Source organism: Osmerus mordax, chromosome 3 (assembly GCF_038355195.1).
Source record: "Osmerus mordax isolate fOsmMor3 chromosome 3, fOsmMor3.pri, whole genome shotgun sequence".
In the NCBI taxonomy this organism is placed as follows: Eukaryota; Metazoa; Chordata; class Actinopteri; order Osmeriformes; family Osmeridae; genus Osmerus; species Osmerus mordax.
In genome coordinates, this window is record NC_090052.1 from 14352265 (window position 1) to 14640622 (window position 288358).

The window sequence follows — 288358 nt, forward strand, 5'->3', positions numbered from 1 at the left end:
TGACCATGAGACTTCCTGCTACAGATTTGTACAAATATCTTAAGAAATGAAAATGACTCCTCCACTGTGTTCTTATGCTGGTTTACCCTAGATCACCAGAATGAATTCATAAAAACCAGCATGAGCTGAACGGGACATAGTTCTGCTGTCTGCCTCTGGCTCATCAATAGAGGAAGAAGTCACTGGAGGAAAGGCAGGAAGCTAGGACAACAGGAAGCAGAATGTGTGATTTCAGCAGGTGCATCCAGGTTTGCTCATACGATCTTAAATTAGAAAGAGAACCATTTTACCTCTATGTGTGAAAGCGATCTTTCTTTTGTACCTCCTCTGTTCATCTTTAGATGAGTTGTTCTCTCTGGGGAAGAAAGAAGAGGAACAGGATTAGAAAGATACATCTTTTAGAAAAGGGAGATGAGGAGAGATTCCATGAGAGAGTAGACTGGGTCAAGAAAGAACGAATGAGGACAATTGAGTTTGAAGGTCAACAACCACATTTCAACATGGTGGCTGCAAATGTTCACCTCTCTCTCTCACCCTTTCTCTCTCTTTCTTTCTCTCATGCATCTCCTTGATTCGATCACTCTCTCCTGCTGCCCGGTCCTCACACAAAACAATGAACTCCACTGTCTCAAGTCATCTAACTGGTATTACTGTCATGACGCAACAGCTACATTGTAAGAGCTAGCCTCTATGGTTGCAAACAGAAAGTAAATGGATTCCTTCAAAACAAACCATTATCTCATCACCTGTGTTGACCTTAACAACCCTTTCTACTTTTCAACACAATAGCAAAGAGCTAACCACTTTGAATGTATTTTTATGCAAGCTTGCATAAGAAACCATGTCTTCAATACCTATGCAGGGAAGTCTCATCCATTATGCTACAGTATAGAGACTTTGAATCTTTAAGTTCTAGCCAATCCTAATAACTTTGTGTGGGTATGTGTGTTTGTATGCCCCCGTTCCCCTGCTCTCCCCCTCTCTCATAGGGCCCTATTTTAACGAGTATCAAAGTATCAAACGCGAAACATAAGTAACTTTGTGGGCGGGACTCTTGCACCCGACGCAAAGCTAACATGGGTTGGTCTGAAGTAGCTATATTACTCATAGGTGTGGTTTGGGCGTAAAGTGCAATAAATCAATCAGAGCGTCATCTCAAATTCCCTTTAAAAGCAGGCGTGCTTGTTCCATTGCGGATTGCTATTATAATGGCGGATTGGCTAGGCGCACGCCCGGAGCGGTTCACAGCCGAGGAGACCGACGTTCTCTTCAGGGCCGTAAAAGTTAGAGAATTGACATTGTATGGGGATGGGAGAAGAAACCCACCAAAATTATCTTCGGTTAAACAGGCGTGAGAGGAAATTGCCACAATTGTTGCAAATCAAGCTCACATACGTGGAGATTTCTCATGACAATCTTTTTAATAATTGACATGAAAGAAATGTAACACAGCCATACAATAAATCAAAACAATGTAACGCAGCTTCGCAGGAAGAAAAGACCCTGGCCTCGCCAGCAGTGCGCACGGGCCAAGCATGCGCCCTTAAAATAGCATCTGAATACCGCGCCACTGACTTTAGACTACGTTTTTCCTGGTCTGTGGCAGAATTGTTTTCTGAAACTGCAAAATAGCACCAGAGAACGTTTGCGCCAGAACACGCCTCCTCTTTTCACTGAATGGCCCCTGGATGCGCAAGTTCATTCCCTAATTTACCTACGTGCGTCTGTGAAGGGAAAAGTCTGCTGTGCGTCGAATGCAAAATAGGAATTTTGCATTCTTCAAACTTCAAATTTTTTTTTTTTACGCTCCTGAACAGAAATGGTATAAAGCTGAAAACATTCATTAGTATTTTTTTTATAAAGTCGTCTTATATTGTCATTTGTCGCTTACGCTACCAGCCCCATATTCGCAACATGTTGGGCCACGCCCCCATCAACAGCACAAGACGCAAACCAACGTACCTGCATTCTGACAGCGCTTCAATGGAGACTAGCAGCTAACCACTGGATACCGTTAGAAAACCGCTGCTCTGAGTGATGCAGTGTGTGTTTTAAAATAGTCGTTTTTGACAATAAAGTGCCACCCCAAATAAAAGACTGGCCAGAGCTGGCCCCCCCAGAAATAATGTACTGGCTACGCCCCTGGATGCGTCAGTGTACAAAGTCAATTGCGCTGGGTGCAAGATAGGGCCCATAATATCTTACTGTACCCTCCTCTTCTCCATCTGTAGGGGAAACTGAGTATGGTTGTAACACGGGGAGAGTTGTAACACTACCAATTCAACAAATCAGGGATAAGATAGGAGTCATGTAACAGTTCCTCAGGCTTCCTTTATGATCCCACATGGAGGTTTTCCAGTCTGTGTTGCTATCTCTCCTGAAGCTACAGCAGAAAATGTAATTCTGAGGTAAGAAAGTAAAAAAATTAAAAAGATAGTATTTCTTTTAGTGCTTCTACCGTTGTAGATAATGTTGTATGAGTTATATCAGGTCAAACTGTAGTTTCTCTAGTAAAGAATGGTGTATCAACCTCCTGCTAATTTCAAAGCACCATGCTAATACAGCTAGCTAAACAATGGGTGACAGTGGCGGGGATGGTTGTAACACGTGTTTTGAAAGTGTTACAACCAAAGAGACAGGTAGGAGTAGGAAGAAGAGGCGCTCAGAAATCCTCACTGATACACCAGTGAAGCTGGCATTGGAAGAGGAGGAGCGTCGAAAAGGGAAAAACATCAGATATATACATATGAATGTGCACGTACGGACATGCACACATAAACGCACACTGTTGTTGTGGCATATCACTTGTTTTTGTGTATTTTGTCTACCTGTTACAACTTACCCCAGTATGTGTTACAACCTACCCCAGTAGTGGGGTTGATTGTAACAAAGGACAACCTTGTATTTGTCATCATCTTACAAGTCTGTGATATAGTTGAAGAAATTGAAATTGTTGCCATTTGTAGTAGACAAATATGGGTACTTTGCCTAAAAGTTTCAGACGTGTAGCAAAAAAAAACGTAGTTTTAGGTGCTGAAGAAAAATGTGTTACAACCATACCCAGTCTCCCCTACTCCACACCCCCCCCCCCCCCCCACACACACACACACACACACACACTCCTGTGCCAGGCTGGTGTTGATACATCCCTGTGAGGAGGACCGTAGCCAGAAGCAGAAAAGAAAGTTCTGGTGCTTCAGTCTCCTACTGCTTGATGTCAGTCACACTATGACAGCACACCAGGAGAAAGAGAGCCTACATTGTGAGAAGCTATATTATGGTGGTCAAGACCAGTCTAGACAGAACATTGGCTATGATAAAATCAGTTATGTGTGTGTCTGACATCTGTGTGTGTGTTGTGTGACTGTGTATGTGTCTTCCATGTGTGTGAGCACTCCACACGTCAACTGTGACATCAATCCTTCTCACATCCATGTAAAAGTCAGAGGACAAGGAGACAGGTTAAGTGTGTGTTTGTGTGTCTGTGGATGTGCGTGTGTGTGCGTGCGTGTGTGTGAGGAGTGAGTCATTCCCAGAGTCATAAAGAACCCAGATGTGGACTTTAATCACAGTGATAGAGGCTCTCACTGCCTCCTCCATCTAATCCATCACAGAGTCCTCAAATAGACTCTGCCCCAGCCTCATTGCTATCCTGCCGCCACGATAATGCCATCAAATGCTAATTGCAACTACTGGCAGTGGGCTGGGAGGTCGAGATAAGAGATGGTGGTGGTGGTGGTGGGGGGGGGCTCTGGATACCAGCCAGGTTCAAGACTGGTCAGACTAGCTGCATCCTCTTTTTAGTTTCTGTAACATCTTAATTAGTTTTTATGTTGTTGTTTTTTCTACAATGTTTGTAATATTTCTGATTTCGCTGAAGGTGAGGTTTATATAAAAAAATTCTAGGACTGTGGTCGCTGTCTGTTCAAGGCAACATCAAAGGATTGTTGTGGAACATTAAGTATTTGGCTGAAACTCAGACCTCCAGGAGAGACAGACGGAGAGAGACCAGATTTACAGAACAAGAGAGACAGAGAGAGAAACGACAAGTGAAAACTAAGAGAGAAGGATGGGCAAAAAGATAGAGAGAGAAAAAAAGCCCCTGAACTCAAAAGAGAGCGTGAGATAGAAGTTTTGATGATGGTGGGGAGAAATGTGCAGAGATTGTGCTCTGGCAGAGGTGTGGATAGGGGCTCAGAACGCACCATGAGTGGGGGAAGAGGGAGAACAGGGAGAACAGGGAGAACAGAGACCGCACATTGGGATGGTTGACATCAAGATGAGCTAAATATAGTGCTTACTGTACATAGGCTTCAAATAACGATTCACACACACCTTGTCCTGTGACTTTTACACTGTGTGTCCACACATGCACACACACAGGCTAACCACTATAATTTAGATCTAGGCCAGACAGGAAGATTGGTGTAGGAAAGACTTAAGGGAACAACTTTTGTATGGATCACCGAACCCCGCCAACACACACACACCTCCAATATATCTCCATCCCCTGGCGGCAGGAAGGGGGTCCAGGCCTGTGTGTGAAGGCCCATTAGGCAGTAACTGGATCTACTCCTTCTGGAACTCTGGGAGTGAGGGGAACAGCCTCGTAATGAGACACCTCCGGCCCAGTCTCTCGCTCTCTCTTCTTTCTGTGTGTCTCCTGTCCCTCTATCTTCTGTCTCTTTGTTTCTTTGTTTCTCTCTCTGTTTCTCTTTCTCTGTCTCTCTCTCTCTCTTTCCCTCCCTGACTCTGCTCATAATGCAAGGATTATACTGTACTTTAAGGTGTGCTTTATCAGGTGTGATAATGCCAGGATGCTCCCTAATCTCCATGCCTCTTCTCCTGCATCCTCCCCAGGAGACGCTGATCGCCCCATCAACCCCAGGGAGCGTTCCCTCCCAGCACACCTTGTTCCCCTCCACTCCTTCATCGCCCCCCCCCTTCCTTCATCAGCCCTGCAGGAAGGTCTGGAGAGGGGGATTATTTAGATGTGATGAAGCCCTGTGCATCCTTACTCACACCCACAAGTACACTCACACATGCAGACACATGTAGACAAAGAAACACCACATACACACACACACACATATACACAGACTATGGGGGGGGGGGGGAAGTCGGTTGAAACAGCCCTCAACAGAGGGAAATTAGGTTCTAATTGCTCAAATCAGTCCTACAGAGATGCAAAGGTGTCTGACTATCAGTGGGGATTCTCCTAGGTTTGAATATAGCCACTGAAGTTACCTTGCTGTGATGTATTTAAACAACTTGGAGGGAAGATGACACACTTGCACCAGTGAAACCTACACACGCTAATAGTTTTCTCTCTCACTTCCTTGGTGCTTAGCGCCAATGTTTCCATTTAATTTCGTGTCTATCAGCTTGAGTAACCTCTCCCTCCTCCTTCTCTCTCTCTCTCCAGTGCTCTCTTTATTGCTTCCTTTGTTCATCCCTCCCTCTGTGTTTCTCTCTCCTTCTCCATCACTCTTCCTTTTTACCCTTTTCACTCTACCTCACATGCTCCATTTCTCCTTCTCCCTCTCCTCTCTCAGCTGTTGGGTAAGCTGGCTGCCACTTTACTTGACAGGCGAAGGGAGTTGGAGGGAGGGAGTGGGCATGGAGAGAGGGGGGGTGAGAGAGAGGAAGAGAGAGACAGAGAGAGAGAGACAGAGAGTAAGAGAGAGGGAAAGAGAAAGAGAGGGAGAGAGAGATGGAGATGAAAAAGAGAGTGGGTGATTATGGGAGCCTGGTTTGGAGGTGACTGTTGCGCTAAAGTGGCTGTGTGTTAAGCAGAAGGCAGTGTGGTCTGTTGTCACTGTGGGTGAGCCGCCTAAACGGCCATCACAGATCAAAACACCTCTCTGTAGCTCCAACGATGAGAGAGAGACTGTGTGTCTGTATATGTGCATGTGTATGTCTGTGTGTGTGTGTTGGAGCAAGGGAGAGAGCGTGAGAAAGAAAGAGAGAGGGGACAAGCAGAGTAAACCGCTTGAGAGTGTGACCAGGGACCAGGCGAGCTGGTTCTATCTCTCCTGCTGTGTAGTAATGTGTTTGGGGGACGTGCAACCTGGGTGCAGCCAGTGTGTGACTGCACTGGCAGCCAGGGAGACGGAGGTGGAGTCCTGGGGGTAGTTTGCCATGGTGCACACTTAACGGCATGCAGCACTACTCCCCAGCTCAAGTGCTCTAAATTGCCCGGAACTAACACTCCATTAAAAAGCCAAATGAGTGTCTGGTAATTAACAGTTCTATTCCAGCAGTGAGGTGCTGATAGTGATTTTTTTGTAATTATTTTTTTATAAAGTAAATAAATATGAACTGTGCAGCTAAGTGCACATTTTGGTGGAGGAAAGGATTAGTGTGTGTGTCCTGAAAAGGGAAAAGAGGGTTTAATGAAATCAATTGGGATGGATGGATGTTCTGGGAGGGTTGTGGGAGCTATAGCCAACACAGGCTCCGATGCATCAAGACGCCGGAAGGGAAACTGGAGAACAAGAGACGGCTATGGAGGCATCAGCATTCCAATGGCAAGTGCCTTCGATGGAGAAGCATGGGATCTGATGACATGACTGTGGTGTGCATGTGTGTACAGTGTGTGTGTTAATGTAGGTGTGTTGACTTCAGAGCTAAATACAGGGCCCATTGTTAGTTTGTTAGGGAATGGTGTGCATGCACATTTATGTGCATGTGTATTCCATGGTTAGTTACAGAGTACAGTATGGGGTCTGAATAAACAGAACACAGATAAAGACTGAGATTACTTGCATCTCTGCGTTTTATACGGTTTAGGTTGCCCTATCCTGAATGAAGGCTGGCTAAATGGGATAAATTGAGTGTGCGTAATGCAGCTGCAACATTGCCAAAGCAATTTTACAGTACAAGCCAGCCCGTCTGGTCAACTGGTCTACCCAACTTCATGTAGGCAGTGAAGGAAGATAACTGCTGCCAAGGACAAACCGTGGACAATGTACACAAAGGACACAACAGAAAATACTGTAGCTATTCCATTCTTTTCTATTAGAAGATTTTATAAAATTATGAGGTTGTGCAGTTATAATAATAATAAGACTTTATTTATATAGCACATTTCATACAAGAATTGTAACTCAAAGTGCTTTACATAAAATCAATAAAAACTAAATTATAAGTAATAAAAGTAATAAAACCCTTCTGAACAAAGAGTAAAGATTGGAGAATAACGGCCTCTGTGATGACAGATGAATATAGCCTATCCTGTCAGCTGTCTCCACTGAACCATGGTACCTCTTATGGGGGTGAGAGTAGAAAAGATGGAGGGCAAGAACGATAAAAACAGGAGAAGGGGGAGGGGGGATGAGAGGTGAAATATTAAAATAATCCCCTTTAAACCCCATTATCTTAATATGCTGTGTTGAATGTCAGCCACCGTTTCAGTAGACCTACCAACTAAAACAATGTTTTATACCATTAGCTTTCTCAGCCAGAGTCAAAGCATTTCATAGGCACGTGTCTGCCTTTCACCAGGACAGAGAACCTTTACTAGAGGAAGTTGGATAAGATGAGTTAGTGAGAGAGTGTGTGGAGAGGAGGGAGGGATGGAGAGGGAGATGAAGAGGACACGGGCCGGAGGTAGGCGGAGAAGAGGATGAGGAGAATGAGTAGTGACTGGCGCTCAGCCCCCCTGGCAGCTTAATGACTCGCGGTCAGTCGACTCTGTCTCAATTAATCAGACTGCTCTCTTTCTCTCATCCTCTTTTTCCTTGGCCTCTCTCCTTATTCCTCCTTCCTCGGGGCGAGAAGAGGATGTTTGTCTCTCTCTCTCTCCCGTGCACCTTGAACGTTTCCTCAATTGTGAGTACTGTACTTATTCTTCATTTATTTTCAGGAGAGGAGGGGTGAAAGAATAAGGGCACTATTTGTTTCACTCTCTTTCACTTTGTCTCAATCAAGCCAGCCTCGTGATAGAACAATTCAAAAAGACCCTGTGCGATCATTGGCTGGTCCCAAGTCTGTCTTGGGTGTCGTGACCCATGTCTTATGTGCTGGTCCAGAAAGTAAACCTCCTGACAAGCGACAGACCAGGAGAGACATGAGGGTCCAAGATCCAACCTGAAGCGTCTTCTGTAGCTCAGCCCCTGTCAGTATTCATCTTCTCCTCCACTCTGTCTCGGCTCCCACCCCCACACCCCACCTCCCCACTGTGCTGAGGGTCCAGGGGTGCCCCCTGTAAGGAGGGCTGGTGGGTGGTTGGAGGAGTGACATTTGGAAGGTTGGTGGGTTGGAAGAATCAGAGGCACTGTAGGGTGTGTTTTGTTGCTGCCCTGACCTGGCCTTTCACACAGACAATCACTGCTTATCTTTCTTCCTTTCCCTCCCTGTTTATGCCTTTGTCTCTCACTCCCCTCCCTTTGCTCCATTACCCTTTCTCTTTTGTCTCTCTTTCCTGTTTCTCTCCTTTTCATTTCTCTCTTTCTCTCCCTGTTCCAGTTTCTCTGACTTTCTGTTTCTCTTACTCTCTCTCTTTGTCTGTCTCTCTGTGTCCCTCACTTCCAGCCCTGTCAGCAGAGGTCAGTGATCTAGACAGACAGACGGACAGACAGACAGAAGTCCCTGAGGAGCATAACTGCCATGGTTTCCCATGGCTGAGCCACAGGACCACTGACCCAGCCAAGGTGGCCCGCAGTGGCATTGGCATGGGTGGATATTGCCCTGGAGAGCCTGGAGCTGGGCTGTGTGTTGAGGGGGATAGAGGACTCGACAGCAGCAGGGTAGCAGGCTGAATCACTTTTACGAGTACTGTACTACAGAGCAGCGCCCAAAAACAGTGTCTTGAATGGAGAAAAAAGGCATCCAAAATAAGGGTGTTTACCTTTAACTGGACATGGACACAAAGTTCAATGAGCGGCACGCTCAACAGAAATTCAGAAGGCTCCTTGGCTGGTGTTGGGCATATTCTGTTTACAATGATGAAAACCTGGAAAGTCAACAGTCTCTCAGATTTACCCTCCATCTTTCCTTTCTGACCCTCCATCCTTCCGACATTCTGTTCCTAATTACTACTTGGAATTATTTGATTCTAATCGCCATTTTGAGTATGTCCCTTTTCCAAATGCTTCACGATTAAATATCTCGTAAGAGATAATCGAGCGAGGCGCCATATTTCTCACAACTTTATGTCTGGCATCAGATGGTCTCTCCATGAGCTGCGGTTTTGAGTCTGTTTGCCAATTCTCTGTGTCAATTAAATTTTCTCCAAGGTAAGTAATCAGAGACAGGGGAGAGGGGGAGCGAGGCAGAGGTGGAGAGAGAGCGAGAGTGAGAAAAAACAGGCAAGGGAATGGAGAAGGGAGAGAGAAAGGTTTGAGAGTTTTAAGGAAACGAGAGAGAGAGAGAGAGAGAGAGAGAGAGAGAGAGAGAGAAAGAGGAGGAGAGAGATGAAGAGAAAGTAATTACAGCTGTTGGGAGGCTCATGGCTGCTCCCCAGTGCCTCCATCCCACCCCTGTCTCTTTTAATCACTCTTATTGGACTTTACTGAAAGGCTTTGCTTTGTGTGTTAAAGGGAGCTAGGGATTAGACACACACACAAACAGACACACACACAAAAACTTAGATAAGTACACACATAAAAACAGACAAAAACAGACACAATTTAAAGCATGCACACACAAACCCACCCACACATGAACTCATACCAACCCACACAAACACATACACACAGATGCCCCTGATGAACAAATGCCCACTACTTTTAGGACCAGACCCTCTTTTCTGCGCAGTAGTGGTGGAGACTATTATTTTACTCACATGGATAAGGTTACAGTGCTCTGCTTAAGACTAAACACTGATTCATTGGAAAACTAGCTTATTGTATTTTCATGCCAATATGTGTGGGTACATGTATGCAAATTAATGAAAATCTTAGTGATCATTCATGTAAAGGACGACCAAAAACATGACGGAACTTACCCCTGAATCGACAAAAAAGACAGCTGGGACAAATTGTATCTCACTGGCTCTCAATCTTCAAACATTTTGCTCGCCTGTCTATCTGTGTGGCCGAAGGCCCTGTTTGGTAATAAATTGTCAGAGATGGAGAGATAGAGCGATATATAGAGTATGTATATTGAGAAAGATAGAGAGAGAGAGCAAGAAAGAGAGTGAGAGAAAGAGAGAGAGAGACTTATTCTCTGACACTTGGCTGTCCTTCTGCCCTTGTCAACGTCTGACACCGCCCTCCCTCTGTTCTCCCCCACCTCCTCCCTCTGCTCCGGAGCCCAAGGTTGCCAAACAACACAGCCTGTCACCCAGGCAGGAAGCCTGGGTTCATCCAAGCCCCAGCCAGATGTACCCACCAGATCGGACAGGGACCGCAACTCCCACAAAGCACCTCAGCACATCCTCACTTTGACCCCTTCTTCTGGGCTTTGTAGGCAGACACAGAGCTACAGTAGAGTGAAAGATGGGTTATTGTATGTATGTACAGACTTTTTAAGAAAGTGAATGAGACATATACATGAGAAAAGGTAGGCATAAGAACTTGCAGGTATCCACATACAGTACACACACACATACACAACACACAGCTATGCACACAACACGCACGCACACTCGCACACACACAAGATCTTCAATATAAGACTTAAAGTGGATTACTCCATGTCTTTCAATTTCTATTCATTACATTTGTCTTCTTAATCTAGGATTTAAATCCTTTTGTTGTTTGATGATTCTAATGAAAGAGTGCCTTCCAATAATCAGATCACGATATATGGAGTTTTCGACAGAGAAACACTGTGTATGAGACTGTGTGTATCGTGTATATCTTCTTGAATGAGTGCACTGTGAATGAGACCATTCTTAGATCTGTACAACAGTGAGCATCTGCTTCCTTGCCTTTCATATTCATCAAACGTAGACGTAGAAACTACCCAGGTTCTCAGATTCCTTATAGTACAGACAGAGGCTTCTTAGGAATAGCACTTTCACACACAAAGTTTCATTATAAAAGTGTCTCACACACTCACTATGACTAATACCATGTCTGGAGAGGAGGGCTGAGAGTATCACACGGTCTGAGTCATTCCTACTTCATTAAAAACACAAGGATAAATTAATTACCATCATCAACATGGCGGCTGCTAGGGGAGGTTTAGCAGCACACTCACACACAGGCAGGACCATGCACACACACATACACACACACACGTACACACACACACACGTACACACACACACGTACACACACATACATACACACACACGTACACACACACATACGTACACACACACACATACACACACATACGTACTCACACACACGTACTCACACATACGTACTCACACATATGTACTCACACACATGTACACACACACATACGTACTCACACATACGTACTCACACAGACAAATACGTGCACTGGCACCCTCAACTCAAGGCAAACTCATTACCAGCCGCACAAATGAAACACCATGGTCTCTCAATGGACAATAAGTAACAGATGAGGGAGAGGAAGTGGTGGAAGAGGAAGAATCAGAATTTGGTTTTATTCGCCATGTAGGTTTACACAAACACGGAATTTACTTTGACCAGAAGATGCAAACAATAAACATATAAACATATACGGATCTTCAATCAAAAAGTATAAATGTACAGTAGTCTAACTAATCCTAGGAACTAACAATCTAAAAAATAAAAAATGTAAATTATGAAATATAAATAAAATGTATATAAAAATAAGAATATGAATGGGAATAAGAATATGAACATGAATATTACAGTAATGGGAAAACATGAATGGGAGAGAGAGAAACATACAGAGAGAACCTCTAGTACAGAGTTCCCCTTTTGAACTAAACAGACCTCACTTCATGTCAACTTACAGTTTTTTTTATTCGCTTTGGTACTATTTTCACAAGTAAGGTGTACATTTTCAAAACTCTTAGTACAAAAATCCAAACTGATCACACTTGTAACGCAGCTAGTCATTCTTTCAAAACCTGATGGAATGCTTTCAGTCCACATAATCATTGTTTCAAACACAAGATTATTGTAATATGTAATGGGAACATTTGGTTTAATGACCGAAACACAACAGTATGATCTTCTTTCAGTTTAGTACTTTTAACAATCAGTTCATCCAACTGCAAACAATGCAAGATACATGTTTCAAATCGGCCTTAGAAGTACTGAAATTACGTAATATGCTACAGTACTATGTAAAAGACAGATTACACAGTTTCACATTAGGCAATACACTTACATTACTCACATTTACATAATACAGTTTTTTTTATTCGCTTTGGTACTATTTTCACAAGTAAGGTGTACATTTTCAAAACTCTTAGTACAAAAATCCAAACTGATCACACTTGTAACGCAGCTAGTCATTCTTTCAAAACCTGATGGAATGCTTTCAGTCAGTTGCACATGTTTTCCAGTCCACATAATCATTGTTTCAAACACAAGATTATTGTAATATGTAATGGGAACATTTGGTTTAATCACCGAAATACAACAGTATGAACTTCTTTCAGTTTAGTACTTTTAACAATCAGTTCATCCAACAGCAAACAATGCAAGATACATGTTTCAAATCGGCCTTAGAAGTGCTGAAATTAATATGCTACAGTACTATGTAAAAGACAGATTACACAGTTTCACATTAGGCAATACACTTACATTACTCACATTTACATAATACAGTTTTTTTATTCGCTTTGGTACTATTTTCACAAGTAAGGTGTACATTTTCAAAACTCTTAGTACAAAAATCCAAACTGATCACACTTGTAACGCAGCTAGTCATTCTTTCAAAACCTGATGGAATGCTTTCAGTCAGTTGCACATGTTTTCCAGTCCACATAATCATTGTTTCAAACACAAGATTATTGTAATATGTAATGGGAACATTTGGTTTAATCACCGAAACACAACAGTATGAACTTCTTTCAGTTTAGTACTTTTAACAATCAGTTCATCCAACAGCAAACAATGCAAGATACATGTTTCAAATCGGCCTTAGAAGTGCTGAAATTAATATGCTACAGTACTATGTAAAAGACAGATTACACAGTTTCACATTAGGCAATACACTTACATTACTCACATTTACATAATAAATAATAATTTCCAAAATATCCATCCTATGTGTAATCAAGTGAAGGATCAATGAAGACATCGTCTACAATCATTTGGGCAAATTACGTAGTTTTTACTATTTTTCAGATATAATTGTAACATAGGTATACTTTCTATTATGTAACTAACTGAGAACAAAACATAACATTTAGAGGCCCCATGCCCACCTCTCTGACCTCTCTGTTGGTGCCCATGCCCACCTCTCTGACTTGTCTGTTGGTGCCCATGCCCACCTCTCTGACCTGTCTGTTGGTGCCCATGCCCACCTCTCTGACCTGTCTGTTGGTGCCCATGCCCACCTCTCTGACCTGTCTGTTGGTGCCCATGCCCACCTCTCTGACTTGTCTGTTGGTGCCCATGCCCACCTCTCTGACCTCTCTGTTGGTGCCCATGCCCACCCCTCTGACCTCTCTGTTGGTGCCCACGCCCACCTCTCTGACCTCTCTGTTGACCTCTCTCATGACCACCTCTCTGACGGATCCCTTGTCCACGAGCTCTTCCTATTCCTTGCTGTCTATCCTGCTATGTTGAAAGAAATTGCCAGTGTTTACGCCCCCACTTTTACGTATATCTAATGACCAATTATGGTTACCCCAATCTGAAATCAAGTAGCAATAACGAGTATTCATCATGTGTGGTTAATTTATATGTTCGTACAAAAACACATTTTATTTCTGTAGTTCTCAAAATCAATATACTGTTTATTGCTGAAATGAAAATATATAGGTTTACCAAACGGTTCAGTGATTAACCATTAAGATCAGTTGGATTAAGTGGTGGTCAAATGTATTTACGCAAATTAGATGAGAAGCATATCAAAAGTATTGTGAGCATTGCATTGGGAAAGACAATTACTTCATATGAAAGATATTTCTTTGATGAAACACTGATTAGGTGTGGTGAAAAAGTGATTGTGTAATTTTGTGCATTGTACTTTGTCAATTGAACATGTGATTGATTACATGTTTGAAAAAACTTGACTTTTTGATGATCTGCTTTGAGTTTTGTACTAACAGTTGTGAGGTTTTACCACATACTTGTGAAAATAGTACCAAAGCGAATAAAAAAACTGTAATTTGTTTAAAGTGTTGTATCCAATAGAAAATGTGCAGACTGCATGGGTGGTTAGTAACAGAGTTAGATGAGGAATGCATAAAAAGGACAGGACAGTTTCCTGAAAACAACTTTTTAAGTGAACAGAGAAGTGAGGGTGTCTACTGTTCAGCAGATCAGCATGCTGTTGTGTCAAACAGTAGACTCAAGGTACACACACCAGGCCCAGACTGATCCAGCAAGCAAACACTCAGTATCATGAACATACACGTCCTGCCCAGACACACACACACACACACACACACACAAACACAAACATTTTTAATTAAATGCAAAGCATTAATAATTTTCCTACCTCATCTTCTCCTCAACAGCAAAACATTTCCTGTCACCACCCAAAGTAATCACTCAAGGGCAGAGAGAGTGTGTGTGTTTTCACATAAACAAAGGTATATATTGTTATGGGCAATTTAATTAGTTGCCAAGATGTCAGGTACTGTTTTGGATTGATGTCCCCTTTAAACTGGAAGTTACAGTACTGTACAGTATGCACCTTCAATATACATGGGGTGGGGGGGGGGGGTTGGGGGTTGCTGAGGAATGGAGGGCAGTGTTGGCTTGGGATGAAGTGACATAAACAAATATCTGTTGACTCTTATACTTTTCCATGGACACCATTACAGGAAGTGTGACTTTGACTTGGTGTTAACGTGCCCTGGGCTGTTCTCTCGCTTTCTCTCTGTCTGTCTCTCTCTCTCTGTCTCTCTCTATCTCTCTGCTGATTTCTCCATACATCTTAATTCTCACTCTCGTCTCCTTTTCTACTTTAAATTCCTCCCTTCTTTCTCACATTTCCCTTACTGTGGATGTAACATTTGATTTGATCTCCTTGTCTCTCTCTCTCTCTCTCTCTCTCTCTCTCTCTCTCTCTCTCTCTCTCTCTCTCTCTCTCTCTCTCACGTTCTCACTCTCTTGCTCCCTCCCTCTCTCCCTCCATTCATTCTCACGTTCCTCTTATAACACATATCCCCCTTCAACTCTCCATTAAATGGCAGAGCCTGTATCCTAGCAACAGACCTAAGGCCAGGTCACCTGGCAGAGGGAGGTGTGGCTGACCTCAGCAAGGCCAACAGACCCCTTTCGCAAGGAGGAGAGAAGGAGTACAGTTTTAAACCACGGTTGATGGCCCCAAGTCATATACATTCATAACTCCCACCTATAACATCCCAAGACAATTACTGAATTAGTCAGATTGTGATAATGATATCAGGTGCTCTAAATATAAAAGGAAATGAGGGGAGAGAGAGAGAGAGAGAGAGAGAGAGAGAGGGAGGGAGGGAGGGAGGGAGGGAGGGAGGGAGGGAGGGAGGGAGGGAGGGAGGGAGGGAGGGAGGGAGGGAGGGAGGGAGGGAGGGAGGGAGGGAGGGAGGGAGGGAGGGAGGGAAAGAGAGACAATGAAAGGCATGGAGAATAGAGGAAAACTGTTGACTAATTGTTGGTTTTTGTAGACTAGCAAATGTAAAACATTGCAATTGACACCCAATGTGCGATAGTTAGTGTTTAGAATAGTACATGTTGTTTTCATTGTAAATCAATTATTTTAAAAAGGCAGTATGGTATCTGTTTCACATTTCAAGACATTCAAGATGAGTATTGACCAAAAGTACCGTCAATCCCTCTGTTTGAGACTAGGGGGTCACTTTGATATCCCTTGCCGAGTAGGTGAATATATGGACGTGTGGTTCCGGTCAGAGAATCATGGATAAGCAGTTGACAGTTGATCAACTTTGAAAAGTCTAATATAAATAGAAAAATACTTCAGTTACATTTTGTTCATAAGAATTTGTAGGGGTACCAATAATTGTGGCACGTAAAAATCTTAATTTTTTGATGAAAGATAATATATGTATGTGAGTATAGAAATACAAATGTATATACAGTATATTTCTATATATATATAAATACCTAGTCTTATACAATGTAATGGATCACTCTTTGGTGGGCATAAGTCTAGCAGTTTTCAAGGTGGTATGAGTCATCCAATGTCACCCAAAAAGAAGTTTTTTCACCACCCAGAGAGTAAGTAGCTATCATTTACATTTATTCATTTAGCAGACACTTTTATCCAAAGCGAGAGAAGAAGAAGAAGGTCGTTGTTAATTAGCTAGTAGGAAAACTACCCACACAGTGCAAACCTGCTAGCCTTACATCGCCACCCATTCTACAATGGAAACATGTTTTGAAAGTTGTTAGTGTAGTAGAGCATGTAACTTTTGCTTGTATTAAATCTATCCCTAGCGTCTGCAATCTTTCGACCAGTGTGTTAGCAGCAGCTGGTCTTGTTGAAGCCAGAAGGATAAAGCTAACCTACCCACATAATGGGACCGTGCTAGTTTAGCCTAGTACCAGCAGGCTAGCAACTTAAAAGTCATATTAACAGGTAATAAGTAGTTAGGCCTATATAATCCCTTGGATAGTAATATGGCTATCCCTGTAATCTCGACCAATGTCAGCAGTCAACTAAGCATGGTTAGTGTCTGTATTAAATTGATGAATTACTGTGCAGGAAAAACAGCACTCTGAAGCTACAGATGTAGAGCAGGTTGGTGATGAATCAGCATCAGGGGTTCAGGTGAGAAGTTGAATTTGTCCATTTTGGTAAAGATTGCATTAAATGGCTGTTTTTAAGGGATGTTTAGACAATGTTACCCATGAATGTTATCATTCACACTTATACTTGTAGGTATTAAAAAGGTGCTATAAATTGGGATGCCCAAATATAAATCATAATTTCATTGCTCAGAAGTCCAGTACAGATGATGTAGGCCTAGTACAGCTCCATAAAACCTAAACCAATTACCTACATATATATTTTTTTTTCTACCAAAGCTGAGACCAAACCTACGCTCTTGCATCTTGTCACAACTTGTCAGAGTGTAATAGTGCAAACTATGCAGGTAAGAAACCAACTGTAAGACATGAAGTTTAACCCTTTTCTATTTCATACTTTACATAAACATCCTGTGATCATTTGACCACATTCTATGGTAAACAGGAACAACTTTGCTTTTAGGACATCATCATTATTAGTAAGAGAGTAAGGTCTTAGTCTTCGCAGCACCATAATTAAAGTGTGAGGCCTTGTGGAAAAGTATTTTATCCTCTGACCTCTTTCAACTTGAAGGTCAAATAACCACAACGTTTGAAACCGAATGAAGTGCTGTCTTGAGCGGCATTGCGCCCTTGATCATCAAAGGAGAGGAGGAGGGGTGGGGGGGAGGAGGGGATATGGGGAGGAGGGAAGGAGAGGAGGAGGGGAAAAGAGTTAGTTCATATCATGATAGCGAATGAATATGAAGGCCAGGTTTTATCAGGATTTAAACCACTAAATAAATATTTAATTTCAGTCAAGTCACATTAACCTATTCATTTGACCATGTATTGATTGTTGTAAGTATAAAAATAGGTTTGATATTGATGGAGTGGTTCTATCTAAGGGAAAACACTCCCTGCCACAGAACACAAGCAAAGCAACATACGTACAACATGAGGCAGGGAGTAAGCAGGGTATAAATCCACCATCAACATACACACACGACAGTACAGAGGCGCTGGGGATGGTCGAGCGAAGCAGCAGCACTGAGTCATCCAGCATACAGAAGATGAGATCATCATTTTTATTTGTATTTATAGTTATTTCTGAATTTAAATAATATTACATATAATTAATTAATAATAAAAACATACATAAATAACATAACAATATTTAATTATTTCAAATACATATTAATTTGTTATTGTTATTCCGTGCAGAATACGTCCGCCTTATCGGCTAGAAGCATCACAAGTGTAGTTGGTGGGCGAGATGACGCACGCACTTGAGTGTCACACCAGCAACAGGTTTCGCTCATTAAATGGAATCATGCAGGCAGTGTTGACCTTTCGAAGCATATGGCGTTTTGTCTTTAAGTCTCTACACAACAGCCGGCTTAATCATTGGCTTGGGAGGGAAGGGGTAGGCTGTGAATATTCATGGGTGTCTTTGTGACAACGTGAGGTATCCATGAGGGTTTAGCCATGTGGCTTTGAACTCAGACCTAAATCACTTACCTGTGCTATTTGAGCATTCCTGATAACACACCGACCCCCCCACCCCAAAACACACACACACATACCCGCCTCCTGAGTCCCGCTGTGATGTCAGAGGTCAAACCATGCTCAACCTTTGAGAAGATGAGGGCAGCTGGGAGCAGTAGGCCAATCAAAGAAGAGGAGCATCTGCTCCATACATGTCTGTGTGTGTGTGCCTGTGTGTGTTCAGACCTACCTACACAATGAGGGCAGTGACCTGTCATGCCCTGTTGGCCTACAGGTGGTGCTGTTGGACTATACGCAGTACTGTTTGTTTGTATTGTTAATACTGTAAACGGAATTCCAGCATTACCACCTCATTAACTGTTGATATCATATACTTCCTGGCTCTGGAACAATAGGCTTCATTAGTGTTATAACTAATGGTAAAGCTTGAGGCCTACTAAAACGCATGAATGTGACAGAAAATGAGAGGAAAGAGGGAACAAAAGGGAGAGAGAGATAAAGAGGGAGAAAGAGAAAAGAAAGTAAAAAGAAAGAGTGAGTGTGCATGGTTGGTGTGTGTGCCAGTGTGCATTTGTGCATGTGTGGGGTTGAAGAGAGACAGAATGAAGAGACGGAGGGAGATAAAAGAGAGAGGCGTCTGTCTCACACAGCGTGGGCTGGGATGGGCCGTTAGGTTGCAATGACACCCTGTCTAAACAGCCCAGACACACTCATCCGTCTATTTATCTTTTCTCCTCTCTTTTTTCCAGTCCCTTGTCTGTGGACCCAACACATGCTTACCAACTCCTGCAGACTCCTTTGCTCTCCCTTTATCCCTCTTTTTCACTCAGTAGTTTTCTCCTCTCCTTCATGGGTAAACTCTTTATCTGCAGCTTGTTCTATGTTTCTACTGTTCAGTTTTACTGTACATTTTACTGTAAGGAATGATTCAATGAGTGAATTAATGCATAGGAAGGAAGGAAGGTATAAAGGAAGGAAGGACGAACGGAAGGAAGGTAGGATGTTAGCAAAGAAAGATGGAAGGAAGAAAGGTAGGTAGGTAGGAGAGAAGTTAGAATGAAAGGAAGGGCCCAGAGAGGAGACTATGCTGTGTGTGTCTCTCCATTATGATGACATATAACATACTCCATGCCTCTCTCTCTCTCTCTCTCTCTCTCTCTCTCTCTCTCTCTCTCTCGCTCTCTCTCTCTCTCTCTCTCTCTCTCTCTCTCTCTCTCTCTCTCTCTGTTCATCCATCTGCTTCATTATCTGACTGTCTCTTTAGTCCTGTGCTGTTAACCTCATCCAGTAATTAACCTGAGCAATGACAGATTTGTCACTCTATGATATCTGTCTTCCTCCAAATAACAGGTTTAAACAGCTCTCAAACTGTCATTGAATGTCATGCTGTTTAGACAGCCATGAATGTGGTGAAGAGATGCTTCATGTCTACAAGCATAACTGGACTGAAGTGAGTGGTTTTGGGGGCCTACACTCAGAGTTCTGAACACCTCCCCTTGAAATAGAATTCAGGCAAAATAGGCTCTGTACATTGTAATTTAGCACCTAGACAGCTCTCCACTTCTTCATCCTCGTCTGCTTCGCAGGCAGCTGGAGCCCCAGGAGCAGCCTGGCTCTCGACCAGCCCAGCAACATCCGGGAGGAGACCGAGCTGAGTGACACAGGTGAGAGATCAAAGAAAGGTGAAGACAGAGAGAGGGACAATCTCCATCTGTCGGGGTGAGCTTCCTCACCACCCGCAGGTAGCTCCTTAGCTTAGCATTGATGACTGAGCTTTATAAGCCAGTGTGTGCGGCTGTCGTGGAGGCGTAATCAAGTTTGGTCCCAGCTCCTGTTATTGCCTGTTTTTATAAGGCTGGCATCTTACCCTAATGCACATTAATGCCAAGAATTACCTCCAATCATTTTCACTTTTCACATCCAATTTTCTTTGATGTTTAGGCATCAATTTCACTGTTAAGGCTGCTTTGCTAAAAGCAATTTACATGACTGATTAGCGTGTGTGTGTGTGTGTTTCTGTGTCTCTGTGTGTTGTAAACACATGTGTACGTTCACATCCCTTTCTCTGTGTCTTTGAGTGTCATCCTACCCGTGTACCAATGTGTGAGTGCATGTGACTCAACAACAGAGCAACAACCATCAAATCCCCACCTCCCCACTATCATAAATCAATCCTTCCATCACCGATCAGGTGCTTTGAGCAGTGTTGCATTCCCAGAGGGGCCTGGCTGGCTAGCTAGCTAGCTGGCTAGCCGCATGGCGTGGATGTATGGCAGCCCTGAAGCTAGGCGCAACCACTGCCAGGGAGCCCTTGACGTCTTCATGTATTTATGACTCTATTAAAGAGCTGCACAAGGACGAGAGAGCCACCGCCACCATCCGCGTCCATCCTCTCAGTCTTTAGCCTGGATTTATCTCCCGGTCGGCGACAGGCCAGGGGAGACAGATGGATGGAGAAACCCAGGGAGACGACACAAGGAAATGCAACCCAGGGAGTAGGCAGATAGGGTAGAGTAGATACCTGGGGCAAGGCATAGCTCAAACCCCCGCTGTGAGATGGAGTCACGTTCATCACTTTGGACTCGTTGGTTGGCTGTCGGTTTTCATGTTGAAGAGCACGTGACTCCTCAAGGGAGATTTGTGGGTGATAAAGTTTCATGTGAGGGCTTTGTGAGAGTGCTTTATATAAGAACCCAGACTACGTTCATTAGCACTCCCAGAGCATTCTCATTCTGTAACACCCAAGCTGAAGCACTATAATTTATGTGCATACATACACTAAGACTTTTTCTGCTCAATGCATATTGCCTGGCTTATTATATAGGGGAGCTGAATCTCAATCCTCTGAACAGCAAGAATGTCTCTCTCCCAGTTTGAATGCAGAGTGGCCTGCTGTGTCTGTACCTGCCAGAATGCCAAGTCCTGCCTCTATAGCAAGTGCTCAGCACAGATGGCTCACGCTATACCCACGGCACATCACTGCCTTAGTGCCAGTCTGCCCTGCCAGTCTTCAAAGGGCCTGTCGCCTCGTCCTCTCTAAGTGCCTGGCAGAGGCTGCACCTTGTAGGACCTGACATGACTACATAGTTAATAGTTTAGTCATCTAACTACCATTGTTCATTGATGGAAGTAGTGTAAGGGATTGCATTCCAGGCAGTTACAATAGCTGAACATGTAACTACATGACTTTCTTTATTAAACCTTGTGAAACAATAGAGTTGTGATCTAAAAGACACACTCCTACACATCTGCCTGGGAGATGGAGGGTTTCCTTTTGGGTGCCAGGAGTCGACATCCTGGGCCTGCCTAATGATGGACCACCGTCCACAAGGTCTTCAGGACCTCTGCTTCAGAAATGGGACGTGTAAATGGATGATGGGGCTTCGTTCCGGATCACAGGGTGTTAGGACACATGGGGTACGCACACACACCCATACCAAACCACGAATGATAAAACAGCAACAGCAGCAGTGCTGATCACGACACTTGAGAATGAGCACGACACCTGTCATCATCAAATCACAAGACCCCCTCACGCACATCAGTATACGTTAAGTAAATGCACCAATTCGCCAAATAACTATCATTGTGACAAATCGCTTAAAACAATACACTGTAGGCCTATATTCGCACAATACCTTACCCGCACTGCTGTGGCAGGCTCCCTTTTGTCCCGTATTTCATAGTGACAAAGTGTCTATGCGAGGTCCAGTTAGCAGCGTGACACTAAAACAGGTTGTAGTAATTGCTACTTTTTACTTAAGTATATGTCAGGCATTCATTCTTTCATTCAGAGCCCATACTTCTTTACTTTTACTTGAGTGAAAAGGTGTAGTCAATATTTAAACTTTTACTATAGTATTTTTAAACATGAGTATCGTTACTTATACTTGTGAATGAAGTGTATACTTTTGCCATCTCTGCCTCTAACACCAGTCTGCACAGCTAAGAGGCTAGGTTCATAGTAAGACACACAGACTCACACACATACACATAGAGGGACACTGGTAAACAGAGGGACATACATACACTCACACACATATACACATGACACATTTTAGTGTCAGAAACCACATTTCAGAGTCAGAAAACTCACACACAAACACACAAAAACGCATACCTCTGAGAACACTCGCAGCAGATTTTAAAAAAAGCAATAATGACTACATTACCCAACATCGCCGTGGGAGCCTGGCTCTGGAGGTCCCTTGGGACCAGCCAGAGATCCGCTTCAAAGCCCGACCAAATAAGACACAGGCTAATGCAGCACCGCTGCAGTAATGAAAAAAAATATCCAATTAAAATTATTGTCAGTGAAGTATAGTAAACTCAATCCAAGTTTATCTTAAAAGCACAGAGACGTGTGTGGTGGCATGTATGTGTGTGTCTGTGTGTTTTTGTGTGTCTGTGTGTGTATTACTGTGTGTACTGCTTGTGTGTGTGTGTGCATGTGGGTGTGTGTTTGCGTGTGTGTATGTGTGTCTGTGTGTGTATTACTGTGTGTACTGCTTGTGTGTGTGTGCATGTGGGTGTGTGTGTTTGTGTGTGTGTGTGTGTGTGTGTAGCCTACTGGCGGAAGTAGTGGTACATGGTCAGCTGGTCCTCAGGCTGCTGAGGTGGCAGTGACAGTCCTTGGTCCTGTCATTTAACCCCTGTGTGGCTTCCTGTCCAATCAATCATGGGACAGCCTTCAGCTATTACATACACAAACAGGCACACACACACACGTGGGCCAAAAAGCAGGTCAGGCTGTTCCCCCTTCCTACCTACAGACAAATTAAGCCATTGATTTCACTCCTTGTACTTAAACTTTTATTGATTTTGTTTTCCCGTCTGAAATTACGGCCACTTTCGCCCACACACTAAAGACACACGTGCATGAACGTCCCCACCGACTACTGCACAGCACGCAAACACAATAAAGCCAAGAATCCATTTTAATTAACCTGCACTGACTTTTTAGACAGAAACATATGCTAGAGTCAAAAGAGGTATTCACACACAAACACACACTCAAAGCTTTGAGCCATGTGGCCATCACAATATCTTCTATGGGTTCATAGCATCACATCAATCCATCATCCCTCTCAAGTTCCGGACATGCACGCACACACACAGATATAAATAGATTCCAGCAGACAGGCTAAAAACAAAGGTGACAGGAGAGGATCACTGAGGAACTGCTCAGCTGAAGACAAGCTCCACTCTTTTGATGCATGATGAATTAATCTTACACAATATCTGGTCCACATCGTTTAATAACCCCCCCCCCTCCCCCCCCCCCCCTCCTAAACTGCTTCTTAGCAGCAACTTTCAGCTCCATTTAAAGGATACAACCACTTTCCCCTGCGGTATTGAAAGATGTTCCCTCCTCTATCTTGTCGACAACAAGTTAACACTGTTGGGTTTAGCATTGTCACGTTGGTGGTGTCGGGCTCGGAGGCTAGCCTGACGCCTTCTCTCTGACTGCATGAAGGACTCTGAGGTGTGAAGTAGCACTGAAGCGGCACACATGTGCACACACACTCGCTCTAATTAGGTCTTAGAGCAGCTTGCTCCTCTGGCTGCTAACTGGCCGACGTCTCCTGCCAAGGAGGGAAGAGAGGAAGAGGAGAGAGACCATGGATCCAGAGAACAGAGTCGAAGAGGCAGGGAAAAGAGTGGGTTAGAGAGAAAGACTTTGGGCTAGGAGAGGAGGAGTGACGGTCAGGGCGAGGGAGAAAGAGAAAGAGGGAGAAAGAGAAAGAGAGAGGCCAAGAAAAAAGAGAGAAAATCCAGAAAGATGAAAAGGAAGAAGAAAGGGTAAAGAAACACCTGCAATGCTCCCTGAATTGATGTCCCGCCTCTTCTCCTCCGAGCAGAGTGGGACCAGCGCGCTGCTGGAGGTGACTAATCAATGGGGCAAATGAAAATGGAGAGGTAATTTGGAGCCAATAACATGGGAGATTCCTCATGGCATGGGAGCTAGGGTCGCTTAGAACTGAGATGGGGCTGGGGGATAGGGATGAAGCAGAGGAAGGTTGGGGTTGAGGCTGGGAGGTACCAGACTGGAAGGAAGCAGGGATGAGAGAGAGGATGAAATGAATATGATACATTAGCGCCTGAGTGTGGGTTGCCACAGCCCTCTCTCTCTCTCTCTCTCTCTCTCTCTCTCTCTCTCTCTCTCTCTCTCTCTCTCTCTCTCTCATGTCCTAATTCCTATTCCATCCATTCTACTCATTTCTTCTCTTCCTTCACTTCTGCCCTCTACATTTTTCATCACTTCTCCCTTATTCCTCTTTTCTTGTCCTGGAGACAGGGGTCTACCTCTTTCTGATCACAGCACCTGTGTGCTCCATAGAGCCTGTGATTACTGTGCCCTCTGTGTGTTGGGTCTGTGGGCAGTGCCAGCTGCTGTTCAGCTGGCATTAGTGCAAAAGGGCGAAATCATCTCTCAAAAGGTGCACAATGGAAAATCTCAGCTGGTTTGTTGGCAGGCCCATTTAACTTTGTTTGTGTGTGTGTGTGACTGTGTATGTCTGTGTGTGTGCGAGTAGTCAATCTGTTCAAGAGTTCAGCCATGTGTGCAGTTCCAGTTCCAATCCAAGTTCATGCTGGAAAAGCAACACTGTCTCATCACTTCCCCACACCCACCCCCACCCAACCACGACTGTCCCCTCTCATAGACACCTCGCCCCATCTGCGCTGCAAGGGCAGCACAGCCAGTCTTCCTCAGCAACAAACAACAAAAGCTTTTATCTAACAATAGCAGGTTTCCTCACCCCCCCCCCCCCCCACCCCCCCCCACAAAACACATACACACACGCATGCTCCAGCCAGCCAATACAACTCCATAGGAGAAGTCATTGCAGCAATTTACTCTCCAGCTCAGTGGGAGATCTGGTTCCTTCTCCCTCTCCCCACGGCCCCGGCGGGTACAAGCCATCCTTTGTCTTGAATCAATACCAGTGATTGTCCTGAGTTGCTGTTCTACATAAGAAATGTTTTATTTGTCATGCTGGTGTCACTAAACCAAATTGACTCCCATTTTGTTTAGAAGACATATTTGTAATTGCTGAATGACTGCTGGTCGCTAACCCACTTTACATGATTAAGCCTAATAGATGGTCTTGATCATTTATATGTATTTATTAATTTATTTACCGTTTTGCCATCCTAAGATTATTCATTGCAGATATGTGGTTTGAACGAACAACAATCAAACAAAAAGAAACACGTTAGAGCAGAGAGACATACTTACTCTGTACACACAGTCTCCCACTAAACACACACACCACCAGTCCGAGCCCTCAGGGTACATGACATTTGCAGGTAAATCGTTTGTCAATGAATCAAATGTCAGCTGTAGAAGGGCAAACACCATGCATTTGCTCTCTGATAAAAGAGATGACTTGCAGGGGGGAACTAATCCGCTCGACAACAGCTATCCGATAGCATGGGAAACCAGCTGCTGTTCTATTACTAACGTGTTTTACAGTGTTGGACTGAACAGTCAGCCATTTAATCCTGCCTAAGAACTTCTAAGAAGGAAAAGGAAGGCATCTTCTTCTCAACCTTACGAGACAACTGGATTTGCGAGATCCCGACCACACAAGCCTCGATTTTCCCAAGCTCCAAGTTATTCGTTTGTGCCCGAAACACAGTGGTTCAGACCAATCCGCTTCCTCTGAGGTATTTTGGGAGGTACAGGCGTGGTTGAAGTTAGCCTGTGATAGACAGTTGGTTCATCTAGTCACCTGCCAAGTCTTTTTTTTAAGTACCTTCCCCATAGAGTTTCCAAGGATGGTTCTGTGTTACACACCTGTGTAACAAACCATCTGGCAAGTCAGGTTATCTTCTTCTACCCCTGCTACGTTTCCTGTCTCTCATATCTCTCTCTTTGCCATCTTCATTTTCTCCCTTCTCACTCCTCTTCTCTGTCCAACCCTGTTCTGTCTCCCACCAAGCTCTCCCTCCCTCTGTCCTTGTTTCACTTGGCCAGGTGAAGTGTCACCTCCACTCACAGTGATGGGCAGTACCAAAGCTCCATCCATGTTCAACAGGGCCTCTCCCAGGTTGGGGCTGTGCGGGCGGGCAGCCACAGGGGGCTGGTGCCAGGCCTCAACCATATTTAGGCCCTGCTCTCACAGTTGCTCCTCCAAAACAGGCCAATGGCTGCTTGCTATGCTGGTCAGGAGTGGAAGATCTGCATTGTCAGCTGAATGTGTGTCCTGAGGGGACAGACTGACGGGAGACACAGGAAGAGAGAGGACACAGCGTGTCTGCTGAAAAGTTGAAACTCTTCAAAGCAGGGACACATTTGCAAAAATCAGGCGAGGATGCACCCACTCCAGCATGCACACACACGGGCTACTACACACCAACAGACACACACACAGAATATAACTGTAAGTCGTCTGGGTTACCGAACTGGACATTAACGTTCAACTAAAGGCATGTTTAGCCAATATGCTATGAGGCTTTATTTAATATTTGATGGGAAACAAACAGGTGCATCAAGTTGCAGCAGGCATTAGTTCTAAATGACACAAGGGAAATTTGGCTGCACTGAATCCTACACTTCGTTAATTGAGATGTTGTCGTAAGGCTGTAGTTAATTGAGATCTTATTATTGCTGTCGTGTTTTTATTATTAACCATGCATTAATTAGCTACTGTAATCAAGTTGTTGTTGCAATTAACTCAACTAACTGAGAAGTTACTGTAGCACCGTAATATATTTATGTTCGCCGTGCCTGGTAGCTAAGATGTGGTCACTTTGTGATGTGATCAGTAAATACAGAATGTTCCTTGACTCTGACCACCGGAATACTTTGAAACTATGCAATTCTGATCCTTGATCCGCTACTGTACTTTTTGTATGGACTATTTGAATATAGTGAATATATCTATCTGAATAAAATGTAAATATAATGTCATGAAATTTGTCTGACTTTGCCTACCTTTCACTGTGTGAAGAAGAGTACAGGTACTGGAGGACTGTGAGGAGGAAGAGCGCCCTCTACTGATTGTTCAGTATATCTACTGAGAGCGGGGTACATGAGGACCCCGGTCTCCATCTTTGACATTAAAATATGCAAGCACATCTATACACATACCGTCAAATAATTAAGACCGAAATACAGCCATACTCATGACTACAATGTCTCTGTTTTGTCAGTGTGTGTAAGTGTGCTTTGCTTGCATGTGTGTCTAGTATGTGAGGCTGAGCTTGTCTGTCCTCATACCCACAGTTGTGTATGTATGTATATATGTGTATGCCTGTGTGTGTGTGTGTGTGTGTGTGTGTGTGTGTGTGTGTGCATGTGTGTGTGTTTTTGCAAGTTGCTGTTCTTGCAGAGTCGGTATCCCACAGTGTCTGGTCCCCATGGCGTGCAGTCCATGCTTGTTAGTGCACCAACCCAGAAAGAAAGGACCCTGCAGGTCTCCTCATTACCTACCACCAGCTTTGAAGTCAGCACTGTCCCACCTCCACAGAACCCTGGACCTCTAGACTCCCAGAGCCACCAATAATGCCAGGCGCTGCTGGGCCACAGACACACTGACAGGGATGTAATGTTGTTGTCTTTTTGTGATCTTTGATCTGGGTCAGAGGGAAGAGTGGAAGGAGAGTACGATCTTCTTGGTAGACGGGAGAAACACCATTGCGTGCAAGTTTAAACATGCCCTTTTGGAGATGTTAATCGTTTTAATTCATTTGAATGATTTTAGTTGGGATTGGCATGGACTTAAGTGGTCGCCTGTAGGTGTGACCGTTCTCTGCACCCTCTCTCCACCATCCTCTGTCCCCCACCCTCTCGCTCCCACCCTGTCACCCCTCCCTCTCACCCCCACACTATCAACACAAGGACATGACCACTTCTCACACACAGTATGGGTAGGCTTAGTTAACTTAGTTGTGGATCCTAGCCATGACATGACCGGATATTTACCCCTTACACACACACACACCACACAAACTGTATTTAGTTTCTAAATTTTTGCTTCCCCTCTGAATTTTTTCTGTTGATGGACTCTAACCCTGACAACCCCATTAGCAAGGAGCTAAAAAACACTGAATCTCAATTATGGAGGAAAATTATTCCTGTCTGAAATACAGTTCCGGCCTTTCCCACCATAATATAATGATGATGCATTATGGCGATATCAACTACACTTTCCACCACCCTCCTCTCCATCTTCTATCGATTTTTCTTCTCCCACACAGACAGGCAGATGGAGAATAGATTGGAGTCGAAGTAGGAAGAGGAGAAGGAAGGAGGGGAGGGGAAAACAGGATTGACTCAGGGCTGAAACCAGAGCTGAGATTTCTCACCTGGGATACATGTTTGTCAGCCAGTTCTTTTCCAAGGTTGTCTCCCCACAGTTGTCTAGATGCCTGCGGTGACTTTGGAATGACAGGAGTGGAGCACCTCTGAAAGGAGGGATGAGGAGAGAATGTTCTGCACTCTGAGAACTGTTCTGACCAGCACGCTAAGGGGAGTGTAAGGACCAATTTCTCATATTCACCCTCAGGGTCACTTTTTTCAGAGACCTGAGAAAGTGTTTTTGACATTTATAACTTGAAACCTAGAGGTTCAAAGTCCAACGTAGGCCGAAACTTACATCAAGTAGTGTGTATTGCATAGCTGGAGTGTCAGTGTATCACAACAGTCACAGAGAAAGGCAGGATTAAATTAAATGTTTAGTCCTGGCTAGACTGATGGGACAGATAAACATCTGAGACGTCTAAGTCAATAGCAGAGCTGGAGATATATATGGCTGAATAGGGGAGATGAAACGGTGATGAATTACTCTGGCCTATCGTTGCCATTTGAGCTGGTGATGAGATTTGGTTTGGGGTCAATGAGAAGAAAGCGAGAGAGAGGGATGGGAAGGAGACCTTGAGTAAAGTGAAACACAGGCCTTCCACCACAAATGCCCTAGGCTGCCATGAGACAAAGTCAAAGATATTTCTCTCTGCCAGGTAGTCCAAAGGCTGCAAACACAAACCTATACAAACTTTTCCTAGAACAGAAACACATTAGAAAACATTTGAAACAAAACATGGACAAAAAAGAGACAACAGTTTGGTTGGTGAAAACCAAGGAAGAGAGAAAAGAGAGAGACATGCCACATACATTTACATTTATTCATTTAGCAGACACTTTTATCCAAAGTGACTTACAAGAAAGAGCTTTACAAAACGTGCATAGGTCAATGATCATAAACAACAAGATAGCCCCAAAAACATTGCGGGTAGTCAAAACATGAAGCATACAGTGTGAAAAGCAAATAAGTGCTAATGGGTGGAACCAGAAGAGCATGTAGTTTAACAAATTACAATTAAACAACATGATCCTCGAAAGTGCTAGAGTGTACCTGGAGGAAAGCAAGCAACAATAATATAATTCACAGCGAGTACAAGTAGTTAAATCAGTTACTCAGTTACAACTAACCAACAAGTCCCTCAATAAGTGTCATTGTGTTCCTGGAGGAAATAAACTAACATCTGATCCAACAAATCTTTCTTAAGTGCCGTTGTACTCTTGGAACAAATGCGTCTTTACCCTTTCCTTGAAGGTGGGGAGACAGTTTTTCTGATGAAGGTAGGGAGATGATTCCACCATTGGTGGGCCAGACAGGAGAAGAGCTTGGGTTGGAAGCGGGCGATCACATACAGGTGAAGGAGAGGAAAATATAGTTGTGAAAGGAAACATTTTAAAAGGCCAAGCACTGAATTCAGTGGAAAGAGAGCATACTTAACAAGAGTGAGAGGAAGGGTCATCACAGAAGGAACTGTGAGTCTGAACAGTCATGCTCCATGTGTTGGTAAATGATAAGTGGCATTCTTCATTACCCAGCATACCTTTGGAGAGAGGGATGATCAGCCAAAAAGTCAATTAGCCCCCCGGTTCGGGATCAATGCCATCACCATCTGTGTATGTCTTAAAGTTGTAGCAAGTGGTCAAAGTCAATAGATGGTGAAAGTAAAAAGTGTGTGTACTCATATACTGTATATGGAACCCAGTGTCCCCACTTTGACCTCCACACCATTCTTGAGAACAAAACAACGGCTGTGACAGCAGGTACACAGACACCTAAACAACAGTCGGATGGCAGCACTCAAAGGAGTCTCAATGAGTTAACGTCATCTTCAGCAGTAATGCCACACATGCATACATATACATAGTGCCTGGCCAACATAGACCCACTTAACATTCCACCTGGCGCGCCCAGTGACAACTGAAGTGTTAGCATCAGAGGCTAATCACCAGGGAGTGTTTTTCTGAGCCCATCACAACACACAGGGAATTTGAATGAGTTCCGGATGCGTGCTTGTCCTCAAATCCCAGAGGCCTGGGCCCTCCATAGGTCTTCACTACAGGCACAATAACCGACCTGTATAGGCAGTAATAGGGCAAGCACACCCATCCATCCATCCATCATCTGCCGCTTTTCCGGGTGTCGGGTCGCGAGGGCAGCAACCTAAGCAGGGAAGCCCAGACTTCCCTCTCCCCGGCCACTTCCACCAGCTCTTCCTGGTGGACCCCGAGGCGTTCCCAGTGCAGCCAAGAGACATAGTCCCTCCAGCGTGTCCTGGGTCTTTCCCGGGGCCTCTTCCCAGTGGGACATGCCCAGAACACCTCACCAGGGAGGCGTCCAGGAGGCATCCTTATCAGATGCCCGAGCCACCTCTACTGGCCCCTCTCGACGCGGAGGAGCAGCGGTTCTACTCTGAGCCCCTCCCGGATGACCGAGCTTCTCACCCTATCTCTAAGGGAGAGTCCGGACACCCTGCGGAGAAAACTCATTTCGGCCGCTTGTATTCGCGATTTCGTTCTTTCGGTCACTACCCACAGTTTGTGACCATAGGTGAGGGTAGGAACGTAGATCAACTGGTAAATACAGAGCTTCGCCTTTCGACTCAGCTCCTTCTTCACCACGACGGACCGATGCAGAGCCTGCATCACTGCGGACGCCGCACCGATCCGCCTGTCGATCTCGTGCTCCATTCTTCCCTCACTCGTGAACAAGACCCCGAGATACTTGAACTCCTAGGCTTGGGTCAAGATCTCCTCCCCGGCCCGGAGATTGCACTCCACCCTTTTCCGGTCGATAACCATGGCCTCAGATTTGGAGGTGCTGATTCCCATCCCAGCCGCTTCGCATTCGGTTGCGAACCGCTCCAGTTCGCAACCGAACTCCAGGCAAGCACACCCAATTAAGGTTTTTAAGTAGAATTCCATACCAGTATACAGTACCACACCATGTTCGTGCCATTCATCCACAAATTATATACTCTATGAACAATATTGTAATAAGTCTTCTGCTTGAACCCTGTCCAAGGATCCATACGGACGCCAGCATAATGAACTGTTGATTACTTTTTTGATGTTTTTATGTGACAACTTGCCTGATTGCCTTCTTCTTCCACCCATGCCTCTCATATACCCTTTAATCCCCTCTGACTTCCCTCTCCTTTAGGTCCATTTCTCTTTCTCAAAGTTCCCCTACAGATTTTTTAAGTATGTAGAAATACTCTGCCAAACATGGTTTTACTACAAAGAAAAAAACTCTGAAAAGGGTCTGGTAAAACATCAACATCAAAAACATAACACTTAACAACATCAATTCTGGACCTATGAATATTCAGTTATGCAAATATCAGAGGCCTTGCGCCTCACCCACCACTGCCATTTGCAGTGGGTTGACCGGAAAAAGAGCAGCGCCCATCAAGATGGCTATATGAAACATCTGAGAATCAACCATACATGTTTTAGCATCAGACTAAAATGAGGAGTTTGTTGTGTACCAAAATACAGGACTAGCAGTCATATAAGAATGGCAGGCTGAGTGTAGTTACTAGCATTATCATATGTTTGGCTTGTTAGCATGTAACTGGCAGTGGGTGACACAGTGTTAGTGGTTGTGAATATCAAAACTTAACTGAAATGCATTGCAGAGTCCATACAGGTTTGTAGGTATGTGAGCCCAATGTGAGCCCAATGTCTGAAAATAAATGTCATTTTAGCAGCATAATTAGATTTTTTGGTTGATCCATGCTATACATCCGGTTTACATCCAAGAACTGAACACTCTCCCATGTCAAACCTTTCAAATTAAAATTGAAATGATGCTTGCCCGGGAAACAGACATCTCCCACTTCAGTAGAGGAATGTTAAAATACAGACACTGCACATATACGAGTCAGTATAGTCAAGGTCAGACATTTTACGGGACAAAAACATAAGAAAAACATACTTTTGAGAGGAGACGGTCTTTAAATCTCTGCGACTTAGTTCCTTACTTGAGAAACGAGATCACTAAGATTTAACAATTAACAATCTTTTTGGCTGGTATTCACTTTTATCTAATTATATTAGTTGGTTCCTTCCTTTGACTCGTGCCCATTTTTCATCCACTCTCATCTGCTGTTGTCTTGCCTCTCCTCCTGTCCCCTTGTCCTAAGCCATGTCTCTTTATCAAACAGGTGCAGAAACGTTTATCCAAATAAGGATCTGAGGGCTTTGTATAAATTAACAAATCTTACATATTAAATTGGACTATACAAGTGATAGTTCCAAATCCATTCATCCTCTGCTTTCATCTGTGATTGTTAAGTGTATTTCCTTTCACTTTGGCTTGCTGTCCTCACACAGGTGTTCTCACTGTACCCATTTGGACTCTTAGCACTCATTTTTATCACTCATTATATCGGAACATTAACAGCTGCTACTCTCGGCTAGCGTAATTAACATGTAGTGCCCCATCAACAACAACCAATATTACAACCGTACAACAAAATAACTGTACCTCCTTCAATTTGCATAACCCCTCCCATTAGCTTCCACACTGGCTAACTTATCAGAAATCAGTAAAAATAGTCATCCTTGTAGACATTTTCATTCTAACCTTGTGCACAAGAGTTCCCAAATTGATCGCCACACCTCGAACACGTGGCCATGATCAACAGGGTTAAAGTTGCACATAACATGCTACCGTTAATGAGCACTGACATGAATCCATATTCTAAAGTGAAATCACTATATGTGATTATATGTATAAAAAAATTACCTGTATCCCCAAAGGGTACCCTCAAAGTCTCTGGTTCTCTTGGAATGCATGGAAGTGTGCAAACACTATTGAGATTAATAGGAAAAGGTCATGGCTACTATAATATAAATATTTTAGATGCGCTTGTATCCATGTCTCCCTATATAGGCAAGCCTATATCCCCAAGAGAGCCGTAACAGTGAGTTATCGTAAATACTTACTGTATAGAATGTATAAGGCTGACACAGGAAAAATACATGTAGGCTTCTCGTTTCAATGTATTTACTGTATCTCTCTCTCTCAAACACACACGCACACACATACACTTACACACATAAAAGATAACCTACACAGCAAGGCTCAAACATACCAATTGCACAATACACACATGCACACACATGCATATACGCAGATGACTTGAGAGGAAAATTAATTTAGGAGTGCATGAAATAAGAAATTTCCTCGGTTGACTAGCCACCAGCCAGAATCCAATCATTTCCCACATTACTATTAATATGAAATTATGCAGATTGTGTGACCTTTCCCAGCAACCCCTGCTCCTGGGCGGAAAGCTGCCAGCAATTGTGTGGAAGGAGACTTTATTGCACAAACAAACATTCAAATGTAGAAGAAATCATATGGGCACCCACTGCATATGGGGATTGGTCTCATCTCAAATCTCTGAATCTGGATCTAGGTCACAAACATTCAGTTGCTTTACCTGCTCTGCACTCTGTTCACCGACATCTTAACGGCCGTTGATGCCATTTTTCCCGCACTTCGGCGATGAATGGTCAGTCGCGCGCAAGTAGGCTACGTTACGTTGAGAATCGCCACATTCAGATTGTCGTTTCACACACCATTAAACCTCAACAACCTTGAGCCTACAGGCGCAGCTATGAAAAATGAAGTCAAGATTCTTCTATTTCAATTTTATTATATCCCTACTTCATAGTGACCTTGACTCGATAACCAAGCTGATGACAACCATGATCTGACGCAAGCAGATGCCGTCTTATCAAAAGACGTGGATGACTGAAATCAATGACAATGAGACCTCTAGTCTCTGTCTAAGACACAACCCACACAGCCTTGGGCTATTTATGGTATTGGTTAGGAATTGAAAGTAGCCTAACTTTCTCTAGCCTAACATCAAGCATCCAACCTGCATGATTATGGGCATTAAAAACATATTATATATCTAGATTATTATTTCTAAACGAGGCATGATGGATGGGCTACGGTCTGAATCCAAGGCAAATAGCAATATCTATGGCCTTTTTCACAATTACGCAGTGCAACAACTACATCAGCACTTCTATTCAAAGTACCATTGCTAATATGACAACTGATTGCAAAGCCCTTTGGCTTGGTGAGTGTGTTAGGGAGTTGTTAAGTTACACTAACTGCATCCCTTAAAATGCCTAGTAGCCTAATTGGACTAGCTTTTTGCAGAATGCTACTGATAGGCCTACTGTTAGTTACCTGTACCTCAAAACATGTCTATAACAAAACACATTCTTAGTGCAATAAATTAGGGTTGTGGTGGTAATTTGAATTTAATTTAATTTTGAAATACTTCACAAACCCTAATTCATTCAATAAATGTGTTTTTTGTTTTTAATGAAACAAGGGCTCTCATTGTTTTTGGCTGCAGCATCTAGAAGAAGAAAGCTTTGTTGATCACAACCAGTCTTGACAGGGGCATTGGTTTTCAAATGTGGATGGGACAGCTCCTTTTTTTATAACCAAGGATGCAACTGTTAAATATATTTTTCTCAATAAAAAGTTGACAGGACAGATTTGCCATTTTAAAAAAGTGGGTGGGACATACAAAACAATACAAGAGCATGGTTACACAAATTAGTTCATGAACATGCTGAAAATAACAGTGTCAAATTTTATTGTAGAAAAAGAACATCTTGGTAGGCTTGATGCTTGATTAGGTTTGCTTGAAAGGTAACAGCCAACCTGTTTTGCCTTCATTTAATTCACAATTTAATTCAATGTACTTGAATTAAATGGAGAAATGTATTGGTTAGAACATTTCAAAACCTCATCGACTTTTCAGTTTCATGAAAACAAAAGACTAACCCTCTCATACCTTCTTACTTCCCATCTCCTTCCCTCCCTTTCTCTCCTGCTCTTTCTTTCTCCTGCTCTATCAATTCCCCCAGCTCTCCTTGTGTTGTTCCCCTGCTGACTCCTCTCTGAAACCAGCCCAGACAGGTTCTGTCAGTCCGGGTAATGGGGGGTGATCAGGCACACATGATCCAATTACAGACAGTAGGCCTGTGCAGCAGAAGAGACAGAAAGTGGTAGGAGGAAGTCTGACAAAGCAGGCTAGGTAATCTCAAGTTCACGAGGCCCATGATCATATCACAGTGTTTTCAGCAGGCTCCTGCTTGACTGGCAACATGGAACCCTTGTGGCCAGTTTCTTTTGGCAGGCTATCTATTTCTACAGGGTCAATCAGTCCAAGAAGGCAATTATAATATATTAGCATTATATCAGCACAATATTTGAAGAAAACATTTTCAAATATTCTCTGAAACCTAACTAAGTCAGACTTATCTGTGCAAATAAAAACGTTTCCTCTGTATGAATAGTAAATTACTTTCTCCAACTCCCCCCTTCTCTCTATCTCTCTCTTTCTCTCTGCTCCTCCCGCTCCCTCTCTCTCTTCCTCCGTCCACTAGCTGTAGTGCAGTCTCCAGTGGTCCCTCCCAGGTTCCCAGAGTTCCTGCCATCCGCACCCTCAGCCTATTAGCCCTGAGCCCATCTCACTGCCCACCCATGCATGATATGGGCTCTGTAATACAAATTGTCAACGCCACTTACGGTGTCTCCGCCATGAAGCAAACATGACAGCAATTAATTGGGAACCCTCAGTGTGGGGTGCACGACAAGAGGCAGGAGCACCTTGAACCCACCCAGAGCAGGGAGGGAGGGAGGGAGAGACAGAGGGAGAGAGGGAAGGCACAAGGGCATCGTGTAGTAGTTAAGAACCCATTTCCTGCAGTGATTCCATTAAAATCCTCCACAGGGCCAATTACAGGATAAAGTGAAAAACGTCCTCCCTCATTAGCCACTGATGGGAAGGGGATGCTGCTGGTCAATGACAGGGGAGGGCCAGGGACAGTGTGTGTGTGTGTGTGTGTGTGTGTGTGTGTGTGTGTGTGTGTGTGTGTGTGTGTGTGTGTGTGTGTGTGTGGATTGAGTACAGTAGTGTTAAAACCCATAGAAGAAACCTGAGCTCATGATTATTCAAAGGCAATTGTTCAAACTGCTGATTATGGAAAATAAACAGTTTTCCCTTCCGTAGTATAAAGAAACTGCGAATACATTTGTTTATTATGTTGTAGTTTGTTCACTGGACATCTCGTGTCTTTATTAAGGCCAAACAAATGACCATGTATCATTTCATAGAATCAGAATTTCCAGCAATATGCAGTATAGATAGTTTGTTTATTTGCTTAAACTTTTTTGCTTGCAGTAGATGTTTGAATAGTTATTGTTTGAATTTGAACTCCATGTAGGCATTGTGTTTCAAACTGTAGCTGTGATTCAGTAATTAACTCCACTAAATTATATCCATTACATTTGAAGTACTGAAGATGAGAATGTTCTTGCAATGGAATTCAGTGTTTTTGCAATGATGACCAGCAGGGGGCAGTGTTAACCTTCACTATACTTGGACTCCTATTCTGAAAAAGGCCAGAATAAACAACCGTTCATCTGAACAGCATACACTTGTCTCCCTCTTTTATCTTATTTAAAATCACTTTTTGGGAGAAATTGCGGCTCTTCAAATGCTACACTTCTCTCCCTAAAACAAATGGTTACAGACAATGAGGGCCAGTGTTACAAAAATTAGTTTTTCTCTGTCCTCGGATCCTCATGCTTCCTTCAAGGTCACCCATAGAATAAGGTGGTTATTAGTGTGTGAAGGAAATAGTTGGACATTTCTCTGTAGCAAAGCACAAAGAAAGCCTTCATACAGTTTTCATATAAGACACTATTGCAAAACTAATTTCAACTGAGTGTTACAGTTTTTTACAGTCGCTAGGACACATTTCTCAATACTTAAGTCACGTTTTCAAATATCTTCACACAGTGAGCACAACAGAAGTATATGTGGGCTAATCTGTGGATCATTTATCATTGTTTTGGCACAAAATGCATTCAATGACTACATCTTTCAAATTGCATTCATTCTATTCTCACTTCGACACAACTGCCAAAACTCTATGTACCTACAGGCCAATTTGCACATGCTTACATACTGTTTTCAAAACTGTTCTGTAAACTTCAGTTCAAACAATAACATAATACAAAACTGAATAAGACAGAAATTTGCTACATTTCTACAGTAATATTGTAATGAAATATATTTAGAATCAAAAAATGTAATGCTATACAATGATCTCTACGGAAGGGTTGTGCTAGGTGAGGAAAGGGATGCAGAGAGAAGAAATCAGCCAACATTTGTATGGGACAATGTGGCATTTCACCACTCCCGTGCAGTCACCCAGTGGTTTGCAGCCCATCCCAGAATGGTGTCACTTTTCTTCCCACCTTACTCTCCATTCCTCAACCCCATAGAATAATTATTTTCCTCATGGAGGTGGAAGGTTTACTGTATGACCACCATCCACATGATCAAATGTCCCTCCTGGACGCAATGAATACTAGATGCCTGGACATTGCCAGGGATGGATCAGGCATTCCAGAAGATTCTTTCCTCGGTGTATTGCCCTAGATGACATACGATGTGATGTGGATGAGAACCTATGGTCAAATGTAGAAGATTACAGTAGCATTCCTATTGTATCTGTATCAGTGGATGGTGTGTATACAAATTCTTGTATTCTGGAATAAGGGAGAAAAACAAGAAAGATATACAACATATTGAGGCATACTGCATCATGTCTGATTCATTCCAGTAACATATATTGCAGTGAATTCTAAACAGTAGAGAGGTGTCCTTGTTTTACATAAGAAAACGTATAATGCTACCTGGTGTTAGTGATTTTTAGGTCATTGTTTTGTGGGTGACAAAGTATGTTTGTTGGCTGTCAACCTTTGCTAGTGTTATGGAAGAAAGAGTTAATTTGAGACATGTATGAAGTAATTTTGTAGTTATATTTACATTTAGTTATTTAGCAGACGCTCTTATCCAGAGCGACTTACAGTAAGTAACAGGGACATTCTCCCCGAGGCTAGTAGGGTGAAGTGCCTTTCCCAAGGACACAACGTCATTCGACACAGCCGGGAATCGAACCTGTAACCTTCAGCTTACTAGCCTGACTCCCTAACCGCTCACCTGACACCCCTTTTAGTGCCCTTGTAGTCCCCTGGTTGTAGTGCATTTTGAATGTGAACTTAACTGCTGTGCCGAGCTGAAAGTTGGTTAGGAAAACTGTGTGAAGAGTTTTGAAAAAGTGACCTAAATATTGAGAAATGTGTCCTAGCGACTGTAAAAAACTGTAACTTCAGTGTGTTTTTTTACCACAGACATAATGCAATGTCCACAAGTACCAGTGAATGTAACCCTCGACTAACACACACACATACGATATGCACATTAGTCACTAATCTAACTAAAAATATTAACAGAAATCAGTAACAAATCATAGTATGCAGTTTGGTCATGTGTCAAACACACCCACACATTGTCACTCATTCAGACCGTGGCACCACATACGCTTATACACAGAAGCAGAAACACACACACTAGCCTGTAATCTCTTAATCCTTCCAGTGAGAGTCTGGAGAGGACATTAGAGGGGTAGGCGAGGGGTTTCAGGTGTGGAGTGTGTGTGGGGTAAGCAGAGGGAAAGCAGAGATTAACCCCAGCAGCCAGCATATATGAGACATTTGTTTCACAGTAGGTCAGGGTCATGCCACACCAAGCCACAATGTCCTACTGTACAGTGACTATGAGATGTTCTTGGCTCATTCCAGGAGGACAGAAAACTGATTTGATTTACGTCTGTGAGTTCTGGGTTGGAGGCCATTGTATTTCACCTGTCTTCTAGGTGATGGAGGCTATGAGATTGAATACCCTTGGATCTTTCGTTGAACGTAGCCTAGTCCATAAACAAAATGTTTCGCTTAGCAGAATCTTTTATTAATGAAAGGATATTGTGAGTGTTTCTTATTTATCATTTGCCATTTCTGTTTGATATCGGTGATTCGAGCCCCTCTTGTCATTAGTTGGAGTGTGGAAACTAGTTAAAACCAGACACGCAATGAGAGTAGATGTGCAGATAAACCATACCGTCTGAACGAGTCAGACAGTTAAGCCGGCCTTCAATGCTTTGCACTGAGACTGTTGTGTTGCCATGGAAACGCCTGTTGAGCGAGAGTTCTATGAATGTTTCAGCATCCCCCTTTCTTCAGACCACAAGGGAACTTTCCCTAACCCACTATGCAAAAGAACACACAAAAACTTTCTGCCACATCGATGTGTTGGAGGACGATGATGCGTCTCTGCTTTGCAGTTTATCAGTACAGAACTGCCAGGCTTTAAACAAATCGCTCCATCAAACCTCTTTTTATCACACACGAAGCCAAAGCCTCTTCCATGCTTGAAAATATTGCTTGTCAGATACTGGAGAAAGGCAAATACTCCTATTTCAATCCTTAGAACTGGTTCTTTCTTTCATTATTTCATCTAAATGTAGTCTTCTTTGTTCCATTGAGTCTTCTATTTCTCTACAAGGGAACAGAGACTAGAAAGTGAATGTTTAAAATGCTAAAAATGACTAAATGTTTACAGGTCTTGTAAAAGTAAGATCCACAAGACCCCAAACAAATCTCTACTGCAAAGAAGGAAAAGACAAAGAAGACAATGAAATGGAAAAGACACGTGGATTCCTGAAACATTCCACTTTGAACAATTAAAGATATAAAGTTGATTTTTTCAAAATTAGTAAGAGTTAGCCATCTTTAAATTCAGCTCACATGGATGCCAGAAAGCAGAGCAGAAAGGGCATTTGGATTCACTGTGGCCCATTTTTGTCGTGTTTTTGGCAGTCTGATCGTAAGTGACCTGAAAGCGGATGTGAGGAAGGCTAATCAATATTTCAGCCTGGCCACGAAGGAGCGAGGCATGGCATTAGTGTTATCAAACAAACAGTGGTGATGAGAGTCTGGTTCTCTCTGGTGCTTCTTGAATGACTGTGGTGCCGTAGTCAACCTGTATAGAGCTAACCACAACACCTTTACTATGAATGATTCATCCCCAGCAGCTATTTTGTGTCTCAGATGAGACAGTGTGAGAGGACATGCAGAGAGAGAGAGCTCCAAATCATCTGCAGAACACAGCCAACCTGCATTAATGACTGTGCCATACCAGATATTGATGTGAGGCCACACGTCTTCTACTGCTTAAAACATTTACATTTAGTCATTTAGCAGACGCTCTTATCCAGAGCGACTTACAGTAAGTACAGGGACATTCCCCCGAGGCAAGTAGGGTGAAGTGCCTTGCCCAAGGACACAACGTCAGTTTGCACGGCAGGGAATCGAACTGGCAACCTTCGGATTACTAGCCCGATTCCCTAACCGCTCAGCCACCTGACTCCCCTGTGACATCTCTCTTTTTCTCTTCCTCTCCAGTCCTTCCATTGTCTCTCTCTCTTCCTCCTTTGTTTCTTTCTTTTCCCCTCCTTGTGTCTGCCTGTCTGTCTGTCTCTCTCAGCAGTAGCTGTTTGATTTTGCCCAGGCACCTACAGACCATTTGCTCCAATTGATTACACCAGGTTTCACTTTTGACTCCAATTACGCTTGCTTGGTTGATACTGAAGAGTATCTGTGTACATTTTAACCAACGGTGTGTAGTTTAGGGTGACATCACCTTGAGCTTAACTCCAGCCAACCATTGTTTTTATTATGAGCAGTATACTGTATACTGTACTAATAGATTTCTTCAGTTTCAACCATTTACAGCAGAAGTACTGTATGTCTCACATGGGATCTAAACCAGCCCTCCAGTTTCATGAGAAAACTGTTGCTCGTGCTGAACTGGTTCAAATCAGTGTAGGAAATAAGATGGCTATGGTTTTCACCTTAACCAAAACAGAAATAAAACAAATACAAACTGCAAATGTTTACTCCTCGACAGGTCTGCAAACGCCTTCGTAAACCGGGATATGTTAAAACGTTTGTGAACCGAGACCGTAGGTCGAGGTCCTTTTAACAAATCGAGGCGACAAAGCGTTTGCTGACCTGTCGAGGAGTAAACAGTGGTTTCTTATATACTACAACAATACGTGGGAAGATCCCAAATCAAACACGTCGAATCTGGAGCAGCCGCCATGTTGTCAGAGCAATCAGCTGCTCTTGCACTGGTGACGTCAATACATCTCCAAGGCAACATATCAACAACATCCAATTCGTCTTCTGTCTGCTTCAGATACTTCTTTAAAACGGGAAGCGATTGCGGGGCGTTTGCGGACCTGTACAAAAAACATATTTGGTTGTTTTAGTTTTTTGGGGGGGCAATTTAGGCTACTTTGTTGCCGAGCAGATGCCACGTTGTTAAGGTCAATGGCTACATCTCCAAGGCAACTGCTTGTTGCTAGGTCCGTAAAAACGTTTATTTACCTCTGCGAACTTTCAGGAGGTATACGGAATTATTAACTTTTGAGAACGTCTTCTGGACCAATAGGAACAGCGTATTTGTCCAATTATTACACTAGTATATGTAAGGGATAATGCCCCACGAGGTGTCCAATATCACCTGATAATGGACGATGCGGAGGCGTGAACTGTCCGACGCGCGGAGGCCAGGTGATATTGGACACCTCGAAGGGCATTATCCCGCTTATACCATGGTCACTTGCCAACGATTTTCTTTCCAAACATAAATTAATGTTTTCATGCGTTTTGCAAAAGAAAATCTAACGTTTTTTAACGTTAGCCAACTCTGATATTTCTAGTCCGCTCAACTCATAGAACCAACACCGGCTTTCCTTTGGATGAGCTATTAGCCCGAAAGCTAACGTTATTGCTAGCAAGATTAAAAGGCAATAACATTGTGTACGGTTGACAAACAGTAAATTTTACAGTATGTTTGACAAGAAGATTTGCTAGCTAACCAGCCATGTTACTGTCCCAAAATCAATATCAAGATTTTCACGAACAAGGTATCGGCCACTAGTACTAGGCTACAGTACGGCCGCAGCCTGTGAAGCGAGTTGAATCGAAAATGGATGTGAGATGACCGCATCAAAGTTGACATATTCTCCAAACAGTAATTATAATTTTACAGTATGTTTAACAACAAGACTAGCCAGCTATCGAGCCATGTTATTGTCCCCAAATAAAATCAAGATTTTTAAGAAGAAAATAATCGGCCATGTGTAGAGTTGCTGCTACTATCGTGTTGTCTGCAGTAACTAGATTGACTAGCGAGGTGAATAGTGAATGGGATGAGCGGTTACGTGACACTGACACACTACATTCAGAAAAGTAAAAATTTTCAAATAGGTTAAAATAAATATTCAAGTCACTCATTGTTGTAAATACAAGTTAGCTTGTTAAAGTCTTTCAAAATTGTAAATGGAGGCCAAAATCTTGCCTAAAGTGCCAAGACCACAGACCTGTGTCTGCAGGTGAGATTAGGAACCCAAGAACAATGTCTGTTGAAATTCTGTTGGCAGTTGCCACACCATGATTCCAATATGGCACTCTGCATGCTATTCAGTGAATGGAAGAAATGGGAGAACACACACGTCCTCTTAAAAAAAAAGTCTGGCTCTATTGATACTCATACAGAGGGAGACATGAAAAAGAAGAAGATTGCATTCCCCATCCCTCATTTCTCAAGAGGTCAACATGATGAAACAAGAAATGTTTATCAGACGTCCCGCCCACCACACTGGCAAGGCTCCCCTCTCGCCCGACAAGCAAAGCACCATTGGATATTCATTTTCCCTTTCATCCCAAAAGTAAGGTTTCACCTCATTTCAGGAGTGTGCGCTGTGGGGAGAGACTTTCACTGTCACAGTCCTGTCACTGCATTCTGTACATTCGATACCTCAGGTGTTGGGATTGATTTGGGGAGGAGGCGTCTTTTTCATCTTGTATGAAACCAGTCTGTCTCAATGTTTTGACGGACAAGTCTGTAGTTTTGTAGGAACATTGGTCAAAGTGGAACACAATCTAAAACACTCCTGTAGTAGGAAAATATTGATTACATTTTTTTTCTCCTATTTTCATTAAAGAGCAAGCAATCACATCATTTAAACAGAAAAATGTGTAGCATGCCATCACTGACACTTTGAGGATAGTTTTCTGCTCATAGCTCGGCATCCCAGGGCTCTACTGTGTGTCCTAGTAATTCCAGTCAGACAGTTTGATTTCTTACTGCCTGAGTCTCCCCTCTTACAACCTCTTACAACAGATAAGAGAGAGAAGCAATGTAAGTTCATAGGGTACTTCATTCTCGAAGATTAAAGTGTTTTTTTATTAAAACAAATTATGGCATATTATGTTAGCACACTCTCAGTCTTCCTAATGAGCTATTAACCAGACATCTGTAAAATCAACAGACTTCTGGAGGACAAGCAGTTTTGTTGTTACACCTTCATCTTATCACATGAAGTAAAACGAAAAAGTTTTATTGGAAGATTCTCACCTGGATGGAATGAGCAAAACATCACCATGAGGGTGATTTCAACAGTATGCAACAACTATGTCTAAAAACCAATGAGGACGTGTGACCAATGATAAAACTCCATCTCCGTTCGCCTGATTGGCCTCTAATGTAGAAGCGGAATGATTAATAATCTCCTTGAGGAGCCATGAAAAGGCTGGCTCTCCAGGCATTGGTGCGTGATCATTAGTAACATCCTGGCATTTCTATCTCCAGCCCAGTACATGAAAAAGATACATTGAAGCCTTGAAGACAAACTCCTTTTCATTTTTATGAGAGAGGTTGGATGAGAACATCACTGAGGGAGCTGGGATGTGATAGTTCTACTGACTACTACTTGAAAGACATCATGCCCTGCAGTACAGGTTTAGGATGAGGTGTGGACTGAAATTTGTGCATCAAGGCTTAACTAAAATACACATCTGGTGTCTTATTAAACATTCTCCTACATCCCCTCCCACACTGGAATGGTTGAACTGAGCTGTAGATACATTCTTTTCCAAAGGTTCAATCAGAAGATTCAGATAGACTTAACATGATTTAATTGAGTGTACAGACACATCATCTTGGCGGTGAGGTACTGCTTTGTGACAGTTCTCTGCCTGAGAAACCAACTGAGACTGTCCTGACATCAGTGACAGAGACCTCAAACATCCATAAGTACCCTCTAAGTTAGTAAAGACAGAACTGAAGAGTGAGACAAGTGTGGAGACTGGAGTAGTGGAGGGAACAAGCAAAATGATGAGCATTAGAATCATACTTACTTAGCAGCAACGTCAAAGCAGGTGTGTTCCTGGCTGGTTTGAAATAGACAACCCTGTTGACGCTTGTGAAGATGATTGGATGTGTGTCATATGACAGTGGTGCTAATACAGGAGTCTCACGTCTTTTCCAGCTCGGCTAAGCTCCGCCTAGTAGTGAGTCAGCCTACAAGCAATGACTTTGTACTGTACATCTGTATACAGATGATCAAATAGAGTCTCAAAAGCTCGACCTAAAGCATTCCAGTCCACATACCGCAAAAAACTTGCTTGGTCCCAAGCAAGTCTCAGTACTGGAATGCATGATGCTCAGGAACCCATGTATGCTGGACAAGGCTCTCATTACTTCATCCATGCATGTTGTGTACAGTACATAAGAACACAGTCCCTTCCTATCACTACGTCTTTATCACACAACGTCCCGGAGGTTGCATCAGTGCTGCTTTTCATCCAGGGTTCCTTAAACCAATGCTCTTTGTTCTATGAAGAGGAAGCTATTTTGCTGCCTCCAGAAGAGCCTTTGATTGCCGTCCCCTGGAGCGCAACACAAAAATACATCTATTTTTTATGGTGTTGCCGACGCACGGGCTCACACGTCCAACCTTTCGGCTGAGGGAAACTGTGGGTTCTGACACAGAGACGGGGAGAGAGATGGATGGATGGATTGAGAGACGGATCTGTGGAGGTGTAGGATGATGGCATCCCCACTGATCTGCCAGACTACTGGAGCTGGCTGTCACTCCAGTGTGCTGGAAAGGATAACAACGCAATGGAATCCTATCCATCGGAGTATGAAAATCTGGCACTCCCTCATATGGTACTTGTGATTTTTGACAATATATTGCATTTGATGACACAGAACATGACTCATTTTTACAATTCTACATTGTGTCAATGCACTCAATCATTGCAGTATCATTCCAGTAGCCCTGACCTTTGACTTGTAGAGGTATATTAAAAATAAGATGCTAGAGATGCTTTGACTCTAATCAGTGTTCTAAATATTACACCTCTTTGGATCACAGTTATGTTCCACAGATGTTCTGTGTTGATATTGTTATAAGAGCTGCTGTAACTATGTCCTGAGTAAACCTCTAAAATTCAATATATCATTTTTGTGGCAACAGAATGTAAGCCGGTTTTGATTAGGTGTTGAAGCCAGGTTGCTCCAGGATGGTGCTCTGGGGAAATAAAAAGGTATTGGCAGTTAGCATTAAAAGCTAGCGTTGATTTTAGTTTGAGTGAACTGTCCCCCTGCGGCGTGTGTGGGGCTGAGGCAGGCAAGAAAACAAAGAGCATGGGGAGGAGGGAATCGTGAAAACTTTGAGAGAGAATCGCTCCATCAAAGAAAGATACTTGCTCATAATCTCAACAATGTCTCATAAAATGAGAGGATTTTTGACACCCGTTTTGGTCTGACCTAGTACACTCCATGCCATTTTGAAAAGCACACAGAATCACAAGCATCAGTTTCCCTTTTAAACCCCTGTCCTCGTGCAGTATTTGCACACACTGTATTGGAAGACTTAATACTATCCTTATTATTGTAAAGATCAACAACCAAACATATGGTATAAAATATTAAGGCTCCCAAATGACAGTAACAGAAAGTGCCTAACTTCATCATAATTAATAGAGTATGCTTGAAATAATATTGCTTGTACCTCATCTCTTTACTAATGGATGAAATGAGCATAACAAGAAGTGAGAGGGGGAGAAAGAAAAAAAGAAATACAGAGCTAGGGCCCCAGATGAGAAAAGTTGGGCTACGATTCACGTTGGAGAGTGTGTTCAGCAGAATGCAGGAGTTTCTCTCTTTAATTATTCACTGGGTGCTTGAACAGCTCCTGGCTTCAGGTACGAGTGGCACAGAAAGTGAAAGTGTGAGAGCAGAGCATGTTTTGCTGCATTAGAAGCCACAGTGAGCAAGAAGAGAAAAAAAGTACAAGAAATTTCACAGCTCATTCAAATTGGTTGAAGCTGAGTCTCCCCTCCCTCCCTCTCCTCCTCTCTCTCTGTCTCTCTCTCTCTCTTTCCCTCCAGGAGTCTCTAAGGTTATTAATAATGCAACAAAGCTTGGATCCAGGCGGGCTGCCTGAGCACTCATTCTAAAGAGTTTGTTTTATATCTCCACGCTGATGAGGAGGTCACCTCTTGACTCTGACAAAAGTAGAAACACTGCTATTATAATACATTTGTTGTTGATAAACTTTCCTAACACCTATACTGTAGATTTCAAAGATCCCATTCATCCAGTTACTGTTATGTATTTACTTACCTAAAGACTATACTGTTGTCTATTTAGTAACCAAGAAAACTTGGTTAAACCTGTTTCATAACATGCAACAGGTACAAACACTGTACCTAAAATCAACATACAGTACACAACAGAATGTCCAGAGACTTGAACCAGACATGTTTACTTCCCCTCTGTCACACCCATGTTCATGTTTGTAATAAGAGGCAGGCCTTCACCACAGCATCCCCTGATATCAGATGGGAAGCTCTCTCTTCTTCAGACAAAAATCCTCATGCTGCAATGGAAGATGGATTACTTTGACCTGGAGGTCTGTCTGACTGGGCGTTTGTGGTCCTGGTTGTGTCTGAGAATGTTGAAAGAGCAGCTCGGTACCTTTTTACAGAGAAAAAGCCCTTTCACCAAAATATAAAGGATGAAAAAAATAAAAGTGAACTGGGATAGAAAAAACTGTGATCAGGACACAGGCAGTTTGAATTGGCACCAAGGTTAGCGATGACTGTGTTCCAGTAAGTACACTCAAATGCTCTGGCACTCAAATGCTCAGGGACACTATACCAACCACCAACACAGTGGTGGATTTAACCAAAAGTATACACACACACTCACACACACACATTTACATACACATACAAACACACACACAAGCACACTTGTACACAGAGATCCTAAGATCATGCTCACATCAATAGGTTGTCATACACAAGTCTTTTGAATCTCACCCAGCATGGGCAGACACAGAAGGCCTTTGAAAACCTGAGGACAATGGCACCCAACAGCTCCGCATGAAGAAAACTCTGGAGAGAAACACACAGAGGAGTAGGCACATGCACACAAACACCCACAGAAAACCAGCATAAATAGCATACTGCTTATTTCTCCAGTGAGTTAAAATCACACACACCATTTGTAAATATTGTACCCAACAACACATAAAATGTAGACATTAAATTCTGAACACATTGTTCATAGAGACGGGCACAAACCATAGAGAATTGTCAAGCGCCAATGCCGATAAACCTCCTTGAAAATTGCTTCATCCATTCGACATGCGTAATACCTCTTCCCAGTGACACGCAGAGCCGACAGTAGAGACGTCACACTCTCCCATCAAGTTTCTATTTATCTATCTGTCTATTTTTGTACAAACAGGTGCAGCAAAAACAGACATGAAAGGACAAAAAGCCTACATCGTCACAGCTAGTTCAGGGTTGTGTGTCTGTGTGTGTCTACGGGGGGAAACATACAGCATGTGCTGCTACATTTGTCTGTTCCTTTATTTATTTGCTGATTTGTAATCTGCGTGCATGTGTGCGAACCTGCACTTGTGTGTGCACAAACACGACAAAGGGTGGAGAAGAGAGGGTCTACCTTTATAGTGGGGTCAGCAATCGCCACACAGCCTTTCTCCATTTCCCTTTGAGAGAGTTATAAAAGAATATCTGATGTGGATACAGTGAAAGAGAATGAGAGAGAGAGACAGAGAGAGAGAGAGAGAGAGAGAGGACAAAAAAGAATGCCATATCACTGAGGCTGAGCCACTGGCTGTTTAGAAACCCTCTACACATTCAAAAAAACACACAGAGAAACACATACACACACAGAAAAAGACAGTCTCACACTGTGAACCTTGTCCCCCCCCTTTCTCTCTTTGTCTCTCTCTCTCCAAGAGTCGATGAAGGAAAGCTCCTCCTGTAGAATGCCAGTCACATCTATAGCGGTAGCAGCATTGTCATTCCTAGTGTGAGTGGAGTCTAACTACAGATGGTTGACCAGTTGTACTGGAACACTCTCCTCTCTACATTTCAAATAATTCCCCGGTTGCTTTCAGTGCTCCTCATATTGGTGGATACGCTTGGGTATCACTGCTTAAGAACTAGTACGTGTGCTTACAATGCTTACAATTGCTTAGGTTAAGTTTGGGATAAGGTTAGGGTTTTTGGACTAGGGAACCGATTAGGTATTTAAAAAGTATAGGAAAAATGTTCTTTCAAACTGGGTCTCTTGATCCAAACATTTTATGCATCCGGTTATCTTCCTCAAACAGCCTGGTTGTTGGTCCACATAATGTATTCATTTGGGAGACACTTTTATCTATTAAAGCAATGTTTTTTTGAAACCTGCAACCTTTTGATCTGCAGTTCTCTACCACTTCGCTATACCAACCTAGCCTGGTCCTAACCAGACTCTCGTACATTGCATTTGTACAGAGAGTCTGGCCTCGCTCCATTGACAAGCGTTGACTTCCTTGTAGGCGGGTACTCTGTTGAAGTTTAAAACTATTGGATCTGTCCAGAGCCACTCTGATCTGCCATAACCAATCGCTAGCGTTCGCCTTAGCCAATTCCTTCTCCACTACTGTAACAGAGCTAGCTGCCGTAGCTGGAAAATCAAACTTTTCCCGAACCCCGTGGGGAGGAGGGCCACAACATCATGGCCACCAACAAAACTTGTTCTTGCCCCGCCTTTGCTGTTGGATATTCGGCAGCGTTGCGACAACGGACCAAATGGCTTTACTCGCATCTTTCTCCGCCGCCATTACGGAATACTTAACAAACTCCCCCTTTTTCTTAAGGAAAAAATAAACAACTCAGGTCATTATTTTAATTGAACTGTTCACTAAACAAACAACATTTTTCTTATATCACATCAGTCTCTTTGATTTGTCATGTTGTCCTTTCATTCTTTAAGTTGCCATACACCTTCGTTGAGAGCCCTCAACAGGACAAGTGCTGATGTTCCTTTCTTTGTCAAGCAGTCAGCGAGTTGTTCTTTGGAAGCTGAACACATGATGTTTTGAATGGTTCCATATTGAATGAGTTCTTTGACATTGCTGATTTCAAGACGCAGTCTCTTCTCAGTAACTGATTTGGTGGACCTAACAGCATCAAGCAGTGAGGGATTGTCAGTTACACATACGATAGGTAGACCTCTGTGCTTGCAGTCACCTACAGTAAGTTCTGAAAACAGTGTAGCTAAGAATATTGCATTGTCAATGCCATCTGCAAGAGCCAAAGTCTCTCCTGCCAAAGTGCTTCTGACAACTCTTCTGATTCTTTTTGATTGCCAGCATATAGGTGAGAATCTTCAATTTTCTCCCATAAGCAGGACAAGATGCCCACCCTGAGTCCCTCCATCTGGAAGGTTGCCCATTGAAGAATCACTGAACACTACTAGCTTCAGGGAGCCATTTCTTCCTAGGTGCTGAAACTTCAAGGTCACTTCATCAGATTTTAGTTTCCTGACCAGTTTGTTTATAGTGCAGAGTCTGAACAGTTGCATGTTTTGTACTGGAAGCCAGGATGGATACATCACACATTACATCAGGCCTTGTTTGTCTTGCGACCCATAGAATCTGTCCGATCTTTGACCTCAGCATGTCAACTTACTTGTCTGTTAAAGGAGCCTCTCGCTGAGTAGCTTTAGCTGGATGCACTGGAATGGGTTGCAGATTCTGTATGTAAGTACTCTGTTGTACCTGTATCTCATCATTTATAGAATTAAACTTTATTCCAATGTAGTTGAAGGTGTCATGCTCTTCTCATCCTACTTGGAAAGCTGCTTTCAAACGTGGTATGACTGTTGTTGAGAACTTTCCTGAACCTCCCCAGATAAAGTCATCCACATGGCAAGCGAGGACTCCCATTACATTATCGGAATCATCCAGCCAGTAGAAGACTGCTGGGTCAACTTGTGAAAAGACAGCTCCCAACTGATACATGGTGTATTTCACTTTATTGTACCAATAAAGAGAGGCGTCTGCTAGTCCGTAAACACATTTCTTCAGTTTCCACAGAATTCCTTGGCCCTGAGCCTCTGGTGGTGGACGAATGTAGATATTTAGAGTCAATTTTTTGCCTTGTAAAAACCCTGCTTTAATGTCCATAGAATTCAGTTGCCATTTCCTTTGACAGATGACTGTCATGATCATTCGTAGAGACTCAGAGGCACATGTAGGAGAGTCCTTTGGTAACTCCTCCCTGTTTATTTCTTCAAAGCCTCTAGCAACTAGTCTAGCTTTAGGTGCAACGCCATCGGGAGTCTCTTTCAATGTACACACCCACCGTGTTGAGATGCATTTTTGACCCTCATTGCTCACTTCTTCAAAGACGTCATTCTCTTTCCAGTTACATAGTTCAGCTTGTTTAGCTGGGTGAAAAACATCATCGTCCATCAGAAGAATGTCATCTTCATAACTGTCTGTGCACAGGTCAGCATGCTCAGATGGGGCCATGTGAACATTCTCCATCTGACTCAGATCGTTAGGTGCGCTCTTTTTTGTCTTGTTTTGTCTGTTAATTCAGTGTTCTGCCAAGATTTCCAGGGTTCTCTAACTAGAGAAGTACTTCTAAACATCAGGACTACAACTCCTGTGGATTTATTTCCCACTTTTCTGCTTCCAGCGGCGGAATTAGTGGGAATTATAGTCAAAGCCACCCTCGGCTTTGTCCTAGCAGCGAAGCGCCGTAGGAGAGGCAAACGAGCCGGTGCACTGGTGCGACTCCGTCGGCGTGGGGCACGCACAGCGTTACCGGGGATATTTCTCTCCAACGTGCGTTCACTGAGCAACAAACTGGATGAACTTCAGCTACTGGTGTGGAAAAACAGAGACTTTCATTCATCTTCCGTTTTGTGCTTTACGGAGACATGGCTGAGTGAACTGATCCCAGACTCTGCGCTACAGCTAGCAGGTTTCAAACTGCTGAGAGCGGATCGTAACCCTGTGCTCTCTGGAAAAACGAAAGGCGGTGGTATTTGTTTTTACATTAACAGTGGCTGGTGTGAAGATGTGACAGTGATTCTGCAGCACTGTTCTCCTGATCTGGAATCATTTTTTATTAACTGTAGATCTTTTTACTCGCCACGAGAGTTTGCATCATTCATTCTGGTTGGCGTCTACATGCCTCCGCAGGCTAGCGTCAACGAGGCTCAACGTGTGCTCGCCAGCCAGATACTGAGTGTGGAGCATGAAAATCCGGATTCCTTGGTTATTGTGCTAGGTGACTTTAACAAAGGCAATCTCACTCAAGAACTCCCAAAATATAGACAATTCATCAAATGCCCTACCAGAGAAGGAAACACCCTGGATCACTGCTACTCTACAATCAGCAAAGCATACCATGCGGTCCCCCGAGCAGCACTGGGTCACGCTGACCACGCCATGGTCCACCTGATTCCTGCATACAGGCAGAAGCTAAAGCGCTGTAAGCCTGCTGTGAGGACATCAAAACAGTGGACCAGTGAAGCTATGGAGGATCTGCGGGCGTGCTTGGACTGCACTGACTGGGACATGTTCACGACTGCTACCAATAGTCTGGATGAGCTCACAGAGGCTGTGACATCATACATCAGCTTCTGTGAGGACTGCTGTATACCAACACGCACCAGGGTAAGCTACAACAACGACAAACCTTGGTTTACAGCTAAACTCAGAAGGTTGAGGTCAGAGAAAGAGGCCGCGTTCAAGAGTGGGGACAAAGACAGTTTCAAGGAGTCGAAGAACAGGTTTAGCAAGGCGGTGAGGGAGGCTAAACGACTGTACTCAGAGAGGCTAAAACACCAATTCTCTGCAAACGACTCTGCTTCTGTCTGGAGAGGGCTCAGGCAAATTACCAACTACAAGCCCAGAGCCCCCCACTCCACTAACGACTCCCGCCTGGCCAACGACCTGAATGAGTTCTACTGCAGATTTGAAAGACAATTGGACAGTCTTGAACTACCCCTTCCCACCCAGGAGGCCTCCCACCTCCCCCCCTCTACAGTGACGACTCTCTCCATTCAGGAGGGTGAAGTTAACAGACTTTTCAAGAGGCAGAACCCCCGCAAAGCAGCTGGGCCGGACTCTGTCTCTCCAGCCACCCTCAAGCACTGCGCTGACCAGCTGTCTCCGGTGTTTACCCACATCTTTAACACCTCCCTTGAGACATGCCATGTGCCAGCCTGTCTCAAGTCCTCCACCATCATCCCTGTGCCCAAAAAGCCAAGGCCAACAGGACATAATGACTACAGACCCGTCGCCCTGACCTCTGTGGTAATGAAGTCTTTCGAGCGCCTGGTGCTGGCACACCTTAAATCCATCACTGACCCTCTACTGGACCCCCTGCAGTTTGCCTACAGAGCCAACAGGTCTGTGGACGATGCAGTTAACATGGCCCTCCACTTCACCCTACAGCACCTGGACTCCCCAGCATCCTATGCCAGGATCCTGTTTGTGGACTTCAGCTCTGCCTTCAACACCATCATCCCTGCCCTGCTTCAGGACAAGCTCTCCCAGCTGAACGTGCCTGATTCCACCTGCAGGTGGATCACAGACTTCCTGTCTGACAGGAAGCAGTGCGTTAAGCTGGGAACACAAGTCTCTGACTCCCGGTCCATCAGCACCGGATCACCTCAGGGCTGCGTCCTTTCTCCTCTGCTCTTCTCCCTGTACACCAACAGTTGCACCTCCACTCATCCGTCCGTCAAACTCCTGAAGTTTGCGGACGACACCACCCTTATTGGGCTCATCTCTGGTGGAGACGAGTCTGATTATAGGTGGGAAGCGGCCAACCTGGTGACCTGGTGCAGCCAGAACAACTTAGAGCTCAATGCTCTTAAGACAGTGGAGATGGTTGTGGACTTCAGGAGGAACACAGCCCCACTCACCCCCATCACCCTGTGTGACTCCCCAGTCAACACTGTGGAATCCTTCCGCTTCCTGGGCACTATCCTCTCCCAGGACCTCAAGTGGGAACTGAACATCAGCTCCCTCATCAAGAAAGCACAACAGAGGATGTACTTCCTTCGGCAGCTGAAGAAGTTCAACCTGCCAAAGACAATGATGGTGCACTTCTACTCAGCCATCATTGAGTCCATCCTCACCTCCTCCATCACCGTCTGGTACGCTGCTGCCACTGCCAAGGACAAGAGCAGACTGCAGCGTATCATCCGTACTGCTGAGAAGGTGATTGGCTGCAATCTGCCTACCCTCGAGGACCTGCACACCTCGAGGACCCTGAGGCGAGCGAGGAAGATTGTGGCCGACTCCTCCCACCCTGGACACTCCCTGTTTCAGTCACTCCCCTCCGGCAGAAGGCTGCGGTCTATCAGGACCAATACCTCACGCCACAAAAACAGTTTCTTCCCTTCCGCTGTTGGCCTCTTCAACAAGGCCAAGGGACCACACTGACTCAAATGACTTATTGCCTTAAACACTCTGCTTTTGCACTGCACCATAACATGGTATCTTGTACATTTGTATTTTTTGTAATATTTGTATTTTTGTATTTTTATATTGTAATTTACGGCAACTTATATTTATCCCACTTAGTACTGCTAGTTTATGTACCCTTAGTATAGTTAGTCCACATATTTAAATTTTAGGTATATGTTTATTGTATGCACCTTCCTGCCAAAGCAAATTCCTTGTCTGTGCAAACTTTCATGGCGAATAAATCCCTTTCTGATTCTGATTCTGAGATTGACTGACCCTGTAGTACCAGCAATTTCCTCTGGTCCACTGTATTCCATATTAAACCAGTCTCTGTTTTTTCCAGTGGCCTTTCCTGCACGGCCAAGAATATTTCCCATTACGGTTTGTCCACTTTCCATGTCTGTATACGTCACTACTTTTCCAGCTTTCAGCTGCAGTCTTTCAGGAGTTGCGACAGTGGCTGTCTGTAATGTATCAGTTTGTGCACACCCATCGTGCCCAGACTGATTGTTGTGCTCCAAGCCAGGTGAGTCAGAATTTGTAGCCATCTCTTCCACACCGTCCATGTCACAGTTTTCATGTTTGAACCCAGAGTGTGGTAACATTGTTTGTCCTTCGGACACCGCCTGCTGAGTTTCATCTTGTTGAGTTTCTATGTCTTCCACCACCGTCGGCTGAGTATCAATCTTTCTCAGCCTGGAATGATGTACACGGACATAGGTGCCGCCGTGCCTCACAAAAACCACTACACCATCTTGACCAATGACCACACCTGGACCTTTCCATTACGTGCAATTGGCCCGTTTGTAGTAGACCTTGTCCCCGGTTCTGTATTGCTCATCATTAGGCCGCAGTTGTTTACAAAGGGCTCGCCGCATCCTCTCAGAGCATTCTGCCTCTGTAAAGGCACGTCGTGCAGCATGTAAAGTTGCAATATGCTGAGCTATCCAGTTGTTAGGTGTAGTGTTTTCAAGGGCTGGTGGCTTATCAGTCAGGACTGACGGCATATTTGGGTTTTGGCCGAACACAAGTTGATATGGGCTGTAGCCGTGCACATTGTGCATTGAATTCTTTGCCAACAAAGCCCAATCCAGTGCCATGTGTCATGCCAATCCAATTTTGGTACTTTGTAATTGTTCGACATCATCCTCTGCTACCAATGTTAACTCAAATAGACGACAACATTGAGTATTAAATGTATCACTTTACTGGAGCACATGCATCACAGGCATTGTTCACTTCTTCAAAACTTCGCACCCCAAACCGCACATGCGTAGTCATACTTAACAATCAATGTCATCGTTCTTAGCCACTCCCTCTGTTCGCTGATTCGCCGGTAGAAAATCAACCTGAAAAATCTGACTTATGTACCTCATGGCCAGACCTAGTACAGAAGCAAAATGAAAATTGAGCGGAAGTACGTAGGAGGGCAGAGCCAGGCTAATACCAACCCCTACTTCTGACCTTTAACCCTTGACGTTCCTGTACCGCCCGCGGTACAAAAATGCTGCCCCCCCCTTCCTCAGTTACGACGCACTAAATTCTAACAAATATATTTTTTAGACGCTACACATGTTATACATCATTGGAAAGCTACGATTCTTGTGCTTGTAGATATGTAAACCATTTCAAGATCGAGTCACAACAACAAGTTTAGTCAACGTCTTTGTCCAGTCACCACTTTGGTGATGTTTACAAAGCCAAACGTCTCTACTTACCCTCAAAGGTTTGGTGTCGTCCAGGTATGCAACCAACACATCAAAACTTGATCTGCGTACATTCCCAAGGGTTCAAAGTATCTAACCATGTAAAGTAATTCTCCAAATACAATGTTTTACGTTCATGAATAGCCATTATCCTTTGTTTCATTATGCAAGTTAGCCGACGGAAGAAACAACTTGCTCAGATAAAAGTGCACATTCCTCCGGCTAGAAACGGAGAAAATACGATATGGAGGGATCAAAATGTCCGTTGAACCCTCCCCTTTTGATTGACACCTTGTTTGACCCAATAGGACCTTCCATGCCCCGTTGACAGCCCTCTAAAGCCAATTAGGTCTGTGCGTCCTGCCCCCCCCCGCCCCCCCCCCCCCCCCACACTCTTTCTAAACAAATTTCTCGAACTGGCTTCAGCTGGCTCTGAAATGAGCTCGTTAGCCTTGTAGCTGAAAGCTAGCTGAAAATGCCAATACCTCATTTGTATGTGTCTGTGGAGCCGTCAAAATAAAAGTCGATTGCGCAATAGGGTTGAAAGAATCAGTTTTCTTTGTGCGCCAATCCTGGGAATCAGATAAAGCACTCCAATGTGTTCATGCTTCAATTTTTGTGTTTCAGTAATACTAATTAGGGATTTAGCTATTATATATGATAGTTCTAAGTACCACCTTTCATTAGAGATAACAATTATGAAAAATAATACCTTTTATCCTGAGTATTTGACCTTGGTTACAAAGGGTCATTTTGGAGTCTCCAAAAGGCCCTTTTAGAAAATGAATGGATGTACTCTTATAAAAACATGTGTCAAATATGAATATATTGTGGTATTATGTTTGACTTTTGATTTGAATTGGGTAAGGCTTCAACCTGTGGTCCAATTTAGTCTTCCAGCTAATACCTACCACCTCTAGGCCTCTTCAGGCCTCTGTTTTCAAAACAAAATCTAGACGGAAATAGAAATTTTCACTTTCCTTGTGTTCAAGCTTCTATTACTCAACACTAGTAGGACTGACAGGGGTCCTGACAACAGGGGACATAACTTCAGAGTGTCAGCTTTCAAAAGAGATCATTTACATGCATGTACTCCAAATGGTTCAAGAACAGCTTCCAATTTACTTTGGGTATGCTGTTTAGGCGTTTTCAGGCAAATTTAACTGGATTTTGAAAAGGTTAACTCTTCTGTTATATAACCCCTACTGTCGCTTGTGGTTGCTATTATCAACTAAATATGGAAGCCAAACTATTTACTATTAGCTCATTTTACTTAAGATCTCACTGCAGATTCACTGAACATCTCATTGTTTTAGTAGCTTGGATCTCAACAAGGCAGGGAATGGGTTAGCTAGGTTAGACAAAGTACTCTCAATAAAGCATGACTGAATCCATGAATCCATGACTGTAAATGTGCTGTGTTTCTATTACTATGGAAGAATGGGTATCATGACAAAAAACTGTGATGGCTCAATACTCATAGAAGCCCTTTCAAGTTTCCCCGTTCCCTTGCCCTTGTTTGTTCCAATTCCTTGTTGAGCAAAAACAAATTGTAGTTCAATAATTGAGTGGTAATTCAGATTTGTTGTTGTTAAGTAAATGGGCTGCATTTATACAGCACTTTTTTTACATTCGCAAAGATGTAAAGCGCTATCCAAAGCGCTTTACATCTTTGCGCCCATTACATTCACCCATTCACACACACACACTCACACACCGACAGTGGCGGAGCTGCTATGCAAGGCAAAGAGATCTGTTGTGTGGAAGAGATACAAATGAGCCAATGTGTTTCTGTTTTTGTTTAAGGGTTTAAATTCAATAGCCTACTAGTAATTATCAAATTATCTTAGCTATTTAATCATGCTCTTGATTAAATCTCTAACCACAGAGATTCAGACGGCTGAGATGTATACAATTCACAAAGCTCAGACAGAACAGTGAGTCTCCAATGAGTCTTGTTTCAATTGGCAAAAGAAGAACTTTAAAACAGAAAAACAGGTCTTCCGGGGAGCCTCGCTCCATCCGGGTCGGCTGCTCATACCTGTACGTGGAGCACCAGGAGTTTTACGTTATGTGTCGACGACTGGTTCTCATCCTCTCTCTCTTTCCCTCTGGCTCAAGGCTCTCTCCTCACCTGAGTCCTGTTGAGTTCGTTTTTGTGGAGCGGGGGGTTGATTTGCGGAGGAGCTGCACAGATTTCCTTTCCAGTAGACAAGGCTGTCATTTCTGCCCAGGGCCGCCTAGTGCGGGCGGACAGTATCACGCTCATGGAGTCTACGCCACAGCACGGCCATTGTGCGATAGCTCTACCTGTCTGAAGTAGCTGAACAGCTGCCCTAAATCCACTGCTGCTAAACCCTGTTGGAGTCAGTGGGGGCAGCAGTGGGCCTGGAGGTGCCAGAGAGAGTGGGAGTCAGTATGGAAGAAGAGGAGAATTTGCAGGACCCTCTCTGGGGGGTGAGGCCACCGGTATACTGATGCGGGTTGATGCTTTCTAGTTTAGAGTTGTTCCTGTCACTTGATCCGATTGTATTCAACACATAATATGTACGTAGACTCATAGATTCACAAACAAACATACACAGGCACGCACTTCACTCACACACGCACACATAAACTCAAACATACACACAGTATAATCCACAATCTTGTGTAGCAACAGACATTTCAAAGCATTAAACATGATAAATATTAAGGCTAGTCTGTGGATCCAACGTTGGTTTGGCCAAACACATCATTGCATAAGTCTGCCTTCCTCTGGAGTTTGTAAAACCTTCCCAGGTGTTGTTTACATGCATCTCACTAAGCTCTCTGCAACAGGCTGGAGAAACACTACAGTCATCCTGGAAAGAAGAAATAGTGGAGGCGGCCAATCTGTCACACACACACACATGCTCAGATCACACACACGTAAGCACACAAACATACACACGCACACAAACGGGTGCAGACATGAACACACACAGAAATTGAAACTGCACGCTAGTCGTTAGTACACACATCCATATTTACTAAATGCCCAAAGTACCTGCTTACCTTCCCAAACACACACACACACACCTCCAAGGTCTGAACAATTAGTTCTCTTTCCTTCTGGGTTCCTTACCCACAGTCCCACAGTCAGCATAGTAATGGGCCTGGTTCTTGCTACTATTTCTGTGTGTGTGTATGTGTGTGTCTGCCCATGGGAGTGTGTATTCGTCATGTCTCTGTGTCACAGCAGCAACGTAAACTGGTTTAGTGGCGGGTGTGGGCCCTGATGTCCATGGTGTGATTTGGTGCTTAAGGGGCTTCATGCACTCCAGCATGCTGTACCTCCATCCTGTCTCCTGTACACAGACCCCCGCTGTGCTAGCCCTGCCTGGGCCAAGGGAAGGTGTCGATGACAGGCCCGGCTGTACACCGGGTGAGATAGAGTGCAACATGACGTGGCACATGGACCATTGGAGAACTGGAATGAAGATTAATTATTACATAACAATGTTAAACGGGTCTCCGCATTTGACAGTAAATTATGTAACATTTCAATTGGAAATGTTTTTTTCATAGATTTTTATTTAATCTTTATGTTTTGTCATTTTTTTATCTTATGCAGAGCGTCCAGAGATTATGTAACGTTGCTAATTATTTTAATGACTTGTGTTTGGGTTGATTGGAGATCAAAACCAAAAAATTGCAAAACCAACAGCTTCTACCATGCTCTACTATGCTACTTAGCTTATACTGTCATCCACTATGTCACAGTACAAGTGTTGGTTTTACATGTTGTTGTTGCCATAGTGATGGCAGAGTGGGACGCACGTTTGGTAATTCAGCACCATGGACAGCAGCTCTGTGCAACATGTCCAGCTTGATTGTCTAGCTGGTATAACCAAGCTCTGCAGGTGTTGTGTTATTTCCCTTGGCTGCAGTAGACTGCTAGGCTGGGTCCAACTGCTCCACAACCAGAACGGACCGGCGCATTTCCCACTTGTGTCCCCAGGCACCCCAGGCCTCAGGCCCCCTACCCGGCCCCAGCAGTGCTGCCAAGGCCTCAGACAGCTGGTTCTCTTGGCTGGATGGTTCCCGGACTGATTCTAATCAAAAGCCCCAGAGTTGGCAGCCTGGCAGAAAATACAACTGTGATTTCTTAAAACAGATGGGATTTTTTATTTTTTATTTGTTTCTTTCATGCTGGTCAGTTATTTGTAGTTCTGTATGTCTCAGGCTAGGCTACAGAGAAGTTCTTTTTGGAGGTTGTCACAATAAGAAGGTTGTATTTCTGGTTCAGATTAAGAAGTGAGCAGAGGATGTTGTGGAGGCAAATTCAGAAGATTCATCAACCCTTGGATCAGAAGTTTGTATAGAGAAGACCCAGAGTTCAGAATCAATTTGAAATCAACGTATTGATTGTTTATTAAAGCTTCAAGCAGGATACAGAAAATATAAGAGCTAACATCTTCAGTTTGATCACAGTATTTATAGGCCTTAATGAGTGGAATCCCCCCTCCCCTATCTAACACCTTTCCTAGAACTCTCATAATTCTCCAAGTATATTTCTTCATGTTTTCGTTCTTCCTAAACAAGCACAACTAGATCCTGTTTTCGATGTCTCCTACCTATAAATGAGCTGCCCTGTACCCCAAGAATGTGAGTTTTCTTGGGGTACTCTATGTATTCAATAACTATCTTCCCTAAACATGAGATAACCCTGTGCGTACGGGAAACATCTGTTTTTCATCTTCCTCAAAAAACATTCCCCTAACCTCATCTGACTCCTAAACAGCCTTGCACAAGGGAACATTGATGGAACACATTCCCTCATTTGCTTGAGAAGAAAAACTGACATTTCATAACCCACACATAATCATATCACATGTTGTAATTCTGCCACGACGATGACTTAAGTGGAACCTTAAATGTTTTACCTTACGGAATGGACATTGTACGAATTCAAAACCAGTCAACCATGTTATTAGTCGTCTCAAAATGTTTTGGTCCACTATTTAGTTTGAGGCCAGTAAACAGTTTACAAATTCTCTCAAATGTAATATGTAATTTACTTTAGTTTAAGTACCAGAATGGTTGGAGAATGTTAATGGCACCATGGAACATCAACATAATTACAGTAAGTTCGCTCTGAGCGAAGACCCTTCAAACTTTTAGCTCCATCTGCAATCAACACTTGTCGCTTGCTCCACTCGCTCTCCACCCCCTCTAAACCATTTCCAAATTACCTTGCCAGAAGCTCTTACTATGCAGACTCTGCACTATGAATCATTCTGGCGGCAACATCTCTTTAATACAATATCAACGCAAGCAATAAAACAAAGACAATAAAAATGCATTAACTTGCTTACTTTAACCGAACCATGCAAAGAAAATAAGTAGAGATTGGTTTCCCTGAGAGTTGACTGGGTTCCATCTCTCAAGGTAAGGAGTCAAGGTGCAGGTGAGTGCCTTTCAGTTTCTGATCACGCCATGGGCTAGATTCAGGGTCGATTCGTGCATCTGCTGCAACTCAAAAGAAATAGTGATGAAACATTTTTACTTTGACATAAAAAATATAGCCATAGAAATGTGTTAGCTCTCTATATAAAAAGATGACTGAACTACTGCTGTAGGTCTTTTACGGTGAGGGTTGGTCAGTAATAAAAAAATATACCATACAACTGTTTTAACTGCATAAATAGGAATCTGAGAGAACATCCAAAAAGTATGTGACTGAGACCTAATACATTTAAGTGTATAATATCTGTCAGGGAACACTTACGGGTTAGAATGAATAGGATGAAAAACGTTTTGTTGGAACGCAGTCTTCAAAACAAAAAATACTCCATAATTACTCACTCAGGTGGCTGAGCGGTGAGGGAGTCGGGCTCGTAATCCGAAGATTGCCAGTTCGATTCCCGGTCATGTCAACTGAAGTTGTGTCCTTGGGCAAGGCACTTCACCCTACTTGCCTCGGGGTAATGTCCCTGTACTTACTGTAAGTCGCTCTGGATAACAGCGTCTGCTAAATGACTAAATGTAAATTACTTACCTTTTGAAACACAATAAACACAAACACATTCATGGAGTCATCTGAGTTAATTCCAAAGCCTGATGGCCATCCGTGTGTTGTGTGGGTTGCCCTTCTCCACATCCTCCAGAGAGCAGACTGGGTATTATATAAAGGCAAGCTGTGATCAACTGTTTATTTGTGTTTGCAGAAAAAGTCCTCACAATCTACATATTGTAACAAAAGGACATTGAATGACTCTTGCTGTGCTGTGTCACACTGCTAGGCTGAAACTCTTCCATTTGTGGCTGAAACTCATCGTGAAGTCCAAGGGCCCTATCTTGCACCCAGCGCAATTGACTTTGTCAACGCCGCAAGTATCATTCCTAGTTTGCACTCGACGCAAAGCAGACTTTTCCTTCCACAGACGCATGTCGGTGAATTAGGGAATGACCTTGCGCTTCCGGGGGCGGTTCAGCGAAAAAAGGAGGCGTGTTCTGATACGCTGTATGTGATGCACACAAAAAAACAGGAATTTGAAGTATAGTTTTAGAGAATCACAGCCTTCACAAAGTCCAACTTCTTGATCCTCTATTGTTGTTGTACTGTGTTTGAAAGCTGAAGAGAGTCATCGACAGACATTCTCCATGACCTGGTATTGTATTCGATGGTCCAGGTCATACACTCTCCAGAAGCCATAACATTTCTTCATTCCTGTACATCTCCTTGAAGGAGAACTCTGAGGTTGCTCAGCACACTTTCTCTTAACAAACACGGAAATCGAATTTCTCAACTTTGGAGAGAGCACTCAGCATCAAAGACATGAGCAGGCTTTTGAAAAGTCAGATTTTATTTTTGAAAACAGCTGTCCTCCCGTCAATGGGATCTCAGCATGAAAGACCCGTGATTGACGCACATGCAAGATTCAATTATTGAGCCTGGCATGAATGTGTCACTCCCTGCACTCTGTAGTGTATGTAAAGATGAAGATATTTGTCTTTAATCTCATCTCATCGTTCAGTTAATTAGGTAAAACCTGACAAAGAGGGCGGATCACGCTGCTGTTTTACAATTTTTGAGGGTGTGGTGTTTTGACATGTACTCTTTTATTCTTCCTGACTCTCTCTTGCTCTCTGTCTCTTTCTCTCTCTCTCTATGTGGGTATGTGTGCGTGTGTGGGTATGTGTGTGTCCAGATAATTCTGTGGTGACAGTTCATCTGAGTCACAGAGCTTCTGATACTGGCTGGCTGCTAAGTGATAAACCATCATCACCAGGTATTAACCAGCAGGAGATTGGGAGGGATGGTGACGTGTCACAATGCCTGACGAGACGTGTCACACTGCCTCTTGGCTGATTTGACAGTGCATGTGCGTGCGTGTATGTGTGTAGTCTTTGTGTATGTGTGTTGGTCATAGACTTCTGTAATGTTAAATGACTTGAGATTATAATCCAGTCCTCATTGTTGTGTGTAATATATCAGTTTGAGAATGTACCATGTATGTCTGGACATAAGGCTACAATGAAGGCCTTCTTTTTCATTACAATTATTGGATTGTATGAAGGTAATGTTGTAATAAGTAGGATTCAGTCAGTTTTTTCTAATTGAAAAAATAAAGATGATCAAAAGAAGAACCAAAGAACACCCAATATTCAAAACAGGTTTTTTCTCATCCCACCATCACTTCACTTCAAAGAAAAGCAGAGCTGCTCGTACTCCATTGAAGTCAAAGTTGTCATCCATCGCCAATCCTCCCCTCTGACTCCCTCCCCTCTGTCCTCCCCTCTTTATCCGTTGATTGCATACTCCCCTCCGACACCCTCGACTCCATCCTCACCTCCAACTACCTCCCCTCCAACAACCTCGCCTCTGTCCTCACCTCAGTCCTCCCCTCTGTCCTCCAATCCAACTTCCCCTTTCTATTAGGCAGGCTCCTTCATTGTCTTTTTTTAAATCCAAACTTAAAACACACTTATATGCACTAGCGTTTCCCACTACCTCTTGAGTTGTGATGTTATTTATTTTTCTGTTATTGACTGTTTGTATTTAGTTTTTACTATGTATTTTATGGTGTCTTTTTTATTATTATTTTGTTGTGCTTTTGTTCGGCACCTCGGTCAGCCTTGCTGTGTTAGAGTGTTATAGAGCTTTATAAATAAAATGTACTTACTTACTTACTTACTTACTACTTCCTTTCCTCCGAATCCCCTCCGACTCACTCGCCTCTGTTCTCCCCTCCTACTCCCTCCCCTTCCAACTCCCCCCTGACTCCTTCTCCGTGTTATCACTCACCGGAGGAGAGGTTCAGACGGGACCGTGCAGGATGTCCTTTACCGCCATGGGAACCAGATAGGGTTGTCATGGTGACAGTCCGTCCCCCACAGCTGCAGGCTCTGTCAGATCAGTATGTGTCTTTCACCAGCTGTGACCTGCCCAGCTAGCAGGACACACTCCCTGCGGACCTGCTGGGGCTCCAGGCAGCTGAGTGTGCAGACATGCCTCAAACTGACCTCCAGGTCACACTCCCTGGACAGTCATCCACATAAGGGAGGTTTTCATAATGATCAACCCAGATAGCCTGCTATACCAGTTCAATCTGCGCAGGTTACTTAGGGTAGGGATCATTGACTGGAAGGGGTGTGGGTAAGTAACAGTGCATAAGCGCATAGTCCAAATATGTTTTAGAATGCAAGCTATGCAGAAGAATAAATGTTGTTGGTCACTGAAGCAATCAACATTATATTCAAAACATGTATAGTGATTTTCAAAGCTGACAGATTTAATAAAAAGCTATCTTTGTTGACACTTAGCAGGTAAACAGGTAAAGGCAACATTAATGTGCATGCTGCTTTTTTAATGCTTAGGCTACTGGAATACTTAGGTAGGAATGTGATAATTCAGCATAACCTTGTGACTCACTCCACTCACCCGCTTTACAACAATACGTTGAAGTTGACACTTCAAGGTACTGAATCCAATCCACCATTTCATATTCACTGCAAATAAATATTTCATTGTGGGTAGGGTGCATTGCGCCTTAGCTGATAAGAAAACTCGTTTAGTAGTTTCAGACTCACCCGAATTTACCGTGACCAACTGTCGATGCATGTCACGATACAGGAGACACCATCCAAAAAGTCATTGGTTTGCGAAGGATGACGTTCAGTTCACTCAAAGAGATCGAAGCAACAGACTCGCAGGGCATGACTCGTATCTGCCGGGATCTGGTGACGTAGCCAAAACTCAGAGTGAACAGACGATGAGCGGATGCGCCTGTGCGCGCGCCCTATATTAATCTGTTAAAGCGAGATCACTGTCTTTTCAGCACCATTCAGAAACAAACCTACCGGAGTAGAAACAACCGTTTCAAACTAACGGAGCTCGTTCTCTATAAAAACCTGCGCTGGACTGTGTCTTTGTTCAACTTCCTTATAAGATTTAAAGTGGATTTTATTTTTAACATTTCTGTAAAGGTTACAGGTACAGTCTACGATTTTTTAACTGAAACTATTAAGATGTATTGTTAACTTCAATTAGATACTCTTGTGTCAGTTTCCAATCAAAGATGTATACAACTGCTCAATTTATCCAGTTGGCGATAAAAGCATGAGAAGTTTGTAATTTCAACATATATTTTAAACGTGTGTAAGTGTGTGAAAGGAGACTTTTCGCAAGAAACAACGACTTAGGGCTTACAGTCATTCGAGTATGCATGCTTTAATAGTTGGAATTTTATACCTTTTGGGTGGACGCACGGTTAGCGCAAATGATGCGACAGGTAGCCGCTTCGTCTGCTCTGCCATTCCTCCGGGCGCAGAGCCTGGCTGTCCGCTGGGCTCCCCCGGAAACCGCATCCAGAATACCAGTCCCGTGGAGGACGAACTGAGAACCACCATCATCCAACTCCGTGAGACCATTCTTCAGCAAAAGGAGACTATCGTCAGCCAACAAGGGACCATCAAGGAACTGAACTCTAAACTTGCCCGCTGCGAGGCGGCTGCCGATGACTCGAGCAAGTCCCGGGGTCAAAGCTCCAGGCGGAAGGAATACAGCAAAAACACCATGGGTGACCTGCCACGAGACCCAGCGGAGACCATAGACCAGCTAGGAAAAACCATGCAGAGCCTGAAGGGGCGTCTGGAGAACCTGGAGGTGAGGGCACTCAACAGGGTCACATCATGCATATACTGCACATTATTTTAATTCAGTCATACTTCTAAATGACTTGGTATTAATGAACATACACAAACACACATTTATATACAGACACCATACTGCGACGCGTTTGTTATGTGTGCGCGTGCGTGTTCAGCACCTAAATTCTGCCCTATTATGTCTGATAATCTGTGCAGCAGACTCTGCGCCAGAGCACGTACACAGCACACTGTGATCAAAGACGCATGTAACAGTGTCAAAGCAAGGAATCCCGTTTATCATTCAACAATCACAGCTGAATACTCTCAAAGATTAAGAATGTACTCAATTAATAAAAAATGAATGACAGAAATCAGTGTCACTGCTGTCATGCCAGCAGACCACATGGCACAGAGATATGAATTTGTAAATGTAAAATTAGAAACATTAGTCAAACATGCGAGCAATGTGGGAATTATGTCTGGTTACATTGTATACATACTGATACATGCACCATTGATGCAATCCCTTGAAACAAAAGCAGTATACTTTGCGAAAGGAAGCAAGATAGTGGATATTAGTTTAGTAAATCTAATCTATCATGCAGATAGTAAATGTGGGTCCAGGCTGTTCTCCAAACCCCACAGTACATCAACTACCTCCAGAGCAGCTTTCAATAAATCCATGTGGGCCGACAATCTCAATCGCCTGATATTGAGGTCATGCCTGGTGCTCGATGCAATCTGGGCACTGATCTTACAAGTGTTTTGGGGCTTTATCGTCATCAGTTGTAAATATTTAATAATAATCCTTGTTCCAGTATTAAACCATTACATGACGCACACTATAAAATAATGATGCTGTCTCTGCACTGTTCCATCCATCCATCTCTCTCTCCCTCTCTTTCTCTCTGTCATCAATGATCAACGCAATGATGAACATTTTAATGCCATCATCAAATCAATGATACATTGCAGCAGTGATAATATATGACACATAAAATGTTATTTTTTAATCATGTCTGCATTGATCTGAACCTTCTTAGCATAACTGCTGTGGCTAGATCAATGTAACTCATAGGCCACCCACGAGAGTGTGCTAGTAATAAGTGTAGGTCAGTAATATATGTTTGTATGTGTGTGTGTGTAGATGTGTGTGGGTGTAGATGTGTGTGTGCGACAGTGTCTGTGCATGCGGGAGAAACTAATCACATTGGAACAGATGGACTGAATCCCCCTCACCATTAAAAATGAGGGTGCTAAACAGATGTTTGACCTGAAAGGTGCAGAGGATTTTTGGTTCTGTCCTGTTTTCTAAACAGCTGAATGAGCGTAACATGTATATGGAGATTAACTCTCTCTCAATCTCTCCCTCTCCCTCTCCCTCTCCCTCTCCCTCTCCCTCTCTCTCTCTCTCTCTCTCTCTCTCTCTCTCTCTCTCTCTCTCTCTCTCTCTCTCTCTCCTCTCCTCTCTCTCTCTCTCTCTCTCTCTCTCTCTCCCCCCTTTCTTTCAGCAGCAGCAGCGCTCTAACATGTCAGGCAGCGGCGGCAGGGGCGGAGCCTCCTTCCCGGCAGAGCTGAGGGAGCTCCTGAGGAGACGTCTGGGAGCGCTGGAGAGCCAGCTGCTGAAGAAGGTGGCCGAGCTGGAGGAGGAGAAGAGCCAGCTCTACAACGACACTGCGGCCCACCGCCAGCGCACAGAGAGCACCCTCAGCTCCCTGCTGGAGAGGATCACCGAGTTGGAGAGGAGTACGTCTCCTTCTCTTCTTGTCCTTCATATGGATGTTTATGTTGGATGATGCTTTAGGCGGCTTAAGTCTTGGGTCCATATGATAAGGCAACTACGACACATGTTAGGGTTCAGCTGCAGAGTACACCACACACAGGTGGATGGAGGGAACAATATGTTTTTTAATCGAGGTTACTATAACAGCAGTAATGGTGAAGTGGTCTAAAACACAACAGTGAGTCTGACCTTGTCCATCTATGTCTCTGCCCTCTCTCTCTCGCACACACATTTTTTGCCTATGCTCTCTCTGTCTCAGTTTCTCCCCCTCGCTCGCTCTATAACTTCTTTCAACATTCTGCCTCTGAGCTTTCCTACTCGCACTCTCTTATTCTCTGCTCTGCTTCCCTCCCTATCTCTTATTCTCTTTACTACCTCTCTCTGGAACATGCTTATCTCTGACTGACACATCATGACATGGTGGTCTGATACTCAAACATCATGAATGTCAAACAGTCCGTGTTCTCCACCAGCACTCAAAACCTCATTTTCTTAAATAAACAAATCTTCTCCTCCACTCATCCCATCTTCCCGTCCGCAGCATGTCAGGATGTCTACACTGCCAGCCTGTGAATCTAAACGTATTCCCTCCACGACCCTCTGCCTGCAGGTAACAACGCATTTAAGTCGCCTGAGGACTTCAAGGTGTCCCTGCCACTGCGTACCAACTACCTGTACGGACGCATCAAGAAGAGTCTGCCTGAGATGTACGCCTTCACCGTGTGTATGTGGCTGAAGTCCAGCGCCAGCCCGGGTATAGGGACCCCTTTCTCCTACGGCGTCCCAGGACAGGCTAATGAAATCGTTCTGATAGAGTGGGGGATTAACCCCATAGAGCTGCTGGTCAATGACAAGGTAAGATCACCCTGGAGTCTCTCAGACCTTTCTGTAGGAACGTATCATCGCTGCCATGGATATCATGGATGTCAAGTGGCACATCCACAGGGATGACAAATAGTTCACATCCTATATTATATTACGATAGTAATTGTTCTTTGAAATGGATCTCCAGTAGGAATTGGATTTCTTTGATCGTATCGTACCTTCAGGTTTGTCCCCTACTGAATGTTTTACATGATTGAGGTCTAGTTATTGACAATTCCTTCAGAATCAAGACAATTCAGGCTCAAAGGGCTAGAAATAAATATTGCAGTGGGTTCTGCCTTCAAAGGAATACAAATATGGCAATGGAGATGTTTGAATGGGTAGTATTAAATGTTGGATTGTTGCTGTTGGTTTATCGCAGAAGCATGGCTTCTGAGACGATGAGAGGATATCAGTTTGGCTGAAGTTATGAAACGCATTGGGTCATTGGGGTATATTTTTTTGTTTATGTTCGGAATCTGGCTTATTGGCATAGACAGGACTCCCTACAGCTCTCCCTTCGCCATGCATTATACATGTGTGTGTCTGACAGGAGAGAGAGAAGAGTAATAGAGAGAGAGAGATGATAAGGAGAGTAAGGATATCATAGAGCTGCAGAGTAAGAGTAAAATGTAGTGAAGCAATGGAGGATAGTTAGTTCAGTACAGTACCAAAGATAAGGCAACATGGTGAATATGATCACTGTAAAGTACAGCCAGAATAGAATATGTTCATAGTGGTAATAAACCCCAAAGGGAGATAGTGCTGGGGTTACTAAGGGATGGCTACAGATCGCTTCTACACATTGCGCACAACATAAATACATAAATTGAACCATTTTAAAAACTGTACTGAGTACAGCCAAATTCTATCAATTCAGACAGGGCTTTGGGGTCTACATCTGTAACAGAATCAGCAGGTTAAATTGTCTCAACAACATAACATCATTATGAGAAAATATGGAAGACAAAAACAGAAATCGATATCTTTTTGTCTGCTTTTTGTTTTTACACAAATGGAAAGGCCCGCACAGAATTAACGGGGTACATGAATCCCTTCACAGTCGCTTCCGGAATACTCAATAACCAGACTGAGGTTACAGGTAATGTGAAGCTGTGGTTGTAATTTTGGTCAATATCACTGTTGTGAAAGTATCATGCAATATGCAGAAGATCAGTATGGACTCAAGACACACTTTGTGTCTGTGGCACCCTGTGGGTGCCAGTAATATTAACATTATGCAGCTTACAAAATCACTTTCTTTGCCTTTGTTACACGATTAGAAATCCATAAACAAACACATAATTATAATAACAACTCTAGCTTCTCACCTTATCTGAAACCTACAGTTTGCATTTGTTGACATAAGATTAGAGACTTAGAAAGAGATAATGGAGTCAGCTGGTGTCAAAGCACTCTGTGATTGGCTTAGGCTCAAAGGCAATTTGACGCAAGACCTTTGGTCTCATAGGTCTGCTTTCTGCGAGTGATATTATGAGATGGTAGAAAGAGCCATCAACATTGCAGCCTACCTCCCGTTATTCTCTCTCAGCTTTGTGCTGTCATTCTAATCTAATGAGAATATTACTCAAGAGCTCCCCTGTGACTTACTCTCAATGGAACATGAAGTCACTGATCTCAATAAAGCTGTAATGTTGTTGTTTTGTTGCAAGGGTTGCTGCTTTTGATCCTTGTTTGAAATATTCCTGGCTTTTATACTACATTGTCCCATTTATAACAGATGTCATTACAGCTATAATAACTACTGCTGTTCACTGACCCCAGATGAGCCCCTGGGTTACATAATTGAGGTGATATTTACTGACGCAGAAAGCCCACTCACTATCCCTCCTTGTTTACTCGAAATCCTACCCCCTTAGAGATGTCGGACCCTTCTTTAAATGGATCAGCTGATCATAGACATCCCTATTGGCCTTTCCTGCTAAGTACATTTACATTAGTCATGTAGCAGACGCTCTTATCCAGAGCGACTTACAGTAAGTACAGGGACATTCCCCCGAGGCAAGTAGGGTGAAGTGCCTCGCCCAAGGACACAACGTTATTTCGCACGGCCAGGAATCGAACTGGCAACTTTCAGATTACTAGCCCGATTCCCTAACCGCTCAGCCACCTGACTCCCTATCATCCTTCAGTATCGTCCTCTCTTACAAATTCTTGGCCTTGCATGCCAAATCTTGGCTTGGTGTACCTAAGCCTCGGTTATTATCTACTTAAGTCTTTCGATGTCTTGGCCCGAGTTGCTAAGTCTTGTCCTTGCACACTTACAGTCTAGTTGACACTTGGCCACCCTTGCCTTTTCTCAGGTGGCCCAGCTGCCCCTATCAGTAAGCGACGGACGTTGGCACCACATCTGTATCACCTGGACGACTCGGGATGGCTTCTGGGAGGCCTATCAGGATGGCGAACGCCTGGGCACTGGAGACAACCTGGCCCCCTGGCACCCAATTAAACCTGGAGGAGTCATTATTCTGGGCCAGGAGCAGGTGAGAAAAGGGAAGGGGTGGAGGGTAGGGTGTGTGCATGTGTGTGTGTGTGTGTGTGTGTGGGATGACTCTCATCACATCTATATGTGCGTCTCCCTGGAGAAAGAGAGAGCAGGGAGGGAGAGATATCAGGGGAATAGAGACAGCAAAGTTCTTCTCACGCTATACCCAGCTCGTCAGAATGACCTCACATCCTGGCATCAAACAGCATCATTCCCGCAGGAGCTGTGGAACTGTGTCACTACACCGGATATCAACCATCGCCATGGAGATGTAGTACTGATAATCCCAATGGCAATCCATGAATGTAACAGTACCTGACCAGCTCTGGATGTTAACATTATATGTGTTGAAACAAAGGAATCTACTAATGCTGAACAGTGAAAGTAAAGCACGTTATGCAACAACTGAAGCCTTAACCCTTGTGCTGCCTTCGGGTCACATGACCCAAAGGTTCATAACGAACCATCGTTGTGTTTACCCAATTTTACCCAATACAAAAACAAATAAAAATAATTTTCTTTTAACCTTCGCAATGTAGGGGGTCTGAGACAGCCCATCAGTTAAAAGAAAATGCTTCACTTTGTTTTTGTATGCGGTAAAGTTGTCGCAATACAATGGTGGGTCACAATGACTGATGGGTCAGAATGACCCGAAGATAACACAAGGGTTAAAACAGCTATCTGCTAAAACTAATGTCATTCATGTAAAACAGTACTGTCACAATACTGCTCATTAATATGTTGGTACGTTTTACGTTTTAAGACTGACACTTTATGAAATGAGAATTGCCAAGATAAGAGAGAAATTGTCAAGTGAAAGTCTTTGTTACGTAGCACAACTGAATTATAAAGCTCAAGACCATTGCTCCATCTCTCTGTCTGGCCCTGCAGGACATTGTTGGCGGGCATTTCGATGCCACCCAGGCGTTTGTGGGCGAGCTGAGCCAGTTCAACATGTGGGACCGGGTCCTACGGCCTGTGGACATCATGGGCATGGCCAATTGCTCCTCTTACATGCCCGGCAACGTGGTGCCATGGACGGATGCCAACGTGGAGGTGCTGGGAGGCGCCACCAAGGCCGCTCTGGAGATTTGTGAAGACCGTGTGTTTGATCCGTAAGACTTTGACATGCGGCTGTTGCGTGTCTGGGATCCTGACAGAAGTTGAACTAAGCTCTGGGCTGTTTTGAAAACTTCTTGACTGAAATGAGGTTGCAGTGCATGGGTAGAAGCACTGCTGTAGACTTTATACTACAAACATGGGTCGTCTCCTTGATCTCCACATTTATCTTTTGTGACAAAATTAATCTGTTCTGAAGAGACTCACATTGTAAAATGGAGATGATTCTGACAGATTACCAACGGACTCTGATTCTCATACTGCCATTATGTTGAATATCAATATCTTGACTTGTCTGAATATACTGCCTTACCTTTAACAACCACAAACCCATTGAGTAGGTGGGCAGTGGCAACTCTGTTTTATCAGTTGAATGTGAGCTAATATTGACTATAGACATTTTTGTTACGCTGTTGATCACCATGGATCTGAGCTGCATGGCAGGTTCAATGAAATTAGTTCCATATTTGTGGCACACAGTAAAAGAGCAAAAACTGAACTTTGATGAAAAAAGACCAGTGGAAGGTAAAACACTTCAGTTGTAGGCATCAAAGCATTGTGCATGAGTGTGGGCTGTAGCCAGTTTTAGTGGACAGAAAAATACCTGTGCATGTTTTTGTGAGGGAAGAGATTTATGTTTGTTTTTTGTACACACAGGTTTGTGAGCGGGTGTGTGTGTGTGTATATATTCACCCACGCATCGGCCCACTCTCGCATGTCAAAAGCCCAGAGATTAGCAGTGGTAAGGACACACACGTTCTTGTAAATCTGCTCTAATACATCTCTCTCTCTCTCCCTTGGCCCCTTGGGTTGCTGCCATGCCAAGCAGCTTTGTGTGTGGGTTCTAACCATTGCTCGCACAGGTTTAAAGTAAAGCAGGAAAGCTGCCCAGGCCTGGCAGGCTGTAAGAGCCCAGGAAAGGGACAGGCCAGGGATCACCTTCCACAAAGAATCCTTAATCTGTAGGCTGAATATCTACATGAACAAATTATTAAAGAGTATGGTTTGGTTGACCGTAAAGTTAATTATATGTTGGCATCTGCTTAGGCCTAAGTAATGCCCTGCAATGTAATTTATATGTTCACAATGCAAATTTGTGTCCTGATGACAAAAGACCTGACGGTTTTACAAGGTCATGTCACACCTTATTTGAATGTTGTTGCAACAGATAATCATCTATATGCTTGGACCAGCACAATGTAAGTTGTTTTATTGCCAGAGACAGAACAAAATTATACCACAGATATCAACTTCCACTTTATCCTTGCAGATCAAAACTAATCACATTATGAATACATTTTACGCTTCTTCTAGTCTGCTTCTGGTCCTCAATATTGTGCTGACAATTGACAAGAGTCCACTTAGCTTCAATGTGCTCACATTTCGTGTACAGTATAGTTACAATAATACCAAAATGCCTGTGAATGAATCTCCCATTTGTTATAGGAAATTAGTGTGGCAAAAAGGGTGAGCAAACTGTTATTAATCTTAAAAGAAAATATCTTGGATATTCGGAAGCAAAGAAAGAAGTTTATGAAGACTTCAACAGCCTGATGTTCATCAGTGAAGAACGCAGTAGAACACTGGACAGCAATGGAATGTTGTAAAGGGGTGCACGTTTAACGTTCTAATTACGTTATTTGTGAACATGTACCACATTTGAATGTCTTTGTATTTGTTCTGTGAATGTAATTGAATAGCACATTTTCCTGTAGTGTTTCTTTATACGCATCATTTTAGTTCACCAGCAAGATGCTATTGTTTGTTATATTGCCTTTTTTGCCCACCAAATGTGCTTTTGTTTTACCGATCTATCAAGCATTTAGTTTGAAGAAAATGTATTTTATTTTTTTGTATTACAAGACGACTTATGTATGGGAAGATTAAAAAAAATAATATTAGATTTATTGTTGCTTTCAAGCCACCTTCCTATATATAAATGTTTCACATTCTTATGCAGTGTGGTTCAATGTCCTTTTGCACCAAATAAAAATTTGAAAATGATCACATGAACATTACGTAAATGTTACGGAGACAGACTTTTTTCAACAATTATCCACCCACTTAACTTGACTGGTTTTTGCGGGCATGTGCATGCCACAGTTGGGACATGGTTCTTTCAAGGTTGGAGATACAATACAAAGGAAAACACAAAGGAAGGCAACAATTCTGTGTGTCCATTCTGCTAGCTTTTAAAAAACAGTACGGCCAATAGACACCAAGCCACACTGGGGATAGATGTATACTCCTTTTTATCTCTGGAGAGAAAATGTTGTCAAAAGCCCAGAAATCCCTGATGCTGGCAGCCTTCCAGGTGGAAAGGAAAATCTCTACATGTGGATTATAAGGATGTGGTGCACTGTAGGCCACGTGAGAGCTTGCCCTGCCTTTCACAGTTGTGTGTTTTGAGCCTGTAGCTAATTAATGTGCTGCCTGCACTACAGTGACACCACTGTGAGTTGATCTGCAATTACAGACAATAAATAAAGAATAAAGCTAATTTGTTTTCTTTTGATATTCTTCTGACATTTAAGAACTTTTGTAAATGTACAAGTCAGCTATTGCACTGCATTGCAGACTGTTTTAGGGAGAATAAAACTTCCTTTTAAAGCTGCAGGCAAGGTTTCCAGAAGCTTTCTTTTTACATTTGACAAATTATCCCACCACATGGGGAATATGGCAATCACATTTTATTGGAGGGGGAATTTGACTGACACCTAAAAGAGTGCAGAGATGTATTGGTCTCTGAGGGATATGATTCATTTAGATGTTCATCTGAAGGGTGGTTGGTGTTCTAAGTCAGAGCATGATGGATCAACTTGCGTTATTGACTTTTTTGTCATTCAAATCAAATTCAAATGAAATGTATTTGTATAGCCCTTTTTACACGCAAGCATGTCACAGAGGGCTAAACATACGCCCATAGAACTGCCCCTCAACCAACCTAAACCCTCAAGGAAGACAAGGAAAAACTCCCAGAAAAACTCAACAGGAGAAAAAATGGAAGAAACCTTGGGAGGAGCAATTCAGAGAGGGATCCCCTCCTCCAGAGACAGTTGGTGAGAGAGAGGAGCAGAACACAGGCTAAACATAGTCATACAGTGTCGATGGGTTTTGAAACACCAAAAACCATTGTTCAACTTTATAGATGTAGGACAGGACCGGGAGACTCGGGACCAGGTCCAGCGTTGGCCGACTGACGACCAGGCAGGTGCTGACAACTCAAACCCCCCACACCACAAGGGATGTGTGTGGGGGGGACAGAGAGAGGAGAGCAGGGATTAGAGAATGCCAGGAGCAGCTAACAGTTACAGTCATAATAGAATGAGATCCCCACCGGTCAAGTGTGGACTGGTGCAGCAATTTAACAGAGCAAAAAAGGGGTATTTGATGCAGCCCCACACACCAAGACAGCGACAGCCCCCCTCGGTTGGAACATGAAATCTGTTCCAGGGGAAGAGAACTCTAAAATAAGTTATACTTATAGAATAAGGATGGAAACAACCCGTCCCCCGTTGCCTCCAACTGGTAACATACTTACCTTTGACAGTCGTAGAATTGACTAAACAATAACGTTTTTAACCTCATTTTAAATGTCGAAACAGTATCAGACTCCTTAATTGAGACAGGTAATTTGTTCCAGAGAAGAGGTGCTCTATATGAGAACGCCCTACCTCCAGCTGTTTTTCTCTTAATTTTGGGAACCACCAGATAGCCAGCATCTTGAGATCTAAGTGTCCTTGCGGGGCAATAGGGTGCAAGGAGACCGGAGAGGTACAGTGGTGCCAATCCATGCAGAGATTTGTAGGTTAGTAGTAGAACTTTGAAGTCAGCTCTGGCTTGGATAGGGAGCCAGTGTAGAGAGACAAGAGTAGATGTTATGTGATCAAACTTTCTTGTTCTGGTCAATAGTCTAGCAGCAGCATTTTGCACCCGCTGTAAAAATTTTAGGTGGGTAATTGGGAGGCCAGAGAACAACACATTGCAATAGTCCAATCGGGACGTAACAAATGCATGTATTAGTTTTTCAGCATCATCCTTTGAAATACATTTTCGTATTTTGGCAATATTACGTAGATGGAAAAATGCAGTTGTGGTAATTTGCTTAATATGGTACTCAAACCAAAGGTCTGGGTCCATTGTGACTCCAAAAATGTTTACAAGCTGGCTTTGAGAGACTTTGACGCCGTCTAGGTCTAAGGTCAGATTGGAAAAATTATTTCTATATATTGTTTTTAGGACCGAAAATTTGAACCTCGGTTTTATCCAAATTTAGAAGAAGGAAATTTGCAGTCATCCAAGCTCTCAACCTAGAAACACATTTTCCATAGCATGTGAAATTCTCCAGACTTTATAGACATATATAGCTGAGTATCATCTGCATAACAGTGAAAATACCCCAGAGCTTCTAATTATGTTTCCTAAAGGCAGCATATGGAGTGAAAATAACAGAGGGCCTAGAACTGAACCCTGTGGTACTCCGTATTTTACAGTGGAGCTCCTGGATGAGCAGCCATCATAGTGAACATATTGTGATCTATCAGATAGTTACGATCTAAACCACTGAAGTGACGTACCAGAAATCACAACATAGTTCTCCATACGTTCCAAGAGAATCTCATGATCCACTGTGTCAAAAGCTGCACTTAGGTCTAGAAGAACCAGGACAGAGATAGAACCCGCGTCAGAGGCTAACAGTAGATCATTGACTACCTTGGCTAATGCAGTTTCAGTGCTGTGGTGGAGACGAAATCCAGACTGGAGAGGTCTGGATTTCCAGTCATTGGAGTAGAATGAACTCCCTTTAACGAACCTGGAATTTCTGCTTGGTTTGCAACCGAGGTTGGTTAGCACACAGCTGGACCTTTCTGGACCTTTTGAGGTCACAGAAACAAAACAAAAAAATCTAAATGTTTGCTTTTTTGGCCTGTACTCATCTACTATGTGAAACAATCTGAAAGTCACAAACTGTTATGGTGTTATGGCATTTCTGTTTTATAATATTGAAAGTAAAAAAAGTGGCTTGTAGACTAAACCTATTATAAAACTGTTAGATTGAGATATTGTAAATGTCTTAATTCTAGGTAATATACATAGGAATCAGCTACATTGTCATGTAAGATTTGAAAGTCTGTGATGAGGGATGGTAGCTGGCTAACATAATTATAATCGTAATAATAATCACAAAGTTGGGTTAACTGTGAGCAGGGTTGGTTGCACACTCATTTTGAAGGCATAGGCATTCAGTAAAATATATGGTTTGCATGTGTCTGTGTTTCTCATTGTGGGTGGGTGTTTAGGGAGGATGTGTGTGTGTAAGCCTGAGGTAAAAGTGAGTATCAAACTTTTCAAGGTAGCCTATTTTTATCATTATATGTTGCTTTTAGTGGTGGGCATCGATAAAAAAAATCTAGATTAATCTCACTGTAATCTTGGCGTTAATCTAGATTAATCTAGATTAAAATGGCTCATTTGAATTCCGTCGAAGGCACCCAAATAATGACTAAAAGTAAGTCTTTGAGAACGGGTTTCTCAAGCCAGGTGGCGCATTAGACCAGGAGCTCATCTCCTGTTTCCAAAATGCATCACAAACTGCTTGAGAAAGCTGTTCTACTATGATAATTGGTGATGAAAATAAATTATGTTCAACTAGAGAGGGTACAATTTCTGGGGAAATTGTAGGGTGTGCTTGCTTGCGTCGGTTGCACAGGGGTCCGTTTTTTAATGACATTTTTACAACTGATATTTCTGTATATTTTATATAAAAATGCATAGGGCCTACTTATTATTTATAAAGATTACATAGATTTAAAAGCATCTTTTTTTTGCTGCTCATTTACAACTCAAAATACGAGTGAAGTGTAGAATGAAATATGATGTCTTCTCATTTCCCCTGCAAGAGGCAGCCTCATAGCTGAATCAACGAATAAATTTGGCGGACCGGTGTAAAAATTTACCTAATCTCTATGACTTAAACGTCCTTTTAAGTTTTCCCTTCTCGTGATATTTTCAGGCATTTAGCCTACTCATATTGCATTCATTCATTAATAAAGAACCCCCTTTGAAGATTATTCTACGACGTTACCGGCAGTAGAAGATGGAATCGCGATTCAAACATTACCATCTGCTAACTGAAAAAATGCCCCCAAAAACGTAAATAAGCTTGACATTTATTTAGTGGAAAATCGCTCATTCATAAAAAGCTCACTGATAGCGATCATTGTCAGTAACAACGCAAAATGCGATATAGCCCTGTGTGGAGAAGCTGCCCCGGTAAATTCTACTACAGTACAGTACTAGACTACTGCTGTGTTCGTCTTGGTAGCGATTGCGTTGGTTGAATTCGATTTAACGTTCCGTTGTACGGTTTAGGCTGAAATGAATTATTTTCATGAACAGATTGACAAAGTTTAGGCTGTGGCAATGAAATTCAGGTTAGTAGTCAGATAGTTTCACCTATTGAAAGACTTTTGATTTAAGTAAGGGGAGTGCCGAACATGTTCTGTCGCCGTTTGACTTCCTAAACATCTGTGTAGATGTTTTTGTAGTGTGTCTCGCGTAAGCTACAGCGTTGCAGTGAGCAACACTGGTTTGAAACCACAGGTAATGATAATTTCACCAACAAATCGTTTACTTGTAATGTAATGTCATAATAAATCCTACAACGAAAATGTATTTGTGAGGAATGTTTATTTTAACGATTGAAAACAGATGCATCATAGACCACTGTAGTATGTGTTGCCCGGGCAACAGAGGCTAATGTCATGCTAATGCTTCAGTGAAATAGTAGACTACCGTTTCCGAAAGTAGATGTGGGCCTACTTCCTTAATAATATCAGCTAATATTGTACATTACATTTCACAATTGTGTTGATATTTTAGCATATCAAGGTGAAAGTCATCATAGCTTGCGTAGTATAGACCCAGCTCTCAACCCAACTTTGAGAATAGATTAACGGCGATATTTTTTTAATCGCCGATAAGAGTCGCAGCGCGTTAACGCCGATAACGGCCCACCACTAGTTGCTTTCCTTAAAATTCCAATCCAGTTTGGCAAAAATAATGTAAAAATACGTTCACATTTCATAATCTTAAATTATGTTTGTTAATAAAGGCCAATCCAATTTCGCATTTGCTAGTTTGCATTTGCTACAATTGCACATGCTAACACACACACACACACACACACACACAGAAACAGAAATGGAGAGAGCGACAAGAAGACATTCCTAGTGATTAATTGTCTAAAAGTATTCTATTACAGATCAAAATAGTTTATATTGTTGCATTTTTGTTGTTGTAACTATAGCATTTTAACATAATGCCAACCAACATTTAGTCATTTAGCTGACGCTCTTATCCAGAACCAACCCCGTAATGTGTGCCAACCAACCAGCTTTGTATTCTCCAGGGACGCAATAACAGTGTGCGCATTTCCTACAGCGCCCAAGGATGTGTATGTCTGTGAAGCCGTGTGCATCCAAGTCGAAGCAAGTAATTAAAGTCAAATCACGAGCAGTGAATTTGTTAACAAGGGTGTCACAATGCTATGAGGGCAAGAATTATGGTAGCATTAAACTATAAGGACACTCACACAGACGTTCAATGTTCACAGAACACAGTTTGTGAGCTTCATAACAGGGAGATTTTTTTTTTCATACCACAGAAAATGTCCTTTGGCTTGATAATTAAAGTATGATTCTGGGGGAAATGCAGAGAAATAACTGAAAGCTCTCCAAGGCTTCTAGAAATTCAACTGACATTTCTTGGATGTGTTAGACTCTTAGGCCCACCACAAACTCCACTAGTCTCTAACCCACTTTTATGAAATTATTATTCAAAAAGTATTCTTGTCTGCTGAACTTTCTCCCTGTTTGGAAGCCATTTTGAAATGACCCTATTTATTAAGCAACTCCCTTTGAATTATAGCCTACCTGTTTATCACGTTTTAGATTTGGCTTCTGAAATGACAAGCACAATGCAAATGCCTACTATAATTCATTTTTTACAAGATCAGTCACTGATAATTCTCAATTCTTAAAATAATGATATGAAAAGGTATTTACAAATTATAATAATGGATAATGTAATAAAAACTTCCTCCTCTTGGTAAAACCTCTGCTATGAGGTACTCAAGGTTGTACAGTTAATACCTGATTTGTCAGTGATTGCACCACATGCTGGTGACATATCATTAGCATCTTAAGCAGATTTGTTCCCTGTCAGTGGAGACTTGTCTAGCCTGTGGCCACCAAAATCCAGTCAACATCCCAATCTGTAACCCTGCTTGATTAATCATTACATAATCATTCATTTTGGAAAATGTTCTACTTAATGAAACTCCAACCAGACATGTTTTTTAACCTAGATGTGATTTTTGATCCTCTTTCTCTGTGAAAACAAACCAGATATCAATGGTCTGTTTTTTTTTGCCTGGCTGTTGGTAACTGTATTACCTGGCTCTTCATCCATACCACTAGACAAGCACATCCAACCTTTCACACATTGATTCTGCCAGAGATAAGCTTACAGTTTCTTTTACACGCACACACACATTCAATGTAATACACATCCTTTCAAATATACACGTAGATTCAAAACACAGACACACACATTCATACATAGTGTCCCAGTACGATTAAGCTCTCTCTGCTCTGACATTTACAGATCATCTGACTTTCATCAGGGAAGGGATTTGTGGACGTAAAGCTATTTAAGTGTTTATTTTTAGAGCCACGTGCAGTGATTTATGAATGTGAATTTCCGGTTCTCCCTGGTTAGAGGTGAACCCATCTGGTTCAGGATCAAGGGGAAAATCAGAGTTTTCCCTGAACAAAACACAGAAAAGAAGCTTAGTGACATTACTCTGTGTGGTCCCCAGTAAGCGCCCACTTTGGCTCTCTATGATTACCCAAGGAGTTAGTGAGAACTCACAACCATCTTTATATCTGACCTGTCTGTCAGGATATGCATAATGACATTGTCGTGGCAGAATTACAACATAGATTCCAAAAATGTGATATGATTATGTGCTCAAAAAAACTTACAGTACGTTATGAAACGCCTGTTTTTCTTCTCAAGCAAATGAGGGAGTGTGTTCCATCAATGTTCCCTTGTGCAAGGCTGTTTAGGAGTCCGATGAGGTTAGGGGAATAATATTTTGAAGAAGATGAGAAACATGGGAAACATGTTTCCGTACGCACGGGGCTATCTCATGTTTAGGGAACATAGACTGTTATGGAATACATAGAGTACCCCAGGAATACTCAAATTTTTGGGGTGCAGGGCAGCTCATTTATGGGTAGGAGACATCAAAAACAGGATCTAGTTGTGCTTGTTTAGGAAGAACAGAAACATGAAGAAATATTCTTGGAGAATTATAAGAGTTCTAGGAAAGGTGTTAGATAGGGGAGGGGAGATTCCACTCATTAAGGCCTATAAGTACTGTGATCAAACTGAAGATGTTAGCTCTTATATTTTCCGTATCCTTCTTGAAGCTTTAATAAACATCCGTTGATAAATCGATCCGTTGATTTGAAATTGATTCTGGAACTCCGGGTCTTTTCTACAAACTTCTGATCCATGATTGATGAATCTTCTGAATTTGCCTCCACAACATGATGTGATCATAGAGGAGTGTTCCAATCAGCGAGTGGCACAGAGCCAGAGATGGAGACACCCAAAGATCCCAGTCCTAGCTGTCCAATGTGAAGCTCCTCATGCTGGCCATGTGTTTCTCCAAGACCCCAGCAGGACATTAGACTGCTGTGTGAAGCACATGTGCTTTGTGAAGCAGGTGTGTTAACCAGAGGTAGTGTGTGTGTGTGTGTGTGTGTGTGTGTGTGTGTGTGTGACGTGACGTAACGTGACGTGAGGGAGGAAGGAAGGAAGGAAGGAAGGAAGGAAGGAAGGAAGGAAGGAAGGAAGGAAGGAAGGAAGGAAGGAAGGAAGGGAAAAACGGTTTGAGGGATTTTATATGCATACAACTGCACCCTGAGCTTTCCTCAGTGTGAATACAGCCTCTGTACCTCCCTCATGGTCACTCTCTGTGGCCATGTTGAATCGACCTGCTCCTCATACTTGTACATATCAATATAGAGCCTCAGGCACAGATCTGGAAGTTAACTGCATGTACATGTAAACATTGTAACCTGAAATATCATAGCTGAAAGGAAACAAAGTGACTGAATCATAGAGACAAAGCTCACAAACTGCCAGATCTTTTCACCATGTGATTATCTGCACTATCCAATTCTGTACTAGTACGTAAAGTTCTAACTTGGCAAGACAAACAGTGAATAATTCATGATGTGATCAATATTAGAGCATGAACTTCTATTTCAGACAGATGGTAGAAAAGCATTATCGATTGGCACAGTTGTTGCAGTGGTTGGACACTTGGCACAGATGTGCTCTGATGCCCTCTTTAGCGGCACCACAGTGCCCATGATTTGGTCAGACTCCACTGCCTTGAGTTTCAAGTGCAGCAACTTGTTAAGCAATTTGGCATAAATAATGTCCGACTGCTCTAAAAGTTGTTTTCTTCATGGCTTTGGGCTCCAGTGTTGAGCTGCTACTCCTCAGCAAAAGTCTCCTTGGTCCCAGGTGTACTCTTCTATAATATCAAACGTGTGCGTCAGAAACAAGGGTATTATCAAAGACTCCTGACAACAGTCCTGGCTCCCAGTGTAATTCATTTGAATTGTGAATCAAAATAGGTTTTCTCTGACATGGGTTTGAACACTTAACTAACCAGGTTGACGTCAATTCAGCTTGTAGCCAAAGGCAATTTCAATGGTTTATTATTCCACTCAGAATGTCTTTCTTACTCCCATGGCATTAGTAGAACCGTTAGAGCATTGTAAAGGACTGTGAGACCTCACTAAGGTCCACCACAAATCAAGACAAAACATTTGGTGTTTTTTGCAAGCTTAGGTAACGCTCTCCGAGAGCATGGGTGTGATTATCACAAACAATAACACAAACACCTCCCTGTAAACCAATTCTCCTAATTCATATCAAACCTTCCAGTGTTTTCTAATGAATTCCCTCTACAGTCATGATGTTTGTGAGTATGCCATTGGGTGGATTGATGTGTTTGTGAGTTTGAGTTCTAATCTGTGTGTGTGTGTGTACAGAATGTGTGTGTGTGATGACTCTCCTCACCATAATGAGGAGGATATCATAGGCACCATAGACATCTCCATGCAGAGAGAGCAGTAGTATGGGCCAGACCTCGTAGTAATCCTGGCGTGTGGAGAACCCATCACTACTCCTCTAACAACTCGCAACAACTCCAAGTACAAACAGATTTGTAAATCTCACGCACATCAAAACACTCAAAGACATGGATACATGCTCCATTGAAAATCTCGACTTCACCACTTTCAGTCAAACAAAGACAGTGAATTGTTCATGTTGCGGGTTTTGCCATCGTCAAAAAAAAATAGTGTGAGGAAAGTAGCTCCCAACGACAACCTGTCCCTTGTCTGAAACAGCTTTGAAGCAAGGTTGGTTCCGCAGGGACCGGGCCAAATCCATTGCCCTTTTAACGTGCTTTGGATACATAAACCTTGAGAGTTCTGGTGAATGGTTGCACTCCTGAGAGAAGGAACAGGGTCTGGGGGTGTGTGGGAGGAGGAGGGGGGGGGGAGACGGCAGAGAGAGAATGCGAGAGACAGTAATTAGTGTGTGCAAACGCTAAAAAGCACTTTGGCAGTAACACATCAGGCTCCCTGAGCGATCAGGAGGCTTTGGTAGCTAAACAGACGAGCTGCTCTACTCCTGTCTCAGACAAAGGAAGAGTGAGAGGCTTCATGGGAGTGTGGTGTCTTGCCGCTGGAGTGTCTGTGGAAGTGAGGTTGTTCACACGATCAAAGAGGCTGAATTCCATGAGGTGTTTCATACTTTTTTTATTGTAGTTTTTACAATCCTTCTGAAAGAGTAACCCTATCTAAATTAATTCACCTCGCCGTTTTTCACATGCCATCACACATGATAACATAGCTCAAGTTGTTGCTGTGACCCTGGGCGTTTCACTCCTCTGCTGATACTCAGTTCATTACTGGGTAGCCTAAGTAATTCAGAACCCTATGTTTTACAAGGCAGAATCGTCATTTCTCATTTCTCATCCTTCTCCCTGAAAATAATCAATAGAAAAGAAGATGGGCAATATGCTGATTTTCTGCTTAGATTACATCAGTATACTGGATTGGGTTGGTGATACCCTGATAGATTGAAGGAAGTAGAAAAAGATTAAGGATATATTCTCATTAAGTGAAGTAGCCCTTTTCATTTAACTTTTTTATTGCAATTTGAAAGTCAGTGGACACATGCTTGTCTGGTAGGTAACAATGCAGCTCATGGATTACCTCAATTTCAACACAGGGAGGGATGTTATTCTAATCACACTGTTGATAAAAAAGAAATGTGGGTCTCTTGGTGGGGACTATATCAATGACCCCTGCCCAACCACACCAAAACGACCAATATACTCTCAGCACAACACCCAATTGTTTCTGGCTGTGGCTCCAACTGCTACTGAGAGCCAGAGTGCATGTGTTTCTTCCAAAATCAAAACAAAAAAACATTTAAGGAATGTTCCACTTGGCTCTTTGTTACTGTGAGACTCACACCCAAGCCTTTCCCTGTGGACTCCTCACAGTTCATTTATGTTATGAGATTCTCTCACAGGCTCACTGCAATATCTCAAAGCAATCACTGTTGCTCTTCCCTGGAGTGAGTGTGCACTAGTGCAAGATGTAGCAGCTGCCGAATGTCAATACAGGAGGCATCCTGTACATGTGTAATTTGACTGAGGAAACACTGCAAATAGAGTCTGGTTAGGTCAGCTCCATGCTAAATTAGAGGGGGTGTCAATTAAGTATGTCTATGTCTGCTAAAGGAGGATCAGTAAAATTACATGTAAGAAATGATAGATGTTTATTACATTTACTTTGGAAATTTTGACTACCTGTTTCGAGATATTACATACTGTTTGTTTTAGTCAGGCTTTATTTGGCTGATTCTTTCGGAACACATTTTATCAAGATAATTTAACTGTTGCCCCAAGTGAACACATCTGTATACATAATGTTTTTTTCAAACAAAACATAATAGTAGCTTATGAAAGAATGACAGATACATCTGATTTATTTACACTGTGATTGAAATGTTGAAACCCACATCAGAAAGAGCAAGAGTCTACACGTGGAATAAAGTGTTGCTGTTTGATTCACTACAGCAGAAACATTGAATTCCTTTTAAGGTACGTGCCGTTTATTTAATTCAGTTTATATATTCATGTGTAGGCTATAGGTGATATGAATCATTTTAGATTCACAAGTTGGATTGAGGTTTTTCTGACCAGTCTGAACAAAAAATATCGAGTTCCAATATACTGGTCAAGACAGGGAGATCAGTCCAACAGGCAAGCAAATCCAACCAGGGGCAGGAAAGTCCAAACCCAGGGTCCAGAAAGCAGGCTAGCTGTGTCGAACATGGGCAGGTCTAGAACACAGGAATAAAGAAATGCTGAAAAACTTGTAACACAAAACAATCTGGCAGAATACAAAGGGAAGACGACAGAGTATTGTCAGACTAACAAGAGAAAGAGCTGCAGGTGAGTGAAAGGTTGGGGGAAAAAAAGAGGCAAGAGGGAGTGACAGGGTCTGAAATGATAGGAGAGTTAGTGACATGGCATGAGAACGAAACCAGATGAAAGTAATCCGGATGATGCTAAAATAAATTTAATACATGCATTTGTTAGATCCCAATTCGACTACTGCAATGCATAATCTTCTGGCCTCTCAAACACTTGGTACATAAACAATTTGTAACTGGTGAAAAATGCCACAGCACGATTACTGACTATAACCAAAAAATATGACCATATAATATCTACTCTTGCCTCTCTACACTAGCTCCCACTCGAAGCCAGTGCCAATTTCAAAGTCTTACTCCAAACTCAAATCACTCCACGGATTAGCAACGTTTTGCCTCTCTGGTAATCTCGCCTATCACCCAATAACATCCCAAGACACCGGTTACCTCGGGTTCCAAAAATCAACAAAAAAACTGCGGGGGGCAGGGCGTTCTCATATAGAGTACCTATACTCTGGAACAAACTTCCTGCTTCAATTACAGTTTTTTTTACAATCGCTATGACACTTTTCAATACCTTTAATAAGTTCCCTACTCTAAGTTAGCACAACATCCGTCTGTGTAGGCTATACAATTAACACATTTCTTGTTGCTTTGACACAAAGCATAGAGTAAACACAAATTTAAAATGCTTGAACTTTTTACACACAAGCTCAACCAAGACCAAAACAATCGATTTTTAGGTACTAATTTACCAATGCTTTCACACTGTCAGAACAGATAACATCATGTTCAAAACCTAACTTACTGGCTAAGGTCAAAGTGAACAGCTGTTCATATTGTGAATTGAAACAAATATATCCCCTGTATTTTATTCTATTGCTACTGAGAAAAAGCTGGTTGAACAACTAGGAAACACTCAGATGTTGAGGTTCTTTCAATCACATGACCATATGGTACATATAAAGAGGACCTCTTTGGACTGATCTTGTGTGGAAAAAGAACAATATAGAGCAACACAAAGAAAGTAAGAATGCAGTTACTATGCCTGCATGAGGGAGAGGGAGACAATTACCAGGACAAGGGAGAGGAGTGGGGCAAGGGAGAGGAGTTAGAATGTGTGGTGGCGCTCAGAAGGGCCAGAGCTAGTGTAATACTGTAAATTGAAGCTATATTGCATATTTCTTGCAGTAATGTCCTGTTGCAAATGAAGCCTTTACTGCAGCAATTATGTTTCTTTTTTTCAATACAGTAACCGTACATTCTATAAAGCTTCTCTGAGATGGGTCATTCGTTTTTTGTTCTGAATTTCTGCATCAAAAGAAACAATTCAGGCATTTACAAAACAAAGATGTAGATGTAGGCTTCAAAAGAAACTGCATTGCAAACACATTCTATAATCCATATACTGTGAGACCTGACACATACCTGCATAAATGAATGCAGTTTCTGTAATTCCATCTGTTAGTGTTTTTTATGACATTGTGCTATGATTGACTAAATGTTCCTGTGAAAAGAGAACCTGTGTTAGTGTTTGGTAGACATGGTGTCATGTGTAGTGTATTTTTGTGTTATGACAATTAGTGTTTGAGTTTAGTTTACAATGTGTGATTTTGAGCATGAAATTAACAGTTTTGCCAATTGTGTGTGGTAGGTGTTGGTGCGTTAAGAGTTGTAGAAAACTTGTTAAAAGGTATTGAAAAAACTGTCATAGCGATTGTAAAAAACTGTAACAAGGTTGACATTGTTTTGACGTTGAAAGCTTGATTAAAAGCCTTTCTGTTTAGTCAGTTTTACGGCTGCTGAAGTGTGTGTCAGTGTGTGTTTTTATACTATAAAACTTGAAATTACAAGTAAAGGAAACCCGAAATGTGTGTGTATGTATGCCTGTATGTGTATTATACAACTTGAAATTACAAAATAAAGCTAACCTGAACTTGTTTGTTACTTCTGTCGCTAGTTGAAGACGACAGGGAACGGAGTTCATATTTAGTTTCTCTTCTCTGGAACAGACTTCATGTTCCAATCTAGGGGGGCTGGTGCCGTCTTGGCGTCTAGGGCTACATCAAAAAAAAATGTCTGCTAAACTGCTGCACTAGTTCACACTTGACCGGTGGGGACCTCACCCTTACTGTTATGGTAACCTCCCCTGTGGTGTGGGGGGTTGAGCTGTCAATGTCTGCCGGCCTGCCAACGTTGGACAGTTGAAGTGGACATTGATCTCCCATGATGGAAAACATGGAGTTCCTGGTCCCGTTCTATTCATCTACCTGGCTGTCCTGTGATGCTCTGCGGATTCCACGCTCACAGCCCTGTGGCTACCATTGCTTAAACTGGCATTCGCCAACTCAGAGCTCTGAGTTGAACCCTGGATATTTGTGTTTCAAAAACCATTCGCACATTTTTATTTTATAACCTTGATATGACTATGTTAAGTCTATCGTCAGCTCCTCTCTCTGTACCAAGCATTTTCTGGAGGAGGGGATCCCTCATAAGATTGCTCCTTCCAAGGTTTCTTATATTATTTCTCAGTTTTACTGGGAGTTTTTCCTTGTCTTTGTTGAGGGTTTAGGTTGGTTAAGGTGCAGTTCTATGGACATATGTGAAGCCCTCTGTGACATTGTAAAAGGCTTGTAAAAAGAACTATACAAATACAATTTGAAATAACTAAGGGGTAGTAGGATTCATGATACAATATTGTATTATGGAAATCTTATTCTACAGAGGAATGTTACTCACTTTACCTGCTTGAGGTAAGAACAATTTGAATTTCATTCATTCATTTAGAAGAACACCAAGTGGATATATACAATACATGGTTGATATTAGACATTTTTAGTAGTTCAAGTCTTATCCTGCAGCAAAAATTGATGAGACCATTTCTGGTGATGAAACACAAGAATCTCTCATCACCTCCCAAATCGTAATAATAATAATAATGGACTGTGGAGGCGTGGACCGTCCGACGCACAGCTTATAATGGAGTCCATTAATTTAGGATAATCAACAACTCGTCGGGCAGTATCCCTTACCTGTAACAGATGTCTATTGATTCACAGGTCTAGAAGAGCATGACCACCCAGATCCTTAAGGAGATGGAGCAGGTGATCCATGATCCTTGAGAAATGTGCCAATAAAAGGCCCAAAGAAAGGTGTCTGTCAGAGCAGCTTGGCAGGAAGGTACGGCAACTTACTTTTCTTTTATCAGATTCCAACAGGGTTTTTAGTTTACTTACCGGACTTTCTGTCTCACTCTCAATGTCCTCTCCTCTGAAGATCACCACGGGGGGCTTGGACATGTTTCTTCAGAAGATGCATCCAGAAATGGAGGGAGATGTGTGGAAAATGCTCCTTCTGTCAGGGTGTGAGGTGGGGTAGGACCCAAACGCAGGAGAGATGCGAGGCATTGTAGAACGAAGGGGTTTATTATCCAAAAACGAGAAACAGACGGACATGGGTAGTAAGGACAAGACAAAGACTGGACACAAAATAGAAACTTAAATACACAGAACCAAATGACACAGGTGGACACGAAGCTTACGAGACAGGTGAAGACAATGACAGGGAAACACTAGGACAGGGCAAAAAACTGAAACCGGGGGGCACGGCTGTGGCCGTGACAGTACCCCCTTCTCAAGGGACGTCACCGGACGTCCCACAAGGCCGGGCAGGGGGTCGGAGCAGGTCCGGGGAACCACCTGGGGGCAGGACGGGTACAGGGGACAGGAGGCACCTGGGAGCGCGGACGAAGGGGCACGGACGAGGAGGCGCCTGGGAGCGCGGACCAGGAGGCGCCTGGGAGCGCGGACGAGGAGGCGCCTGGGAGCGCGGACGAGGGGGCGCCTGGGAGCGCGGGCACGGGGGCGCGGGCACGGGGGCGCCTGGGAGCGCGGGCACGGGGGCGCCTGGGAGCGAGGGCGCCTGGGAGCGAGGGCGCCTGGGAGCGAGGGCGCCTGGGAGCGAGGGCGCCTGGGAGCGAGGGCGCCTGGGAGCGAGGGCGCCTGGGAGCGAGGGCGCCTGGGAGCGAGGGCGCCTGGGAGCGAGGGCAACGTGGCAGGCGGCAGCCAGAAGTCCTCAGGTGGAGGAGAAGGCAGCCAGGAGTCCTCGGGCGGGGGATGCGGTGGCCGGGGCACAGGGCAGGAACGAGGCGGGGGTACAGGGCAAGACCAAGGCTGGGGTACAGGGCAGGAACGGGGCTGGAGTTGGGGTTCGGGCAGGGGCTGGAGCCGGGGTAAGAACCAGGACTTGGGGTTGGCATTCCGCTTGACACTCCTGGGTCCACCCAAGGCAAGGCGGGTCCCTAGGAAAGGGTTGGGTGAACTCTCTGCTGGGTCCTTTCTTGGTCTTGTCCTTCTGTCAGGGTGTGAGATGGGGTAGGACCCAAATGCAAGGGAGTACGCAGCCATGCTGAAAACAAAGGGTTTATTCTAGAAAAAAACAGGGACACAGAACAGGTACTCACTGGGACATGGGTAGTAAGGACAAGACAAAGACTGGACACAAACAGAAACCTAAATACACAGAACCAAACGACACACAGGTGGACACAATGAAGCTAACGAGACAGGTGAAGACAATGACAGGGACTTGACGAGCACCTGGATAAGGTGGTTTCTGAGGAGAAGACATCCTTGGCCCTGGCTTTTGTCTTCGCCAGCCCTGACCTGACGCCACAACATCCTGAGGAAACAAACGGCAGCCAATTGTCACACCTAGGCACTCGGTGTAGCCTGCTAGGAGGCTGCGCTCTGCTTCCCCTTGTCTGAAAAATGTAAGATGGAACCTTTGTTTTCTGTATAAAATGAGACTTAGCTGATACTGATGTGTGCAAAGAGAGGCCTACCCCCAAATCTGAACTCTGGGTAACACTATGCTTCCGTAAACAAGGGGACCTGGGGTGACCACTATCTTACTGGAGGGGACATAAAAGAGATAATCATATGGTCAAGCTTGGTCAGAGAGCGCATACACGCACTCGCGCAAGGTCTATGCAAGAGAGCCAATGAAAGAAGAGCCATGGGACATTTGGATGCCTTTGTTTTAACCAATGACTGTCAAGCGGTTCTGTTTACGCAAATAGGTAGCTAGCACAACATGCTAGCGGACAAATTTTGTAGCACCATGGCCTGTGATGTTTTGTCTCCTTGCGGCCGCAAGCAATAAAGCTTTCTTAACTTGTTCACTGACTGACTGTGCAATGCTTAATAGATAAATATTTCTGACACCCCTGCGTTTTGAGTTTGGCTTGTTTGTCCCTTTTTAGTTTGCTATTTAAAACCCCTGTGTTCCCTAGTTTCGTTGCTTAAAAGTTTGTCTGAGTCTTGATCCACTTAGTCTTGTCCATTCTGTGTTTATGACCATTTGCCTGCCTTCTGACTACGATTATTGGATATTGTACTTTACCCCTAGCCGCTATTATGACCTATTGCTTGTATTTGGATTACGATTTTGGATTACCTCTATTGCCTTGTCTGCCTGTATACCGACATATACTGTATACTGTATACCGTATGCCTGTTCCTGGACTACCCTGTTTCAATAATAAAGCCCTCTGCACTTGGATCCCTCCTGAGTCTGGTCAGGTTACAATAATGTAATTTAGCAGTTGCAGTAAATGTACTTTGTACATTTCGCTTTGGATAAAAGCATTATACACCGGTTTCAATTGTATGTTTAAAGACCTCTCAAACTGAGAAGGCAATGCTTCTTATTGTAACGACTGATGAAGAAAGTGTTTTGTCCGTCTCTTCATAAACGGAGTGACTAAGTTCAGTTGAGTTCTGGATTTTAATAAGTATTATCAATCTGCAGATTGGGAGAGAAAACCAGACCTCTGACAATAAATGACAACACAACACCAGGCTTAGGTCTCAATCATGTCTCTCTCAGCTCTGAAAGCCGGAGGACCATCTTTTATAGGGCACAGGAATGTAAACATAGATAGTGACAGTCAGGCAGTAATGACGTTACAACAGTCTCAGAGGAAGAGATTCACAGCTCCCAACACATGACCACTCAGACTAGAGAGATCATAGTTGGCGCTCTCCTTGTAGTCATGACAAAGGACGTTTACCCAGTACTTTCTCCTGATCACGAACATCTATTAACCCTGACACATAGACACAATCTACTCTTATTAATAGCAAGCTTACATGAGAACATACTAACTAGTATCCAATGACTAGTTATATTGATTAGTGAATAATGTAAGAACACCGGAAATCGCAATTTCTTCCACACGGCTGAGGCTTAGATCACCAATGAGAATGTTCTCAACCAGCTTCAGGGGTTGGAGCAGGGCCTCCAAGCACCCCATCTCTACCAAGCTCAGTTGGTCCCACAAACATGCTCACAGAGCATTATTAAAACACAATATAAAAATGTGGCATTTAAAAGTACAAGTGATGCAGTATGAGTAAAGAAACTTATTTTTCTGAAGAAACTGTGTTTGCTTGCTTGCTAAAAGCAGTCAAATCCAATTATATCTATAGACAACTTTTTCTGACCGAGTTGAAATGGATGTGGACTTATAGGAAAGGATGGAGCTGAAAAGGAGAATGGCGAATTAAGGGAAATTAAGAAAGAGTGGGAGAAGAGTAGTAACATCAATATCTCAATACCCCCCCCCCCCCCTTTCTCCTTCACCCTTTCACACACACTCTTCTACTGATGTTATTTACACAATTTTAAACATCTTTCAATAGCTTCAGAGAAAAAATGCCTTACGGGTAAAGGAATCTCTTATGGCTGAAGAATGCAGTTACAATAAATTACATTGTGCTGTGTTCAGTCTAATACATTTAACATATGACTGAATATGGGGAGTAATCAGAAGGTTGCCAGTTCGATTCCCGGCTGTGCCAAATGACGTTGTGTCCTTGGGCAAGGCACTTCACCCTACTTGCCTCGGGGGAATGTCCCTGTACTTGCTGTAAGTCGCTCTGGATAAGAGCGTCTGCTAAATGACTAAATGTAAATATTGTACTATACAATATCTAATGTCAACATTTACTGTATTGTAGAACCATTTAGAGTATGAGCTAAGGCTCAACACCTGTAGTAAAAGTAGTCTATTTTTGGAACTGAAATACTTTTTACCCTATTCAGACATTTTGTCAACATCTCAAGAATGTAATTCTCAGAGTAGTAAAACAGAAATACCTTTTATGACACCTTCACTCAGGGCTTCTGGGGGAGCATAGCTATAACTAAAACATGCATGAGGTCCCCATGTTTTCTTGCGTGACAAAAATCAAGTTACAGAATATTTTATGACAATAATATTGTGTGCTCTCAGTGACTGACTTGGAAGATGCCAGCATCGTCTGTTTGTACACGTTCTCCAAACAGGACTGGTGCACTCACTGGATCGGGGTGGGGTTGCAGGCTATGCAAGCCTGTTAAGGACATAGAAGTAGCTTCTCTGATTTGTGTATTGCTGCTCCTGCCATCAGCATAGCTAACCCTATCCTGATGAGTCTGTCCACATTGTAGAGGTGCAGCATGGATCTGGTTGGCAGGTTTGTCTGACCAACCACTAACCTGACCTGACCACTGGCCCCTTGATTCTAATCCACTTTTCCCCTCAGTACACAGCTCTGTGATGGATTTCAAATTGAAATATAAATAATAAATCAATAAGAATCCTTGAATCCAACAATCCAATAAGAAAAAGGACTGCATAACAATTTTGTGAGGTTTGGATACAATTTCAGGTCTCTTCTTGTTAAGAGTATTGTTGAACAGGCCATAGCCATTTTCTGCAGCAGCAGCAAGCCACACATTACATTTACATTTATTACATTACATTTATTCATTTAGCAGACGCTTTTATCCAAAGCGACTTCCAAGAGAGAGCTTTACAAAGTGCATAGGTCACTGATCATAACAACAAGATAGCCAAAAAACATCGCGAGTAGCCAAAACATGAAGCACACATTGTGAACAACCAAAGTAAGTGCCAAAGGGAAGAACCATAAGAGCATGTAGTTAAACAAGTCACAACCAAACAACATGAACAGCTATAAGTGCAAGTGTACCTGTGGGAAAAAGCAAGCAACAGTAATAAAACAATATATCACAGCGAGAACCAAAAATTTAAATCAGTTACCACTAACCACAAGAGCAACAAGTCTCTAAGCAAGAGTCATTGTGATCCTTGAGGAAACTAACATCGGGTCAAGCGAACCGTTCCTAAGTACCGTTGTACTCCCGGAACAAGTGCGTCTTGAGCCTTTTCTTGAAGGTGGAGAGACAGTCAGTGTCTCTGATGGAGGTGGGGAGTTGATTCCACCACTGGGGGGCCAATTCCACATTCCAGGGATTGTCTCCAAGGTCGTCAAGTGACTGAACATTTCCACAGCCTTCCACATTGTTTGCTTTCAGCTTTGTAAACCGTTTCCAGTAAAAGTGAGGAGGCTAAAAGCAGGCATAGGAATAATGGTTGGAGGTTGTGTTTCGATTCAAGTTAGTCTATTGCACAATGCATATTCATTAAACGTTGACAGGGAACACATCCTTGAGTGGCTCGTGAATTGGAACAACTAGTGCCAGTGCCCATGATGCAGTCGGTGACACACACACACACAGATTCCTGGAAATAAAATAAAATCCAAGTTTTATTTGTATAGCCCTTTAAAAAAAAAGTTATGTCACAAAGGGCTTCACATATGCCCATAGAAATGTCCCTCAACCAACCTAAACCCTCAAGGAAGACAAGGAAAAACTCCCAGTAAAACTAATTGAGAAAAAATGTAAGAAACCTTGGTTCGAACGAACACAACAACAAAACTCCAAACAATGCTTATCTAACTAAGCTTAAACCTTTAACTCTGTAGCTTTTCAGCTTGCCGCGGGGCATTCTGGGTAACGGAGCGTTGCCGCTACACAACTATCTAATCAACTTTCCTTCGTCCTACTCTGGAGTCTTTACATGTGGTCTATTCATTTAGCAGCCGCTTTTATCCAAAGCGACTTACAAGAGAGAGCTTTACTAAAAGTGCATTGGTCAATGATCATGAACAACGAGATAGCCCCAAAACGGCTTTTGCAGGCTTTTGTAGTCTTTGATATTGACTGGTGCATGCTGGGATTTCATGACGTCAACTACCTGAGCTCAGTTCACAATTCAACCAAAAATTATGTTATTTGTCCGTGGGATGAAAGTAAATATCTGCAAAATAACTGTTAAATTAGCTAGTTTTGATAAAATGAAAGTGTTTTAACAGAACATTTTGGTGAAAATGTTATTAATATTTGTAAAAAAACAGAAATTTTAGTGTATTTTTAAGTAACAACATTTGGCTGTAATGTTTATGCAAAATTATAAATTTACAGTTTGCCATTGTATTTCTATCTGTATTTCCTGTCATTCAGAAATACAGAAAAAAACACATGTAATTTACAGAAGAAGTGCGGTAATTTCATCTTTTTTTTTTACAGTGTAATGTTTAACGTTACGTGTGGTCAGCAGTGTAAAATAATCGCCTGACAAGGCTGACATTACAAAATTATCCACTAAATATCATCCACAGAAAACATCAGTAAGGTTATAATTCTCCAAACGTTATAATACGCTGTCAAAAAATTCCAGTAGCAGTATAGAACACAATTTTCCATTCTTACATGAGTGTTTACTAAAACTTAACTGCTATGGTAGCCTGTTGACATGAGTCTTGTTAATGTTAAGATGGGGCTAATCTTACAGCTTGCCGTCCTCATACAATAATAAACAGAAGCTGTTTCTCTAGATCTTGGAATTAAATATGAAATTAAATAAGATATGAAATATTTATGAGTCTACTTAAGTCACTGACTGTCCTTGCAGTCTACAGAGCCAGACCCCACCCAAGAACAAATACCAGAGCCAGACCCCACCCAAGAACAAATACCAGAAAGTAGGGCTACTACAGATACTAGTGAAGGGGATAGTGAAGATGATGGTGAGTGAGTGAGGTAGACACTTGTTGGCTGTTTTGACATATTAGTGACCATTGGCAATTACTTACGCATTGATTTTCACATAATAATACCCAGTGACTCTTTGTTGAGTGGTTAATTGAAAAAAAATAAACAAATTGGGTGCATTGCATCAGGAACTGTCAAGAACATAGAGAAACAGAAAAATAAAGGAAAACCAGGCTGAGAAACGTATGGCGGGGCTGAAAATTTTAAGATCCTGTAAAGTGGAATTAAAAACGAGTTTCAAGTTCACCAAACCACAGAATAATGTGTTATTAACTACCTATCCAAATTCGAATGGAAAAAAACACCGACAAGTATGTTAAATTAGGCTTTGAAATCGTTTGAAAATCAGCAGTCTTCTCTGTTTGAGACTGGGGGGGCATGTCGCCTGAAGGAGCTGAAGCTCGGCCCCCTTGCTGGAAGGCGCCGCCTCTCTCAAGTAAGCTACCTACGACCCAGGTAATGGACGCTACGTCAAGCCGAACAAAACAGTATAGAATTAGAATGTATTTGTTCAATGAGTGAAATAGACAGATGCATATAAATGAAATATTCCCCTGAGCTGTAACACAGGAGTAAACATTTACAGCAGAGACAACAGATAGTGAGCTCTCCAACTTCTACTTCTACTTCTACTTCTAGCACATTAGCTACCATTTCACCAAAATACCATCATTCTACACCGAGTAGCCTAATATCAAGTTAGCGGTTTGCACTAATTATAGCAGAGATACCTCTGGAAAAGTTATCTAGTATAATTATAACAAGCACACAGAACTGAGTGATGAACTGCTGGCGGTGGATGGTCCTGTTGCGACCGGAGGATGAACGGCCGGAGGGGCGATGCTCGGTATGGCTCCGCGCTGCAAGAGAAGCCGTCTGTCTCTGGTCCATGTTAAAACTGTCCGCTGTGAAATGGTCAGTGCAGAGGCGGCTGTTGGAGTTTATCCGAAGCTTTCCATGAGCGTGTCTCTTCACAAAATCTATCCACCTATTTTTCCTTTCATTAGCAATAGTGAACTTAAATGGCGTTGCAGCGAAGCTGTAGTTCTTGCATCCAGGGAAGATGCAGTTGCGGGTGGTGGGAGACATCCTAGCTAGCTGATGTAGGCTACAATAACAGTACAGCAGGAGGAGCCATTCAGTGATCTGACGTAGATAGGGCGAAATTACGTAGATAAGGCATTTTTTGGCTCTGTCCATTAAAACCTCATCTGAAAACGGAAGAGAAAATGTTCTTCGGTTTAACTCCACATTTCAGTGTAACAAAGTTTTAGCGCTTTGCACATGCTTTCAGGAACTCATTTCACACGTATATAATGTAGTTAGAAGCAAAACATGGAATTTACTTTACAGGATCTTTAAAACCTGATCTGAAAACGTAAGAGAAACTGTTCTTCGGTCTAACTCCACATTTCAGTGCGACAAAGTTTTAGTGCTTTGCACATGCTTTCAGGAACTCATTTCACACGTATATAATGTACTTAGAAGCAAAACATGGAATTTACTTTACAGGATCTTTAAGAGAAAAAAAAGATATCACCTTCACTAGACAATATTTTACCAATTGAAAAACGGCTATGTTTATTTTACATAAAGCTCAACTAACTTGCGCTCAAATAAAGGCCAAACAATTTGTCTCGCATTAAGGATCGAACTAGAATTACATCAAACACAGAAAGTGCATGCATTAGCAGGGCAGCTGTGGTGGCGTATACGGGGGCCGGTTCTGGTGGGCCGGTCTGGATCAAAGTCCAGGGCCTATTTTTACTCCCAGTCCCCCCGTCCGTCCCCCTGTCCCCCCAGCACCCCCCTGATAAAATATGTTCCCGCAGCTATGGCGGGGATCCACACCAATATTCTTTCAGGGGGCCCATAATTCCTAGCAACGGCCCTGTGTACTGGACAAGTATGTATGGGCATGTACAGTCACAATATGACTAAAAATATGCAAGATGAAAGAAATGAAGACGTTTGATTTTGAGATATGTTAAAATATGAGTCCTCAAATAATCATCAATCATGCGATGGCATTGGAAACCTAAATGTAAAGAATGCATCGTGCAGACAATGAGACTTGAGTCTATGAGATCTGCAGTGACACGTTGATAGAGAGTGACACCTGGTGCACAATAATAGAATATGTGCCATGATCCAAAGCCTAACTTAACAGTACGCCTACTTACTGTAGGCTACTTAGGAACTGTAATGGACCTGAGTAGGTCTTAGATGAACCTACTATAAATTAACCAATACAAATAATAAGCCTATAGGAAATAATAAATTGTATTTAGCGCTATTGTTTTCTTTTGAGGAATATTGTCATTATCTGTGCAAAACGTTTTTGTATGTTGGAGTTAGGTTGTGTATTGCAACGGGTATTTCTTCCCTTTTTCTTTTTGTCCTTTATTACTGGACCGGAAAAGAGATGAAGTATAAATTGTTGTTGAACTATTGTACGTTTTTTTAGATGGCAGTGGACTGTCAGTGCCTCTAGGGAGCGCCCGCAACCATCAGGGATAGCCCTCGTCAACCTTGCGTATAATTTCGGAGGGGGCAGAGTGTGACGTCCAACACCCTACCCACCTACCTCCTCCCCGTTGACGACGCAAAGTTTGACAGCTCAGCTTTAACGTCTTTACAGTCCACAGATAACGTCCACAGCAAACCGTTGCACATATTTTGGATATAGACTGAAATATTATTTTAATATTTTAATAAAGGGTTGATCGACATTCTTTTTTTCAATATGTGGAGCACTCGCTGACAATGAGGAATTTCATGAATCCGTAGAGGTCTGTTTTGTCACTTTTTTGGGTGAAGGTGAATAGTTTTGTTTCTAACGGAATCAACAGGGATTTGATCATGTCGAAGGACCCAGAGGAGGTGAACAAGCTCACCGAAAGCACATATAAGGTCAGTAAAACAAGAATAATACAGTATAAACATTCACCGTGTGCGACCTAATCTATTCAAACAGGTGCGCCCAGTCCATGTCTTTTAACTTGACTCTTTCGAGTGAGTCCAGTTTCAATTAGCGTCCACCGCGATCGCTAGATTTGTTTGCAAATTAGGGGTTTCCCAACTAAACAATAGTTCAAATTTATCCTGATGCATTCAACACAAGAACTGATAGAATTAGAGTGACTAAAAAGTTGCATAATGTTGACACTAGTATGGAAACATCTGTTGCTGCTCCTTGGATCAAACCCAATCCAATGGCGTTACAGTACTTGAAAGACAAAATCTGGATAACAGAATTTATGGCGAATAAATACATCTACACAGAGCTGACTAAAACTTGACTTGTTACATTACTTCCATTTTAAACAATTTCTCGTGAATGGCATTCGACAATATGAACGGACATGAGCTGTAATTCCGCTTCATGTGTAATAGAGCCATAGTACCCTGTCACAGCCACACAGCCACATCCTGATCCCCCCCTCACCATAAACAGGTGTTCTTCCGTAATGTGTCTTTTCGCATATTGGTCACCTATTACTTATATGAGTACCATAAGAAAAGTGATTCATGTAACGCTAGCTGTCCTAAGCTTTGGTTAAACACTTATTCGCTCTGTTCACTTCATCACACTGTTCCATTTCAGTGTCAAAGCATGCCGTTATACTGCAATTTTTGATTAGTCATGGGGTACTTTATGCCACACTCCACAAGTCATGTGCCAAGTGTGGCACACTCCACAGGGTGCCAGCCCGATGCAAGAACAAGTGGGCGACCTACAGTAGTGTGCTTTGGCGGATGGTATTTTAGACCTGAGAATGCCGTTAGACTTTGGTGCACCTGGCCCGGCTCCTTGAGGTGGTGATATGGAAGGCAAACCGTGCAGGTTTAATTATTTAGCTGGCCACTGTGTGTGGTAAGATTATACAGCCTGCTCCACCACTGCCGCCTATGGCTCGCAGTAATAGCCAACTGTTCCACAGGTTCGTTGTCTATAAAAATTGTACACTGAACAACTTTGAGTAAGCCTTTTGCAGGAAAGGGACCAGAGTAACCTTGGCACCGAGCATGATGGGGGGGAAAACTCAGTGCCCTACTAATAACTCCACTGCTGTACCACACATCAACTCTGAAAGGAGTTGAGTGGGCTAAGGTTGACTCATCACTTGTAAACTTGTACACCTCCCTCACTGCTTCATGCCTTTTATTGTCACTGGATCATAAATCCCTGTATTACCAAATGCACACATTACTCAGAACATGGTTGGTCTTTACCTGGTGTTTCATGTTATCCACATGCCAGGGTTTCACCTATCATTTCCTGGATTCTTTTTTTGGGTCTCAGCCCTGACTCACCTTTATCTTGTCAAACAGTAAAAATTCCTGTGGCGATAAACATCTCAACATATAGTAGGACTTGAGTTAGGGAAATAGCAGTTCAACTGATTAGAGTAAGGTATTTGCTGGGTTAAACAACTGTGGGCCAGGTGAAATTGTTTGACGGGGATGGCAGGAAATAGGGGACTCTCGATTCAACGCCTGTGTATCAGTAGAATAGGATGAGCAGAATTGTTCATTAATATTATGAGAGAAAGCCTCTCAGACGATGGAGGTAATGATAGGAACCATGTTTTTACATGGGGGAAATTACACAGTGCTGGACCCATGAATCCGGAATCTCTCTGTTACTGATCCTTGTGAGATAATGTGTGGCCAAGCCTTGTTGATCTATGCCTCTTCTTTGTTATTGCCAGTGTTTTTGACTGGCTGTAGTGCTGGTGGCTGGAGGCCACCTGTGAGAATGGTCAGTCTTTACCATCTGGTTCAGAAAATGTCTTAACCCTTGTGTTATCTTCGGGTCATTCTGACCCATCAGTCATTGTGACCCACCGTCGTATTGCGACAAATTTACCTCATACAAAAACAAAGTGAAGCATTTTCTTTTAACTGTCGGGCTGTCTCAGACCCCCCACATTGGAATGGTTAAAAGAAAATTATTTTTATTTGTTTTTGTATTGGGTAAAATTGGGTAAACACAACGATGGTTCGTTATGAACCTTTGGGTCATGTGACCCGAAGGCAGCACGAGGGTTAAGTGTTAACACCAAGAGTGTTCATTTTACTCATTGAGGGTTTATGTAGGTCCACTGTCATCCCCAAGAACACTCCTGGTGTTAAATGAACACTTTCCTCTGGTCAGATGTGGCAGTTTCAACAGAGTGTGGAGATGCCACTTTCATGTAATTCATTCATTCATATATTCATTCACATTATTCTTTCACATTCGCGCTTACTGACTTACTCATTCACAGACGGACATTCTCTTATTTACTCGCTCACCTTCATCTTCTCCCTGCAACTCTCCTTTTATGTCATTCACTCAGTCACGTAGCAGAGAACGTAAACAGCCAGGCTCCCTGTCACTCTGATAGAGATCTCACTTTCTTCTCCTCTCCAGAATGTGATGGAACAGTTCAACCCTGGGCTGAGGAACTTGGTCAACCTGGGGAAGAACTATGAGAAATCTGTGGCTGGTGAGCATCCATCTTTTATACAGTAAATAATCTACAGTATATATACTGTATATTTACACGATTAACCAAACCATATGCCAAACGGATGTTCACCTCTGGTGTTGCTGTGTTAATATTTACTCTTGAATGCCATTCTGAGGTACTGTAGAGTGAAGACTTCTTCTAGTTGTATTGTAGGTTACAATCTGTGTGTGTGTGTCTGTGTGTTTACAGCAATGACCCTGGCCGGGAAAATGTACTTTGATGCTGTGTCTAAGATTGGAGAGAATGCTGCGGTGTCTCCTGTCTCCAGAGAGCTGGGTAAGTCCTGCCTGCCTGCCTGCTTGTGTCTGTCTCCCTGTCTGTCTATCTCCCTGTCTCCCTGCCTGCTAATCTGTATGCCTCTGCTTATCTATCTGTCTGTTCATAAGGCAGCTCTGTGGTGCTCAAACTCTGGAAGCCTTTGTGTCGACACATCTCCAATTCTCAAATGGATGTTCAACAGTCTGTCTAAAATCCCTCAGCCCTTAGGTTCAAGGTGCCGTGATGGGTGTGTGTGTTTGTGTGTGTGTGGGGTGGGGTGGGGGGGGTCACTACTCCAGACCACCTGTGGAGTCTGGTTTTTGTCCTGAGAGGATGCTGCTGCCTTGATTAATACTCACATACAGGCCAAGAAATACAGTCTCTGCATAAGATAACATTTTATGTCTAGCTATAGATCACCTCTGGCTCTGAGCCTTTGGATACATTCTCACCCCTCTGTTAAAACTCCCCCTGCTGGGATTCTCACCCCATTGTTGGAAGCTACCCATCTGGACAGGCCTCATAGGGTTCCACTATGCAACATAGTCTAGAAATGTCTGGTTCTTTTCCCCCTCGCTCCCCTGGTTCCGACATAATTTGCAGCACAGGATGTGTCCGACAGCTTGTGTGAGTGTGTGTGTGTGGTGCAGTAGCTGGGCTCCCTCTTGCTCTTGGGGCAAGTGATTATTAAATTTGGTTTCACACAGAGTTGGGTCACAGGTAAACACACACACACTCTCTCTCTCTCTCTCTCTCTCTCTTTGTCTCTCCCCCTCCCTCCCTTAGCAGGATGGCTCCCGAAAAGAAGTGTGTTTTATGGGTTTTACCACACCCATACAAGGTGACTTTGAGACAATGTGTGTGTGTGAAAGGATAGTCCTAAAGTGAGTGTATTCCGGTGCGTGTGGGACACAGACAGCACTGGGAATTTTCTCAGTCTGTGAAGACTAAGCCCCACCTTAGTCATGACGATGCACTTTGAGCATCGTTTGGTTGCAGCAAGTGAAGCCTTGTGAACACTTGTGTTTCTTTACTGAGCAGAAGCTAAGCCCAGCACACACGTTGTTGCCACAGAAATATAACAGCATTTCCAAGGACAATAACCACAAGCCTTCTCATTGACCCATGAGCCAAAGAGAAGCCTGGGGTAACAGCAGTCTCTACCCTCCCACACCACAGAAGAAGACGGCTTGTTACCCTCCACCTATTCCCTTCATCCGCCCCTCCCTCTCGCTACCTGTGGAACATCACAAGCTTACCCAAGCAGCCTCAGGAACACGAGACACGGTGACGCCAAGGGCCAAGACACCTGATACTCTTGAGAGTCACTGAAGGATTGACATGCTGCCCTGCCTCGCTCCTTCTCTGCTTCCTAACTCCCCCCCCCCCCCCCCTCCATCCTCCCCTCACCCCCCGCCAGCCCTCAGAGTTCAAATGTCAGTGTGAAGGGAGGTCCTTTCATCCAGGGCCTCTCAGGTAGCCAGCACATGACCTTTAAGCCTCTCCCACAAGGAGAGCAGTCACACCTGGACTAATGAAGACAGAGCTGGCTAAAGGTTCTGACAGGATGGCGGCGCGTGGAGCTCTCGTTATCTCCCCTGATCACTGGGTCACACATGTAACTGAAGCAAGCTGAAATGTGAGACCTCAACAAAAGAGCACAGTGTCATCTCTGAGGTTTTCTGCATGTGTGTGTGTGTTTCTCCAGCAAGGGCTTACCGCATCTGCATTCAACCGCACACACACACACTCAGCTTTGTGTGGGCTCCATTTTGAATGTCCTCTAGGCCTGTTTACATAATTCTCAGGATGTTGTGCAAGCACGTCAGGTGTCACCTGCTGATGCCAGCATTATTTTGCACCACAGTCAAAAACATTGGCACGACAGTGTGAATGTATTTGCATATCCCCTTTGAAAAGCTCCTTCTGCAAAAGACTATTAAGAATGAATTGATTATGCCATAGATGATGTCGTCCAAACAAATGCTCCATATTCACTACAAAAATACTTTTTGAGTGAGGCCTCTCAGGACACTATAAGCCTTATTTCCCATTTAGCAAGTTGCTTTGGTCCAGCAGGGACCAACACAGTCCAAATGTCTCACCATCATGTGTTCCCTGGGTACCAATTTATCCCTGCTAGCAACCCTTAGTGATTGCTCTTTCCTACACCAGTCTTGCAGAACATCCATCTCTGCAAATGCCAGAGATTTTCTGAAACTGGAGACTCCAACAAAGTTTTCCGCATCCATGGCCGATCCCAATCTCAATCAGGGAACAATTCAGAAACGGTCCCAGCATTGGCCTGTGCGAACACAGAAAGGCTACTCTGCAATAGCGAGACCTCACAAGCCAGTGAACGGCAGGAGTGTTTGCTCACATGCAGATTTAGAGCTGCCTGGGAGCTAGAGGGATGTGATTAAATCGGTTTAGCCCTAGCTGATAGACTACAACACGACGGCCATGTTGTATCTTTGGGGCGAGAAGAACCTGGGTGTTGTCACTGTTCTCTGTCCTGTAAGCAGCCAGACTGAACCACGGAAGGAGACTCTACATAGTATTATTCAATGTCTTAGCCATACATTATGTTTTATTCTAAGAAATACTGCACACATTCACTCCAACCCATAGTTGTATCTTGCGAAGCTGGACCTGTTGCAAACCCCCCCCCCCCCCCCCCCCCCCCAATTAAACCTGTGAGCGGACTATCTCGGCAGGGTGAGTTACTGTGTCTTAGTTTGGTCGGCAGGCTAACAGGAGTTGTTGCTCCATTGTCACACACCCTGTTATGATGCATTTTGTTTCCCTAGCACAGAATGCCGCTCAGTGGCGCATGCTTGTTGCTTGGTAACATTGTGGTCAGAACATGACAACTATAAACAAATGACTGTATATCAGTTTGCGAGAGAAAGAGAAAGAAATTGGTTAGAGAGAGAAAGAGAAAGGGTTGAGGGGGGGTGGATGAGACTGTGCACCTTAAATACTGTATGTTTGTACTGTAAATGTCCTTTGGGAATGCATGACATCCTATCTGAGGATTTCTAGAAGTGAAACACTATTCCAGTTCAGCATCATGAGGGTTATGATGAGTGATGTAGCACATGACTTGATTCAGAACATCTCCTCTCAGCTTTTATCTTGTCATACGAGTCTCACCCGTACTTCACTCTAGCAGTGGTAGTTGTCCAATCCTTGAGTGGGTTCTGGGGTTGAGGATGTGTCGAGGTAGGTGAGCGGTTAGTGTGGAATGGTCACTCCAGACCACAGAAGTAGAGGATGCATTTTGAAGAGATTGGTTGTATTTACCTTGGAACTTAGTGTGAAAAGGCATAGTGGCTATTCTAAGCCTGTACATACAACATGACTTTAGTGACCACACCGTCTGTATGTACCTCCTTCTCTGCCCCTCCCCTCCTCTCCCCCTGCCTCCCTGCCTCAATACCCAAAGTCATTACAAAGAGCACAGAGTGCTCACAATGCTGTGTATCACCACAATACAGAATGTCAAAGTGGAAACAATTCCAAAGCATTGTTTCTTTCTAGGGAACGCAATGATCTAGAAACTTTGTACGTACTGTATGGTTTGTTAATCTCCCTGTTTGATAGTTGGGCATTGGACTCAACCAGGGCTTTCGTCCAGATCAGGAAACAGTATGTCACACACCTGAAACAAACAAACTCATCATAAAGGGGAAAATGAATAAAACTATTGTTCATTTATTCAGGCTAACATCAGCTGGCTGCACATTCACACACACATACACACACTATTATGTCATACACGGATAAAAACACACACACCCACTGCGCTTAAATCACACACACACACACACACACACACACACACACACACACACACACACACACACACACACACACACACACACACACACACACACACACACACGCATACACACTCTGTCCAGTGCATCAGTATCAGATACATCAAACCAATGTCCTTCCCTCCTTACTTTGTTCTCAAGATGGAAGGTTCTGGAGGTGGAGGTCTCATGTGGCCTGTTTGATGAGCTCAGGGAGCTCTCCAACACAGCCCCCTGCCAGGGCAAAAAGACACACACAGGCTGCAGGCCCTGCACAGAACCACTACACCACATTTACATCATGCAATCCAGTTCTGCTCTGTAATGTCAGTACACAATGCTATAGGGGTAGCAGTCATCCGTTCCTCTGAGGTTGCATTCAAAAGTGTTGAGTCAATTAGACACAACAACATACTTCAGGACTATGTGTGTTTGCTGTGGATAAAATGTATCCTCAGGATTATTCTGTTGGTACTGTAGACACACATGGTACAGTCCGAAGGCTAACACTAGATTTCCCTTTGCTCTATTTCTTTCTCTCTTTCTGTTTGTCAGCGTATTTCTCCCTCATCCTCTCTCTCTGTCTCTCTCTTCAGATGGTTAGAAAGCTTACCTAAAAGACACACACACTCACTCACACAGGCTCTATGGCTATGTATGGCTGTGTCAACTCGTAATCTGGGAGCTTTGTTCAGGGATGTGTGTGAAACAGACACAATACACAGACACAGACACACAGACCTGCCATCTGAAGTAGCAGACTAGTGCAGACCTGGCCACATAAAGAGAGTGTCAATTGGATCAGCCAAGCCAGGAATAGGCCAACCCTTTCTCAGCTCCTTGTCTCACCCAGTGTCCATCTGTGTGTACAGCTATTTGACCCTATCTTACTGGCTCTGAAACTACTGCTAGTGTTTTATTGTTGTTTTTATAGCATCCTATTTGTGCCCTTATTTGTGATTATTTTATATATTTATTGCAAACTATACTTTTTTACGCCTACTACTTAGCTGTTGTTTGACATGTCCCAAGAATTTAGTCCACTTAATAAATAAAAACACTTCAAGTTTGACTTGAGATCAAGAGTTTGCAGGTTCAAACCAAAGCCATATGTCGTTTTGGATAAAAGTGTCTGTTAAATTAATTTTAAAATGATTACAGCAAACAAAGGGATTAACAGTATTTTGGAAATAGAGAACTTTATGTACACACTAACTAACCAACTCTCGTAGTGCTCTCCTCCTGGTTGTAAATAAGATGCTAATATGGCTTTCAGTGACAATTCTGAACAGGGCAAATTAGATAAGCGCTTTCATTTCGTTTTAATCCAATGGAATGAGGAAAATGAAACGATCAAGTGATATGCTATCTTAATTGGCAGCTCATTCTCTTATACACGTAAACAACTGACCTCGTGCCAAGTGGGTGGGTCCACACTGTATAAATCCTGCACAATGCTGCCTCTCGTTTCTTTTATTATGATTATTATGTGTTTATTACTATGATATGATAATTCCAATTTGATTGTCTTGGTGAGTGACCCAGTGAGAAGCCATGTAATTTGTGGCTCCCTATAGCTTGAGCTGATTTTAATTAAGTCAAGTTTTCCACACAAACCAAATGTACGGTGCATCCGGAAAGTATTCACAGCGCTTCACTTTTTTTAGTCGTTGTTATGTTATGAAGCCGTATCCCAAAATGGATTCAATTAATTGTTTTCCTAAAAAATCAATTTATAAAAAGAGGTTGCCAAAAGGCACCTGAAAGACTCTCAGACCATGAAAAACAAAATTCTCTGGTCTGATGAAGCAAAGATTGAACTCTTTGGCCTGAATGCCAAGCGTCATGTCTGGAGGAAACCAGTAACCAGCTGTAACATAACGAAATGAGGCAGGTGGCTGGGTTGAACCTGCTGTCTGAGGCAGAGACAGAAGGGTGGTCATACTAGATTGAAGTTACAGCCTGCCAAAGGCTTTGGTTCTTCTTGAGCCAGCTAATCAGGAGGTCTTGCTCATTCTTTACAGGAGTAGTGCTGATGGAGATCTCTGAGGTTCACAAGAAGGTTCACCTCGAGCTGGAGGAGAATGTGAGTACCTCTGATCCTGTGTGTGTGTGTGTGTGTGTGTGTGTGTGTGTGTGGGGGGTTCCTACAAGGCACTAGCAGGAAACACCTTTATCGCTAGCTCTACCTATATCTTTATCTCTGTCACTTATCTTTATCAATACAACCTTAACCTATTGAGTTTAGCCTGAAATTCCAGTCACTGTGAACACCCCCCCTCCCCCCACACAACTGCACACACACTAATACACCCACATACACTTTAACACACACACACACATGACCATGTGATCCCTGGGTGGCGTTCCTTGTATTTTGCCCTGTTGTGTGGCTCCCCTCTTCTGTAGCCAGTGTCACACCCAGGGACAGACCCAGAGAACCAACAGCTCCTGACTAGAAACAAAAACAACCTTGAGGAGAAGGTGCACCTGCCAGGACAATGGGTGGGAATCGTGTTTCAACATGCCCTGTGGAAACACTTCTGGGAACTGGGGATGTTGTTACAGTTGTTAGCGTTAGCATGCTAGTGTACAATAGTGACACACCAGTCTACCATACTGACCCACTGCTCTGCTGACATAGTTGCCACCCAATTATGTTCCATCTGCCAAGTGAGCCAGAGAGAGTAAGAGTAAGAACCCAAAAGTTGTATTCAATCCTCTGGCATGGGTTTTCTCACTTTGAGTTTTTACCAAGCGATAAAAGCTTCAGTGCACGGTCAAATATTACTCATTCAAATCAAACATTGACTTTAGTTGAGCTCAGTGTCACTCCCTTGTACTCGAACTGAACATGCAATACTGATAGCTAAGCCTAGGCTGGGGTGTGTCAACAGGTTGCTTCAGCAGTGCTTGAGTCAGACAGAAAGAAAGGGAGAGCAGTAGAGCCAAGGTGCATGTTGACCACATACAGTATGGTGGGGAGGGTGAAGAGAAGCTGAAGAGGGGCCGATAAGGGGGGGGGGGGGGGGGGAGAGAAGGGAGGGAGGGGTCAGAGCATGCATTAGAACATTGGTTCACCACCAGTGTGTCTGTGTGCATGAGTCAGCACCCACCCATGTCTCTGTGTGGAGGAAGCCTCAGGCTTATTCAGTACACAGGAAGGTCTCGGGGTCAGGGGGATGTCTCACTTAAAGGGCGTGGGCTGTTGTTTGCGAGGAAACTTGTTGAAATGTATCTAGACAGAGAGAGAGGTGGTGGAGGGGGGGAAGGAGATGGAGAGAGTGGGGGGAAGGAGATGGAGAGACAGAGTGTGGGGGAAGGAGATGGAGAGAGAGAGTGGGGGGGAGGAGATGGAGAGAGAGTGGTGGGGGGGAAGGAGATAGAGAGAGTGGGGGGAGGAGATGGGGAGAGAGAGAGTGGGGGGAGGAGATGGAGAGAGAGTGGGGGGAGGAGATGGGGAGAGAGAGAGAGAGAGGGGGGGGGGGAGTAGATGGGGAGAGAGACAGAGAGAGAGAGAGAGAGAGAGAGAGAGAGAGTGAGAGAGAGAGAGAGAGAGAGAGAGAGACAGACAGACAGACAGACAGACAGAGAGAGAGAGAGAGTGGGGGGGAGGAGATGGAGAGAGTGGTGGGGGGGAAGGAGATTGAGAGAGAGTGGTGGGGAGTGTTGCCATCCGTGGGCGAGGGCTTGCCATGATAAGGCTGCCACTGATATGATCTCCCTCGCCCTCGCAAATGATTATGCGAAGATGGAGACAGATGAATACAGCGAGATAGTGAAATGGAGAACGAGAGAGAGACAGACAAAGAGAGATAGATGGAGAAACAAATACATATATCAATATATACTGTATATAATACATGTGAGACATTGTGAGAAAGACATAATGAGAGAGAGACATATGGAGAGAAAAACATAGTGAGAGAGAGAGACAGAGAACCCGTGAGCCTCGCTGATCAGCTTTGATTCTTATTCACTCATACAACTTGAGTTCCCTCCTGCACATCTTCACTAAGCCATATTTTTACTGTGTTTTATCGACATCCTGCCAACAACACCAGCACATCTAATTGTCAATATATCATCTAAAAATTATCACTTTGCACACCCTGTCCCCTCTTCTCTTTCCTCACCTGCAGTTTAAAAGGTTTCACAGGGAAATAATTGGTGAGTTGGAGCGCAAGACCGACATGGATGTGAAATACATGACAGTAAGTACTCCACTAAGCACATGCCTCTGTTCACACTCGTGTGTGTGTGTGTGTGTGTGCGTGTGTGTGTGTGTGTGTGTGTGTGTGTGTGTGTGTGTGTGTGTGTGTGTGTGTGTGTGTGTGTGTGTGTGTGTGTGTGTGTGTGTGTGTGTGTGTGTGTGTGTGTGATAGAGGGATTCCAGCCTCTCTCACCACAGACGTACAGTAGAACAGTAATTTGTCAAACAACAGGAATGACTTTCTTCTCACTAATCTATTAACTCCACGTTTGGAATGCTATTCATGTGTACAGCCTTGATTGCTTTGTTCTTGAATGAAAAATGTAGCCTCTTCTGAGGGCATTTAGTCACAGTAGGAACCTCGAAGCTCGCAACAGGCAGGCAGCAATGAACAATCTGCAGTTAGCAACAGTAGGTTTGTGAACATAGATTACATTAAATTCTGTATAATGCCCCCCCTCCTCCAGGCCACTTTCAAGAGGTACCAGACTGAGCACAAGATGAAGCAAGACTCTCTGGAGAGGTCCCAATCAGACCTAAAGAAGCTTCGCAGGAAGAGTCAGGGCAAGAACGCCACCAAGTACGAGAGCAAGGAGAGCGAGGTGAGAAAGCCGTCCTATACACACACACACACACCTCTGACACTGCCTGTCGTAGCCACAGTAACAAACCAGCGAGACGTTTGTGAAGACGGTTTAGGAACAAGCTAATGTACGTGTGAGTGCACGTGTGTTGTCTGCCGTCAGGCGCTACTGGTGCATCCAGCCTCTGCACAATCCACCCTCATAACACACACCCGTATACACAATTGCAAATAGTCATACTGGTAGAGACTGTCAATGTGTCCTATGGCCACTGACTTGAGACAGAGAAAGAGAAACCTCTTGTCTTTGTGCGTGCGTGCGTGCGTGCGTGCGTGAGAGGGAGAGGGAGAGGGAGAGGGAGGGAGGGAGGGAGGGAGGGGGGGGGGGGGAGGGAGGGAGAGAGAGAGAGAGAGAGAGAGAGAGAGAGAAGGAGAGAGAGAGAGAGAGAGAGAGAGAGAGAGAGAGAGAGAGAGAGAGAGAGAGAGAGAGAGAGAGAGAGGTTGTTGTCTGGTAAGGAAGACAGTAGAAGCAAGTTTGTCAACATGCTATAAAGTGGGACCTTTCTATGATGTATACCGGGTTCAGTTGTTTAGTAAACTAGCAGGTTAAAACAACAGGCTGTGCCACCGCCCCCACCCCCTAGTTAAGCTCCAGATCTAACATCAAATCAGAGTAACAGTTGACCCAGTCAGTGAGAGAGCCAGTCTAACTGGCTGCTAAGTCAACACACCCCGTTGCCCAGTTTGGCCTGGGAGGGACTGGGGGGCTGGGGAGGGGTGTGTGTGTGTGTGCGTGTGTGTGTGTGTGTGTGTGTGGGGGGGGCTGTAGAGAGATGACAAGAACAGAGAGAGAGACAAAGAGAGGGGTGGGGAGGAATTGAGGCAGAGGGAGGGAGACAGAGAGGGAGAGCAGATTTCTAAAACCCTGATCCACAGCTGAGAGCAAGGTTCTCTTCTCGGTCGAGGAAGAGATAGAATTACAGGAAGGAAGAGAGAAGAAAGGGACCTGTAGATGAATGACTCACTGAAAAGGCCTGAATCACCATTTCTAAAAAGTCAGCCACTGGGGAGTGCATGTTTGTGACTACTATTATGTCAATGCTGGACTAAAATTACACTTTTACATCGATCGCTGAACTCCACGTCCTTGTATTAATCTGTCAAGAGCTGTTGCCCATTGCAGAAAGGTGAAAATATGGAGTTTTCAAGCCAGGGTCACTTTCAGTGATTAGATTAAGGAGCCCCTCGCACGTTCTCTGTCTCTGTTTAGCTCTCTCTTTGTCTCCGTATTTTTATCTGTCACTCTCTCAGTCTTATCAATTATTAAACACTTGTTAAACACTTCCCAGGTGGTGACTTCAGAATATTCCCTTTTCCAGTCTGTGTTGACATGCCCACAAAGGCTGAAGTATGTTGGGTGTTTAGAGAGCATTGCATTATGTGTTCCTGCTATCAGTGTGGGTGGATGGATGGATGAATGAATTAATGAAAACATTGATGGAATCATGAATGAAGGGGTGGTTATGAGGAGGCATTATGATCAATCTATTCTGACCGGAGGGAACCTAGTGTGTGGAGTTCCTCTGTGAGAGAAAGCACGTTCCTTTGCATCCATACTTCTACAAGCATCAGTCTCCCAGAAAGCCCAACAGGTGGCAAATAGACCCTAGTTAGGCCTCTCATCTAGAGAGAGAAGGGAGTCCCAGGAAAGGACAAACTTCCAATGAGGACCAACAATGCTCTCCTGTGTCGGCCTGTTGGAACGCAAGCCATTGTGTATTCCCCACATCATTTTGACATTCAGAAGAACTCCGCAAATACAAAGCCTGCTCATATTGTGATGTCAATTGTCCCAGGCTTGTGTAATTGCAGCCATTGTAGCCTTGATGATTTGGGAATCTGAACCTGGCACAGGTTTCTATTGCTAATCTATTGCTATTGCTATTTCTATTTAGAGCAGCATCCTAATTTTTCTGTCCTTCTAGCAGTCTACAGAAGAAACAATACAGTGGGTGTCCATAGCAACTGGCTGTAGAACCGATGTCTTGATCAGCCGGAGAAGTTTGGTGTGTGTATAGAGTGGTTTCACACACTTTTACCTCAGTAATTACACTGTTTCTTTTTCTCCTACCATACACGAAGGACAACAATATCCCTTTCACACATGCACAGGTACACACACAGAAATATTTGAATTATCCAGGTTGTGTTTCAGATCGCTGAGTGTGATATCATGTCTGTATCGTGATCGGTGTTGACAGAGATGGACAATGGTTCCACTGTGGCACCTCCACAGGTGACCTCAGAGCCTCAGGGGTGACCTCAGAGCCAGCGGGCCTGCTACACTGAGGGGAGGTGACGTTATGGGAACGGCCAGCACTGTCACACTGGTGACCCAAACAACAGCAGGTCTCCCAGGGAAGCAAGATAGATAGATAGAGAGAGAGAGCGAGAGCGAGAGCGAGTGGTGGGGGGGGAGATGGAGAGAGAGAGTGGGGGGGAGGAGATGGAGAGAGAGAGTGGGGGGAGGAGATGGAGAGAGAGAGAGTGGGGGGGGGAGGAGAGAGACAGAGAGACAGAGAGACAGACAATGTACTGTCATTATCCATGAAGGCCCTCCTATCAGAGGTCATCCAAGGACTATGTACAGGGAGCTCTGTTTGAACAACAATGCTATCTCTCCAGCTAAGAGGAACACACTGCAATCTAGCATGTTTTAGTCCAGGAAGGGGGGTTGGGGGTTGGGGGTGGGGGGGTTAGTAAAGAGAAACAGACAGACATGTTAGTAAAGAGACACAGACAGACACATAGAGACAGAGAGAGACAGAGAGAGAGACAGAGAGAGAGACAGAGAGAGAGACAGAGAGAGACAGAGAGACGGACACAGAAAGAGAGAAAATCAGTTGTCCCAGTAGGCTCAAACACAGTATCCCTGGTGATCAGAGACACACCCATACACTCTCACACACACAGCCAGGAATGTGGAAGTCAACTTCACATTGAAACTTGTCAGCTTTGGACAGGCCTTGCCCTTCTGGGTGTGTGTGTACATGTGTGTGTGTGTGGGTGGGTCTGTGCATGTCTACTTGTCAAGTGGCAGCATTGGTTCTTTGCTAAACACCTATTACAATGGTTTATGCTGTTTCTGTCAACTGTTTTCATGCAATTCCCCCACCTATAGTGCGTATCAGGTGTTGAGAGGTGATTCCATTTCTGATATCCTGCCTGATATATAGGGGGGTCAGATGGCTTAGCGGTTAGGGAGTCGGGCTATTAATCAGAAGGTTGTTGGTTAGGGCTTGGGCAAGGCACTTCACCCTACTTGCCTCAGGGGGAATGTCCCTGTACTTACTGTAAGTCGCTCTGGATAAGAGCGTCTGCTAAATGACTAAATGTAAAAAATTTAAATGATATCCTGTCTGATATTCTGTCGTGTATCCAGCAACAGGCAGTCTGCTCCATGCTGCTGGGATTGAAATCACTGTGCTCAGAGTTATCACAGCTTCATGTACAACTTAAGACCAAGGACCTCTTAGTCAGTACCCGCATGTCTATAGAAAATAGAAGATTTCCAATTGATCTTTTCTTCTGTTTCTACTGTGTGAAAATGTCCAAGGCCTGAGTTTCTGACAGCATGCAGACTACAGTACATACTGTACAAACTCGAGAGTTGAGGTTATCAAACAAATCCCTGTTCTGTTTCCTGTGTACTAGTGTTGCACACTCCATCTTTGAGTTCACTCTCCTACGTGGTTTCACATTCAGTTCAGCAAAAGTTTGCTGTGTTCCAACAGGCCAAGAACATCGAGTATCATTTGAAAAGAGAGTAATAATGAGACTAATAAGGTCCTAACAGACACACACATGCACACACAAACACACACACCATCTTTCACCTTCTGTGAAGAACGGTGACCTTAGAATGGCCCTGCGTCTGTGTTTTGAGATAAGACCTCCAGTTCTCGGCTGGGCTGGACCTCACCTGGAGCTGCTCTCCCTTTTACTCACCACAGAATAGAGAGAAGAAACCCAGCTAGCCTTCTGCCACACAGAGATTAGCAGGCTTCTATTCTACCTCTTTTATCCCGATGCCTTTTCGCTTCCTGCCTTTCGCTGTGCCACGTTGCCATTGGCTGAGCCATGTCTGCAGGGAGGAGATAAAGTCGTCTGATTGGTCGAAGTAGTGAGGTGATGGTTTGCGATTGACGAGATGTGAAATGAAAATCTGTCACAGGTCAGGGCTGTTTGTTCGATGATGGTGCCAAGATAAGATTGTATGCCTGGTGCGTTGCAGTGTCTGGAGATGCTGACATCTCGTCAGGTGGACATGCAAATGTTCATCGCTGACGGGTGCAAGGAGGCCCTTTTGGAGGAGAAGAGGCGCTTCTGCTTCCTGGTGGACAAACACTGCACCTTCTCTTACCAGACAGCTGCCTTTCATGAAACGGTAGGTCGTCTCTCCCAGGCTCCTGCCCCCTAGGCTGCTAAGAGCCTCTGTGCTCTATGACAGGGCTTCTGTGGCCTGGTCCCATTTCTATAGCTGCTTTTCTCAATAAGCCCACTTCGAAGAGTCTTAGGCCACAGGTACAATAATGTCCCCCAACCCCACTGTAAGAACACTGAAATGGAAGGTTCGCATTTTTTTTTAACTTGATTTGCACAACAGTACATATTGTATTCAGAGAAGTAGCCAAAGGCATACTTCAATGTGTGTTCATGTGTGCTTGTGCCCTCCCCCAGGCCAAGGACATGCTGTCGGGAAAGCTGACCTCTTGGCAGGAGAAGTGCAGCGATGCCACCAACGTGCCTGACAGCATCATGACCATGATCGAAGGCCTGAGGAACTCTGTGCCTGTCACCCCACTTCCATCCCCCGCCCCCTCCCGACGCAGCCGGGTGAGGGAGACAGACGGGGAGACATGGAGACAGAGGGAGAGAGACAGACAGGGAGACAGGGAAACAGAGGGAGACAGGGAGACAGAGGGAGAGAGCCAGACAGGGAGACAGAGGGAGAGAGACAGACAGGGAGACAGAGGGAGAGAGACAGACAGGGAGACAGAGGGAGAGAGACAGACAGGGAGACAAAGGGAGACAGAGGGAAACAGGGAGACAGAGGGAGACAGAGGGAGACATAGGGAGACAGAGGGAGACAGAGGGAGAGAGACAGACAGGGAGACAGAGGGAGACAGGGAGACAGAGGGAGACAGACAGGGAGACAGGGAGACAGAGGGATAGAGGGAGGGTAGAACAAGGGAGAGAGAGGAAGAGAGGGAGGGAGGGTAGAATGAGGGAGAGGGAGAGAGATAATAGAAATTACAGGGCTATTTTCAAATCCAGAAAGTTGCTTCCCTCTCCTTTCCCCTGTTCCCTCTCCTCCTTTCCTCATAACTGATATGCTTGTGGATTGTTCATGGGCTGCATTCCATTTAGGAAAGATTCACCCTTACCTTCTACCCTTTTCCCGCTGACCATGGTCAATGTGTTGTCTCCTGGGTGTAGAGCAACTCGGTGGTCTCCATGCCCCCGCCCCCGGCCCCGGCCCTGAAGGCCCAGACCAGCCCACTGGCCGGCATGTTCGCCAACAACCCCGTCACCCCCATCCCCCCAAGCACAACTACCACAAAAACAGCTGTAGATGAGAAAATCACAGGTACGCATAGGAGTCTAAATGTCAAATGTTTTTGTCTGTGTTTGCATGCGTGCGTGCGTGCTACTAACAAAGCCCTCCCTGTGTCCAGACTATGGGGACAGCGAGGACAGCTCCATGTCCAGGTCGGTGTCCATGGCAACGGGGCTCAACAATATCGTGCGGAGGCCCCGGGTGCGGACGATCTTCCCCCATACGGCGGCTGGCAATGCCACCCTGCTGAGCTTCGATGAGGGTGATGTCATCACACTGCTCATCCCAGAGGAGAGGGACGGCTGGCTCTACGGAGAGCTGGAGAAGACCAAGCAGTGAGTCAGGCGCTCGCACACACACGCACACACATGTGTCGTCCTATGTGTACACACATGTGCACTCACAAACACATAGAGAACCAGAATGCACCAATACACAGTATATTTATACACCTGCAAAGACACACTAAACAGTGCCTCTCCCACATCCTCTGTCCTGCATACCTTGTACATGATGCCCATTTCAATAGCCTGTTAAAACACACTTTCTCTTCACCAGCCTCCGGCTCCCCCCCCCCCCCTCACCCTCTCTCTCTAGTCCACATGTACACAGTAATCACTCCACCCCCCCACCCCCACCCCGCCCAGCCCTGCCAACCTCAGCTCCCCCCAGTCCTCAACCCTCCTTCATGTCCACATGTACACAGTAATCACTCCCCCCACCTCAGCCACTAGCCCTGCATCCCCCCTCCCCAGCCCTGCCTCCCTCGCCAGCTGCTGTGGACATGTGTGCTTCAGCTGATGCTGGTCGTGCTGCCCACTGATGACCAGGGCCCTCTGAGCTTCCCTGCCCTGCCAGGCGCCTGAGGGGGTGGCTGGATGGAGGGGAGAGGAGGAAGGGAGAGGGGGGGCAGAGAGAGAGACAGAGCAGGATTGATGCAGGAAGAAAAGAGTGGCATGGAGAAAAATAGAGGATGGAAGGTTGTCAGCAACACCACCTAATACAGTACTGGATATAGACTACAGTACTGGATATCGACCACAATACTGGATATAGACCACAGTACTGGATATGGTCACCATGGTTGCCGTAACATAGAACCAATGAGTTGTCAACAGTCAGGTCGGTGTGATGATGTCAATGATATCATCAGACACACCTATGCTCTGTCATGGCTCGGCTGAGCGATAATGTATCCTGGCAACTGGGCCGAGCAACAGTGGACTATATACAGATACAAACAGATATCATGTAAGGGAGAGAGGTATCACCACATACCTTTCCACCTAAGACACCAACATGGCCGCCCCCAAAAAAGTCTCATTGACTTCAAGTTAAGTGTTAGTTCATAGTCTATCCCTATATATAAAGCTACAGTTAGATTGACCACAACTGTGATTGTTGTAACTTAAGGGAAGTTGATATGGTATCTACCCCTGGTGTATTTTGTCCTAGGTAAACATAGGCTGACCGCACCCACTCTCCAACTCCTAATGGCTCAACAGGATTGTGTCATTCGAAAGCAGTGGTGACATACTGATACTGAGGGAACGTTCTGTACGTAGATCCGCCTTAAGAACCTCAGGCACTCTTTGGAGTGGGTGATAAGCAGCAAGGTTTCTCAGAGTATTAAAATTTTTAGCTGAATTGTGATGGAACATGAGAGTATGGGTCTCCAATGTGTGACACTGCATCTCTGTCATCCCCTTCTAAGATGGACTTGACACAGAATGTGTGTGTGTGGCAAAGCGTGTGAGTGTGTGTCAGTCTCTGTGGAACACCTTTCAACTCCACCAATGATTTTTTGGTCAGTGCCAGAACAAGGAAATTTATTTTATTTTGTTCTTGTCTTTTTCCTTAGACATCACGGTAAATAGTTGAGTCACGCCTCGTAAATCGCAAGGGGAAAACAAAAACTCTTACTAAATGGAAAAACTTCTGTGTTATTGAAGATAAAACCTGCATCTCTCTCACCTTCAGCTCATTTTCCATCAAAAGTAGATGAGGAAAACCCAAATGTGATAAAAACCCACTGCAACGCAGACAATGTTGAAATAATGCTACCGTCAACCACCAAGCAGAGTAACAGGAAATGGAGTGTTTGGTATTCAGGGCTGTGCTCTGATTGCTTCTCATTTCCCACAGAGAGGCGCCCATCATACTCTGCATCTGTCTGCATTAGAGACCCCACACCATGCAGCTGATTACAAGCTTTATTCTGACGCCACAACAAGCTTACTAATGGCAGCTATGGAGAGGCTGGAGGCTGTTATTGGTTAACTGGGCCCGGGTCTCCCCTGTCTGGAGGGCCTCTCCAGTGTTTGAGATGGAGGGCTGTTTGAGTGTGGTACGCAGGTGAACAGCAGAGTACCCCCTCTCAATCATTGGGAGCCTATTTATCCTGCTGTTACTGGTGAATGAGTGGAAAGAAGAGCTTGATTTCATTGCGATGAAATATCTGTCTCATCCATGTTCTCTCTCTCTCTCCTTCTCTCTCGTTTTCTGTTTGTCTCTTGTTGTCTGTCTGTCTGTCTCTCTCACTCCCTTCCTCTCTCTCCTCTTTCTCCCTTTCTCTCCCTCTCTCTCTTCCCTTCTCTCCCTCCCTCTCTCTCTCCCAGGAGAGGCTGGTTTCCATCATCCTATTGCCGTGCATACTCAGAGCCCATCGTCAACAACAATCGGTAAGGAGATTTCTCATATTCTGAAGGAGGAGGGGTCAACTGGAAGACTGTTGTATTAATATTACAAAGTACATGAAATCTCGATTATCTCACTACCTTAACCAATACTTACATTTAGTCATTTTACTTTACTTCATACTTGTTGATTATGGGTTAAACCAGAGCACACACGCACGTACGCACGCACACACACACAGGTCTCACGTTACACCCAGATGTAATTTCCTAGTGTCTACAGCAGTCAGCAAGTCTGTGATGGCCTTTAAACCAGAAATTACCTTTATTGCTTCTGTAGGCAGCGCGGGCCTGATTTATACATTGATATACTGAGCCGTCCTACAGCCATGAGCAGTACTGCAATATACAGTTAGGTCCATAAGTATTTGGACATTGACACAATTTTCATCATTTTGGCTCTGTATACCACCACAATGGATTTGAAATGAAACAATCAAGATGTGCTTTAAGTGCAGACTTTCAGCTTTAATTTCAGGGTATTTACATCCAAATCAGGTGAACGGTGTAGGAATTACAACACATTTTATATGTGCCCCCCCCCCCCCCTTTTTAAGGGACCAAAAATAATTGGACAAACTAACATAATCATAAATCTAATTGTCACTTTTAATACTTGGTTGCAAATCCTTTGCAGTCAATGACAGCCTGAAGTCTGGAACCCATAGACATCACCAGACGCTGGGTTTCGTCCCTGGTGATGCTCTGCCAGGCCTCTACTGCAACTGTCTTCAGTTCCTGCTTGTTCTTGGGGCATTTTCCTTTCAGTTTTGTCTTTAGCAAGTGAAATGCATGCTCAATTGGATTTAGGTCAGGTGATTGACTTGGCCATTGCAGAACATTCCACTTCTTTGCCTTAAAAAACTCTTTGGTTGCTTTCGCAGTATGCTTCGGGTCATTGTCCATCTGCACTGTGAAGCGCCGTCCTATGAGTTCTGAAGCATTTGGCTGAATCTGAGCAGATAATAATATAGAAAATTGTGTCAATGTCCAAATACTTATGGACCTAACTGTACACACATCGGCTCCATTACTAACTTCTGGTGTAGTTTGAGTGCAATATGAGGTTTGGTTAGATTTATTTCTAACCCTGTAAATTAAGCCCTATATATCTAACCGTAAGTAGTTTGTTTGCAAGATGAGTTTATAGGGTTAGGTGAGGTTTATTTCTACCTCTATATAATAATACGGGTGGATGAAATCAAGCATTCTGATTGGTTGAGAGGGAGTTCTGGGGTGTGCATTATTGAGCGATAAAGTACTGTGCGCCTTTTTACATTTACCTTAAAAGGGAATCGTTCCATATTAGTGCGCACTCAAAAAGTAACTGTACATGCTGAGGAGCGTTCCATATTGGTGCGTTATAAAAATAACGCGACCGTTATTAGTTGTCATTTCAAGCTTGACAGTAATCACATCAACAACATGTTTCATGTTAACTTCGATCTTTTTGGGATGATTCAGGAGGGCGTCATGCTCTTATAAACAAAAAAGAAATTGAGGTCTTTGAAATGTTGCGCAACGAAAGAAACACTGTTTGCCAAACTAAGTGGGCAATTAACTGCTTCACCAACTGGTGTGAAGAGGTGGGGAAAACCGTAGACCTGAAGACCTTAACCAGGGAAGAAATGAATTACATACTGCGGGATTTCTACGGCACTGTGCGCAATGGAAATCCAATCAATATAACCAAATCTTAACAACAGCCTTATTCTATCGAGTATCTCGTAACTATAGTATAGCCTATACCCAGTGCCTACATTTGAATGATTTAGAATGTTTAGGCCTAATGTTTAAATTAAATATTATTTTATTGAAAGTGTCCCATTGTCATTGAAGTTATTTTAAAGGCAACTTTTATAAAATGAGCATTGCGAATTAATGAGATGGTGCGAGATCTAGCTAGGCTAACTAAAACGTGAAATTCACAATGCTGTTTTGTGCTGAAAGACAGATTACTATTTGTTTACTATTTATAATTTCGCTGGTAACCGTATTATAAAAGCAATAAGGTACTCGAGGAACACGTACTTTATTGACGATAATGTACTGCCTCGAGTACCTTATTGCTTAATTAACCCCCCCCCCCCCTTTTCTTCCTCTCTCCAGCGTGGGCACTGCCCCCCTGCGGAGTAAGAGTGTGGTCAACCTCCACCACCAGGACACGGAGACAGACGAGGCCACCATGGTCCTGCCCCCACCCGACTACATCAACTCCCCCACCCACTCCCCCGCCACCAACAACAAGCAGCACTCGCCCACGCCCTCCGCCTCCTCCTTTAACTCCGCACCAGACAGAACGGTCAGTCCGTCCAACCAGACCTCCCTCGCTCTCTCCCTCTAACTCTCTCCCTCTCGCTCTCCCTCCTTCTCTCCCTCCCTCTCTCTTTCTTTCTCTCTCACTCACAGTTGTTTTGTCTCTCCCTCATTCCCCGATCCTCCTTCCCCTTCCTCTGCTTTTCTCTCGTCTTCACCTCTCTCTCCCTCTGTCCCCCTCTCCTCCACTCACACCATCAGGCCACACCTGATAGGTCCATTAGCTGCTTCAGTGTGGTGTACCCTGCCTTATCTAAGCAGGTGTACAGTGTGTGTGGGGACCGTGTCAGGTGTGTTCCTGCACTGGTCGGAGTAACACGAGAGTACTATTATGAGTGCAGCAGTTTTCAGGGGCCTGACATTTACAAGTGTGACAAGCGCTGATTATTCTGGTCTCTATTTGAGTCTCTGTAGTCTCACGATCGCTAAACACATTTGTTGAATGATGGTTCTAGCTGCTGTATTCTCTCATGTGGCTGTGAAAAGATCAGTCTGAGTGTGATGATGGTGATGGGTAGAACACGATGATGATGAACTGGAAACACACTGCTAAAGAGCATACGTCCTAATCAGCCAGTCCTGACAGGAGCATGGAGAGGATTCGCAACCTTGCCAACCCCAAAGAAAGAAGCTGGTTTTTTACTGTCGCTAACCTTTTGAATAACACGGAACCTTCTAGTAAAGAGTTCCTGAAACGACATGTTTGCATGTATGCAAAGACGGCCAGCTAAGCAAAATTGCGGTGAAACATGCTTCCTCCTCCTGACTGGATGGAAATGAGGGTTGTGACCCCAATTACCTGCTGCTGTTGGCACAACACATTTACCAAGAGAACTGGAATAGTAAGAACAACTGTATAAAGTATACACATACTGTATTAGTATATACTGTAATATTCCATTACTCTGATATTTATTCTTAAATCCCAAATCATTTGAAACTACCAGATGTGAACATATGCTCTAAAGCTTCCATCCCAAAAATTGTCAGATTTGAATAAATATGCTTATTAAAACCTCAATCTGCCCCTGTGGGTTGATAATACAGTCATAGTGCACTTCCTCTAGGTGGATGATCTTTATCCAATGGACTGTGCTGTCTGTTACTGACACTGCAGGTAAAACTACACAGTCATCTCAACATTATTGGAAAGGCAGCTGATGTAACATGATACCTTAAATACTCTCAAATGCCTTTCAGAGAGCTCTGCCCCGAACCGGTCACTATGGATGTCATGTGACACACCATATGATGGCTACTGTACTGTGAGTACTGAGCTGTACTTTACCTGAGGCCTGGTTCCTGGATAGACGTCCTGTTAATCACAGGGAGGGAGGGAAGGGAAACATAAGCTCTTTATACACCAGACACTGTGGGACGAGACTGACAGCCACACACACACCCACACGTACTGACACACTTGTTTTCTATCTCCGCTCTACAATATTGGGGATATACTGTACAGTATATACTGTGCACAAACATTCACACACATATCCACACACACTTACTGCTCAACAGTGATTATGGCGTACACGCACACACACACACACATACATACATTGTTTTGGTGGGACTGATTTGTGATGTTTGGCCTGGGAGAGGTTGAATGGACAGACTGTGTAAGAAGATCCACCTCTCTTTTCTTCCCCTGCTGTGAAATATTCATGAACCTCATGGTCCAGGGTAATGGGGTACCCTGTGCGTGCGTGTGTGCATGTGTGTGTGTGTGTGTGTGTGTGTGTCCAACTATCTTGTCAGGTGCACATCCGGGACATGGCTTGGACTTGGTCTGCTGATGGAATTCCACCCTGAGTGAACCTGACACCTTCCCCCTCCCTATGATCTCTCTTCTAATTCCCCAATCCAATTAATTTCCCTCCCTCCCCCTCCTTTTCCTTTACCTCCATTCCCCCTTTCTTACTTTTCAACTTCTTTCTCTGTCCTATTGTCTCCTCATTCTCTCTTTCCTGGTATCAATCTTTCTTTCTCTCTCTTTCTCTCCCTTCCTCACCCATATCTTCCTCTATCTCTCCAACTGTCTTTCTTCATCACTCATTTGTCTCCCTCCCTCATCTCATCTCTCTCTGTGTACCTCTGTAATTCTGTAATGTTCAGGGGTAAATAGGGGTCAGTGCATGAGGAGCTTATCCTCCATTCATCCTCTCATCGAATGACTCATCTAATTTACTCCCATTCATAAACACACACACACACACAGGAGAGTAGGAGGAGTGCGACAGTGGGTGAGAGCCACTCTGGTATTTACAGAATTGAGGGTGCGATGGCTGGGTGAGTCACGGCCTTCTCTGAGTGGGCCAGAGAGGTGAGGAGGTGAGTGTGTGCTGGCTGTCCGGACACACTCACACCACACAGCGAGATGTGGAGCTGGCTGGTACTGTGGTAGGGAACACCTGTAATGACTGTACATGTTACTGCCATCTATGCATACATGTTAAGGCCACACATACGTGACCTGGAACAATACATTATGTACGATTTTTGGTGTGGGTGTGTTAGTATGAGTTTGTGTGCTAGGGAGTCAGGTGGCTGAGCGGTTAGGGAATCGGGCTAGTAATATGAAGGTTGCCAGTTCGATTCCCAGCCGTGTCAAATGACGTTGGGCAAGGCACTTCACCCTACTTGCCTCGGGGAGAATGTCCCTGTACTTACTGTAAGTCGCTCCGGATAAGAGCGTCTGCTAAATGACTAAATGTAAATGTAATGTGTGATGTTGTGTGTGTGTGTGTGTGTGTGTGTGAACGCGTGCGTGCGTGTGTGCATGTGTGAGCTTGATCGGGACTGGGATTACTGAGAACATCTGGAGGGGATGAGGCAGAAGGCCAGATGTGAGACAGGGCCCAGAGACAGACAGGGTCAGGGTGTGTCTGTCTGCCTGCCCTGCTGTCAGTCTCACCATCCAAGCTCACTCTCTGGAGCCTGCAGAGAAAAGGGAGGGCTGTTGACTGCCACCCTCTAGTGGACTGACTGTGGTACTGCAGCAATGAGGCTTGACTGGAATCAGAGTAGTTGTGAAGTTGTGACATGCTGTTACACATCAGAGGCAGAATGGGGGAGGATACATACATGTGGAGTACCAACAAGAGAATGTTAAATAGTAGAACTTACATTCGATAGCTGTATATCGTTATTATCACTTTTAAAAAATCGATTTCGGGGCATTTTTCATGTTTTATTGGACAGTTTTAACCCTTGTGTTATCTTCGGGTCATTCTGACCCATTAGTCATTGTGACCCACCGTCGTATTGCGACAACTTTACCGCACACAAAAACAAAGTGAAGCATTTTCTTTTAACCGTTGGGCTGTCTCAGACCCCCATTGAAAAGGTTAAAAGAAAATTATTTGTATTTGTATTTGTATTGGGTAAAATTGGGTAAACACAACGATGGTTCGTTATGAACCTTTGGGTCATGTGGCCCGAAGGCAGCACAAGGATAAAGTGAAGTGTGACAGGAAAGGCAGGCTGGAAGAGAGAGAGCGAGAGAGAGGGGAAGACTTGAAGCAAAGGGCCAAGGCCGCTGCAGTAAGGACTCAGCCTACATGGTACGCACTCTTATCAGGTGAACTATCGAGGCTGTTATCACTATTTTTATAGTTTTGATTGCAGCAGTGTCTGAGAAGATTGTGCCTAGTCATAACCGCAGTCAGGTGACGTGATAGTTAAACAGGTGACTGGTGGTCACAGTGAGGCCTCTTTAGCTGCTTTCACACTCTCACTTTGACAGAAGTGCGTTAGTCAGGGCTGCCGACACTGGTTTCCACATGTTGCTGGATTATTCTGGAACCAGACTGGTCTTTCCAGAAGGTCCAGATTCCAATGTCTGTCTTTTGAAGTGACGCAGGTCTCTGCTCTGCATTCCCACACTCCTTTCTTTCTCTGGCGCTCGGCTAAAGTGCATCTCCCTTCCCCAAACCAGTCTGGTCAGAGAATGTGATATGGTTTTTCTCATAAGAAAAGAGGATGTGGAGAATCATCAGGCTTTATGGGATATGTAACCTAATGCAAAGTGTGACAGTGCTGAGGTAGAGTGACTGTGTCCTGATGTTTTGTCTTCCCTTCTCCCACAGAATCAACAGAACGGATATGGGAAGCCTCCGTCTTTCCTAGAGTAAGTTGTTGCTCCGATTCATCAACTCCACACACAGCCGGGGTATGGCACCCAGAAACCTGTACAACCCCTGGTCTGACACTCATTTAAATGCTAGCAAGCTAGCACACACGAGTATACACACAGCTTGTGACTAAACTCTTTCTGTCTTCCCAGGGGAGGGAACCCCTTCGCTACAGTCAAGCTGCGTCCCACTGTCACCAACGACCGCTCAGCCCCCATCATCTGACTCTCCACACAAACTCTCCAGCCACCCAGCCCACCCTTGTTCCGTCTGCCCAGGACTTGAAGCCCTGGCCTGGGCTACATCAGGCCAGACCCTAACCCCCTCCCACCTATCATTGGACAGTGGACACACTGGACCAGGCTGGCTGGAGTCATCTCCACAACTGATCCCCCCGCACCCCCCCCCCCCCCCCCCGCTACCACCATCTTTCTCTCGCTGTCACACGCCGAGCTAGAGGAACTGTTTTTATTTATGCAACAGATGCACATATTCTATTATCTAGATCTATTTTTGTGACACATAAGGGTCTTGGACACGGCATGGAGGCGTGTCTTGGATGTATGGAGGTTGTGACCTCTGGACAGAGCAGAACTAAATACAGTACACAGTGGAGACTAGAGAAGACAATGTGTAGAAATGTGGATTCGTATTTATAATGTTCTTGCTTGTTGAATCATTGTTAACGTTCGTGTTTCCGTTGCCATAGGACAGTACGTGAATGTAAATGCAGTATGCGACTAGAAGGGACCTATGCATTGCATCTCACCCCCGGTCCTCATGATTAGTGTTGCTATTGTTCTCATTGTGTTGTTGCTTAGTGATGAGACATGCATGCACTGCATAATACACTGTACACTGTCCGGGAAGCTGCTTGGAAGAAATATCTTGCAGAGGGAAATGAATGTATTTAAATGTTTGATTATCGGCAGGCCCTCTGAACACATTCCATTGCTTGGACACACAACCTGGGACTAAAGTGTCATTGTGGACCCAGAATGGTTTTGTTTGAAGCTCTAGATGGGATACACATTTGCCTTAATGAATGTTCACCCTTCCACAGTCATACACAGGCAATTATTTTTCAGACAGACTGGTACCTATAATAACCTATCCATAGGCAGTGGAGGTTTTTGTTCTCCCAAATGGCATTTTTCTGCATTACTTGTACAGTGGTTCTTTTAGTCTTTCGCTCACCCTTACATCCCCTCTTAGCTTGAATAATTGCTGTATGAAAATAAAAACTTGTTTTATTTCTTCAATTTTTCCCCCTCTTTATTTCATCTCATTTGCATTACTTGCTCATCTTGCCTGGAACTTAACTAATTGCAACAACTGAAACCCAACGTATCTAATGTTTTATTTTTAACCATTGTAATGGTTAAAAATACCACCCATTGCCTTCAAATTCCCTGCTTTTCAGTGGCATAACTGGTTAAAATGGTGTTGGATAAGTGGCCTTGCATGCGTGGGGTCAGAGGACCCACGATTGATTACCAGAAGAGGGCGTGGAAGGAAGCCATACTGACAAGCCCCACAGTGTCCCCTATCACACTGACACTCCAGGCAGACTCCATCAAACGTCCAAATATTATTTCACCAAAAATAAATAATTCTCCGAAACAAAAAGAAATATATCCGGTCTAAACAGGCAGTATTGTGCACGTTCATAGCTCTCATGAACTAGTTCAAAGTTCAGTTCATACAAGTAAATATGAATCGTTCACGTTCATAGTTCACCATTTAAATTCTGAACTAGTTCATAGTTCAGTTAATTTCATAGTTTGTGAAATGAAGGTTTGTGTTTACTGTGTGTAAAAATCCCGCAAAAAATAAAGTGCATCAGATCAGATGTAGTCGCTGGTGCGTCTCTGCTTTCACTTGCCATTTTTATGAGACGGAGAGCTCAAGCCTTCGGCGAGAGCACAACCTTTGTTCTCTCACATATATATTTATTGGGTGTGCTCAAGCCTTCGGCGAGAGCACAACCTTTGTTCTCTCACATATATATTTATTGGGTGTGCTTTGCCTTCGGCAAGGGCACAACCTTTGTTCTCTCACATATATATTATTATTATTATTCTTTTTATTCTTTTTGCCCCCCTAAAACTCAGTCAATATTTGGCCTACATAGATAACGTAGGTGTCAACAGTTTCGTCTTGGTAGCGATTGAGTTGCTTTTATTGGAATTTACGTTCCGTTGCATGGTTTGGGCTTAAGTTAAGTTTTTGTGGCGAAAAGTGAAGCTAACGGTGGCTAATTTGCTAGCCACAGTCACTGACGTTACTAACGTCACTAACGTCACGAAAACAGCGTGACTACCTTTGGCAGAACATTCGTTTCGCATCTGTTAACTTGGGGGATAGCTAGGCTAACTATAGCTTTACTGCAAGGCAGCTGCAGAAACGCCAAAAGCAAAGAGGCCAGGGTGATAACTATTTACTCATTTTACTTTGTGATATGACACACAATTGTGATATGTAATGTACAATATAAGCTGATATTATTAAGGAAGTACATCTACTTTCGGAAACAGTAGTCTACTATCTCACTGAACTATTAGCATCATGACATTAGCCTGTGTTGCCCGGGCAACACATACTACAGTGGTCTATGATGTAGCGTTATCTGTTTTCAATCGTTAAAATAAACATTCCTCACATATACATTTTCGTTGTAGGATTTATTATGACATTAGTAAACGATTTGTTGGTGAAATTACCATTACCTGTGGTTTCAAACCAGTGTAGCTCACTGCAACGCTGTAGCTTACGCGAGACACACTACAAAAACATCTACAGTACACAGCTGTTTAGGAAGTCAAACGGCGACAGAACATGTTCGGCACTCCACTTACTTAAATCAAAAGTCTATCTAACTACTAACCTGAACTTCATTGCCACAGCCTAAATGTTGTCAATCTGTTCATGAAAATAATTAATTTCAGCCTAAACCGTACAACGGAACGTTAAATCCAATTCAACCAACGCAATCGCTACCAAGACGAACACAGCAGTAGTCTACTAGTACTGCACCGTAGTAGTACAATTTACCGGGGCAGCTTCTCCACACAGGGCTATATCGCATTTTGCGTTGTTACTGACAATGATCGCTAACCGCGAGCTTTTTATGAATGAGCGATTTTCCACTAAATAAATGTCAAGCTTATTTACGTTTTGGGGGGCATATTTTCAGTTAGCAGATGGTACTGTTTGAATCGCGATTCCATCTTCTACTGCCGGGTAACGTAGAATAATCTTCAAAGGGGGTTCTTTATTAATGAATGAATGCAATGAGTAGGCTACATGCCTGAAAATATCACGAGAAGGGAAAAACTTAAAATGACGTTTAAGTCATAGAGATTAGGTCAATTTTTACACCGGTCTGACGAAATTTATTCGTTTTGATTCAACGATGAGGCTGCCTCTTGCAGGGGAAATGAGAAGACATCTATTTCATTCTACACTTCACTCGTATTTTCAGTTGTAAATGAGCAGCAAAAAAAAATGCTTTTAAATCTATTTAATCTTTACAAATAATAAGTATGCATTTTCATATAAAATATACAGAAATCAGTTGTAAAAATGTCATTCAAAAACGGACCCCTGTGCAACCCACGCAAGCAAGCACACCCTACAATTTCCCCAGAAATTGTATCCTCTCTAGTTTATTATTGGGTGTGCTCAAGCCTTCGGCGAGAGCACAACCTTTGTTCTCTCACATATATATTATTATTATTTTTATTTTATTTTTATTTTTTGCCCCCCTAAAACTCAGTCAATATTTGGCCTACATAGACAACGTAGGTGTCAAAAGTTTCGTCTTGGTAGCGATTGAGTTGCTTCTATTGGAATTTACGTTCCGTTGCATGGTTTAAGCTTCAGTTAAGTTTTTGTGGTGAAAAGTGAAGCTAACGGTGGCTAATTTGCTAGCCACAGTCACTGACGTTACTAACGTCACTGCGTCACTAACGTCACGAAAACACGCGTGACTACCTTTGCCAGAACATTCCTTTAGCATCGGTTAACTTGGGGGATAGCTAGGCTAACTATAGCTTTACTGCAAGGCAGCTGCAGAAACGCCACAAGAAAAGAGGCCAGGGTGATAACTATTTACTCATTTTACTTTGTGATATGACACACAATTGTGATGTGTAATGTACAATATAAGCTGATATTATTAAGGAAGTACATCTACTTTCGGAAACAGTAGTCTACTATTTCACTGAAGTATTAGCATCATGACATTAGCCTGTGTTTCCCGGGCAACACATACTACAGTGGTCTATGATGTAGCGTTATCTGTTTTCAATCCTTAAAATAAACATTCCTCACTTATACATTTTCGTTGTAGGATTTATTCTGACATTAGAAAACGATTTGTTGGTGAAATTACCATTACCTGTGGTTTCAAACCAGTGTAGCTCACTGCAACGCTGTAGCTTACGCGAGACACACTACAAAAACATCTAGCTACAGTACACAGCTGTTTAGGAAGTCAAACGGCGACAGAAAATGTTCGGCACTCCCCTTACTTAAATCAAAAGTCTATCTAACGACTAACCTGAACTTCATTGCCACAGCCTAAACGTTGTCAATCTGTTCATGAAAATAATTAATTTCAGCCTAAACCGTACAACGGAACGTTAAATCCAATTCAACCAACGCAATCGCTACCAAGACGAACACAGCAGTAGTCTAGTACTGTACCGTAGTAGTACAATTTACCGGGGCAGCTTCTCCACACAGGGCTATATCGCATTTTGCGTTGTTACTGACAATGATCGCTACCAGTGAGCTTTTTATGAATGAGCAATTTTCCACTAAATAAATGTCAAGCTTATTTACGTTTTGGGGGGCATATTTTCAGTTAGCAGATGGTACCGTTTGAATCGCGATTCCATCTTCTACTGCCGGGTAACGTCGTAGAATAATCTTCAAAGGGGTTGTTTATTCATGAATGAATGCAATATGAGTAGGCTAAATGCCTGAAAATATCATGAGAAGGGAAAAACTTAAAATGACGTTTAAATCATAGAGATTAGGTCAATTTTTACACCGGTCTGCACTAATGTCACGAAAACACGCGTGACTACCTTTGGCAGAACATTCGTTTCGCATCTGTTAACTTGGGGGATAGCTAGGCTAACTATAGCTTTACTGCAAGGCAGCTGCAGAAACGCCACAAGAAAAGAGGCCAGGGTGATAACTATTTACTCATTTTACTTTGTGATATGACACACAATTGTGATGTGTAATGTACAATATAAGATGATATTATTAAGGAAGTACATCTACTTTCGGAAACAGTAGTCTACTATTTCACTGAAGTATTAGCATCATGACATTAGCCTGTGTTGCCCGGGCAACACATACTACAGTGGTCTATGATGTATCTGTTTTCAATCGTTAAAATAAACATTCCTCACATTTTCGTTATATGATTTATTCTGACATTAGTAAACGATTTGTTGGTGAAATTACCATTACCTGTGGTTTCAAACCAGTGTAGCTCACTGCAACGCTGTAGCCTACCCGAGACACTAGTGTGAGTAGCTAACAAAAACTCCTCAGCTGTTCAAGTCAAACGGTGACAGAACATGTTCGGCACTCCCCTTACTCAAAAGTCTTTCAATAGTTGAAACAATCTGACTACTAACCTGAACTTCATTGCCACAGCCTAAACTTTGTCAATCTGTTCATGAAAATAATTAATTTCAGCCTAAACCGTACAACGGAACGTTAAATCGAATTCAACCAACGCAATCGCTACCAAGACGAACACAGCAGTAGTCTAGTACTGTACTGTAGTAGTAGAATTTACCGGGGCAGCTTCTCCACACAGGGCTATATCGCATTTTGCGTTGTTACTGACAATGATCGCTACCAGTGAGCTTTTTATGAATGAGCGATTTTCCACTAAATAAATGTCAAGCTTATTTGCGTTTTTGGGGGCATATTTTCAGTTAGCAGATGGTACTGTTTGAATCGCGATTCTATCTTCTGCCGGTAAAGTCGTAGAATAATCTTCAAAGGGGGTTCTTTATTAATGAATGAATGCAATATGAGTAGGCTAAATGCCTGAAAATATCACCAGAAGGGAGATTAGGTCCATTTTTACACCGGTCTGCCAAATTTATTTGTTTTGATTCAACGATGAGGCTGCCTCTTGCAGGGGAAATGAGAAGACATCTATTTCATTCTACACTTCACTCGTATTTTCAGTTGTAAATGAGCAGCAAAAAAAATGCCGTTAAATCTATTTAATCTTTATAAATAATAAGTATGCATTTTCATATAAAATATACATAAATCAGTTGTAAAAATGTCATTCAAAAACGGACCCCTGTGCAACCGACGCAAGCAAGCACACCCTACAATTTCCCCAGAAATTGTACCCTCTCTAGTTAGTTTAGGTTAGGCTACATAGAGAACATTTACGGGCACTGAGCAACGACATAGTAGTGCAAGCATTCGATTTAGACAGCGTCTCTCCTCAGGAAAAGTAAAACATTCCGTAACGTTTTAGCTAGACCACAAATAATATAAACGTGTTCACCGTTCAAATTCATTATTTGTCATTAAGTTGCGTTCAGTTCACTGTTCTAATAAAAATGAACGTGTTCAATGAACGCGTTCTTTTGAACTCGTTCATGCACAACACTGTAAACAGGCAAGTAGCACTCGATTTATTTACAATATTTTTTTCTATAAAAAAGTAAGAACCTCACTTATAACAGCGTGCGTAGTGTTCCAAAGCAGAAAAGAAAAATATCCCCTCCCTCCCCTAAATATACCACCTTAAACTTCCAAAGGGACACACCCTGCCTAGACGAAGTAAAGAGATGTGGAAGGAGATTCCCGGGTGATTGTCGTAGGGAGGAAGGTGAGGCGACACAGATTATACTAAAGCTTACATGATCCAGAGGTTATACTTCAGCAGGCTCCTATGCAAATATATCTGCCTGCTTCCCTTCCTTAAGTGTGAGTCTATTCCTGGGGTCAGAATGTGTGTGTGTTTAAACCGCTTTACCTGAGGTCTGCAGAGGCCCTACAGCATAATCATAGCAACAGGATCAGATGGTCAGTGCAAATATGACATAGCCCCAAGAAGAAAACAAAACAAAAACCAGCTAAGTGAGGTGGACACTTTCGTCTTCGGTTGAATGTTTGCTGTGATCAGCAAGGACCACATCCATACTCCTCCCGGTTTCAGTCCATCAGGTGAAGAGGATGCACGTGATTGTAGCTCAGATAGAGAGCTCACAGTGTTCAAAAAGCCTTGGGTGATTTCCAACAGGACTGCTTAAGGTGAACCCTCACTTAAAGACAGGTTATTCAGTACAGGTTATTAAGTATACACATATGGTTGGGAATTAATTGTCCACAAACGAATAATCTGATTCTTAATACAATTTTCAACTGAATCGCAGCATTGGCATATAAAATATAAAATAACAGAGGCTAACAATCAGCTGCATTAAAATGGAATTAAACATCCACCACAAAGTCTATTTGTGGCTCTTTTGAGGCCGACAGAGGAATACACACTGTTCTCTGATTTAAAATCATCATTATCACAATCCCTTTAAATGGTCTCTCAACACATAAAGGCACCAACAATAGATAGACAGTCAATAGATCTGGCATTGCTAAACTAATACTTTGTGACACATCAGCTAGCATGTAAAAAAAAATAATTCTCATGCATCTCTATATCATAAATGTATGGCAGACTAAAATAAGCATGGCCTCATCAGTGTGCAATAATTATGAAGATAAAAACAAAATGAAAGGACAGGTGACTGTGTGTGCGCATGTGTGTGTGTGTACGCGCGTGCGCATGCATGTGTGTGCATGGTTGGCTGCAGTTTGGTCCCTCTACCCAAAGGTGGCACCACAGTTGGGACACCGCCTCTGGCGCAGTGCGAGACAGAAGAGGATGCCAAGAGGGAAGAAGAAGATGGCACACATGATCCCCAGGCAGGTGAAGTCATCCTCCAGCACGCCCACTCTGAGAGAGAGAGAGAGAGAGAGAGAGAGAGAGAGAGAGAGAGAGATATTTGCACTGATCTGTGTGTGATTACTGTCTTTAAGTCTTTAAGTCAAGACAATTACTCATTGACTGTGTTGACATTCACATGGGGTGCCCTCAGAATATAACTTGCATGATTAATATCCAATGCAGGTGATCGGATCTATAAATCACCTGACTCTTCAATAGGACTAATCCTCACAGTCACCCTATCCGCTCCAGACTAAGAACCATGAATCTTGGTCGTTAGCATCTGGTGACAGTAAACAAGCGCCTAACATCCCTAGCAGCCCCAAGGCCGTGCTTCTCCCAGCGTGACCTCTGCCCTTAAACATCACATTGCAGATGGACATGGGCCAAGAGCAGGCTGTGTCTTGGGTCTGGGGTATAACAGCAGCTGAGCCCTGTCCCATGACCATGTTGACAAGCGTGGCCAGGCTAGGTGTGAGCTGACAGGCCTAGATCTGAGGGAAGCCGGATCATATGGGAATGACTGGTATTCAGGTATGGCCTGGTTCCATATTTGAGGGCTCTTGTAAAGGGGGCCGCTGAGGCAACATCAGGTTTGGCATCAGGCCATACTAGATGAGCGTTCAGTGGAGAAACCAGAGGGTTTTTGAGTTACTATAAGATCAACTTAAAACTCAGTTCCCAGACGGGAAAATGCTTTGTGCGTGCCTGCATAGGTGTGTCTCTGCTCACGTGATGAGGACTGATCACTGCTGTGAAGGAGCTGTTTGCAATCGAAACACTTATCTGCGTGGCAGTGTGACAAGGCTAGAAACCAGGCATGTTGTTGACCCTGGTGATCTGGTGTAAAGGATTGTGGTGAATGAACCAGACCAGACCACCAAAACCCTCTTCTCTGGCCAGAATTCTTGGAAAGCAAAATAATGGGTCCTGCACAACTCACTTCCTAGAATGTCTACGTGACTCAATCCACTCAGTGCTAACTATGACTTCAATACCACATTTTTATGTATCTAATTAAATCCCTGTTGGCAAAACAAACGTACACTTTGCTCTCTAGAATAACAACCAATTACAGACCAAGAAGTGATTACATGACAATTAGTACTTGTGTATTCCTCCAATGGAAACACAGTTAGACTCTGGTAACCTCCGACCTGACATAGCAAAGCCTTTAAAAGTTCATTTTACAACATCACATGATCACATGGTGATTTATTGAGCAGATGACAGGATGTTGAACGAGACTGAGGAAAACCACAGCAGTTACTCCAAATGGAGCCCTTTGACAGTCAGTAGCTTAGGTATGTGTGTAACCAAATCTCAGCCTGTTAACAGGAAGACAGTCATAATGTTGACATGACCCTCACAAGGCATGGATCCAACTAAAATGCTTAGTCATAGAAGTCGGCAAACTCCTCTTGGATATTCATGATTCAAAATATAAGTCTGTTTTTTCTCCTCATCGCTATCTCAGTTGCCTGTGTAACCACACCATGCTGTTGCTGAAGGATCCTCACCGCCCTCAAACATTAACTTCCTGCATAATGTTAGAGGCAGACAATTAGCCTACATCCTTACCTCCAGATCTGAGAGAGATAAAGTGTGTGTGTGTGTTTACCTGCAGGCTGGACAGCCCCCCACCACCACTACAGAGGGCTGGATGATGGTGTAGGTGCCTGGGTAGGGCTGCTGGGCTATGGCCTGTCCCATCTGGGCCGGGCCTGGGGAGAAAAACATGTTATGCTGAATGGTTACAAACTTCCACATCAAGCCCCCATCCTCACATTTGGTACAAGCCATATTGATCTTTTGTCACTGGGATAATGATCAGATTTGAAAATAAAGCTAATGTAAACATTCTTAACACTCTGTTACGGATATATTGAGAAAGGTTTGTCAAAAAGCTGGTTTTGGGTTTGTCAAAAAGCATTTCCAAAGATGTGTGTAATTGAGGTCGCCTAGCAACCAACTTTTAATGTGGTTTAATTTCAAATAATGCAGTTGCACAGTGACTTGTCCATCCAGGACATCAGTAGACTGGCAATGACACCAATTAAGTTTACCTCTAAAAGCTGACGCGAGTGTGATAGCTACGATTGGTACTATGACTTCACTCAGAGACATAGTCAGATTGACAAATAGCCTACTTGAACTTTTTAAATGTTTCATTATTTTATTTTTTGCCTAATTCTATCGCTGGGAAGAGTAGCTGTGATTGATAAATTGCAGTTACAGTAATGTAAAAGTGTAAAAGTACAAGTAGGAAGTAAGTGCTACTTTATGACAGTGCAATCCTTGATGACACATTGTAAAGTTCGAGATATACCTGCCTTCTAGAATCGACAAGACTACTCACTAAATGTCAGCAAGTTCATATCCTAAAATTAAAGTTATAGCTATAGCGAACCTTTCCAGCGTTTAATCGTCTCAGGCACGTAGCGACGTCATTATTTAGAAGCGAGCGTTGCACCACTCGTTAGGTAATCCACTGTGTTCTACTTGCCTTGACCGTCGGGGTAGGGATAAGGCGGCGGTGGTTGTTGGAAACCAGAGGTTGCGGGTGCTGGTGGAGTAATAGCTCCATAATTGTGTTGCTGACCATATTCATACGTCCCCGGGACGGCGTTATAGGCGGGAGGTCTGTCTGGAAGAAGAGGTTTGTTGTCCATCTCCGACGTGTTGCGCGTCCTCAAGTTGACTTCTTCTTAGTCCTTCGACGTTCCCCACCACCAGCAACAAACAAATATGATTTAGGCTATTTGGCTTGGTGTCTAGAGAGTCATGCGACTTGAGCGGACGGGCGACCACAACAAAGCAAACACTATGCGCAAAAACGAAACTTGTCCCTCTCCATGCGCCAACTTTGCCCCCAACTGTAACCACTCGCCAACTGTGAAAGAGTGGAATGTTAATCAAACGTTAATTTCTAATGTATCTCCATATTAACATCTACTGCTGGTCCTTTTTGCCCAAAAGAACCTCTACAGTAACAGAAGCGCCCATGGAACTCAGTTGGAAACTCACAAATTGTTTTTTCTTTTCGTCTGGATTTGTCACAAGACAAAAATCACGTGATATAGCCCACTGCTACGCCTCTGTGCGGATCCGCTTCTTAAAGCTGCAGTCCATCAAAATAAAGAAAACTATGTTGTGTCATGTTGCTGCTGTAGCTCCAACCAACCTTGCCTCTTTTTTTCAATCGTATTATTGTAGAATGATGATTTTGTGATTTAACATGTAATAGACGAAAGTTGCCTATGTTTATTTGTGACAAGACGGTTTATGTGTAGGCTACAGTACATATGGGTAGAGCATTAATTCTCCCTACATCCATACATATTGAAATAGTGTTACAGTGATACACAATAACCTGGCGTAAGTCCACCCGTCACCGAAATAGGCTATATGACCTGTCCAAATTGTGTAGGCTGCAGCGTGCTGTGTGAATGCTTGATTTCAGCTCTGACACCCAGTGTTATGATTGTTGATGATGCAAGTTGCTTTGGTCATTTTCAACGTAGCCTACGCTTTAATGATTATGATAAATGATTCTAGTCTGACGAGTTAAAGCTAACTACACTGTATGAATAATTTAAATAGCGCGGAATTAATTATTGAGAAAGGCTCTGCGCGTCAAGCAGCTGTGTCAGTCGGAAAAATATACGAGCCCACCCAGTTCGTCCAATAGAACAACACCCGCAGCATTTCAGCCAATCCAATGACAAGTGCTATTCCGTTTCCTGTTGTGGATTTGGATGAGGACCGAATATTCCTAGTCAAGAATATGAATTTAAATAGATAGTTTAGTGTTAATGAATTAACCGGTTGCAGTTTTTCCTCTTATCTGGCTCCAAAACGGGTATGGAAGGGCGTGATGCGTAAGTAAAGTGTACGTATTGCATTATTTCTATTCTAAACTAGCGGCTAGTTAAGTGAAGCTGAACACTGTCCCGTCTGCTTGATTCAGTAATAGACACTATCCCAAAAAGCCTTTCCTGTCACTCTCATAATATCACTTGCAACGTCGTTTTGTGCATATTTTGAATGGTCTGTTGACACTGAATATCTCTTCAGGATGGGGGCATTAAGATGTCAGGTGTCCAGTAGAGACACGCACCTGAGTATCTGATAGCATGACGCGTCTGTGGCGAGTCACTTGACAACTGCGGATCGGACGGAAAACTATATTCAGGTGCTAACTGTTTTTCTACGTTATTTTCCAGAAGACGAAATCTTAAAACTGCTCGAAGCCTAAATGTAAACGCCACTGTAGCCTAAAATATAAGATTTTACAATATAATGTGAGTGACAGCGAAAATATAGGCTACTGAAAGACTAGGTTAGTCCTAAACTTTTATGCCGCTTTCTTTGTAGAGTCTCTACAGATTATTACTATTGTGCTGCAATATCTCGTTGTTGCACGTTGCATCGATCGCCGCTTTGTAACACAACAACATCCGGGACGAGTGGTAAGATAAATAGGGGATTAAAATCAGCCTGTTCTCTGTCTGTCATACAGCGCCCATCATGACCAGCTCGCTGTTATGGTCAGTGGACGTGTACGGGAAGGTGTACAGCCTGTCTACCGCCAGTGGGCGCTGGGAACGCACCGAGGACTCGCTGCTTGAGCTTAAGCGTGTCACCGCTGGAAAGAGGTGCAGCTGGGGAATTGGCTGTGACCATCACGTTTATCTCAACATTAACCCGGGTGTCGAGCCCATCCGATATCGGGAAGAGACCTATGAAAACCAGGTAGGGTATCCGTGTCTACGTGGACCTATGTGTGCAGTGGCGAAAATCTGCTATCAATTTTGGGGGTGACATGTTCTCAAGAGCAATTCCTGAGGGGGACACCAAAATTACTGCTGTAACACATAACCTACATTGTAATATGTTAAATGTATATTATTAATATTATTGAAATTTCCTTATGTTTACAGTGATTTATTGGGGGGGACAAATCATATTTTTCTCAGGAATATTTTCCCCGGTATTTCTGACTATGTATGTGTGTTGTTTCATCCTATTCATCCTATGTTTTTGCCCTGTTCTGGTGTAGAGGTGGAACCCTGTGGATGGCTTCACAGACGTCCTGTTGCCCACCGACCGCTGGCCGTGGAGTGACGTGACAGGAATGATGTCCCTGCCCCTGCACAGCTTCCTGCTGCCTTCGCTCAGCTGGGAGTGGGAGGGGGACTGGTACGTGGACCAGAGCTGTGGAGGAGACCCAGCTGAGACAGGGGTGAGCATACAGCACAAACGCCCGGACTTGACATCACATCCATGGCCGCGGGAACTAGGGGTGCTGAGGGTGCTGCAGCACCCCCTGCTGACAGCATGAGAATTTAAAATGATATGACTTGAAAATCCACCAACGCGGCACTGCCCCTCAACATTAAGCCCCCCCAGCACCCCCCTGATAAAATATGTTCCCGCGGCTATGAACACATCCTCACTATCTGTGTTTCTATAGATACTGAACCAGAATGTGTGTGTCTCCACCAGGGCTGGGAATACGCAGTGGACTTTCCTGCAAATTTCTCCCACGAGAAGAAGTGGAACTCCTGTGTTCGTCGCAGGCGGTGGTTTCGCTACAGGAGATACAAAGCCCGGGGAGAATGGGCCAAGGTTTGTAAATCATCTTAACACCCACCCCCATCCTGTCCCGTCGTGGTTAACCTCCTAAACGAAAGCCTGTGTTTACAAGGCAACATGACTCACGAGGCTCCGTCACAGCACCTATCCCACTTGTGTGTCTTCTAACTGTAATGCTAGTCGTGATCTGGACTGGCACACTGCCTTCACATACACGTGTTGTTGGCTGAACTGGTGGCTGACTGAACTGTACCTCCTGTTCCTCTGCAGATCCCCCTGGACCACCCGAAGAGACCCCCACTGCCCCTCAGCGACATCAGCTGCGGAGGCTGGGAGATGAGCGACCAGCCCGGGAGGCACCATTTCCTGTGGGGCGTGTCCCAACAAGGACAGGTCAGGTCAACCCCTTTTAACTTCTCAGTCAGCTAATGGGTCATGTTTTGTTTATGTTCTCCTGATGCAAAGTAGAGGATTCTGTAGTTAAGGATTTTGACCACTAGAGAGTAGTGTGGGCATATCAATTGTAGCTCAGACATAAGGCATGCCACGGGTGCCTTATCATTTATTTATAATTATTCTGGAGGTTATGATATGATACTGACTTCATTGTCAGACAAGATCTGAATTTTTTTCTTGCGTGACAGTATGTTCATTCATAATTATTACTACATAAACCATTTGACCTTTACAAGCATAGAAGACAAGGATAAGTACAAACAAAGTACATAATACACAAAGTACAACATAATAAGTACAACAAATACACATAACGCACAAAAAGGTTTTGTATTTTTTGTGTGCCTTATTCAGTTCAAGAATGGCTTGATGCACAAAAAGTCTCACTCGATTAAATCTCTGTATCTTTTACCAAAAGTTAGATGGTAAAAGTACTAATTAATTGTGCAGCACGATCCTGGTCAGAAACAATATTACTGGCCAACATTAGGAGGTTTTTATGACGTTCAATCCGTACGTCTCAGGAATATTTAGCAATCTTCTCCTTGGGGATAATATTATAGTGTTTATAGTTAACATATTATCCATTTACAGCTATAAATACAGCAGATTGAGATTCAAGTCCAGGGAATTGGAGACTTTAGGCAGGTGCTAACTGCTAAGTTGTCCCCATGTGGGTTTGTATGAATTCAGTCTTCTCAAATTGGAAAATGTACTTACAAGATAGTCTGGATGAAGGTGTGGATGCTCCATCTCTGACCTAAGACACATATTGCTGTTGTGTCGTGGCTTCAGGTATGGTTCAGGGAGGGTATCCAGCCACTGGTCCCAGAGGGCTCATGCTGGGAGGAGGTGGAGGTCCCCAGGGAGTTGTCCCAGCTGTCTGCCGGCCCCGGGGACTTGCTTTGGGCGCTGCTCTGGGACGGACAGCTGCTGGTCAGGACAGGCATCACCCTGGACAGCCCCACAGGTCCTCAGCACCACCACCACACACACATGTCCTGTACAGGTGTTTCATGCTAGAAAGATGTATTTCTATGTTCATAAGTAAAGGTTTTAACAAAACTGGGATTCAGCCTGTCAAATTCAGACCTATGGAATGTATGGATGTGTTGTTTGTGCATTCTTAGGCATCTCATGGGTGGTGGTGGATGCACCAGGCAAAGAGGGCACTGCCATTCATGTTGCGGTGGGGGTTGGCGTGGTCTGGGTGGTTACCAAGGACTACAAGGTGACACACAACATAACCAACCTCAAAACCCTCTAGAAACAGCAGAATGTTGTTTCTTCACCTGCTTGTAAATGTCGGTATGTGCCCATGCATGTGTGTGTGTTGGTGTCTGCTATGCAGGTGTGGTTCAGGAGAGGTGTGAACTCCCACAACCCCTGTGGCTCAGGGTGGATCAGCGTCGGAGGGGAGATGATGATGGTGGATGTAGGGCTTAACGATCAGGTAGTACACCCCCTCCCCCCTCCACTCCCTTTCCTTCCTCCCCCCTGCTCCCCGGATCTCCCACAGTGTCCTACATGCACTTCCCCACACCCCGCTCCTCTCCTCCCCACCTTCCCAAGCAGTGATCCACCAACAAACCATATCAAACCAACCACAGAGACCGTGGATTCAAATTCACTGATTCAGCATACGGATTGGTGATGGATATTCAGAAGATCCTATATTTCTCCCAGTCTAGTTATGTTAGATTAGGGTTGCAAAATTCCGGGGAATATTCAAAGTTGGAAACTTTCCATGGGAATTAAAGTGAATATACGGGAATTAACGGGAATTAACAGGAATAAACTGGAAATGTTGTCTACTGTATACAAATAAACTTGGTATTAAAATGAACATGGCTTCAGTTTACCAAGTAATCAATATGCTAGGTAATGACAAACAGTGTTGGGAAAGTTCACTTTCTACATGAACTAGTTCAGTTCATAGTTCACAAATTTTAAAATGAACTAGTTCAGTTCATAATTCAAAATGTTTAACTAAGTTCACAGCTCCAAAAATGTTTCAATATGTTGCAAGCTATAATTGAAATCTCTATCTGTCTGCAATACCGCTCTTGGCCTCTACGCAATTCGGCGCTCTCACACTTGCCAGGCATAGGGCTGAAACGTTCAGACACAACACTGATGACAAAGAAGTTCAAAAACAACAGAACGTTTTATGTTTAGGTTTATGTTTCTGGCAGACAATGTTCCCAACCAGCTGCATTCAGGGTCCAGCTGAGCAAGGCGTGTATAGTCTTGTTCTCAACTACATTGAAGTTCCCTGTTATATGCTTTTGCAAAAAAACTTTGGCACTTTCTTTTTCAAAATTCCCCAAATTCCCGAGCCAGAATTCCATGGAAACTTTCCGGAAATTTACCGGAAACTTTCCGCCCCTTTGCAACCCTATGTTAGATCAGAGAGTATCCTGGAGAAGAAGGACTGAATATTGTTCCTAACGAAACATGGCCCATGGCTCTTCTTCCTATTTCTCCCTGGCCCCGAGACCTCCTATAGGTCTGGCTCCCTTGCTCCGTGGGCGTATCGCTGAGGCAGGGCTGGAGTTGGAAGGGCGGGGGTGGTTGGCTCTGATCCCCTCTGCTGAGTCCTAAGGTGGACTTGCTAGCACTGCAAACTCTTCCTGACCTCCTGCGACTTCTTCCCCAGCTCGCTGTCCCTCTCTGTACCCCCTTCTGTCTTTCCTTTGCTTTCACCCCTATACCCTCCTCCTCACCCTGGAGTTATCCCCCTCTCTCTCCCTCTGTCCTCCCTCCTCTCTCCCCTCCTCTGTGTCCCTCCCCACCTTGCACCGTAACCTGAGGACAGCCGTCCATCTGTGCCAGCACTAGTTCTTATCCTAACCCTTATATATATCAGTCCATATTCTTCCTAGCCCCCACACAACCCAACCTTAACCCTCCGTTCCTCACCCCACCCCACCTTACCCCACCCCCCTCCCCGACCCCCATCGAGACTGCCATACGTGCGCTTTTCTATTTTCGAGTCTAGCCGACGCTTCATCATGTTCCATATTTCATATTTCAATACTGCAATCCAGCAGCTATGGATATGGGTTGTATTCAGTGGCACCAGTTGAGGTTGTGTATCCTTTTAAATTAGAACTGGAACACCATTTGGTAGATGTGTGCACTAGCTAGCTATTTTGGAGAATTCAGTATTTCACAAAGCAGTTTCAGAGTCTTGGGTTAGCATGCCCTTATTAGCTTTCGTGATTGTCAAGGTTTTTTAGTGGCATCTTCAGTGAATTCATTTTAAGATCTTTTGAAAAACTAAATAGGTCATAGGTAAGAGATATATATTCCACCTCTAAATATACTTTGTAAGTTAGTTAGCTCACAATTAATTTGTCTGAGACAGGCGCATAGATCTCGTCAACTAGTGTGTGTGTGTGTGTTCCTGTGTGCCAGGTGTGGGGTGTTAGCGAGGACCGTGGGCTCTACTTCAGGATGGGTGTTACCCCCTCTGAACCCAGTGGTAGGGGCTGGATCCCTATCTTGGCCCAATGGGGCAGCAGCAGGGAAGTGGCCCCGCCCAGGTTTGTACCAACAACCACAAAGAGAAAAGAATCATGAAAGTGCTTAAACGTTGTAACTTTATTTTTGTCGTTTTGGCTTTCTTTGCTGTTTATTTATGCGCCTCATGTGACACAGTGGACTGTCAAATGTTGTCTTCCTCCCCTGTCTGGGATGTGCAGTGATGGCCCTGAGTTCGGAGGTCAGGTGACCGAGGCGTCCCAGGGCTCCGTGCTGGGCTGCGAAGATTCAGACTTGGACACCTTCCCCACTGGCGTTTCATCCTCCCCCTCCTCCGCCACAATCCCCGGATTAGGGGACACCCCCAAGCCCTGTGTCCCCAAAGTCACCAGCGATAGCTTCATCTCCAGTCTGGTCTCTGACCGCGAGAGAACCCCCGCACCCCAACTGTCCTCTCCTGAGGAACCCCCAGGGGATCACCAGGAGGCTGCCCCAGTCCCAAGCCCTGCTTCCCCAGGTGCTGCTGGACCTGAGGTCCCTTGGAGCAACGTGGACCTACAGGGTGCCGAGGGAGCCCAGGCGGAGGGTCCGTCCCTGGCTACGGCTGGGGCCACAGGGCCCCCTTCCTCGGTAGCTACTTACCCACTGGGCCTGGAGCCCTCCCAGGGTATGGGGGAAGAGGAAGGCCCGGTGTGGGCTTGGATCACAGGAGGGGGCTGTGATGTGGATTCCAGCTCCCAGATCAGCTGGCTCAGTCCTACAGGTGTGGTCATGTCAAAGTAATTTTCCTGACCATAAAAGATCTCATGAGTAAAGGCACCTTATAAGTCTCTCATATCACACATACAATTTTAATGAAAGGGTATGTGACAAATAATGAAAAATATAAAAGCTCTAGTTTCCTGCCTGTCTGCCTGTATTGCTGCTTGACTAACTGGATGCCTTATCTCTGCCTGTATCCTTCATAACCTTGCATCTGTGGCTATATCTCTGTGTCCGTCTGCCTGTCCTCCTGTACTCCAGGTCCTCTCACCAGCTCCCTGTCCCTGACCCCAGTCCAGTCAGCAACCTGGAGGGAGCAGGAGCAGCCCAGAGACTGCAGCAGTAAGAGGCCCCTGGAGAGGAGCGCGGTAAGACCTGCTGTGTCATCCTAGACTCACTCTGACGAATGTTTAAAATCCTAGTTCTGGGGCGCCCTGGTAACCCACCGGATAAGTGTGCGTACCATGTGGGCGGAGGCCTTACTGCAACGTCCTGGCTTCAAATCCGGTCTTTTGGCTGCATGTCTTGCCCCCTTTCTCTCATTCCCTTTCCTGTCACAGTTCACTTGCAAAACTGTCCAATACAGCATGAACTATTCCCAGAAAATATATCTTAAAAAAACAAACATAGTTCTTATAACTGTGTGTGTGTGTGTGCGCGGGCATGCGTGTGTCCAGTCTGTGTGGATGAGGAAGGGCAGCATGCGCTGGTGGAGGGACTGGAAGCCCCAGCGCTGGGTGGATGTGGGCGTGGCCCTGGAGCAGTCCACCAATAGCAACGGGTGGAGAGACAGCATCTTCTTTATCTACTACACCCAATATGACGAAAAGAAGGTGAGACCGTCAGCACAGCTGCTGTCCTCAAATACCATTTGTCAGGGACTACAGAATTGAGGTCATCTGCTTGAAACATCGCATTGGATTTGTCACACCGCAAGTACTGCTCTGTGATGCCAGCACTAACTCACTCACTGGCTTATGTCTCTCACTCTCTCCCTCTCTCCTCCTCTTCTCACTCTTTCCTTTGTTTGTATTGTTCCTCCCTCTCCATCCCTCTCTCCTCCTCTTCTCACTCTCTCTCCCTCTCTTTTCTCCCCTTCGCACTTTTTCCTGTGTTTGTAATATATCTCTCTTTCTCTCTGTCAGTACCTCCATGTGTTTGTGAGCGAGGTGACAGCTCTGGTCCCGGTCCTGCGGGAGTCCCAGCATGCCTTTGCTGTGTACACAGCCCAGAGGACCAAACAGAGGTGGCCTCTCATCCTGGCAGCCCCCACAGAGAAGGATATGAACGACTGGGTACCTCCTTCCTCACCACACTCTGGCCTAGCTGGCCATGTACCATTTGTAGTAAAGGCGGAATGGAACTCTGATCCTCAACTCCACACACAGCAGACACCGTTGATACTTTTATGTGAAAATTGGTGTAAATGATCTATAAAAGACATAAATACGACTGAAAAGTTGAAGAAAACTAGGCAAAATTATGAATATGATTGTATAAGTTTCCGAAACGGAAGGAAAATAAAGGCTTTTTTAGTTGATCAGAGACTGACCTCACAAACTACTGTATGTTTATGTGGCCGCTCCTCTCCCAGCCTCCGCACTGTATGTGTACTCTCTGTGTTTCTGCAGTTGTCACTGTTGGTAGAGTGCTGCTGTGAGGCCAGAGGGATCAGGGGACCCCTGTCCAGACAGGCCCTGTGGTCTGTCACATCTAAAGGGGACGTGATGGTCCACGAGCCCTCGCCCTGCCTGGAGGCCCCCGTACACACGCTTGCCTGCGACCTCATGTGAGGCTAATCGACTGTGTTTACTCTCTCTGTCTCTTTCTCTCTTCTTTATGCTCTCTTTTCTCACACACCCATTCACTCATCCAACACCAGAGGGCAGAGTTTTCATTTGTGCATGCATGTTTTACCTGTTTGTCTTTTCTTTATGCCAGCCTAATTAATTTCTCGGCCAGTGTTTTTTCACATTTACAATAGCAGCATAGTTTAACATCAGGATGTTTAACATCAGCTTCTGAAATCCTCCTATTTTACCTGGTAGCTGCTGCCTGCTGGATGTTTTGCTACGTGGTGGATGTTTTGTGCTATTGCTAACATACATAACATACTTGCTACATGGTGGATGTTTCTTCCTGTGCTAATGCTAATGCTAGCCAGCCGCTAATCGCTAACTGTCTGGTTCAGGTTCTGGCGGCAGGTTCCGGGCCACCTTCGCTGTGTAGAATGTAACAGTGTGGGGGTGGTGTGGGGCGTCGGGTGCGACGGCACCGCCTGGGTCTACTCCGGGCGCTGTGGAGAGTCTGGGGACCAGCCCTCTCAGGGTAAACTCCTCCCCAGTAGACTGTGTCCTTCATAGCTATAGACATAGCAACATAATGTTTCTTCCCACGACTTCATGTACATTCCCCAAATACAGTTGGAGCTATAATAGTTTTCTAAAGTAGACACCAAATGAATGACCACATATTGCTTCCAATACTGCTTGAGCAACCTGATGTGCAATTGCTGGTGTGCATGGATGCAGTTGTTCCTGCCTGTCAATCTTTGCACATAAACTGTAAACAACTTCAGCTGTTGTCCTGTACCAGTAGACTAGAGAGAGATTTTGTTTCTGGCTGTCTGCAGGAACTACGGACAGCGTTCAGACCCAGACAGATGTGCGGAGTGTGTATGTCTATGAGAACCAGAGATGGAACCCCATGACTGGATACACAGACAAGTACTCACCCTCTGACATTCTCCAGCCTATCAGTGTGCACTACTGTTGGTCTTGACTTAACGTTCAAATGTGAGATAACATTTCTGTGATAACATCTGTTTCTTTGCATTAACTGAGGGCGGTGTGTGTGTGTGTGTGTCCACAGAGGTCTCCCTACAGACAGGCCCATGTGGAGTGATGAGAGTGGGCTGAAGGAGTGCACCAAGACAAACACACACCCTCCCTCTCTTCAATGGACCTGGGTAGCCAGCTGGACCTATCAACAAAATCCTACACAAATCACTACAGCAGGGTTATGTCATTGTTGGCATTACGATACATGGTGTCCTCTAGCTCTACATTCCTTTGTTTTGTCAGGTGACAGAGTGGACCATCGACAACGGCATCCCTGGGGGGACAGATAAAGAGGGGTGGCAGTATGCAGCAGACTTTCCTGTGTATGTAGAAGGGGAAAAAAAGAGTGTCGTTGGAAGCCACTCTTGTTTGTTATATTGTCAAGTTGGTCACAAGGAGAGAGTGTTTATTTGTGGTGATGGAATCTGAGACCTTGTTTCTGTCATTCAGGACATTTCACGGCCACAAGACAATGAAAGACTTTGTGAGGCGCAGGCGCTGGGCCAGGTATTGTTACACACACACACACATTCTGGTTTTGACAAAGACGTGCACCAACCATAGTTCGTCCGGCTTTCATTCACATCTTTATATACCTGTTTATTATCCATTTCGCTAGAAAACATGAGACGATTTTATTTTTTTACCAGGAAGTGTCAGATCAGTGTGATTGGGCCGTGGCAGCAGATCCCGCCCATCCCCCTGAGTGACATCACAATCTTACCATGTCTGGCCCAGAGCTGCATAGAACAGGTCCCTGTGTGGGCCCTGAGTGACAAAGGGGATGTCCTCTGTCGCCTTGGGGTCACCCCTTTAAAGCCCCAGGTGAGGAACACTTCTATAATACACCCCATAGTAACCTCACAAACTCAGATGGCTTGTTTTCCCCAAGTTTACCCAAAAGGTCACTTACCAAGTGTAGTAGTAGAATTGGTAAACTTTCATTATGTGCCTATTTGTTTAACACAGGTTGTCACCGTAAAAACATGTAATTACCATTTAATAAAAGCTTAAGATGATTAGGAATGATTTTAGCTGCTCAGCACAATGCAGTGATACTCCACCTGTTACTTGGTCCTACCACTCCTCGTTATGAAGTGCATGTTGTGGTGCGACCTACCGTCATATCTACCGACAACACTCGTGAGTGACGTGGATCACCTCTTTCTGTGTGCGTGTCACAGGGCACTTCCTGGCTGCACATCGGGACAGACCAGCCCTTCAAGTCAATTTCCATCGGCGGTGCCAACCAGGTTTGGGCCATCGCCAGGGACGGAGCCGTTTTCTACAGGGGCTCCGTGTCTGCCCAGAACCCTGCAGGTGGGTCCTCGTTTCGAGGTGGGAGGGGTGTTTCTGTTGCGAGCCAGACTCTGTGTAACTGCTGCATGTTTTGGTTGAGTTGGGATTCCCCCACCTTTTTGGCATGTCTCATCTTGTGTCCCCCTACAGGAGAGTGTTGGTATCACATCCCCTCCCCTGCAAAGCAGGCCCTGAAACAGCTGTCTGTGGGGCGGACCTCCGTCTACGCTGTGGATGAAAATAGTCAGTAGTCGCATACAGTACACACACACGCACACAACCCCTGACTTGTACTGTAACCTGGTGTGTGTGTGTGTATAGGTAACCTCTGGTACAGACAAGGCCTGACCCCCAGCTATCCCCAGGGCTCAGCCTGGGAGCTCATCTCCAACAATGTCACCAAGGTCTCTGTGGGACCCCTTGACCAGGTCAGGCCCACAACACTTCCACTGGGACTTGCTAATCTGTACTATCCTGCCCATCCTCATACCTCAACTGTAGAATTTCATCCATTGGATCTAGACGATGCAAGCTTTGAACCCTTCCTTTTAAACATGGAGGGTGTCCCAAGTTCCTTAAAGATGATAGAATAAAGTTGTCCGTTATCAGTGAAGCTGAGCCCTGTTGTGCACTCCAGGTGTGGATCATAGCAGACAGGGTCCCCGGCTTCCCCTCTGAGCCCCCTGGAACCGTTTGTCACCGGCTGGGGGTGGGGCCCATGCAGCCCAAGGGCCAATCCTGGGACTACGGCATAGGGGTGAGTGACAGGCGCTCACACTATTTCCATGTGACCCGTAATGTACTTTTAAATACCTCTGTGACTGGTAAATAAATGGCTATATGGTAAATGGCTATGTGAAGGTCACTTTGACACATGGAACTCTTGCTTTAATAGCTCTTTAATGTATTTGATGTGTGTCCTACAGGGAGGATGGGAGCACATCAGTGTGCGAGGGAATGCATCCGAAGGACAGCGTGCACCCCCACCCCAAGCAGCACTCCCTGCCAGCCCCCACACCCCTCGAGCCCCCTTTCCTGCCAGCCCCCACACCCCTCGAGCCCCCCTTCCTGCCAGCCCCCACACCCCTCGCACCCCCCTTCCTGCCAGCCCCCACACCCCATCGAGCCCCCTCCCTAGGCCAGAAGGTCAGGTCAATGGGACTGCTATGAGCCTGTAGAGGCCAGCATCCTTTCCCCTCCATCCCAACAGCCACATCTGTGCCTGGTTCCATTCTATCATCCCTTTCCCCAAACCCAGAATCCCCTCCCATCAGGAAAGCACAACACAAGCTCTTGGCCGTGTTAACTACGATTCTTCCCTCCTTTTGCTGTCTGTTTATCTTCAAATGTAACATGAGCAGACATCAAAACACTGTAGCTGCTATCCACCTAGGGAAGCCAGCATATAAGAGTAAGATATATGGTTCCAAAATAAACAGTGACCCTGTGTTCCAGTCCCGCTAGTTTTTAGGTTCAGCGATGGCACTTTACAGAACAGTGAATGTTAGAGCACATGTCCGGTTTCCATAAAACGCAAGCACAAAACATTTATTAGATTGTGGATTTGGCAGCCTGAAGCTGTCGCCTCCTCTTGGGAATGGGCTGAATTGACAGAGGAGGCTCCGCATAACACTCCATTTGGTTATTTTGTAGCACTTATGTAGCTTTCTGGGACACAGGAAAGATTACTTACAATGAAAGAGTTCAGTAAAGGGCTTAGACTTGGTTTGGAAGAAACCCATCAGCATAAGTGTAATCAACCCCTTGACCTCTCCCGACTGTGTAGTTGTCCTCTAGAATGGTTGTAAACTGTTTTTTTTGGTTTGTTTTTTCAGTATTAATTTATTTTATGCTTGACATAGTTCAAGATGTTGTTTCCTGTATACCCATTTATCCATTATTTTCAATCTGAAGATGTTCAGTGTTTGCAGTATTTGTTTTGTGTGTAATAGTGAGTTTCTTTCAGCTTCCAAAACTGACATTCCTAGATCTCCTGTGGACTTTCATAACCTTGACGATCACTCTTTGGGTTATACATACATGAGTGTGATACAAATATACTACCCCACCCATCCCCAAGATGTCACAAAACAATCTCAAAGCCTGTAACATGGATTTGGGTTTAGTGATGTCCAGGAAATGTTTTCTGAATTGTTATATTTTTTCCTTCAAGACTTATCCTGTCAGTATTATGTTAAAATATATTTTGACCAGGACTGTTAAATACAGCAGATCTGAATCTTAATACCTATACCTGGAATTCACAAGGTCATTGAACTGGGAATAAACTTCAGAACCGCTTTGTTGACTTCCGGCAATCTCATTCTTTCAATCTGAAAGGTTAATTCATTATGGATCTATCTCTCATTATGATATCCATATTTTTTTTTACTGGTATTCAAGAACATTCATAGTTAATCACATTGGAAGACCTGCAACATAGAAGTAAATTTGCATTTATTTCCATATTAAACTGTGTAATTATAAACATTTCATTCAATTACGCTAAGCATGATCATCAATATGAAGTAAAAATATTACAATTTTTAAAATGTACAGGTTGAAAGGACAGTATGTGTTTTACATCTGTTTCTTGTGTCTAACTGCTTTTGATGACTGTGATATGTTGCTTTTTTAATTCAGCTTTAAATTACAAAATGAAACCTGATACCTACGTAGGACTTGATTACATCATTTCCCATTTACAGACAAAAAATTAACATTTATATACATCAGTACATTTCAACATTAAGTTACACTTCTCCAATGTGCAAGATTAAGCAAATGTATATACTGTAGTAGAATAAAACATGAGGATTTTCTTAAATAAAATGTTCAAGTTTGACTGAAGCACAAGTTGCTGGTTTTTACAGAGGTTAAACCTGTCAAATATACAGTGCCAAATGCATGTGATGGATAGGGTGTCTATCCACTACATGTACAAAGTCTTGCTGTTCAAATGACAAAATGTTAGGGGAATTATTAACAAGTCACAGAAATGTGAGCTATACAATTTCACCTGCAAATGACGACCTCTGAGTTTGGAAGAACTGTGTTTGAATTACTTGGATACCATTAAGCTCCTACCTTCAATCCTGAAGCATATAACAATTTCAATATTCTTTATATACATTAATGAATCTTGATACACAATCCCCACCCACTGCTACGGAGTCACAAGAGAACACAATTGCATGGCCTGCAAAAAACTGTTATATGAGGGTTACAATAGACTAAATCCATCATGATTTCTGTCCTTAATATCAGAAAGAGTTTAGAATTGGTTCAACACAGTAACCCACAAGTAAAGGTAAATAAGTGAACTCTGTAAAGGTTGTGTGAGACTGCTACTACAGCAGAGGGGGTATTGTTACAGTGAGTTCCGACCCAGGTGAAATCCCTGCACAGCATCAGAGAACCAGAGCAGACACTGCCACTTCCTACTTCCTCCTATGAAAAACGTCATCTGATCAAAGACATTCACATTGCACATTTGTTTTACAAACACCTCAACAATCATTTTACATTACCGCATTCTGACAATTATTTTAATTACCATCTCTTGGAATAAAACACATAAATGACTAAGCTTGTGTTTCCGAGTCCTGTCTCAGTGGTGATGGAAAGACACTATGTCTGCAGTACAATAGGCACTCAAGACCAAACCTTTTGGACAAATATGAATCATATAAAGCCATGTCAATCACTCAGACCATGGCTCTTTCGAAAGTATTTCCTATTCCAATAAATTACAAATGGAGCTCAAATAAATTTCCTTCAAAAAGGTGATTGATCATACTGGTAAGGCTAGGTATGTGTCAAAAGACGGTTCCTATAGCATCAACGCTCTGTTGTCTCCAGTATCAATACGGTGTGAGTTAGTGAAAGATACGCCAAAGAGGTTCTCAAGATTCTAACTCCACCCCCATTTCCATCCAAGAGCTTCTGTAGAAGCTTAATGTACATACTCCAATGTCTCTCCAATGAGGAGACCATCAATGGCCCTGACGAGAGGCGTAGAATCACAAAGACGACGTTCCAAAAAGGCAACTACCGTAATAAACGCACAATACAAAGCAGTGTTTCAACATCCACGTACCTTTTTAGTCTGCCGAATACAAAGAGCTTATTCATATTTGGCAGCAGACACAGGCTGGCTGAGCTCATTTTTCAGTTCAATGGTTCAGGTCTTCAAAAAAAATAAAAATAACTTAAGTATTTTTGGTGACACCAAATCTCCTAACGAGGAGCGTGAAAACCAAGGACAAAAACTAATAATGGAATAAGCTTCACAAGTCTTTGAAGAGAACAAGGAAAAGCTAGATCCATTGGTATCTTGTTTTTCCTGTTGAATTGCACTGTTAGGATACCACACACTGATGTATGTCAATGGCTGATGTGGCTCAGAGGTTGGACAGTCTTATTTGCTAATAGTAGTTAAGGGGTGGGACTGGAGATATAACTGTCTGGAAAAAGCCTATAGCTCAGTTTGTGTATAGTCCTCTTCATGGCCACCCCTGTGAGGAAAGAGCATGTTCTGCCTGAGAAGCATCCAAACCACCAATCATGTAGTGAGTCTGTTTGGTTGTCCTAAATTCACTTGGCTCGCATCAGTCTCTGGGTCTGTTCCCTTTCAGAGTTAGAGGAAACAGTCCAGTCCGGTAGACTCTAGTCTTTCTCTCCATCTTCACTGCTTCCTGAAGTACCAAACAGAAGAAGCAGTAAATTAAAGGTAATTAACATCAAAGGTTATACAGCTACATGTGTAGCATAGTTGTCTACTTAGTCTAGCCATGCCAAATTTTCATTCCTTTGTACGACTCAAGTTATGAATGAGACCACTTATGAATGTGTGTGTGGACTACTTGCCTCCTTGTTCGATGTCCGAGTCGGTGAGGTGTGTGAGGGAGAAGTTAGCGATACTGGCCGGGGAGATGGAGAAGCGTGAATAGTTGGAAGAGGAGGTAGCCCAGCTGGGTTCTGGAGTGCGGCCCACAGGGGGAGGGGAGAAGTAACGTGAGGCAGCAGATGAGGGCATGACCTTAGCTTGGGCCAGGTCTTTAGCTGCCTTGGAGAGGAAGGAAGCCTCTGGGGAGAAGTCATCATCCCACTCAAAACCTCCACCTGAAAGGGGAAGGACAAAAACCAGGTAAGGGTATATTCAGGTCAAATATATATACATATATATTTCTTTGGTGTAACTTTTCAAACTACAATGTAAAGTTGCATTAACCAAGATGCTCATATGTTACGTATAAGCTTACCTTCTTCATCGGTGGAGCTTTCAGAGTTGGCAAACCTGTTCAGATAGCTGGCAGAGGGCACAGGACTGCTGAACTCAGACACCTGACTGTTGGAGCCTGATGAGTGGTCTCCAAGCTCTTTGGTGGGGGTCTCCTAAAAACACAAAGTTTTTTTTGACTTGTTACTGAAACATCTTGTATCCCTAGCATAACCATTAGTGGTCACTTGCCAAAATCAAATTCAGCAACTATAATAAAAGATAACTTGAGAATTCTAATTCTATTCTTTACCTGGTCAAAGAGGTAAACCGTGACATCATCAAAGAAGGACACAGCTCTCTTGGCGATGTGTGCACTTTGGGCCTCTGGTGGCGTAGTGGGTTCGAAAGCAACGTTCAGGCTTGTGGGCTTCAACAGGCTCTTCAAGTTTCGCGCCCTGCTGTCATCTGACACAATAACAGGCACCGGGTGCACAGTGTCGTCCTCGCTCTCTGAGCTGGAGCTGTGCAGCCGATACGCCCGCATGTCATCATCCGACTCGTCACTGTTCTCGTCCTCCTCGTCGGCCTCCATCCCGTCCTCCTGTCCGTCTGTGCCAGAGCCGTCCCGCCTGCCCAGGTACAGCCCCTCCATCTCAGGCTCCTTAAGCTTAGGGCAATCGCTAGCGTACGTCCTGGTTAGCTTTGCGTGAACCATGTTCTCAGGCAGGGCTTTTACTGAAGCAGCGGCAGATGTTGTCACATCGTCGAAAGATTTGCTGACCTCAGACTGAGCCGAGGACACAACATCTGGCAATACCTCGAGTCTGTGTGTCTCTTCCTCATTGCTGTCGATGGACACAGGCACCGCCTTCTCCCCGTCTTCCTCTGAGGTAAGGACAAGCTCAGGCAAACCACTCTCCCCCTGGGAAAGAGGCTTAACATCTATCCCTCCAACATCCAACAGGGATTCTGTAGGTGCCAGAGACTCTAGAGGTGACGCTAAAGTGTTCCCAAAAAGACCTTCTTCAGGATCCTTAGGTGAAGCCGATAGCCCTCCAGTGTCGCCACTGACATCAGTAGGGGAACTCCTCAACCAAAACACTTCAGCAGAGCTTGCCCCATTGGTCTCCTCAGACTTCTTTTCAGGCTCAGACTCGTTGTCGGAAAAGTAGGCGGAGTCCCTGTAGCTGCCACCCATGAAAGGTTCATCACCCAGGGCCACAGGCTCGGGCTGCTGAGCATCAGTGCTATTGTCCTCATCCTGAACTTCCGGAATACTCTCCACCTCAGAGACTATGATTTCTGGGGGAACCAGGGCAGTAGAAACCACAGGTGCTGCTTCTTTCTCCTCTTCTGGAATACTCGCATCATTTTCTTCTATGGAGTGTTCTTTGACAATGGGCTGGGAGTTCCACTCTGGAGACTCTAGGTTCTCTGTTTCATAGCCACTGTCCGCAGTTTTGTATGGGGGTTGGAGCTTGTGAGGTGCTATGGGGGTGTTCAGATCTACCTGTCCATCTAGCCTGTGAAGATCAAAAGAGTCCAGGGAATCTGGAGTGTTGGCTGAATTCTCTACAGTTGGAAGAGTGGTGGAGATACTGTCTTCCAATAGGCTGTCCTGACTGATCTGGTCCATAGATGGGCCTGACACCAAGAGAGAGGACCTTACTGGAGGTGCACCATCATCCTTTAACGGTTCCTCATTGTCAGAGAGGACAGTGTCCATTTCTACCTCTGTGTCGTCAATCAGTTCGCTAAGAACGTCGTCGCTGGTTAGGCCTTCACTGTGGGAATATTCAACAACAGCCAAACTGCCATAAGCAGAGGGCGATGTGGAGCCTTGAAAGTCTGCTGGTTCTTTGAATCCAATGGACTGAACGCTACCGTCTAATGGTCCAAGGCGATCTTCAAGGCTGGGCTTTTTGGCATCTGTGCACATAAGGTTGACCGTGGCACTTTCAGACTGGTAAGTACTGTACGGATTAAAAGGGACCTCAGCCTTCTCTGAGGTCCAGTCCACTGCAGAATCATCCCCCATATCAGATGAATTAAGCAGACCAAAGTCATTGCTAGAAGAGCTGTGTCTAACTGGCAGCTGTGTGCTAACAATTTCTTCTGAAGCCAGTGTATTCAAAGGCACCAGTGTTTCATTTTCTACCAAAGAGTGAGGGACATCCCCCAGACTGGGACTGATCAAATCAAAAAGTTCCTCTTTTGGAGTTATGGGACTCTCTGTTGATTTTAAGTGGCTCTCTGTTATGTTCAAGCCATCTAAGATTACAAGGTTATCCCAGGAACTCATTTTGAAGCTGTTCTCTGGATCGTGGACTAGGCCAGGTTGAAGGAAGTCTGGTTGCACACTCATGCTTCTCCCTGAAGAACCAGAGCTGTCCTTCATTAGACTATTCTCTTTGAGGAACAGGAAGTTGTCAGCTAATTTCTCTGTGTTCAGAAGCTTCATCACATTCTGGGAGTCCTCCTCCAGGGAATCTTGTGGATAACTGGCTTCTGAACGTTCCCCTAAAAAAGAATCTCCAAAGCTTTTGTTCTCCCACTGGGACACGCCTTCTGAAGTTGCTTCCTGCTCATTCCCATTAAGCTCTGGCAGTTCCATGAAATCCTTGTCCCAGGATTGTGAAATTTCCTGTCTGGAGTCGCTCTCGCTGAAGATGTTGGGGTGGTAGGGACTCTCGTGATCACTGGAGGACCAAATGTGGCTGTCCTGTAAGAACGAGTCCTTGGAGTCAATGCTGCGGTTGAAAAAATCTGCATCCGTGCTCGACTCATCCAGGCGGACATTCTGGAGAACAACAAACTGTTGTCTGTCCGAAATTGTGTCCGACGTCGTGTTGTCATTCCCCTCAACGTTGCTCTCGCCTTGCTCCTCTAACTGGATGTAATACTCATTTCCATTGGAGGGCTTTTGAGCGTCAATTACGGGAAGAATCCCAGGGATCCCCGAGGGGGTGTGCCCTGTCTCGGTGCCCCCTGTCCTGCCCGCAGGGTCAGGAAAATGTGCCTGGATATCCTCACTGGGGACGGGGAAGAACATGCTGTGGTAGTTGAGTGTGGTGTCCATGGCGGAGCGGCCATGGCTGCTGTCGTAATGATCGTGCTTAGCAGCTTCCCAGACATACTCGAAGCTAAGGCCCCGGCTGGTCTCGGTAACGGTGAGCACTTCGTCGATCTCCGGCCGCAAGGCGTCGTCAGAGAACTGCTCCAGGATGGGGTAGGAAGAGTGGCTGACTGTGGTCTGCCGGGTTGTGGGGTTGGGCTTCAGGGAGTCCCAGCGCTGCTCAAAGTCATCCTCTACATCCTTCTGGCCCTGCATGCGCAGGTAGGTAAGCAGCCGGTGGACTTCCTCGGCAGTGGCCCTCTTGTCTGTTGACAACCAGCAGAACTGCAACACCTCATACCTGTATAGAGAAGAATGCATTACAACATGTTACAACTGAATGTTGTTCAGGAAATATTTGACACCAAAGTAATATTTACTGTAGCTTTGGTTCAACTGTGGCATAGAAATGTATCAAGATTCAGACTTTAGTTGTACTTCAGCTTTATTTTTATATAATATTTTTCACATCATTGGATAAAAGTGTCTGCTAAACGAATACAATTTAACGCAATAAACAAAATGTAAACATTTTATTCAGACTGAGTTAAGTCACCATCTGTCAGAGTAGGGCAGCTCCAGTTGTGGCTTGAACAGTTTGATCTGCTGCTCCCTGATCACATGGTTCAGGACCTCCCGGTCAGACAGGTGTGAGTAGGGCTGGGCCGCATTCTCAAACAGCTCCCACAGAGTCACGCCCAAGGCCCTGCACACACGACAACCCGAGACCCAGGGTTATATGGCATGTTGAGAAAATGTAATCATATTCAATTCCATTCATAATCATGTTAAACATTTTCTTGAGGTATGTATACATTTAAAATTACTTTATTCCATTTTCTTTATAATACTCCTTATAAAAGTGTGCTGCAATTATATATATATTTTTTTTTACATATTCCTCCTTCCATTTGTCAGTACATGTTGACCTAAGAAGTCCTTACAGGGAGGGTGCCATACCTAAACTTAATGGTCTCCATACAAAATATATTCTTAAACGAACGTTTGTAATGATTACATTTACATACTCTTGACAACTTACCACAACCTTATTTCGGGGTGAATTTGGTATTAACGGTAACTTGAGCTTCTTTACATAAGCACATGATTTACGACAAGGAAACATTTGGACGCGTGCCCAGTACCATAAGTTCAGAGGCCCTGATCTGGAGAGAGCAATGAGACGCTAGCTTGTCTAGTCTCAGTCACTTTGTCCCTTTACATCCAACTTCAAGGACAGCAAGGTAGGGAGCTGGTCAGAGAGCTAAAATGCTGTATGTTCCAGGGTCGTGGTCTGATATGTTGAAAGAAAATAGTATATATATATATAATTTTTAAAAATGTTGAGGGGGGAGGGGGGGGGGTTATCTGTTATGATAATACACCAATATCTTCAGAATGTCTTGCTCATTCTGTAACTGTAAAGGTTATTACTTTGTGTACTAATGATTTGAACCTTCCAGTGTCCACACTTGAAATGCAATCTATGCCAATTTATTAGCTCTTCTCCTAAAAAACCATCAACAGGGTGCCATAAGCGAACGTACCACACATTGCCAGGCTTGGTCTGCTCCATGGTGATGACGCCCCCGTGGCGCTCGCCCACCAGTTCTGGAGCCAACCAGCGCAGGGGCGCAGACACATCGTCTTCCGTGATGACGTAATCCTCCTGTGGCCACATGAGAAGGGTATTGAGTTGAGGCTTGTGTGCGCACACGTGAGACCTTGACCGTGGTCGAACAAGAACACACTGAGGTCTACGTAGGCACACATATGATCGCCATCCGAAATCCAAAAAGGGACCGGCTGGTCACTTCCCAAGAATGCATGGCCACTGACAAACCATCAACACCCGTCGTGTCGCAAACATTTACAACTTGTTTGGCCACCAAAAGACATCTCACGAGCTAGAGAGTCTGATTGAGAGCTTAACATCATTTTTGGGAATTTCCTTTCAACAGACCAAGGTGCCACATCAGCTCTCCTATCTGCCGTGCACGCTAAAATATCAAGACCATGGCCAAAGGGCTCAACAACCAGCAGCTGTACATAGGTTAACCCCCACTGGGAAACATGCATCTTCCCACTGCTGACACCGATGTCACTCAAGTATGTTGTCATGCAAATACTTTGCCCCCCCAAAAAAGGACAAACTCTCTCCATCACTGAGAGAATTTGAGGGACAGTAACTTGACAACTTTCTGCTTACCTTGTATCTGTACGGTCCAATGCCATAGTCCCCTACTTTGACTGTGAGGTCAGCTGTCAAATAGCAGTTTCTCAGCGCCAGATCACTGGAATAGAAAACAAAGGGTAAAAAGGAGGTCATTAGCTATACATTTACCACTGCTAGATCAACATTGTATGTATCCAGAATCAAGCAAGTGGTTGTTTTCTGAAGTGCTCTGGATTTGACAAGCTTTGTCACTGTTTTGAACTTTGTTGAGTCTAGGACCAACAAACCATTCTACATTGCTCAGTCTAAGCACATTTAGTTATGTCTGATTACCAGGACAACCAACAGGACAACAGCAAGGTATGTACAACCGTACAGTAATGTTGAATACACAACCTTACAACCAATAAAAGTACACATCAGAGGAATCCCTCTTAAGCAACCTACGTTCATCAATTTGAAGATTGAGGAAACATTGACTTGCATGCCAAAGATGGCATTTTATTTTGTATTAAAACATTTTACACTCCAAAACGCCAGTGTTTATCACAAATAATTCAAATATCGGCTTAAAACCAAAATAACTCAATGTATTGTCACAATAAAATGCAAATGCTGCCGCAAGAAGTTTCCAAAGTAATGCTGGTCAGTTGTTAAAGAAGAAAAACTACTCTTCCTGTAACCTGTTACCCATCATCCATTAAATATAAGGCACCTGGTATACAGGTTTCAATAAAACAAAACAGATCAAGTTGCAGCGTATGAACTGTGCTAAACTGGTACAGCCTAAACACTTTAGCCATCCACTCTGCAAGTAATTGCCAATCCCCACCTTGTGCAAAGACGAAAACAGAAGGGATGAGGTTGGCTCTGTACTGCCTCTGTGTGGAAACGTCATTGTATCGCATATTTAGCATCTTTTATGAATTCAGCTTATTCAGCCTGCAACTAAAGAGTACGCTACATATTGGTTCTGTAAGAGGTTTAGAACCCCTTTGGGTCAGTCAAGCTGATGGTAACAGCAACATGAACAGGACCAGCACACCAATGAACCAACTGGCTCTCTGTAAGGGTGCATCAGTCACTCCTATCCGCTCCTCTCGCAAGCAACAACATTTTCCCCAATCGCTCACACAGCATCAGGATAATGTAAGGGGCGAAACTCCCACTATTCTACACAAGGATGGAGTGCCAAGGGGTGGCCAGGAGAGGGCGTAATGGTGGCGTCGGGGGGGGGGGGGGTTTGGGCACATATGGTAGCATATTCAGACCAGGAGACTCATGGAGCAGGAGGCTCTGGTTCCCCATCTTGGCCTTGCAACATTCTCTGCACACTATTTTCAAGAGCGTGTCCCTTTTAACCCGCCCCCCGTATCATCCGTGGACATCGCTGACACTAGTGGTCTAGTTTGCAAACCACAGAGTTACTGTCAGGCCCACTGAAACCCCTGCAAGATAAATGGAGAGGTATTTTAAACTCTTCTGTACCGTACCCTGCCTTTGGCAAGGCAGTGAGCGTACAGTTAACGTGGAGAATCAGGTCCAAGATCCTATCCCTACAAGGCTAATGTGTGCTGGTGCTGCAGCCATCCGGCACACACGGCGAGAGGCTGGAGACTCGGGTTCAAGCTAGTCTACACACTTCTTTGGGCTATTAAGAATTGGCATGGATGGAACAGGGGGTCTGTCTCTCAGAGCGCCCTGCTTTTCATCTTACGTAGGGTTGCGTCGACTGGGAACCACCGGTTACTAGCTGGTCTCTGACCCCAAGCCCTGATTATCAATCCTGTCCTCAGCAGCCTGGCCTGGGAGGGCATCGGGGCACTGCCTCGGTCCCGTGTGAAACCCTCCATCACTGGGAGGTGTGGCAAACACAGGAGCCCCACAGTAAATCATCTTTGCGACCATAAAGGAAAAGTGCCCTAGTATATTTTTTACGACGGTCATTACAACCCTATAGGGGGAATAAGGAAGGACCTCTTTTGAGTTGTAACATGGATGAAAAACGCCCAATAAGAGGCTATCGTTTTACCCCCAAAGGGCAGAATCATCATATCCCTCTGGCAGCCGACAGCTGACACCGTGGCAATGCGTGGGAGCTGAGTAATTGGAGCTCTTTGAGCTTATTCTGAGCATGCAAAACAGTCGATGAGCTGAGCGCCGCATGTTATCCTAGAGCCCGTCACCCCCCAACCCCCTGTAACAAGGTCTGGTGGCTCTGTCCTTACACTGGTAAAAAAAAAAAAAGAAAAAAAAAAGAAACCAAATGAGGGCTTGCGCAATGGGCGCCGTTTTTGGCGTACATTTCTCTCGTCAGCAGTGGAGTAAAAGGCAAAAGTAACACCAGGGGTCTCTGTTTTTGACTGTCACTGATGATGCCCCCAGAGTGAATGTGGCTAATGTGGTTTTCCAAGCCCGTTTTAGCCGTGCTACTCTGCTCTGACAGTGTACGACCTTAAATCCACCCTGGGACGGAGCATCCGTCCGCTGACGCAAACAGAGGGGGCTGAGGAGTGCTTACCTGTGCAGGAAGTTGTGTTTGTGAAGGTGAGTGACACCGGCAGCTATTTCACAGGCCATCTTCTGGACCTGGAGCAGCTCAGCATTTCTGAACATCCAATCCTGCTGAGACATGTAGCTTCGCAGATCTCCCTGCAATGGAGGAAAACACACACACAATTAGCATTTGGCATTAGATAAATACTCTTTCTAAATAGATTTCTTCGAACTTTTCTATGTAAATGATCTTAAAACATCATCATGGAATGCAAAAATAGTTCTTGACACCAAAGCTGGCGCCAACGGATGTGCATTATCTAGACTCCTCCACCAAGGGGCAGTAGACTGACACCACAACCAGCCACCTCTATCCCTGGAAATGTGTACTGTGAATGGAGGACAGTGCTCCAAATATGGCCATGGTCTGTCTGACCTCCACTGTGTCCCAGACATGTAAAAATGAGGTGTAGCCCAGCCCAGGTTGGGGCTGTAGTGTGTAGCCCACCCAAGATTAGGGCTGTAGTGTAGAGCCCAGGTTATTCAGAATCAGGTTATTAGACCCATGCTCCAAACCTCAGGTTTGAAAAAGGTGTTTATTTGTATTTTTCTGGGAGCTTTTCATTGTCTTTTTTGAGGGTTTTAGGTTGTGTTTAGGTGTAGTTCTGTGGGCATACAGCATGTTAAGCCCTCTGTGACACTGCTTGTAAAAAGGGCTATGCAAATCAAATTGGGGAAGATTTGAGGGGGAGGATATGAACAGAATCTAGGGACATCTGCACTTCAGGAGAGGTTTGTAAAACCTGTGAACCTGCAGCAGCAGCTCAGTCCCAACCACAATATTTCACATTGAAAGACCAGACTCCTCCCGCATAGAGGACACACTCCACAAATACAGACCGCATCACACTTGACAATTCGCAAACCGCCAACGGTGACAGAAATTCACAGATGGCGGACGCTGGAATGCACCCCCGTCCGTCTCTGATGGCACAAAGCCCCGCCCCCCCCATTCCGTGTAAGTATCTCCATAGCTAACTGGCTGCTCAGCTTGCCGCCAACCTAGCAGAACCGTTCTCACCGAGCCAATGGCTGGCCTGAGCGAGGAATGGGGACTGTGGGGATTGTGTTTGCCACAGTGGGCGATCTTTCAGGGCTCCCGTGTCACCTTGGAGCAGACAGCTCCTTGTGGAATGCACCGGTTAAAAAACCCACCCGCTCGACCGCCTTGTAAAATATAGGAGATAGCCTTCGGTAAAATTGTCAACCAGCATGACTCAGGGTCATGGCGCTTGGGGATTGCCTGTGCGTTCACAGCAGGCTCGCTCTCCCTCCGAGCTAGGGGGCGACACGAAGCTTAGACCAGTCAGTTACGTAACCGTAGCTTGTTTCCAGCCTGTCTCTGTTGCTTCGCCCAACACACAACAGTACGCAGAACAGGGAGGATTCCCACAAAACCACCTACCTACGTTTATTGATAATGTGAGCCTAGCAACGGACGTCATTCTGTACAGAGCCCCCGCAATGAGCGCATTGCCGAAAACACTTGCAAGATGGTCCCGTCTCTGGCAGGGACTCTAATTTTAAAACGAGATAGGCCTAAATGTCTGGCTCTACTCCTTTACAAAGGTGAGTGGCAGGGTGTGAAAGACAATACGTTAATGGAGACCCAGGGGTTGAAGCGCAGGTCTTAAACAATGGTAGCGAGGCAATTCTCTGGACAAAGTGCCCCAGCTGACAAGGGCTTATAAGTGAGGACACACCAAAAGTGCTGTGAACACACTGTCAATGTGAAAACAAAACAATCTGTCGTCCCTCTGTGGAAAATGGGCTGACTGGGGCCTGCGTGCTCTGCACTTGTTCTCTCTCTCCCTTCCTGATAATCGTCCTTCCCATTGTCTCCACGGGTGTTTAGACACAGAGGAGGCCGGCACGCGCTCTACACCCCACATTCCACAAACAGAGGGACCTGCGGCACAGCCTCGATTGCATCCGAATGAATAAAAGCGTCAGTTAAACGGCCCCAGCCTTCGTGACTTAACTGAACCAAATCACCGTTTAAACCCACTGCTTATCCAAGTGGGTAGGCGAGAAGCTGCTCAGAGATTTCCAGGAAGAGCCGGAGCAAACACGACACCTCATGGGGGTGGTGGGTACAAGCATGTCCCCTGGGGCTGCTCGACAACACGCCCCGGGGCCATGTCTTGCAGGCGATCCCCAGGCTGAGCAGGCCCTCACAGACGAGGCCGTCACTCACTTTCACGGCAACTGGCGTTCTGCACCACTGATCTGGTTGCCAGGATTCTGTGGCCCAGAAATGCAACGACTCAGGGTTACTGGGGGTTACAGCTGATACAGGGAGGGTGTACGACCATCAATCACTGAACTGTCAGAAACTGCATAGAGTGACGTAGTGCGTGCTGAAAACAGGGATTTAGGGTCAAATGTGGGTGTGGAAGTAGTGTCCTCGGACATACGTAAAGAATGTGTCGTGCACTGACGGTGTTGATGAATGGGCCCTCATAACAGTCTTGGGTTCCACACGCATATTTTGCACACACGCAAATAAAACTTCCACACTGATGTCCTGCGAGGCCCTTCCCTCATTATCCAAGAGGCAGCGGAAAACTTTTATTGTTGACGCCTCAATTCAAAGACATGCCAACTAGTGAAGCCATACTATATAAAGACTGTAAAAAAACGATATATTCCCTAATCTATTCTGACAAACCAGTGACACTGGAGAAACTGTAGTGTTAGTCTACTGGGCGTTCTTCAAAAAGACAGGCGCGACAATTAGCACTACAGGATGTCATTTCCGTACCGTAACAAGTTAAACAGCCTCTCCGCCAGAATGACCTGCTTATTTATTTAGACCCTCGACTCTCACCATCCGTTAAACAGCTGGGAGTCTCTTAACGCTGGTGTTAAGTCATTAACCCAGACTCATCTCTATCTCCTGCTGGCCCTGACCCACCACAACAACAGGGCACCCGCCGAGGATGCCCCCTAGAGGAAAAACTGGGTGACACAACTGACAACCGTCCAGGTGAGTTCATCCACTGGGGGTCAGAAGCAGCTTCTGCACCAGCAGAGCTGTATGGGTTGGTGTCCGTATGAGCGGTCTCCTGCTCTCTGCTAATGAAAGCAGGCGTTGTGGTGCTGCAGGGGCCAGAGACAGGAAGGCTGTCCTGGGTACGGGGCTGAGCGTGTTCTCCTCTGCCCCACCCAGCCCCTACACACACCTGGCTCTGTATGCCTCATATTTTATTGCAGCCTGAGGATCTGGGTGAGGGTCACCTCGGGGCTCGCATGTATACGCGCATACACACAAACAAGTGGGCCCACTAACACGAACATGCCACCCATATACCAAACAATATATCACACACGCAGCCATTAACCAAACACTACACATCATGTTAAACACCAAACCTACATCCCCCCCCTCCCAAATTGATTTAATTTCATTGTAATATTCTTAATTCTCCCAAAATCCAAAACACGCAAATAAACGAACACACACACGCACGCACACACACACACAAACAAACATGTTGGAGCTGGTGTGGCAGGAGAAGATGATGCACTGAAAAAGGAGCCTGCCATGGCTGAATGCGAACATGCCATCCACATGCCTGCCTTACAGCCTGTCACCCAGAAACAGATTCAGCTGAAATAGAAACCCAGTAGGGGGGAATGGAGAGACATAGAAAAAACACATGCGCACACACACACACGCACGCACGCACGCGCAACGGGCTTATCCTAAAAGACACACAGGACGTTTGGCTCCAATCATATCAACAGGCAGGTCTTTTATTTTCTACAAAGCTTCCTACCGCCGATACACGAATGAATAACAAAACACAGGCCCCGCAAACACAAAAACACACAAACAAACACACACACACACCACAAACAAGCTGTCCCATGGCGTCGTCCAGATTGCCGGCGTGGGTGATAAAAAAGCCCAAACACAGCAAGACTGTGGAGTGACAGTGAGTGTAAGCAGAGCCTGTTGCTTTACTGGGCTTGGCAACCCGAGAGGACCGCTCACTGGCGGGGCCAGCGGCCCACGCAACCAGGAATAGATCAAGAAAAACACCAGATAAATCAACGGCCGCGACAAGACCCCCATTGACCGACGCGGATGACGGCGAAGTTCAATTACGCCGGCTTCCTGGACGCTCATGAGATTCGGGGACGCCGGGCTTGGGTCTTCACTGGACCGCGAACCGTTCACAACCCACCAAGCCCAGTAGTACAGCAGCTGTGTCAGGAGGCTGGAGTTTACTGATCTAACACTCGATAAAAGCTGCCACGAGGACTGACGCTGCTGACTCGGGTGTTGGCGGTAAGCGGTTGGATGGATGTGGTTGGGAGTGTGTGTATTCCTACTAACCATCTCGCAGTACTCAAAGACAAGCAGGAAGGGGATGGCCTCCACACACTGGCCCAGACACTGCAGGATGTTGGGGTGCTGCAGGACTCTATGGAGAGACAAACACAGGCGTTCAGGACACCTCAGACAAAGGCTTGACATTCTACCTAGGCACAGTCTACCTAGGCACAGTCTACCTAGGCACAGTCTACCTAGGCACAGTCTACCTAGGCACAGTCTACCTAGGCACAGTCTACCGAGGCACAGTCTACCTAGGCACAGTCTACCGAGGCACAGTCTACCTAGGCACAGTCTACCTAGGCACAGTCTACCTAGGCACAGCTTGAGTAGAGTGTTGTAAAACAGGCTGAGACTTGAAGTGAACTCGACGGGAAAAAGCGAACGGGGCGCTACAGTGTGATTGGCGGAAGGTAGAGGGCGCTGCTATCCTTGGGGAAGCAATAAGGTGCAGCTGACCACGTCTTGTGCTTCAGTCACTGGTTCTTCAATACGACAACATACATATTGCCTCAGGTGTAATGTTTTCTTCTTGTCTGCAGTAGAAACATGGCCTCAATTCAACCTTTGGTGTCCGGCCGCTGTTACCTATAAGGGTCTCCCTGCTGTAGGAAGTCATTCTGCTCCTTGGCGCTGGCGTTTGCCTTTAGCTCCTTGACAACCACGCGGGCCGCGCCCGGATCTGTGTATGTCTCGCTGAGGAGGACCTGCACAAGAAACACACACACACACACTTTTGAACGGGGCTTACACAGGAAAACCTCACTTAGTGACCAAGCAAAAATAACCCTGGCCAGAAAGCAGCCGACTTGCAGGCAAGGGGAAAAAGGGAAAAAAAGAAAAAAGTCTGGAGAGGTCAGGTGGAGGGCTGGGGGGAGGACAAGCTCATGCCCCCCTCAGGTAGAGTGTCCTGTAGGGGGTGGGGGGGTTGCTTCTGTAACTGGGCACAAGCAGCCCCGGGCTCCTGCCCAAGATAGGGTCATTATGAATGGAGCAGAGCGTGACATGATCATCCAAACAGACCTATCACGCTTGCTATCGTGTTCATCTATCTCTCCCGTCACTCATTGCGCCTCAACCTTCTTCCACTTCCTGACCTCCCCCTCACTCCTGTGTGACTTTCATCCCCCCCTCTACAGCAGATTGGCACACTACTGCGCCTGCCACCCCTCCCCACCACCCCACCCCTAGTTTCCTCTAAACTACGAGGCACATTAAACGGAGAGGGCAACAGAACAAGGCCTCACCCAGTCTAGGGGCTGTGGTCTCAGGGATTAGGGGGCTAATCTGGCACTGTTTGCTCAATAATAATGTTCAAAACTGCTCAGAAGTAATCAATGCAACCCGGACAATAACCTACAGCGTATGAGATGCGCGTGTGTGTGTGTGTGTGTGTGTGTGGGGGGGGGGCAGAAGGGTGGGGGGGGTAATTTATTACAAATGTTTTGTACAAACACACAGAACCCCAACACACAACAAACAGCAGGTCCTGAGCTGTCCGGGTATACCATGTACCTTTCCACAACATAACACTCACCTTGCCAAACCAACCGTTTCCAATCTCCTGGATGTAGCTGAGACTATGTCGAGCCAACTGCGATCCCGCTGAGCCCTCTGGGTGCCAACCAAAACAACAACACAGAGTTCAAATTAGCATCTAACAATGTCTCTCAGGGTCTCACTCATCTCCTTTTCCTAAATGAGAGCATGCGAACCTCGTGAGCTCTGGAGGGTCTGGCACACATGTCTCACTGTCAGTTCCCCTGCTGTCAGAAGCAGCTTACCAACAGAGGGTGTTATAAGCGTAGGCTAGTGACTCAAGACCTTCAGAACAGTTGAGAAAAAATGTACTTTTCAACTAAACAAATAGGGGTTTAAGGCCAATTAAATGCCTTTATGCATTCCAAACAGTCAAGCATGACAACCTAACCTTTGCTCATGCAGAGGCACTGTGTGTGTGCCCTACCTCATAACATTAGCCTTGCATCGTCAGTCCAATTCACAAGTGCGTATTCGTATAGAACCTCTCAGTTTATTTTCAATTTCCAATGAGTCAAAGGGCGCGGACCAAAATTCCTCTGGATGCAATTGGAAGAAATTGGATAGATACAACCAATCAAGACCAACAAACCAGCCTCTTGGTTGTTTACAAAAATGTCTCTACGGCGCTCTTCTGCACAGTCATCGTATTAAACCTGCCCCATATCGGAAAAAAGGTTATGACTGGACCGACTGTATTCATGCAGGGTGGAAATCTGTTTGAATGGGAGAGTGGCTGGACCCATGTGCCAGAGCAAATAAAACATGAGCCCACAGATTGGTCTGCTTCCAAGGCTACAATAACGAGCTAGCCAGGGCAGATTTGGTCACGGGTCAGTAAATCTCCTTAGAAATGTCTTGCGTGAGGCACACAGGACTGCAGATATGGGCCAGATCCACACAAACTACACTGTCTGTCCGCATCACCAGACCAACAGTCAAAGGACTCATGTGACATCAAAGGTCACACCCCTCAGGCGAGTTTACAACAAATCTTCGACAGACTAAGCCAATAGGGGTTAGTTATAGTTCTGCTAATAAATCTGGGCTTAACTTGACATAATATGCAGTTAAATACGATATATCAAGGTATTTGGTTCAAGATCCATAAATCATACATGATATAATCATTGGTGTGCATATGGAACCATCCTGAATACAGGCGCTACGCAAGATTTAATTCGATTTAAATAGGGAAACAAAACAAAGCAGTCCAAAAAACTAAGGTGTATTGTTGACCTGAAGAACAATTGAGGTGTGTCTTATCACAGTGTTGTATTAGATGGTTTATTGTACCAGTTAGACGCCAGCGCAGCCGCTCATGTGACATTTTATTGTTTCACATGGATGCGTGAGGAGAGACTGATCGAAAGACTGCACTACCGCCGATCATTCTGTTATCATGTTATTTTGCTCCAATTACACTATAAAAAAAGTGTGGAGGAAGAGGAGGCGGGTGAAGGGGTCTGAGGACAAGCTGTCATGAGGGTTAGGGTCCAAAGATAAAAGTAAATTTCACCTGATGTGATTCATGTAACAGCTGACGCAGTAACGCCTGGGGCAATCAACCCCATATACTCTAAAAAGTCCCGTAATCAGGTGGTGCGGTCAGGTCAGTGCACAGTGGTTCTATGACAGACACCATCGTATCGAACAGGAAGGGGCTGGCATCATGTGAAGTGTCCAATAAAAGCCAAGACGTCTTACCCGAGATGCGGGGAGGGGGCTGGAGGTGGGGGGGTCCGGGCAGGGCCACTGGGGGGACGGCCAGGGTGTACACCTCGGCCGGGGACTGCATGGAAGGAGTGTCCTCGGCGGGGGGGGTGAAGTCCACCTCATCGTCAAAGTTGTCCTCAAACTCCTATGAACGGGCATTGTCAAAGGAACGATTGTCATGCAGGTGTGGGACCACTGAGCTATGGTCGAGGTGACTTTCAGAGGAAGTGCTACTGTTCATGCCAATTATTACTACAAAATCTGGTATCACTCAAAGAAATAATAGCCTGTATTGATACAAACCTAAAAGATTAAGCTAGCATACAGAGTTTGATTGAAACAAAACTTTTACCATCACTTAAGCTGACTATATATATATGGTTTTGCAATAGCTTTGTAGTATATTTGCCTCATCTATTAGCAAAGCTTTGCCTCATTCTCGGAATTCTTTGAATCCATATCCCATATTGACCGGTTTCAGTTTACTTAGGGTGTGTGAGTGTGTGCGTGTGTGTACAACACTTTGGGTGCCAGTGAGTCTCTCACCTTGAAATTGATCTCACGTTCTTTGCAGCAGGTCATGCAGTTTACTAACAGCACCAGCATGGCCACGAGGGCCACCAGCGACACCACCACTGCGATGTGTGACGAGATGGACGCCCCTCCACCGGGCTCCCCTGGAACAAGGACACAGCAACGTTAGTTCCACCCATACATTTACATTGAAGCAGAGCAGAGCAGTTCAAGGAGCACAAGTGCGAGATTCTGAGAGCTAGCTGGACCAGCGTCATGCTAGCTTATAGTTGACAAACTGCAAGCAAGGTTTGGATGATCTGAGATAAAACACCAATGGCTTTCCTTCCGGGGATATTTCTAAATACGAGATAGTTCTATTGTAAGCAACATATGGCCTATTCGATATAAACATGAATCAAATCATGTCACCAAGGACTTACAGAGCTATCCAGAACTTTGGCAGGGGCCAGGGGCAAAACAAGATGGGGGAAGGACAGGTCCATTTTTCACCACATCATCACCTTTCCCAAAAACCCATATGTCCCAACTCAACGATAGGGAGTGCCTGGAGACCTGGGGGTGCTGAGGCAGCGAAACAGGTGGCAGCGCTGACAGCAGACGTCTCCCCACCCACTCACTCTCACCACATCCCAATCATCACCGACCCCCCGTCCCACTCCACAGTCTGCCAGGCTCCGACAGCACTCCTACCACTGGTCTATCACATCGCTACTGCCTGTCTGCTGTCTTCATCTGTCGCAGAGTGTGTTTGGAGGTGTGTGATGTTTGTACACAGTGTGTATGTTGTGTGCGTGTACTTGTGTGATCATCTCTGTGTGTGCACGTGTGTGTGCCACCAACGCTATCCTGGATACATACCCCCTAAGGACACAACAATCTTGAGGAGGCTTCATTACCTTGGCCCCTAGAGTCTTTCTCGATTGTTGTCTAGAAAACACAGGACAGGTGAAAGCAGACCTGTGTAGGAACATGGCCGCCCAGTGGGACTTTCCAGGGCACCTGTCCAGTTCTTTCACATCACTGAAGGAAGTGAAACAAGGAGGATGTTGCTACAGACATGAAAGAACTTTGCTTAGAAATTACTAGCCTTTTTGTGGCAGCCTCTTCGGTACAGCAAAGATGCCTGAAGGCACTTGAAGGGTTATCACTTTGTGAATAATCAACATAATAGGTATTTTTCTTACCGGCAACTCATACAAGAAATGAGTGTACAGTAAAATAAGCCCCCATAGTGGCTCTAAAAAGGAAGAAATATTGTCATCTAGGCCAGGTCCAGTGGTAGCTACACCCCTAATGACAAGACTCACTATGGAGTCATCAGTGTGAGTGTGTGTGTATGTGTATTACGGCTGGGGGGAAAAATCGATTCACATTTGAATAGAGATTCAGTCTGCTATCGATTCAGATTGATTCACAAATTTATGAGAATAGATTTTTTTTGTTACCAAAAGATTCCCACCTCTAATGTGTATGTCTATCATAGCTGATGTGGTGGACACAACATATCATCAACAATCCACACACTATCCAGACATGACAAAACTTTTTGATGCTGTAATAAAGGGCATTTTTGTTTGCCATGTTGTAGAACAATGTGTTCTCCTGGCCTGCCTCTCCCACCAGTCAGCCATGCCCATCAAGCAACCTCAGATATATGATCCAGCTTGTCAGGCAACTCATCATAGCTCACTTTTGATGTGGGGCACACCCACAATGCAACAGAGTCACATGGCTTGACCACTAATCTGGCATTACATTTACATTTACATTTATGCATTTAGCAGCCGCTTTTATCCAAAGCGACTTCCAAGAGAGAGCTTTACAAAAGAGCATAGGTCACTGATCATAACAACAAGATAGCCCCAAACATTGCGAGCAGCCAAAACATGAAACATACATGGTGGAAAACCAAATAAGTGCCAAAGGGAAGAACCATAAGAGCATGCAGTTAAACAAGTTACGATTGAACAACATGAAACTCCCCACAACAGTGCAAGAGAGTACCTGTAGAAAAAACAATCAACAGTAAAATATTTAACAGCGAGTACAAGTGGCAGAAGGAACTCTATGGTCATTACTTTTAATTAACAAATTGTGGTCAAGCTACTTTATGCACCACAGTGTCTGGGCCATCGAGGATAGGCAGTGTATTGGTTCAAGCCCCAAACTTTGATTTCAATGGTAACCAGCACCAATGTGAATAGTTTTGTATTGTTTTGTATTCGCACACGCAAATACAAAACATGCAAACCCTGGTTCCAGTATACTAGACTGCAGCTTCTTGGAGGCAAATCCAGGCACAGCAGGAAACAAACGTTTGTTTATTGTTACTAATTCTCCCACCATGCGATGCCTGTGTCACAACCCAGGAAGTATGAGGTAAATGATTGAGGTAAATGATTAATGGATTTTAGTTAGGAATAAAACAACCTGGTATTTTAATCGTACAAGGTTTTTATAGACGCTTGTTTCCTACTCAACCCAGCCCACATTCCTGACTTATAACACCAGTTTGACCACCAAGTAGCAGACTTCACAGCATCGTATTTTGTATTGCATTAACTAGCCTTATAATACCAAGCAGGTGAATCATCTGTTGGCAGAGATGTACTATCATGAGACAACAGTCCTGGTGATAACATGGCTAGCCTATATTTGAGTTAAAGGTCCAACACATCAACATTTATCACTAGAGCACAACATGCCCTAGGCTCATCCTAAAACCTCTGTGGGTGTTGCCATGCTGGTATCACGTCCATCGGGTTAAGTGAGGCACTTGGGTAATGGAGTTTGCCGTAGAGGAAACCAGTTAACACAGCCTCCTGTTTCATCTCTGGTCACGCAGGCCTTCGAAACAAGCTGTAGCACTTGTAAAGTCCTAGTCCCCCACCAGAGTCCTGCAAAAGAGCTGAAGCACTCCAACATCGGTATGAGGGTGATGTCCGCCACTCAAGTTCCATTTCACAAATCTTGCACTCTCTTCTATAACTTAAGACACTTTTTCTGGTGCTGTGCTCAAGATGGTCATAAGGAAGCAGGGCTGACGGTTAAATATTGATGAGGAGCCGAGGGGATTAAAGATTCAGAGGCCTAGGCTACATGGCCAAGCTAGGGCCTGTGTTGCTGTCTCACACAAGTTCTAAATCTGGATCCGTTCCAAGTACAGATGGACAACGTAACCCGCCCCCCACCCTTCTTCCACAATAGACTTCCACCTGCGGTAATGGGGTTAGCCTTCTGGGGACTAAGTAGACAGCTGGGGTGGTGTTGGGGGAAAATCCATGTTTGATGTTTGCTGCTGACATAACAGGCTGCTCTTTGCCTACCAAGCTCAAATGAAATTGCCTGACCTGACACAGACTGGACTAGGCCTACATTAAATGCTTGACTACTGAAAATGTGATGGGTTTTCCAGCCTTTCTTTGACAATGATAGCACTTAGTGACGACTAATATAAAAGGCATTGAGATAAGAGACCACTTTCAATAGAATAAATTGATAAGGATGAACTAAAATATGACGCATTCATCATTTAATGTGTCACAATCCTTATTCCATCAGCTATTTCCTTTGTGTTACAACCTAACCAGCAAAGCAGTCTTAAGACATTATGCGTGCAAGGGTCAAATGAGTGACTAAGCCATTTGGGACTCAAACTGTTGTTTACTAAATCCTCTCGCCAGGCTTTTTGTGTGTCACTACCACAGCAGCAGCTCCTTAGGCTACGGTGAAACCAAGCATGCTTCAAAGGAGGTCCCAGTCAGTGAATATCTAGCAGGGTGAGAGGCAGTCTGCGTGTGAGGGAGAGCCAGCCCAGCCTAAGCTGCTCTGACTCTGTAGCAGCTCCACTCTGCCTCTGTTAGCCTCATCTGAGTCATGGGTTCACATTATGAGTTGGCAGGCTCACCAAATTATTAAACTGGTTTAGAGGACCAATACGCCATGAGCCGCCAGCTTTTGTTCCCGCTGCATATTTCAGAGATCTTTGTTCACGCGAGAGGTAGGTCTGACCCATTTTTGGGGGACATGCCCTGCCTGTACAAAAAAAGTGTCTGATGATGCTAGGTTTGAGTTCATGCAGGGAGCAGGAGGCAAAGGGAGATTACAATGGTTTGTTGAGTGGCCCTGTCTCAGTTCCCACTAGTAGCCTCAAGGGTTGGAATGGTACACTGAAGTCACGGTTCGGTTCATACCGCGGTTCAGACATCACGGTTCGGTACGAGTTCGGTACAACGGAGGGAAAAGCAAAACAAACCAGGTTCCTCTATGAGTGAATACGGCGCATTGAAGATGACATGTAAATTCCGATTGCGTCAGTAATTTATTTGGCCCTATTTGTATGTCTATCTAATGGCTGGTTAAGCACTGTAGGGAGTTGATTTATTTATTTTTGTCTCGTTCCAGTGATTGGCACACCTGGGTGATGGTGTCAGATCTTTTTTGTCATTTAGCACACGCCAGATGCGTTATATGCTTAGCATGTTAGATGTATTTCCAGTCACATACCCCACAACCAGTGATGTGCGCTGATGTCAGTAAAAGGCACTTAAATAGGGAAATGTGTCCAAACTTTTGACTGGTACTGTACATGTTGAATAATACAGGATCGAAGTGTGCAAGTGAGTTTTTCACGTCCGCAGTGAACGGACAGTAAAAGCATTGCTTAATCTAAAAAAGAATTTGTATTTGATTATGCGTAACTGCTACATTCGTCATCGGAACGTCTAAAGAATTGCAATAACACACACATTGCATATAGAAATCACAAGAATAAACAGTAAAAATACAAGTGTATTAAATAAAATGATTTAATTAAAAAAAATACGTTTGAATTTTGGCAGGGTAGGCAGCATAGATATATATATAACTTTATATACACATCAGTTGGCCAGATCAAGAACACTCTCCAGGAGGTAGGCGTATCTGTGTCAAAGTCAACAATTAAGAGAAGACTTCACCAGAGTAAATACAGATGAGACCAAGATCAAATTGTACCAGAATGATTGGAAGAGAAGAGTATGGAGAAGGGAAGGAACTGCTCATGATCCAAAGCATACCACCTCATCAGTGAAGCATGGTGGAGGTAGTGTTATGGCGTGGGCATGTATGGCTGCCAATGGAACTGGTTCCCTTGTATTTATCGATGATGTGACTGCTGACAAAAGCAGTAGGATGAATTCTGAAGTGTTTCGGGCAATATTATCTGCTCAGATTCAGCCAAATGCTTCAGAACTCATAGGACGGCGCTTCACAGTGCAGATGGACAATGACCCGAAGCATACTGCGAAAGCAACCAAAGAGTTTTTTAAGGCAAAGAAGTGGAATGTTCTGCAATGGCCAAGTCAATCACCTGACCTAAATCCAATTGAGCATGCATTTCACTTGCTAAAGACAAAACTGAAGGGAAAATGCCCCAAGAACAAGCAGGAACTGAAGACAGTTGCAGTAAAGGCCTGGCAGAGCATCACCAGGGACGAAACCCAGCGTCTGGTGATGTCTATGGGTTCCAGACTTCAGGCTGTCATTGACTGCAAAGGATTTGCAACCAAGTATTAAAAGTGACAATTAGATTTATGATTATGTTAGTTTGTCCAATTATTTTTGTTACCTTAAAAAAGGGGGGGCCACATATAAAATGTGTTGTAATTCCTACACCGTTCACCTGATTTGGATGTAAATACCCTGAAATTAAAGCTGAAAGTCTGCACTTAAAGCACATCTTGATTGTTTCATTTCAAATCCATTGTGGTGGTATACAGAGCCAAAATGATGAAAATTCATATAGTCAATAGTTCTGGGGAGTACAAGTTGCAGGACATGCTAAGGAAACGCAGCTATAGTGACGGTCAGTAAATCAGCATTCAGTGGTGTGGAAGGCCGTGGCCAGCAAAATAGGACTTTGCTGCAGGACACGCAGCCTGGCTCTTAACATGCTCAGCTAATAAACACAGCAAGTTAAACTGACCACTGCAGACCATGGCTTCAAGTGAGAGACATTGAACTAGTATAGTATTGATTTCCCTGAAACCATTTCACACCCCAAAACATGAGTGCGCTGGTGTGAATAGTTTTAATGTCAAACCACAACAACCCTAATATACTTGATTAACCTGTCTTTTTGTTACTTATTTTTTACTGTGTAATGACTTGTGCTACAGATTTTGTATCTGACATGGGTTAAACCCGCTTTAAATGTTAAGTGGAAATACAAGACTTTAAGGGACTGATCCAGTGCTGCTCCATCATTTACTGTAAGCTGTAGCCTATAAAGTGTAATAAAACTACACAAACATGAATGCACTGTTAAATATTGACAGATACTGATAAGAATGGAACATGGGTGATGGTTACATATTTACTGACCTCCACTTTCGAACATATCTATCCCAATTCATTAACCATAAGAGCTTAACTAAGCTTTAGCTTTGCTTCTACCACTGTCATTGAGAACAGTGCTTACAAGCAAATCTGTAACCAAAGTTCTCAGAAAGAGGCCATTCATGTGCTGTTCTGTCTGTGGTTGCTCACCTCTTCCATTCTCTTCTGACTGTTGACATATTTACATTTATGATGCTTCTGCTACTCATTCAAGAAGCAAGGGGGTTTTAGAGACTGGTTAATCAAATAGGACCCACAGAAGAAGGCATCAGCAAAACAGCAAATAGGCCTATGACAATTTGGGGGGGGGGGGGGGGGGGGGGGGAATATCCTTCAACAACGAACCAAAAACTTAAGTTAACCAACACTAAATCATATGTTACTGCCTCATTCTAATATTTCCCTAGGCCTAACCTGTCGCACGGACCACTTGTAGGGTCAGTCCATCAACGTCAGGCTGTCGTGTTGTTCAATTAGGAAAAACATACTAGGCTGTAATGGTCACTAGAAAGTGTATCGGGCAGCTGGTAACAAGGACAGCCTCTACAACCCCTTATACATTGCTACGTTTGTAATATTTAACAATTAGCAACGTTTACTAACCAAATAAACATCTAAAGTATATATTATCTAGTGCTACTGCTCCTAGCGAAAGTTGCTGCGTTAGCTAGCTAGCATTAGTCAACTAGTACTGCTAGCTGTTTTGTGCTTGCGCTTGGCTAGGTTAGCTACTTGGATAGCCGTAGAGCTGGATTAGCAATACTTCAAGTTGTCACATTAGCTATTTAATGTTAGTTAGCTCGGCATGAATGTTTTGAACTTGACAATAATTGTGTTGTTCGCATACATTGACAGTTTACAACGTTAACTGAGTAAACAAAGACGTATTTACCTGTGTCAGAATACGGAAGCGGGGCACATTCGGACAGCAATATTGCCGACTGAAGGATTCCAGTTGTCAGCAACAAAACAAATCCATGACGGTTCTCCATCCTTTTTGCTAGCTTTGCTAACACACAAACTAATCAGAATCTTCGATGTATAACGAAATGCTAATAAATTAAATATAATGCTACATTCATTTATCATAGGTTTAATACATAGCTAGCTACGGGATGCATATAACGCACGCATCAACACCAACATTTTCCTGCTTGTTTTGCTATGTCCTCCAGCTAGCTAGCTAGCTATTTGTCGCTAGCTAAATAGCAGGCTGGCTTAGGTAGCTAGCTACAAGTACAGTAGCAACAACGCTATCAGTGCCTACAAGATTGCCGGTTCATTGTCCAAAAATACAAAAAGGTTCCATTACCCTTTGTGAACAATCATATTTACATATATACAACCGGCATTTCAATCATAAATTAATTCAAAATAATTAGAATCAACTCTCAGGCAACACCTTTCCTCCAAAGCGCCATGTTCCTACGTCACATTTCAGCATGGGGGCGTGTGCGTATGCTGTGGGCCTTACTAAAGATAGACATGTACCGTAGCAAATCATGAACTATAGCTAACTGGTCACATAAAATTGTTATTCCTGTTATTGTTTTATTGTGCGGTTTGTACGCAAGGAGGCATATTAAATGGTCTTGTTGACTAAAACATGCTAATCAGATCTAGTAAATTAGGATACTCTGTTTTGGTGCACAGATAGGCTAGCTAGACCACAATAAAGAACCAAATGAGACATTGTGTGTAATGAGACTGGGTTGGTAATTCATACCAAATTGGGGTTAGGCTGTGGATGTATGTCCTGTACAGTTTATAAGTGGTCCAACGGAGATCTTTGGTATAGAGGAGATAAATATTTTTTTCATGATACAGTATAAAATTGATTAGGCTATCTACCTAAATATCTCACTATATAATTGTGATATATCAACACAATTATTCGTTCAAATTAGCAAAATTATTCAAATTAAGCAATTTTTGTAGAGGTTAAAGATAAAAGTCAATGGTTTACAAAATCCAACATCAGATAAATATTATATGCACACGTGTGCGGTACCAGTTAAGTCACTTAAGAATAGGATCTATCTCTAGATTCAACTCAATGTACTTTATATTGTACATTTCATTCATCCTTTTTACCAAAAAATACAAATAAAATATTTAACTAAAACAATACTACATTTTCATCTGACAATAACAGTTCAATTCACTAAAGCAAAATATAAACTTTACAAGAAAATTACAGATTTTATCGTATTGCAAAATAGCAAGGTGAGATGTCAATTTCATTCTCAAGGAAAATAAAAAAATTATCTGTTCTAATACACTGATGAAGGGGGTTGGTGCTTTGTGTCGTGGGGAATCTCCCAGGGTTTGTGGACGGAGATGTCATATTTGCTCTTACACTCTGATTCACAAAGCTGCAAGAGAGTAGAGTGTTGAGTAGGCACGCATCAAGACAGGCAGAGATTTGCACATCCGAGCATCAAAGACAGGATACCTTCATCAGGCTAACGGTAAGCAGCAGACTGCACGTGTAATTATTTTTCAATCATTATAATTTATTTGACTATTTAGATTTTAATATGTTCATGTACTTTCATCTGTGTATGTGCAATTGCATTAGTGTTTCTCAGTTTTAAATGACAGAGGCAAAGAGCATGTTCTTTTGTTCAATGCAACTCAGAATAATAGATTCAGACTGTCAAGGTCTTGTTGTTAAACAAAAGTAGTTGCATTATAATTTCATCCTAGTTAAGTTGCATTGCCCTGTCTATTGATAAAATATATTTAGCAATTCAAAAGTAAGTTTCTCAGTCCATTGTTATGTCACATAATCAACAAATGCTACTGACATTATATAACACACTCAAGTGAGTTTTCAGCTAGATGCTTTGCCACACACACCTTGTTGGTTTCACCCAGTAAATATTTTGTTATCCTCCAGCTAAAGACACGTGTCTGTTTTATTTATTGTCACTTTGTTTTCCTTACATGCTACAGCACCCCTCAGGCATCAAGGACCATGGCACTTTCAGGGATGATGAGAGACGAGGACATCAAGGCTGCAGTCCAGGCTTGTCAAGGTGAGACAGGCACCATTCACACACACACACGCACGCACACATAAGCATAATCATGAATACACACAATAGAACACAAACACAGATAGATCCACTCCCAGTCTCATGAGGTTATTTACCTGTTTGGTGGGGGAAGGGTGTATCCAGGTAACCAGGCAGCCAGAGGGCTAGGGAGCAGTTACTACCCAGATACCACAGTGTTTATGGCGAGTTCTCAGGAGAAGACCAAATCACGCCAACCATGCAGACTTCACAGCCCACCAGCACTTAATTATTTATCTCCAAGCATTACATCTGCTTCAGAGGGCAGCCAAAGCACACTATCTAGATTAAACTCAAATGTCAAGTGTATGTTCACTTTATTTCAGAACACCATCACCTTTTATTCTTGTTTGTTTAATGACAGCACTTATTACATGATTACTTACTGTGCAATCCTTTTTTAATCAAAATAGCTGAGGAGATGTCATGCTGTGAGTGACACTGCGAGTAAATAGTGAATACATGAATTTGTTTCAAGTCATATCTTCACAGTCTCATTCACATGTCAATGGATTGCCTGAGGTATGGTGTGTTTGCTGGAGTGTTCAGATTGCATAATGTAAAGTAGTTTTACAATGTTGATGGGCTCAGTGACAGTAAAATGCTGGGGGTGGTGTATTGGTAAATGTCAGCAGTAGTAAAATGAAAGTCACTTGAGCACATGAGTAAATGTGACATTTCTCTATTCATCTCTCTACTCCTTCTGTGTTCCATTCTCATGCTCTCACTCTCCCCGCACATCTTTCATTCACTCTCCCTCTCTCCACTTTCCCCCACAGCTCCAGGCACATTCGACTACAAGTCATTCTTTGCACAAGTAGGTCTGAGCGACAGGCCTGAGGTTGATGGCCAGAAAGTGTTCACAGTCCTGGACCAGGACCAGAGTGGATACATAGAGGAGGAGGAGCTTAAGTAAGATTTGACCCAAATGAGGCTGAGGGTCATGGGTGTGGAAGTGACTATAGATGTGTTCGACATCGGCTGCATGAAACGACCGGCAAGAGTTGTCGCTTGCAGTCGGGGAGGAGTTAACGGATCCGTAAAGTCGGACATTGCAGCTTCTCGTGGTTTGCTGCGTTGACTTCAGTCATGGCCGATCAAGCGCTGTTTGCTTACTTTATCGTTGACGAACTACATGGTCGCGAATTTAATTGTTTTCGTATCATAACTTGCACGAACCAGTGCACTGAAATGTGTCATTTTATTATGTATTGGGCTATGTTAAACTCTTTCTCCAATCTGCAGATTGATAATACAAACATAACTCAATTAAACTTAAGTCTTTCCTTTAGTGAAGAGGCGGACTAAAACCCTTCAACAATAGTAGGCTATCGCAGTCTGTCAATAAAGGCAAATATTGAATTAAATTGTACCGTTTGTTCCGTATCCGTAAAACACACGTCAAAGTTGTAGTGTGAGAGTCTGGGCATCATGAAATAGCTGTGTCGTAATTAGAACTCGTGCAGTTGTTCTTGAGAAAATGTGCTCGGCTACACAGCCGGCAGTTCTCACGGTACTTTGATGGATAAGTCACAGTGACCTAGCCTCGGCGCCGTCTCAAGGCGGACAAAAAGTCTAACCAGAATTCACTGTTTCAAGCAAGCCCTCGCCCCTCGGCTTGAAGCAACGGCCCCGGTGGATGTAGGTGGTATTGCATTTCGTGTTTGACTTCCGACTCTTCCGGTCGTTTTTATTCTATTAACTCCAGTCAACATTTACAAAACTATCTCCCCCAATAATTTTTGTTCGATTCTCGAACCTGGCTCATACTACTAGCTTTTTCATAGAAGAATTTTTCCTGATTTTTGCTAAGTTTGAAACCAATCCGAAATGGGTAAACTAGCACCCTATTTATTTGCTTACGTCAATAAAAGTTGCCTGCAAATGTGCTCGCGGATACTAACAGGGCACGAGCACAAAAGTTCACATTGGCCGATAGCCGATTTACCTGGAGCTGAAAGAAATGGCTTGAGTTGCCTGCCCTGTTGTAGCAAGTTTAGCAAATGGTTGTCACACATACATGAAATGTTGTTAATATAGTTTATTCCCGTTATTTTAAAATATATTTGATTTTTCGTAAAAAGGTTCATGACATGATGGGAAATAGTATATTATGTTAAGCGTGAGCATAGATTGTACTTTAACTGATAACCACAATAGGAAATGATATATATATTTAAATAATATTAGTCTTGCCTTCAGAAGCTTTTGTTTAACACACATTATTCTTTTTTTGATCGTGTCAAAGCCAGACTGCTTTTGTGGGACAATGAAGGTCCTCAGTGACTCTATGTTTCACCCCCACTTATATCTGATGGAAACGTCTTGTATATAGTTCTGTTAATATGCCCCTTTCAAAGGCACGTTCAATAAAGTAGATTATATTTTAGAGACACTTCTCAATTTATTACATTATTACCAAGTCTTGTTAGATCACGTTATATCCATTAATAGGCGTTTGGGTTAGGGTTAACCCTACAATACCAATTGGTTTTGTAGGTTGAACATATAAAACACAAGCCACATTTCTACACTGATGTTAAATTGAATGCAGTGTGATTTTCGTGACATTTCGTTTGAATATAAAGTTGACAGTAAGCTATGGTAAGTCTGCATTATGGAATATTTCTGTTACAAAAATAACTATTAAGCTTTCTTTGCCTGGCGAGAACAACGACGGAGCTAAGTGTTCATGTTAACAGTTTATTTAATCCGATACAATGCGTTGGAAATCATACTCAAATCACGAAGAAAAACAACAACATATGTGATGAGTTCCATCTAGAATAGCCCTATATTTAGCCCTATAGCCTATTTCTAAAAAAAACAAGTGAAAGGAATACTACAGTGACAGCATACATTTCCGTAAAGTTTGCATCATGTCTCTGATTCTTATCGGACTTGTACCCCATTCTGCCACTGCAATGCCTTAGCTCACACGCTCGCAACCATATAAATCTAATGCTCGCGACTGGTTGTCGCAAAGTATGACGTGTACAGCTAGTTGCAAGCGTGCACGAAGTCTCGGAGCTAGGGAAAAAAAGAGCCATTGTTTAAAGCTAGACCGGAAGAGTCGGAAGTGGAAAGATGGCGCGGTCCAGTTTCGTACTCTCGCTTGCCTCACTGCGCCACTGAGAACTTTTCATAGAAATGAATGGGGACGCCATCTTGGAAGACAAAAGTTGCTTCCTCTAGTTATATTAACTCTATGGTTTCAAGTCAGCCGCCTGCAGCCGGCTGAAGCGCTGCATGAAGTCAGTTCATGTCGAATGCACCTAGTGTCTTAACCAGCATTCACTGCTTCATGTAGGCCAGGTGCATCCGGCTGTCGGCGCCGCGGGCGCTGCATGAAGTTGAACACACCTATTGTGATTACATAACCATGAACTATGAGACAACTTTGCCAAAAAGAAATAAAGTCTGGCAAAAATGATGTTCATTAATATTCATTTGAGTTCTCTGCCACATTTGTAAGATTTTTCCTGCAGAACTTCTCCTCGGGAGCCAGGGAACTCACTGTGACTGAGACCAAGACCCTGCTGTCAGCGGGAGACAGAGATGGGGATGGCAAGATCGGAATGGAAGGTACATTTACTTTCCCCCATTGTCATCAGAACCAATTGCAAGAGATTGAAACAGCATCACGATATACTGTATCTCTAACGTTCAAGCAAATTAAATGTATAAACATGATAACAAATTATGAAATGGTGTACATATTAAATGTGACAAAGGTGTTAAGGCCTGTAAGCATGTATACGTTTGTGTTGTGCCTCTCAAAGCCTAATGTCATCTTCATTCTGTTGTTCTTTTTCCAGAGTTCTGCGCTTTGCTGAAATGAAGGTTCCCTTCTCATCATGGTTGTCTATTTTTCTTCTGTAACCTTTTACAATGTAACAATTTGTAACCTGTTACAATGTAACCTTTTACAATGTATGGAACCCCAAACACCTCTCTTGTTGAATGGAAGGATTACCAACTCAGCAAATACTTGACTGACACTGTCTCTAGTTTGGTGTTTTGGAGCACTAGTCCCTAGGCAAACATAATTATCGACTTAGATGTGCATTATATTGAACATTTGATCAATTAAGCAACTGGAATAATTTAATAAAAATTTTAGAAACCCCTAATGTCTCTTAGTTTTTGTTCACACTGTATGAAAAATGAAATTATTAATTAGATATAAAATGTACACAATATTGATTTTATGTAAAGCACCTTGAGCTACAATTCTTGTATGAAATGTGCTATATAAATAAAGTCTTACAATAGGTTCTCTTTTTTGTCTGTGTACAAGAGGAGATACTCTGAATATGATGATATAAGCAAAGTGGCCATAGGCAGTCATGCTACATTTATCAAGGCAGCAGCTAGTGAGATGCTCTGGCTTGATTTGAGTGAAACACGCAATCACGGACAGTGCCAAGGCCCTCCAAATGCCAGGGAGTGAATCAGAGAACAGTATTAATACTCTGCGCAGCAGTGAATCACAGTAAAGTACTATGATAGTAAGATACCATGATGACAGTTGGATGAGCCCTCAAGAATCACTTTGTTTACATTTCATGCCATGTTAATTCAGCTTTTTCTATGATTTAATGTATGCAGTAGTACACAATTAACCTTTTGTAGTTGTAGAGTGTCTGCAGATAACATAAAGGCATCAGAAATGCATTCGTTTTCAAGCAATAAATGTGACATACAGTACTTACTGTACATAGGATATATACTGCCTTCTGCTGGAGAGGTGTCAAAGTAATCAGTCGGATTGGTCGGATTTAGTTCTAATATGTGATCAATCAGTGGCGGACTCAGGCTATCTGAGGGACAAGGGCGAAACAAATGAAAAGAGCACCAGTTGCATAAGGTGGGGCACAGGGACGTTGTTAGATATAAAGCTCTACTGCATAGGCCCCTCATTAGAGCTACTCATCTTTTTTTTCCAAGCTTGCTGCGTACAAGAAGTGTGCAATACAATGAACTATACAAACTTTCCTTGCTTAACCCACTATATGTACAGGTCAGGTTTGATATCAGCTTAGGCAGGGATATCAATAGTAATGCGAGCGTGCGAAGCGCGAAATGCATTTTTTTTACGCAATAATAAGGTTCATGTAATATAATACGTTGGACTCATGATGCTATGTTTGAGTCAAAATAAGATGCATGTTTTCTCCACTGGTAGGGTACCCTAGAGAGCACGGCATTATGTTTTATCCACTGAAAGGGCGTCCCCCCCCCCTCCCCGTGCGTAAAGGCACGTAAATATGCCGGAGCTCGTTTCAAAAACACTACCAATAACGACGAAATATTCAGACCAATTCAATTCAATAAAATATATTAATTCAATAGAAGATATATCTAAAGTTAGAACCGGCCAAAAAATCGCTTTAGTTCGCTTTGCACTCACTACAAGGCCAAAGCTAAGTTGTTAACCTGAGAACAAATAAACAGCTAGTGTTCTGGTGACATTGCGTAAAACGCTGCATGGAAGAACTGACACTGGAGTATGGCCATCAGTTTTAGGAACCAGCCAATGCTGTTCTAGTTCACACACATAAATAGGCTTCCTGTGGGATTCTTTCCATTGCCTAAGTAAGGACATGGATCATGTACTAAGCCTACCAGGCCATCATCTCATCTCTTTGATGAGAGAAACATTTAGCTGCATTTGCACTACATATGCTATGGTGGGCCTATTGAACAGGGCAACAATTGCATGCATGGATGGTTGATCCCGGAGTAAATTACACACAGGAATTTCTGCAACCCCATCAAAGACTGCAGTCCTGGTGTTCTCCCGTTAACATTTAACTGTTCATTTATCTGGCAAATGAATTCGAACGAACGTTTCTCATCCTGACAACATGCCAAAATATATGATTTATATCACGAAGGTACATTCAATTGTCTGTATATTGAAATAAATAAATACAACTTAATCAATAGCGTTAGTAGCCTATCATCAGTAGAATGTTATCGTATTCCCTAGAAATAGAAACCAATCTACAGTGACTGCTGTAAAGGGGTAATGGCCTATGGCCCTAAAATACTTTTAAATATTTTGAACATTTTTATCTCTGGGGTTAAATGACATCTCAAAAACAACAAATGTAAAATATTTTTGAACGCCACAAATCATTTATGAATAGATGGCCAATGAAGTCACTCCACTTAGATTACATGGTGTCTAACATGTCAATAAACCCTAACACATGAGATTTTGAGCATACTCATTTGTTAAACTAAATATAGTTTAAGACTACTAGACACATTTTTTGAAAACCGTTGCATCTTGGTAGGCTACCTGATACTGAAACTCAAGTCTCTGTAAATGGTGTGGCTAGAGCATATATAAGCCAAAGAAAAGAGGTAAGGCAACCACTCGAGTCCAACTTTCCGGTTTTCACTCGCCTCAACGCAGAGCAAAGGTGAGTGGAATACGCGCATCCTGGGTTCGTGGGCGGAGGGCGCGAGTCGTTGATTGATTGCAGGTGCTTGGCGTTTAATGAGGATTCATTGAAACGACATTCCCTTGGAATATATCTGACTAGTGAATATGGAATCAGAATGGTTTTGGACAACCGGACAACTCAGTAAAAGTGGAAAGTAGAGAAATACATTGGAGGCCGTTTTAATTTTTTTAGTAGGCCTATAAAAAGCATCAATCCTGGATTCTTCTTTTTGTTTTGCCAGTCTTTCAAATGAGGAATTGTTAAGTCAAGTTGTAAATTTGTCAAGATGCCTTCTTTAACTTGTAGCCTATCTGGGGCTTTGAATATGGAAGCAGCGTCACTTAATTGTTTTTCGTGAGGAGTATCCCTTGGAAAAGGTTGTTGATATTAACTTTAGCCTCCCTGCAAATGGAGTATAGTGCTGTGGAGCTTTTCAGTTGTAGATTCTAAGCTTGGTAACGAATAATTGATGAATGGTAGATTTTTTTAATTTATCCTATGTATCTGGAATTTGCTGATGCAAAAATTTAGCAGTGTGTGAAATCGATCCCAATAACTGAGTCTACCCCATAGTATAATCCTGTTACTGGATCTCTGAAAAATGAGAAAGTAAATTTAGGCCATTAAAAACGCTGTGTGACCGCTGACTTTAGGACCAGCAGTAGCCTACCTTAAGGAGTCTATTATGGAAGGGAAATTCCACATTTGCATATATTGCAGATTATTTACTATAAATTAAGCCTATCCACATTGACATCCATGTTTAACTTTTAGATAGAAGAAATGGCCTTCGCAGGACTTCTCAGTGATGCTGATATTAAAGCAGCCCTAGATTCTTGCTCAGGTAAGTCTTCATGCTGGATTCTCAATGTCCCATTCTAAAATCACTCTCTCTCTCTTTGTTTCTCAGTAAAGGAATAAAGAATCAAATCATGAGAAATTCCTGTTGCTATAAAACTAGGAATGCTGCAGATAGCTAGTAGTGCCACCACTAATAACCCCTCTTTTTCTCTTCCCTCATCTGACAGCTGTCGACAGCTTTAGCTATAAGACCTTCTTTGCCAAGGTTGGGCTTTCTGCCAAGTCATCTGATGATGTCAAGAAGGCTTTCTTTATCATTGACCAGGACAAGAGTGGCTTCATTGAGGAGGATGAGCTCAAGTATGAATCTTTGGCTATCATCAAATGGTCTATTATTTCATTACTGAGAAGTCATGGATCAAGTCCATCTACTACATATCTGAACCTTTGATATTTAGATCTTTCTATGGTGTAAACCTCTAAGATTAATTTTGATTTAATAAGAAACCACATAAAAACCCCAATATGTATGAGATGGATGATGCTCTTCCCAGGGGAAACTAGCCCAACCACCCTCTCTCTTTCCACATAGGCTGTTCCTGCAGAACTTCTCTGCTGGTGCCAGAGCCCTCTCTGAAAAGGAGACCAAGGCCTTCCTTGCGGCTGGTGATGCTGATGGTGATGGCATGATTGGAGTTGATGGTAAGATCAATCTCAGGAATGCTTTCCTCAAGTCATTGGATAGTTCTGAACTTTATTTTTTTATTAGGGTACTGAATCAGGTGGACCTGCATAATTCACCTTAATCAGGCATATTTTGGTATCTTAAATAGTGAGTTTAGAATTAGAGGGTCCTCTCTGAGCTTGGCATAGTTATCTTATTTACATAATTGTGAGAAGAAAAATGACAAAACAATATTGTGATCAACTTATTTTTTATAGAGTAACCTTTTACTTTTAAACTCACAAAAGGTCAACATTGTGGAAATCTTTCCTAGTATTTTTGTGTGTGTGTGTGTGTGTGTATATATATATATAAATCTGAGTTTATAGGCTCCATTTCAATACTTGTGCACAAAACTAATGGTAGTCTTATTCTATTTACTTTCAGAGTTTGCTTCCCTTGTAAAGGCATAAATTTCCATTGACTACGTCTACCACATTTCATGGAACCACAACTAACAAGTCACTTGCTTTTAGTTGAATTCATATTTTTTATATGTTATTTATTAACTGCCAGCGGACTATTTCTCAAAGTTTAACACAATTTCCCATAGTGAATTGTGATAAGTTTTGCTCCAAAAATGGCTTGTGCGATTTGTACAATCTTTTATCTGCACTTTTGAGGAAGAGTGAAAAACCAGGAATAAATACTCTTTTGGTCTAAAAATGGTCTTTTAGGTTTTCCTGTCTGTGTTCCTGTCATTTTGTAACTTGGATAGAAGCATGACATTTAGCACACCCAGCATTCTGCATACCTGAATGTATGGTGGCAAGGGGTAGAACACAGCACCTGTTTAAATCATGCCCAGATAGGAGGGAAGACCCGCAGGAGCTAGGCCAGGTCCTGGCACATGCAATACTGAGGGAGTCCCTTTGGGCTTGGCCCTGGATACTCCTGAGGGATTTGCAAGGGATTGCTTTCATATGCTCAATTAGTTACCAGGTCTGCTCCAAGATTCTCTGGATGACGCTTTCGTCAATGGGGAAAAGTAGTGAAGCAAACTGACACTGCAGCGGGAACTATGAATAGGCTACATTGCATCAGCAGGATATTTCATTCTAGCAAATAGCATTACTAGGAGCGGGGTGTTAAATACAAAGTCTACTTGGCTGTGGAGTTTTTCCAAACTTGGCTTATTCATGAAGACACAACAAGACTTGTTTCATTAAGTATTTCTTTAACAAATATGTAATATTGAAAATTATTGCAGCCTGGTTTTGTCTTTTGACAGTCACAGCTTGAAGCCTGGGGAAACAAATGTCCATGTCACAAACTGCATAACTAAGCAAAGCAGGCCTGCCAAAATGCAGTTAGTTGTAAACATTGTATCAAATTACAGAATTGCAGGGTTCAACCGATTAATTGTCTCGACTCAGAAGCGCTTGTGACAGCACCACAGAATGTCCACCGACAGCACTCTGTCACTCCCCCTGCCTCCCCTCCCCTCCCCCCCACCACCCCCACCACACACACACACACACACTTTCAGATAAGGGCCGGTGCTGCCACCTGCAGGAGAATTAACGTAAAGAAGACTGGACTACCGCATTGATTAGATCTTTTCGGGCACTTTATAAGAAACCACCCAGAGGTTCAAACAACTTATTAGAGGATTTCTATAATGGTTGCTTTACACGGTCAAACGTTATCCAAACTCTGATCTCTACGCATGTTATCCTATTTTTTTGTTTCAGTCCAGTGCTCAAGTGGTCTGTGAATATTTTGAAAAGATATGCTGTTAGATATAGACATTTGTGAAAATGTCATGCAGACTTTTGGGTCCAGAACGCCAGAGTATGCAGCCTATAAGTAGCGTAGGACTGCTGTAATTAGAACTAGAAGGCAAACACATTGTAATGTGTTTGCCTTCTAGCTGCAAACGAAAAATTAATTTTAACATTAATCTGTCAGCCTCCTTAAAAATAAAGTAGTGGTAAAAAACAAAAATGTTTGGAAATAGCCGATGTATTAGTGTGTTGAGAGTTTAACACAAATGCAACAATAGGAGGAATTAAAAGCACATATTCTACCAAGCTCGTATCAAGTCGGTTGTTAAACCACGCCGAAGTCCATTCTTATATCCACATGCGCCAGTCAAAAATGTGTTCTGCCAGCTACCGTCGATTTCATCGATATCAGCAGTGTATATTCTTAGCATTGGGCGATATTAAGGACTTTTTCGAGCGCACCTTTTAAGCATCTTCATTTACGAAACTTAAAATAGACTAGTCCCTGTCTACTGAGGCACTTTCCCAACCCCCCCACCCTCACCCACCCGCTCTCGGTGTCGATTACATTATGCCTCAAATGTCTTTAGAGTGAAAGTATAAAAGGTCAGCAATCTCAACGAATAGATCACTGCAGTCGCTCGACGTCTTCTGTATCATCTGGAACCACCCAAGACATCTGAGGTGAGTTTCACGGAGGACGCCTTACCCTGGATTCTGTGAAGTTTCAGTATCAACGTTCATCTCAATCTTTTGCACAAATGCATTTAACGTTGGACTGAGAGATGATAAAACATGAGATTTTCTTTCTCGGATTGAAATGAAACCTGACACGAAATGGATTAGTTGTCAGACAGCAACTGAGGAAACTTGAAAATCTTAAATGGGATTGGAAATGCAACATCCATATTTCAATTTGCACGTGGAGAGGATTCATTATCTTATGTATAATTGCGGCATGCAATAAGTGGTACCTTTACACAACTAGAAACAGTTCTAGCGAAATTAGTCCTATTATTTGAAGTTCTTGGAGGAAATATATTGACTATATATGGCGTGTATTTTTACAATTCTTACATAATGCTGTGGTTAACCAGATAGGCAAATTAACTGGACGTGGACATATACTATAGCCAACCAGACTGCAGTTATTTTGAGTTCAACTTATAATTTCATAGTTTATAGGGCCTAAATGATTTAGCCTATTATCAAACTTCATTGGGCATCAAACAAACGTTTAAAGTAGGCCAAATGACTAATAACTTTCTTATCTATAGCTCAAAATGGCATTCGCTGGAGTATTGAAGGATGCTGACATCGCTGCAGCCCTGGACGCATGCAAAGGTAACCATTCAAGTCTCGTTCAAAGCTCTCAACGTTTAAAACAGAATTACAAGAATATAGCAAAGTGTATCCATAATGCAACTTACAGGACATTTAGGCCTAAATACTGTGAATTTAGTTAAATTCTGTTTCGCTCAAGTAATTTTAAACGGTACTTCACAGCCGCTGATTCCTTCAACTACAAGACCTTTTTCGCAAAGGTTGGGCTGAGCGCTAAGTCCCCAGAAGACATCAAGAAGGCTTTCTTCATCATTGATCAGGACAAGAGTGGCTTCATTGAGGAGGATGAGCTCAAGTAAGGGCTGAGTCGACGAATCCTCATACGACCAATTAAAGACAAGACAGAGACAGACAGAAGGAGGGGAGACAGAGAGACAGAGAAAGATAGCGACCGAGAGAGACAGAGAGAGAGAGACATACAGAGAGAGAGAGAGAGATTCAGCAGTAACGAGTAGGCTAAAAGTATTATTGTTTGCTTGGCCCTAGGCTTTTCCTTCAGACCTTCTCCGCCGGTGCACGCGCACTGACTGACGCCGAGACCAAGGCTTTCCTCAAGGCTGGTGACGCTGACGGTGACGGCATGATTGGAGTTGATGGTACGATTTTTCTTACGTTGACAACACATGATATATATCTATAAAAATTGACATTATGGCCTACTAAACCTTGCATTTTCTGTTTTTACAGAGTTCGCTGTCTTGGTTAAGGCATAATTTGCAACTGACCAACACCACTTGCTCTGAAGGAACAACATTGCCCACGATCTCCCCTTTTCATCTGAATATAAATAATTTTTATACATTTGCTTATACGAGAAGTCTCCTCCATGCGGCACACTGTCAAAAATGATTAATGTGAATGTATAGCGCGGTTGTGTTCATGTCTTAAATATGAATTTTGCTTACTGTAAAATCAATGATGCACTTTTCGGGAATGAACGATAAAAGAATAACTATTCTTTTGCAGTAGCCTACGCTGTCGTTGCTTTATTTATTAGTTCAAAAGTAAATTATGGTCACATGCATAAACAATAGGTAGGCCTACATAAAAAAGCCTACCTGCCATTTCGTTCACAGCCTATGGTCGACATGAATTAAAACCTACATTGTTCCTAGTTCATAATAAGACAAACATGCTTAACATCCTTATAGTCTACTTGATGCTTCTTTGATTTATAGAAATCGCATAGAATCAAAGTGGTAGCTATAGCCTACAATATATATTCCAAAAACAAAGCCAACTACCCCCCCCCCCCCCCTCCTCACGCACACACACGCACACACACGCACACACAAACACTCACAGTGTTTATGGGGATGATGTCTTTATATTTCATATATGGTGACTAAAAACACTCAATTTTTATCAATAATTAATGAGTATAATTCATAATCTTTTCTCAAAAGTGGTGGCATATGGGGGAGTTCAAACAGGACACGTTCAGTGAACGCCTGTGTCGAGGTTAAGGAACCACTAGGTGGTGGCAAACACGAAGACACATGAGTCCAGGATAACTTTGCTCAATTATTCATTAGCAAATGGCCTAAACAGAGTATTGATAAACAGTTGTTAAGGAACACAAATGTCCGTTCATATTCTTACAATTTATTAAATCCGTTTTGCCCATTTTTCAAAACACAAACCCCACACTTGGCTTAGGCCCTATGCTTTGTTCCGTGGTAGTGGAGCATCACTAACACTCTTTATTCAACGCTGTATTTTCCAGAAAAAGCAAATACACTGCCCTTAAGAACATTGTGATGGTTCCTCGTTGCAGCCAATAATTTCGATTGTAAAGAAAATTAGCAAATGTAAATGAATAAATGATCGCGACGTAACCGTATAAGCGGCGTGGTATCAGCATGGCGCATGACATCACTGCCCATGGGTAAGGCGCACCGCACCGCTCGATCCGGTGTCCTCAGTCTCTCTTTCACATATAGCTAGGGAAAGCCTATTGAGTTTCTCTCTATATTGAAGCTGGAGCCCTATCCCGAAGGAGAGATGTCGGCATCGGACTTTGACACGTATAGGTCGCAGGATGCTCGTTTGAAAATCCAATTTACCCTTAGCTTTCCAAAGGTCAGGTGAACTGGACCTGTCAGCCTACGAGGACCGCCTGCATTAATAATTGGTTAAATTATGAAAAAGAAAAGACACGTCTATTCTTGCGTAAAATGCATTTTTAAATGACGGATATTGTTAGCCACCACTGGTCCCACCAAAATAGCTTATATTTGTGCCCTAATAATAACTGGTTTGTGTTGACACACGTGCAAGGAAAAAGGACTGCGAGGTAGTGAACTTAATTAGTCCTATGCGTTTGTCCGGGTTTCTATGTGTCCATAGATCAAGTAATGTTCCCCTGAAACTATCTTTAGGCTAATCAAATATGTTGGCACTGATATGCTGTGAAGTAAAGGACGCTACATGCAGATGGTATTACCTTAGTCTGCACCACGCGAGCACGCATTCTACTTGAGCCTGCGGTTTTAATTTAATTGTTGCTTGGTGGCTCATGATTGTTGTGTCTGTATGTCTGTATGGCTGTCTGTCTCCCGCTGGCTATGGGGGTGTACTAGGATTTCCGTCTTATCAGATTGCGGTTTCGGTGACAGTCTGGTTGAACTGAGAGGAGAGAACGACCATAAGAAATTCCCTTCAAAAGTTGTGATTCTGCAAAGTGATGACAACATAGAGTCGATATTGTATGTTCAATGTTCATGCATTACCCACTCAACACATGCAAACAGAATGCACATTCAACGTTGTCCTTGACCAATGGTGAGTAATAACTTTCCCTCAGACCTGCCGCAGTATACACTCTCCTAGGGATCTGCTCAGTGACCTCACCACTGACATACCCATTTATTAGCGTCAGAGACACTTGGGGGTATGACTATGTCCTCTAAAGGCCCAGTAACCCTGGGCTACAGACATAATGTCCCTTACTGTATTCCACAACTTGAATACCATTGTAAGGAACTGCCAAGATAAGTATTGTTCTGAATGGACCACTTGTCAAATGCTATAGACAACAATGATTCCACAGGGGTATTGCTTATTTCCTCGCTGTAGTATGAGGAGTATGCAAGATGTAATACAAGATGTGTCCGCTTCTCATCCCAAACCAACCTTAATTCAAACAAGGGCGCAATAGTAGGTTGCTGGTGAACTCAAATGACTATCCATCATGCAGCATCATCTGTGGGAAACAGTGACAAGAGAGAATGACCTCAAATACCTGAATCAGCAGGATGACAGAACGAAATAGCTCAATATTTACGTCCATCTGCAATGTGGTGGGAGACAAGAAGGTCAAATTGACATCATGACAGTCTATAATCTAGGTCTCCACTTGTGAGTTTGCGTGTGTGTATCTCCTGGGGTTAAATTTGATTTGGGAGCGGATAATCTGACTCCATCTGGTGTGAGGCGTGTCAGACCAAAAGAATGGGGAATTAAATTTGGGCAGTTTGCATGAAGCCTCAATGAGGGCAAATGTGACATATTCTTTGTGGAAGATTTAGTAGGTTCAATCAGGGACCATCTTGCAGCTGATGTGCGCGGTTCAATACTCTCTTAGTTGACTTCCTCATCACTGATTGTGATTTCACATTGTCCAGGGGAAAATCTAAAAAATATATTTACATTTTAATAACTGTTTAATAACTGTAACTCTTAACATTTTCCATGTTTTCACTTTAGGTGTAGCCTATAATATATTTTATTGACTTAATTTCTAGTTTTACCTAACCTGGCATTTATAAGAGGTAAATGATAAAGAAGCATCTCCTGGGACTGCTGTTGTAGGGAGGTTGGGCAGGGTGAGTGTCTGTGTGTGTGTGTGTATGTGTGAGTGTGTGTGAGAGAGAGAGAGAGAGAGAGAGAGAGAGAGAGAGAGAGCATATTTTGTAACTTTGCGCTTTTACTGTATTATAATTTGAGGGGAGGGGGAGAGGAGGAGGGTTGAATTGGGGGGGATTATTGGGTAGAACAATGCACTTGCTACTTAATTTGCCATTTACAAGGGCGTTAGGCTATAGATGTTCCCAGTCCTGCCTATCTTCCTTGTGCGTTATAAATAGTAAAGGTTAATTAGTTAGGTACGAAATTCGATCAGGGGCGGGCAGTTAGAATTTGATACAAAGACAGGTAACTCAAGCAGTCCCTATTGTCACCACAATCAGACCTATATAAATCCACCTTGACGGACAGCAGTCACCACATAGCCTTACTTCTCTTTTTGAACACCAGCCTTACTTCTCTTTTTGAACACCAGCCGGGCGAGAACCTCAAAGCGGTAAGTTTGCAGGTCTGCAGGACCCTTTCTTCATTACTTTGATATAGCATTTGCTTCGTTGGCTGGATTCTTTCCTATGCTTCATTTGCATGCTTATTTTAAATGTTCTATCTCTCGGTTCACATCTGCATTTAAGACAGTTACATGGATTATTTTACATCATGTCAAAATACAGGACACGAGATATGCTGTCTGTGTTGCATAGCCTACCGAGCCCCACACTGCACGCTGTGTAGGCTACTTAGGGTTAATGAGAGTTTGTCCAGATGTAGCTAATTGAGTGTAAAACATAGGTAGGCTACATTCATTATTATCTATTTTCTGAAAGCAGAAATTGTATTATTTTACTCACTAAATGTGCTTTCAGATTACGATTAGAACTATCGTTTTGGAAATATAGCGTTAGAATGGCATGCTGGCAAATGCCAGAGACAGGTAACGTAAAGTTAAAGCACTCGTTAATGACACTGACAGCCTTTAGGATATGATCTCCAATCCTACCCGTCAACGTGTTCAGTGTGTGTATTATCACAAGCATTACTGTTGTATACACTGCCTATAGCACAACGTGTTAATAATTTACAATGGTGGTTCCTTTGACAGGATTAAAATGTCTCTCACATCTATCCTTTCCGCGGATGCAATCGAGAATGCTCTCAAGGACTGCCAAGGTATCATCTTCCACTAATATCATTATTGCTTTCTTCATTAGTTTTGTGATTAGTGATAGGCCTAAGGTTTACATCTGTGCAAAATGCCTAGTCCTTAACACAAAACAGTCTTAGACTGCTGAAAAATTTGTAACACAAGAACTTAAAAATAGATGGAATAAAGGTGTCAGTCTGCAGCAAGATTCTTATTCTTACTCGCTGTGCAGGTGCATTCGCGCAGGTCCGCAGACCGTAGAACTTTACTGCTCATGAAACCCCCAAACACGAGCATGTTTGAAAAACAGCCTACACTATTTTTGACTCCTCACTTTACCTTTTCACAGCACCGGACTCCTTCAACTACAAGAAGTTCTTCCAGCTGTGTGGTCTCAGCAAGAAGAGCCCTCAGGATGTGAAGAATGTTTTCGGCATCCTTGACAACGATGCAAGTGGCTTTATCGAGGAAGAGGAACTCAAGTGAGTAAACTAAGCTACATTCAGCAAAACGACATACCTTTGTAGACAGATTGTGGAATAGTGGAGTTTCATCTAGTCGCTGAGAAGGAGGTAAGATAGCTTATATCATTTTCCGAATGCTAACATTGTGCTTAATAGGCTACAACATAACATGTTGTCATTGGTCAGTTGAGCCTCAAGTCTTTTGTTAATAATATTACATTAACCTTTTTAAATATGTGTGGGAATACCCTTGCTGAATGTTTGACTGTATTATATTAGACTACATTCTAGGATGAAGAGTCAAAATAGCCCAAGGCATTAAAGTCAGATTTCATTGTCAGTTTGAAAGTTTTGGTCTTTCACCACTGAGCTGCAGAATATTTGCTTGGTTACTCACTTTTCATGAGACTTTTCGGAGAGCTAATCAACCTGTTAGCCGTGTGGGCTAACAGATTATTGTTCCCATGGAGTCTTATGATATTGTGTATGTGTGTGTCAGGTTCTTCCTTCAGAGGTTCTCTCCTGGGGCTCGTGTTCTGACAGACAAAGAAACCAAGGCCTTCCTGTGTGCAGCTGACGATGACAGTGATGGCAAGATCGGAGTAGATGGTGAGTAGAATATTGATCACACAGAGCATCCAACTTACCTCCAACCTTCAGTGTCTATTGTAATAATGACATGGCTGGACCGGACTATGTATCCTAACCATGCAGTCCCACTCAGACAAAAATGAAGGAGATGATAATGATGATGAGGATGGTGGCAGTGATGATGTCAATGAATGTGGTTGGATCATTTGAAAGTTGATAGTTCAGGTATCAAGCTTCTAGGATTCCAGAGACAAATGAGATTTAGACCATACAGCAGAAACTGATGATGGTTTTCAGAAGCTTGTTTGGTTGTAATAATGCAGATTACAAATCAGCCGTAGTCTAATGTAGTCTTGTTTACCATTGGAATATCTTGACTGTGTTGTTGTTCTGTCCTACAGAGTTCCAGGCCATGGTCCTGTCCTAAACAACTGGACCCCATTCCTCCATCTCCTAATCTTACTTCAGCACTAGCACTTAGTACATAGTTTTCCACACTCCATCTGCTTAGAATGTATTCTCATGTATTCTTTTTTTTCTCCTTTTTTTTGAAAGTCGCTGGTCTACAGACACCCACACACTCACAAAGTTTTACATTTTTGTTTTGCATACGTTTTAGACAGTCTAAGTAGCTACATTGCCCAAAATGTACCTCAAACTAAATTACTGAAAAAATAAAAAAGATAAAATCCATGTTCAATTTCTCCTGCTTGTTATTCTCTGTATGTTTGACCCAGCCAATCAAGAATACAAGAATGTTCTTAAACAATGCCACAGTCAGGACAAACAAGCCAAAACACCGTTACACAAGATTTCCTGGAGTACAGTAAATCTTTCACAGACTTCCATTGCGTAACAATCCCAACACATAATTCCTGACATGGTGAAATTTTGGAAGTGACCTCCAGGTCAAAATAATCAGAATCAATTCTGAGAATGTGAGAGGAAGCTGCACCTTATTCATTTATCACAGACTCTTACAGTATCTGTGCTTGAATGTGTTGTATTATCTGTGTGTGTGTGTGTGTATGTGTGTGTCTGTGTAAGAGAGAGAGCATAGGGGAACTCACTGAAATGCATTGGAAATAGACGGTTAGGTTGGGAAGGTGACCTTGATGAACACCTGAATGTCCTCATAGCTAGATCAAGTGACACCTGACATCAGCTTTGTAAATAAACCTGCTTGAACCTTAGTGCTATCTGGCCAGGAAGATAGACACTCCTGAGGATATACTGTATATTATGTAGTGTGTGAGACACAGAGAGGAAAGCACACCCAGCAGAATGCTAGCTTGAGACACACCCGGATTCCCCTGAGTAGTCTACATCTTCAATTATGCTCACTTTTATCTCAATGTGGGAGAACAAAAATTAACAAAATAAAAGTATATCCAAGTATATCCAATATTACAATTGTCCAATTTAACAACACACTCAGCTAAATGTAAAAACTGCTGTGTGTGCATGTCATTACATTGTTTCCAACACCCCAGACACACATAGACACAGCTTTTCAAAGAACAGTCTGACCCACTGTTTCCTAAGAAAGAAGCATGAGTTTTACTTCAGACTTTGGACTTTTTGAAAGAGGTGTTTTTAATTAATTACCCATTTGTCATCTGAAAGCTTGACACAACCTTGTCATGAGTGCAATAGTTCCAATTTGGAACAAAAAAGATTAATAAAACCTAAATGTTACAGAATTTGTTTCATGTAATATCACATGATAAGTTTAACATGATGAGTTACTGGTGGCTGTGAGCAGGAAACAAAGATGCTGACTCAGACATTATTCAGTCGACAGTTTCAGCCCTTACACCTCTGAGCAGCTACACCCCCCCCTGTATTACAAGCAAGCAGCAGACACTCAAGTACAGAGTCCTTTGTATTACAAGGGAAGAACCTTAGTATTTGCTCCGACACCTGGATATTAAAAAAAGGAACCGGGTCATTATAGGATTGTAAGGACTACAGACCACACCCTGTGAAGTCCCATGAAGGATTAGCACAGGCGCCAGTTTTGATCAGAATTCCCCAGTAGTTGAAAGACAATTGGTGTTTGTCTGTGTGTGTTGTGAGTACACCTGTATTGCTGGATGGTGTATTACAATTTCATCAACAACTCACTTCCCATTCTGAAAAATATTACTTTGTAGACCTGGTACAGAACAAAGAGTGTAGTAAGGTTTAACATTCTGTATGAGGAAATGACCTCCCTAAAGTCAATTAATGTCCCTGATGTACTTCCTGAATAGTTCAGGATGGCTAGGGTAAAGCCTGTTTCTGAGGACACACAGTGTCACAACGCCAATCTCTGCATGACATCCTCCATTCAAGTCCAGCAGCTGTTGTACACAAAATATAGTTAATCCCAATATATATTACGGAAATTACACTACACTGAACTCTAATTAAAGTGCAATAATGATACAAAGCCAGATGTTTTTACAGTGCATTCTGGTGTCAGGTTTTTATTAAAATAACCAAAACGGGTACATAGCAGGTTGACAGTGTTGCATCACCAGAACACAGCAGGTTATGCTCCGAATGGTCTCAGAGAGTTTCAGGAATTACTTGAACAATCGGACTGTGCCATGTAACCGTTCTCTCGGATCAGAGATCATACACACATGCGAATACGAAAACATGCAAGCACACGCACACACAAGGCCATATGGCCATAATCAGCTATCAGACTTTAGAGCGCTGACCGTAAGTCCTCGTTGCTGTGGATGCTGGCAGATTTTCAGGCAGTAGGGAGGAGAGGTAGGGAGAGGTGGGGAGGGGGGGCGTGGGACAAGGCTGGGGAAGCCAGTGGGTAACCCAAGCCGAGGGGACACAATGGAGCCGTGACCCTGGTAGGGTCAGCAGCCGTGACTGGTAAACAGGAAGGAAATGTGAGCCAACCGGCCTGCGCTGATGGCTGGGGGGACTGTACAACAAGATAATGTGACGAGCAGATTATCAGGCTCCAAGGGCAGTGTGGTGGAGAGATGCTGCTGTGGCGTGGTCGTGCGACGCTGTGCTCAGATTGAGGCAGCGCAAACAGGAGAGAACGGGAGAGTCAGCAAGCAGATCGGTTGCAAATACCAAGGTTGAATGATGTTCTTTGTATTATGTTCTTCCTATGGTGGATCAGCATTTTGTCTTTGGGATGTCCACAAGTCATAATAGGTATCTGACACACGTGACTTAGACTGTCTTTATCAGTTTCCCTTATGTTGCACATACGTGATATGACAAAATGGCTGCAATAACGTCAGGATGTTTATTATGATGTTTTAAACCGGTCTGTCTTGAGTAGGGATAGGGATCGTTAATTTTTATCGATATCGATACCATTTTCGAGACTGCTTAACGATCCGAGTCTTTATCGATACCACTATCGATACTTTTCTGGGGTGAGCTTGAGCTAACCACCATCTAAATGAATGAATTTGGCAAATATTAAACATATAGCAGCACCAACACAACCCACGCCACACTTTATGTAAACAAGATTACTGAACAACATTTATAACAATAACTTAAGTAAAACAGATGTCAAATAGAATAAGGGGAATGTGTTGCTCTCAGGTGGAGGCTGGATAAAAGGAGCACATATTTGCACAATGGATCCTGGCTCTGGCTAAATCTACAATTGTCCACTACAGATGTACTATCCACAACCAGGATGAGTAAATAGTATAAATGACTGTGATTGGTTGGTTGACAAAAAGTGACATTGACAAGCCGTCATTGTTCAAGACTTTATGAAAAGTTTAACACGTTTCAACAAAAGGCACCTGATCTAGCTAAATGACCAGCTAACCAGACCCAAACCTTCCTTATCTCATTCCTATTTTGTTCTGTTTCTGTTATTATTTAAAAAGATGCTTAAGCAGCCCACAGACCCATATGCTCCCGGTGACTATGTTTTGAATGATCAGCAGGGGCGGGGGTGTCTTTACTCACACACTGACAGTGCTCGTAAAAATACGAAAATAGAAATTGCACTGTAGAGCCCTGGCTCTTATTATTGAGGCTTATTATTGTCAACGATGGATACTTGCTACAAAGTTGGGGTGCGCTGACTGCGCTCATGAAAACTTGGGTTGAGGAGGAGGATTGTCAGGCAGCTGGAGTTGGCACCGTTGCTTGTGGGGGGGGGGGGGGCGGGGGGGAGTGAACCTCGCGAAAGCTCGCCTAAGGGGGGGGGGCAAATCAACTCATACTTATTATAATGAGGACATATCATATCTCTCTTTTATGCTTTTTAATACCACAAAGCTGACAGAAAAGTTGTGAACATCAACGATTTGTTGTTTTTTTCTCCTCCCGATATGCAGATCGCAGTAGGCCAATTCAAGTAACGCAAGTAACGCAAGACATTTTTGTATTAGTAACTGTAATGCGATTTACTGAAGTTACATTACTGCGTTACAGACAAATGTAATCTGATTACAGTACTTTGTAACGCCTTACCCCCAACACTGGTCTTGAGTCACAGAAAAATAGGCCGCAAGCTTGGAAAATTAAGAAAATGTTGTGCCATGGCTTAATCTCTGATTACATCACTGGCTAGGTCAACTGGGGGTTTTGTGCTGAGGACAGGCTGAAAATGTCGCCATGTCTCACAGAAATGCTAAGCGCAGCACTTTGTTGCAGCTGGACTCAAGGGATTTGCCTCAAGATCAGGACAACTGACACATGGCAGTGAAATTTGTATTTCTACAGTGAAATGTCCAGATTGGCTGAGATCTGAATGGAGAGGTAATACACCAAAGCTCAGCAGATGGAAGAAGTCCAGGGGGCTCTTTGTTGAGTTAGCCCTGGTGTTTCTACGTGCCATGATTTGGCACAGAATACCAAGATTTAGTTACCCAGTGAGTTCTGCCAAGTATTTTTATCTCCATCATACCAGTCAATGTCAAAGTTTAAACACATTACAGTGGAAGAGACTGTGGGTATCTCGCCATGTTAGACTAAAAATGTATTTTTTCAGAATCGTATTTGTCAGTTGAGTCTCATCCCACAAGGCCGCAAGTCATCTTGACAAAATGTGGTAGGACTACACCACACTACACCACTCCCCCGCCCCCCACTCTCCACCCCCATCTTTCAATTTTTCTCTTGTTCGCTCTCTCTCTTTCTCTCTCTCACTTTGCGGTTCAATAATTGATGCCAAGCCTTCATTGTCACCAAAAAACTAAGAAGGAGTGTCAGGCTCACCTTACCTATTAAGTCTGTCTGAAACTTTAATGTGCACCCCATCCTCTGCTGATAACAAATTGATGTGTTTGGGGTGGAGAAGGGATGTGGAGGGGAAGATGTAGGCTATAGGAGAAGTAGGGTGGTCGCTCAAGTTTCAGATTTGGAGTCTGTAGGATGTTGTGAAAAAAAAACTGCTGTTCTATTTGTGTTTTCATCCCTGTGTTGGTTTCTGACTGGAGTCACGCTGTCTTCTGCCTCTTTTCCGTCACCTGATAGTCGGAACACAGGAGGACGTCATAAAAGTTTTAACCGAATGCGTTTGGGAAGACTGAATGGGCCAAGTAAGCTTTCGTGCAGGAAAACAATCCATAATGCAGGGGCTGACAGCCCTGTCTGTTCTCACACATGCTGTATTATCCCCCAGCTCTCTGTTATGATGCAAGGCTGCTCTGCTTCCCTCCTTTCTCAATGAATGGTATACATATCAATGGCCATTTATATTGATAAGAGGAAGGTGTCTAAATTCCTGTCTAGCCTTCTTGCAGTTCTCACAATGCCAAGTTCTGCAAGTTCAGGGTAATGCCTAATTGATTGTATATTGATATGGATAAGGTTTCCATAGATTTATTTTGAAGGGATTGTGCTGTATTTTACCTCAGAGTGACTGGTGTTTGCATGTACAGTCTGGGACATGCGTCAGTAAGCAGAGAGCAGATGCTGCTGTCTAAAACAGATGCATTATTCAAATAAGTCAAAGAATTGCTCTGACGAGGAGGCTGACAGGCACTTTTTAGACCTTTCCAAATGATAGACCATCAGATGAGAGAGCATCCTATCCTCGTTTGGACTGGTTAGATAAAGGAGCGATGGTTTGTTATCAGTGTGACAAGAGGACAATAATATGTGTCTGGTGCAGCAGAGTATGACTGATGACAACAAGTACAGTTAACACATTAAATAAAGTATAATGAACTGGAACAATGTTTCTGTGTCTACCTGGTGTGACACAAGAGTGATGGTGCTCATACAGTAACTGTTTCATTTTCATTTCATTTAATTTTTCATTTAGTCATTCATGTTTACGTTAGTAACACCAAAGATTGCAAACGTTATAAGAAAACGAAGACTACATTTGAATGTAGTCAATTATACAGATTGAAGCTTTGTACTGTATGTGAGACTAAACCAGTTTTGATGTGATATCCAAAATCGTATCCATATTCAACTAAAAAACAAAACAGTCCTTGCCACTTGCACCCCTTGACCCTTGTTAGGTCTCCCTTTCTCTCCTTCTCTCTCTCCCCCTCTTTCTCCCTCTCTCTCTTTACTCTCAACACACACACACACACACAAATACATACACTCACAATCCTGCGGCAGTCTCTTGGGGTCCATTTCCCTCTCCGCCCTTGTTTCTACATGATTTAGAGAACTGTTGCACACTGTCAGGTTTCAGCCTGCCAGGCTCAGTTTTCGAGGCCCCAGTCCGACTGTGGCCATCAGATCTGTCCATTACCTCAGCAGGGCTCCTGGGGGCCCAGGGCCCCTTTACTCTGCTCTCAGGACCTCAGCGACCAGTGAATAATTCAGGGCTAACAAGCTGTCGGAACACCAAACTCAATTGTGCGTTTTAATTAAATCTCTCTCTCCACCGCCTTCGTGTTTTTGGCTATGTGTGTGTGTGCACGTGTCTGTGTGTGTGAAGTGGATGTACAGAGGACATGAGAGCAGCGTAACCCTATTCAGCGAGGACCCTGACAGTGAGCTGATTGGATGAAGGTGAACAGGATGTGACATAGCTGACTCACATGCTCTTTGGATTGTGTCCAGTAAGTGGGTTGAGATCGGGTTGCCAGGTTGAAATAAATCAAAAGATCTCTTATGATCAAATTAATTCAATACTTTAGATATGAAATTTACTGGTAGTGGATGGTCTCCAGGTTTCCAATGTGTTAACTTTAGTTGACAAACACGTTTCATGGATAGTCAAATTGTCCATTTTGTTTCCTATATGGTAACATGAGACAGAAGCAGGGAGTAGACAGCTTGAGTCAGCAACAGTAATAGAAAACAAACTGGAGAAGAACGGCCAACAAACATTGAAACACTGTAACTTCAGTACAGCACAGTTCCAAGCACAGGACCAAATGGTCTTAGCTATGTAAGTGTCATTGAGGTCGTCCTTGTAGACAGGAGACTTCATCCTCCATTAACTGAGCCTCTCTAAAGAGGTATGCGCCCACACACACAAACACACACATGGAACACGACACGCTCTCACATACACTGACACTCATTTTCAAAGCGGTACTGCCAAACGATAGATTCTTGTTACCAAACCAACACACCAGTTTGACCCCCTCTTTAGCATTCTGCTTCTAAATACTGTGTCTAGACCAGAAACAAGTCTGACATTTTTTATCCCACTATTCCTGCATCCATTACATTCCATACTATCCTTATTGTGGCCTAATTGTGATGGTCAGCAAACTGTTGCATTTCTCTTAAAAAGATGGGCTTCAGGTAGAAACATCTGGTACTACAGGGCCCTCTACTGGGTGATGTTGAGTTAGTAATTTTAGGGCCAACATCCCAGTGTTAGTCATCTATAAAATTAATAGCATTGATAGCATTTTCCACATAGCAGAATTTCATGAAGGTATCAGAATCAGAATCAGAATGGGATTTATTCGCCATGAAAGTTTGCACAGACAAGGAATTTGCTTTGGCAGGAAGGTGCATACAATAAACATATACCTAAAATTTAAATATGTGGACTATCTATACTAAGGGTACATAAACTAGCAGTACTAAGTGGGATTAGAATAGAATTAAATATACAATAAAATAAAATATAAGTTGTCGTAAATTACTATATAAAAATACAAAAATACAAATATTACAAAAAATACAAATGTACAAGATACCATTATTGTAATGCAGTGCAAAAAGCAGTGTGTTTTAAGCAAGAAGTCATTAGAGTCAGTGTGGTCCCTTGGCCTTGTTGAAGAGGCCAACAGCGGAAGGGAAGAAACTGTTTTTGTGGCGTGAGGTATTGGTCCTGATGGACCGCAGCCTTCTGCCGGAGGGGAGTGACTGAAACAGGGAGTGTCCAGGGTGGGAGGAGTCGGCCACAATCTTCCTCGCTCGCCTCAGGGTCCTCGAGGTGTGCAGGTCCTCGAGGGTAGGCAGATTGCAGCCAATCACCTTCTCAGCAGTGCGGATGATACGCTGCAGTCTGCTCTTGTCCTTAGCAGTGGCAGCAGCGTACCAGACGGTGATGGAGGAGGTGAGGATGGACTCAATGATGGCTGAGTAGAAGTGCACCATCATTGTCTTTGGCAGGTTGAACTTCTTCAGCTGCCGAAGGAAGTACATCCTCTGTTGTGCTTTCTTGATGAGGGAGCTGATGTTCAGTTCCCACTTGAGGTCCTGGGAGAGGATAGTGCCCAGGAAGCGGAAGGACTCCACAGTGTTGACTGGGGAGTCACACAGGGTGATGGGGGTGAGTGGGGCTGTGTTCCTCCTGAAGTCCACAACCATCTCCACTGTCTTAAGAGCATTGAGCTCTAAGTTGTTCTGGCTGCACCAGGTCACCAGGTTGGCCGCTTCCCACCTATAATCAGACTCGTCTCCACCAGAGATGAGCCCAATAAGGGTGGTGTCGTCCGCAAACTTCAGGAGTTTGACGGACGGATGACTGGAGGTGCATATGCATCTGTTATGATTCAAATGTTTCCTCATTAATACATTTAATCAAGGTCGTAGCCATGGAGTCAACATTGGGGGGGGACAAATTAAATTTTTTATGATAATTTCGGACAGCGTGCGTGGTTGCCTGTCGTAGCGGAGCACATTTATATTTTTATATCAATGTATTGGGGGGGACATTTTGACCAGATTTGAATATTGGGGGGGGATGTGTCCCTCCCCAATATATATTATGATTACGGCCCTGCATTTAATTGTTCACATTAACATCTGGAACTCAATGATGCACTTCCACTTTCACCGGATAGGACGACTACCTTTACCGGCCTTCTTTCTTTCGGTTCAGACCAAGACCCTCGCCCCTCGGCTTGAAGAAACGGCCCCGGTGGATGTAGGTGGTATTGCATTTCTTGTTAGACTTCCGGCTCTTCCGGTCGTTTTTATTCTATTAACTCCAGTCAACATTTTGAAAACTATCTCCCCCAATAATTTTGTTCGATTCTCGAACCTGGCTCATACTACTAGCTTTTTCATAGAAGAATTTTTCCAGATTTTTGCTAAGTTTGAAACCAATCCGAAATGGGTAAACTAGCACCCCATTTATTTGCTTACGTCAATAACAGTTGCCTGCAAATGTGCTCGCGGATACTAACAGGGCACGAGCACAAAAGTTCACATTGGCCGATAGCCGATTTACCTGGAGCTGAATGAGCCATATTGAATGAGCACAGGGAGAAATTGCTTGAGTTGCCTGCCCTGTTGTACCAATTTAGCAAATGGTTGTCACACATACATGAAATGTATTTGTATGTAAGTTTATTCCCGTTATTTTAAAACAGATTTTATGTTTCTGTCAAGAACGTTTTCACGTTCATGACATGATGGCAAATATTATATTATGTTAAGCGTGAGCATAGATTGTTGACATGTCTATCTGGAGCAAAGACGAAGATTAATACTTTAACTGATAACCACAATAAGAACTGATATAAATATGATTAGTCTTGCCTTCAGAAGCTTTTGTTAAACACACCCATTATTCTTTTTTTTTAATCGTGTCATCAAGCCAGACTCCTTTTGTGGGACAATTGAAGGTCCTCAGTGACTGTTTCACCCCCACTTATATCTGATGGAAACGTCTTGTATATAGGCCTAGTTCTGTTAATATGCCCTTTCAAAGGCAAATGTTAAATAAAGAATATTTTAGACACACTTCTCAAGCTTTTATTTATTACATTATTTCCAAGTCTTATTAGATCACGTTATATCCATTAATAGGCGTTTGGTTTTAGAACATATAAAACACAGGCCACATTTCTACACTGATACGTAAATTGAAGGCAGTGTGAATTTTGTGGCATTTCGTTTGAAAATACAGTTGACAGTAAGCTATGGTAAGTCTGCATTATGGTAGATTTCTGTTACCAAAATAACTATTGAGCTTTCTTTGCCTGGCGAGAACAACGACTGAGCTAGGTGTTCATGTTAACAGTTTATTTAATCCGATACAATGCGTTGGAAATCATACTCAAATCACAAGAAAAAAAGGAACATATGTGATGAGTTCCATCAAGAATAGCCCTATATTTAGATCTATAGCCCATTTCTAACAACCAAGTGAAAGGAATACTACAGTGACAGCATACATTTCCGTAAAGTTTGCATCATGTCTCTGATTCTTATTGGACTTGTACCCCATTCTGCCACTGCAATGCCTTAGCTCACACGCTCGCAACCATATACAGTTAGGTCCATAAGTATTTGGACATTGACACAATTTATCATTTTGGCTCTGTATACCACCACAATGGATTTGAAATGAAACAATCAAGACATGCTTTAAGTGCAGACTTTCAGCTTTAATTTCAGGGTATTTACATCCAAATCAGGTGAACGGTGTAGGAATTACAATACATTTTATATGTGCCCCCCCCTTTTTTAAGGGACCAAAAGTAATTGGACAATTGGCTGCTCAGCTGTTCCATGGCCAGGTGTATGTTATTCCCTCATAAAGGGAGTTCGTTATTTCATTGACAAGGAGCAGATAAAAGGTCTAGAGTTCATTTACATTTCCATTTAGTCATTTTAGCAGACGCTCTTATCCAGAGCGACTTACAGTAAGTACAGGGACATTCCCCCGAGGCAAGTAGGGTGAAGTGCCTTGCCCAAGGACACAACGTCAGGTGGCATGACGGGGAATCGAACTGGCAACCTTCGGATTACTAGCCCGACTCCCTCACCGCTCAGCCACCTGACTCCCCATTTCAAGTATGGTATTTGTGTTTGGAATCTGTTGCTGTCAACTCTCAATATGAAGTCCAAAGAGCTGTCACCATCAGTGAAGCAAGCCATCGTTAGGCTGAAAAATCAAAACAAACCTATCAGAGAGATAGCAAAAACATTAGGTGTGGCCAAATCAACTGTTTGGTACATTCTTAAAAAGAAAGAACGCACTGGTGAGCTCAGCAACACCAAAAGACCTGGAAGACCACGGAAAACAACTGTGGTGGATGACAGAAGAATTCTTTCCCTGGTGAAGAAAAACCCCTTCAAAACAGTTGGCCAGATCAAGAACACTCTCCAGGAGGTAGGCGTATCTGTGTCAAAGTCAACAATTAAGAGAAGACTTCACCAGAGTAAATACAGAGGGTTCACCACAAGATGTAAACCATTGGTGAGTCTCAAAAACAGGAAGACCAGATTAGAGTTTGCCAAAAAACATCTAAAAGAGCCTGTACAGTTCTGGAACAACATCCTATGGACAGATGAGACCAAGATCAACTTGTACCAGAATGATGGGAAGAGAAGAGTATGGAGAAGGGAAGGAACTGCTCATGATCCAAAGCATACCACCTCATCAGTGAAGCATGGTGGAGGTAGTGTTATGGCGTGGGCATGTATGGCTGCCAATGGAACTGGTTCCCTTGTATTTATCGATGATGTGACTGCTGACAAAAGCAGTAGGATGAATTCTGAAGTGTTTCGGGCAATATTATCTGCTCAGATTCAGCCAAATGCTTCAGAACTCATAGGACGGCGCTTCACAGTGCAAATGGACAATGACCCGAAGCATACTGCGAAAGCAACCAAAGAGTTTTTTTAAGGCAAAGAAGTGGAATAATCTGCAATGGCCAAGTCAATCACCTGACCTAAATCCAATTGAGCATGCATTTCACTTGCTAAAGACAAAACTGAAGGGAAAATGCTCCAAGAACAAGCAGGAACTGAAGACAGTTGCAGTAGAGGCCTGGCAGAGCATCACCAGGGACGAAACCCAGCGTCTGGTGATGTCTATGGGTACCAGACTTCAGGCTGTCATTGACTGCAAAGGATTTGCAACCAAGTATTAAAAGTGACAATTAGATTTATGATTATGTTAGTTTGTCCAATCATTTTTGGTCCCTTAAAAAGGGGGGGGCCACATATAACATGTGTTGTAATTTCTACACCGTTCACCTGTTTTGGATGTAAATACCCTGAAATTAAAGCTGAAAGTCTGCACTTAAAGCACATCTTGATTGTTTCATTTCAAATCCATTGTGGTGGTATACAGAGCCAAAATGATGAAAATTGTGTCAATGTCCAAATACTTATGGACCTAACTGTAAATCTATGCTCGCGACTGGTTGTCGCAAAGTATGACGTGTACAGCTAGTTGCAAGCGTGCACAAGGTCTCGAAGCTAGGGAAAAAAAGAGCCACTGTTTAAATCTAGACCGGAAGAGTCGGAAGTGGAAAGATGGCACGGTCCAGTTTCTTGCTCTCGCTTGCCTCACTGCGCCACTGAGCACTTTTCATAGAAATGAATGGGGACGCCATCTTGGAAGACATAAGTTGCTTCCTCTAGTAATATTAACTCTATGGTTCAGACATTCTCTGGTTCAGGCTAGACGGTATAGAAACATAGAGTATAGAAAAACAAGAGGCGAAACTTCAATGCTTTTTGGTAACAGCCACTAGGTGGCGCTTCAGTAGCGCGGCCGCCATTTTGGGGTGAAGATTCCAACTGGACAGTAGCGGTTAGAACCGAATCTGTACTGTACTGTAGCGAGTGGTACGTGACAGTGGAGCGAGTGGTACATGCCAGTGCCTCCACTGGCACGTGACAGTAGCTAGTGGTACATGCCAGTGCCTCTACTGGCACCTAGTGGTACGTGTCAGTGGAGCTAGTGGTACGTGACAGTAGCTAGTGGTACTATGGGGCGTGATTAGTGCCCTCATATGGGGCGTGATTAGTGCCCTCACACTCCAGAACAACATACAACCGTCGCTACGCCTGACAATCACGGACGCCGCTACGCCAAGCATCTGACAATCACGGACGCCGCTACACCAAGCGTCTGCAATCATGGACGCCGCTACGCCAAGCGTCTGACAATCACGGACGCCGCTACGCCAAGCGTCTGCAATCACGGACGCCGCTACGCCAAGCGTCTGACATTATGTGGATAGCTAGGAAGATAAGCAGCTAGCTAGCTCACCATTATGCCATATCGGTATTATCATCTCGTGAGACCGGAAGTGACCATGTGAGGCGATCCTTCAATTAAAGTCAAGTTTTTTTAACATCTGTTGTCAATTTTGTCAATTAAAAGTTGTAACTAACAAAGAAGTTTCACACATTTGTTTTTACTTTGTAACTAGTTTTAAAAGCCTTCAGCAAACTGTGCAACTGGCTGGCTAGGCAGGCTAGCTGTCATTGTTTTTGCCTTTCCTCACATCCCAGTCCCCAATCGAAGTTGTCAGTTTGCCTGTGTTATCGAATATGATAGTTTGGAGAAAAGTACAAATGTGTATCGATATATCCTTCTCAATTACACTAAATTGTTAGTTTACTTGCTGTGCCAACTAGCACTAAACCCCATATTTGTATGTCACTTTGTATAAAAGTGTCTGCTAATATCAATGAATACAATGTCTAAGAGTCTTATGACTCATGAATTTTCCATTAAAATATGACCATTCTATGAATGTACATCTATACCTCCTGCGGACCCAGACCAGATCAAGACCCATCTAACACGGCACGCAATACCCAAACCCAAATATTCTAATTCATGTAATACTTCAATATTGAATCAAACAACTATAACCACTCCTGACTTGTTTCAGTTTTTTGTATTCAAATAATGATGCCTACACATTTAAGTAATTGTAGGCCTATAAATGCTATTATTGTATGTTCTAAAAGTAACAACAAATAAATCAACAATAACAATTGTTAATAACAATAATAGTCTTATTTTAACCTTTTTATATTTAGCTGAGACATCTTTAACCTCTCCCTCAGCCTGTCTGTACTCCCCACTTGCTTCAAGAGGACCACCATCGTCCATGTGCCCAAAAACACCAAGGTCACCTGCATGAACGACTATCGCCCGATATCACTGACCTCTGTCATCATGAAGTGCTTCAAGCGGCTAGTCAAAACATTCATATTCTCATTGCTGTTTCCCACCCTGGACCCTATGCAGTTCGTATACCGGTCCAACAGGTCTACAGACGATGCCATCACCCTGACTATGCACACCGCTCTCTCCCACCTGGACAAATGAATATGTATGTGAGGATGCTGTTCATTGACTACAGCTCAGCATTCATCATCATCCCCTCCAGACTTGTCTCCAAGCTTGTGGACCTGGGACTAAGCACCTCCCTTTGCAAGTGGATCTTCAACTTCCTGACGGGGAGGCCACAGGTGGTGAGAATCAGTGACCGCATGCTGCTTCAGGTCAGCTGCAAGCAGGTCAGCTGCTTCAGGATCCTCGGGGTGAACATCAGCAATGATCTCACCTGCTCACACGGTAGTTAAAGCTGCCCGGAAACGCCTGTTCTTCCTGAGGAGACTGAAGAAGTTTGGCATGGACTGAGTCATCCTCATCCTCACTAACTTTTACATTTAGTCATTTAGCAGACGCTCTTATCCAGAGAACCAGATACAGATGCACAATAGAGAGTATACTGACTGGTTGCATCACAGTGTGGTATGGGATCTGCACAGACAGGGACCACAAGGTCGTACGTAGTGTAGTCAGGTCTGCTGAGTTCATCATCGGCAGGAAGCTCCAAGTACAGTAGTACTGTAGTAGTACAATTTACCGGGGCAGCTTCTCAGTACAGTACTAGACTACTGCTGTGTTCGTCTTGGTAGCGAGTGCGTTGGTTGAATTGGATTTAACGTTCCGTTGTACGGTTTAGGCTGAAATTAATTATTTTCATGAACAGGTTGACAACGTTTAGGCTGTGGCAATGAAGTTCAGGTTAGTAGTTAGATAGACTTTTGATTTAAGTAAGGAGAGTGCCGAACATGTTCTGTCGCCGTTTGACTTCCTAAACAGCTGTGTAGATGTTTTTGTAGTGTCTCGCGTAGGCTACAGCGTTGCAGTGATACACTGGATTGAAACCACAGGTAATGATAATTTCACCCACAAATCGTTTACTTGTAATCTAATGTCATAATAAATCCTACAACGAAAATGTATTTGTGAGGAATGTTTATTTTAAAGATTGAAAACAGATGCATCATAGACCACTGTAGTATGTGTTGCCCGGGCAACAGAGGCTAATGTCATGATGCTAATACTTCAGTGAAATAGTAGACTACTTTTTCCGAAAGTAGATGTACTTCCTTAATAATATCAGCTTATATTGTACATTACACATCACAATTGTGTGTCATATCACAAAGTAAAACTAGAGAGGGTACAATTTCTGGGGAAATTGTAGGGTGTGCTTGCTTGCGTCGGTTGCACAGGGGTCCGTTTTTGAATGACATTTTTACAACTGATATTTCTGTATATTTTATATAAAAATGCATACTTATTATTTATAAAGATTACATAGATTTTAAAGAATTTTTTTTTGCTGCTCATTTACAACTGAAAATACGAGTGAAGTGTAGAATAAAATAGATGTATTCTCATTTCCCCTGCAAGAGGCAGCCTCATCGTTGAATCAAAACGAATAAATTTGGCAGACCGGTGTAAAAATTGACCTAATCTCTATGACTCAAACGTCATTTTAAGTTTTTCCCTTCTCATGATATTTTCAGGCATTTAGCCTACTCATTGCATTCATTCATGAATAAAGAACCCCCTTTGAAGATTATTCTACGACGTTACCGGCAGTAGAAGATTGAATCGTGATTCAAACAGTACCATCTGCTAACTGAAAATATGCCCCCCAAAACGTAAATAAGCTTGACATTCATTTAGTGGAAAATCGCTCATTCATAAAAAGCTCACTGGTAGCGACCATTGTCAGTAACAACGCAAAATGCGATATAGCCCTGTGTGGAGAAGCTGCCCCGGTAAATTGTACTACTACGGTACAGTACTAGACTACTGCTGTGTTCGTCTTGGTAGCGATTGCGTTGGTTGAATTGGATTTAACGTTCCGTTGTACGGTTTAGGCTGAAATTAATTATTTTCATGAACAGATTGACAATGTTTAGGCTGTGGCAATGAAGTTCAGGTTAGTAGTTAGATAGACTTTTGATTTAAGTAAGGAGAGTGCTGAACATGTTCTGTCGCTGTTTGACTTCCTAAACAGCTGTGTAGTCTAAATGTTTTTGTAGTGTGTCTCGCGTAAGCTACAGCGTTGCAGTGAGCTACACTGGTTTGAAACGACAGGTAATGGTAATTTCACCAACAAATCGTTTACTAATGTCAGAATAAATCCCACAACGAAAATGTATATGTGGGGAATGTTTATTTTAACGATTGAAAACAGATAACGCTACATCATAGACCACTGTAGTATGTGTTGCCCGGGCAACACAGGCTAATGTCATGATGCTAATACTTCAGTGAAATAGTAGACTACTGTTTCCGAAAGTAGATGTACTTCCTTAATAATATCAGCTTATATTGTACATTACACATCACAATTGTGTGTCATATCACAAAGTAAAATGAGTAAATAGTTATCACCCTGGCCTCTTTTCTTGTGGCGTTTCTGCAGCTGCCTTGCAGTAAAGCTATAGTTAGCCTAGCTATCCCCCAAGTTAACAGATGCGAAACGAATGTTCTGCCAAAGGTAGTCACACGTGTTTTCATGAAGTTAGTGACGTAGTGACGTTAGTAACGTCAGTGACTGTGGCTAGCAAATTTGCCACCGTTAGCTTCACTTTTCGCCACAAAAACTTAACTTCAGCCTAAACCATGCAACGGAACGTAAATTCCAATAGAAGCAACTCAATCGCTACCAAGACGAAACTTTTGACACCTACTTTGTCTATGTAGGCCAAATATTGACTGAGTTTTAGGGGGGCAAAAAGAATAATAATAATAATATATATGTGAGAGAACAAAGGTTGTGCTCTCGCCGAAGGCTTGAGCACACCCAATAATATATATGTGAGAGAACAAAGGTTGTGCCCTTGCCGAAGGCAAAGCACACCCAATTATAATATTTGGGTTTGGGTATTGTGTGCCGTGTTAGATGGGTCTTGATCTGGTCTGGGTCCCCAGGAGGTATAGATGTACATTCATAGAATGGTTATATTTTAATGGAAAATTCATGAGTCATAAGACTCTTAGACATTGTATTCATTGATATTACCAGACACTTTTATACAAAGTGACATACAAATATGGGGTTTAGTGCTAGTTGGCACAGCAAGTAACCCAACAATTTAGTGTAATTGAGAAGGATATATCGATACACATTTGTACTTTTCTCCAAACTATCATATTCGATAACACAGGCCAACTGACAACTTCGATTGGGGACTGGGATGTGAGGAAAGGCAAAAACCAATGACAGCTAGCCTGCCTAGCCAGCCAGTTGCACAGTTTGCTGAAGGCTTTTAAAACTATAGTTACAAAGTAAAAACAAATGTGTGAAACTTGTTAGTTACAACTTTTAATTGACAAAATTGACAACAGATGTTAAAAAAACTTGACTTTAATCGAAGGATCGCCTCACATGGTCACTTCCGGTCTCAGGAGATGATAGGGAGTTAGATTAACTAACTAAAGTTCGGGAGGAAGATAGCGCACCAAGACTCCTCCTATACTCCAATCAAGCAAATCGCAAAAGCACGGAAGAATGCGCACCAACTCCAATCAACTTAATACGCATCAGCCTAGCGAAAGCACGGAAGAATGCGACCAAACTCCCGGTATCAATTACGAGGCTTGTATAAAGTGTCTTCCGTTGCTCTGATCCTTGTGCTAGCATGTTTTTGTCATTCGACTTTTCGTGCACCCCGCTGCTGTTCTGCCTGCCGACTGCCGACTCTGCCACCTGCTTCGTTGCTCGCCCATTCTACCGGCTCCGGCTGTTCGCCTCCCGCCCTCATGGACGTCCTGGACCTCCACCCGTCCGACGAGGAGTTTCCCTCCTGGCTGGAGCGCTGGTCCCGCCCTCGGCGTTCTGGCCGCGTCCCCGAGGCCTCCGGCTGCTCCGTGCGGCGCTGCTCCGACCTCCTCGGCCTCCCCGGTTCCTGCGGCTTCTCCTGCTGGTCCCGTGCGTCGGCCCGACCGCCTCCCGCGGTCTCCGCCCCCCCGGCCTTCCTGCCGGGATCGCTCCAGGCGTCTCTCCCGGTCTCAGCGGCTGCCTGCGCCGGCCCTGGTTTCTCCTCCTCGCCCTCTCCTCAACCTTCCCGGCCTTGCCTCTCGCGACCACGGGGGGCCCCGCTTCTCCTCCTCCCCTGCGGGGCGCGGTCCAGTGCCCCGCAGCGCTCGTGCCTTGCCCGCCTCCCCGCTCCGCCCCTCTCCGGCTGCCGGGCGCCGGGCCGAGCCCCGCAGCTCCCTGCTCCTGCCTCGCCCGCCTCCCTGCACCGGTCCTCTCCTGCTGCCGGGCGTGGGGTCGCGGCCGGCGCCTTCCTGCCCCCTGCCTTGCCCGCGTCCCTCTTTCCCCTGCCCCCCCTCCCCGCCTCTGCCCCGGCTCCGGCTCCCGCCCTCGCCGACCTTCCTGGGCTGTTTGCGGCGTTCCTCGCCTCTATGGCGCCCCCCTGCCCCGTGCCTGCCCCTGCGTGCCCCGTCCTGGCCGCGCCTGCTCCCCTGACTGTTTTCTGTTCTTTCCTCTGCAGATGGCTCCGCTCCGGCCGCCCCTCCCTGGCTGCTGCCCTTCCTGCCGGTCCCCTGCCCGCCCCTCCCTTCACGCTGGCCACGGCGCCTCCCCCGGTCCGCCCCGCGGCCCCCTCTGCCTCCCGGCCTTCCCCCGTGTCTTCTGCCCTCCGGGCCGCCATCCTGCTGGGTAACTGTGGACCTGGCTGACCTTCTCCTCCCCTCACAGGTTTCCGCCCCCCATACCATTGACGGGTCCTGCGGCCCCGTCTTGCTCCGTCACCCCGACCCCGCCCGGCGCCGGGAGCTCACACATGCAGAGTTCGCCTACGCCTTCTCCCTGTACCGGGACGTCATCTGCTCCTCCTTTCCCGGGTGCCGTGCGGAGCTGCACGACTACCTCACCTTGGTCCTGCAGCTCGCCCTGCGGTTCGGGGGCTCCGGCTTCTACACCTACCACGTCCGGTTTGCCTCCGAGGCCGCAGGGCGGCTGCAGCAGTTTAATGAGTCCACCTACTGGGGCGTGCTGGACAGCGAAGCCTACTGCCGGGTCTTCGCCGCCCGGTCCGCCCTGCCCTGTTCCCTGTGCGGCGCCCCCTCTCATCCGTCGCTGGAGTGCACGGCCCGGCCCGTCCTGCGCCTGCCCGCGGCCCCCCGCCCGCCCGGCCTGCCTTCTCCTCCTCCTCCCGCTCCTCTGCCCCTCCCCACCCCCTCACCCCGCAGTCCCTTATGTCCGGCCCTGCGGGCACCGACCGCCGGGACCGCCCCATCCTGATGCAGAAGGGGCGCATGATCTGCAATAATTTCAACGCCGGGTCTTGCTCCTTGTCGTCCTGCCGGAGCCTCCACGTCTGCTCCTTCTGCGGTGGGGCCCACTCCTCCTGCTCCCTTGACCGACCCGGCCGGCCCCCTGACTGTCTGCCCATTTTTCCACCCCCATCGTCGTCCCTGCCCTGGCTGCGGCCCTCTGCCGCCACCCCGACCCCGCCGCTGTACGGTTCCTCCTGGACGGCTTGGTCCTAGGCTTCTCCCCCGGCCTGGTGTCCTTGACCGCTTGCTCTTTTGCCTGCCCAAACCTCCGCTCAGCGCTCGAGGCCCCCGCCGTGTTCTCTGCCCTGTTGGCCAAGGAGGTGTCTCAGGGCTTCATGATTGGCCCGTTCGCTTCTCCCCCGTTCCCTGTCTACCGGGTGAGCCCCATCGGCGTCGCCACCCGGAAGTACTCGGGCAAGCAGAGGCTTGTGATCGACCTCTCTGCTCCCCGTCGCGGCCCCGTCCCCAGCATAAACAGCTTGATCCCCAGCCCGGACTACTCCCTTGCTTACACCACCATCGACCACGCCATCCGCCTGGCCGGTCGTGGCGCCTGGCTGGCGAAGGCCGACATCACGACCGCCTTCAAGGTCCTTCCCATCCACCCAGACTACTGGGCTTTCTTTGGGGTCTGCTGGGAGGTTTCCTACTACTTTGCCGTCCGACTGGCATTCGGCTGCAAAAGCAGCCCACGCTTATTCAACTGCCTCTCCGAAGCACTCTGCTGGATCCTCCTCAATGAGTCCAAGGTTCCCTTAGTCCATCACCTGGACGAATTCCTCCCCATCGGCCCCCCTTCATCCCCACCAGCGCAAGGCCTCCACGCTCTCACCACGGTGTTCTCACAACTGGGTGTCCCCCTCTCCCTGGAAAAGACAGAAGAGAAGCTACAACACTGGAGTTCCTCGGTATCACACTGGACTCCGTGGCTTTCAAAGCTTCACTCCCCACCGACAAACTGGACCGCATCACGCTCCTTCTTTCCAATTACCTGATCACCCCCACCTGCGCCAACTCCTCTCCCTTCTCGGCCATCTGAACTACGCCCTCCGCATCATCCCCCAAGGCCGCTCCTTCATTTCCCACCTCCTCCTCCTGGCTTCATCCGTACAGTCGCTCCACCACACCATCACACTGGACGCTTCCTGTCTCATGGAGTTGGAGCTCTGGCATCATCTCCTTTCCCACTGGAACGGCATCACTTTCTTCGATCTCGTATCCAACCCCAACGACATGCAGGTCTTCACCGACGCCGCCCCCTCTTCTGGTTTCGGCTGCTATTATAACGGCCGCTGGTTCTCCTCCCCATGGCCTTCCGAGTTCCCTTCCTGCCATTCTCCCCTCCCTGGCCCCCTCATCTGCACTTCACGAGGTCTACCCCATCATCGCCGCCCTCCTCTGGGGCCATGAATGGTCACGCCAATCCATCCTCATCCACTCCGACAACACTGCCGTCGTCTCCTGGATCAACAAAGGCCGATCAGACTCCATCACCGCCATGCCCTTCATCCGTCGCCTCACCTGGCTTTCAGTCACACATCAGTTCATAATCAGAGCCGCTCACATCCCCGGTCACCACAACACCATTGCCGACTCTCTCTCGTCTCTCCCTGCAGAAATTCAGGCGCTTGGCCCCAGAGGCGGACCCCCTTCCCACTCCGGTCCCTCCGTATTCCTATACGATCTTCCCGTAACGGCACCCCTCCACCTCCATACCCAGGACGTCATCCTCCAAGGTCTGTCCCCCCGTACACTCTCCACCTACTGGACAGCCTGGAAAAGCTTCAGGTCCTTCCACACCGTTCACCACCTCACATTCCCCTCATTCAACCTCCTTTCCATCACCAGTTTCATCTCATACGCTCACGCGCACCTCTCTATCCGCACTTCCACCATCCACACATACCTCAGCGGCATCAACTTCTTCTGCAAGTTGCTCTCCGGTTCTCCCTGCACAGCCATCTCCAACAGCCAGACCTCCCTTCTCATGAAGGGTCTGAAGCGCCTGGAACCCCGCTCTCCCTCTGCACGACTCCCCCTCACTGCCGACCTACTAGCCGCCTGCATCACCACACTGCGTTCTGGCTACTCCTCCCCTTCCACTGACTCCACCCTGGAGGCTGTTCCTCCTGGCTTTCTGAGGTGCTCCGAATTCACGTCCACCTCCTCCACTTTCGACCCTTCTGCTCACCCATGCGTCTCTGACATCACCCTACACTCCCCCGACACACTCATTTTCTCTCTGAAACGCAGCAAGACCGGAGCGGGCCCGCAGTTCCCATCTTCCTATTCCGCCTCAATTTTCCTCTCAGCCCCTCCGAGTCTCTACAGAAACTCATTCACTCCAAATCCGGCAGCCACGCCCTCCCATCCAGCCCACTATTCATCACGGAATCAGGACTTGTCGCCTCCCGGTTCTGGTTCCACCATCTCCGCCTCATCCTCACCAATCAGGCATAGACCCCACACACTATTCCACACATTCCTTCAGAATCGGCGCCGCTTCCTCTGCTTCCAGCCAGGTGGTCGCTGACCACACTATCCAGCTTCTGGGTTGCTGGTCCTCTCAGGCATACCGCCTATACGTCAGGACCAACCTCCCCGATCTCCACCACACTCAAGCTCTCATCAGCCTCGCAGCAGCCCGTAGGTGAGTGTTCCTTTGGGGATCCGGTTGAGCCGCTGCTCGGCCGTGACCCATAAGGACTCTCCGCCACACCCCGAGTCCATACCCGGTAACTATTCATGAACCATCCACATCACCTCCCCGGTAACTATACATGCACCATCCACATCACTTCCACCATCTCTGCATTCCCTAATCACACTCTCATCCTCCCAGGAACCCAGGCTCGGCTCTGCTACCAGCCTACACCAACCACTCAAGGCTCGGCTCTGCTACCAGCCTCAGGCTCGGCTCTGCTACCAGCCTGTACCACAATGCATTAGGCTTGGCTTTGCTACCAGCCCAGCTTCAATACAAGCTATCTATTCAATCGATGGTGTGATTACTGAACTCGTGAAAATACCGATATGGCATAATGGTGAGCTAGCTGCTTATCTTCCTAGCTATCCACATGATTTCAGACGCTTGGCGTAGCGGCATCCGTGATTGTCAGGCGTAGCGACAGTTGTATGTTGTTCTGGAGTGTGAGGGCACTAATCACGCCCCATACTGGTAAGCCTAGGAATGTCCCTTTCCACACGCCATACACGTGACACGCACTGATGTAACGTTTACAAAGATAACGTCGCCGTATACGGCGCCGCTATCAAAGTTCCCTCACGTACTACGTCGCCGCCATCACCCCCATTGAGAACCAATGATAAAAAGGCTGAGACGACACGCACATTGTGGGCAAAGCTAGTACGCAGTGTATGTTGTGTGAGGGCACTAATCACACCCCATATGGCACGTACCACTAGCCACTGTCACGTGCCAGTGGAGGCACTGGCATGTACCACTAGCTACTGTCACGTATCACTCGCTCCACTCGCATGTACCACTAGCCACTGTCACGTACCACTCTCTCCACTGGCACATACTACTAGCTACAGTACAGTACAGTTTCGGTTCTAACTGCCTCTCCAACTGGAGTTACTGGGCAACAGCACAGATAACAGTTAGAAACAGACAGAATGACAAAGTCCAAGTGGAATAAAAGAACGCAGTGTTCGGCAATCCACTGCAAAAATTATCAGTGTGACAGTACAAATCTGGCCTTTCATCGTTTTCCCAAAGACCCTGCCAGCCAGGTACCCTTACAAAATAAAAGTCTTAAAGTATACTATAAGTGTACTAAAAAATGGATAGTACACTTTTAGTTCACTTTTGATAAACTTAAGAAGTATACTTAGAAAATAGTTCACTTTTGATATACTTAAGAATTATACTTACAAACAAAAAAATATATACATTTCTTCTGGAGTAGGATGTTCTTTTATTATACAGCAAAAACAGTCAAAATACTTTTAAAGTACATTACAAGTTAAATGTTTTAGATCCATCTTGTATATTCTAATTATTCATGTCTAGGAAAATATATTATGCATTGCACATTGAATCTTTTTTGTTACTGAAGCTGTAACCTTAATTACGGCCAAAACATTTTGAAGCCCTATACTCTTATACAATACTAATAATTATCAATTGGAGTATTAATGGAAAAAAACAACTTGAGAAAGAAGCAGACAGAAGGGTTGCATTATGCATTTGAAGGTTATTGTTAGTGTATTGCTTGTTTTTTGTGTTTTGGCCACTAGAGGTCCTCATGCCCGGCCTGCTCAGCTCTGATTTGTGTTATTAGGTTCACCTGGGCCTCGTTCTGTTAGGTGTATTTAGGGAACTCTGTCTCATGCCTACCTTGCTTGTTGTTTTTCTGATGCCGGTTGCCTATGCAAGTTCTGTTTTGGTTGGAGTGCTACTTTTTGTTGTTATTCTTGCTTTTGCTGAGCCAATTAAAACCTTCAGCCTCTCCAGTACCGTGTGCGTCTCACTTTTGGGTTCACCCTCCTCCAGTGGCTCAAGAAGTGTGAGTGGAACCCTCACACTGGAAATCCAAGTTCTAGTTCCGGCTCTGACAGGTTATACTGTCAAACTGACTGAAGAATGAAATAACTGTGAAAAAATGAAGATAGCGTGGCTCATTGGCTGGTCAATTCCCATGATGCAAGGCGGTAAATAGTGTTAAAATTTGCTGATAAATTTGCTGTTTGTTCGAAATACAAATGTAAATTCTTGAACTTCGTTTTTTTATTGTGTCTGCATAGAATGTGGTGTTTTGTTGCATGGTAATTGTCATTGTTGTGCTGGTTTACCATTGTAACCATGAGTTAAATGACTGTTACGTTTGATAAGAAGAGCTGGATTAAATAAACATTAGATCATATGCAGGAATTGGCTTCTTACAGTTATTAATAAGTGTCACTTGGGGAGGGCCCCTGTTCTCGACAAGTGATGCAAGATTGGTGGTGTTGGAGGGGCCCCTAAACATAAATATTTTAGTAAATCATAGTAAATGGACATTTATAACTTTACTTCTTGAAGTACTTACATTAATTGAACGTGCACTTGAAAGTATTCCAAAGTATTTTTTGAACCACTTTAGGAAGTATACTGAAAAGTGCACTACACAGGCTACTTTACAGTATAAACTTCAAATACCCTATAAGTGTACTTTAAAGTGTACTAAATGACCTAAAAAGTGGGCCAATTCAGTTTACTTGGTACAAAAATAGTATATAAAAAAGTACACTGCTAATATACTTTAGGTACCATGATAATAGTATACTTACAAAAAAGAAGTATACTTCAAGTTTAATTTGTAAGGGTAGGCCTACGTTCTTTTCTTAGGAACCTGCTGTTTTTTATTCTAGTAAACTTAATTCCTTCTAGGAACTGCAGGTCCTAGCCTAACAAATGGTAATTATGAAATATAGAACATTTTAGCATTGGTGCATGTTGATTCAGATTTACATTAATATTTGTATGTATTTTGTATTTCCAGAACAGTGTTGCTGTGCTGGAGTCTAATGTCAACATCCCTGAGGGTGTCCTACCAAATCATGCCCTGGACCTGCTGAGTGAGATGAGGACACCAGTTTCAGCAGCATCTGCCTTTGACCATGATGGAAGTGTACTTCAGATACAGTTACATCAGAATCAGAATGGGTTTTATTCGCCATGAAAGTTTGCACAGACGAGGAATTTGCTTTGGCAGGAAGGTGCATAGCTGGGTATATGGCCAGTAAGGTTGTGGGGAAATTCGCAGACAGTGAAGATGGTCCCAGTAAGGAGTGTAAAATCTTGAGCACAGATATCCCTGCTGATTCACAGTATGCATTCCTCAGTTATCACATCAGCTCAGTTATCCACACAGTTGGGATGGGTATAGGAAGCTATTTACCAGTAGTATGGTGATTGTGAGTGATTGCAGGGGAATAGTGTGTGACACTGAGAAATGCAAAAAGTCACTCATCTACATGGTTAGACTCTTTATACGGATCAGAATCCATAATATCTTGTGCACCCAAAATCTCACAGCCAAATCAGAAGCACAATAGAAAATTTCTTAAATTAGGCCATCAGTAAATTTTGTTCACTTAGTACACCGGGGAGTCAAGTGGCAGAGCGGTTAGGGAAGCGGGCTTGTAATCAGAAGGTTGCCAGTTTGATTCCTGGCCGTGCCAGATGACATTGTGTCCTTGGACAAGGCACTTCACCCTACTTGCCTCGGGGGAATGTCCCTGTACTTACTGTAAGTCGCTCTGGATAAGAGCGTCTGCTAAATGACTAAATGTAAATGTACACCTACAGTAAATGCTGTATTGTCTTGTAGGCTATAGCCTTCCACAACTGAATCCAATCATTAAATGCACATTTGAGGTAGTTTTTTCTTGCTTTATTGAGTATTTCCATGTTATGCAACTTTACACATTTACTACTATTATTAGTTACTAACTCAACTAGGTCTGAAATATATTTTGTATGTTTTAATCCCCTGGATCACACTACAAACATGATGATTTTATAGAACATGATGCTGTGTGTGTTATCCTATAATTGCTACTTTTGGACAGTGGCTGTTTTTTTTGTTTACATAATGTTGCAATGGAACGTTCTATTGGCTGTCACTTCTTGTCAATATAAGTTATGAGTTATTTGATAGAAAGATGGTTCAGGCAAGCGGAGAGTAAAACGCAAAAAAATAAAAAGCATTTCCGGCTTTGAGAACTCGTCTTCAAAATAAGAGCGTGATCTGACTTCCAACAGATAGGTGTGTTCGACTGTGTGCGCCGCTGTTGGACCGAATTCGCACTCCCCCGCATAATCCCACTCCCCTACCGGCGGTGCCAACAGACAACTCAGCTGCAGCCGGCTGTCGACGCCGCCGGCGCTGCATGAAGTCGAACACACCTAATCTAACCACTATTACACCTATTGGGATGTTAGGTGTTTTGATTGCCTTACCTTCCTGAATTAACGTTACTCTCAACCTTAGTACAAACAGGGCTGTAGAAATAAAGTTTGATTTGAAATATCAAATGGAGGCTTAAGGTAAATAATTCTGATACCAATGTGGCAAAAAAACTAATAATTCTCTCCCTGTACTGAATGCATTTAACCCCGTGCTTAATGGGCTCAAGAGTGTGTTTAGCCAGATTAATTATTTGAGACTAAACGGTCTTCCTAGCAATTTGTATCAATTTTAAATTGTACCCACATTACATATGTTTGCAGAATATACTGCATATATCTTTGAAAAGGTTGAGCACTATATGGGAATGATTAGCCTATTTATCCTTAATAGTATTTAATGGTTTTGTAAGTTTGTCATTCAGTCTGCTGTCTTTTAGAAAGGAAGTGGGAAAGAATAGCTTACTTTTCCTATAGAAATAACAAAAAAGTAGGCCTACATATTATTTGTTGACCTTTCTTTTGAAACATTTGGAAGCAACTAATCGGAAGTTCGCTTCCTTGATGAGGCTGAATTTTTCATGAAACACATGTACAGTACCTAGCCGCCGTGGTTCGACGAAATTAGTTCGTCAAGAAGTCGTCTGTCGCTGGGATTTTGTCGTAAAATTGTTTTTCGTTGTGCACATTATACACCAACATCATGCCAATGTACCAGGTAAAGCCCATCAATGGGAGTGAAATAAAGATTGATTTGCCAACGTGCATGTACAAGTTACCGAATGTCCACGCTCAAGCAAGCAGCTGCTCCGAACATGCGCTTCAGGTACTGTAACTTAATTTCATTTGGACGTAGATGGCTAGCTAGCTAGTAAGTTAACTGGACTAAAATATTTAAAATACATTCATTCTTAACTTATCATAACAATGCTGGCAATGTATTCACTACTTATTCCACTAATACAATAAAACGTTCGCTAGCTAGCTGGACCTTTAAGCCCAGTTGATAGCACCGAGGTGAAGTTGGTTTCATATTCGACATTCTCGAAACCCTTGCTAATTTAACCGTTTGGGATGATGCAATGTCATGTGTACAATACTGGAGTTCAAGCGATAAAGGGGGACTGCCGTGATGGTTCGGTTAATTAACGTTAGCTAATAATTCATAGACCAAGGCTGTTATCTCCGAAAGCCGCAACTAACAAGAGCTAACTAGCATGAGACAGCTAGACTAGCAATGTAACTGCAACATTGTACTACTATTTTAGGTTGTGTGTGGACGTGGAATAGCTCGATTTGCTGTTAGAAAGTAGTCGTACTAATGTGTAATTATGAAAAATGCCAATGATAGAAAAGCCTATCACAGATTCAATTAGAAAAATTGACAGTTGATTAATACTGCTAGCTTGTTTTGTGACTTATGCACAGATGTGGTAAAGGACCCGTGTCGACCACATGAACCTGCCCTCCCTCATTGTATCCCTTCCTCTGTAGAACGGTGAGTTAGACCCAGCCGTGGCAGCCCTGGAGCTGCGTCAAGATGAGATCATGCGCAGGCTCTACGAGCTAAAGGCTGCCGTGGAGGGCCTGGCCAAGACTGTGACCACCCCCGATGCTGACCTGGACGTGACCGTGACTAGCCTCTCCCAGAGCCCCACCTCCACAGCCTTCAGAGGGACCTCAGACCTGGACTCGCTTCTGGGAAAGGTGAGGAAGAGGATAGTCCAGGATATTGTTTCTTGAGAAGGGAGATCCTGCTTAGCATTTACTTACCGAACTCAAGGAAAAACAGTCTGACACTTGGTCATGGCAGCCCTTCAGAACCTCAGCAGAATTGCACTCATTATACTGAGAAAGGACAATTACATTTTCCCCTTCCTCCTGGTGTCTCCAACAGGACCTTGGTGCACTCAGAGACGTAGTGATAAACGCCAGCCCAACCCGGCCTCCTCTCACCCTGCTGGTGCTCCATGGGTTGCTGTGCCAGCGCTACCGGGTCCTCTCCACTGTCCACATCCACTCGTCTGTGGCCTCTGTGCCGCCGGCGCTGCTGTCCTGCCTCGGTCCGCAACACGCCGACAGCTACACCCGCCAGAGCTTCCAGCTGGGCTTCACCCTCATCTGGAAAGATGGTACGTGTTGGAAGAGGGAGGTGTTCTTTAGGTGATGTGTGAGTAATGGACAGAAGAAGCCTGTGGAATTGACCAGCGTATGCTCTCATGAACCTCTACATAGGAGATGGATCAGGAAATAGTCACATGGTATACTCACATTTTGAGTCTCACCGACCCAACTCTTCCTTTCTTTGCCCTATAGTGCCAAAGCTGCAGATGAAGTTCAATGTCCAGAACATGTGTCCTATCGAAGGCGAGGCCAACGTGGCCCGCTTCCTGTTCCGCCTCCTCAGCCCCTACCCCAGTGACCCTGCCCTCGCCACCTTGATTGACAGCTGGGTGGACACCGCTTTCTTCCAACTGGCCGAGGGAAGCGCCAAGGAACGTGCCACCGTCCTCCGAGCCCTCAACAGCTCCCTGGGCCGAGAACCCTGGCTGGCCGGTCCTGAGCTCTCATTGGCCGACATTGCTTGCTACTGCTGTGTCCGCCAGACATGCTCCTCCACTCCAGCCAATGTCCAGCGATGGTTGAAAGACTGCGACAACCTGGGTCACTTTAGCTCCACCCTCCCCCTCCTGCAGTGATTTCAGCTTCCCAGGCCAGGAGAGGCTGACCTATCAGAGTTATGCACTATGCATACAACGAGGAGAGGGTGTTTAAGAATTGAAGTGTAAATCATATCCAAACTTGAAATGTTTTTCTAGTAACTGCGTCCTTTATCACTTTTATTACATTAAATTAACTGTTAAGGAAGCATGGTGGAAGAATTTGAACCTAGCTGTTTTAGCCAAATTCAGCGTTGAGATAAGGGATGTCCTGAGGAGTAAAGCATTTAGGGTAACTGGATATGAAGTATAAGTAATAAAAAATAAAGCTGTAAACACAGTACATCCCTCCTACCTCGTGCCTATCATGATCCTGTACTAGATGCTGTGTGGTGGTGGTGGTATTAAACCATTAAACAAGACAAGTGGTGTAAAACGTGACGCAAACAGAGCCTACTGGAATGATGTGTGCAGTATGAACAGTAAAACTTTGTAGCGTTTTTCTTTTAAATCATTAAATTTTCACTTTGGATGAATCTTTAAACTGTGGTGTCTTGTTTAAATGTAGGCCTATCAGTATACCCTGTGTTTCTAGCAGCAGGGCACCATCATGTAGTCAGAGAACACTTGATTGCTACTCATGGACTGTAAGACAACTTATTTACCGTAATTCATCCAATAAAGGAGTCTACTTGTCACACTTGCAAAGTGTCTCAGTAACTGAGTAATAATCGATCCTGACCCCATAACGGTTGATTGACTTTTTTCCCTAAGTGTGATGGTCTGTTTTTCATCTTGGGAACCCAGCTGTGAGCTGTGACTTCATAGGAAGGTTTCACTGCTGATTCCTTTTAATGAGGTGTAAAATCCACTTTCACACCTCCATTTGTCTGTCCCAGAGGAATATGTTATTTTGATGTTTTACCCAGTATTTGGGAAGCGTGTAAGCACTGAAGCTCAGATTATCAATTGTTGCAGTTCAGTACCAACACTGCATCAGACAGGCAGACAGTGAACTGGCATGAAAATGTGTTTCCAATAGTTACATGTTTCTACTGTATCTGATCAAGTTTCACATCTTTTATTGTCAGATGCACAGAACAAGGTATTGCTGATACTGCTATTATTACTGATAATCACAGCCTACCTGCTGGTCTAAAAGGTCTCAACATGCCATCAGTAGCTAGAATGGCTAGAATATACAGCGAGGTGATGTCAGCATGGTATGCACACACACACATGCATATTCAAATTATACAGGGGGGAAAAACCTGGAAAGATTGAGTCTCCTAACCTAAACAATATGTTTTGTACAAAGATTTATACTACTTTGTATGAATTAAGTATACAGTATACATTCTTTTACAGTACAAATATTCAACAGAATAAACTAAGATAAAATTTATAAGCTCGGCAGCTCCACTGTTTTGTGGAGAAAGCAGATAAACTGAAGAATGGCCATGAGGCAGAATAAATGGCAAATGTTTCCTAAACTTGAGCGTAAAAAATATTGCTAGAAAATCTAAAGTACTGCCAGCTAAACTAGACAAACTGAAGGATGCCCTCTCCTTCCTCTTTACCCAATAGTTAATTTAGTATTTTTTTTTAGCAGACGTTCTTATCCAGAGTTCAAAGGCCGTTCTTGAGATTGTACTGTAACGTTACAACCCTCTGAAAATATTCATCGGTCTGCCAGTTGCTTTGGAGGGTAAGCTTTCCTTTGTGACTCAGTAGCCGCAGCACAGCGGTACTGGAGGTCAGGGTGGTGTTGTACTTAAGGAACAGCTTTCTCACCCTGGGAAACTCGTTCAGACAACCAAGGCTCTTGTTGCTTCCTTCTAGATACTTTTTTACCTCTGCCATTGGATCGTCAAGGCTTTCGCTTCCGGGACCGTAACAGAAGAATTCCTCAGATTCTATTGGCTGACAGTCCATTGAATTTATCGGAGCAAATTCTTCTAAGAATTCCTGTTTGATGGCTAAATGAGCTGTCTCGGCCACTAGCAGCTTCACCATGTCATCTCTCTCTGCCTCTGGCAACCACCACAGGCGAAACTGGGGAGTTGTGGCTGTTGCCAGCTTCGCCTCGGGACAGACAAACAGTTGCTGAAAGCTGGTGTCTACCGCATCAAGAATAGCACTAATTACATCTGGGAGAAAACGTGAGAAAGCTTTCTTGTTTGTTAGTTTTGTTTTCAGTGTCAGTAGTGTAGGGATGACCAGTCCAAAAAAACTATGTTGCTCCTCCTGGAGGAGGTCCAGTGTGAATGCCAGAGGTTTAAAAACATCCACATACTCTTTTAAGAAGGCCAACTCTACAGCTTGTAGTTCAGACATCTCCAACTGGGTGCATACGTCACTGAGTTGGCTCTCTGTCAGAGACGCTATCTTCTGCATGATGCTGTACTCCAAACTCCAGCGAAACACTGAGGGAACAATCGAAGACATGTTACCCATGTCCTGTATTGTATCAAGAGCCAGTTGAGAATGGTGGGCCTTGTTCCATAAAACAGAACACTTAGCCATGGTGCTGTAGTAGACTTGGCTGCTCTCACTCTGAGACACAGCTAGCAGCAAGTCCTCAGTGACTATCAGGCTCATAAGGTGGCACACGCATTTCTGGAATGACGGCAGGAACAAAGGAACATCCTCCTCACATCTGCCCTTCAGGATTGTACCAACATCCTCAAATATGCCCATGTCGCCATTGTCTTCATCATAGCCATCAACAGGGAAGTCTTTGAAGGCTTTCACAAGGTGGCTGCCGTTATCCCTGACAACAGTCCCCACTTTGTTCTCTATGTTGTAGGACGAGTGAATCTCGTGGATCATGGCCGAGATCGAGTCGTACGTGTGAATGCCTCGGAGCCGGGCACAGGCCAGTGCGGCGGACTTCCTTACCAGCTCACTCTCATCGATCCAGTGACAGGTCATCCAAAAGTAACTCCTGTTGTTGACGGTCCAGATATCTGCTGTGGTGCACACAGACTGAACTGTGTTCAACTTCCCCACCAGTCTGGCCTTCATGATTGAGAACGCCTTCTCAACCTCAGCAATCAGTGTAGCTCGGTCCATGGCCAATGGTCTTCCACTCAAGCCCTCAACTAATTTTCTGAAACTAGGTTGCTCCAGGAAAGAAACTGATTGGACTTCTTCCAAGATAAAGTTTAAAACAAGGCTGTTCACTTTTGATGATTCACCTTTCTTTGGACGCTTCGAGTTTATCTGGTCAAAACTGTCTGCATGTTTTCTCTGAAAGTAAAAATAAAATACATCAGGTCATGTTTACGACAGTTATTTAGGAGGCTTTTAGTAACATAGTTATACTACTTAAAGGCATCGGTCTATTATATGATTGAATAATACCATTGTGGATGCAACACTTCTACAGAAAGAAAACATAATGGAGACAACTCGGGTATTCTGTTGTTAACAAAAATTCTCGCCTCTTTTAACTAAGGCCAACGTTTATTTACTTTTCTAGCAACCAGTACTGACACGTGTCTTCGAAATTACAAGCCTTTGTCTGACGAGCTTAAGTGCACCTTACCCTTAAATGTTTTAATAGATTTGATGTTGACATCTTCGACAAAGACAAGTGATTAATTTTTGGCTTGCATAAATTACACTGGACGCAGATGTTCTTCCCCTCGTCTTTCACGAAAATAAAGTGATGTTTATAGTGCCAGTTATCGAATACACTTGACGGGCTGCTCATCTTAAAGGTAAAATTCGGTATATTCAAAAAAGCGCGCTTCTTGCCCAACTCAAATTGCACTGGTCTGTATAAAAAGTAGTTTGATTACATGTAATGTGTAACGTTAGCTTTTTTCATACAACACATGAGGTAGCGAAGTACTCCAACTGCGGACCTCTCCTCAAGCCTATGAAGGTCTCTGACCAATGGCGATTGAGAATGACCTCCTTCCTGAGACCGCTAGTTCTGTGAGCCTATCCGCACTCCCTGCACCGGATGGGTCCTTCCTTTTTCTTTTACGGTGGTTGGCATAAATATTGTTGAATTACCGCCACCTTCGGCTCCGGAGTATAGATCAGACAATATACTTAAAATCTAAATCCCTTAAAACACATACACACAAACTCTAAACTATTACATTATATCCTCCATTATTTACAACGTAGTCCTATTATTATATCTTTATCCATGTCAGCCAACCTAAACATTCTATCCCTGCTTATACATCATATCCTATAAAAAACTGTAGCCTATCTTTAAGAAATCTGACAGTATCATCGACTCTTACCTGTTTTAAGAATGTTTTACACCTGCCAAATGTGTCATTGACTGCACTTGCCAGACACAGTACTAGGTCTTAATCTGCACATCAACAGAACATTTAATAGAGCAGTCTGTTAGATGTCTTTTTACATGTGCTCGAGATAAGAGAAGTGTAGTAAGTGTGATTATGTATGGTGTAAATACTGTGTGTTTAGGTTAGGTGCCACATGAATAATTAATTATGTCTGATAAAAGTAGACTGTGACTATTCCAAAGCGTCAATCTTGTAAGTAATAATAAACAGGGTTTAGCGCAACAGCCAGTAGTTGTGAGTATTTAACTTCTACATGTGCATCTCTTCATAAAGAAGCAGATTTCCGATTCTAATCCTTGATTCACGGAAATAACACACACGTGTTGATCCAGAGGACTTGACAGCTGGACTAATTAATTTAGGATGGCAAGTCAACTTTCTTTTTTAAGACAACGTATAAAACATAATTTTGTATTATTATGAATCTGACCTGCTGGCGTTTGTGGCAGATGAGGCATTTCCCTTGAAAGACTAGTAAGCCATATTCGAACTGCAGGCTATTTTGATACACTGTCGACACTCACACTAGTCACTTTACACACTGTCACTTCAGCTACTGGTTGCACTTTCAGCTACTGGTTGCACTTTCAGCTACTGGTTGCACTTTCAGTTACTTGTTGCACAATCAGCACATTTTCACTAATTGTACCCCACTTGTCTCTAGGTTAGTATAGGTTATAAGGTTAGTATAGGATATTATGTGTACGATAGGTTTAGTATACTGTATTGTTTATTATTTTGTATATTTGAGAGGTCTATTATATTATGTTATGTTAGCTTACCATAGGTGTAACCTATGTTCTGAGTACTTATATGTCATGTTATGCCAGGTTGCTTTGCATTGTCTTTTCCAAAAAATTTCAGTGCCCAGTCTGACCCTGTGTTGTTCGGTGCATCTGACAATAAAATACTTGAACTTGAACTATTTGTAGAGCAATGTATCTCCAATATAGGCTTTCTCCAGCTCGGAGGGTGGTAGGAAATGCGTTTTGGCATCCTAGCAAACAGTTTTCTTTTTCTTACCACCATTAATATTAAAAATATTAAATAGTAGAGGACATTGTTTTGGCTTGCTGTGCTCTGCACAACTTCCTGCGTACAGAGTGCTATGAACTATACATGGAGGGAATCAACCAGGAATGACTAGATCAGGACACATGTCCCAGGAAGATGGAGACAAGACCCTGATCTACAGGAGGCCTCCATGCCACACACAACCAACAGTTCAACACAAGCCAAAGAGCTCAGGGATAAACTATGCCAGTACTTAATTCAGACATTGGTGCAGTGCCCTTTCAGTGGGGCAAAATATAGTATGTGTATTTGTATGCAGAGCATAGGAAAAGTGTACTATAGTACACTGACAAACTTGTTTGTTTCCAGAACTTGACCTTGGTTTCAGTGTGAAATTGCTAAATAAAGTTTTGAATTTTCCATACTGTTAGGTGATTCTTTTGGAAAAAGAAATGTGAGTGCAAGTATATTTTACCCAAAGTCAATGGAACAATGTGGAAGATAAACCAAGTTAACATATGAAAAGCTACTTGTAGAGGGGTAGAAACTCCCACCTAAACAATCAGTGGCAACTTTAAGCAAATTTGTATTCGCATTCTTATCATTCAGCGGATGCAAAGTGGAGCGAACAGAGTTGACGTGACTCTCTCTTTACATGGTGTGGGTATCATCTGGCACATGGCCCCATTCATCTGTCAGGACAACTCTTCTCTATTTCAGTCTTTTAGACACTTGTTATTGTTATATTAAAAACGTTACGTGACACTGCTTTACTTTTAATAGACAAAGCAATCTACCATTAAACTTGAAAGGAGTAAGTGATATACGGGATAAAACCCACAGTACTATTTTATTGGCTTTGAAATTCCCTATTTTTTGTGTACTGTTGTTGTTAGACAATAGAGAATTTGTTGCCTAGAGATGTTTCATACCTGTTACATTACATTTCATATCTCCATATCCAAGCGTAAACTCCATATGCATGTGCTGAAATCCATTTGTTGCCTTCCAGAGCCAGTTCGCAGAACTAAACTCATCAGGCTTATTCAGCTAACTTGTCTCTCGGAAAATGAAGCCATTGTTCTATTAAATGTATTAAATGTAAAACTGTTGTTGGAACTGAGTTCATGTTTTCCTCATTGGTTAGTTTTGAGGTGGGTGTGTTCTACATTTAGTCATTTAGCAGACGGTCTTATACAGAGCGATGGAATGGGTTCTAGCATGGAATCAGGAGCGATGCATTTGGTTATGTCCAGAAACTGCTTATGAAGAACGACCGAGTTAATATCTCAAGGAGAAAAAAAAGAAAGGAAATAGATATTCAAAATGAGACGTTGAGGAAATGTATAAATGCACAATGTGGATCTTCTGAGCGCAACCCATTTGTGTGCTGACTGTCGGAGTGTTCACTGCAAGTTTACTGTCTCTCACCGGGGTTTGAAAAACCGTTATTTAAGTGAGCATTTGAGGCAGTGGCCCCTGTAGACTACACATCACAGACCCTTGAAGTGCAAAGCGGAGTAGACAGTCAACATGACCAAGGGACCTGCGCCGTGACACTCTCCAATGTGTATGTTTGGATGGAATTGTGAACTATTATGAAGCGCTATGGCTTGGTGTGACCGTGGGGTTCAAACATTGTTGGCTACCGTAGGGGCTTTTGCGGCTTTCAGTCTCATGACCATCGCCATCGGGACAGACTACTGGCTTTACTCACGGGCGTACATTTGCAACGCCACCAACGCTACCACTGACGAGGCACAGCCGCAACCCAAGAAGGCCAGGGGTGATCTTACGCATTCGGGACTTTGGAGAATCTGTTGTATTGAAGGTAATGGTTTATAATGATTATTTTGTCGGTGTGTCTCAAGAAGTGGTTGTTTTCTACACTTATGCAAAGTGTATTTTGTCCTCCAAAAGTAAAGGTTCTAACGTAAGCAAAGAAAACTAAAATGCACCATAACGCGTTCTTACGCACGTCTTTTTGCCAGGAATACGCGCACAAAGAAAGAATAAATAAGGATGGTTTTCAAGATAAAGGCTGATAGAACAATAACTCGAAAATGTGTGTGGACACTTTTTCTTTTTGTTAATAGAACACTGGTTTCAGCAGCAACAACAAAAAGCTTAACAGTACGGATAGACAGGCTAGGCTGTACAGGGGAATATTTGTATTAGACTAGCTAACAAGTCTCTAATAAATCAGCACAATATGTATTTTTTTATTTTTTATTTTTATTTTTTTAGATACTCACACTTGCATAAAACACCGAATCCAGTCCAAACTCAGTAGAAGCAGACAGGCCCAGTCAATGGACATGGTGATGGGAGTAACAGTCCGGGGATGCACTTTCTGATTCTCCATTCATGTCTTTATTGTTTCTGATGCCGTTGCTTGGCAACATCACAGAAATTGCTATGGAAACGGGTATGGTATTAAAAATAGACGAATCGTCACTGCCCGAGGAAAAAGTAAGAAGCAGATATTATGCCGAAGACGATGGAAAAGTGTCAAATTATTACATCTGGCTATTCACGTAGATATTCATGCTTGATGCAAATAATGTGCAAAGTGTTAGGGCTCTACACATGAAGCCTTGTCTAGTCTGTTCATTGAATTACTATAGTGACGTCTTTATCAGTGACTGTCGGGCAGACCATTGACTTCTAAAGTTACTGAATCTATTATATTGTATTTCAAAAGTTTAACGTTTTGCGTTTTGTAAACCATTCCCGTAATCGCACCTTTAATCATCAGTAAACAATGAGGGTGTGGATATCGTTGGTAAGAAGCCATGCCTTTTTTAGAGCAATTGGAAATTCAACATTCTGGAATTCGTTCGCGTACACATCGAAGCGCTGTCCACCACTGGTGGTGCTGAAAGGGAAAGCAGACGCATGTACGAATAAACTCTGAGTTTCAAACTTATTGAGTCTGCCCCTTGAGAATGTATTATTTTTTATTTTTTATTTTTATTTTTTAATATGCTTAGGGTACTTACGCTACATGTGTTTCTTTTCTATATAATGGTGGTGGTGGTGGTGGGGGGGGGGGGGTCAGATGGCTGAGCGGTTAGGGAATTGGGCTCCGAATCAGAAGGTTGCTGGTTCAATTCCCGGCAGTGAAAAAAAATGGCCCTGTACTTACTGTAAGTCACTCTGGATAAGAGGGTCTGCTAAAATGACAAAATGTATTTTGCCTTTCCGCCATATTTGTGTCAAGAAAGGCAGTGAGGCTACTATGAGTGTGTGTGTTTGCTTGTAGGCTACGTGTGTCTGTGAGAGACAGACAGAGAGAGAGAGAGACATTCAAGAAATGGTCTGGGCTGGAACCCGCGCCCGTGCTGTAGCCTAAGGGTTTAGTCCCATAAGGGTTTACTACATATGTAAGGGTTTACTACATATGTGGAATAAGTACATTCTTTTTTAACAAGGGCACAGACTCTTTTAGAAGGAAGGGGGTTAAAGTGTGTTAAATCTTGCTTCCGCCGATATTTGACGATTTAAAATCTGATCTGAGCAATTGTTTATAAACGAGGCCAGGAATGTAGTTCAAGAAGACCTTTCTACGTTCGGAAGTACTATTATCCACTCAATGACATTGAGAGATTCAGAACAAATGTTCACTTATGACGTGATACTTCATCTCAGCAAACCTTCTGATTGGACCACACCCAATTGGACACAGGTTCTTTTTCACCATGAGACCTGCTGGAAGAAAACTAGGAGGAGATCCTTCTGCCACATGCATTCTTGGGAATGGCTTTATATGGGACAATAGCATGCATGCTGTCTGTGTGTAACAGTTTTGGATGAAATATGACAATATTTGGTTGTGCTAAAAGCAGAGATTTCCCAGTCTCTCTGCCTGTGTGGTCCAAGCTAACAGGATTGTGCTGCATGAGCCAGATTCAGCTATGGACAGCTCAACAAATGATCTCTCTCTCTCTCTCTCTCTCTCTCTCCCTCCCTCCCTCCCTCCCTCCCTCCCTCCCTCCCTCCCTCCCTCCCTCCCTCCCTCCCTCCCTCCCTCCCTCCCTCCCTCCCTCCCTCCCTCCCTCCCTCCCTCCCTCCCTCCCTCCCTCCCTCCCTCCCTCCCTCCCTCCCTCCCTCCCTCCCTCCCTCCCTCCCTCAGTGATCATTTACAGAATTAAAATCTTATTTACATAGTAGGCAACTAACTAGTAGGCACAGGTCAGTTGTAGCCTATATATGTTATAATAATGTGTCTTCCATTATGCATTTTGAATTTTGGATGAACAGTAGGCCTACATTGAAGGTTTCATTTCTAGATGCTGGATAATTCAATGTCTTGATATGTTTGTTGTTGTTTATATGATGTAATGACCAGAATGCACCATCATGCTGATGTTGTTTACCTACTACAAGCCTATTAACAGATATATAGTAACAGAAAAACAAGCTGGCAAAGCTTGATTGGCTGGGGCAAAGACAGTTATTTCTACCTGGTGGTGTTACTATGGTGGTGCTGTGTGTGAGGAATAGGGAGGGGGTGGTATGAATTGAAAAGTAATGATGTTTGTGTATGTGTGTGTGTGTGTGTGGAGGGGGGTGGGTGGGTGAGTGAGTGTGTGTGTGTCAGAGGGAGGCAGTCACTTTGCCATTCCCACAGCATGCACCACAGGTCTGTAATTAAAATGCGCCAGCTGAAAAGGCCACAAGGGCGCTAATTAGGCAGGAGGCCCTGACTTTCTCTGCTCCATCCTCTTCGTTTCTGCTGTAATCCTCTTCTCTTTTCTTCTCTTCTCTGTTCTTTATTCTCAAGTTTGTGTTTGTCACTGAGGTCACAGAAGCTAAGGTGACACAGATCAGGCTTGGCTCGCAGACATTTCTGTTTGCAGGGGTGAGGAATAGCTTTCATTAAATACTGTTGTTTCAGAGCCAAAGAAATGCTCTGGAAAAACAATTCTATTCTATTTTAGCTTGGCTCGATGTGTGACATAGAGTGACATTTCAAGTAAAGAACTACAAGAAATGCAAAACTGTACTTTCATCCTGGCATATGTTTTATATAAAAAGGTTTTATTCACAAATAAACTCACACATTTACCACCTGTTAATGTGTTCTAACACACCAAGTTCTCCAGATGGACCGGTCTCCAGAGAGGAACATGTTTGTCTGTTTATTGCTCTATTACTGTAAACCCACTGTCTTCTCTGTTATAACTCAGACCACCTTTTTATTTTAAATTCACTGGCTATAGCCTACAGACTATAGCCCGTAGAGTACCTAGGGTGAAGTGCCTTGCCCAAGGACACAACGTCATTTGGCACAGCCGGGAATCGAACTGGCAACCTTCAGATTACTAGCCCGCTTCCCTAACCGCTCAGCCACCTGACTCCACTTTATAGCTGTCATGTCTGACATTCCCTACACTCAGGCGAGTGGAGTGCAGCATAAATTGTCGGTTTGTTATTGATCTATTCCTCTGAGGCTCTCGTGTTATTGGCTGAGAAGAGTTGATTCACAACTTTGTCAAAGTGCATCATTCTGTTGCCAGCGGTAGCACTGCTGTAACAGTTGTTTCAGGAACCCTGCATGTGTGTGAATGTTTGTGTGTGCCAGTGGGTGTGTGCTTAGAGGATGTGTGAAAGAGTGTGATAGGTAGAAAGGGAGTGAGGGAGCAAGATAGAGTCTGTGCTTGTGTGTGCATGTGTCCATGGGTTGTACATACTGTAGGGCGCTGTTTTGGTGTTTTAAAACAACATGAAGATGTCAAAGGCATCCTTGGAAACAGTATGAAAATCAGGATCTTGGAACAGACAGTAGGTTGCCATGGAGAAAGGATGTGATAAGCAGTAGGCTTTGTCTCTCTCCCTGCTAGGTCTGAAGGGAGTGATCTCCATACACACAGCTTCTGAGATTTTCATGTTGTTTTTATAAAAGACACAAGGAGCCAAGCCCATCTGACCACACACATCCACATCCACACACTCTTTCACACACTCTTTCACACACTCTTTCACACACACACACACACACACACACACACACACACACACACACACACACACACACACACACACACACACACACACACACACACACACACACACACACACACACACACACACACACACACACCGTAGAGACAGGGCTAATACGTAACTGCCACTGATAAATCACATGACCCAAGAGCTTGTATCTATAATCAGATTTCCAATCACAGGCAATTCAGCCATCCACACGCACAGACAAACACACACACAGTACACACACACACACATATATATATATAGGAGGGGAGATGGGGGGTTAGGGAGCAGACAGATTAGGGGGGTGGATGTGGAGAGGAGGCAGAGAAGAGTACAATAAGGAGGGAGGTGTGAGGTGGTACGGTTGCAGATAAATGAAGACGGCAAGATCTGGCATTAAGTGAGAGTCCAGGGGGTTGTAATTCACTGGGAATATCTACTGTCTTTCTGTTGGATCCACAGTACCTCAGGGGAAGAGCAGATGTGTGTGAGAGGTACTGCTCTGTTCTGTTCAAAAGCTGCTGTTCTTTCTACACTAGTCAGTACACTATTCGACACGACAAGAAGTTGTACATTTGTGCTTTTATTAGCCTGTACTTTTAATTTTTTAACAATGATTTAACACAGAAACATGTGCTCTAGTTACAATGACATATTTGACACTAATTAGTTTGCTGTTCCTCATTAAATGCAGACCTAGTTCATGACAGTGTGTTCTGTAAAGGCTGGGTCACACCCTTGGATCACCCCAAGGTGATCGGCTGCAGTCTGCATACCCTCCAGGACCTACACACCTCAAGGACCCTGAGGCGAGCCAGGATGATTGTGGCCGACTCCTCCCACCCTCGACACTGTTCCAGCTACTCCCCTCTGGCAGAAGGCTGCAGTCCATCAGGACAAAAACCTCACGCCATAAGAACAGTTTCTTCCTATCCGCTGCTGGCCTCTTCAACAAGGCCAAAGACTTACACTGACATACCACTTTTATGTCATCCAACAGCAGTCCATCCAACACCTATTTGCACATGTCATATTGCACTATGCTGCCCTATTTTATATATTTTGTAAAAATGTTTTTATTCATATCTACCCCAATTCCAAAAAAGTTGTGACGCTGTGTAAATTGTTAATAACAACGGAATGCAATGATTTGCAAATCTCATAAATTCATGTCATTCACAATGGATGATTGAAAACATATCAAATACATATTTTAGGACAAAACATGGTCATTTGGAATTTGATAGCCACAACACCTCTCAACCAAGTTGGGACGGGGGTAATAAAAGGATGGAAAAAGTATGTGTTACAAAAAATAAATAGCTGGAGGAACATTTTGCAACTAACAGGTCAGTAACATGTTTGGGTATAAAAAGAGTATCTTAGAGAGGCAGATTCTCTCAGAAGTAAAGATGAGCAGAGGTTCACCAATCTGTGAAAACCTGCATCTACATATTGTGGAACCATTTCCAATTTTCTGAAAATACGTTGAATGTATCGTCATATAGAGTACATCAAATAATAAAATTATTCTGAGAATCTGGAGAAATCTCTATGTGTAAGGGACAAGGAGGAAAATAAATTCTGCATGCCTGTGATCTGCAGGCACTCAGCGGCACTGCATAAAAAACAGGCATGATTCTGTAATGGAAATCATTGCATGGGCTCAGAAACACTTCCAGAACACATTGTCTGTGAACAAAGTGTGCTGTGCCATCTACAAATGCAGGTTAAAGCTCTATCATGCAAAGAAGAACCCACATGTGAACATGATCCAGAAACACTGCCATCTTCTCTGGGCTAAAGCTAATTTAAAATGGACTGAGGCAAAGTGGGAAAACTGTTCTGTGGTCAGACAAATTGAAATGTAATTATTTTGGAAACCTTGGACGCTGCGTCCTCCGGACTAAAGAGGAGAGGGACCAACCAGCTTGTTATCAGCGCTCAGTTCAAAAGCCTGCTGGTATGGGGGTGCATTAGTGCCTACAGAATGGTCAGCTTGCACATCTGGAAAGGCAACATCAATGCTGAAAGGTTTTAGAGCAACAGGTTTTAGAGCAACATTTGCTTGCGTCCAGGCAACATATTTTTCAGGGAAGGCCTTGCTTATTTTAGCAAGACAATGTTACAACATCCTGCCTTTGTTACAACTGCATGGCTTCGTAATAGAAGAGTCCAGGTGCTGAACTGGCCTGTCTGCAGTCCAGACCTTTCACCAGTTTAAAACATTTGGTGGATCATGAAACAAAAAATATGACAAAGAAGACCCAGGATCGTTGAGCAGCAAGAATCCTGTATCAGACAAAAAAGGGAAAACACTCCTCTCCCACTCCAGCGACTGGTCTCATAAGTTTAAACACTTGACATGTTTTTTATGTTCTATTGTGAATAACGTAATCGGTTTATGAGATTTGTAAATCATTGTATTCTGTTTTGTATTTTATTTTAAACAACGTCCCAACTTTTGGGGAATTGGGGTTTTATTTTATATCTTACATATTGTTTAGCTCTTTAGTATTAGACTTTTTTTATGTTTATTGTATGCACCTTCCTGCCACAGTAAATTCCATGTTTGTGTAAACTTACATGGCAATAAAAACATTCTGATTCTGATTGATCTGTGTGGCTCACCCTGGGTGTACAGAACAGGGCTTACTGGGTAATGTAGTTGAAGGGTGGTCTTCTGAGACTACGAGAATAAAGGTTTGAGGACATGAATAGGCATAGGATGATATTAGATAGACCACCTCACTGAAATTATTTGAAAGTACTTTCAAATTATGACTAAGCCAAATCATTCGCCCAAATCTAGAGAACATACTGATTAAAAAAACACACCCCTCTCATGAATCATTCTCTTTAGTTTACAATTTTACACTAATCTATATATAAATATAAACACTCACTACTCAGTTTGCCATAGAAATCGATCAATATGTTCGGATGCCCTGGTACAAATGGTTAATGTGACACAGAAAGGCTTTGTCTGAAAGCTTCCAGGGTCACAGACACTGCATTAACCCCTGTCCCCATCCCCTCCATCTTAGTGTTTATACCTCTATCATTATGGCACACACACACACACACACACACACACACACACACACACACGGGCACTGAAAGCCCCCAGACTTTCTATTGTTGTTCCACAAAATGAGGTTCTTGTTTCCCTAGAGCACTCTAAATAAGCCACTCACCTCAGATGAGTCTGGACATGCACTACTCAATGCCAGATCCCTGTGGGTAATGCATTCCTAATGATTGTATTTTGTACCGTGCACATACCTGTGATTTGTGTCCATGCATTGCAACAGGGTTTGTGCCTACGTCTCATGTTTACTAAGCTGTGTAAACTGTGAACTGTTTCCCAGACACCTTTGGGGATTGACTGCTATCTCTTTTAGGGCAAGATCCTGTGTCTGCCTCTAAATTAGGTTCTTGAAATGTCAATGATTTTTCCTAGTTTTCCTGAAGTCAATGAGGGAGCAATGAGTTGGTTCTAGTAAACGTGGTGTAATGTTAATTGTAGGAATAATATATAAATACTTAGTGTTGGATTTCTATTTGTAGGCAATGAATAAGACCAAATAAAATGTCAATGATTTGTCTTTATTTCAGTGCCAAAAAGCATTTGGTCGTTTCTGAGTGCACGTCCACGGTGTGTAACATTAGCGATGTAAGGGCTTAGAATGTTGCTGAAATCAATTATGGAGTGTGACGAAAAACGGTAATGTTAATTTTGGTATTCATCAGGGAATTAAAGCACATCTAATCGCGGTCTTATAATCCTCTCCCGACTTAAAGCTAAGCAAATTAAATTTTGTTCAAGATCGGTTGGCTGAACCAGGAAAGGACAAGCCATGTCTGCCAACTGTATCAGGTTCAGAAGGTGGGAGGGGATAGGTAGAAATGCAGAGTTTGTCATGGAAACATGGATGACAGCCTAAAAAAGAAGAGAACATGATGTTTCCTCTCTTGACCTGTAGGTATCAATCAAGGGAGCTGTTACCGTATCAACCATTTCCCAGATGATAACGACTATGACACAGACAGCTCGGAATATCTCCTGCGTAAGTTCTGTCTTCTTATTTTCTCATCTCTTCTTTCCTCTCCTCTCCTTTCTTTCTCACTTCCTGTGTGTACCTGACAGTACTTCTGTGTGTGTACCTGACAGCACTTCTGTGTGTACCTGACAGCACTTCTGTGTGTGTACCTGACAGCACTTCTGTGTGTACCTGACAGCACTTCTGTGTCTGTACCTGACAGCACTTCTGTGTCTGTACCTGACAGCACTTCTGTGTGTACCTGACAGCACTTCTGTGTGTGTACCTGACAGCACTTCTGTGTGTGTACCTGACAGTACTTCTGTGTGTGTACCTAACAGCACTTCTGTGTGTACCTGACAGCACTTCTGTGTGTGTACCTGACAGCACTTCTGTGTCTGTACCTGACAGCACTTCTGTGTGTACCTGACAGCACTTCTGTGTGTGTACCTGACAGTACTTCTGTGTGTGTACCTGACAGCACTTCTGTGTGTACCTGACAGTACTTCTGTGGGTATACCTGACAGCACTTCTGTGTGTGTACCTGACAGCACTTCTGTGTCTGTACCTGACAGCACTTCTGTGTGTACCTGACAGCACTTCTGTGTGTATACCTGACAGCACTTCTGTGTGTGTACTTGACAGTACTTCTGTGTGTGTACCTGACAGTACTTCTGCGTGTACCTGACAGCACTTCTGTGTGTGTACCTGACAGTCCCTCTCTTTGTCTGGACAGGTATTGTGCGTGCCTCCAGCATGTTCCCCATCCTCAGCACAGTCCTTCTGATGTTTGGGGGGCTTTGTGTCGGGGTGGGGCGCATCTACAGCAAGAGGAACAACATCCTACTAAGCGCAGGCATCCTGTTTGTAGCTGCAGGTGAGACACAAAGCCTCTATGGTGCCCTGAGGAACACACACACACGTACCATTACACACCCATATGAACTGTGTGTGTGATGGTGGCACAACTCTCTCTCACACACATTCTTTTCTCTCTCTCATAGTGTATGTATTTTTTTTTAAAGAGACAGGCTTCACTGGACACCTTAGTGATTTGGTCGTCTGACAGGGTCATCTGATTACCATGGTTACAGATGACAGGATATGAGGAGAAAGAACTTTAATGGAAAGACGTCATTGGAGTTACCAGAGCAGGGCTGAAAGAGAAACCACATCAGCCAACTGAGAGGGTCACTGCTTCTTTTCAGCACACACAAATTAGTATCCCGATGAGAGTGTAGAACATTGCTATGACATTTTAATACACCTCATTGACAGTGTGTGTTTCTTACTGCAGAGGGTAGCATTCTGCAATCACTGTCAGATGAAGTCTTGCTGTGTCCTCCCCTCACCCTGATAAACACTTTCCGTGTGAGTCTCTCACCAATGTGCTCTCTGTCACCTCCCCCCCCCCCCCCACCACAAAAAAGGCCTGAGCAACATCATCGGCATCATTGTCTACATCTCCAGCAACGCCGGCGACCCCAGCGACAAGCGCGACGAGGACAAGAAGAACACCTACACCTACGGCTGGTCCTTCTACTTTGGCGCTCTCTCCTTCATCATGGCCGAGACCGTGGCCGTGCTCGCCGTCAACATCTACATCGAGAAGAACAAGGAGTTCCGCTGGAGAGCCCGCCGCGACTTCATACGCTCCCTCTCCTCCTCCTCGCCGTACTCCCGGATACCGAGCTTCCGCTACCGCCGGCGAACCTCGCGCTCTAGCTCGCGCTCCTCCGATGCCTCGCGGGAGAACTCGCCTGTGATTGGTCTGAAGGCGCCTCCGCCCCTGCCTGGAGGCCCACTAGGGGAGCTGTCTATGTACACTCTGACGCGGGATCCGCAAAAGGGCGGCATGGAGGAGAATGCCTACAGCCCGGTACACGAGGATTCTGACTTCCTGCAAGTCCACAACTGCTTCCCCATTGACCTGAAGGATGGGGTCAACCGGCGGACCACGCCTGTTTGAGTGGGGGTCTAGGTTGGTGACCAAGACCCCTGCGCAGGATAGCTGGGAAGGTAGGGGCCTGTGGGCCTTGGGAACTGTTGAACCATGTGGTACATCCTCCTGTGGGAGAGTTAGAAGCTCAGTGTTAGTACATAGAGAGGAGATGAGTATGCACCCTAAAGAGTGAGAAACCACTTGGCGCTACACATTTACATTTACATTTATTCATTTAGCAGACGCTTTTATCCAAAGCGACTTCCGAGAGAGAGCTTTACAAAGTGCATAGGTCACTGATCATAACAACAAGATAGCCCCAAAAACATTGCGAGTAGCCAAAACATGAAGCACACATTATGAACAACCAAAGTAAGTGCCAAAGGGAAGAACCATAAGAGCATGTAGTTAAACAAGTTACAATTAAACAACATGAACCGCTATAAGTGCAAGTGTACCTGTGGAAAAAACAAGCAACAATAATAAAAACAATATATCACAGCGAGTACAACAATTTTAAATCAATTACCACTAACCACAAGAGCAACAAGTCTCTAAGCAATTCTAAGCAAGAGTCATTGTGATCCTTGAGGAAACTAACATCGGGTCAAGCGAACCATTCCTAAGTACCGTTGTACTCCCGGAACAAGTGCGTCTTGAGCCTTTTCTTGAAGGTGGAGAGACAGTCAGTGTCTCTGATGGAGGTGGGGAGTTTATTCCACCACTGGGGGGCCAGACAGGAGAAGAGCTTGTGTTGGGACCGGGCGGTCTTGAGCGGTGGGACCACCAGGCGGTTGTCTGAAGAAGACCGTAGGTGACGGGTGGGGGTGTAAGGCTGCAGGAGAGACTTGATGTAGACGGGTGCAGTCCCGTTCACTGCTCGGAAGGTCAGTACCAGGGTCTTGAATCTGATACGGGCCATGATAGGTAGCCAGTGGAGAGAGATGAGGAGCGGGGTAACATGGGTGCGTCTGGGTAGATTGCTACACACTTTCTTGGAGTAAGCAAAGAGAATGTGGGTACTTTCCTGTGTGCTTATAGAGTCTTAGAGCAGAGCCCATTGTTCTTGGTGTAACCTACACTCTAAGTACAATGTTGTTCTAATCTGTGAAATGTGTTTTACTGCTTCAAGATGTAGACTCAGAATGTCCTCTATCTTATGTATATGATTGCGATTTTATCTGAGGAAAACCGCTGAAAAGAAGTCTTCACGTACACCATCATGACCACTCACATTATTGCACCTGTGAAGTGTCAACCACGGTGCTCAAATAAATCTCAACTCTGACTTGAAGTTTGTTCTAGCTCAGTGAGCATCTGCTTGCTTGTGTGGAGGACAGTGTTTTTGTTTAATTGAAGTAAGCCATTGTTGTCTCTACTTACTGTGCCTGCTAATTTGTGAGACAGCAGAAATCAACTACAACGAAACCAAAATGATGTGAGGAGTTTATCTTCAAAGAAGTCTAGTTGTAATTAAATCAGTATTATGGAAATACTGTCTAAAATCCATTCAAATACTTAAAAATGTTGCTCTAGTCTGCTTGGAGTGTCTGATGTGTAAGGTTCACAGTTTTGGAACACGGTTTTTGTGTCTAATAAGAGCAATCAAGCTCAGGAAAGGTGCAACATTGTGGGTGTGGGACATCCTACATCCTCCAAAACTGAGACCTACCTTGTGATGACAAGCACCTATGACACAAAGGGACCTCTATGACACAAATCAACATGACAGCGAGATGCACAGCCCAGATTTATATATACAAAATATTTACTGTGAACTCTCATCATGAATACTGTAATGGATATACAGCTATAACGAAGCCTAAACTTTAAACAGAACTGAATGTTCAACATTTCTTATAAGATTTTAATTTTCTGTTTGTCAACACACACTATGGAAGGCTAGCAGGCTGTCTTAAAATGAGAATGCCATACTAATACAATTGTCACATGGATGGAATAGTGTGCGTTGGAACCAAAATGGTCACCCCTCACCTATTTATTCATTGCTATGTAATTGTCCATATTCTTCTATCATGTGCAAAAGGGACAAGATATTGTGATGGCCTGTCATGGAACAGAGCAACTGACAAACGTTTGGCCCCACAGGAAGTGACAGGGTACAGACTTCTTGAATAGTGTTGGAATACTCTTGAACTGTCCTTTGATATGCGTCAAAGACAGGGAATGAGAGCCTTCAGTGGCTGTCGGACTGCCTGTCTGGCTGCCTGTCTCCTATTCAAGGAGAGATAAAGGTGTCCCTGACAGGATCAGGAGAGGGGAACAGACTTAGTCTCAAGAGCTTTGTGTCCTCAACCTGGAATCCTAGCCATCCTTGTCCTTGTCCTGCTTCTTCAGCTTAAGTTTCTCAGGAAAATATTGTATTATGTATTTAGCTAGTTTCAACTTCCTGATGCTTGGTGGATCAATGTTTCACATCTCTGTGTTTACATTTACATTTAGTCATTTAGCAGACGCTCTTATCCAGAGTGACTTACAGTAAGTACAGGGACATTCCCCCCGAGGCAAGTAGGGTGAAGTGCCTTGCCCAAGGACATAATGTCAGTTGGCATGACCGGGAATCGAACTGGCAACCTTCGGATTACTAGCCCGCTTCCCTCACCGCTCAGCCACCTGACTCCTTAGGATGTTTGGATGTGAGGCAAAATGAAGGACTTTTTCCATTTCATTTTTACTCTACAATTTGGGACTTTGGTAAAACAATGTTGTATACATTAAAAGCCATAGTGAAAATAGCTTAGGCCTTTTATAAGTGTTGTGATGTTTATGTTTGTATCACATTTGTATTCACATGTGAATAGTTTCAGTATTTCCAGCTGCAGAAAGAAAAATAATGGATAACTCCATTCTCCAAAACTGTTGCAGATTATGTCAAACAAGGTGTGTTTGATTGAAAAAAATTTGTTCTCTGTATTCTGTTTTATTGATTGTTTGTAAAAAATGTTTTTATCCATGCCGCCATATTGAATCAGTATTCACTTTTGTAATCACGTACAGATGAAGGATGAATTCTGTTTTGTTATAGTTAGTATTCAACAGCTCTGGATGTGCTTTAAATGTTTTGGACAGAAAGACTATTGTCTAGAAGTGCAGTGCTACGGTACAGTAATACATGTTGTTGTCCTCATAGTTCTCACCTCACTCAGAAGAGCCTTGTCTGTTATCTTGCTTTTCAGTTTTTAGCAACAAAGCTGACATGATGTTGTTAATATAAATAAATCAAATCAGGGCTACGTGATAACTCTTGGGGCCTGGTTCTTGCTTCTGTGTCACAATGCAAACACTTCCACAACTTTCGGACACATCACAGCAGCAGAGCGATTCACAAATTGTTTTCCACTTCTCAACCAACAAATGGCCCGCTTTCTAAAATCAACTTTATTTACATACTGTACATGCATAATACATGTGGGCTGATTGATAGCCAAAGTAGTAGCCCACCTGTCCAGGAGAAGGGTTGCTAACTGTCAGCAGACCGATGCTATTATCTTCTGGCTGTTCCTCATCTCAGGTTGAATGGAAAGCAGAAGCATTTGCCATCTATGTAAGTTGGCATCTTTTCAACAATCTCTCTTCTATGCCTTTGAATACCCTATTGAATCTGTCTTTTACAGTACATTCAGACACGCCAGCCTTATAGAGTCTAGGAGTGGAAAGTCTGTGTGTGTGTGAGAGAGCGAGCAGTCCCTTGCATTCAATACCTAGAGAAGACAGAGTGTGCGGTAGGAGAAAGCATCAGACCTCAGTGGAATACCTTCCCAGGAGTATTATAAAGCGTGTTTCCCAACAGGGGTGCCATGTAAAAGTCCTTCAACAAATTTTCCTTGCAGCTGGGTGAGTTGACTGACATTAGTGGGCACGCTCAGCTCAGGGTGGGGGGGTGCCACAAAATGTAGAAACTTTTCTAAGGGTGCCATGACTGAAAGAAAATTGGGAAACACTGTTATAAAGGACCTCATTTGAATGCTTGCAGAACAAGGCCTTTTCTTCACGAGAGGATCCAACAGAGCCCATTTCATTCTTACTGCACACAGTTGTATCACTGTCATTTTATAGTGAAATATGAACCACTTTGCCCTCTGAGTCTGCATTCTTTGCTGCGGGTAATAAATGACCCGGATTTCCTGGAATGGCACAGCTCCTAGATCAAAATGTTAAAATGCTGTCACTCCGGGCTAGAGACAGATACCAACAGAGTGACTTGATTTTTCACAGACCCCAGTCAACGAGGCCAGATAAATCTGCGTCACTTTAGGGAAAGTAGCACTGGAGCAGGACTATCATCCTCCAATCACTCGGGGCCACAGGTTTGGCTCGACTAATCAGCACCTCACTCTCCTTCTGTCCTTCTCCTCTCACTTCCTAACAATGAGCGACAGAGAGGTGGGAAGAAAAGATGGGCAGAGGACAGAAGAATTGGACCAATCAGTGGTAGGCTTCAGGAACAAGGGAGGTTTACGGGGATTCCAGATTGACCCCCTGGAGGGAAACCATCAGCTGGATAACACCTGGAGATCAAGAGATCATGTTGCAGACACAGATGGGTCTTTTCAGTGAATGTTGGTTGCCAGTTTTTGTATAGACATTTTTGTATAGGTTCATCAAGGAGGATAGGTTATCCACATTATCCACACTCATCCCAGTGTCTGGCACGCTGCAGGTGTATGAATGACCAGACCTGGGGATCTAGCAAAGGGAGTCATTTGATCTGTATGCTCTATTACACCGTATGTCTGATACCTGACAAAATAGCCTCTGATATCTTACACAAGGCATTGACATTCTCATTTTGTCTCTGTATAACATGAACTGCTATTCCCACTTCTAGAGCCCATATAGCCTACCGTGTAGGCCTATGTGTGTTCTTGAAAACGCTAAAGGCAACGGCTGAGTGAATGGAGGCCAACGTTTAAGCTAACCGATTTACTGTGCAATAGCCCAGTATTAACGTGACCCTCATAGAGATGGCCTTGGGGCCTGGATAATCTAATTTCACTTGTTGCCTGTCTTTAGCAAATGAATACAGTCTGGTCCCACTGAAGGCTCTCCTAACTATTCTGCCACGGGTAAAATTAGACACCAATTAAAGTTGTTGTCCAAGGGGGAAAATTGGAGGAGACAGAAAAGATGGAGGAGATCATGGAGGTTAAGTTCTATAGCCAGAGCCCTCGTGAGACGAGCCTGATACAGTATGTGCGTTTGAGCGGAATTTGTGTAACACACTGGCAGATGTTTGACTACAGACAGAAGCTGTCAATTTGCTGAACGACACTTGCAGGTGATAATGTGATGGGTCCCTCATGCTATTGTCTGTGTTGGGCAGTTCTCCTTCTTGCCTCCCATTGACAGGCGTCATCATGTGACGGTGTTGATCATAATCGCTGGCGACGGTGGGGACATGGGTTCCCGCTGTCTGTGGTGCTGTTGCCTGGCGACCCAGTGAGTGTTCGGTGCTTGGTTTGACACAGGGACAGAGGGACCCTGAACAGATAGGCTGCGTGAAAATAAAAGTGTTATTACACAGACCAGCTGAGATGAACTCAACAAAAGGAGCTAGCACCAGGCCAATTCACACACAGGGAATCCAGGTGTGCAAAAATGGTGATAAATAGAACTAGAGGTTTTGGAAGAAAACTCTTTTGACAGTTCAGATTTCAGCCGTGTTTCTGAAAACCAAGATGTTCAGAAACCTCAGTTAAGGTTGCTACTTAACTGAGGTGTTTCACTGTGCACTCTCTCTCACTCTCCCTCTCTCTCTTATACACACATAGCATACAAGCAAACACACACACACACACACATACATACACACACACACACACACACAGTAGCCCACAGTAATACAATGACATTACAGAATAATACAGCAGCAGATGCGTTTCTGCTAATACAAACCCTCCACTGTGCCAATTTGAAAGTGTAGTGTTTGCCTTTGTCATTTTGCTAAATCTGTCTTGCCATTTACTTGTTATATCAAGGGGCCATGAGAGAGTTGTTATGACAGAAAATGGGCCAGAGCCCTGCCAAAAGTGGGGCACGGCAGTTTATAAAAAGCACAGACAGGCATTTATGGCAGTGTTAGGAGGTATTTAACAAAGTAGTAGAATGGTTGAAATATGTCTATGCACACATGGATTTTATACTGTAGCACCATTACCTATCTGATACCCTGTCGTTTTAGTTTTTAATCCAAATTAAAACCCTTAGTTATTAATTGAATCATGTCATTCTGAGTATTCTGTCATCTTACCAATCTAGAGCATTGTGTCACCCAAGAGATGATTAACATTTACTATCAGATGGAACACTGCAGCAAGAGTAGGTCGGCTGTATGCAGAGATTAACACTGGTTGCAAAAACAAATTCAGTCACAATCAATCAGAATCAGAATGGGATTTATTCGCCATGAAAGTTTGCACAGACAAGGAATTTGCTTTGGCAGGAAGGTGCATACAATAAACATATAGGGACCTAAAATTTAAATATGTGGACTATCTATACTAAGGGTACATAAACTAGCAGTACTAAGTGGAATTAGAATAAAATAAAATATACAATATACAAAAAACCAAGGTTAACCTGTCAATTACTCTCAGCAACAGAACTGTTTTGTTTTGATAGGGTCTAGCCTCAACTTCACAAAGTCCTCTGTTCCAAGTCCCCGAGCACTCTCTCCCCTTCCCTAATTTGGATCAGGTGCAGCCATCAGGTGGAACCCCCCCCCCCCCCCCTTATCAGACCTGTGTCCTCCTCTGATTGGTGTAGAAAGTAGATCAGCTCTTTCAGACACCAACGCCACTAATAAAGGACAATCTCCCAGGTGACCAGAAACGCTGAAAAGGACTGGAAAGAGAATGAAATTAGATGATATTCCATTATGTAAATTCATATGTAAATGGTTTCAAATATGTTTACGCTGGAGTGTGAAAACTTCACTTGGAGTTAACCTCTGGCTCTGCACCTCGAATTCCCTCAAGAGTCAAACTATTTTGAACTCCCTCTGACACCATTTAGACCCGGACCTCATAGTACTTTGGGAAGGTTGAAGGTGTCAGGCCAGTGCTAAACACTCCCATGACTCTCCTCCATCTGTACCTTGTCGCTGTAGAGCCCCACCAAGGCTCGCAGAACGTATACCAGGGAGGGAGAGGGACGGGAAGATGAATCTAGGGCACTGTTATCTGGCCCCTTTTCATCAAGCGCTAGGTGGAGATCTGGGGACGGGCGAGCTGGAGAGAGACATTTAGAGGAGCTAAAGAACAGCCGTGGAGAAGACAGAAACTTGCTGTCGCTTCTCACTAACGTCTAGGAGTTCAGCTCGCCCCTCAGGAAGGACGCTTTTCGACAACGCCCGACGCACTTCGACGCATACCTTCACCTCTTCACCTCCCACTCTGCTCTTCTCACACACTTGCGTACAACGCTCATGCACACACACACGCTCTGCTCCTCACGGTCACACTCTCCTCAAACACACACACACACGTCTCTCACACGTATATTCCTCACACACACACAGTTCACTTAAAACACACACTCACACACACACTCGGAGGCAGACAGCGTTATGTTGGAGGAGAAGAGCACCAAGGTGAAGCTGGCCTCCCTTGTCATCCTGGTGGGCATCTCCTCCATGTTGGCGGCGGTGGTGACGGACCACTGGGCCGTGCTCAGCCCCAGGGTGGAGAAGCTTAACAGCACCTGCGAGGCAGCCCACTTTGGCCTGTGGAGACTCTGCAAGAAGAGCATCTTCATGGTGGAGGAGGACCCTGAGGGCAAGGGCTGTGGCCCCATCAGTCTGCCTGGAGGTAGGGGGGGTGGAGGTCACTGTGGCCTTATCAGTCTGACTGGAGGTAGGGGGGTGGTCACTGTGCCACTCAAGGCTCACCAAATGGGTAGTCCAAACATGGTATTTTGTCTCTTTTAAGTAATTACCTCAATACAGGGGAGAAGTTGAAATCATGAACTCAAGTAGGTAACTACATAAAACGACAGAGGACTCTGTCGTTTTATGTAGTTACCTACTTGAGTAAATCATCCTACCCTGCTCTATGTCTGAACTTGTCTGTGAACTTGCCTGGAGTCATGCTTTAGCAAGAGGCTCTAGATATTGCATGTGTTCCTCTGAAGATGTAATGTGGGAGATTTTTACCGCTACAACTGGTCCTGCAGATGGGTCTTTCCGTCAACCTCTTTTGCAGTTGATGTCCACCTGGTTAAAGTTGTTTACCCCTCCTTTTCTTGCCTCGCTCCGGTTCGATTTACCTCTCAAGTTTTAAGGGCCACAGGCTACAGTGTGTGGGTATGATTCATTTTGTACCTTTGTTGATCTGAGTCTTGTATGAACTCCCCCCCCCCCACCCACGGTCCTGTTTATCCCAGCGCCCAGAGGGAGGAGGTTAGAAAATGCTGTTGGGTCAAGCTCGTAATAACTGGTGTGATCGGGAGACGCAGAGCGGGGATTGTTCAGGCGTGTAATACATTCATTCTCGCACACATACACAAGCAAACACACACACACAAGCGTGCATGCCTTCTAAATGCCAAAGCATCTGTCCATTTAAGTGCACATTTGCACACACATGCGCACACACACACACACTCCACACACACACACACACACACATGTAAACAGAGGATGATCAGGATGTTGATCACGCTTTCTCTGAAAGGATGATCACCTCCCATTGACAGCGAAGACCGCTAAATTGGGCCCCCCATCTGGCTGTAGAGACACCCGAAGAGCGTGCTGCAGTAAGGCCACTATCTCATAATACATGCTTCTAAAGCAACTCATAGGTCAAAATGGCAGCTTTCAAGTTATTCTCCTTACATCGGACTTAACTGACTCCTGACACTACTTGAAACTGCTAGTAAGTGTATCTTAAAAAAATAAGCCAAAACGAACTAGAGCAGTCTCCAAAAAGTCAACAACAGGATTCTGTACAGCTCCAGGAGAATAACTTGTGTCTGAACTGCTAGTTAACCAGAGCCTTTTCATCTGGAGGGACCCCAACGGTTGGGGTCTGCTTGAAAACGTGCCAGACAGTCTGACTGAGAGATTTCACAGTCTCTCTGTTATCTGCCTCCTATCAGGCTGCAGAGTGGCGTGATCGACAGGAGACCCAGGCTTCATGCTTATGTGGATTACTGCTGGCCTTAATGAAGTGTGCCTCAGAGTCTCCCTGGAGAAGTTAAGAGTCTGTGTCGTGTAGAGAGGGGAAACAGAGAAAGAGAAAGGAGAAAGAGAGAGCGAGACAGAGAGAGGGGGGAGAGGAGGGGGGAGAACTTGTGACAGCTGTCGGAGATAGTAGTGTAAAGTCCATAGAGATATACTGGGTCAGGTTTAGAGTTGAGCATGTAGGATAGTAAAATGTGTGTGTGAATGGAGGAAAGTGTGTGTTCTTGTTCATGTTTCACCTCGTTTATGTCAAAAGAAATTCTCCCATTGATAGCAAGCTCACTCCTAATGTGGCATAGGGCACCCACAGAATTTTACAAAGTTTATAATCATCCCGTTTGTTGTACCAAACAGCCTCTGATTAAATCTTGAGCAACAAACAACATATTACATCGCAAATCATAACCCAGTGCAAGCCAAGACAATTCGCTGTAATAACATCCATCGCATTTTACCCAAACATGGTAAGTTCTTGTCAGCATTGTCGAGAGGCTTTTTCTCGTGTTTTTCCATCATCACCAATGCAATTACTCTGCTTTTGTCTCAGGGCCTGTGCATCAGTCCTGTGAGCCCAGAATGAGTGGAAATTACCCTCCCACAAATGATGAACGGCAGCCTGAGTGCTGTTAAATCAAACAAACCCTCATATGAAGCCCCATCATCTTCTCTCTGGCTGGGAAATAGCAGCAGCCTTGGAGAGGAGAATATCTCTGTTATGTTATGAGTTATGTTCACAGTCAACCAGGGAAGAGAAGACTGATTGTTTGCTTCTCTTATTATACATGTTCTACAACACCGCAAGTTGGCTAATGGTAATCACTATTTTTAACATTAGCACCATCATGCTGGCTACTAGTACAGACCAAAGTGTCTTTGTCCATACACATACACATTTACGTGCACACACACACACACACACACACACACACATTTACATGCACACACAAACATACACACACATGCATTCACACTCACACATGCACACAAGGGACCCATGCACCATGCCGACCCAGTTCTGAGCATTCTCAACGAGTTTTAGCAAGCCTCTCCATTCACATTGACCCAGAATCCTTGCGGTCATTCTGTGAGTGCAGTGAAAAAGGAAGGTGTTGTCCTTACCAGCCTCCCCCAGCCCTTCAGAATACACAATTGACCCATGGAGCAAACAAGAAACCATTTTCAGGGGTTAAAGTAGGGAGCTAATTTTTACTGTGCCATCGTTTAATGGACTAAAAAGTAGTGCGTAAAGACAGTTTGGCTACAGGCGGTCAAGGTTTAGTCGAGGGAGGCAAGGAACAGTGGAGATGACGATGGAATAAGATGTGTTGAAAGACCAAGAAGAAAAAAGAAGGGAGGAGTGGGAGGAGGAGAGGGAAAGAGAAGATGACTAAGCAGAGAGCAGGAGAGGGTAGAGAGAAGCAAAGGATGGAGGTATGTAGTGAGGTCAGCAAGACCACACAGAGCCAACATCTTGCCACACCTGAAGAGTGATTCAATCACATCAGACAAACCTAGTCAGCCCTTGTGACACCCTCAGTATGCTGATTACCCACCAAACGCCGATGCAAAGGAACCATAGAATTTGGGGGGGACCTCCCCAATCTACCTAATCAGCCCTCCTGCTAGCTTGCAAGCTTCAAAGGGCCTGATTTAGACAACACGTCTCCAGCAACCATTTGCTATCCGTTTCGGCGGCGATTTGAACAAAGAACATACCTTGATCAGAACTTTTGAGGAAAGTTCTTGAGACTTCACCTTTACCACAAGAGGACAAGGTGGAGAATTATGAGAGGGATATTTGTGTCATGTTTGTTACTTTGTTTTAACGTTGTGTTCACTGAAATCTTGATTCTAGTAACAACTCCTTCTTCCTGAAAGTTAACCACGTCATTCTTGGTATCTACACAAAGCTATCATAATAAAACAATCATTCAACTATATTTGGTAACTGTACCAAGATGTCCAGAACAATATTTGAACAATCGAATGAACCAGCCAGAGATCAGATCACACCTTTGGTAGGTGTGAAGGAAGGAGGGGGGAGTTGAGAACCCAGCTTCCCCCAATCCACATCTGACCCCAGACAGGTCCTCCCTTGAACTCTGAACTATAAAGCCCTAAGATGACCATCAATCTCTGACTCCAGCTAAACCGACCATGGCATGAACGCCATCAGGATTGGCGTTCCAAAGGACGTCGCCAAGCTTCTCCTGAGATTCAACTTCATAGTGAACGCGTCACTATCTGGACGTTTCAACAGAAGAACCAAAAACGCAATTCCAAATGCGACTTCACTGAGATCCCGCAGACTCAGTCACATGACCCTGCGCAGCCACGCTTTGACTTCAGATTCTTCAAATGGACCTTTGGCGCAAACCGCCCTCAACCTCATTGATCAACCCCTGATCAAACGTAACTATGGCTAACGCTCTTTCCTCCTCGACATGGCATTGGCGTGAGCTCTGTTTATGATTTGTAAGGATGTAATCATTGACTGTACAATTTCTGTCTTTCTTTAAGTTAGACCATTTCATTCTGTTCATTGAAACCAATCTCTCATATCAAACCCATAATCTAACTTGTTCATAAGATCTGTTTACCTTACTTGAATAAATTCATTGTAAAGATATTTTGACGTGCGTGTTCACTGATGTTGCGATTGGCTCTACACTTAGAACAAATTCATTCCTAAAGATGAGACTGATTATTACATATTAAACATAGGATTCCCTAATGTCCTAAACCAATATTATTACCAATATTATTACCAATATTACCAATATTATGTCTCAGGGCACCGAGTATTTCTATCTTTAAACGAGCAAACCCCGCTACAGGTAGAAGGAGGAGGGAGGATAAGGCCGGAGGAAGGGATAGTAACCCAAAGTGACAGGCGGCACAGTTTCCTAATTGACTTCCTGTCTGATATTAAACGTTCTCATTAGGGGGCCAGCGAGGTCAATGATACGCACGGTAATATGGCTCCTGCACATCAGATACCTTTCAGTAACATGGAGGAGATGGTCTGCTGGGGCTGTCTCCATCAACATCTACAGTCTCTGGGCCTCCTGCTAATGAGAAACACAAATAATTGTGTCAAATATGTACTGTATGTCTTACTAAAAGTTGAGCATGCTATTGGCTCCACATGCCTGAACTCAAGCCCTTCACAGGCTTGTTTAGAATTTCTGACCATAACTCAAGGGATGCATTATAAACCTATCATTGTTGTTATTAGTTATTATTTGCCTCTGGCAAGGCCCAACCAATATTCTCTGTCATATGCTGTATATTTATTACTTTCCCACCCCTTTTTGCACGACATAAACAATGTTGGTTTTAAAAGGTTTGTCTTAGTCCCGATTGTTTTGATTGTATCCGCGCAAACGTTCAGTTTGACGGTTTAGGCATAATTTAAGTTTTTGTGGAGGTAAAAAAAGTGGAGCTAACTAGCTAGCCACAGTCACAAACGTCAATAACGTCACAACATCACAAACCCAAGAGTAGAGTACCTACACTACAGTAGCCCTAGAACATTAGTTTAGCAGCTTAACTAGCTATATAAAACATCAAGACAGCTGCAGAAACCCCACAGGCAAACTGCTACTGAGTACTGACACATAATGATCACTTCTAGTAAATTTGTTATATTATCCTGTATTCCAGAAATACATTTCAAGCGGGGAGTCAGATGGCTGAGCGGTTAGGGAATCGAGCTATTGATCAGAAGGTCGCCGGTTCGATTCCGGCCGTGCAAAATGACGTTGTGTCCTTGGGCAAAGCACTTCACCCTACTTACCTCGGGGAGAATGTCCCTGTACTTACTGTAAGTCGCTCTGGATAAGAGCATCTGCTAAATGACTAAATGTAAGCTTATTAACGTTTTGGCTGACACAAGATTGGCCAATTTCTTTGTTTTGATGTTACTTTTTTATGTGAGGCTGCAACATGGCATAAGCCTATGACCATTCTCTCTTGCACTAAGGGAAATGACAAGAGAACCCTGTTTCGTTCTACACTTTCAGTAACAAAACGGACCCATCGACATCCGACACAAGCACACCTCACAATTCACCCAGAAATCATACCCTCTCTAGTTGTAGTTGTTGTCTGACTGGACACTTACACCATCCATCAGCACAGTGCAGTGCTTGTTCAGCCATGCTGCAGAGGCTCCTCTGGAGAGAAGCCCTCCTGAAGGTGATCTGCTCAGGGTTCCCTCCCAAACATTACCAAGCGCCCTCCATCATTCTCTCCCCATCCTCTCCCCCCCCTCCATCCTCCTCTCCCCCATCCTCTTCCCCCCCTCCATCCTCCTCACCCCCTCATTCGGTGTGCCTTTCCCTAAAACAAAAGAATCAAGACGAGCTACAGCAACCATGAAGTGAGGCAGCCTGTTGCTAGGTTACTCCACTTTTTAGTCATTTTGCGTCCTGGGTAACAAACAGCTTGTCTGTTGCCCAGATACTGCGCGCCCTCCCCTTCCTCTCTCACAAAAACACACCTCTCCACCCTCCATACTCCCTCATACCTCCCCCCCTCCCCCTCCCCCTCCCCCTCCCCCTCCCCCTCCCCCTCCCCCTCCCCCCACACAAAACACAAACTCACACTCCTGTCTGTCTCTCAGAGTTCTCAGAGAACAGTGTGGTGTCCAGACAGAAAGGGAAAAGCAGATTGAGTTTAGGACACATTTTATTTTGGGATGACACCAAGTTATAACACAGCAGTGATAGTAGACATGTTTCACGTCTCAGTCACTGACGTCCAGGGAGCAAACTAACAGCAGCCCGCCTTTTGGTTTAATGTTTTTTGTGTCTTTTTTTCTTGTGATATGTCTTGGTGCTCCTTCCACAAAAGGGCCGCTTGGCTCATGGATAGTGTTATCAAAAGCGAAGGCAGACACGAGCAAGACCATCACCTTCACCCTTTACCTTTCACTTTCCAATCAGTTTATTTCTCTCTCTGTCCCTCTACAGCTAAGAACTGCTCCTACTTTAAACACTTCACATCGGGAGAAGAAGCTGAACTCTTTGAAGTTAAAACCCAGAAGGGTGAGTGTTCACAAATCTATTACTTTTTCAGTCCCAAGAAAAGGGATGATTCTATGAAAGAACATACTCACATAAACAAACACACACAGATACACCCCTTCTAATATCCTTGATATTAGAACAGCCGAGGTAGAAAAAAATGAACAATATGAAACTCTCTTCTTCCCTCCTTCAGCAAAATTGCTACTCTCTCTCTGATAGGGTCTGGTAATTTAAATCTGAACTGTGGTAACACATAGCCCCATCCTTCTTTCACTCTCTCTCTCTCTCTCTCTCTCTCTCTCTCTCTCTCTCTCTCTCTCTCTCTCTCTCTCTCTCTCTCTCTCTCTCTCTCTCGACATATCCGCTACATGACCCTGTGGCTTATCAGTGGGAGACCTAATGTTCCCAACCATGTAGGAAACCACATCCAAGCGCAGCCTAACCTCACACCCCCACTGCGAACATCCTGTGGAGTGTGAACAAACCAGCCTGCTCCTCTCGCATAGATGACCGCCGTTGTTTCCTTCTCGGGGTGCACACTCGGAGGAGCCGAGACAAGGGAGCATAGCCAGATAATCTTCATTGCTGATAACAGCGAAGAGATGGGGGGTTGAAAGGATTCCTACTGTCTTTGAGTTAGCTCTGCTATTCTCCTGCCTGTCAGCGGGACAGCAGATGGACTGGGGTATTGTCAGTGTGAGTTAGGACGCAGAGCACAGCTGAATGAGTTTGAACCTAAACTGGTTAGTTTAACCTTCCATTTCCTCCCAACCTTTCTCTCCTCTCTCCTCTCATTCTCTCCCCCCACTTCCATCCTCACTCAGAGTACAACATCTCGGCGGCAGCCATCGCTGTGTTCAGCCTTGCCTTCATGGTGCTGGGCTCTCTCTGTGTCCTGTGCTCATTTGGAAAGGGCCGAGACTACCTGCTGCGGCCTGCTGGAATGTTCTTTGCCTTCGCAGGTCAGATGTGTGTGTGATTGTATTATCTGTCATTGAACCAACCAGGGCTCTGACTTCGCTTGTGACCACGAACCTGTAACACCTTGACCTTTTACCTACAGGCCTGTGCATTATCATCTCTGTGGAAGTCATGCGCCAGTCCGTCAAGCGGATGATTGACAGTGAGGAGACCATCTGGATTGAGTACTACTACTCGTGGTCCTTCGCCTGTGCATGCACCTCCTTCATCCTCCTCCTTTCCAGCGGAGGCAGTCTACTCATCATCTCCATGCCTCACATGCCTCGCAACCCCTGGGAGACCTGCATGGATGCAGAGCCAGAGCCCATAGATGAGTGCTAAACTATGACGGGCCAGGCTGGACTGGATAGGCTGGTTTGGATTGAACGGGATCATGCAGGTTTATGGCCCAGTTTCCCAGACATGGATTAAGCCAAAAGTAAGAGAAAATTCAATGAAAATTCTACCAATGTTTTTAGTCTCGGAATAGGCTTAATCCATGTCTGGGAAACTGGGCCTATATAACTAGATTGCAGTAAAATAAACCAGGAAGATCACAGACCAAGACCAGATGACATTACAGACCAAATTTTACCAGACCAGATAAGACCAGACCAGACTACACCACAGCAGACCAGACCAAACAACAACTGACCTGACCAGATATGACTAGACCAGACCAGATTACAGCAGACCAGACCAAACTACACCTGACCAGACCAGAACAGACCAGAATAGACTACACAAAACCAGATTATACCTGAACAGACTAGATCAGACTAAATCAGACCAGACCAAACAACACCAGACCAGACCAGACCAAACTTAATTAGACATGATCAAAATAGACCAGATCAGACAAAAACTACACCAGACCAGATCTGACAGAGCCATTGCTCTGCTTTATTGCAAGGGATCATAGGTCTTGAAAAGGCTAAAGTGTCAGCACATTGTTTTCACTCCCAGGTATTCTTAAGGTCATGCTAGTCACAAATTGTCTAAAGACTACACCACCTTGAATTATCCCAAGGTTCAAACACCTCCTTAATCACATCCCAGCTACAACAGCCCTCCAAGACCTCTGCTCAAGGCACTATCAAATATTACTGTTTAAAAAAGAAAGTACAACAGACATTTAAATAATCAATGTGGACAAAGTTAGGTTCAGGAAATGACTTGGTTTATATGTGTAAGTTACAAACACTTTTTTGTAACTGTTATCTGCATTTATAAATACGATTGACTCTACATTGCTTCAATCCATGCAACTGGTGCAACCCAGTAATCAAGTGGTTCTTGTTGTGAAAACATACTGTCTCTAACATCCAACTATTTTTTTGCTTTATAGTACTGTATGTTGTTGTTAATAGTATGTGTACTTTTTCGTAATGTGATTTAAGATTAAATGAGTTGCAAATATTAAGTGCTCCAGTTAAATGACAACAAATGAATTGAATCTAAGTGATTGCTTGAACAAACAGAAAATAAGGAATGTTGTTGCTCGGTGGTCTGCTTTACATTTACAATGCATTTAAACTCTATACTTTAATATTATGTGTTGGCTTTTAGAGTTTGTAGATAACAAAAGGCTGACATATCTTGGTAATTTAAATCCGAACTGTGGTAAAACATAGCCCCATTACTCTCTCTGTCTCTCTCTCTCTCTCTCTCTCTCTCTCTCTCTCTCTCTCTCTCTCTCTCTCTCTCTCTCTCTCTCTCTCCCTTCTCTCTTGTTATTCAATCATTGAACATGAAGCCAGCAGGCGGTGTGTCTCTCCATCATGAATGTGGTTCAGCTATAGCAGGTGCATGTCAAACAGTTCCCCCGAATAGTTATTAGAGGAAGAACACAAGTATGGCTGATAACGTTTTCCTCAAAGCCTCGTGCATCTATAGGAAGAACACACGGTTGTAATCTCTGTTTTAGGACTCCAGTCATGTGACCCTAGTCATGTGAATGTGCATACAGACGATGTATGATGCAAATGCAATGGGGATGATGTTGTGTTGAAAATGTATGAACAAAGGTCTAATCAAATTCACATTGGTTTGCACAATGACATCCCCAGCTCAGTGAAAGAACATGCCACCTGATTTCGCACATTAGCCTATATCCAGCTGGAGAAGTTGTCATATTTAGGCATTCAATCATGGAGCAACAGGCATTGTTAGCATTTTAAGAGCTTTTTGAATGTAGATTTTTTGGACAGCTGTACAGTAGTAGCATACAGTATCAGTTTGAATAACACATCTAAATACTTCAGCAGCTCAGTCAAAACCCCAAGTACACATCTATTTGCTCTACCAAAATGCTGTGTGTGATATCCAGCTGTTTTAAATTATAATGGAAATCAAACAGTCCAAACTAGATGGCGTTTTGCTGAGTAAACCCCTATTTGCAATATTCTAAACAAACGTATCTGGAATTGTAAAAGCTCATGAGACTGTATGTTCATGTCTGTCTTTTTAAATTAAAATAACAATAATGATCAGTATGTTGTCTTTGTATTGTTGTATTGTGCTTTATTGTGCATCAATCCCACCCACTTGAATACACACACATTGGCCCACAGACAGACACACACACAGAGAAAAAGATACACATATACAGACACACAAAAACACACACACACAAGTATGTCTGCTTACTAATGCAAACACACACACACACACAGGTCATTTCACTGTAGTCGTTGTTGGCAGTCATTCAGAGTCAACTGGGGTGTCTATCCAGTAGGCAGGTCTCCTGCTTGGATTGGGAGAGAGCTGTTACTGCCAGGAGCCATTCCACTCCACTACATCTCCTTTCCCTCAATCTACAGTCACAATTAATAAACTCATACACACACACATGCACACACACAATCCTCTCACCCTTTCTATTTGCTCCACCACGTTGTCTTCTACCTACCCTTTTTATTTTACATTTACATTTATGCATTTAGCAGACGCTTTTATCAAAAGCGACTTCCACGAGAGAGCTTTACAAAAGTGCATAGGTCACTGATCATAACAACGAGATAGCTCCAATATTGCGAGCAACCAAAACATAAAGCATACATTGTGAAAAACCAAATAAGTGCCAAAGCGAAGAACCATAAGAGCATGCAGTTATAAACAAGTCACAATTAAACAACATGAAACTCAGAGTGTACCTGTAGAAAAACAATCAACAGTAAAAATATTTCACAGCGAGTACAAGAATTTAAATCTATTACAACTAACCAACAAGAGCAAGAAGTCTCTCAATAAGAGTCATTGTGATCCTGGAGGAAACTAACATCAGGTCCAGCCAAGCATTCCTAAGTGCCGTTGTACTCCCGGAACAAGTGCGTCTTGAGCCTTTTCTTGAAGGTGGGGAGACAGTCAGTGTCCCTGATGGAGGTGGGGAGTTGATTCCACCATTGGGGGTCCAGACAGGAGAAGAGCTTGTGTTGGGACCGGACGCTCTTGAGCGGTGGGACCACCAGACGGTTGTCAGGAGAAGACAGCAGGTGGCGGGTGGGGGTGTAAGGCTGGAGGAGAGACTTGATGTAGTCGGGTGTAGTCCCGTTCACCGCTCGGAAGGTCAGTACCAGAGTCTTGAATCTGATACGGGCCGTGTTGGGAAGCCAGTGGAGGGAGATGAGGAGCGGGGTAACATGGGAGCGTCTGGGTATATTGAAGACCAGACGGGCCGCTGCGTTTTGAATTCTCTGGGTTGCGCATGCTGGGAGACCGGCGAGCAGCGAATTGCAGTAGTCCAACTTTGAGAGGACAAGTGCTTGGACTAGCAGCTGGGTGGAATGCTCAGACAAGTATCTCCTAATCTTCCGGATGTTGTAGAGGGTGAATCTACGCGACCGGGAGACCGCAGCAATGTGGGCTGTCCATGGTCACCCTATTGAAGCCCGATTGGTTGGGGTCAAGCAGGTTTTTCTGAGAGAGAAAGTTTGACAGTTGGTTAGATACAGCACGTTCAATTGTTTTTGAAAGGAAGGTTAGCAGTGATACCGGTCTGTAGTTCTGGAGGACGGCTGGGTTAAGGTTTGTTTTTGTTGAGGATTTTCTCCTCTATCCATCCATGTCTCTTTTCACTTTCTCTCTACTTGTGTCATGGTCTAATTATTTCAATAAATATCTGTCTTTTATTCTCCCTCTCTCCTTCTCTCTTTTTCTCTCAGTCCCTCATGTCTTAGTAGTCACCACATCACACCCTCGTCACTACATCTTTCTTTTGGACCTGAATGACACTGACAGTAATATTTAGTTTTTTCGTCAATCTATCTTTTTTTTCTCACTGTTTGCCTCTTAGTTTTGACAGACAGCAAATTTACGCCTCCCCCCTCTCTCTCCTCCATTCACCAATCTTTCGTTCTTAATTTGTCTCTCCCTCTTCCATCTGTTTTCTTCCCCTCATTTCCTCTCCGTCTCCCTCCTCTTCCTCGTTGCTTTATCTCTTTCTCTCTAGATGGTCTCAGTGACAGTGAACCATGAATTTGTCTCCTCCTCCTCCTCTCTGTCCTTCTGTCTTTCTCTCTCCTTCTTTCCCTCCCTCCTTCCTTGTCTCCATCTCTCCGCTCAAGTGCTCTCTTAAGCATCGGCTCTACACTCCAATGACCAGGATCCTTAGTAACGGGGGAGAGGAGATGGATCTGTAATAAGCCCATCCACCTAGTTGAACACACACAATCTCTCTCTCTCTCTCTCTCTCTCTCTCTCTCACACACACACACACACACACACACACACAGGCTTAATTTCTCATCTCCTCAAATAACCACTTTCTTTAAAAGTGTTTCAAATGGGGATAAGAGGAGAAGCAAATGTATGTTTCAGGTGGAAGTCTTTCACTGACAGACACTTGTGGAATGCAAAAGTGTACCGGGAGACCGCAGCAATGTGGGCCGTGAGGGAGAGCTCGTCGTCCATGGTAACCCCAAGGTTCCTGGCAGAGGATGAAGGGGTCACCGTCGCAGATCCCAGGGTGATTGAGAGATCGTGGGAGATGGAGGGTTTAGCCGGGATGATGAGAAGTTCTGTTTTGGCGAGGTTCAGCATGCACACATATTCAAATTAAATGTGTTTGTTTGTCACATACACCATCATACAAAGTACACTGTGCAGTGAAATGTTTTTTGCTGAATAAGTGTGTTCACAAAATAACAGTACATTTCATAAAATATTAAAATGTGTAAAGATATAAAGTAAAATATAATAATAATAATTAAATAGATATGTTTGTGTTGATGCTATTCACACACATCTTGTGTTCTCAGACAACTGCGGTAAAATGAACTTTACTACCGCCCCTACTGTGGCAAAAGGTTGTTTCAGACAAACTATATAACATTCCAGAGCGACACGATTCTGGTAGAGTGCAAAAAAAAGACAATTTATCACATATTTTAGTGAATCAAAAATGATCAATCCATGAAGTTTGAAGGTAATCCAAAGGTGATACAAAGTTTGTGTGTGGGTTGTCACAAAACTGTATGACCACCTTCCCTTCAGCAAGGACTTTCTGCTTCTCAACTTCCTACCTGCATGCTCCTGTAACTAGATAGAAGGAACTACAGATTGTAAATCACATACATCACATATATTCTCTACAGTATAGAACAAAATGTACTTACTAAACAAATGACCAAAAGCAGCATGCACAGTCAATATTCCATCTATATGCTTGATTTATGTAATCATTAGATTAAGAATGAAAATAACTTCTGTTGCGAGTTGGCCCTTACATACTGTATGAACTGTAAACCACTGTTGGTTTTGAGAAGTGGTTCTGGAGGATGTAGCGAAGGATTAAAGGGAGAGGGGTGTGTGAGGTGGGAGTGGGTGGGTAAACTATTGCCAGTAGACACACGTACGTAGGGCACACACGTACGTATGGGGCGTCATTCAATCTGGCCGTTCTGGAAAGATCAATTTGAACAGGCAGTTGGTTTTGTGGTGCCGCTGTGTGGAGGTGAAGGACTCTGTGTTGTCTCTCCCTCTTCTGCTTTCCTCTAACACTGTCCTTGCCTTTTCTATTATTTTTTCATTTTCAATTGTATTTTTCTTTCATTTCCAAACACACTCTTGATCTTCCTTTCACTTGTCTTTCTGACTCCGTCTCTTGTCTTTACAAATCTCTTCTCTCAGAAGACCCCATTGGTAAGATCTCTGTAGAGCTTCTAGCCTTGGGTGACATATGAAATGATGGGAGGTAATGAGACGGCGGGTGGGGGCAGTGGATATTGCTTTTGTTTCATATGCTTTTAATGAGTGGCGCCCCTGGTCCACAGAAAGCAACGTTTCACCCACGATTACTTCAACCATCAATCACAACACACAAATTGTGCTGTAAAATGGTTTGGTGTCATTAGAGATTGCTATACTCACAGTCCACAGTCTTTGGTCCGCTGTTTTTCAAGACAAGCATGTCCATGCAGTACATGATGATACAATCTGCAGTAAACGCTAACTAACACACAGCACTCAGCCCATCTAGGGAAGTGGCGCTTTTAGCATAGCTTCCCTCTCACTCTGTAAAATCTCTTGGAGTGACTCATACATGTGGGTGTGAGAGAGACGTGCACTTTCACGGTGATCTCAATAATACCTTTATTTCCCTGCATTAAAGGTACTTCACCTTTCAGAGAGAACGGTCACCATGGCGACAGAGAGCTTTGGTGGCTAAATTAAATCAAGTAGCCCTGTTGTTAGCTGTGGCACATGGCTCTCTGTCACTTTCTTGGTTTGGGGGTCAGGTGAGCACACAGTGATCACTTCTGTGGGAGATATCTTTCATGTCTGTCCCTTGGGAGGAGTGTGAGAGGAGCATGGAGCCATTTACAGTATTGTGGTGGAGCTACCAGAGAGGGTTGGTTTAAATGGCATGTGTTCCCATTTAGTAGGAGTGGCATATAGAGTCACATTTGAAAGAGAACAAAGAGAATTTGATTAGGGAGAGAGAAACGAGAGATGAGAGGGAGAGGGGAGAGGGATAGAGAAAAGGGAAAGAGAGAGACAGGGGGTGAGACACACAGAGAGAGAGAGACAGAGAGATTAGAGAGGGGAGAGGGCAGAGAGAAAGGGATAGAGAGAAAGAGAGAAAGACACAGGGAGAGAGAGAGACAGAGAGAGAGAAAGAGAGAGGGGGGAGGGGTAGAAGGGAGAGAGAAAGAGATGCAGCTCTTTCACAACCAACAGCTCAGGGGGTTGGACAGGATCTCACACCATACAACAAATGCTCCTCAACGCCCTTCTCTGATGAATCGAGCTGCCTGCCTCCATGATGAAACTATATCTCGTGAAGTTGATTCAGGGGAGTCAGGTGGCTGAGCGGTGAGGGAATCGGGCTAGTAATCCGAAGGTTGCCAGTTCGATTCCCGGTCAAGCCAACTGACGTTATGTCCTTGGGCAAGGCACTTCACCCTACTTGCCTCGGGGGAATGTCCCTGTACTTACTGTAAGTCGCTCTGGATAAGAGCGACTGCTAAATGACTAAATGTAAATGATTCTGTTTGACATCTTCCTCCCCACTTCCATCCGTCTTCCTCTCCCATCCAGTATGACCGGGTGAACATGCCTGGGAGATGTTTACCCACCTAGAGTCTTTCCTGCTTCAGAGACACCAGCATCAGAAGGTAATATTCACAGCCACATTTGTTGGATCTGTTCAGATAATTTACAGTTTATTTTTGTTTGTAAATTACACACTTTTAATACATAACAAACAGTCATTCCAGCTGATAAATTCCTTATACAGGGTTGTCTGACCAGTGTTTTGTGGAGGTTTGCCAGAGATATCATCCAGTCTATGATGGTGTCTTCCCTCTGTGCTACGTGTGTCCAGCGGAGCTCCAATGCATTCAGCAGAGCCCCATCCAGGCCAGGGGTGAACCCTAGCAAAGTGCTCTCCTCTCTGGGCAGATGAAGGGAGGTGATGGGGCCGCACACCCAGGACACTCACAGACACTGTTACATGTGGGCCTATACACACACACACACACACACACACACACACACACACGCACAAAGGTGTGGATGAATCATCTGTCCGTGTTTCCCAACTGTGACAAACCTGCCAATAACAGTGTTTTGACTGCAAATAGAACGATGCTGTTCTCAAAAAACTAAAACCCTCACTGTAAGATTTTCTGTTCTGGTTTGGCTAGCTCTGGCATGCACTCTTTTTTTCAGTGTATTACTTATCATCCCAATGAGATCTGGCAGAGAATCATGCCCATCAGTTTCTCTGGTATGTAAACAGAGACGTTACTGTGTTTGTGTTTAATTGGCGCGGTGGCACAGCGGTGTCGAAGCACCTCAAGCACTACGCTCGTTTCCATCCAATCAGAAGAGTCCCTCAGGGGAGCAGCACATTCATTATGAATCCACGCATTTGAACCGACTCAGGTGACTGAGCCCTGTTATCAAAGACAAAACGACGCTTATGCAGGGTAGAGCTGGCATTTCCCCTAGCAGTGCTCATTTCATACACCATTTGCTGGAGGGTATTTGTCACTAATATGCAAAGCAATGAGGCCTGTCACAAACATTTTAAATACAGTACCCAAGACAAATCCATGGGGATGTGAGAAATGGGTGGGAGAAACGGGTGGGAGAAGTACAAAAATGCTGAATGCCGTTGTTTCCAAATTGCGTCAATGAATGTGTACACATAGCCAGAAAAACTTGGTTGTTTAGGGTACGTTTGGGGTGCAACTCAGAGCACCGATTTGGAATGCTGGATATCTGTGTTTCAACATCACAGCATCCATTTGCACATTTTTGTTTTGATCTCCACTCTTGATGCATGACTATATTCAGCCTCTAATCTGCACCTCTCTGTGTCACCTACCATCTCTAGAGGGGGGGATCCCTCACTGAACTGCTCCTCCCAAGGTTTCTTCAATTTCTTCTCTTGGAGTTTTCCTGGGAGTTTTTCCCTGTCTTCCCTGAGGGTTTAGGTTGGTTCAGCTGCAGTTACATGGGCGTGTGTGAAGTCCTCATTGACATTGCTAGTAAAAAGGGCTCTATAAACCCAATTTCATTTGTTTATCGCTCACTGGAAAAGAAGATGGGAGAGACCAGAGGAAGAACGATGATTGGGGGGAGAGAACAGCCTAGTTGTTGAATATACGTACAGTTCACAGCGACCCTGTGATTTTTCCAGCAAGCAGAGAAGATGCTCTCGTCTAGAGTGGTGACACTGCTGCGCCTGTGTGCCTGTTATCCTTGTGTGTGTGCAGCTGTAGGCCCAGAACAGCCCACAGCACTCAGCCTTGGTTCTACGAGGAACTTTATCATTGTGGGGATGGGTTTGGTCGTTACTCAGGAGGTGAGGGGTGTGGGTGCGGTAGAAGGAGGGGGGTGGTAAGGGGGAGTGTGTGTCTCTTGCGTCATGGTCTAGACAGCACCTTGGAGCACTTCAGCTGAACTCATTACCCCATGTCTGATGACGTCTCATTAACTTGCAACTTAACGCTCTATCTCTATCTCTCTGCTTTTCTCATTCTCTCCACTTATCTCTCCTATCGCGTTTTCTGTATAGCTCCCCTGATTATCCTCCTTTTCTTCCTCTCTCTCTCTTTACACTCTTTCTACTTCTGTCTTACGATTCCTTTTCTCTTTTTTCCTCTCTGAGTATAAGGTGTCTGTGGTCTTAGGTTTGATCATGGATCCACACACACTCTTACACATACACACAAACACACTCTCACACACACAGATTGAATTGTCTTGACCGGGCCTTTGAGGTGACATTTTCTGGCAGGCAACGATTGGCTGTCATCTGGCGACCAATGTCTCCATGGCAACCAAAGAGCCACTGCTAGAGCTTGATAGACAGTCTGATGGGGAAGGCCCATAATGCACACTAACGGGGCAAACTGATCTGTCCCTTAAACCCCTCACTCTCCCATCTCTATTACCAGTTGGGGAGAGAAGTTCCACTATTAAAACATCCTGCCATACTTGGGGCCATATTGAATGGGCTCTCATTTAATGTGGGAGGTGACCTCTGTGAGGTTCAAAAATATCACCTCCCCTTTATAGCAGTAGCTCCCTGGCAATGAGATTTCATTATACATTATGCAGAGTACAATCATCAGCCGCCAATGGAAAAGGTCTGCCACCTGGATGACTGTCTGACCTGCTGGAATGACAACGTGGATGGAGTGGGTGGGCAGTATTAGCTCACCATGCAGCTCCTGTTGAACCGGAAAGACAGCCAGAAGATCCAGACAGGGAAATGCGTTGTTAGGTAACCATGGCAACGGCACATCCTACTGTCAGTCATACTTCGGAAAGGTCACATCTGCACAGTTGATATTGTTAAGCTTGGACATATTGTACACATGAACAGACACACATCTCACACACGCACATACACATACACACACACACACTAGTGAGTGAGTTTGTCCAGGTTGATAAAGCATAAAAAATGGCCTTTCAATCTTTTGATAATGATACTTGGTGGCCTAATCGTGTCCTTAAGGTTATATTCCTGGTAACTAGAATCTTTCACATAATCCATCATGATTTCAGCCAAGTAAAGAAACACAGAAATCTGTCATGAGGCAATGTATGTAGATTTTATGCTGAACAATTCCTCACACACAGATGCTACTTTATGTTTATTTTTTATAAAAGTAACTGCATTTCAGTGTTAATTCATGTGGAAAGAAAAGTCAAAGTTAAAAGTCAAGGCTTTCATCGCCCTTCCAACAACTTGCTACCACAGGTAAGCATATTTTGTCCAACTAGCCTGGCTACAGATATTCTGTGATAGATTTTGCAGTGCTAGTTTCAACACACCACTTATATCTTGGAGGGGTATTCCATCTTCTGACTGCTATAAATGAGGGTGTTTTTGTCATTCATGAAATCACAATAACCTTTAAAAAAAGTGTTTGTGCGTGTGTACTTGTGTCTGTGTGCGAGGGAAAAATTATACATGCATGTGTTTTATCGGTTCAAGTATACAACATGTGTGTTCTTCCTAAATGTTCTGTTGTCTCAGGGGAGCAACAGGTGTTACATGTGACAGGCTCCAGATGACGGCCAGACAGTTAAAATATATCACATTCATTCCACAAAGAACCATGTATTCTACCCTGCTGCTACATGAGTCATGTCCTATCATTATGATACACGGGTGGCTAGTAATTTTTATTTTAGTTGTAGTTATATGTGTGTATAAAATGGAATCTGTTCAAGCCTATCTGGATTTATGAGTATTGAATATGTATTTTTCAGTTTTGACGGCAACACAGGGCTTGGGGACAGTGAGCTTTAGTAAACCACAGCCGAGACGTGTGACAGAGACATCTTGGAAAACGGCTTTACCATGAACCCCTTGGTGCCATGTTACAGTCCTGTGAGAGACCATGCCGAACACCTTGTTTGAGACAGCTGTTTGGACAGGAATGGCGGGCTGAGAAGAGAGGTTAAGGAAGTGACACAGCAAGCTAATGATGTTTGAGTGTGCAAGGCAAGGAGGCTGTGTCTCTTAGCAACAGCTGATCTTCTTGGTAGGCGTTATGGAGTCAGGCGTATGCCAGAAGTAATAAACACAGCTTCAATGCGTCTTTAGCTCAATACATGTACTAAAGGAAATCGATCCCCCCCCCCCCCCAGTGACTACTGGGGGGGGGGGGGGGGGGGTATGTGTGTGTTGTGTGTCTTGTGTGTGTTGTGTGTGCATGCAATCTTCCTGACAAATGTCTTAATATTGCTTTTCTCCAAGAAAGGCCCAGGAGGCAGTGATTGTGTTGGATAGCTTCCAATGATTCTTGTCACATTCATCAGCTAGAATATGTAATATAATTTGCTTCCTTTTACAATTATACCCATACCCCACAAGTCTCTCTGTGAGGATGTCACTTGTCTAACACTGGCACTGAACTTCAGCTCAACATGAAGCAAATTAATTTATACTCAGTCATCTAATCAATTGAGAACTCACTTTTGCATAATTAGACAAAAGGAGAACTCCAGAAAACATCTCATGTCTATCTGTCTTTATCTGTGCGTGCGCATGTGTGTAAAAGTATACACATACATATGCATCTAATGTTTGCATGAGCATGTTTAAAGACCATGTCCTCATACAGTTGAAATCAAGCAGACTGCACCCTTTTCTAGGCTCCAGACTCTAAAACCTGGCATCGTTAAGGGGATCTGTAACACATAATGACCCTTGGGATGAAATATAGCTCTGTGGTTATTGTTACCGAGTAACATTGGTTCATTTAGTTAAAGGTGACATGACATGAAAACTTCACTTTAGGAGGTTATTTAACATTAATATGAGTTCCCCTAGCCTGCCTTTGGTCCCCCAGGGGCTAGAATTTTCGATCGGTGTAAATCAAGCCCTGGGTGTTCTTCTCCGCCTTTCAGAAAATGAAAGCTCAATTGCCCTTTTTTGAAAATCTCCTCTTTGTTACGTCACAAGGAGGAAGGTTACCTCTCCTCTCTCTGCTTTGCCCGCCCAGAGAATCTGGCCCGCCCATAAGAAACTGAGCTACGACCGTGCAAGTGTTTTTATCCTCGAGAGACATCATGGTTTGCAAACGAACGAAGCATTACATTTGCTCAGTTTGGATGTACAAAAGGAAAACTAAAATCTTTTTACAGTTCCTTCATCCGAGCCTCTGAAGACCCAGTATCTTAATTTTATTTTCTCTGGAAATGCGCCTACACAACTTCTGTTGTAGGCGCATTTGTTGTCTGCGCCGAACACTTCAGCCACGACTGTTTCCTCAACTTGAGCTAATACAAAACTGGCCTTGCTGAAATTAAATTTTGGATCAGTACTAACTCTCCTTCGTCCAGGTACTAACCTCGGACAAGTAAGTTAACTAATGCTATATCATTTTGTAGCTTTACTGTATATGGTTACCAAGCTTGCTACCCTTAGAATGTGGCTGTAACATTAGCTCTGCAGCTAACAGCTGAGTTACTGTCGCTAATGGAAAGGTAGATAGCATCAAGTATGTGTGTGAATACACATGCTGTAATGTGAGTGTTGTACACTTCTTTGTTATTTGGATAACCGTTCTGCTGTTGGTGTTATGGCGCGTGCGATATCCGCCTTTCCCCTCATTGAAATGACTGAGTGTGTACCTCTGCAAACCAGGGTTATCAGATGAGAATGGGCAAATTCGAGGCATCTTACAGCAACGGGGCTACAGCCATTGCGATACATCCATTGTAAACATTAGCGCATGGTGACGCCCCTCCGCTCCTCATTAGCATTTAAAGCTACAGACACCAAAACAGCGCGTTCTGAGGAAAGCTCCTTGTGGGACTGCTAGTAGGGGCTGTAATTCTGCACCAAGGCTGAATTTCGGGAAAGAGACTTCTGATACAGTATTAGGGGACCACTAAGGCCTATATAAAAGCATCCAAAAACAGCACGTCATGTCTCCTTTAACGACACTAACACCTCTTAGAGATACACATACATGAACGAACTGTGGGCAGTGCCTCATTTCTCATTCATTATGATTGTTGAAGCTCGAACACTTCATAGGGTAGGCTACTTCATAGGGTAGGCTACTTCATAGGGTAGGCTACGACAGTACTGTCAGCTGGCTAAGTATGTTGTGTTGAATACTACAACTAGGGTTGCCAACTTTGTCACTATGAAATACAGGACAAAAGGTGGCCTGCTGCAGCAGTGTGGGTATGATTTTGTGTGTATTGTATTAAGCCATTTGTCATAACGATAGCTACTTGGTGAATTGGCGCATTTACTTAACGTGTACTGATGCGCGTGAGGGGCAGGGGGTTGTGATTGAATGATGACAGGTGTCGGTGATCGCTCTCAAGTGTCGTGATCAGCGCTGCAGTTGCTGTTGTCTCAGTCAGTGGTTGTGTAGCCGACGTGTAGGGTTGCGCCGACTACGCCACCTAGTTGTAAGTCTAGGAACTCAATTGGTTCGTTCTGAGAGGGAGGAACCCGTGTGTTTGACCAAAGGAACAGTCGACAACCATGCCATATAAGATATTGTATTTTAACCATTGTGTTATCTTCGGGTCATTCTGACCCACCGTCGTATTGCGACAACTTTACCGCCTACAAAAACAAAGTGAAGCATTTTCTTTTAACCGTTGGGCTGTCTCAGACCCCCCACATTGCAAAGGTTAAAGAAAATTATTTTTTATTTGTTTTTGTATTGGGTAAAATTGGGTAAACACAACGATGGTTCGTTATGAACATTTGAGTCATGTGACCCGAAAGCAGCACAAGGGTTAATAAGAAAAAGGTATTTCCAAGCTTTCAAAATGTCTAAAAGTCTAAAAGAGAGAATGTCTCAGTCTAACAGCGTCACCCGTGTGTGCTGACTGGTAGCCTCGTCCGTAGGGCCTCGTCCGTAGGTCTCCCTCCGTAATCCGGATCACTGTCTTTCGGTCCTCTGATTACCTTGGTTCCCGTCTCGTTCCCACAGCGTCGTCCGGGTGTGCCGACTGATAGCCACGTCCTAAGATCTCCCTCCGTAATCCGGATCACTCCTTTGCGGTCCTCTGATTACCTCCGTTCCCTAGATTGTCCCGATCGGTTTCTCCGTGACTTCGTCGGTGGTCTATAACTTGCCTGTTTCCCCGTGACTTACTAGTTTTATAGGCCAGGTAGCCCACCCCAACTGCGCTCCAATTGGTCCCTTCCATTATTCCCTTATATTCTAGAGGGTAGGATACTGGAATAGGGTTCAAGGGGGCTCCTGGCTCTGCCCCATCCTTCTGTAAGTTGCAGACTGCACAACCAGCTTGGAATCCTCGTACCTCCTCCATGCATGGCCAGAAGAAATGTTGCCGTAGGCGGGATAGGGTCCTCTCCATTCCAGCATGCGCGGCAGCCGTATGGTATTTTTCCCAAACCTCTCTGGACTTGGAAACAGGGCACACAATCTGGAAGTGTTGCTCACCAGTGTTAAAATCGATTACCTTGCGGTACAAAACATGGTCCTGTAGGGTTAATTCATTTCTCTGTCGAAGTAGACACTTAACTTTCTGGCTCATAGCTTTCCTTTTCAGACCCCTCGGCATGGTCCCCATCTCGACATACCTCTTCAGGGCTTGGATGTCCAAGTCACCCTGTTGCGCAGCTCTCCAGTCTTCTCCGAGACAAAGGCTCAGATCCTCCTCCAGACCTGGGGTGACTGTGGCCAAATGGCATGCGCTGAAATTCATAAAGGCCCAAGGGTGTGGAAAAAGCAGTCTTTTCCTTATCCTGGGGGTGCATCTCAACCTGCCAATGTCCACTGGCCAAATCCAAGGTTGTGAACCACTCTGCTCTAGTGAGGGAAGTAAGTGTTTCTTAAATCCTGGGGAGAGGGAATGCATCCTTATGAGTCACAGAATTTAACTTCCTGAAATCCACACAAAAACACCAGCTACCATCCTTCTTCTTAACCATGACAATTGGTGCAGCCCATGGACTTGAGCTCTCACAGATGATGCCACCCTCAAGCATTGAGGCAAGCAGGGTCTGAATCGCTCTCTTATGGGATCACTGTCGCCTGTAGGTATCCTATGTTGGACAATGTCAGTTCTTCCAAAATCCTCGTCATTTCTGGCAAAAACTGCCTCCCATTTCTGTAATAATGCTGTCAAAGCATCCTGTTGTTGCTCGGTCAAGTCGGGTCTGTCAAACAGCGAACTCACCTCGAACAGGGAATTCTCTGTCCCCTGGTCAGAGCAGGCCTCCACCAATCTAACCTCAACAACCCCGTCAACATCCATGGTCAAACTCAGGTCCCGGGCTCCATGCACGTCCACTTTGTCAACCTTGGAGATTCTCCCCAGCTTCTGGTAGCGGCCTATGGACAGACTAAAAGGGTTGAGGTTACGAATACGGACAGGGACTCTGACGTTTCTTACCACTGCTAGTGTCCTTGCTATTCCGACAGCACCTGGTTCCGGTAGGGCTTCCAACAGGCCATAATAGGTCCGGCCAGGGGGGGCTGATGGGGCCCTGCCCCATACAACAACTTCACTTCTGGCCGGGACACGGGTCCCTTGTCGGTGGGCTGGGCGAACATACCCGAGAAATCCATCCCCTTGACTGGCAACAATCCTTCGACAGGAGGCAAAAACACTTCTCCAAATCTGTTGGGAGCTGAGATTCTGTCAGGTTAAAGACATTGGCCTCTCTGGGTTCTGGAACAGTAACTTCCAACATGTTTTAATTACATTCATGCCAATAATTAGGGGGTTAGAGGAACATTCATCTATCCTGCCGACTACGCCAAAATGTAGCCGACGTGTAGGGTTGCGCCGACTACGCCACCTAGTTGTAAGTCTAGGAACTCAATTGGTTCGTTCTGAGAGGGAGGAACCCGTGTGTTTGACCAAAGGAACAGTCGACAACCATGCCATATAAGATATTGTATTTTAATAAGTAAAAGGTATTTCCAAGCTTTCGAAATGTCTAAAAGTCTAAAAGAGAGAATGTCTCAGTCTAACAGCGTCACCCGTGTGTGCTGACTGGTAGCCTCGTCCGTAGGGCCTCGTCCGTAGGTCTCCCTCCGTAATCCGGATCACTGTCTTTCGGTCCTCTGATTACCTCGGTTCCCGTCTCGTTCCCACAGCGTCGTCCGGGTGTGCCGACTGATAGCCATGTCCTTAGATCTCCCTCCGTAATCCGGATCAGTCCTTTGCGGTCCTCTGATTACCTCCGTTCCCTAGATTGTCCCGATCGGTTTCTCAGTGACTTCGTCTGTGGTCTATAACTTGCCTGTTTCCCCGTGACTTCCTCGTTTTATAGGCCAGGTAGCCCACCCCAACTGCGCTCCAATTGGTCCCTTCCCTTATTGTCAATTAGGCCCAACTGCTCCAATTGATCCCTTCCCTTATTGTCAATTAGGCCCAACTGTGCTCCAATTGATCCCTTCCCTTATTGTCAATTAGGCCCAACTGCGCTCCAATTGATCCCTTCCCTTATTGTCAATCAGGCTCGGTGATTCCGGAGGTACAGCTCCGCTGTCAAAAGAAAAGCAAAACAACCACACAGCAACCAAACAAAGCACACCACTGCAAACCAAATAATAACCCAATTAACTAAATATACCCTGTACCTCACTTTCAAGCCTGTGACAGTTGGATCAGCATAGCTGTCAATAAACGGGACAAGGGAGGTCATGTATGGGACAAATCAATTAGGCCCAACATAAGGGACGTCCCGGTTAATACGGAACAGTTGGCAACCCTTACTACAACCAACCTCTGGTGTGGTGGGTGCTACAGTGCCAGCCTGGTTGTCTGTCTAAACTTTACCTACAGGTGTCTTTTAAATTCCACATCTATCATTCTGATACTTCTATAGGGCAAGTGGCATCTCTTTGCCTGCCTGGCGATGCCCATAAAGGGTGGGTTAGCTAGATTTCCGGGCTGTGCTGGTGACAGAACAAACCCTGTGAGTCTGAAGGCCAAATGAAATGAGGACTCCTAACGATGGTGACTGGCACAGAAGTTAACAGTTTAGCAGCAGCAAGCTAATTTGGCGGCACTATGGGCCTCACGCTGCTAATCACTTCAAGTTATATTCTAACAAGGAGCAAGGTGACGGTAGAGGGAGGCTGGGAAGAGAAGGGAAGAGAGGCCTAATTGTAACCGTTAGCACAGTGGATACCAAATAATGTCACTACCCTATGGCAAAATCTGTAGCTTATTAGGATGCAGTTAAAATAGCACTGAAATAAGGGGGTTCTGATTATTTACATGAAATCAATCCCTGCTCTGATTTAGCAAATGTACGACTGGCTTCATGTAAGGCTTAACAATGCCCCCTTTGTTAGTGTGTAACCAGGGGCGGATCTAGAAAAATATTCATGGTGTGGCAAGAGGGTGGCAGGAGATTTTGAGGGGTGGCATCCCGTGGCAAATGTGTGTGAGATCAAAATGAAAAAAAATAAAGGCTGTGCAACATGTATGCATAGTCAGTGAACACTGAAATGAATTTGAGGATTATAGGTCACATGACCAAAAAGCTATTGAAGTTTGAAGATTTATTTTGAATAAAATATTTTTTAATAACCTGAGATGAAAATGAACAAAATAAAGGCTTTGCAGCATGAATGCATACATCTTCAACAGTTTAACATTATTTTGACGCTCCTAGTTCATGTTGTTGAAAAGCTATTGACTTTTGAAATGTGTAATTTGTTGACGGTCCCTAAACGTACGCGTTGTTTAGGCAGCCAAAAGCATTGGCTATGCGGCAGGTCGTAGCAGTGCTAAACACCGGTTAAAATAACACAATACTGGGCGTCCGAATATCTGTTGAATATCGAACTTCAAACTAACTTTACCACAGTCATCTTTGTTGTTGCTTTGTTGCCCAAAGAATTCACGAGTTAATGTTATTAACCTAAATTCAACAGGAAAAGTAACATTGCAACTCCGTATAGCCCTGCACTTTTGTAATTATTCTTAGTCATTAATAGATAATTTCTTAACACCTCATTCCTCCGGTGTGGTCTGCTGTCCGTGCCGACGATTTCTTCCTTGAGTTGAAGCCTTCTATGGTCAGTTTGCGCCTTCCTTGTGTTCAAATGAAAGCAACTTCGGTGGCGGTGTGGGGAGGGTGGATGGAGTCGTTTTCGTGCTGCATTTACTTGCATTCGTATATTAGAAATTCGCTCTCGCAAATGTCCGATGAGCCACAACTTTTCTTTGTTTTCAAAGCTGCCAACTGGGGTGGCAGCTGGGGTGGCAAGGCTATTTTTAGGGTGGCATTTGCCACCCCATGCCACCTCGGTAGATCCGCCCCTGTGTGTAACGTGTTCATTGACAAGCTAATCTTGACGTTTCTTCAAGCTTCGTGGCTTACCTGAAGATCATGTATGCCATCTAGTGGTTTTGCAATAGTACTACAGACATACAAAGCCAAATTCTGACTACTGGGCCCAGTTGTTCAAAAAGTTTAATCTGGATCAGAATGATCTGGATTTTGAAATCCCAAATTTTCTATCCAGGTATCCAAGAAATTAATCTGACTTTTGTGCTGGTTTTCCACGCAACATTGGATTGGATCACCCTGATCCAGATACAAATTTTTCAAGATTACCAAATTCGGAATGATCTAGATTTTTTTGATCAAAGGTATTGAAGAGGTCTGTGTTTAAGGGGTGTAAGGCTGGACAGTGCTTGCGAAGTCATTATGCTGTTTGCTTATACCTGCATAGCCATAACATGTAGGTCAGAGGTCAAGTGTATAATTTACATTTATGCATTTAGCAGACGCTCTTATCCAAAGCGACTTCCAAGTGAGAGCTTTACAAAAGAGCATAGGTCAGTGATCATAACAACGAGATAGCCCCAAACATTGCTAGCAGCCAAAACATGAAGCATACATGGTGGAAAACCAAATAAGTGCCAAAGGGAAGAACCATAAGAACATGCAGTTAAACAAGTTACAATTGAACAACATGAAACTCCCCACAAGAGTGCAAGAGTGTACCTGTAGAAAAACAATCAACAGTAAAATATTTCACAGCGAGTACAATAATTTGAAACTGTTACAACTAACCAACAAGAGCAACAAGTCTCTCAATACGAGTCATTGTGATCCTGGAGGAAACTAACATCAGGTCCAGCCAAGCATTCCTAAGTGCCGTTGTAGGGGGGGGGGGGGGGGGGGGGGGGGTAAGGCTGGACAGTGCTTGCAAAGGCTATGCTGATCGTCACGTATCCTCCCATATTGTGATACTATTTAATTCCCTTGATTTCCTGTATTCTATGGAGGACTAAAAGTGCCACAATGAATTAAATAAATACACCATTAAATAAATAAATACACCATTAAATAATTACTTGAATGTGTCATTAATTAATTGAAATAGACATTAAATACATAAATGTGTTCTTAAATGTGTCATGAATTAATTACAATACCAATTCATTTAATGTAAAATACATATATAATTATTTCACTATTTAAGTATTTCATGCTACATTTCATGCTACATTTCATGCTACATTTCACAACGAGTTGTGTTGCAGTACTTCATTAATTGTGTTATTGCGTTGCTTGTATTTTTATTTACGTTCCGTTGCACGGTTTAGGAGGTTACAACGTTTTTGTGGCAAAAAGTGCCTTTAGTCAACGAAGGTTAATCAGTGCTAGCCACGTCAGCACACGTTAGCAACGACGCATGGATTGACAGCGAGTATCGTATCGTGCCGTGGTGTACTACTACTAGCAGCATACATGTACATTTAAGCAAATCAAGACTTGCATGTACAGTAAGTAATGTCACATTAAAGAATGTATTTAAACTCAAGCTTGTGTGGTGCGTCGCTGGCTTCAGTGCCACAGCCTCAACTTTATGTCAAAAGAAACATTCTCATTTCCGGCGCTTAAAAACAATCCCCCCAGTAACGTTTGGCTAGCCTTCTTTTGAATTAGCCATTTATTGGAAATACTGCCGGTGACAATGTTGTTACAGTAGCTTGTTTCAAAGGGGGTTCGCTTGTTTCAAAGGGGGTTCTTGAGTAGGCTAAATGCTTGAAAATATCACTAGATGGGAAAAACTTAAGGGGACGGACCCACCTGCAACCGACGCAAGCGAGCACACCCTACAATTTCCCCAGAAATTGTACCCTCTCTAGTAGGAGTTATTTCCGCACTTTGCAATGCTACGGCTAATATTAATCGAGGGGAAGACTCGGTCCTGCTAGCCCCCATGTTGAGACAGCGTGCGAGGTGGAGGACCAAATGTCTAAAACTTGCCCGGAGCTGCTGAGAGAAGCAGCGAATTTGATGGAGGAAGATGCTCATGCACCCTGGTACCAGAGTCTAAATTTGCAGTCACTGTGGTCACTATCTTGGTCGGAAAGTGCGGAAATAACTCCAAACTTCAAGAAGTTCCTCTGCTTTACTCGCTACATGCTCTGGGTCAGCAGGTCCTGCTTCCACATCGTCAGCTAAGTCTAAAATGTCTCTCACCAACTCCCTAGAAAGTTCATGAAGATCCTCCATCGTCTCTATCCAGGCACTCTACTTCAGACCAACGCAATGGATCAGACTAGATTCGCGCTAGCCCCACCCACTGACTTTGATGGGCGAGTTTGACAGATAACACAACTAATGAAGCACTGCAACACAACTCGTTGTGAAATGTAGCATGAAATGTAGCATGAAATACTTAAATAGTGAAATAATTATAAATGTATTTTACATTAAATGAATTGGTATTTTAATTAATTCATGACACATTTAAGAACACATTTATGTATTTAATGTCTATTTTAATTAATTAATGACACATTTAAGTAATTATTTAATGGTGTATTTATTTATTTAATTTTGTATTTATTTAATTCATTGTGGCACTTTTAGTCCTCCATACTTTTAGTCCTCCATAGTATTCATGGTCCAGTCTTCTGAGATGCACTTCTGAGATCAACTTGAGTGTATCAGACACCTGCACCTTATAGATCTATAATAAATACATTGATTTTGTCTTGAACTTGTGCTTAGCAATTCACTTCAATGACTTGGTACTTTCACAGCAATTGGGTACTATACGTCTTCAGCAGTGTTGGGGAGTAACGGAATACATGTACCGGCGTTACGTATTCAGAATACAAATTATGAGTAACTGTATTCCGTTACAGTTACAATTTAAATAGTTGGTATTTAGAATACAGTTACATTGTTGAAATCAATGGATTACATGACGATACTTTTGTTTCACGAGTTTATTCACTCTCTAAATAAATTAAAGATCCTGTAAAGTGGACCTGAAAACTAGTTTTAAGTTCGCCACACCACAGAATAATGTGCTATTAACTACCCATCCAAATTCGAATGAAAACATAACACCGACAAGTATGTTAAATTAGGCTTTGAAATAATGAAAAAATCAGTTTGAGACTGGGGGGCGTGTCGCCTGAAGGAGCTGATGCTCCGCCCCTCGCTGCCTACCTACGACTCAGATAATGGACGCTACGTCAAGCCGAACAAAATTGTATACAACTAGAACGTGCATTTCCTGCAGAAAATGCGTTGGAATGCTGAAAGATGTTTTTATTTATTTTTTTAATTGCTGAAAATACAGAAATTAGAAAATACCCTCAAGCTGAAAGCTGAAATGAATTTCAAAAATGTGTGAGTCACACAAAAGAGTCAGTGTGGAAGCTGAACTGCATCATCTAACAAAGCTGAGTGCTTAAAGATCCTGTAAAGTGGAATTAAAAACGAGTTTCAAGTTCACCACACCACCGAATAATGTGTTATTACCTACCCATCCAAATTCGAATGAAAAAAAACACCGACAAGTATGTTAAATTAGGCTTTGAAATCGTAAGAAAATTAGCAGTCTTCTCTGTTCGAGACTGGGGGGGGCGTGTCGCCTGAAGGAGCTGAAGCTCGGCCCCCTCGCTGGAAGGCGCCGCCTCTCTCAAGTAAGCTACCTACGACCCAGATAATGGACGCTACGTCAAGCCGAACAAAACAGTATGCAATTAGAATGTTTGTTCAATGAGTGAAACATACAGATGCATATAAATGAAATATTCCCCTGAGCTGTAACACAGGAGTAAACATTTACAGTAGAGACAGCAGACAGTGGGCTCTCCAACTACTTCTAGCACATTACCATTTCACCAAAATACCGTCATTCTATACAGAGTAGTTGCGGTTTGCACTAATTATAGCAGAGATACCTCTGGAAAAGTTATCTAGTATAATTATAACAAGCACACAGAACTGAGTGATGAACGAAAAATCTGGTGACGATTTTGTCACCAGATTTGCATTGGTCTCTATGGGGCGAGAGTTGGACTTTGTCTCGCTTTCGTGGGGCTCTGAACAAATGTGTACGTCTGTTGGATTCAACAGACAACTGTCTACGACCAGCACAAAATTAGCTATTTATTAATCCAAAAATGAAGCATGAAGAGCGAAAATTGTGGCAATGCTGGCAAACTAGAAAAACTTTGTCAACGACATCCGAAGCTGCCCTCCACTCTAACAGTGCGTTCACACTGCAGCGGAGCGGGCGGCGCGCGGCGTCGGCTTCCAATTCATTTTCAATGAAACCAGGCGTTGACGCTCGCGTAGGGCATTGTGGGAAGGCGAGCGGAGCGTTGCAAGTTGGATTTTCTCAACTTTATGTAAATGAGGAGCGTGAAAACGCTAGCGTTGGCCAATCGGATTGGTTTCTTGTTTCTTGTAACGTAGCAACCGTTGGTCATGATAAACATTTCTAGGTTTCACAATTTCAAGATGGAGGAGAAACTTTTCGTATGTGTCTGCACACCCAGTTCTGTTCTGAACAAAGTTACTAATGTGACGAGCCTGAATTTAAAGATTACATTAAACTAATAATGCATGGTGCATGGTTGCCGATGTCGTCATTGTTCCTACTGTGTTTTTATAGCCTACTTTTAAATTCAGTCTCGTCACATTACGTGACTGTTCTGTGCCACTGCTACAGTAGCTCGCTAGCCCAGCCTACAAACGACTGGTTGAGTGACCGGTGGCGTAACATGTATTCTACTGTAATCTTGCACTAGTAAAATCTTGCACTTACATAAATGTTGTGTAAAAGTGGTATTTTGATCGATATTGTGAGTACATGAACCCAAATCTGCACGCTTGGCCATGACTACAACAGTGACCTTAGAGAACTACAACTCTGTATTAACTTGTAGCGTAACGCTGCGTTCACACTGCAGCGTTTTTAACGCTCTGCATCGCTTGCCTTCCCACAGTACACCACGCACGGGGGCGTGTTAGACAAGTTAATACAGAGTTGTAGTTCTCTAAGGTCACTGTTGTAGTCATGGCCAAGCGTGCAGATTTGGGTTCATGTACTCACAATATCGATCAAAATACCACTTTTTGCCCCAAAGGGCAGCTGAGAGAAGATGGCGCAAGTCCAAAGGCGGTCTGGACCTTGATAAGTATCACTCCCTCCTCAAATCCTTCTCTTCTCACATAACTGGTGCTAAAACCCTCTACTTTCTGAACAAAATTAACTCCGCTTCAAACCCCCACAAACCTTTTTCTACCTTCTCCACCCTTCTTAACCCACCTCCCCCACCCCCTCCCTCCACCCTGACAGCAGACGACTTCTCCTCCTTCTTTGAGAAAAAAGTCGCCGACATTAGCAGTCGGTTCCCTAAACCCACCTTTCCTACCCTCTCACCCTCCATGACTGACCCAACTAAATGTCTAAACTCTTTTTCTCCCCTGTCTGAGGCAGAGATCTCTGACCTCATTCTCTCTCATCGCCCCACCTCCTGTCCCCTTGATCCTATCCCCTCCCCTCTCTTTCAAACCATCTCCCCCTCCATAACTTTTCTTCTCCATGTCCTAAACTCCTCTCTTACCTCCGGCACCTTCCCCTCTGCCTTCAAACAGGCTAGAGTTACCCCTCTACTCAAAAAACCCTCCCTTAACCCTGCCGTCCTCCAGAACTACAGACCGGTATCACTGTTACCCTTCCTTTCAAAAACAATTGAACGTGCTGTATCTAACCAACTGTCTAACTTTCTCTCTCAGAACAACCTGCTTGACCCCAACCAATCGGGCTTCAAGACTGGCCACTCCAAAGAAACTGCCCTCCTTTCAGTCACCACTGCCCTCCAGTCTGCCAGAGCGGCTTCCAGGTCATCCGTCATCATTCTGCTGGACCTTTCTGCAGCGTTTGATACAGTTAACCACCAGATCCTGCTCGCCAGACTTTCTGAGATGGGCATCACTGGCACTGCACTCCAGTGGATCTCATCCTACCTGTCGGGAAGATCCTACCAGGTTTCCTGGGGAGGCAAACTGTCAGGCCCTCGCCAGCTCTCCACTGGTGTCCCACAGGGCTCCGTCCTTGGACCCCTCCTCTTCTTTCTGTACACCACCTCACTTGGACCAATAATCACCTCCCATGGCTTCTCCTACCACTGCTACGCTGACGACACGCAGCTGTACCTGTCGTTCCCCCCAACCGATCCGGGGATCTCAGCTAGGATTGAGGCCAGCCTCACAGACATCTCCGCCTGGATGACCGAGCACCACCTCCAGCTGAACCTCGCCAAAACAGAACTTCTCATCATCCCGGCTAAACCCTCCATCTCCCATGATCTCTCAATCACCCTGGGATCTGCGACGGTGACCCCTTCATCCTCTGCCAGGAACCTTGGGGTTACCATGGACGACGAGCTCTCCCTCACGGCCCACATTGCTGCGGTCTCCCGGTCGTGTAGATTCACCCTCTACAACATCCGGAAGATCAGGAGATACCTGTCTGAGCACTCCACCCAGCTGCTAGTCCAAGCACTTGTCCTCTCCAAGTTGGACTATTGCAACTCGCTGGTCTCCCAGCATGTGCAACCCGCCCTCTTCAGAGGATTCAGAACGCAGCGGCCCGCCTGGTCTACAATCTACCCAGACGCTCCCATGTTACCCCGCTCCTCATCTCTCTCCACTGGCTACCTATCATGGCCCGTATCAGATTCAAGACCCTGGTATTGACCTTCCGAGCAGTGAACGGGACTGCACCCGTCTACATCAAGTCTCTCCTGCAGCTTTACACCCCCACCCGTCACCTACGGTCTTCTTCAGACAACCGCCTGGTGGTCCCACCGCTCAAGACCGCCCGGTCCCAACACAAGCTCTTCTCCTGTCTGGCCCCCCAGTGGTGGAATCAACTCCCCACCTCCATCAGAGACACTGACTGTCTCTCCACCTTCAAGAAAAGGCTCAAGACGCACTTGTTCCGGGAGTGCAACGGTACTTAGGAATGGTTCGCTTGACCCGATGTTAGTTTCCTCAAGGATCACAATGACTCTTGCTCTGAGACTTGTTGCTCTTGTGGTTAGTGGTAACTGATTAAAAAAAAATTTACTCGCTGTGATATATTATTTTTATTATTGTTGCTTGTTTTTTCCACAGGTACACTTGCACTTATAGCAGTTCATGTTGTTGAATTGTAACTTGTTTAACTACATGCTCTTATGGTTCTTCCCTTTGGCACTTACTTTGGTTGTTCACAATGTGTGCTTCATGTTTTGGCTACTCGCAATGTTTTGTGGCTATCTTGTTGTTATGATCAGTGACCTATGCACTTTGTAAAGCTCTCTCTTGGAAGTCGCTTTGGATAAAAGCGTCTGCTAAATGAATAAATGTAAATATTATAGTCTTAACAGCTGAAATTATAGTTGGGATAGTAATAGCAGTAGCAGATGTGTGCATTGAGTGCGTTTACTCGGCTTTCTTAGTAGGATTCAATGTGTTGATTGAATGAAACATACAGCAGTAGGGCCGATACAGGAAGACACAGCGACACTTTGTTGCTGAAGGATGATGGTGCAAGTTTTGTCCGTGGAGCATACAACGATTAAAACCCCTTCAGACCTGAATTTTTTCTGCTGGGCAAAAAAAATTGTTCCTAGTTGCTTCTTACTCCTTTATAGCATAGAAATAAAGGGGGAAAAAAAGTTTTTGAAAACTGATGTTTTTATTGGTATTCTTTCATGTCCATGACAATGGACGCCAGGACTAAATGAGCGTAAAACGCCATGAAAACTTCGTTTTACATAGGCCATGTTTTTAACATATGAATCATGTAACAGTGGAACCTCCAAACACAATTAAGTTGATTACTATCTTATTATCTTATTGTTATACTTTTAATATTGTAAGCTAATAACAGATCACACAACTATTAAACAAATGGAAAATAACAAAAATACATCTCCCGGATTTTCCCATATATCCTCTCATTTGCGATGAGCAGCCTTAAAGCAGTTTCGGTGTGGCACAAAGCAAAGGTGGATGTTGCATTTGTCACAGAATACACGTGTTTTTCCTGTGCAGTATGGCCTCTTGCACCTGGTGGCCTCTGTCTTCTCATAATAATTTGGCATGTGGTCAACCATATCATACTGCACTTCAGGTAGAGGTCTTGCATCTTGAACTTGTGGTCTGTGGGCATGTGGTTGTGGCTCTGGAGACATACTGGGCCTTCCACGTTTTGCTGCCACTGGTTTATGGACACTCACCAGACACCGGGCCACATTCATCTTGAAATGGAGGAGATCCAGGGTGTCTTTTGTCTGGAGATTGGCCCTCTTGGCATCCAGCCTGTACTCCAGCCAACTGTTGACCACAGCCAGATCAAAAGTGTGTGTGATCATTCTCAGGGTCCACTTTCTTGACCGAATTTCTGTGCGGTACAGACTGACAAGTTGATCAAGCAGGTCAACACCTCCCATCGCTTCATTGTACAGCTTGACCACCTCTGGACGGGACACCTTCAAAAATATTTTCTGCTTTTTATCCCACCGCTGCACCTCATCCATCCTGCCAACACCAACAAAGTTGGAGGCCATGACAACTGATCTGCTGTCAAACCATTTGACCAGTGCGACCTTACCATCACGGCTTACAGCTTCATCGCATCTTCCTCGTGGCATTTTTGTCATCACTTTGTCGGACTGTAGAGGAGGGTTGGCAAAGCGACAGATCCTTGCTGTTCCAGCGGCATGAATTTTCCTCTCAGCCAGCAGTTCCAGAATATTGTATGACGTGAAATAATTGTCAAAATACAATTTGTGGTTGGCCTCTGTGATGCGCTGGAGATGGTACACCACTCCAGCTCCAAGTCCTAGCTGCGTCTTCAACTGCTCTGACACTTCCATTGTAGCCCCTTGATGCAGCAGGAAGTCATAGGCCATGCCACTTTTCCCACACAGGAAGTATAATTTCACCCCCCAAGGGTGTGGCTTGCCTTTAACATACTGCTTGACGGAGAGAGCTCCACGAAATGGCACCATTTGTTCGTCAACACAAAGGTTTTCCTCTAGTGGAAGCTCCAAGCATCTCCTGCGCAGGGCATCATAGAGAGGACGTACCTTATAAAACACGTCATTGTTCTCTGCTGGCCTCTCCAAATTGTTAACCAAATGCAAATGTGACCGAAGCTGGAAGAATCTGTCACGGATCATAGTGTTACGAAAAATACCAATGTCCATCCCGGCTTCCCAGTACATGGAGACTCTTGGCATTTTCATCACGCCCATAGCAAGGTGGAGACCAATGAGGGTTCTGAGTTCTCCTGAACTGGTGGGTTTGAAACCTAGTGTGCCACTTTGCATTGCATAGATGTTGGTGCTGTCAGACATCAGATCGAAGAGTTCATCTGGTACATACGGTTTGAAGTATTCGTATGGGCTCATGGGATGTCGGTCATAAATGAGATGATTCTCAAAGGAAGTATCAATGATTGTGGTGAATGGCCTATGGCGCCACTTTATCTCATCCTTCCTGGTTACTGTAATCTGCTCATGGACATCTTCCTCTCTGTTCACAGTAATCTCTTCCTGATCCTCTCTCACTACACTTTCTTCTATCTCAACCTCAGCTTCCACCTCAAGTTCTTCAAGCATGCATGGAACCTCTTCACTGTCACTTTTCTCTCTCCCTCGTCCTATCCAATAACAAAACAATTCGATTTATAACTATTTTTCCATAGTCTCACTCATATTTTATGCAATTTACATATTATATAAGGCATACAACTTTGTACTATACTCTCAACATCTACACTTACCCTCTATCTCATTCCTGCTCTTATCTTCCTCATTTCCTGAATCCAAGCAGTCAAGATCAGATCAGAACTCTCCATTTACAAGGTGATCTAGGAAGTCTGCGACTTTATACTCTAAAAGCACATGTGTGATAAAATGGGTTATATACCTAATATAATATATATATATATATATATATATATATATATACTATATAAATCAATTGTGAAGTCATAGTTTAGCTAGGGAAATGCTTATAGGTATTTTTTTCTTTGCATGTAGACACTGACTAAATGTGTGCTGGCTAATATCTCATGACTCCCGATGTCCATTGGGATGGACATTAAACTTAAAAAAAATCCTGTAACTTAATTAAATGGAATATGGTCAAAATAACTTGAAATATTAACACTTGAAATGGTTAAAATTATGCTGAGAGAAAATGTATTAGGCTAGCATGAACATTAATGAAAATTTTTAATGAAATATAGGCACTTACTCCTCCCTCTCTCGAGCTTCAGAGCCATGCTTGCCTTGTCTGATGTCTGAAGCGCTCTCAGATCAAGTCAAAGGTCATTGCACCATTGTGATTGGATAATAAGGAACCAATGAATGATAAGCATCATTCAAATAATGAAATCACAGATTTTCTATTGGTTTAGACCCAGAAATATGCAATGTCCATTCCAATGGACGCCAGGTCTGAAGGGGTGAATCATGTAGACGCGCTTATTGAATAATCGCATAACTAATTACACATGTAAACGGAGTAATCATATGTCATAAACCGACAATGGCTAGTAATCGGGTTTCTCATGGTCAAGTAAACGCACTCAGTGGCGTAGTAGAATAAAACAGTTCCATTAGCAATAGTAGTAAAAGAGATATTAGCAGCACCTGCAGAGTCACCTCTTGTAAATTGTATTAGGTTGAAATACTATCAAACTCTGTCTTGTGACTCCACTAATCAGCTAATACCAATCACCTGCGTGAGACTGAGTGGTGCGTGTCTGTCGTTGCCACGGTGATGGTGCAGCTGTGATTGCTAACGAGCTGGGCAGAGAATAACAAATACATTTACCTAGTATCCACACCTCAAACAAGTTAACCTAGGCGCAAAACTGTACGTCCAATCAAAAAATAAGGATATTTTCCGAGACCCAAGACTCTGCCGAAACCAGAGATGTCCTTTATATGTCTGTGCGCTCAGAAATACGACTCTACCGGCAGTTTCAAAATCTTGTTCCTTCTGCATTCTTTGACGAATTTGAATTTGTCACCCGATTTGCATTGGTCTCTATGGGGCGAGAGTTGGACATTGTCTCGCTTTCGTGGGGCTCTAAACAAATGTGTAAGTCTGTTGGATTCCAAAGACAACTGTCTACGACCAACACAAAATTAGCTATCTATTGATCCAAAAATGAAGCATGAAGAGTGAAAATTGTGACAATGCTGGCAAACTAGAAATACTTTTTGAAACTGATTTTCGAAGCTCCACTCCACTCCAAGCGTTTCAGTCAGCACTCTAGGCTCTCACATACACACCCATGTAAATCTCAGAAACGGTTGGAAAAACTTTGAAATGTAGGGCTAGCCATGATCTAGTAACTTAAAGGCTAGTAGTTGATTGAAGATAATAATGGGGATATGTTTAAGATTGAGATTGGACTCAAATGTGGGTAATTGGATGTGTAGGCCTTCATGTTATTTTTGCTTAGGGTTCACTTCAAACATTAAAAGAAAGGGTGAGGTAACGCTAGCAGACCTTGGGGTCCTTGCACTGAGGTGGACCCCAGTCCTTGAGCAGAGCAGCTCCCCCGAGGCTACATGCACCAGGTCAGAGCATACTAGGCAGACAGTCACATGTCAAGTTTAGCTTGTGTTTGTAGGCCACACATATAAGCCTACACAAACGTTTTTTTCCGATTAAGCCTCACTTTAAAATGTTGCTTGTTGATTCATGAGTGTTCTTGTTTTGATGGCTGTGGCATTTATTGTGTGAGTATACACTAATAGTTTTGTTTTCATGCAATATTCATTAAAGGATCTAACCTCTAACCTGGTTAGACCCAGATTATATATTCATGAAAACAGAGTGACCAATGTCTCTCCAGTTTGTGAGTACAGTGGTGTGTGTAAGAAAGAAATGAGTTGCAATTCAGATGTAGAGACACAGTCTATTCATAGTAAATGTAGAATTTGATTAAAGTAACCCTAGTGGACCATACTAGGCCACACTGAAGAACTCAGGCTTAAGTGAATTTTCAATTATATTTCTCATCAGCAATCATATGAATAATTTACACTGTTTAGATGCCAGGCTAAGGTTACACACACATTTTCAGTCTTGGTGTGTGGACCCCCTGAAGTGTCCCTGGCCACCCCTTGGCCACCCCATATATAAAAGTCTGGTTCCGCCACTGGTTACAGGCTGTGCATATATGTGTGTATGCGTATATATGTATATGATTACTTTGTATCGTTAATAGTTTGAATATTCCCTTTGTTTCAGACCACACAGACAAACAAACATATGCAAACCCACAGTTGTTGTAGTAAAATAAATGAAGAATACCTGTGCCTCGTCTTCTAGTGTTCTTACCGACACTCCATGGTAACAACTAAAACCCAATCTTGAGCCAACACACAACCTCCTCAACATTAATTCTCGTTCTTTAACTATCAACGAAGCACAATGACAAAATACTTTTTTTTTTAAGGGATTGTTTTTTTAAGGCAATTGCATTGTTAATATTTAACCCAAGCCTATATATAAAGTAGAAGTGGGAGCAGTTATATTCTGTTGTTAGAATGCTACTGGTGGAAGGTAAGGGCTTTGGGAA

The 288358-nt window shown here is 43.9% G+C and overlaps 12 protein-coding genes and 1 long non-coding RNA gene across 21 annotated transcripts; 10 read left to right on the forward strand and 3 right to left on the reverse strand.

Annotated features, from left to right (window-relative positions):
* Positions 1–65528: 65528 nt before the first annotated feature.
* On the forward strand, positions 65529–72277 carry nptx2a (neuronal pentraxin 2a). The gene is made up of 5 exons (XM_067232714.1): positions 65529–66021; positions 67517–67751; positions 68399–68643; positions 70977–71156; positions 72050–72277. The coding sequence occupies exons 1-5, from the start codon at positions 65578–65580 to the stop codon at positions 72275–72277; spliced, it is 1332 nt and encodes a 443-aa protein (XP_067088815.1). The 5' UTR covers positions 65529–65577.
* A 19465-nt stretch (positions 72278–91742) lies between these two features.
* Positions 91743–129776, reverse strand: LOC136940887 (uncharacterized). Its single transcript, XR_010876417.1, has 2 exons — positions 129685–129776; positions 91743–92127 (listed from the first exon to the last, which is right to left on the reverse strand). It is a non-coding gene; the product is annotated as an uncharacterized lncRNA (long non-coding RNA).
* baiap2l1b (BAR/IMD domain containing adaptor protein 2 like 1b) lies at positions 98476–126264 on the forward strand. Its single transcript, XM_067233219.1, has 14 exons — positions 98476–98758; positions 101265–101340; positions 101554–101640; positions 107468–107529; positions 109586–109657; positions 110124–110258; positions 114534–114686; positions 114980–115135; positions 115739–115889; positions 115978–116194; positions 118478–118540; positions 120665–120857; positions 124963–125003; positions 125160–126264. Exons 1-14 carry the CDS (start codon positions 98708–98710, stop codon positions 125230–125232), a joined length of 1530 nt encoding a protein of 509 aa, XP_067089320.1. The 5' UTR covers positions 98476–98707; the 3' UTR covers positions 125233–126264.
* A 1899-nt stretch (positions 129777–131675) lies between the features above and the next one.
* On the reverse strand, positions 131676–136062 carry bri3 (brain protein I3). The gene is made up of 3 exons (XM_067233787.1): positions 135519–136062; positions 134634–134736; positions 131676–133021 (listed from the first exon to the last, which is right to left on the reverse strand). The coding sequence occupies exons 1-3, from the start codon at positions 135682–135684 to the stop codon at positions 132889–132891; spliced, it is 402 nt and encodes a 133-aa protein (XP_067089888.1). The 5' UTR covers positions 135685–136062; the 3' UTR covers positions 131676–132888.
* Positions 136063–136774: 712 nt separating this feature from the next.
* tecpr1b (tectonin beta-propeller repeat containing 1b) lies at positions 136775–149902 on the forward strand. Of its 4 annotated transcripts, XR_010876416.1 has the most exons (27): positions 136775–136904; positions 137090–137207; positions 137535–137767; positions 138075–138257; positions 138521–138643; positions 138881–139003; positions 139862–140036; positions 140197–140297; positions 140418–140519; positions 142487–142614; positions 142774–143315; positions 143576–143682; positions 143992–144147; positions 144460–144609; positions 144946–145103; positions 145506–145642; positions 145947–146040; positions 146186–146282; positions 146398–146477; positions 146605–146661; positions 146805–146979; positions 147339–147474; positions 147604–147696; positions 147775–147881; positions 148091–148210; positions 148380–148754; positions 148815–149902. XR_010876416.1 is itself a non-coding variant. In XM_067233216.1 (26 exons), the coding sequence occupies exons 3-26, from the start codon at positions 137543–137545 to the stop codon at positions 148629–148631; spliced, it is 3621 nt and encodes a 1206-aa protein (XP_067089317.1). In that variant the 5' UTR covers positions 136775–136904; positions 137090–137207; positions 137535–137542; the 3' UTR covers positions 148632–149902. The 4 variants fall into 4 exon arrangements, 3 of the variants coding, with proteins under 3 accessions (XP_067089317.1, XP_067089318.1, XP_067089319.1); XM_067233216.1 differs by having other exon boundaries at positions 148380–149902; XM_067233217.1 differs by having other exon boundaries at positions 136780–136893; positions 148380–149902.
* Positions 149903–150733: 831 nt separating this feature from the next.
* lmtk2 (lemur tyrosine kinase 2) lies at positions 150734–176254 on the reverse strand. 3 transcript variants are annotated; one of them, XR_010876415.1, is made up of 15 exons: positions 175929–176254; positions 168668–168798; positions 168113–168266; positions 166404–166480; positions 165455–165573; positions 164870–164957; positions 160490–160620; positions 158002–158086; positions 157340–157461; positions 156349–156498; positions 152988–156093; positions 152718–152850; positions 152323–152577; positions 152054–152150; positions 150734–151642 (listed from the first exon to the last, which is right to left on the reverse strand). XR_010876415.1 is itself a non-coding variant. In XM_067233214.1 (14 exons), the coding sequence occupies exons 1-14, from the start codon at positions 176026–176028 to the stop codon at positions 152122–152124; spliced, it is 4680 nt and encodes a 1559-aa protein (XP_067089315.1). In that variant the 5' UTR covers positions 176029–176254; the 3' UTR covers positions 150734–152121. The 3 variants fall into 3 exon arrangements, 2 of the variants coding, with proteins under 2 accessions (XP_067089315.1, XP_067089316.1); XM_067233214.1 differs by having other exon boundaries at positions 150734–152150; XM_067233215.1 differs by having other exon boundaries at positions 150734–152146; positions 152319–152577.
* Positions 176255–177450: 1196 nt separating this feature from the next.
* On the forward strand, positions 177451–182238 carry pvalb5 (parvalbumin 5). Its single transcript, XM_067232830.1, has 5 exons — positions 177451–177507; positions 177995–178077; positions 178896–179028; positions 181592–181701; positions 181935–182238. Exons 2-5 carry the CDS (start codon positions 178017–178019, stop codon positions 181955–181957), a joined length of 327 nt encoding a protein of 108 aa, XP_067088931.1. The 5' UTR covers positions 177451–177507; positions 177995–178016; the 3' UTR covers positions 181958–182238.
* A 2256-nt stretch (positions 182239–184494) lies between these two features.
* Positions 184495–186767, forward strand: LOC136940616 (parvalbumin-2-like). Of its 2 annotated transcripts, none has more exons than XM_067232828.1 (5): positions 184495–184550; positions 185349–185418; positions 185603–185735; positions 185968–186077; positions 186487–186767. In XM_067232828.1, the coding sequence occupies exons 2-5, from the start codon at positions 185358–185360 to the stop codon at positions 186510–186512; spliced, it is 330 nt and encodes a 109-aa protein (XP_067088929.1). In that variant the 5' UTR covers positions 184495–184550; positions 185349–185357; the 3' UTR covers positions 186513–186767. The 2 variants fall into 2 exon arrangements, with proteins under 2 accessions (XP_067088929.1, XP_067088930.1); XM_067232829.1 differs by lacking the exon at positions 184495–184550 and adding an exon at positions 184734–184951.
* A 1662-nt stretch (positions 186768–188429) lies between these two features.
* LOC136940618 (parvalbumin beta 3) lies at positions 188430–190138 on the forward strand. Its single transcript, XM_067232831.1, has 5 exons — positions 188430–188510; positions 189104–189170; positions 189333–189465; positions 189657–189766; positions 189858–190138. The coding sequence occupies exons 2-5, from the start codon at positions 189110–189112 to the stop codon at positions 189881–189883; spliced, it is 330 nt and encodes a 109-aa protein (XP_067088932.1). The 5' UTR covers positions 188430–188510; positions 189104–189109; the 3' UTR covers positions 189884–190138.
* A 3218-nt stretch (positions 190139–193356) lies between these two features.
* pvalb8 (parvalbumin 8) lies at positions 193357–195866 on the forward strand. 2 transcript variants are annotated; one of them, XR_010876382.1, is made up of 6 exons: positions 193357–193473; positions 194077–194144; positions 194468–194600; positions 195082–195191; positions 195575–195723; positions 195796–195866. XR_010876382.1 is itself a non-coding variant. In XM_067232348.1 (5 exons), the coding sequence occupies exons 2-5, from the start codon at positions 194084–194086 to the stop codon at positions 195598–195600; spliced, it is 330 nt and encodes a 109-aa protein (XP_067088449.1). In that variant the 5' UTR covers positions 193357–193473; positions 194077–194083; the 3' UTR covers positions 195601–195865. The 2 variants fall into 2 exon arrangements, 1 of the variants encoding a protein (XP_067088449.1); XM_067232348.1 differs by having other exon boundaries at positions 195575–195865.
* Positions 195867–222388: 26522 nt separating this feature from the next.
* Positions 222389–225019, forward strand: aimp2 (aminoacyl tRNA synthetase complex interacting multifunctional protein 2). 2 transcript variants are annotated; one of them, XM_067232996.1, is made up of 4 exons: positions 222389–222641; positions 223310–223522; positions 223713–223947; positions 224132–225019. In XM_067232996.1, the coding sequence occupies exons 1-4, from the start codon at positions 222519–222521 to the stop codon at positions 224512–224514; spliced, it is 954 nt and encodes a 317-aa protein (XP_067089097.1). In that variant the 5' UTR covers positions 222389–222518; the 3' UTR covers positions 224515–225019. The 2 variants fall into 2 exon arrangements, with proteins under 2 accessions (XP_067089097.1, XP_067089098.1); XM_067232997.1 differs by having other exon boundaries at positions 222408–222533.
* Positions 225020–231431: 6412 nt separating this feature from the next.
* Positions 231432–241832, forward strand: cacng4b (calcium channel, voltage-dependent, gamma subunit 4b). Its single transcript, XM_067233083.1, has 4 exons — positions 231432–231654; positions 239807–239890; positions 240600–240740; positions 241294–241832. The coding sequence occupies exons 1-4, from the start codon at positions 231432–231434 to the stop codon at positions 241830–241832; spliced, it is 987 nt and encodes a 328-aa protein (XP_067089184.1).
* Positions 241833–249393: 7561 nt separating this feature from the next.
* LOC136940526 (voltage-dependent calcium channel gamma-1 subunit-like) lies at positions 249394–257342 on the forward strand. Its single transcript, XM_067232715.1, has 4 exons — positions 249394–249634; positions 255984–256058; positions 256865–257002; positions 257104–257342. Exons 1-4 carry the CDS (start codon positions 249394–249396, stop codon positions 257340–257342), a joined length of 693 nt encoding a protein of 230 aa, XP_067088816.1.
* The last annotated feature ends 31016 nt before the right edge of the window (positions 257343–288358 follow it).

Coding starts and splice junctions, on each gene's coding strand:
- aimp2 (XM_067232996.1), top strand. CDS start 222,519: ATGCCAATGTACCAGGTAAAGCCCATCAATGGGAGTGAAATAAAGATT. Junction 223,523..223,712: donor TGGACTCGCTTCTGGGAAAG/GTGAGGAAGAGG, acceptor TGTCTCCAACAG/GACCTTGGTGCACTCAGAGA. Junction 223,948..224,131: donor CACCCTCATCTGGAAAGATG/GTACGTGTTGGA, acceptor TTTGCCCTATAG/TGCCAAAGCTGCAGATGAAG.
- cacng4b (XM_067233083.1), top strand. CDS start 231,432: ATGGCTTGGTGTGACCGTGGGGTTCAAACATTGTTGGCTACCGTAGGG. Junction 231,655..239,806: donor GAGAATCTGTTGTATTGAAG/GTAATGGTTTAT, acceptor CTTGACCTGTAG/GTATCAATCAAGGGAGCTGT. Junction 239,891..240,599: donor CAGCTCGGAATATCTCCTGC/GTAAGTTCTGTC, acceptor TTGTCTGGACAG/GTATTGTGCGTGCCTCCAGC.
- baiap2l1b (XM_067233219.1), top strand. CDS start 98,708: ATGTCGAAGGACCCAGAGGAGGTGAACAAGCTCACCGAAAGCACATAT. Junction 109,658..110,123: donor TGGATGTGAAATACATGACA/GTAAGTACTCCA, acceptor CCCCTCCTCCAG/GCCACTTTCAAGAGGTACCA. Junction 115,136..115,738: donor CCCCCTCCCGACGCAGCCGG/GTGAGGGAGACA, acceptor TCCTGGGTGTAG/AGCAACTCGGTGGTCTCCAT.
- LOC136940618 (XM_067232831.1), top strand. CDS start 189,110: ATGGCATTCGCTGGAGTATTGAAGGATGCTGACATCGCTGCAGCCCTG. Junction 189,466..189,656: donor ATTGAGGAGGATGAGCTCAA/GTAAGGGCTGAG, acceptor GCTTGGCCCTAG/GCTTTTCCTTCAGACCTTCT. Junction 189,767..189,857: donor CGGCATGATTGGAGTTGATG/GTACGATTTTTC, acceptor CTGTTTTTACAG/AGTTCGCTGTCTTGGTTAAG.
- LOC136940616 (XM_067232828.1), top strand. CDS start 185,358: ATGGCCTTCGCAGGACTTCTCAGTGATGCTGATATTAAAGCAGCCCTA. Junction 185,419..185,602: donor AGCCCTAGATTCTTGCTCAG/GTAAGTCTTCAT, acceptor CTCATCTGACAG/CTGTCGACAGCTTTAGCTAT. Junction 186,078..186,486: donor TGGCATGATTGGAGTTGATG/GTAAGATCAATC, acceptor ATTTACTTTCAG/AGTTTGCTTCCCTTGTAAAG.
- lmtk2 (XM_067233214.1), bottom strand. CDS start 176,028: ATGGAGAACCGTCATGGATTTGTTTTGTTGCTGACAACTGGAATCCTT. Junction 156,499..157,339: donor ACCAAGCCTGGCAATGTGTG/GTACGTTCGCTT, acceptor TCGTGTGTGCAG/GGCCTTGGGCGTGACTCTGT. Junction 152,151..152,322: donor CTCGGACATCGAACAAGGAG/GCAAGTAGTCCA, acceptor TTGGTACTTCAG/GAAGCAGTGAAGATGGAGAG.
- pvalb8 (XM_067232348.1), top strand. CDS start 194,084: ATGTCTCTCACATCTATCCTTTCCGCGGATGCAATCGAGAATGCTCTC. Junction 194,601..195,081: donor ATCGAGGAAGAGGAACTCAA/GTGAGTAAACTA, acceptor TGTGTGTGTCAG/GTTCTTCCTTCAGAGGTTCT. Junction 195,192..195,574: donor TGGCAAGATCGGAGTAGATG/GTGAGTAGAATA, acceptor TCTGTCCTACAG/AGTTCCAGGCCATGGTCCTG.
- nptx2a (XM_067232714.1), top strand. CDS start 65,578: ATGCATGCTTTAATAGTTGGAATTTTATACCTTTTGGGTGGACGCACG. Junction 67,752..68,398: donor GATCACCGAGTTGGAGAGGA/GTACGTCTCCTT, acceptor CTCTGCCTGCAG/GTAACAACGCATTTAAGTCG. Junction 68,644..70,976: donor AGCTGCTGGTCAATGACAAG/GTAAGATCACCC, acceptor GCCTTTTCTCAG/GTGGCCCAGCTGCCCCTATC.
- bri3 (XM_067233787.1), bottom strand. CDS start 135,684: ATGGACAACAAACCTCTTCTTCCAGACAGACCTCCCGCCTATAACGCC. Junction 134,737..135,518: donor TCCCTACCCCGACGGTCAAG/GCAAGTAGAACA, acceptor TTTTCTCCCCAG/GCCCGGCCCAGATGGGACAG. Junction 133,022..134,633: donor GGGGGCTGTCCAGCCTGCAG/GTAAACACACAC, acceptor TCTCTCTCTCAG/AGTGGGCGTGCTGGAGGATG.
- tecpr1b (XM_067233216.1), top strand. CDS start 137,543: ATGACCAGCTCGCTGTTATGGTCAGTGGACGTGTACGGGAAGGTGTAC. Junction 142,615..142,773: donor AGGGAAGTGGCCCCGCCCAG/GTTTGTACCAAC, acceptor TGGGATGTGCAG/TGATGGCCCTGAGTTCGGAG. Junction 146,041..146,185: donor ATGACTGGATACACAGACAA/GTACTCACCCTC, acceptor GTGTGTCCACAG/AGGTCTCCCTACAGACAGGC.
- LOC136940526 (XM_067232715.1), top strand. CDS start 249,394: ATGTTGGAGGAGAAGAGCACCAAGGTGAAGCTGGCCTCCCTTGTCATC. Junction 249,635..255,983: donor CCCCATCAGTCTGCCTGGAG/GTAGGGGGGGTG, acceptor GTCCCTCTACAG/CTAAGAACTGCTCCTACTTT. Junction 256,059..256,864: donor TGAAGTTAAAACCCAGAAGG/GTGAGTGTTCAC, acceptor ATCCTCACTCAG/AGTACAACATCTCGGCGGCA.
- pvalb5 (XM_067232830.1), top strand. CDS start 178,017: ATGGCACTTTCAGGGATGATGAGAGACGAGGACATCAAGGCTGCAGTC. Junction 179,029..181,591: donor ATAGAGGAGGAGGAGCTTAA/GTAAGATTTGAC, acceptor CACATTTGTAAG/ATTTTTCCTGCAGAACTTCT. Junction 181,702..181,934: donor TGGCAAGATCGGAATGGAAG/GTACATTTACTT, acceptor TTCTTTTTCCAG/AGTTCTGCGCTTTGCTGAAA.